The 279,327-nt window shown below is 45.6% G+C and overlaps 12 protein-coding genes, 3 long non-coding RNA genes and 2 other non-coding genes across 39 annotated transcripts in view; 12 read left to right on the top strand and 5 right to left on the bottom strand.

Moving 5' to 3' along the window:
- Nucleotides 1–15,750, top strand: part of SUZ12 (SUZ12 polycomb repressive complex 2 subunit) — a 22,811-nt gene extending 7,061 nt beyond the window's left edge. The window contains exons 4-16 of the mRNA XM_066332414.1: nt 948–1,016; nt 2,538–2,587; nt 3,829–3,914; nt 5,272–5,503; nt 6,248–6,350; nt 6,520–6,625; nt 7,350–7,527; nt 9,961–10,052; nt 10,185–10,328; nt 10,931–11,088; nt 12,486–12,684; nt 13,212–13,291; nt 13,613–15,750. Coding sequence (XP_066188511.1) covers nt 948–1,016; nt 2,538–2,587; nt 3,829–3,914; nt 5,272–5,503; nt 6,248–6,350; nt 6,520–6,625; nt 7,350–7,527; nt 9,961–10,052; nt 10,185–10,328; nt 10,931–11,088; nt 12,486–12,684; nt 13,212–13,291; nt 13,613–13,958 — 1,843 coding nt within the window. The 3' untranslated portion in view covers nt 13,959–15,750. The remainder of the gene's footprint in view (nt 1–947; nt 1,017–2,537; nt 2,588–3,828; nt 3,915–5,271; nt 5,504–6,247; nt 6,351–6,519; nt 6,626–7,349; nt 7,528–9,960; nt 10,053–10,184; nt 10,329–10,930; nt 11,089–12,485; nt 12,685–13,211; nt 13,292–13,612) is intronic.
- Nucleotides 15,751–17,708: 1,958 nt separating this feature from the next.
- On the bottom strand, nt 17,709–32,017 carry CRLF3 (cytokine receptor like factor 3). The gene is made up of 8 exons (XM_066332412.1): nt 31,888–32,017; nt 28,959–29,166; nt 27,219–27,306; nt 26,642–26,819; nt 24,679–24,901; nt 23,328–23,460; nt 21,438–21,550; nt 17,709–20,539 (listed from the first exon to the last, which is right to left on the bottom strand). The coding sequence occupies exons 1-8, from the start codon at nt 32,014–32,016 to the stop codon at nt 20,286–20,288; spliced, it is 1,326 nt and encodes a 441-aa protein (XP_066188509.1). The 5' UTR covers nt 32,017; the 3' UTR covers nt 17,709–20,285.
- A 637-nt stretch (nt 32,018–32,654) lies between these two features.
- Nucleotides 32,655–48,469, top strand: ATAD5 (ATPase family AAA domain containing 5). Its single transcript, XM_066332453.1, has 23 exons — nt 32,655–32,726; nt 33,986–35,766; nt 36,089–36,176; nt 36,736–36,900; nt 37,084–37,222; nt 37,609–37,693; nt 38,156–38,337; nt 38,765–38,922; nt 39,223–39,376; nt 39,586–39,882; nt 40,047–40,137; nt 40,662–40,744; nt 40,835–40,980; nt 41,107–41,257; nt 41,718–41,888; nt 42,066–42,181; nt 42,267–42,360; nt 42,560–42,624; nt 43,634–43,814; nt 44,511–44,698; nt 44,995–45,827; nt 47,215–47,379; nt 47,569–48,469. Exons 1-23 carry the CDS (start codon nt 32,655–32,657, stop codon nt 47,645–47,647), a joined length of 5,484 nt encoding a protein of 1,827 aa, XP_066188550.1. The 3' UTR covers nt 47,648–48,469.
- Nucleotides 48,470–50,564: 2,095 nt separating this feature from the next.
- Nucleotides 50,565–57,869, top strand: ADAP2 (ArfGAP with dual PH domains 2). Of its 3 annotated transcripts, none has more exons than XM_066332410.1 (10): nt 50,565–50,693; nt 52,212–52,342; nt 53,005–53,096; nt 53,214–53,299; nt 53,626–53,735; nt 54,408–54,500; nt 55,199–55,282; nt 55,692–55,754; nt 56,967–57,044; nt 57,613–57,869. In XM_066332410.1, the coding sequence occupies exons 1-10, from the start codon at nt 50,603–50,605 to the stop codon at nt 57,820–57,822; spliced, it is 1,038 nt and encodes a 345-aa protein (XP_066188507.1). In that variant the 5' UTR covers nt 50,565–50,602; the 3' UTR covers nt 57,823–57,869. The 3 variants fall into 3 exon arrangements, with proteins under 3 accessions (XP_066188507.1, XP_066188506.1, XP_066188508.1); XM_066332409.1 differs by having other exon boundaries at nt 54,354–54,500; nt 57,613–57,868; XM_066332411.1 differs by lacking the exon at nt 50,565–50,693 and adding an exon at nt 51,797–51,822 and having other exon boundaries at nt 54,354–54,500; nt 57,613–57,868.
- A 2,121-nt stretch (nt 57,870–59,990) lies between these two features.
- RNF135 (ring finger protein 135) lies at nt 59,991–65,246 on the top strand. The gene is made up of 6 exons (XM_066332408.1): nt 59,991–60,343; nt 61,141–61,227; nt 61,536–61,706; nt 62,395–62,557; nt 62,995–63,096; nt 64,333–65,246. Exons 1-6 carry the CDS (start codon nt 59,999–60,001, stop codon nt 64,866–64,868), a joined length of 1,404 nt encoding a protein of 467 aa, XP_066188505.1. The 5' UTR covers nt 59,991–59,998; the 3' UTR covers nt 64,869–65,246.
- Nucleotides 65,247–67,103: 1,857 nt separating this feature from the next.
- Nucleotides 67,104–92,375, top strand: RHOT1 (ras homolog family member T1). 5 transcript variants are annotated; one of them, XM_066332403.1, is made up of 21 exons: nt 67,104–67,229; nt 70,781–70,839; nt 72,657–72,738; nt 73,641–73,684; nt 74,441–74,494; nt 74,852–74,904; nt 75,450–75,558; nt 76,140–76,241; nt 77,607–77,705; nt 78,105–78,213; nt 78,753–78,873; nt 79,531–79,615; nt 79,979–80,124; nt 80,505–80,605; nt 80,816–80,946; nt 81,287–81,370; nt 82,133–82,252; nt 82,602–82,804; nt 84,163–84,285; nt 89,630–89,773; nt 91,221–92,375. In XM_066332403.1, the coding sequence occupies exons 1-21, from the start codon at nt 67,193–67,195 to the stop codon at nt 91,336–91,338; spliced, it is 2,124 nt and encodes a 707-aa protein (XP_066188500.1). In that variant the 5' UTR covers nt 67,104–67,192; the 3' UTR covers nt 91,339–92,375. The 5 variants fall into 5 exon arrangements, with proteins under 5 accessions (XP_066188500.1, XP_066188501.1, XP_066188502.1 ...); XM_066332404.1 differs by lacking the exon at nt 89,630–89,773; XM_066332405.1 differs by lacking the exons at nt 84,163–84,285; nt 89,630–89,773.
- Nucleotides 92,376–97,368: 4,993 nt separating this feature from the next.
- RHBDL3 (rhomboid like 3) lies at nt 97,369–151,447 on the top strand. Of its 3 annotated transcripts, XM_066332420.1 has the most exons (10): nt 97,369–97,495; nt 101,004–101,027; nt 118,064–118,147; nt 132,480–132,638; nt 139,102–139,326; nt 140,004–140,152; nt 144,430–144,542; nt 146,643–146,743; nt 150,281–150,341; nt 151,041–151,447. In XM_066332420.1, exons 1-10 carry the CDS (start codon nt 97,376–97,378, stop codon nt 151,310–151,312), a joined length of 1,308 nt encoding a protein of 435 aa, XP_066188517.1. In that variant the 5' UTR covers nt 97,369–97,375; the 3' UTR covers nt 151,313–151,447. The 3 variants fall into 3 exon arrangements, with proteins under 3 accessions (XP_066188517.1, XP_066188519.1, XP_066188518.1); XM_066332422.1 differs by lacking the exon at nt 118,064–118,147; XM_066332421.1 differs by lacking the exons at nt 101,004–101,027; nt 118,064–118,147.
- A 5,425-nt stretch (nt 151,448–156,872) lies between these two features.
- C18H17orf75 (chromosome 18 C17orf75 homolog) lies at nt 156,873–163,160 on the bottom strand. The gene is made up of 10 exons (XM_066332419.1): nt 162,942–163,160; nt 162,633–162,707; nt 161,946–162,071; nt 161,382–161,522; nt 161,125–161,182; nt 160,328–160,447; nt 159,684–159,748; nt 159,448–159,584; nt 158,798–158,901; nt 156,873–158,211 (listed from the first exon to the last, which is right to left on the bottom strand). The coding sequence occupies exons 1-10, from the start codon at nt 163,067–163,069 to the stop codon at nt 158,002–158,004; spliced, it is 1,164 nt and encodes a 387-aa protein (XP_066188516.1). The 5' UTR covers nt 163,070–163,160; the 3' UTR covers nt 156,873–158,001.
- Nucleotides 163,161–164,774: 1,614 nt separating this feature from the next.
- On the top strand, nt 164,775–185,709 carry ZNF207 (zinc finger protein 207). 11 transcript variants are annotated; one of them, XR_010745029.1, is made up of 14 exons: nt 164,775–164,942; nt 166,369–166,495; nt 166,920–167,058; nt 167,401–167,568; nt 168,216–168,291; nt 168,770–168,817; nt 170,607–170,707; nt 171,716–171,876; nt 173,875–174,117; nt 174,801–174,963; nt 175,125–175,308; nt 175,542–175,621; nt 179,709–179,763; nt 183,190–185,709. XR_010745029.1 is itself a non-coding variant. In XM_066332400.1 (12 exons), exons 1-12 carry the CDS (start codon nt 164,902–164,904, stop codon nt 175,283–175,285), a joined length of 1,491 nt encoding a protein of 496 aa, XP_066188497.1. In that variant the 5' UTR covers nt 164,775–164,901; the 3' UTR covers nt 175,286–175,884. The 11 variants fall into 11 exon arrangements, 6 of the variants coding, with proteins under 6 accessions (XP_066188497.1, XP_066188493.1, XP_066188498.1 ...); XR_010745031.1 differs by lacking the exon at nt 175,542–175,621 and having other exon boundaries at nt 183,193–185,709; XR_010745030.1 differs by lacking the exon at nt 175,542–175,621.
- A 610-nt stretch (nt 185,710–186,319) lies between these two features.
- LOC136369508 (uncharacterized) lies at nt 186,320–187,229 on the top strand. Its single transcript, XR_010745032.1, has 2 exons — nt 186,320–186,533; nt 186,649–187,229. It is a non-coding gene; the product is annotated as an uncharacterized lncRNA (long non-coding RNA).
- Nucleotides 187,230–187,311: 82 nt separating this feature from the next.
- Nucleotides 187,312–194,356, bottom strand: LOC136369503 (sterile alpha motif domain-containing protein 9-like). 2 transcript variants are annotated; one of them, XM_066332389.1, is made up of 3 exons: nt 193,796–194,356; nt 193,325–193,369; nt 187,312–192,848 (listed from the first exon to the last, which is right to left on the bottom strand). In XM_066332389.1, the coding sequence occupies exons 2-3, from the start codon at nt 193,326–193,328 to the stop codon at nt 188,206–188,208; spliced, it is 4,647 nt and encodes a 1,548-aa protein (XP_066188486.1). In that variant the 5' UTR covers nt 193,329–193,369; nt 193,796–194,356; the 3' UTR covers nt 187,312–188,205. The 2 variants fall into 2 exon arrangements, with proteins under 2 accessions (XP_066188486.1, XP_066188487.1); XM_066332390.1 differs by having other exon boundaries at nt 187,312–192,611.
- LOC136369509 (uncharacterized) lies at nt 193,885–196,096 on the top strand. The gene is made up of 2 exons (XR_010745033.1): nt 193,885–193,965; nt 195,560–196,096. It is a non-coding gene; the product is annotated as an uncharacterized lncRNA (long non-coding RNA).
- Nucleotides 196,097–196,382: 286 nt separating this feature from the next.
- Nucleotides 196,383–227,645, bottom strand: ERN1 (endoplasmic reticulum to nucleus signaling 1). Of its 3 annotated transcripts, XM_066332393.1 has the most exons (22): nt 226,456–226,605; nt 217,888–217,999; nt 210,852–210,885; nt 209,857–209,929; nt 209,118–209,190; nt 207,891–208,013; nt 207,186–207,287; nt 206,555–206,816; nt 205,888–205,966; nt 205,021–205,183; nt 204,098–204,216; nt 203,630–203,821; nt 202,797–203,052; nt 202,044–202,134; nt 201,530–201,719; nt 200,954–201,053; nt 200,316–200,515; nt 199,933–200,080; nt 199,375–199,502; nt 198,635–198,758; nt 198,330–198,397; nt 196,383–198,135 (listed from the first exon to the last, which is right to left on the bottom strand). In XM_066332393.1, exons 1-22 carry the CDS (start codon nt 226,552–226,554, stop codon nt 197,929–197,931), a joined length of 2,943 nt encoding a protein of 980 aa, XP_066188490.1. In that variant the 5' UTR covers nt 226,555–226,605; the 3' UTR covers nt 196,383–197,928. The 3 variants fall into 3 exon arrangements, with proteins under 3 accessions (XP_066188490.1, XP_066188491.1, XP_066188492.1); XM_066332394.1 differs by lacking the exons at nt 210,852–210,885; nt 226,456–226,605 and adding an exon at nt 227,439–227,645; XM_066332395.1 differs by lacking the exons at nt 209,118–209,190; nt 209,857–209,929; nt 210,852–210,885; nt 217,888–217,999; nt 226,456–226,605 and having other exon boundaries at nt 207,186–207,306; nt 207,891–208,011.
- Nucleotides 227,646–229,501: 1,856 nt separating this feature from the next.
- Nucleotides 229,502–229,921, top strand: LOC136369193 (uncharacterized). The gene is made up of 2 exons (XR_010744974.1): nt 229,502–229,588; nt 229,709–229,921. It is a non-coding gene; the product is annotated as an uncharacterized lncRNA (long non-coding RNA).
- On the top strand, nt 229,567–229,629 carry LOC136369557 (small nucleolar RNA SNORD104). Its single transcript, XR_010745036.1, has one exon. It is a non-coding gene; the product is annotated as a small nucleolar RNA SNORD104 (small nucleolar RNA).
- Nucleotides 229,789–229,920, top strand: LOC136369558 (small nucleolar RNA SNORA50). The gene has a single exon (XR_010745037.1). It is a non-coding gene; the product is annotated as a small nucleolar RNA SNORA50 (small nucleolar RNA).
- Nucleotides 229,922–230,666: 745 nt separating the features above from the next.
- On the bottom strand, nt 230,667–269,801 carry TEX2 (testis expressed 2). 2 transcript variants are annotated; one of them, XM_066332392.1, is made up of 12 exons: nt 269,289–269,801; nt 255,590–257,229; nt 249,266–249,466; nt 247,304–247,634; nt 245,934–246,181; nt 244,484–244,633; nt 243,033–243,132; nt 239,383–239,515; nt 235,703–235,825; nt 233,757–233,966; nt 233,420–233,540; nt 230,667–232,596 (listed from the first exon to the last, which is right to left on the bottom strand). In XM_066332392.1, the coding sequence occupies exons 2-12, from the start codon at nt 257,201–257,203 to the stop codon at nt 232,474–232,476; spliced, it is 3,354 nt and encodes a 1,117-aa protein (XP_066188489.1). In that variant the 5' UTR covers nt 257,204–257,229; nt 269,289–269,801; the 3' UTR covers nt 230,667–232,473. The 2 variants fall into 2 exon arrangements, with proteins under 2 accessions (XP_066188489.1, XP_066188488.1); XM_066332391.1 differs by lacking the exon at nt 269,289–269,801 and adding an exon at nt 259,944–259,964.
- Nucleotides 269,802–279,327: the final 9,526 nt, after the last annotated feature.

Below are 279,327 nucleotides of genomic sequence, written 5' to 3'. Positions count from 1 at the left end.
CCGGGTGTGCTGGTGTTTTCTGCAGGAAACCCAGTGTTTGGCAGTGGGTTTTGTTCCTCTTGCCCGTTTCTCTAAGGTGTAAATGGAGAGGAGAGGTGCCTTTGCACTCTGCAGTCAAGTGCAGCTTTGTGGCCATCTAGATCCAAACGTTAACTTGCCCTTAATGGAAAATGGGAAGCCTGTTCTGTAGGATGTGGAATCACTCCTGCTCATGAGTGAGCTTTATTTAGCAGAGATTGTATGGATGGTACAACAGGCTGAACATATGAGCATGAACAGACTGATGTCACAGTTACAGACAGGAGAGATTTGAAGTGATTATTCTCCATGACATTGTTGTCATTGGTTGTCCTTGTCCCATTTCCTGTGAGTATGCTCAGAGGTAGCTTCCACATGCACTGCTCTTTGCATTCTGTTCATTTAATGAAATGTGTGGAGAAATAAGGGTTTTTTTTTAATTAGGCTTTTAACTCTTTTGTCCTATAAGGTTTAAAGTGTTTTTCATTTTATGGTAAAGATTAAAATAGTAAAGGTGGAGGGGCTGATATGTCAACTCCCGGTATGTGTAAGTGTCAGTAACAGGAAGGTTTTCTTTGACAAAGCTGAGATGTGGTTAAACATGTTCCTGCAAGGGTTTTAATATGTTGCTGTTAAATGAAACTTCTCAGGAACAGTAGGATGACTGTTGCAAGGGCTGGGTTTAATTCATTGTATTATTTTTGATACTACTTGAGAAGCACTTGTGTCCCTTATGACACAAGCATGATACTAGGTTTAAAAAAGTATATATGTATCTAAAGGGTGTTTCCTGAAGAGAAAGCTAAAATGTTATATGTGGACAGTTTTAGGTGGAAAATCAAGTCAAAGCTCAGCTGAATACATTTTCTTGCTCTGAGTTGTGGGTATGGTGGCTGTGTAAAACTGTTCTTTTTGCTTTTTCCTCGCAGGAAAACATTCAAAGTAGATGACATGTTATCAAAAGTAGAGAAAATGAAGGGAGAGCAAGAATCTCACAGGTACTGTCCTGCTGTGTAATTATTTGTGTGTGTGGGTACAAATGAGTACATGCATGGGCTGAATCAAAAGTTCCTTTTACTAATAAAGTGCAAGAGATAAAGAGTCATTACTCGAAGCAAGGCAGTTGCTGTTTGAAATGCTGCTTCCAGAATCTTAAAATGTATATATATTTGTGCTGGTCACTTGGAGAAAAGCAGTATTGGGAGAAACTTTCAGTATTAATTGTGACATTTCTTAATACGTGTATAGAAACCTCAAACAGGTATTTGCCTTCACTTTGTTTGTGTGTCAGTTGTGTCAGTGAGTAATCTCTGTGAGTTGGAATTAAAAAAATGAAGTGGATTTGGGAAAATATCATGAGGCTTTATTACTTGGAGTTTATGTTGTTGTACACTTGCTATTTTTAACCTGTTCTTTCCCCACAGTGTTTACAAATCATTTCACTGCTTCAGAGGCAGCTGTTTCAGATTTCAGTGTAATCTGAAACAAACTTACAGTTTTGTGTTCTGAGAGCTTTTATGGGTTTACTGTATATTAATTTTCTTAATTATATTTTGCTCCATATACTATGGTTAGCTGCTTGGTTGAAACAACATGGAATATTGATTTGTGTGTGTTGTTTTCTTGTGCTTTCAAAACGATCAGAAATGTGCTTTAGTGTGGAAAGGTAACATGGGTGAGTGATGCCAGTTGGTGCAGACAGAGTCCTTTGAATGCTGGAGCTGTTGGGCACTTCCACTGATCCTTTCAGAGCTCTTGGGAATGTTTGTGTTTAAAAATAAGTGTGGAGTGTCAGCTTGTCTCTGCCTGAGCTGTGAAGGTGCACAGAGTTGTGTCTGCTGGTGTAGTGGGACAGGTTGTATTCTGTTCAGTGTGTGCTTTGGAAATACTACCTGGGTTTGAGACCCTTTTTCATCTAGATTTACGAATATTTGTTTTGAAATGGAAATATGCCCTGAATTTTATGATCTGAAATAAGATGGGTCCACAGTCAGCAGAATAGTCTAGTCTGTGAAACAAAACAGATGCAATTATTTATTTTGATTGTATATGCTATGAATGATATGGACTTGATGTAACTGATAGTCTTTATTTCTAAAGATGCAGGTTCCTCCTTGTAAAAATTCTCATTACTGAGCTTAAAATACTTGTTGGTTTTGTTTTCTTTTAATCTACACCAAGCTCGTGGTTCAGGGTGAAATTCTAGAAAATTTCCACCAAAACTGAACTCTGTTGCTGTGAAGGCAACATCTCCTGTCTTCAGGCCATGTTCCTCTGCTGCAGTATTTAATATTTTTTAATGTCTCAAGTCACAGAATGCACAGAGGGAATGAGTCTGTAAAGAGAAAACTGGTGTCAATTCTGCATCAACTGCAGCTGCTGCATCCCAGCAGTTTCTGAGTTCAAAGGATGGACTGGATCAGTAGAGTTCTCTACTGAACAGCAGTGAAGTGGTTGCTGTGGGAAGAAAACACTTATTATTTGTTCTAACATTTCCTTTTGTTTTTCCTTCTGTTTAGCTTGTCTGCTCATTTGCAACTTACATTTACTGGGTTCTTCCATAAGAATGGTATGTTTTCCAATTAATTCATTCCACAGTTAATTTGTGTAACACCTTGGAAGTTAGTAGAGATGTGTGAGGGGAATATTGGAATGTTTTTACTCTTTGCTGTTTGGATGCAGGTTTTAAATTGCGTGTTCAGCCTCCCTCATTACTCATAATTCAGTAGTCTTTAGAAATGTTGTAGTGTAATTGTGATGTTAAGGAGATAAGCCTTCAGGGTTTCAGTCAAAACAGGGATTTTGAGAAATGCTTCAGGCCATTATCCATCCAAACTGAACCAGACCTTGAGGAAAGTGATTCCTTCCCCAGGAATGTGATTTTTCTGGGAATGTGTCTTTGGGGTTTGAAGCTGCTTTAAAAACACCTCAGCCCTCAAATATAGGTGGAAGATTCATTCTGCCTTAAAGTAGGAGTGTAAGAAAAATTTTGTCAGGTTGAGTCTAGAAATGAAGGAAAGTCCATGTTAACAATTATAAAAGCCATGGAAATCATATTTTAGTGACTCAAAGTCATTCCATGGTGTCTTTCAAGCACATGAGGATTTACCTCTCAGTGTCAGAATGCTGAACTTCCTCGACCAGAATGAAGAGTTCTTTTGCTCTGAGACCAAACTCTGATTTTCCATTAAAAATGATATTTCTAATTTTTGGTTGCCATTGCTGATTTTACCACTGGCAGCAGCTGCCTTGAAGATTCCAGGCTCTAGGAAATTTTTTGTGCAGTCTCTGAAACAAAGTCTTGTTTTCTGAGACTTTTTTCCAGGTTTGTCTAAGAGTCCTTTAATAGCTATTGTGCATTTATTTAGCCTTGCAGAATATTTAAGGGGGGGTGGTGTGATTTTTTTTGTTTTGTTTTCCCATCTGATAGCATCTGGATCTTAACCCCAAATTTCAGGTTTGCAAGCTGTGAAGAAAAAAAATTGAGAAAAGTAATTTGGCTCATCTGTAATTAGTGTATTTTACAGTCTTTAAATCTACCCATAACATTTTTCTCTGTTAGAAAAAGGTAACAAGCTTGCTTTTTTAAACTTTGGAGATCAGCTGTGCCTTTTAATCAGCTTATATGAGAATAATTAGGATATATTCTGAAGTGGAAATTTGTAGTAAGTTTGAGGGGAGTTGAACCTAAGAATGTGGTTAGAGGTGTTTGTACCTGGGAGGTGCCTGTGGTTAAAAAGTGTTTACAGATGGATTTATAGCATCGAATGGATCTTTACTTTTTCAGACTTAAAATACTTTTCTTTTTAGATAAGCCATCACAAAACTCAGAGAATGAACAAAACTCTGTAACTCTGGAAGTACTGCTGGTGAAAGTTTGCCACAAGAAACGAAAGGTAAAAATGATCTGACAAATTGTTAATATACATTAAAGCAAAATGTTTACCTGCTTCTGGAATACCTAAGGAATACTCCCATAGAGATGCTTCTGCTGAAATCAGCCTTTAAATTTAATAACTGATGTATTCAAGTTGTTTTCTAATGGATTTTGCACTGCTTTATGAGAAATTAGTTTTAAAAAACATTCAGCTTTGTTGATTGAATTCAGCTTGTAAATCACATCCACTCACTTTGAATTTCAGCCACTTCTGGTTTTACCTCAGTTTTTGTGTGTCACACCATCAAAGTATTCATTCTTTTGTGATGTCCAGAGGCTTGAGGAAACCAGGCAATCCAAAATCATAAAGTAGCCTGTGCCTTTCAGAGTTCAGGAGTAAAAAGGAATAAATTGTAATTGTTTTGAATTCCTCAGTTATCTGCCAACTCTTGTCGTTTTCCTTTCTTGCTTTTTTCTGTTTTTTACTTTGATGATTTCAATTATTGCAGATTTTAGCTACTGTAAATCATAAACAATTTTATATTTATTTTTAAAGCATTTATGAATTTCCTTGCAGTTTTAGCTGTGCTTATTTCACATGAATTGGTAAATTAGGTTCCCAACTATGAGAATATGGGAAGCTCAGTAAAGCTTTAAGTTTAACCAAAAAGGGGAAGATATGCAGTCAGAGCTGTGTTCTTCCCTAATGCTAGGCTTATTTGACAGGTTTTCAAGAATTAGTACTGTTTCTAGCCAGTTTTGTTAATTGTTACAGTGTGGGTCAGTGTAGTGAGATCAGGAGGTGCTAGTGGCTTTTCCAAATGTTTTGCTGCAAGTTTCGTATTGAGGCCATCTTGTCTTGTTTTCCCAATTCTACACATTGTTCAGTGATCTCCTTGAGAGGTAGCTGGATATAACAAATCTTAGGTAAGTGGTTCTTTATCTCACCCATAGCACAAAGTGCACTTGGAATATTGCAAGGAGAAAATAGGAGGCCCTTGAAAAAAAATTTATATAACCAAAACACTTATTTTCTTCAGGTAAACAGAATTAAATTAGTATTAATGACTGTTCTACAGTCTTTCTAAGTCCCTCATGTTAGTGTAATTTTAAGCATGTAGAGAAGGATGGCTGCTGCCAGAAGGAGGTAGAGAATGCCAGTTTTATGTACACTTTCAAATATCTGGGTTTGCACTTAAAATCTGGGATTGTTCCAGGGTTTTTTTTATTTATATCTGCTTACAAGGCTTATTACAAGGCTTATTTTCAAAAGTTGGCAGAAGAAATAGGGTTCAGAAATGACATCAGTTGAAATAGTCACTGTCTTTACTTTGAAGTCTATAACCCTGAACCTGGTGTTTCTTGTTTTGCTGCAGGATGTCAGTTGTCCGATAAGACAGGTTCCTACAGGTAAAAAGCAGGTGCCTTTAAACCCAGACCTCAGCCAAATCAAACCAGGCAACTTCCCATCACTTGCAGTCTCCAGCAATGAGTTTGAACCCAGCAACAGCCATATGGTGAAGTCTTACTCATTGTTATTCCGAGTCACTCGCCCGGGAAGGAGAGAGTTTAATGGACTGATCAACGGCGAAACGAATGAGAACATTGGTAACTTCAGCCTTCAGATCTGCTTGGGCAAATCTCTTGTGGGCACACTTGGAGTTGTCCTGATGAGCAGTGTGGGTCACGCTGTGCCAAGGGCCAGCAATAACTGAGTGATTCAGCTTTGGGTTGTTTGCAGTCTCTTTTGAGATGGGGCTGAAATTCAGCTGGTGGCTAGGAACTCTGTGTCTGGTTTTGTGTGAATTCAATGCCACTCGTTACTGATGCTGAAGGTAGGAGGCAACACTTGGAGGGTGAGCAGTGAGTGAGAGCCCTGTGGTCGCTGAGGGTGTCATTATTCCTCCAGCAGCACTGCTCATTACTGACTCACTGTGGATGCTGTCAGTGTTTCTCAGCAAAACTAAATGACAAGCCGATAGAAAAATAAATTTTTTAAAGTTGTTTTTCTTAATCCTGTTGAAATGTGTTACAACACAAACGTTACAGCCTTGGAGAGTACATGTAGAATGAAAAACTTTATTTCTCACTATTTTATAGCCACAAGAGGAGGAAGATCAAATCCCAAATTCTTTATGCTGACAGAATAATACAGTGAAATTATAAATACATGAGAACATACCTAAAATATGATTACTGTTAAGCTAAGTATTCTTTTATTGCATTGTCCTTTTCTGTTATATGGCACATCTGACACAATCAATAGCCAGTTATATTTATGAGTCCATAGAGACTGTTGGATCTTTTGAATCTGCTTATATAATGATTGAATACCATATTTCTTATGTGCAGATGTCAATGAGGAGCTTCCAGCTAGAAGAAAAAGAAACTCTTCAAATCGTGAAGATGGGGAAAAGACATTTGTAGCACAAATGACCGTATTTGATAAAAACAGGTAATATTGTAAAAACAAATAAAACTTCTAAGATTTAGACCTAGTCCAATAAATTTGCCTGAAAACATGCCTTTTATTTCTGGAAACCTGATTACTGTGAAATAGTGCATTTTAATAGACAAACAGCCAAAGAGGTTTTTTACACATAATACATATTTTGTCTTGGCAGACGCTTGCAACTTCTGGATGGGGAATATGAAGTGGCCATGCAGGAAATGGAAGAGTGTCCCATCAGCAAGAAAAGAGCAACGTGGGAAACGATTCTGGATGGGAAGGTAGGAATTGTTTCACTGGCCAAGAGACCTGTCTTCACAGGAAATAGTTCTCTTTGGGAATGTATGGACACACATTTTAATTTAGCTCTCAGTTTAGAAACCTTTGGCTACACTGGATTGTTAATACAAGCAGATGTCAACTGCTGTCTCTTTTCAGTGACTTCTCAATTCCTGACCTAGAAAATCAGGCAGTTTAGATGCTATTCTAACAAGATGGACATACCAAAAAGGAGCAAACTGCAGAATATTTAAGGGGAAGAAAGAGGAACCCAGACAGGTGTGATCTTATGTACATACCTTAAGAGAATGCTGATCAAAATGTAGGGATGGAAAGAAGGGGATGTATCAGTGTAGGAAGAAAGGTTGAGAAGAGAGAAGTTGTTGACTGAGGTGAATCAAGACTCAGTGGTGCAGTGGCTGAATGGACTTACAGAGTCATGCTCACATGTCCAGGAGAGTGTGAGTTGTGAGTGAAGGGAAGAACATGAAGATTCCAGATGGTAGCAAAGTATTTTTGTCTGAACATGATCACAGAATTACAAAAAAATAGAGATGATCCAAATTATATAGTAAGAGTACAGTTACAATCTCAATTATCCTGATCGTCCTTTGCATGCATTAAAATAAATTACATCAGTCTACATTCTCTGAATATTTTCTCATGATTGTTTTTGTGAAGGCACTTATTTTGCTGGGTTTTTTTTTTATTTCCCCCACTCTCCAGAGGTTGCCTCCATTTGAAACATTTTCTCAGGGACCTACACTTCAGTTTACTCTTCGTTGGACAGGAGACACAAATGATAAGTCTACAGCTCCCATAGCTAAGCCTCTTGCAACACGAAATTCTGAAAGCCTCCCTCAAGAAAACAAGCCCAATTCTGTTAAACCTGCTCAGACTATAGGTGAGCAAACTTTGGTTTTGCTGCTTAACCCTTATGTGTTTTGGGCTCACTGGTGCAGCTGCTTCAGGTAATTCTCAACAGGAGAAAGCAAAACTGGGTGGGCTGTGCTGTATTCCATATTTTGTACTTTTTTAAAGGTTAAAAGCTGAACATCAGGACAATACTGAAGTGATTATATACAATGCTTGTAAATCCTGCTGTGAAATACGCTGGGGAAGATCCATCGCTGGGATTTCTGGGATTGTCTGGTTTGCCCTGCTCATTCCAATTAGTGTTCTCTAAGTGTCTGCATTTAGAGGTGCCCTAGTTTCAGGTGGAATAGAGTCAACTTTCGCTTCAGTGGCTGCTGTAGTGCTGTTTTGGATGTAGGATGAGAATAATGTTGAAAACACTGATGTTTTAGTTGTTGCTAAGCAGTGTTTAGATTAAGGCAAGGACTTTGCAGCTTCTCACACCACTCCACCATCAGAGAGGCCAGGGAGCACGAGGGGCTGGGACAGAGGGATATTCCAGCCTCTATGGCTTCATGCTCAGCACAGAAACTAGGAGGAAAATTGGCCTAGATCTCATCTTTATTTGGTCTTATTCCCGGTTGTTGGTGACTTTGGGTTAGAACCTTGAGCTGTCAGCACAAGGACATCTGGAAAACTTAGACTCTGCACTGGCACCCAGTTTACTTCAGAGTGATCAGTGTTTAACTGAACTGGGACTCTGAGTAAGGAATCTTCTAGATCCCTGTAGCAGAAGTGATCACCTGGGGTGCAGTGGTTCTGTCCACAGGCTTAGTCTCTGGGGAGTGCAGTGAGGCCCCAAAGCTGATAGTGCTTTGGAGAGCTTCTCTAAAATGGCATTCCAGCCTGAGTTTGGGGATGTTTAGAGACAGAGTACTGACAGCAAGGGAAATGCTGTTATGAGGGAAGCACTGCTGTTCCAAATGTGGCTTTTATGCAGTTGTGTTACAGTAAATGTTGAGGAACTCGATGGTGAGACCTTCTTTGTGCTGCTTTTAGAGCTTTAGTGAGATAAAAAAGTGAGAGCAAGAAGGATTTCACCCTACCTGTGCAGAAGCCAGTGTCTAGAATGACCCCTAACATCCTCAGCCAACCTACAGGCACCTTTCTCTTTGGACAGAGTACAAGAATATTGAAGTAAGGCTGATGCCTGTTTCCTGAATTGAGTGTTTTACCTGAGATAGGGATTGCAGACATTTGGGTTTCTTCCATTAGGATGAGTGACAGTACACACAAACATGAAGTGATTCCAGCAGAATGTGGGAGGTCCTTGAGCTTCTGCTGTAGAAATTGTTCTGCTTTCTCTTCCTTGTACTAGGCTTCCTTGTATTTTAGAGCTTCTTTGAGGCCTGTACTGTAATTTGTTAGGCAGGTTTTGTGCTCAGACTTGCAAAAGAAATGAGTTGAGTTGACTAACTCCAGAAAGTGTGTGGTAGTTTACTGTAATAAATTTAGAGGCAATAGGAACATGGCAAGACTGCATTGCCAGTGTGACCTGGAACCCATTTTTTCTTCCATCAGAAAAGCGAAATGTTCCAGTAAATTGATAAAATTACAGCCAGGGCAACCTTCCCAAGGAGTACAGCCAACTCTTCTACACAAATACATTGTAGTGTAATGTGCAGCACTGTAGGCTGTTTGTTCTGGTTTTGCTGTTTGCAGTGTCTGAATACCATGGGAGTGAAAACTGTACAAAACTTCTATCAGAGATTCTGATAAAAATCCAGTACATCTTTCCCAATGGTACATAAATTTGGTGTTGTCATTGTACTTTGGCATATTTCCCAAGGCAGGCCAGTGGAATAAAACATCAGATTTCTTAATATGGCAGCTTAAACTTTGCTGTAATTACAAAGTTCTAAATCCTAGTGATGAAATTGGGATTTCTCCAATGTGTGCAGGCTAAAGTGTCAGGCCACCTCTTTTTTTCATACAGACAGAAGATAAATTTTCCTTTCTTCTCCAAAATATTAAATAGAAAATAAATGCATCTTCAAAAAGTTAGGTCAGTAGAGCTGAGCCTTGTTTTCCTGTCTTTATCACAATTCATCAACAAGTAGGGTCATTATTTGGTTTCTCTTGAAGGCAGATTTATAAACTTGCTTAGTTAGGTGGGGTTTCTTGTTAACTGTATGAAATCAAATACTGATGCAGATTAAAATGTATGGAGGAGACTCAGAAGCAACTGAACAGTGCCATTACACATACAAATAGTGTTCAAGGGTTAAAGTTTCACTTAAATATTTTGTGTGCTTACTTATATTTCTGCTGCCTGTTAAGAGACCTGTGGAACTTTGGAAATCAAATTTAAGTGATGTGTTTGAATGCAGCAGTGTGAAAACAGGGCTTCCATACTTGGCTAAGAAATAATGTTTGTTCCTCTGCACCAAAGAAATATGTGTCTACCTGTGGGTTTTTTCAGCTGTGAAAGAATCTTTGCCTACAGACCTTCAGACAAGAAAAGAGAGAGATGTGTTAAATGAACCTCGACAGAAGTTGCGAATATTTTACCAGGTATTGACAATAATCATTAGAGGGGGAAAAACTAGAATCTAGGTTTTTTTCCTAGTTTTTGGGGGCTGGAAGTTAACGAATGAAACTCATTTGTTGGTAATTGTGCTGTGCCTGTTCCTTTGTCTGCATCAGTTCCTTTACAACAACAACACAAGGCAGCAGACAGAGGCCCGTGACGACTTGCACTGCCCCTGGTGCACACTGAACTGTCGGAAACTCTACAGTTTACTCAAACACCTGAAGCTCTGCCACAGCAGGTTCATCTTTAATTACGTTGTAAGTAATCATTCTGTGGTTCAGCACTGTGAAGCTCTGTACAGTCTGTCACAGATACTGCAAACACAGGGATTCTGTTCCCAGCTGTAGGAACAGAATCTTCAGGTTAGAGGCTGCTTTCTGTGAATGTTTGTGTCTTACATGGCTTTATTTTTCTTTTTTTTAAAAAAATATGTATATATATTAAATAATGCTGACCACTGGAGGCTGAATTCTAAATGTAGCTACTGCTTTTGCATCAATATATTCTTTGATTTAAAAAGCAATGTAATTATATTAGGTTGGAAGTCTCTTGAAGCTCTAGGAAATATGGAAATGTTCTGGCTAGCAATCTTTTTCTGATACTTTCCTTTATTTTTAATTAGTTCTAAGTGGTTTTATATAAAACAGTAAAATAGTACAGGGCAAGGAGGCTTTAGTGCAGTTTGCTTCTAGAGTTAAAAAACTATGTGGGTGTTGTGAAAGGAAACTTAGAGCTGTATAGAGCCGAATCAGGTTATTGATAGGCGATATTTCGGGTATTCAGAATTGAAAGGCTACTTTTGTAAACCTCTGGGTGCCGTGTCAGTGCTGCCTGCTGAGCGTGTGCCCCTGTGCCCCAGTATCACCCCAAAGGTGCTCGGATCGACGTGTCCATCAACGAGTGCTACGACGGCTCCTACGCCGGGAACCCGCAGGACATCCACCGGCAGCCCGGCTTCGCCTTCAGCCGCAACGGGCCCGTCAAGAGGACCCCCATCACACACATCCTGGTCTGCAGGTGGGCAGCTGGGCCACGCCCAGCTCTGCTGGGAAACGCCTTGGGCACGGTCAGGGCAGCTGGGAGCCGGCACCGCCTTGGCAGTGAACCCCTGGCACTGGGTGCTGCATCCAGTCTTCTTTAAACACCTCCAGGGACGGTGACCGCACCCCTTCTCTGGGCAGCCCATTCCAGGTCCCAGCCACTCCTTCTGTAAAGGAGTTTCTGATCTGTAAACCAGAGCTGTGAAATGTGGGGATTTGTGAGTCTGCAGGTGCATGTTCACAGCACTGAATTCCACAGTTATGACTAAATAGATTATTTATTTTAATGGCGATTATTTCGCTGGAGATTCCCCCACTCCCAACATTTTTACACGCTAGACCTTACAATAGTTCACATGAATCAGGGACAGGTGTGAGTGTCTGCAGCAGTGTGACACAGCCCTGTCCCCCAGGCCCAAGTGCAGTGTGATGCAGTGTGGCAGCAGACAGTTTTACAGCAGTGTCACGCAGTGTCACAGCAGTGTCACAGCGTGTGACACAGCCCTGTCCCCCAGGCCCAAGCGCAGTGTGATGCAGTGTGATGCAGTGTGATGCAGTGTGACCGCAGACAGGTTTACAGCAGTGTCACAGCAGTGTCACAGCAGTGACACAGCCCTGTCCCCCAGGCCCAAGCGCAGTGTGATGCAGTGTGATGCAGTGTGGCAGCAGACAGGTTTACAGCAGTGTCACAGCAGTGTCACAGAGTGTGACACAGCCCTGTCCCCCAGGCCCAGGGGGATGCAGTGTGATGCAGTGTGACCGCAGACAGGTTTACAGCAGTGTCACAGCAGTGTCACAGCAGTGTCACAGCAGTGTCACAGCAGTGTCACAGCAGTGTCACAGCAGTGTCACAGCAGTGTCACAGCAGTGTCACAGCAGTGTCACAGCAGTGTCACAGCAGTGTCACAGCAGTGTCAGCGTGTGACACAGCCCTGTCCCCCAGGCCCAAGCGCAGTGTGACCGCAGACAGGTTTACAGCAGTGTCACAGCAGTGTGACACAGCCCTGTCCCCTAGGCCCAAGCGCAGTGTGACCGCAGACAGGTTTACAGCAGTGTCACGCAGTGTCACAGCGTGTGACACAGCCCTGTCCCCCAGGCCCAAGCACAGTGTCACAGCAGTGTCACAGCAGTGTCACAGCAGTGTCACAGCAGTGTCACAGCAGTGTCACAGCCCTGTCCCCCAGGCCCAAGCGCAGTGTGATGCAGTGTGACAGCAGACAGGTTTACAGCAGTGTCACGCAGTGTCACAGCAGTGTCACAGAGAGTGACACAGCCCTGTCCCCCAGGCCCAAGCGCAGTGTCACAGCAGTGTTACAGCAATGTCACGCAGTGTCACAGCAGTGTCACAGAGAGTGACACAGCCCTGTCCCCCAGGCCCAAGCGCACCAAGGCCAGCATGTCGGAGTTCCTGGAGTCTGAGGACGGCGAGGTGGAGCAGCAGCGCACCTACAGCAGCGGCCACAACCGCCTCTACTTCCACAGTGACACCTGCCTGCCCCTGCGGCCGCAGGAGATGGAGGTGGACAGCGAGGACGAGAAGGACCCCGAGTGGCTTCGGGAGAAAACCATCACTGTAATTACCCCCTTGGCACTGTTTTTACACGGGTGGTGGGTGTTAAAAGATCATCTGTGGCTGTTTGTAGGGAGCAGTCGGGCATGCCTTGGGAAAATCCCGTGTTTTAGGAGCAGAAAACTTTGCTGAGCTGCTGCTGGTGGAAATTCATGGAGTCAAAGTTTGTTTTTTTCAAGTGTGCCTTTAGTTCAGTCCCCTTGAATTCAAACAAGTTTTCATTGGCTGCTCTGCTTTTCTCCTTCAAAGAGGAGATGCTGGAAGCAGGATGATAAATTTGATGATAAATTATATCCTTATTATATACAGCCCAAACTGTGTTTGGGCTGTATATAATAAGGATATAATTTATCATCAAAAGTCTCTAAATCAAATTACACTTTTCTAACTTTTGACTGCAGAGCCTGAATTTTCTATATATGTTGTTGTGTGTAAGTTGAATTTTGGGTATGTTCTCCCTACTTGGCAGCAGATTTGCACTTCTGATGGGTGTGTTTGTTTCTTTTCCTGTGCTTCCTCTCAATCTCCAGCAAATTGAAGAATTTTCTGATGTTAACGAAGGAGAGAAAGAAGTGATGAAATTATGGAATCTTCATGTTATGAAGCACGGGTATGTTACTGTGCTTAGTTCTGAAACATAAATTATAGTATAGATTTGATCATTTTGCATTGCAATTCACTAAATACTTAAAATTCAGTTGGCTCAGTTGTTTAGGAAAGGGTCATTAAGGGGTAATTTGTAATAAGCTTTTGAGAGTTCAAGCATTTAAAGAAATTCATGTGCTTAGTAGCTTAGTTTGGGCTTTGAAAAGAAAAAATACTGGACTGTGTAATAGCTGTTCTCTGCAGTTACATTGATCAATCACATTGTAGAGTGTTTTTTGTTTTGAAAACGTTCTGCTTGTGTGATGATGCCTTCCTTACTCGGCAGGTTTATTGCTGACAATCAAATGAATCATGCCTGTATGCTGTTTGTTGAAAATTACGGACAGAAAATCATTAAGAAGAACTTGTGTCGAAACTTTATGCTCCACCTGGTCAGCATGCATGACTTTAACCTGATCAGCATCATGTCCATAGACAAAGCTGTGGCCAGGCTCCGGGAAATGCAGCAGAAGCTGGAGAAGGGAGAATCGACCTCCCCAATGGACGAGGAGTCCAACGAGGAGCAGAGTGGGACAGCAAATGGGTACAGTGAAAATACCGCGAGAGAGAGGATTTCAGAAGTGGAAAGCATCTCAGGTGTCACAAAACAGAGCAAGAAGCAGAAGCTCTGAAGTCAGAAATCAGTTGTCATTCAACGGACAAGCATTGAAGTGACGTTCTAGGGTGCATGAGCTCTAGAAGGATTTACACACAGAGATACAGAGATTCCAAACAGGCACTGCTGGGTGGAAATAAATGATTTCAACAAGGATATCGTTTAAACAGGGTTTTTATTGAGTTACTTATGCAAGTACTACATGTATATTGGTTTTGGTGATGTAATGACAATATTCTAAGAGTTTGAGCATGAAGAGCAATATAAAAATCTTTTTGTAATTTTAGTAATTAGTGTCTTAAGAACTTTATGGAATTTACATAATTTAAGTATATGTAAAACCGTTTTTATATTAAGATTTTTGCATCTGTATCTGGCTGTTTTTCCTACCATGAACTTGTGAAACATTAGGGAAAGGGAATTGGGATACAGTTTCTGCTTTTCTTATTTAGAAATTCTCCAGTTAGCTTTTTGTGAAAATAACGTCTGACTATTTACGGTTTAACCTTGATCCTTGTATTTGAAATCATTTATCGATTGATCATGAATTACAAATCAGATTTTCCTACACTAAAAGCTATCAAAGCCGGCGAACTTAGCACTTCCTTTGTCTGGTGCCTGTTTGGAAAGACCCTGGCTTTTGACATTCCAGACACAGCCAAGTCCCACCGTGGCCATTTGAGGTTAGACCAGCAGTTGGGGTTGTGGATAATTCCATGTATCAACCGCCCAGTGTGTTCCGTGTCAAACTTGAACCTTCAGCTCCTTTGTCTTTCTTTATCACACATTTCACAGCTGCAGAGGGAGAGAGGCCTGGGGTGCAGCCCCAGGGCCCGGGGTGCCTCAGCACAGACTGCAAGGCCAGCCCCTGCCTTAGCTTTGGCTTTCCAGATGCCACTCTTGAGGGAAAAATGCACTGTAAAATTGGACCACAAAATGTGTTGCACTTCTTATGTAAGTATTCTGTGATGTATTGTATTCAATACAGATACTACGATGCTGACTAAACTATATTTGAGCAGTTTTGCACTGCTGTTAACACATTTTATGCATACGTTTACAGATTTTTTCCAATGGAAAGTGGTTTCACTACTGGTACAGTATCAGCACCGAAGGGTTTTATTCCAGCAAGCACTGTGGTTGAGTGACATCACCTCAATTTTTTATTATCCTTAAAATATTTCATTTTTCATAATCTTTATTTATAAAGGAACAATGCTGCTGTAAATACAGGTATTTTTTTTTTGTTTTTATTTCATTCCATCACCATGAGATGCAGTTCCCTATTTGTTGAAGGGGTATATAAGCTTTCTAATGGTGTCTTCAGAAATTTATAAAATGTAAATACTGATTTTGATGGTCCTTAAGATGTGTTTAACTGTGAGACTATTTAACTAATGGTGTGGATGTGATTTGTCATCCAGTATTAAGTTCTTAGTCACTGATTTTGTGTACAAAATAGGAAAGAGGGAAACTGCAGCTTTTCATTACAGACTCCTTGAATTGCCAGCTCTCTTGAGTTTTAGCAAACTCTAATTATGCCTCTGAATAGTACATCATGCATTTCTCTCTGGCTTTAATTTGCTAAAGCTGTGCACATATGTAAAAAAATAGATTATTTTAGGGGAGATGTAGTTCTAGAATTATTGCTTATGTCATTTCTTAAGCAGTTATGCTCTTAATGCTTAAAAGAAGGCTAGCATTGTTTGCACAAAAAGTTGGTGATCCCCCCAAAAATAGTAATGAAATTACTTCTGTTCAGTAAACTTTGTATGTCATGTCAATTTATAATAAAAGCTGAAAAAATCCCCTTGTTTTCTATTTATAAAGATGCCTTTTCTATTTGTACCTTCGAAGATGCCATGTAGGCTGGCTAAAAAGAATTTGAACGGTACAGCAGATGTAAAAACAAAAGAAAACCTTCCCTCCCCCCCCAAAAAAAAAAACCCTAAAACAAGTTCAGCTGTTTAAATGAACCATTGTTTTTTCATTAAATGTTTTATTTGAAATCAGCTTTTGTACATGAAGTTCAGTAATACCAAACCTGCCATGATGGGTGTCAGTCCTTCCATGTGCAGAGACTCAAGCAGCATCTGTAAACTCTCTTCTGCATCACTTCAAATTTGGATCCGTGTTCTCCTTTGCCAGGTTGTTACAGCTCTGTTTAAGGAATCTCCATGAATGTCCAGGGGTTCAGCCAGATTAAAACAACTTCCATTCTTCTTTCTTGGGGTAGAACTCGAATTCTTGAGCTGGATGTAAGTTGTGCTTTACTTTGCAGAACTGTAATTTATAGAAGTGCAAATGAGACATTGCTCGTGTTATCAGTTACAGAACTGAGATTTGTGTTGTTTTTATGTGCAGGACAATTTTTCAGACGTTTTACAAAGTATTTGGTTTATATGGAGTGAAGTTTAGATTTCCCTGGGCCTGCAGAGGCTGGATGCTGCAGGTGCCCTGGGACAGGTCAGGAATTGCTGGTGACTGTGGAGTGGCAGACACTGGGAAGCTTTTTGCATGTCAGAGTTCAGGTCCTGAACTGCAGGTTGTGGCAGCTGGGCTCTGCAGACTGCCACTTGTTCCTGTCTCCAACCTTGTCCCGTCCTCATCTGCCCTTCAGTGTGCTCCTGGCAGCTTTAATGGTGTTTTGGACTTGGTGATAACAACAGGTTTGTAAACCCCAACCTGGAACCTGATTTGAGTATTTAATTCAGTGCATTAAATACTATATTCATAAGTGGTAAATGACTTGTTAGTCTTCAGTGTAAATTGCTTGGAGTGTGTCTGGAATGTAGCCCTTGAATTTTGAGGGGTGGGGTAAAGATTCACTGCCTGGAATGAAGCAGTTGCCCATGATTTGAATTGTTCTGATTATTTATCTAATCGACAAGACTCCCAAACCAGAAATTGGATTTTTACCTTTGAGAATACAGGAGGCATTTTGTGAGGGCGATTTTGACAGTGTTGTTCCAAGTGAAATATTTCTTAATTCACAGAAGTCTGGTGCCATCACGAGCAGGTGGAGCTGTTCCCTGTTACAAATCTGTGGTTTCACATCCAAGAGTATAAAGGCTTTGGAGTAGGTAAGTCCTTCCCTGACTCTGACCTGCAGGTTTTAGGCTGTTCAATCTGAGGGTGAAGCTGCAGCTCTGGAGGAGAAACACTTGGCATCATGGAGAAAGCTCATGTGAATGGAGTATTTATGAGAGGAAGCTGCCAAGTCAGCAACTTCACTAACTGGTTTCACAAGCTCTTTTTTCCTTTAAAAGAGACCAAAGAACTGCAGCAGGCTCCAGGTAAAGCAGAACCAAGGGAATGAAGTAAAGCTGTGTGTTAGTCCAACAGGGACTTCATTTGAAGGTGATTAAAAACCTCTGCTGCTGGCCAGAAACTGCAGATGTGCAGGAGCTGCACCACAGAATGCACCAGTGAGAGATGGGAACAGTAAAATGGAGAGGAGGCAAATTGGCTGTGTTGGAATATTGAGGGAAGTAGCTCACAGATGCTGTGACAAATTTTATTAAAAGAAGGGGGAAAAAATTCTAAGAGCTGTCAGTTAAAATTTGGAAATAAAGGTAAGTGCACAGGTGGGCAACCTGAAAATAAATTGTTTGGGACTTCTGAGGGACAAGATTAAATGGGAAAAAAATAAATGGAGAGGAGCTCTTAAAGATGGCTGCAATGCTCTAGAAAACATTTTATGTTGTTACAATGCTGTGCTGCTCAGCTTTATGCCCCAATAAATAATTCTCTAGACCATACACAGTTGAGGGATAAAACTTTTATTTAAAAAAATTCAAATTTCTCTTGACACATAAGTCTTAGTTGAGGTAAGTGAATGTACTAGCTTAGGAAAACAACGTTCAGGATTGGGTTTCATAAGCCATTAACACTCTTGCTTAGGGCTCCAAGAGCTAGAGGTGCAAATTGTACAGGAAGTGTCAAGTTTTGCATCCAGCTGAACTCTGCCGCGGAAGAACAGAATTTACACCTTTTCGTTGAAGCCTCTTCCGCTTCTTCGCCTCCTTTGTTCCTCCAGTGCTCGGGTCTCCTGCCCTGAGACTCCTCTCCTCCCCTGTTCACAAGGTGCAGCTCCACGAGGTGGCTCAAAGTACCTCATTTGCAGTTTGGACAGCGAGGCTTGTGCCAAGTTCAAACAGAAAACCAAAACCACCACAATAACAACAAAAGAACCGTTGGCAAACTGCCCTTGTTCAACACACGGCGAGAGCCTGAAGGCAGAAAAGCTTCTCTTGCCCTCAGCAGGGGCCTCTCATGGCCCTTCACAGTCACCTCCAGCTGCTTCTGTGTCTATTCTGAACGACCTGACAGGGCATTGCCACCTCTGCAAGTACCTGAATTCAAGGTTTAAGCTTTATTTTCTAACATGTAAGTAAATATCCTGCAGAATCTACAGTCTGAGCAGCCCCTCCAGAAGCAGATCAAAAGGTACCTGTTGGTACCTCAGCAGTGTGGATATTCACAATTTTCGTTTCCACATGGTAAAAGGACTGAGTTACAGCTCGTACCTGAGAGCTGGAGTGTGTAAGTGGAAGTGCCAGCACTAGAACAATGCAGCAAGATCCAAGTCACTGCTCTCTGGAGTGCCAGCTGAGCAGGACTGACACTTTCATCTACTGAACCTTTCTGCAAAAGCACTGAAAACGCTTCACAGAGAACTGAAGTAACACTGAAAGCACAGGAGAAGCCAGTATTCTTTTTCCTTACACTGAACTAAGAGCACTGCGGGCCCTTTGCTGCTGATGGTGGAAGATTTGACCTGCAGCAGTTCACTCTTCCTCACTTCACAACTCTGCTCTTTGCACTCGTTGAAATCCACACACATTTTTTGCTCTTATAAGTGGTATAAATACCAACAGCCATTCCCCTTGTCTGAAATTTCTGTAGCCCTGCTACAGCTGCTTGGGGAAAAATTCGGGCAGGATGGCTGATCTTTTTGTATTGACTGTGTGAGTAATAGCAATGTTAACTAATTGTAAAATAAGCTTTTATGCTTTAAGCTTATTATGGTTGCATAGAGGGCTAATGCAGCATGTTGCCACTGAAGGAAAGGCAGTATGATTGTCTAGGCTTTATAAAAATAGTGCTATTCTAACATGATAAAATATATTTAATTTTAATTGAACTTGAGGTAAGAAGCCCCTCAGTGAGTGTAACTTTTAAATACTCTTTAAATCCAGTAGCACTGCAATCTTTTGACCAGGAATAGGCTCTCTTTGAGACTGAGCTTATCCGAGTTGCTCCTTAGAGGAAAAATGTGTAACTTATATGTAACTTCTGAATTCCAAGTAACTTAATTCACACTATTATTTATCCAATCCTACTCTAGGGAGGAGACAGCTTCATTACCACCATTTCTTCAATTCTGAGTGCCCCAGGTTAAATCTGTGCAGGTGGGGTCTGCAGGAAGCCCACCCAAAGCTCCAGGTGGAGCTCCAGGAGCAGCTGCAGTCTCTGCAGTGCTCAGGCCAGACAGCTGCAGTGGCTGCCCGCTGTCCCCAGGCAGAATTTGGGATCCCAGGAACCCTGCACGGCACAACACCAGCACTGCTGTTGTCAGACAGTGAGAGAAAGTTGCCTCTGTGTTAGAAGGGCTCTGAGGAATCGCAGCTGCCACTGCACAGGCTGAGCACTGAGACTCGATGTGGCACATTCTGGGTGTGAATTGTGACCAGGGGACACATCCAGAGAGGCTCAGGGTCACATCCTGCTCTGGCTCTGCCTGAGGCAGCCCTGCATGGCCAATGCAAGCATCACCATGCAGCTCCTCCAGAAAACAGTTCAACAGGAATGGAAATAAGGCACTTGAGTGAGACAGAGGCTGGCTCAGAGATCCCTGCAGAGGGATGGACAGTACCGTGTGGGCACTGCTGCCCTCAGACTCCTCAGGCAGCACACAGGACCTCACTGCTCTGAACACTGTGCTCTGAGTGGTACAAATACAACTTTGGTCCATTACCACCCCTAAAACACTTATTTCACAGAGCAGCAGCTTTAAGCAAAGTCAATTCTACACAACTCGTACCCTGAGACGAGTACAATGAAATACTGACAAAAATCAAGTCTAGAGGAAGAAAGGGAAAGGGCTGATGGACTGCTTAAATTAATCTGCCTACATAAATGCTTGTTTCTAGCTTTTTTCAGAGTAACAAATCCAATGTTTCACAACTCTTGTTTAAATGAATCCAGTACGAAGTACAATATAGTGGAGTTCAAGTACTATAAAGGCAGGGGTTTGTTACCAGATTGTTGTCAAACAGCTGGAAACTCAGCTTTTAACATTACACTTTACAGCAAGAACAAAAAATCCCTTTACTCACTGCTAAAAGACCAAAACCTTCCAGCCTGGGTATGAGAATGAACATCCAAAATACAAAGAGCCACAGCACTGATCAAGGACCCAGTCGAAGACCACTTCTCTGTTGTTGGAGCTGATGGTTACTCGAAGCTTGACGTTTCCTCCCTCGCTGCTGCAGGGTCCCAGCTGCACAACTTCCATGTCAAATGTCACAGTGGAGCCAGAAGTTACAGCAGGCAACTGGTTTGTCATCTCTTTTCCATTTACAAACACTGCCCCTGAAACAGTCAGCAGATCTAACAATGTTCCTCATTCTCTGTACGTACTAACATGCAAGACCACACCTCTCTATTTTTGCAGGCAAGTAGGGAAGTAACCCTGCTGCATTTCTCTGGCCACATGGAAAGGGCTGCAATAACTGCGAGCAGCAAGAGGAGATCTGTGATCTCACCAAAGATTTTTAACTGCACCAGCAGCACATCCCTGAAAGCTGCTCATGTGTGTGCAGGGATGGAAGGAGCCTGGGGCTGTGGGTTTTGGGAAGGTGTTGGGGAAGAGGAATCAGGGAAACCTTAGAAATATGATTGCTTAGCAAAGATTCTGAAAACATGAAACCTATAATCGAAATAGAAATGAAAGCTGACTTTGAGTTGTAGGATACTGAGTCTTAGTTACTATATGACCTGAAAACAATGGTCTAGCTATAGGAGAATCCCTTTGGATTGAACAATACCTTTCAATGTAGCAAAACAAGTCTAAAGAGTAGTTTTTAGAGTTTAAAATATAACACAGTATGGTGATACAGTAGCTCTTACAGGCTGTACGTAGATTCTATAGGATTTTGTGTCTTGTGTTGGTTGGTCACTGAAAATTAGAATATTCATCACAAAAGGAGATATAATGGATTGTAACAAAAACCTCGCTCTCTTAACTCTCTTACCTCTTACCCTTCTTCTTCCCCCTGCTCTTGCTCTCTTCCCCCTGCCCTTTGCTCTCTCTCAGCTCCTGTTCTCTCTCCCTCTCTCTTTGGGACCCCTTCACCTGAAGCTGGTGGCTGAAGGCAGAACCCTTTTACCCTGCAATAAACCCCCGTGTTCCAGACTATCCAGGCTGGCAGAATCCCGTGTCCCAGCCGTGCAGGACTGTCCCAGAGGAGGCTGTGTGGCCCAGACTCACCGTTGGTGCTGATGCACACAGCCCTGTCCCTCTGCAGGGAGTCGCCGTCGCTGCGCTGCTCCACGCACAGTCCCAGGCTGTCGCGGCGGTCCGCCTGCCCCACGGTCTCAATCCTGGCACACAGAGTCAAAACATGGAGCTTTCCATCAGAACACACCACCAAATCCACACACTCGCCCCAGGCCCCTGACCTGTGCTCCAGGGCTCTCAACAAATTCATCCAGACCTTCTGGAAGGTCCCTGCTGAATGACCAAAATTGCCACCGGCTCTCCCAAGAGCTCCACTGAGCAATGCTCTGTTAATCTGAGCAAAATATGAAGCAAATCTTTGCCCAGATCACCAGCCTGGCCACAAGGACTGTGCAAACAAAGCTCCAGGGAGATGAGGAGCAGGTCACTGTGGAGAAATGTTCCCTTCCCTAAGGGCAGCTCCCTGCAGGCTGCAAGGGAACAGGAGACTTGACCTAAAACAGGGATGTTTTCCTACAGCCCAAATGCTTCATCTCAGGACAACTGCCACAGTTTATCCTTAAAATGCAGATACAAAGCGTTGTGTTTATCACAGCTTCACTGACAAGCTGTGCCTGGGTCCTGAACACAGAGCTGCTGGTGAATAATCACAACTTGTGTTCCAACAGCTGCACAAAGTCAAGCACCAAGTACTTCATCCCTCAGGAAAATCTCTCACAATTCCAAACAAGAAGCTACTCTTGGACCTTGGAAGAGGAACAAAACCAATTTTTGAGGCTGTCCTCAATCAAAACCTCAATCAAGATTTGTGTCACGATAGTTCTTGTGGACACGTGCTTGTTGGAGCTCTGCCAGCCTGAAACAATCTCCTCTTGGACAGAACTCCACAACCAAAATGTGAAGCAAAACATTTTCATATGCTACCAATAAAAAACAATAAAAAGGACTGGACTGAGAGAGAACCAAGGGAAACCCCAAGGTTCTGCCTTTAATTTCACAGGCATGGCTGAGCCAAGAGAAGTTAAACCTAGCAAGAGATTTCAAACGAAAGCTTTAGATCTTTTTATCCATCTCAGACAACTGAATACATCCTCACACTACAACCATCTAAAGTTATCACAATCCATTATCAGGAAGGGATAAATGAAACACCACGGAGTAAGTCATAAAAGTATCAGGGACAGCCCTTTCCAATTGCCTTTGGGGGCTGCCTGCTGTACAGCAAGTAGCTTTATTTAACCAGGGAGGACATGAAACAAAGCTTCAGTCTCAGGTCTGCAATCAGAACTGACACATCCACAGGGACACTCCTTACCCCCTGTTAAACAGCATCATCTCAGGGACGGGATGACAGGCAGCAAAGCTGCCAAGGTTTTTAATCCTGTTCTGTGTCAAATGGAAAGCCTGAAGATCCCTCCTCCACTCTGGATCCTCGAATGCCAATTGCAAGCAGCAGTTTGATCAGCACTAATTATCTGACATGTTAAAGGCATTGCTGCCAGACTCCCACCCCAACAGCACACCAGTGTTTTCATGTCCAAAGTCTCCAGAGCCAGTGAAGGGTCTGGGAAGGAAAGCACCCCCTGACCCGAGGTCAAAAGGAACTAGAGGCAAAAAGCTCCACTGACTTCGGCCAGTAACAGCTGCTACAAAACATCAGGAAGTTCAACATTCCACAGATCTGCTCAGCAGGAGCTATATTTTACCATCCCTCAGGAGTTCACTTCTCTCTGTTTTTACACGAGTGCAGGTCCTACAAAAACATCAGGTGTTTTCCCACAAAGGCAGGAAGCAGAACTCAAGGGAGGTCAGATGTCACACTCCCGTGTTTGGAGCTGAGCTGATTTAACACTCAAACATTTACACACAGCTCAGATGTGACAGCTCCAGGGGCTGCACCAGCCACCCAGAAAGACTTGCCTGAAGGTCAGTGTCTGCCCACAGAAGTACGTGGGGGCTTTGGAGTAGAGCACACCACAGGACTGGGAGTCGTTGCGAAGCGCGATGTTCCTTCTGCTGCTCAGGCTGTAACCCTCCAGGCCAGCTGTCCACTCTGCAAAGAAAACAAACAAAAGAGCAAGAAAACGGTGAACCTCGACTCGCTTCTGTCTGTGCAAAGTCAAGCCACTGCCAATGTCTACTCGGTCCACCTCATGCAGCTTAAGCTATGTTAAGAACAGGGGCTGTTGTTGCCTTTCTCTTATGGAGAGATTTGTTTTTCAAATAAACTGCAATTACAAAAAGTATTTTCCAGCTCAGAGTTCACCAGGAGTTCACTCTTGGCTGCAATCCCTGCCAAGTCTTATTGTAAGAAAAGGAAAGCCTTCATTACCCACTGCCCTTAGAAATTTGTAAGTGAAGAGAAAATTTAAGTTTTCCTCTCTCCAAGATGAGCTGTAGGTCATAAAAAACGCTTATGCTGTGGTGAGGGAGAAGAAAAAATAATGCTTTTCTTCTGGCTCAAGTGCTTTCCAAGGCTAGGGAGGCAGTGAGCCACGTGGGAAAGGTTCACTGAGTGTCCCTCAGGCAAGGAAGCCAAGAATGAACTGCACATGGAGGGACAGCTCATCGCATGTCACACGGCCCCACAGCCAGGGACATCCCCATCACACAGCCTGCAGCCCCCCAGCAGTGAGGGTGACCCCCCAACAGTGAGGATGACCATCACACAGGTTATAGCCCCCCAGCAGTGAGGGCGACCGTCCCATCACACAGGCTGCAGCCCCTCAGGAGTGAAGATGACCATCCCATCAGACAAACTGCAGCCCCCCATTAGTGATGGTGACCCCCCAGCAGTGATGATGACCCCCCAGCAGTGAGGGTGACCATCCCACAGGCTGCAGCCCCCCATCAGCAATGCTGACCCCCACCACCCGGCTGCAGCCCCCCAGCAGTGATAGTGACCCCCCAGCAGTGAGGGTGACCCTCCCATCACACAGGCTATAGCCCCCCATTAGTGATGGTGACCCCCCATCAGCAATGCTGACCCCCCAGCAGTGATGGTGACCCCCCAGCAGTGATAGTGACCCCCCAGCAGTGATGCTGACCCCCCATCAGCAATGCTGACCCCCCAGCAGTGATAGTGACCCCCCAGCAGTGATGGTGACCCTCCCATCACACAGGCTATAGCCCCCCATCAGCAATGCTGACCCCCCATCAGCAATGGTGACCCCCCAGCAGCAATGGTGACCCCCCAGCAGTGACAGTGACCCCCCCTCAGCAATGCTGACCCCCACCACCCGGCCGCAGCCCGGGCCAGCGCTGGCCGTACCGTGGGGCACCAGCGTGGTGTGGCCGCTCTGGGGGACGCTCCAGGGGCTCCACTCGCGGCGGCCGTCGCCGCGGGCGCACACGCGGAACTGGTACTCCACGTGGGGGTCCATGTGCAGCACCATGAACTCCGTGTCCGAGCCCACGTACACGTCCTCGAAGGGGCCCGCGGCGCCACGGCGGCACTGCAGCCGGTAGTCCTGGGCTGGGAACTCCTCCTCCACCTGCAGGGACACACCTGGTCACCGGGAGCCCTCTGCAGGGACACACCTGGTCACCGGGAGCCCTCTGCAGGGACACACCTGGTCGCCTCTGCCCCTCCTGTCCCTCTGCAGGGACACACCTGGTCACCAGGAGCCCTCTGCAGGGACATACCTGGTCACCAGGAGCCCTCTGCTCCTCCTGTCCCCTCTGCAAGGACATCACCTGGCCACCTCTGCTCCTCCTGTCCCCTCTGCAGGGACATCACCTGGTCACCAGGAGCCCTCTGCAGGGACATCACCTGGTCACCACAAGCCCCCTGCTCCTCCTGCCCCTCTGCAGGAACATCACCTGGTCACCTCTGCTCCTCCTGTCCCTCTGCAGGAACATCACCTGGTCACCTCTGCCCCTCCTGCCCCTCTGCAGGGACATCACCTGGTCACCAGGAGGCCTCTGCCCCTCCTGTCCCCTCTGCAGGGCAGCACGGCGCTGCAGGTGACACTCACAAGGTATTTATTTCACAGCGCAGGATGGGCCTTGTACAAAGTAACATCGCTGTCTGAACCCACACCAAGATGTATCGGGATTATTTGATTACAGCTAGAAAATATCTACAGAAGAAGAAACATTTAACAGAAGGCTGTTCATTCTAGCAAAGATATAAAAACATCCTTCAGCCAAAAGCTGAAAACAGCTTTGCAGAAGAAATTCTGCGCCAGTTTTTAACAGCGAGGGAAAATGAGTGTTGTCCTTCCTAACCTGTTCCAGGGAAGGATTTCCAGATCTCTGACACTGCTGAGTCAGAAGATATTGACACCCCCAGAAACCCCTCCATTATCCCCCAGGCACAACCACAACAGGGAACTCCCGTGCAGCACAAAGACCAGACCCCACCTGAGAGCAGTGAGGTTTAGTGACCTCACACATCCTGACAAGGGTGGCCAACAGCGACCGGCTGCTGCTGAACAACAAAGCCTTGTGTGATGCTGCCAAGGAGCACAGGGCTGTCCAACAACAGCTAAACCACGCCACAGCAGCGCTTTACTCAAAAATAGTTTCTGTGTGTTGGAGAGAAAGGCGACTGGGTCAGCTGATAGAATGTTTTCTTTCTCTACCCACTGCATCTGCCCAGGAACACACACGTGTTGAGGAGTAAAAGCACAAGAGAGCAGGTCCAGCCTCATCCTGGGGCTGCTGAAGCCAGAGTCACTGCAGGCAGACACAAACCAGCACCAGCCTCACCCTGTCCCTGGACAGCTGCAGACCTGATATTTCTGGGGCTGAGGGATTCCAGCCTGCTGGCAGCTGCTAACTTTGCCCAAGGAAAAATTCCTCAAGGAAGCTTCTTCTCAAAACAACCTTGGCAAACAACTCTCCTTTCTCTAAAAAATCCTTCTCCAGGTGTTCTGCTGTTTCCCTGGTTTAACCCATGGGATCAGAGAGTTCCTATCCATCAATCATGTTAGGTCTGTATCAGAACACCTTATAAAAGGTAGTAAGAATTAGACAATAAAGCTTTTTTCTATGCTCTTTGCCTTCTGAAATACTTGGAGTCTCCCATCTTTCATGTCCTACAATGACAGACTATCCTGTCTTTAAATAACACCACGACCATAAAAACCTATTTTCAGGTTTTAAACTCCACACTGGAGTGGACCAGTCCTTGGAAGGCAGCAGAGAATTCAGACAGACAGTGGATTCTTTGGGTTCTTTCAGAAAAAAACTCAAGCGTAAAGGCTTTTCCCCCAGGATATTTTACCTACCTTACACCACCGGACTAAAATACCCCCAGGCTTTTCCACAAACTCCTCCAGCTGTACAGGTGGGCGGGAGGCCACAGTTCCATGCCTGAATATCTGATTTTTCAGTATGGTAAGGAGGCAGTCATCCAGCTGGGCAGATAAACAAGGCACATCCACCAGGGAGGGCACTTCTGGTAAGCTGAGAAAGGAAAGTTTGCTTTAACGAGAGGGGTCAGCTTCTACAAATTCACATTTCACCCACACACTCAAATCTGTGCAGAGATTTGCAAGGAGAGAACAGCTGCAGAAATTGGCACGTGCACTCCACGCTTAGAAGACTCAGCAAACATTGTGTGTCAGCCCTAACCAGGCAGTCTGTTTGTCAGCAAATGCTCTGAAATACATCCTCCACAAACAAACAGCCTCCATCTCCACAGAACACATGGAGGGTGAAACCCCTGCCCTCTCTGAGTGCCACCCCAGTGGAAGTCTGTGAAACCAACAGGACAGCAGCTCCTCACATCAATCTCTGGGGGCATGCAGCAGAAAGCTTTTGTTTCAAAGGAGAAAAGGTCACCTCAGGTTGTTGGTGTCTTACCTGTCCAGCTGAATATGCAAAGCCTTTTTTGTGAAGTTGCAAAGTTTCTCATTCTGTTGTCCCACATCTCCGTCCACTGCGCTCTCTCCTGCAACCAAACAGTAAAAATATTCCTAATGAGACAATGTCCACAGAAGGCATTCTTTGCTTCAAAGAATAACCAGTTCTGACATGAACAGCCAATTAAATGCGAGGCACTCTCAGCACTTTTGCTAGTCTTAGCTAGAAAATACAATTACAGGTAACAATATAAAGCCTATCTAGGAATTTCTGAAGCTCTCAAACCTGTAGACACACCCATAACAGATGTAATAATCAGGTCTCAGACAGGAGTAGAACTGGGGTCAGATGCTAAAAATCAAGATTATTAATCCCTTTCTCCACCTGCTTTAAATGAAGAAAAGAGCAAAGCACCTTTCACAATCAGAAAATAAAAGAGCAGGCACTTAAAAGCAAGAGACACTTTCATTGTCCTGTTTGCTACAATCAAAATACTACTATTGTCACAATGAAAGAAACAATCCACGCATTGGAGTGTGGGGATAAACACAAATATTTTCCTAAGCTTTCCACATAAAGTAGCATCCCACACTTCATCTTACAGAGACACATGCTCCAGTCTCCTGTCTGCTGACTTTAGGGTAATTTACAGCTTCAGCAAGCTCAGTCCTTTTCCAAGTGGAGGATTACACACGTTACAGTTCTCTGAAGGAAAGCACACGTCATAATTGGCAGCAGCAGATTTAATGACCACAGAGCCTTAACTCCTTTCTGACTCAGCTGCAGCGTGCTCCTCCTGCTCAGAGCGCCCAGAGAGTCAGCTTCTCATGACACCCCACGGAGTTTCACACACAAAAACCTTTTGCCACCACCCCGATTCAGTAACCTGAGACTGAAAATAAAAATAAGGTGAATACCAGCTGTCCCAGAGTTGTGGTGTAGGAAAAAACCCAGCAAATTGATCTTTAAACCCTGTCACTGCTCCTGTGGGCAGGAGGCACTGAGCTCCAAGCCAGCACAGAGCTCCTGGCTGAGGAGGAATTGGGAATGTTCCCAGCCCTGGGACACAGCTCAGTGTGCTTTAACTCCCAGGGCTGAGCTCATGCTGAAAGTTAAAGTGGAGACACGAGAACAATGCAAGGAAACTGCCAACACACTCACGGCTCAGACACGCTCCCAGTGGGTTCTCCAGCCTGGGGAAAACAGGCAGCAGTGACATTCCTTTCTGCCGAGGGATTTAGCATCAGCAGGGGAGAGTCTGGCCCTTACAGTAACATCCCACATGTCCATTTCTGTCTGCCTCATCTTCTGGCTTTTTAGAGGAATTGTCCCCATACAGTGGCCATTTTATTCCTCATCAAGAGCAAACCACCCTCAGCAGGACAGTGTGTTTATTTCAGCAAAACAGACATCATTTACCTCACCAAAACAGGCCTTTTGCCAGAGTGGCACCCACAATGTATTTTATTCCAAAGCCACCTGACATACTCTGCTGTCTAGAGGAGAGGCAGAGAGTGTCTCTGCAGTGAAATGATTCTCAAACAGGTACTTCCTGCCCTTCAGGAGAGGCTGCACTGAGATATGCACAGCCTGGGACTGGGCTGAAATGCTGAAATACAGATCTGCAGGAGATAATAACGACTTCACTTACACCTCCCCAGTGGTTAACACCTGAGGTAAGCCCCAAACGAGCCAAAGAGATGTTCCAGACTCTGCACAGAGCACCAGGGGCTGCCTCACCTTCCCGGAGCAGATCATCCGCCGTGCTCACGCCCTGCTCAATCAGCTTCTGGCACTCGTCCAGGGGCTGGATGCTCTCCTGCTCGATGGCATCCACCTCCTGCAGCAGGGACAGCAGGCGCTCGTCCAGCAGCTTCTGCAGGGTCCCCTTCAGGTCCCTGAAGTGCTGCTCCAGCACATCGCGGGTCAGCGCGGCGCTGTCCTTGACCTGGGCTCAGGGAATGGGAAAGGATTCAGGATAAAGGCAAAGGCCACGCACAGCTTTGGTCTTTCTGAAGCATCTCACCTGCGATTGCTGGAGAAAAGTTGTGAGTGGAGTGTGCTCTAAAAAACGACCACTGGCAGTTAACAAATTAGTGAAGTCATTTTTAGTGAATTTTTAGTGAAAGAAACCAGCCTGGACGAGGGGAAGAGCATATTAACTAAGGAAAATACAACGTGGACTAGGGGTGCTTCAATCAAGGAATTTTTCTCATCAGAAAAATCTAAATGCTCTGTTGATTTCCTCCCTCCTGCCCCTCAAAAAAAACCCCACTGCTGTAATCCTACTCAAAACCCACACTCAGGTAATCCTCCTTGCAAACAAAAACCTATCACACTTTTAGAAGACTATCTAGGAGCACTTTTCCAAGCCCTATCACTTCACTGCATTTTTTTAAACCCTCATAAAACTACTTTCTTTTCAGTTTTGTTCAAACAGCCACCCTGGGTGACAGGACAGGGTGAACAGCAGATCTGCTTTGACTCCGGAAGAACCTGACCACAGAAGGTTCTACAAGTGCTCATTAAAATGTCTGCAAACTTGCTGAACCTGGCTTTTAGGGAAGAAAACACACTTGAACATCCCTGAGCTAAAGATGCAAAGATCAGAAGTAAACATCTCCCTGTGAAGAACTTTTCTAAGTCTTTTCCATTGCACACAAGGAAATGCTGCAAAAGGCTCAGGGCCTTACACGGAATTTCTAGATCTTTAGAAGTACAGACAACCAACACAGGAAGTCCTCTGGTAAGGTAAAATAAATTTCCTTTTCAACAAATATTCATGAAGCTCTGCAGCTGCAACACGGCTCTGTTTCCCTTTTCTTGTAATTTGAATGCTTGAGGGGAAAAAAAGGAAGTATTTAGCCTCGTGAAGGGGTGGAGGAGCAAAGGAAGGCAGAACACTCACTTCTCCAAGCTCTCCCCATTACAGGCAGATAAAAACTCGGCAGCTCAGCCCCAGAATTAGACACTGCTCCTCATGCAAAAGAGGAAATGCAAGTCCCTGAACACACAGAGCTGTGTGAAGTTTGTGGAAAATCATGTCCCATTGGTCCAAAGGAAAGGGATGCAACGTAAGTGATCCAGTCCTATCACATCAGTCCTCAAATAACAAAGCTGCCACTGTACAAAGGCCAGCCCAGCACACTGAGCACTTTGGGAACACAGGGAACTCTCTGGATGTGCTCGAAACAGCAAGTGGCCCTGAGGATGGAAAGAGAGAAAAGTGAAACGTGCACACAGCAAAGAAACTGTCCCCAGGAGGAAAAGGAAAGGTGAGCCAACAAAGGCACATGGGTTGCCTCTCTGGAACTGTCAAGCAACACATCGAGATGACAAGGTTTGGATGAAAGACATTTTCTTAAGCAGTCTGTGGTTCCAATGCTGACTAATTAAATGTCTGGTGGTCACCCACATGCACTGGGAGCAGGACACTCCCCCAGCAGATTGACAGAGGTTTCTGCACCCACGGGATCTGCTTCAGGAAAACTAACAGCTCAGCACAGAAACTGCTCACCGCGTTTGGCTTTGCTGGGGTTTTTACTTATCTGTGGCAGAGGTGAACAGAAGACAGCAGGCTGCAATAATCCCTGCAGCCTGCCAGCCCGGTGTGCTGAGAGGCTGCCCGCAGAGGCACCACCCTGCCCACGGCTGTCATCTCCCCACGCAGATCCCGGGAGGGTCCCAAGGGGCTCTGCCCCGGCTCCAGCGCACGGCCACGGACAGACAGACACACAGACAGACAGACACACAGACAGACGGACAGACAGACAGACAGCCTGGAGGGCTGCAGAGCTGCCTGAGCACGGCTGCGGGACACGGGCACGGCACGGCACTGATCAGGCACGGCACAGTGACACAGGCACGGCACAGTGACACGGGCACGGCACAGTGACACGGGCACGGCACGGCACAGCACCCAAACCAACCAGAGCTGCTCAGGGAGGGACTGATGTGAACATGGGATAACACAGACTGACCAACATGGGATAACACAGACTGACGTGAACACGGGATAACACAGAGTGACGTGAACATGGGATAACACAGAGTGACGTGAACACGGGATAACACAGAGTGACGTGAACACGGGATAACACAGAGTGACGTGAACATGGGATAACACAGACTGATGAACACGGGATAACACAGAGTGATGTGAACACGGGATAACACAGAGTGAGGTGAACATGGGATAACACAGACTGATGTGAACATGGGATAACACAGACTAATGTGAACACGGGATAACACAGACTGATGAACATGGGGATAACACACTTAGCATCTCGGCTACTCTGGAAAACGTAGTTCTCGAAGACACTTATTCCTGCCTGGCTAAACTCTCTGTGGTCCCAGGAAACGAGGCTCAGACAAGTAACAGAGTTCAGCTCTCATCTCTTTTCCCCGCCCACCGGCGGCACCCCGAGCCCACAGGCCGGTCCCGGGGCTCTCACCCCCCGCTCCCGGGGCTGCCGCCCCGCCGGCCCCGAGCCCAGCCCGGCTGTCCCGGCGGACAGGACCCAGGGGCCGACAGCGGGCCCGGAGAGGAGCGGCCGGGGCCCGCCGCAGCGGGGTCCCCGGTGCGGGGGCCGGCTGCGGGCGGCTCGGCCCGCTCCTCCCGGGGCAGCCCCGGAGAGCCCGCTCCCGGCCCGGCCCGCCGCCTCACCTGCTCCCGCGCCTGCTGCAGCCCCCGCAGCCGCTGCTGCAGCTCCCGCCGGTAACTCCGCGCCGCCTCGATGCTCTCCCGAGCCTCCTGCAGGAGGAGGCGCGCCTCGGCCTCGGCGGCGGCCGCCATGGGCAGCGAGCGGGCGGCGGGGCGGGGCGGGGCGGGGCGGGGCGGGGCGGGGCGGGGCGGGGCGGGGCGGGGCGGGGCGGGCGGGCGGGCGGGCCTCGCCCCCGGAAGGGCCGCGGGGCGGGGCGGGAAACGGCGGGAAGCGGCAGGAGCGGGAGGCGGCCCCGGGGCGCGGACCGGCGGATGGTGACGTCAGCGAAGCGTGACGTCAGCGGCGGGCCGGGGACGCGCCGGCCGCGTGACGTCACGGCGGCGGCGCGGAAGCCCGCCTGACAGCGGAGAAGGCGGGAAGGGGAGCGCGAGGGGGAGCGGCCTCGGCGGGGAAGGGGCGGGGCGACGGCCGCCCGCCTCACGTGACCGGGACGGCGCGCGGCCATTGGGCGGCGGCCGGGGGTCACGTGGGAGCGGCGCGAAGCCCCGCCCCCCGGTTTCCGCGCGGAGGATCCGAATCTGGTCCCGCGCGCGCTTTTACCGCCCGGGCGGCGCGCGCGCCCGTCAGGCGGCGCCATCGGGGCCATGGCGGCGGCGCGCGCCCCCCGCCCCTGAGGCCGCGCCCGGGCCCCGGGCCCCGCGCTCCCCCAGCCCCGAGCCCCGAGCCCCGAGCCCCGAGCCGGCACGGAGCGCTCCGCAGCGGCCGGGGCATGGTGGGCAGGCTCGCCGTGCCCGCGGCCGCCGCCCCCCCGCTCCTCCCCGGGAACGACGGCGACGGTCAGGTGGGGACGCGGGCCGGGAGCGGCGCTGTGAGGGCGGAGAGCGGGGCTGCGGCTGCCGGGGGGGGGCCTGTGCCATGTGTCCCATTACCGTGTGTCCCTGTGCCGTGGGTCCCTTTGGCTCTGTGCCCCTTTTCCGTGGGCCCTGTGCCGTGGCGCCCTGTGCCTTGTGCCCCTTTTCCGTGGGCCCATTGCCGTGGGCCCCTTTTCCGTGGGTCCCTTTGGCTCTGTGCCCCTTTTGCCGTGGGTCTCTCTGCCTTGTGTCCCTTTTCCGTGGGTCGCTTTGGCTCTGTGCCCCTTTTCCGTGGGCCCATTACCGTGGGTCCCTTTTCCGTGGGTCCCTTTGGCTCTGTGCCCCTCTTCCGTGGGTCCCATTACCGTGTGTCCCTGTGCCGTGGGTCCCTTTGGCTCTGTGCCCCTTTTCCGTGGGTCCTGTGCCGTGGCGCCCTGTGCCTTGTCCCCCTTTTCCGTGGGCCCATTACCGTGTGTCCCTGTGCCGTGGGCCCCTTTGGCTCTGTGCCCCATTGCCGTGGGTCCCTGTGCCATGGGTCCCTGTGCCGTGGGCCCATTGCCGTGTGTCCCTGTGCCGTGGGCCCTAGGCGCCGTCCGCTGTCCCCGAGGTGTGAGGGCCGCGCTCCCGGGCTGTCATTAGCCACATTCCAGGGCCTTTGGGACTTTTTTTTAAGCGTTTTCTGCCTCAGAGGCTGTGATTGCAGAGTTCGGTTTCTGCTAAACCAGCAGTTACGAAAGTTTTCATGAGCCAAAGTCTGTCTTGGAGTTGTAGAAGTAAATGCTCTTTTGTGATTTGAATCATTATACGAGATGAGAGTTCTCTCGTGTTCATTTTCTTTAAGTACTCTTAAAGATACAGTGTCTTGCTGAGATGTGTCAGATGTTTAGCGTAGGATGAAGCCTTTTTAAGTGATGTTGGAGTTCCCTCTTAAACTCTCCAGATGTGCTCTGGGCAACAGCTCAAGGTCAATTGACCTAGACTTTCAGACTTCAGTGCTGTGAAACCTCTGCAGAGCTGTTCTGAAGACCTTGTGGGCTCTGAGTTTTGACCATCTCGGGCTTTCAGAACAGGGTTTTTATTTATCTGAACAGAATCTTTATGTTAAGCTTTGATGACCTTTAGAAACATGGAGATATAGTTGGTGCGTGCCCAGTCTGAGCACATTAACATGGATTTTTGTTTCCTGAAAAAGTTCTGTATAAGTCATCTTAACTTTTTGAAACTAAGATTCGTGTTGTGCCTTTCACAGCCATGCAAGAAGCGGCGAGAGGAAGATGCTTCTGTAAAAACAATCACAAGGTATTTTTCACCGTTAGCAAAACCAGTGGACAAAGCACTGTCATCACCAAAGTCCAACAATATCTTGGATTACTTTAAAAAGACATCTGCAACTGAGAGTGCTGCGTTCCCAGTAGGAGGTGGAGAAAATAAAACACTTTTGGATGCTGATGACAGGGAATTGAAATCATCTTTCAAGCCATCTTTAAGGCAGAAGAGAAAAGCGAAGAAAGTTAATTTAAATAATATGCCAAAAGAAATTAAAGAATGTGAGAATGACATTGAAATAGAAATTAGTAGTGATGACAGCAGAGTAACTACAGGACTGGAACAAGACAGCAATGACTCGCTTGCTTCTTGTACTCTACTGGACAAAAAATGTGTCAGAGAATTAGCAGAAGATAATGATCAAAGAGGGAACTTCCCAAACGTCGTCCCCTCCCGAAAAAATGCAAAAAATTTCAGGTGTGAAACAAATGGATCAAAAAATAGGCTAAGAAAATCAAGGAAAAGGAAGCACAAAGTAAATATTGATTTGTCTGAAAGCTCTTCGTCGGAAATCCAGGTGAATGACACGAGTGAAAAGGAGACTGAAGAGAAGGCAAATGCAGTAGCAGAGTGTGATGCTGCTATTGCTGATTCCAGTTTTGAGGTTCTGATGGATGATGGGACAGCCCAGGTAAATAATTGTATAGTAACAGTGTCATTTGAGGACTTCTTGAGAAGTCAGAGAGAAAATAATGTTGAAGAAGACACAAAGCCAGCAATGGACACTTCTGGTTCACTGAATGAAATGGACAAAAGTGATACTATTACTGACCCAGAGAAGTGTGAGGAGTCCCAGCAGCTGCCACTCAGGACAGTCACTGTCCTTGCACAAGTTCATTCCGTTCCCCCCAAATTACCTCCCTCGTGTAAGGAGCAGAAGGGCTCTAGGAAAATTGCCTCCATTTTTCTGAAGCAGAAGGGACGTGTAGGGGAAAAGGAAAGCAGCTCAGCCCTCCTGGACACTGAGCAAACTGAGCAGGTCACTCAGAAAAGGAAATCCAACGTCGTTATTGAGGAGGAAGAGCTGGAGCTCGCTGTGCTGGAGACTCCAGGGTCAGATTCTCTGAGGACAAAATGTACTCTGGAAGAAAAGCATCAGTTCATGAAAGCTTTTAGACAACCAACAGCAGATGTAACAAAAAGTGCAGTTAAAAAGGCAGCTGGAAAGCAAAAGCAAGCTGCTGCAAAATCTTCAAAAGAAAAAGAGCGATCTGAAGATGTCGTTCCTTCCAATAAAGGATTAGAAAGTGGGATACCAGAAGATTATGGGGACAAATACACACATTCTAAACCTAAAAGCAATAGAACTAAACCCAGAAGATCTAGGAAGGTTCAGAAAAAAGGAAACAAAAGAAAGAAGACTTCAGAAACTAAGAAAACTGATGCCTCAAACACCAGCAATAATACTGGAGAGGAGGATTCAGGTGCTGATGTTGTTACTGTGGAAAACACCTCAGATGTAATAATTTCATCAAGTCCAGAAGTGAGAGAGTTAAGGAGGAGTTTAAGGCAGCAGAAAACAAAAACACCAACAAGTGTTACACCTGAAAAGCCCAGGGCTAGACGTGCCTGTCCTGCAGGTGAATTCAGTCCTTGCCCCTTGGAGACTTCCACCCCGAAAGCACGCAGAGAACCCTGCAGGCAGAGCAGCCTGTACAGAGCTGAGGTGATCACTGTGCCCTTTGATGGCAGCAGCCCAATAAGGTAAACCTTTTAGAGTAAATTCCACCTTTTTGCCCGTTAATTGTAGGCAAGTATTTTGAAAATAAGTCCTAATTATAAATGGACTATGTATCAAAGTGGAATGGATGCTGATTGTGGTGGGTAAAAATAGAGGGGAACCAAAGCTGACTATAAATGTGTTTGTACTAAAGACATCAAAAAAACCCCAACCAAACAACAAAAAAAAAACCCTCAACCACCAGTTGGGGAGTTGCTTTTTTAAAGGTTTTTGAAAATGAGATTGAGAGTATTGTTTCCCTTTGTTAACCAGTAATAATCTCATAATACTTTTTCCCCTAATTAGAATGAGGTTTACACGTATCAACGCAGCTACAAAATCAAATAAAGCTGAAGCAAGGAAAAAAGAAGAGTCTCTCTCCAAAAGCACAAAGGTAATTTATGTAACAAGTGGTGTCAGTATTTTGTCATTTCCTCTGTGGGTATAACTGTGGGGCATTCAGTACTGTGCAATAATTTAGTGTAATACAATATGACAGTTCCCAGCTCCCTGTGCAAAGGGAATATGCTCTGATTTATGATGAAATTCGAGGTAGTTTCTTGTACCTTAGATCTTAAACCATGTTTTATTAGTAAAAAAGCTTGGCCTTGGTCGTCTCAGATCAAGGCTTTTCCAGCCCAAATGACCCAGTGATTTGTGATAGTGTTTGGGCACAGCAGAGCAGCTGAGGCCTAAGGATGTCACTGCTCATGTTTTATTTGTTCCATGAAAAAAATTTGGGATCTCACTCCCCTTAGAAAACTGTTGGTATCATCTTGGTTTGGTTGTCTTCTCAATTATTTCATTCTCTTTTTGATACCAATGCAATTTTGCAACAATTACATACAACTCTGAAAGTGAAAAATTATATTTACATTCAAAGTATTTAGTGAAGAGAGTGCTATTAACTGCTGTTTTGGGTTTTTTTTGTTGTTGTTGTTCTTTGTTAACAGATAAACTCCACTTCTAAAAACATATCCAAAGCAAAGCAGCTGCTAGAAAAAGCAAAGGCTCTGCAGCAGCACAGGTCAAAAGGGAGTGAAGACTCAGCAGCTCCTGTGAGGCGCTCGTCTCGGCACCAAGCTCGTGCTGAGAAGAGGAAATCAGAAGAAAATTATGTAAGGCTGTACTTTTGGAGGGGGGAATATTTTTATGGATTTGTGATTGGTATAAGCAACACAAATGATTCCTGCTTGATTCTCATCGGCAGTGTTTGTAAGCTGAGGTAGGTGTCTGCAATGTGTTGTTAATAAAGGAGGAAATTGGGGTTTCCTTTCTCACTGGATTTGCTTTTCCTCCAGGAATCAGTAATAATTCTGGATTCAAGCATGGATAATGTCACCACCACAGAGCAGAGTGTGAAGGAAAAGAAACTTCGGAGCTTAAATGATGTTTTGGGGAAGAAGTCTAAAAACTTGAAGGTTGCAAAGAACTCCAATGGTAATTGGGTTTTACTGAATTTGTTTATTTTTTATCACAGAAATATTTTGTAACATTGACTACTGTAACTTTATTTCATAAAGCTGCCTTTGCAGGATATTAATCTTCTGATTTATCTTGTCTAATACTCCAATATTTACCTTTCCTTTTTATATGAATTAATAGTGCAGAGGATATTTACATGTGTCGTTTGAAACATGAAAAAATAACATCTGTACTCAGGAAATAATTAGAAATAAAGCTATAATGAACTTCTTTCAACTTTCCCTTCAGAAATGGAGATTCCCTGGTGATGTTAAATGGAACATATAGATAGTGAACAGAGAAGTAAGGTTAGAATCTTCTTTCAGTGCTGATCTAATCATGGATTTTTTATCTTTTTAAAGGGAGACTGGGATGTCCACCTTCCTGCCTAGGTAAAAATGTTCAGAACTCTGCAGGTGAACCAGTTGTGATCCTTGATGAAAGCAGGTCAGTTGTCAAGAGTGCAAATGCATAAAAATCAAAATTCCAAGGTTAATTTAACATTCTCTCATTTTACAGATTAAAATACACTTACTGAAATGTGCTATAAATATTCATGATTTTTATACTAATTAATATTTTAATCTGCTTGCAAAATTTTAGGGGTGTCTTGGAGACTTTCTCAACCATATTAAAACCATATTAGATGTCTGGAAATGTAGTTGATGAATGATTAAAAAGAAATTCCAAATTGCATATAAAAATACAAAACCAAAGAGATTTTTTTAGATTAAAATTTTAAACACAGAATTAATTTCAAACTAACTACATTAATTTTAGCAGTTCTGACAGATTATTTTTAGCTCATTTGGAAAAGAACGTGATTCAATTCAACTTTGCATAGCTGGAAGTTCTACTAATTCCTATCTTTCTTTCTTTCTTTCTTTTTATTTTCTGTTGTCATTAAAGCCAAGAGGCGTCTGAGAATTCTCAAGATGATGATCCCTTCAGAGCCAAACGGGAATTCCTGATGAGTGGTTTGCCAGAGTCCCTGAGAAGGCAGATTGCAAAGAAGGCAGCAGCACTGGAAGCATATTCTCTTGCAAGTTCCTGTTTTAAGGCTGTTGTCCATGTCCAGCAGAAGGATGACTGTAAGCTTTTGTTAAACATTTGGGCTTTGTTTAAATGTGCATCATAATTTCTGAGGAATTTGTGCAGAGAAAGGATTTGAGCAGCTGGAATAGGTGAGAGTTTCCTCTTGTTTTGTGTCTCAGTGAGAGAACGAAACTTAGAAGCTTCCAGTGAGATGGGTTTGAATACAAAATTTACAAATTATATTGATGCTAAAATAGTCTATACATGCATGGGTAAGGATGCAAAAATCTTAATATTTAGGCAAAAAAGTTGATCTGTTAAGTTCCAGTTTGGAGAATAAAGATTGTGTTGGATTGATTTTGGCAGAAACCATTTCCTTCTGACAAAGGCAAAAGGCTTCTCTGAAGAGAGGTGACCAGCCCATTTCTCTTCCCTAGAATAGAAGTTAATTCTTGTTTTGGTTTTGCTGGGGTTCTTTTGCAGGTTCTCCAATGTGGAAATTGCAATCACCATCCTGTCCTCTGTTAACTAAGCTGAGACAACTGAGTACTGAAGTCACCAACATCACAAAAATCTCCCTCTCACTTGGTGAATTTTCCACTGTGAATTCAAAACAAACTGGAAATTGTTCTCCACCTGTGGTTAGTACTTTAAAATTCAAATTGTTTTGATATTTGATTGGAGTTATGTGTGATAAAAAACCCCACAGTTACGTTTTTAGTAAATCCTGTCATTGGAATTTGTTTCAGTCCTGTAATTTGTTGAGGGGTTTTTTTTATTTCTCTGTGTTTAAGTTACCCATTTTGCATCTTGCCATTAGACAGTCCTCATCAATTCTTAACAGTTTCTGTTCATCCATGAATTTAACGAGGTACTACCAGTTTAAATGATGCAAAGCATTCTGTGTAAGGTGTTTGGGTAATTCTGTGTGTGTGTTCCAGCTCTCAGGCCAGCGACCAGCTTTTCCTGATGCATTCCAGAAGGATTTGCTAGATGAGATCGTGGCCTCTAATTCTCAGTTTCCAGTGAGGAAATACTACTGCAGGTTCCTGAAAAAGCAAACAGAACGGTTGGCTTTGGAACACAGCACACAAGGTGAGGAGGCTCATGCAGGGAGAAAACCACCCTCACTCTCTGGCATTAAAAAACAACAAGGACTTTAAAAGAATACTGTTATTTGAAATAAATTGATCCTCGCATTTGAGATTATTTTCACCAAATTCTTCAAATATGGCTTCAGCAGAAGTACAGTAGTAATGGACATAGCCTGAAATTATAAATGGATGCAATTTTTTTTTCCTTAGAAAGCAGAGATGGCACTGCAAATCTTGGTGTAATTGAGAAACATCCTGACAGTGGGAAGGAAACCAAGAGGAAAAGGAAAGAAACAGAAGATCGCAAGTCAAAAAGAAGAAAACAACTTCAAGGGACAGAGACTGAAGTGAAATCAAGAGTTTCCAGGAGCCTTATTCCTCCCACTTCTGGAGAAAAACAGACAGAGACAGGACAAGCCACACACTTGGGAAGAAACAAGAGCCAGAAAGCAGATGGTGTGACAGAATCTGACACTGGGTGTTCACCAGATCCAAGTGCACTTCCAGGTAACTGCATTTCCTTCTCATTTTGACCTGGGCATTGAGAAGTGTGGGTGTGATGTGTGTCAGCTTTCCAGTGTGAGGCAGAAATCATGCCTAATACTCTGCTAGACTGGATCAATGCTATGGCATGAAGAGCTGTTTAAAAACGGGCAATGTTTTTTCTGTAGGTGTGGAAGACACGCTCTGGACAGAAAAATACCAGCCTCAAGATTCCAGTGAACTCGTAGGGAACAAGAAAGGGATTGAAAGGCTACACAGGTCAGAAGTTGGAACACAGATCCATTCCTAAACTAACTCAGAGCCTCATGTTAGTTGATAATGCTCCAGTGCTGAGAGAGCAATACTTGTCTGTACTCCCTACAAACATCCTGATCCTGACCTTTCTGTTCTGTCTGCTTTGGACAGGAATTTAGCACTGAGGTCCACCTAACACCTGGTGCTTTCAGTTACATTTTCTGTGTGGGCTTAAATTATTGTGTGGCTCTTACACAGAATTTAAAGGTCCGTCTGACAAAACAACACTGAATTATGAGTGAATAAGTAGTTCACCAAATGACTTGTTTTTGTACCAATCAGCTAAAGGGGAATGATAACAGAAACCTTTTCTACAAAAGAATCAAATCCTGAACGTTTTTTTGCTTTTATCTGAAAAGATTTGATAGATTTCTATGGGATAACCAGTGGCTGCTGGTGTCCCCTAGTTTTATGTTCTGTTCCATCTTAATTTGGTTCTCTTAATTCACCAGCAATTTTTATTCTTGTTTTGTTCCTTCCTTTTATAGTTGGTTAAAAGAATGGAAAAAGAGAGCTGATCTGGAAGAAAAACGAAATCAGAAAAGGGAAAAGGAGGACCAAGAGCAAGAAGGTACTGACAGAATTAATACAGCTTCTCTTTTGTTAATAGCAGCCAAAAAGTAACAGTTAGTGCTTTCTTTTCTTTTGAATGATTCTACAGATTCTTTAAGCAGCCTTGACTTTAAAGACAGTAAATCTGATCTTGAGGAAGAGACAACCCTTTGCAATACAGTCCTGATAACTGGCCCACCAGGAGTGGGGAAAACTGCTGCAGTGTATGCTTGTGCTCAGGAGCTTGGCTTTAAGGTGTGTGCAGTTCTTGCCTTCCTCAGTGCACTTTTCTTTTTGATAACTAATGATACGAAAGCACTTGTAATGCAAGATGTCTACAGTTTAATTTTCCTTTTTGCTGCAAATTAAATGCCACTGCAGATATTTGAAGTCAATGCCTCTTGCCAGCGGAATGGGAGACAGATCCTGTCCCAGCTGAAAGAAGCTACTCAGTCTCATCAAGTGGACAAAAAAGGTGTCAATGCACACAAGCCTTGCTTTTTTAACAGTTGTAGCACTTCCAAGTCACCAAGTAAGTGTCCTGGTTCTTATCTGGAGTTCTTTGTTGGGTCTGAATTATGGGATGGGTTTTGTGGAGTGCAGGAGGTTGTTAAGGACTGAATTCCCCAAAGAAATTTTAGATATCTGTTGTTTTTAAAAAGTTAGCAGATTTAGCTTACCTGGCCATACTAGTAAGAGCTGGTCTGTTGGTTAAACACAACTGCAGACCAAATTAAATGATGACTTTATTAAAATACTGACTCCTGGTTACGTTATTTCTGCAGTGGTGGAGCAAGTGCTGTGGCATTTGAATAGAAAGTTGAACAGAAAGCTTTTCCTATAGCAAGAGAAAAAGAAAAGGAGCAAAAATCAGCACAGTAAACCTGTCCTTTGCCATAGATAAAGAATGGGGTTTACTTTAAATTTGTCTGAGAAATATCAGTTTGACATTATATCTCCAAATGAAGTTTAATATAAAACGTACCTTGCAGAAAAAATGTATTCTCCAAAGAAGGTTATTTCTCCGAGAAAACCTCCACTGTCACCAAAAGGAGCAGGATTAAAACGAAGCTTGCCCCCTAAAACACTTGCAAACTACTTCAAACTTTCCACCAAACGTAAACGTGTTGATGGAGAAGCAACATCTGCAGAAAAAACTGGGGGTAGGTGTTCTTTTAATAATGAATTAATTACCTTTGGAGATGGAAATGCTACACCCTGTGTGTGGAGAAAAGAGATTCTCTTAAACATTTGATACATGGGGGGTTTTGAAGCCAGTACCTGGAAAATATTAAATGGTTTCACTCTTCCTTCCTGCTCAATTATTCCTCCATCTACAGAAAATACTCCAGATTCACTGGAAGTAAAGAAAGATGCTCAAATTAAGTCAGTAAACAAAGAAGAAGGAGGAGAACACAACAGGAAAAGTGCAACATCTCTCATCCTTTTTGAAGAGGTAAAATTCCTGTGAAATGGGCTGTGGCTGTGTTCACAGCTTGTCCTGCTGCTCAGGCTGCTGACACTGTGTGTGTTTTCTGTAGGTGGATATCATATTCGATGAAGATGTAGGATTTCTAAGTGCAATAAAGACATTCATGGCAACTGCAAAGAGACCTGTAATTCTTACCACCAATGGTGAGTAGTGTTTGTGACAGTAATTAGGCTTTACAAACAGAAGTGCCACTTTTAATTAGGGGCTGTAAATGGTGATGGTTGAATACTGCTCCTGAATGCAAAATTAAATGATAAGAAAATATAAAAAATGATAAGAAAATGATAAAGAAAATTACTAGGTTTGAATGATGTCCTTGACAGTTCACTGATCTCTTTACAGATCCAACATTCAGCTTAATGTTTGATGGCTGTTTTGAAGAGATCAGCTTCAAAACCCCTTCCCTGGTAAGTCTGTGTCTGGAAATGCAGGTACACACTAAACAAATCAGCTGATTGCAGTCTGACATTTCACCCTTGGGGTAGGTGTATATATTCCTGATGTAACATATTTGTTTGGGCAGAGACAGACACATTTTTGGGGTTTATGTGAGGATGCATTTATCTTTACATAGAAGCTGTTTTCCTAGCGTGGAAGGTTTATTTTCCAAACAATGTAGTGCTGCTGAGAATTACAGTAAGAGTATCATGTAATCACTTCATTTAGTTTTTAGGATGTAGTTAGATAAATATCTGGTAGCTCTGATCTGAAGGTTGGTTATGCCAGTACTGGTTCATTCATTAAAATACAGGAGTTATTTTGGAAATGTTATGGGTTATTCCTTTAATGTAAATAGCAAATAGCTTTATTTGCAGCTAGGTATTAGATGAAAAACCTACATAAATGAGAATGGGAAGGACTTAATTAATGAGAAGGGTAAATTTCTTAATGTGAAACTAAAAACCCGTTGGACTTCCAGGCAATCGCAGAGTTAAAAGAGAGAATGCAAGAAAAACCTTTAAAATTAATATAATTCAGTAAAAGTTGATCAGTGGAGTTGAGAAGCAAGGTGTAGGCAGCCTCAGGACCATGAGCAGAATGTGTTTGTGTGTTTGTTTTTATTCAGCCCAATTTCTAAATACATATAGATACAATAATTAAGTACAATATATAAATAAAACATATTTATTATATTTATTTATTTTCATATACTATTTATATTTATTACGTTTGTTTATATATTTTATAAATAAAACATGTTTATTTACATATAAATATTTATAAATATATCTCAATACAATAAATGCTGCGTATATTGGAGGGTTTGGATTTCCTTACAGGTTTTACTCTACCTGCAGTCTAACCCTCTGTATGAAAAGGCCCGAGTGTTTCAGCACAAACAGAGCCATTTGCAGCTGTGTGCTCCCTGCAGGGTGGTTTCAGCTGTTTCAGTGTGTGTGTGTCACCCCTGTTCAGGTGAACGCCGTGAGCTACCTGCAGGCTCTGTGCCTGGCTGAGAACCTGAGGACAGAGGGGACAGACCTGGCTGCTCTCCTGGCCACCACTGGCTGTGACATCAGACAGAGTGTTCTGTGCTTGCAGTTCTGGGCCAGGAGTGGGGGTGGATGCTTGAGACAGAAGCCTTTGGCACCTCAGGGTATGTTTGTTTCATTTAATCCTCAAAAAGTGTCCCTCTGAGTATGAATTTGACCAACTCGAAGCATTCTTGGACATGGATGAATGGATGGGAACTTCTTGTAAGACTCCTAAACATTTGGGGGAGGAGGGCTTCTACTTCTACTTCATTTTTATCCACTTCAATGCCTTGTTTTAATGCACAAAGGAGCTACTCAAAACCCCATTTTGAGGGGTTCACTGCCTGTTGTTATGTACTTACCATTCCCTCTCATGTTCTGAGTAGCAAAACTGGGCAAAGAAAGCCAGTAGTAATTTTTCTCAAAGGTGGCAGTCCTTTATTCATGTAGCTGGGTTGGAGGCAATTCACCTGGAAGAGGCAGAGCTGACAAAGGAGTAAAAATGGGACAGCTGGCAATCGGGCAGGGGTAGGAGCTTGGTCCCAAAGGCTTCAGAAGGAGTTTAGGGGTGTGTGAGAGTGGCAGGGAGTGACAAGGGAGGCACAGCCTCCTCCAAAGATGACTTGGGGAGCAGGAGAGGAGGTTGGCAGCAGTGATGTGGGCATGGATGTCTCATTCCAGCTGCTCCATTCCTCCAGCACCACAGCAAGGGGTGACAGTTCCAGCATCCTTTCGACAGGAATTGAGGCAAAGAGGTGGGAAATCAATTTCATGATGCAGCTGTTCCCTTTCAAATAAAGCCTGTTATCTCTGTGTAGGAGAAGAGAGAAGGAAGGCAGATAATGCCATTTATCCTGCAAAGTCTAATGATTCCAAGGTGGATTTTCATCAAGCTGATGATGCATATCTTCAGGAGTTTCCCAAATGTGATACAGGCTGTGTGGAGACGTTGCTTGGCCTTAAGAACATCCTGTTGCCTTCAGAAGATTTGTTCACATTTCTTAAGGTATTTTTATAGTTGACTTGGTAATGCTTTGAATGATTGCCAGACAATTGAGTGTAACCATCACCAGGAATTGCATCACCTTAGAAGCAAATCTCTGAAAATGTTTGTTGTAGAAATTAAGAGAATCCCGTGGTTATTAATACAATCTGAACTGGGGTGGTCTCCTGCAAGCAAAACAGTCCCTCACTTCATAAGCACAAAGCCAGGAGTGGGAGATTTTCTGTAATAACATTTTTATTTTTTTAAAAAATGTATTTTAATGTATTGACAAAGCTTTCATGATTATTATTTTACAGCACAAAATCACAACCACGGAGGAATGGAATAAATTGATGCAGCTTCTCACAGAATTCCAGATGAAGCATGTGGATTTTGTATATAGTAATCTTGAACTTATCCTTCCCTTACCAGTGCAAGTTCTGTCAAACCAGGCTGAAGCCTCAAAGTCTGTACCTGAAAGGACTACTGCAGTGTCTTCAAAAGACAGATCTGCTAAGAGTTCTTGCTCTGGGAAGAGTAGCCCTGGAAAAAGGTCTAAAAAGAGAAAGGCTCAGAAAAGGCTTGCAATATTGGATGATAGTGACTTGTTTGACTCTGAGCTGAACTATTCAGCTGAATTAATCACTTTGCCATCAGACAGTCCTAAATCATGTGCTGAAATGGATAAAAAGGAATCAAAATTGTCGGTGCCTCAGGAACAAAAAGAAGTTAAAACTAGAACTTCAGCAGATGAAAAAAGGTCTGCAGTTGTGTTCCAGTGTCTGGATTCACTGACTGAGTTTGTGGAAAACATGTCCTTCCTGGATTGCTGTGTGAGCACTAACACCAGGGAACCACTGGAGTTTTCTAAAAGCGAGGAATTTCACTGGACAAATGCCAGAATCAGAAATGGTCTTTGTGATGAGTTCAGTATGGAAAATACTGACTGGTGGAGTTCCCAGAGCTGTAGTGAAATAAAGGCAGCTATTGAAGCACTCAGCTTCGCCAAAAGTTCTGTTAATATTTCACAAAACCTGGAATCCTTTTTGAGCACCAGTGAAACACCTCAAAGTGATCAGCTGAAGGGACTTGCTCTGCCCATCTCAAGCACAAGGAATTGCATATCCTTCAGTCAGGCAGCTAATTCCAGGTAAGACTTGGTTAATAGTTCTGGTCTATAATGCAGTTATTTGTCAAGAAGAGCATTTCACAGGTGTAGGACTGTTTGAGGTTTGGTGTATACACATTCACACCACTGTGACTGTTGTCAGTCTGCCTCAAAACACTGCAATGTATTGTTCACTGTGCTTTTACAACCCTAAATTAACTTCTAGCCAACCTGCAGAAAAGTGGCTTTTCTTGAACAGCCTGACTGATGTTGTAAGGAATGGTGGCCTTAGTCTAGTTCCTTCAAAAATGGACAAACAGCACCCAAAAGAATAACAGGACCTTAAAGGAATGGCTTTTTCAAGACATGGGATTCTGCATGTACCAAACATGCAAATCTGTCACCCAGTGCTGGCTCATTCTGAACCCATGGTAGGTATTGCTTGATGAAGACATAACAAAATACAAAGGTTTTTTTGTAGTAACTTATGCTAACAAAGAATAACCTGTAATCCATTGTAACAGAATACTATCAAGCATGGGTTTTTAACATAAACAAGTTATCATAGGTAAAATTGGCACATGGGGAACTTAAAGCCCGTTCAGGGGTCTGAACAGGGAAGTGGCTTAGAGCCTTTCTTCTGTAAAACAGTGCCCAGAGGAGCAGTGTCAGAATGGTCTGACCATGCACCCTGTCACCAGGTTTATGTGATGTGTTACGCCCTGCACCTGACACTGATACTCTGGCAAATACCAACTGCAAAATGCTTTTTCTTTTTGAAGACCACAGAGATGCTTTTGGTTGTGGTTATACTGAACCTCACATCCCTGGGGCTGGCTCAGTTCCTTGGGAGGCTTTGGGGGAATATTTCAGGGACAGGGCAGAAGATCCAAAGGAGGCTCTTACCCCCAGGTGGGATCCAAGATGTTTATTCCAGGAGGGGAGACGAGGGCAGGAGGCCCAAGAGGGCAAGAGAGGGTCCAGAAGGAGGGCAAGAGGAAGAAAGAGGAAGGACAGGCCCTTATCAAGGTTTCTGTCCAGGGGGGATGGCTGGACCTCAGCCAGTTGGGCCAAGAAAGGAAGCAAGGGTCAAACTACAGGGTTACAGGCTCCAGGGCTCCTGGGGAAACCCATTCCCCAGAGAAATACAGCACACACCTGGACTGAAGAGCTCCCCACATCAGAGTCCTGATTAAGACAGGAGCATTGGCCAGACAAACTGCTGGCCCTCATGTTTCTGCCCACGTGCAGCTTTGGGGTGCTGTGTGAGCAGCACACAGTTAGAAGCTGCAGACAGCTGAACCACTGGGATGCAGTTCTGGACATCACTTTGATGGAGTTTTAAACCAGTGGCTTTAATCCCAAAGAACTAAAACCATCCCTGCACGTTGTTGAGAGAGAAACAATAAAGCTTCGTTCTCTGTTTCAGCACTCAGAAAAAAGCCCAGAAGAGGCTGGATGTGATCCAAACTGTGTTCTCCAGAAGCCCTGTAAACCTGGGCAATAAGCAAGCCAGTGCCCTGGAATACCTCCCCACACTCCGCAGCATCTGTAGGTCTGAGAAGCTGAAAGAGCAAGGCAGGACTAAAAGAAGGTAAGTTTAGGTTTTCCTAAATCCTTCTACATTTCATTATAGGAGGTAGTTAAGGATTTTAATAAAATATTCTGTCAAATAATTCTAGGCAAGGAAGGTGAACATTTGTCTCTCAAAATAATGAAAGTGTTGCCGTGTATTTGGAAATAACTTTGTTCCCTTAATCTTTTTTGCTTTTTTTTTTAATAGGTTCTTGCATTATCTTGAAGGGATTAATCTTGAAATACCCAGACAAATGATCAATGGTCTGTCTTTGGACTTCCCTTAAAATTGCCAACACCAGAAATACTTCGTGCCTAATGGTGGTATTCTCACCATAGTTTGTTTGGTTATTTTTTTAATTACCACGTTATTGTATATTCAGAGCCATTTGTATAGTAAATTTTTATAAGTATTTAAAATAATGTATATACCTATTGTCATACTGCTCTCCACAGCTGAAATGTGGGTCTGTTTGGTGCTTGTCCAGCAAGGACATTGATAATATTAAATGCACAGACTTTTCAGTGGGGACTCCTTCCTGCTCTTTCACTCTGATTTGTGGGTCACAGAGCAAGAAGTCCTTTTGTAACAGCCAGTTCTCACAACTTCCACAGCCAGGGTGCTGTTCTCTGAGGAGACTGTTTGTTCAAGTAAGTTTGTTTCTGAATTTGCAGTTCAAGTGCTGAATAACTCAAGGTGGGAGGGGGCCCAGAGAGGATGCAACAAATCCTCCAGAGTCTAAATGACAAAACCAACCCTTCACTTTGGCCACAGGGAACAGTCCTTACAAAGCACTATGCCTCAATGTACATATTTTTGTATACATTCCTTTCATTGTTTACAGCTCTCAGATCTGCATCTTAATCTCCTAAAAAGGTAGAGAAATTATTACTGTAGCTCAGCGTGGTCTCAAGACATTTAGGCAAGATTTTGTAAATAACAATTTTCCCAGTGTTGCTTCGAGCCCAGGAATATTTAACTACTTCTAATCTTGTATATTGTGTTCTATTCCTAAGCTTCTCTTTTTGCATTTGACAAGACTTCAGCCTAATTATTTGTGATTGAATCCGTTTTTATACGATAATAAATTTGTGGGGTTTTGCTACAATCTTAATGTTTCTGTTGTATGAAAGATAAAACTGAAATGTATTTTTTAAAGGATTTTAAAACTGGAATTACTTCAACCATGTAACTTTTCTGCCTTTCTGCAGTTGGACTGTTCCTGTTCCTCAAACTGCTGCCCTGCAGTGGTGCTCCACTTGCCTCAGTGTCTCTGTCAAAATAAGGAAGGCCATTTGCTAGTTCTGGCCTCATCTTACATGTTTCATGTCTTAAAGATGTTCAGGAATTAGAAATATTTATGGAAATAGTAAATTATTTTAAGTTTCTACATTGTAGGCTGTCTTTATAGTTTACTCTTTCCATAGTCCAGAATTATGAAAAAATTGGAGTGGTGACTGTTAAAATCTTCATGGCTTGATTTTTGTATCAACAGTCTATGCTTCTCCTGCATGATTTGTAAAAATAAAGAAATACACATTTTAATTTTTTTAAAAATAATAAAGTAAAAGTGTTCACTGCTTTCTAAAGGCACTATCAATCTAACTAGATTACACTGAGGACCTGCATGAATTAGAGACAAGTCCTATAAAATAGTAGTATTTTAGGTAATTCCGGGATAATTTGAAATACCCAAATTAGAAAGCAGCGGGAGACAATTTACCTTCTTTTGAAGTCAGCTCTCTAGTTTAATAACTGCCTTAAGAAATCGTTTACAGAATCTGCTGTGGTATCCACGAGGTAAGGTGGAATTCATTTCCCTTCTTGATCAGATATTTCCCACCTGAAATCACCTCAAGCTGCTCTGAATGAAAGATAATCTGCATGTGATGATTTGAGTTTGGATTTTCGTGCATCAGGTATGAGCATTTTTGTGTGCCAGAATAAAGCAGGTTTCAGAGGGCTGCTCTGGGTTAACTCTGCTTGGAGGGAAAAGCTCCATTCCACTACTGTGAAATTTGCCTGCTTTTGGTACAAAGTACTTCCCTGCAACAGATTGGGCCCTGGTTACTCCTTGATGTCCTGCCCTTTGAGCCAACTTGTGTGTCCTGAAATCAGAAGTAAAAACAACCCTGGAGTTCCACAATGACTCTCTCCCATTTAAGCAGCTGTTATTTGGTGTACAGCAACTTAAAACCAAAACCAACAACTTTGTTCTTGTTGGGGAAACCTCAACCAAGTTTCAGGCTTTTCTTTTTACTGTCATTCCAACATTGCTTTCCAGATTGTAAATGAGAATGTAAATTACTCTACCGTACCATGAATAATATAGAAAAAAGCAGTTAATGTTGCAAGAAAGAGACAAAGGCTTAGACTGGGTTAATGCTGCTGCAGAACAGGGGTGGGAGGAGGCAAGAGCAAGACTGTCTCAAGTCTTTGTAAAAGATATATATAAATAACCACTCCCCAGATGTTATACAAAATGATCCTTTTATTCCACAGGAGTTGTAAGGGCACTACAAAAATTAAGCTAACAAAAGTGTACGGCCTGCAAGATTACCTGGGGAAAATGAAATCCATGTTTACATTCCAGTATGCAACAGTTCCTAGAGGGTGAGTGCTCAAAAGAAATTCTGTGTAGGTAGTTGAACAACTTTTCACAATATTTACAAATAAATAAAAGGCATAATCCTATTTAGTACCTAGAAGATGGAAAAAATGTTTCAGTACATGTCTACTGTACTATTTATTTAGTCATCTACAACACTGATGTTTTTACAAGGTTGTAGATAAACTTTACTAAAGAAGCATTGTGTATTATACTGCACTATAGCAATGCAAATTAACAATGCAAATTAAATTTAACCGGAAACTAGAAAAATACTCGAATACCTCTTCATCTTTTTCTGAATTAATTAACCTTCTTGAAAACCTTCGTCTCAAATTTTTCCCTTTGTCTTTTATCTTAGATAAAATATTAAGTCAGAGGCCTTTTGGCATTTGCTTTATCATGGCAGAGGAACATTTTCAGTAGGACTGAAATGGTTTGTTGTGCTGTGCGGTGTGGGGCCGGGCGGTGTCCGGACCGGGCCGGGGGCCGCGAGCCCCTAACCGCCCGCAGGAGGGACACGGCGGGGACAGTGCGGGGACACGGCGGGGACGGGCCGCCGGGCGCCGGGGCCGCTCCGGTTCCTCATTTCCCGGCTGGGCCGTGCCTCCGGCAGCCTCGGCGCCGCCGGCGATGGACTACGAGCGCAACAAGGCGCTGCTGCTGGAGCTGCAGAGGGCGGCCGGCAGCGGGAACGATCGCTGCGCAGACTGCGGGGACCCAGGTGAGGCACTCTGCTCCCGGGCACTGCCCCAGCGGACAGCGGCCGGACCGGGGCCGGGGCCGGGCCAGAGCCAGTGCCGGCCGCCCCGCCGGGCTCTGCCCCGTCTGGCCGCTGCTCGGTCCGTAGCCGTGTCCGCTGGGGCCGTGCGGGGCCGGCTGCGCCCCTCGCCCCGTGTCCCGCGGGGCGGCTCCGGGACAGGGCTCGGGGACAGGGCTCCGGGACAGCGCTCCGGGACAGCGCTCCGGGACAGGGCTCCGGGACAGGGCTCCGGGACAGGGCTCCGGGACAGCGCTCCGGGACAGGGCTCCGGGACAGGGCTCCGGGACAGGGCTCGGGGACAGAGCTCCGGGGCAGGGCTCCGGGACAGGGCTCGGGGACAGGGCTCGGGGACAGGGCTCCGGGACAGGGCTCCGGGACAGGGCTCCGGGACAGGGCTCCGGTGCGGCTCCGCTGCGGCTCCACCCGGGACAGGGCTCCGGGAGCCCCGCGGGACCAGGGACCGCAGCACGGGGAAGGAAACCGCCCGGCAGCCGGCGCTTCCCCGGGGTATCCGTGGGCAGGGCAGGAGGAGCAGGGTGCGTGGGGTGGATTCCCAGCTCGGGGATGTGTCTGTGCGGCGGCTGCGGCGGCAGAGAAAGGCGCGGAGAAGCCGGGCATGGAGAACCCGAGCACGGAGAACCCGAGCGCGGAGAAGCCGGGCACGGAGAAGCCGAGCGCGGAGAAGCCGAGCGCGGAGAAGCCGGGCACGGAGAAGCCGAACACGGTGAAGCCGAGCGCGGAGAAGCCGGGCACGGAGAAGCCGAGCACGGAGAAGCCGAGCACGGAGAAGCCGGGCACGGAGAAGCCGGGCACGGAGAACCCGAGCACAGAGAAGCCGAGCGCGGAGAAGCCGCCGGGGCCGCGCCGGGCTGCCGCCAGTGCCCGTGCGGATGGGTCAGGGGCAGCCGCAGGAGCTGAATAAAGCGTCCAGTTTGCTTCTGTTTTAGCGCGACAGGGAGAAGTGGCTGGTGGCGCAGTGCAAGGAAAAGGTCTGGCCAGAGCACTCGGGGCCCGCGGGGATGCGCCTGTCAAAGCCGCCTCGGGGCGCGGAGCGGCGGCAGAGCAGGAGCCCGCACGGGCAGCGGGCACAGTGCTCGCTGTCGGTGGCTGTGCTCGGCTGTACTCTCAGGAGTGCACGCTGCCGGCGCCTGCCTTCCACTGTTAATTCAGCAGCAGCAGCTTTTCATGCAGAACTAATAATTAGCTGAGTTTTCCCATCACCACTCACCTGCCCGCACAGTCACCTTAATTCTAAAGCAGAGAGGCAGTTAAGGGATGTACAAACGCAGGGATCGTTCTCTGGGGAAAGCAGCTGTTGTTCCCCTGAGCACAGCAAAGTGATGGCCACAAACACTGCGGTGGGGCTCCACGTATTTGTTAGGTGTGAAGCCTGGCCTCTGCATCAGATGTGGGTTTTTACCCTTGCCGGTGGCTGTGCCTTTTCCTGTCTATTAATGGATTCTTTGTGTTTTTATCTAGATCCAGAGTGGGCTTCTTGCAAACTTGGAATATTCATTTGTTTGAATTGCTCTGGAATACATCGAGATCTTCCTGAAATCAGCAGAGTCAAATCCATTCGACTTGACTTCTGGGAGGGCAATTTAATAGAGGTACAGAGGAAAAAGCAATAATTCTCCACTTTTCATAACCTCCTTTGCCAGGTAATTCCTGTGCCATCCACCATGGACAGAGCAACAGAGCCACAGTTAACTGCATGGGTAACCTGAGGGGTTTTTTTATGACCTGCTCAATCAAATTACACTGATAGGTGACCATGTTCCCAACAGTCTGTGGTGTATATTTTTATATGCACAGTAACTTCTCACTGTGGTTTAGAAACCCACAAATATTTCCTGGTAGTATGTTCAATTAGGAAAGTAACATACACTTCTTAAATATTGCTTCAGCCTCTCATCATTCAGTTGAATTGTGCTAATAATACAATCACAGTTAATACCTGGGAGGAGATAAAATAATAGGGAGATCATAAACAAATTTTCTCCTAATTTTCTTTTGTTCTTTTCATCAACAACCACGGTTTTGTATTCACACACGATTCAGAACTGTAAATACTGAAAAAGGAGCATCCACCTAAAAATAGTAAACTGTAATGCCAAAGGGAATTTATAAATGTATGTAAACACACACTGAGAGTTATGGCAAGACTCAGCAAAAAGTACAGTGCTCCTTTTGATACAGGTCTCACTTTATGTTCACCACATGGTGTTGATTTGCAGTGACACACCTGACTGTAATTTATTTTGTATTTCAGTTCATGAGGAATCACGGGAATCTCTGGGCCAAAGCTAAATTTGAGGCCAAGGTCCCTCCATACTATTACATCCCCAAGTCCTGTGACTGCCTGTAAGTTGATGGTGTATTCACTGCTGCAGACCTTTACATCTGCTTCCCTTGCAGGTCTCCTTGGCTGGCTGCTGAAACTAGAGACAGATCAGCTTTATCCGTGTTTTCCTCTTTCAGGGTTTTAAGACAGCAGTGGATTAGAGCTAAATATGAGCGTGGGGAGTTTCTTGACACCCAAGTCTGCCAAGATCCCTGTTCTGCAGGTAAAAGGATTGTCAGGGAGGTCTCAGCCTCAAGGCTGACAGCACAGTGTTCTGTTGGCAGCTTTGGAGATCTCTAAGGTTGACCTCTCACATTTGAATTGCTGGATTTGCAGTCGCTGCTTTGAGAAGAAACTCCCAGGAAAAGGCACTTCCAGAGGTGCTAGGGTATATCCAGCTCTTACTGTTCTCTATTTCTCCACTGATTTTTTCACATGAGGGGAAAATTCTCAGATGGAGAAGAGACTTGAAACTGTGCCACATGAACCCTTAGCTAAACAGTCCTGCCTTGTGCCACCCTGCTCTGACGTTACCTGTCTGGTCTGCAGGCAGCCGCGAAGGATGCCTCTGGAAGCTTGGGAAGGGACGCAAGCAGTTCCAGAAGAGGCAATTTCTCCTGTCAGCAAGGGAAGGGGTGATGAAGTACTACAGCAAAGAAGTGAGTTCTTCAGCCAGAGCTGGCCATAGGCAGCAGTAAACACCCATCCTCAGGCCCAGCACAAGTAGCTTTGGCTCAGTTTTGCAGCTTGTGCTTAGAGCAGTCCACACGTTTCCCCATTTACATTCGTGGTATATTGGACAATTTTGGATGTAGTTCTTTTGCTCATCCCTTATCTCAACCGTGCAGCCTCCTTCTGCTTAGCGAACTAAGGAAATGGATACTGGCAGTTGAGCAGCAAGACAAAGAAGAGATCTGCTGACAGTTGATAACTCTTACATTATCAAAATACCCTCTCATCAGCTCTGGTCCTCAACAGGACTCCTTTCTGTGGGGCACTGTAGCTAATTGTTCCCTAACTAGGAGGCTGGAGACAGACCCATCCCTTGCAATGCAGAGCCAGCCCTCTTTCACAGTGACCCAGCATTTGTCAAGGAATCTTTATAAGTTGTTTGATGTTGCATGTAATTAAGGCTTTGTGTTTCAGGTATATCCAATATTCAGGTATTTTAGGACATCTGCTTTCTATTCAGTAGGGATCTAGTCTCATACAGCTGATCTGTGCTGCAGCACATTCCCTGAGAGCTCTTTAACACAGTGATGCTTTTCATTTCACAGTCCAAAGGTCCAAAAGCCGTGATCAGCGTTGAGACTCTGAATGCAATGTTCCAGGTGGAGAAAATAGGACACAGTCATGGGCTGCAGATCACATACATCACAGAGGGTCAGACAAGGAACCTCTTTGTCTATCACGAAAGTGGAAAGGTGACTATAATGGAGATTCTGGAGTAAGCAGGATGCTTAGATGTTGGATGTGTATTTTGGAAGAGTTACCATGTCTACAAGATCTAGTTTTACTTGGCATCACTAAGGCTTGTAGAACACAGGAAGCTGCAGGATCTGATACTCCTAATGGTAGCATCTTGCTCCTTTTCTGTTGGGGGATATATTCAACCTCACCCTTTGGGTGGTCTTCAGTGGTACATTGATGTAAATCTCTGTAAGGTAACTGCCTCGTGGTTTTACACAATTTCATTATTAAATTTCTTGACAAACATAGAGATTATTGTTCTACAGTATTTCTAAGCCCATAATGATAATTTTTAAAAGTATCTCTGTAGATATTGTTCGACTTCTGCTTCTTCCTTCAGCAGAGTTCTTCTGTCTTTCCAGCTACAGAGGTTTTTAAACAACCCATAACAGAATCAACTGAAAAAGCTTGTGTATACAGGCCTGGGTGACTTTCATGCTGAGAATGTCTTGGACCTCCCAAGAGGGGCATTCTTAAATTATTTCCAAGGGACAATGTTTTTCAGGTGTCTGGGGCAAACACTGATTCTCTCTGCCCCTTGGGGAGAAAGCACCTCTTTACAGAGGGGTCACAAGGAAGGAGAAGGGCATTTTGGAGAAGCAGTGCTCTGACTCTTCTTGTTAATCTTTGTCTGTGTTTGCTGTTTTCCCAGGAGATTGTCGACTGGTTCAATGCTATTCGGGCAGCACGTTACCATTACCTCAAAACAACCTTCCCCAATGTCCCTGAGCCTGAGGTGAGAACTGAACAGGGCCTGAAGCAGTCTGGCCAGACATACATGAGAAAACATTTTCTCACTTTTTCTCACAGTCAGGTGCTCAGAAAGCAGCACTTGGGTCCTGAGAACGGACAGAAGAGGTAGAAGGAGAGATCACACTGAATAATATGCAAAAGCTTAGACAATAATTAAGGCTTTAAAGTCTCCATGTGATCCTTACACAATGTAATCTGTCAAAAGTATTATGTTCCTTCTTACTTCAGACTTCCCTTTACCAAGCAGCCAAAAAAATCCCAGACCCCAAAAGCCACAATTGATGGTGATTAACTTTGACAAAAACAGAACAGAAATGCAGTCTTGAATGAGACAGCCTGTCCTGGTTTTGGTTGGGACAGACACAGACTTTTTTGTGTTTGTCTTCTCCTAGCTCATACCCAGGATCACAAGAAATTTTGCCAAAGAAGGATATATGGAGAAAACAGGACCAAAAGTAAGTGCATACGTGGTGTTACAAACAGGATCATTCCAGATAGAGAACATTTGGTAGTTCAGAGATGCTGACTCCTGAGAGATTTGCTCAGTGACTCTCTGCTTCCTGGGCTGATAAAAGATGCTCTGCTCAAGCCTGAGGTGTTTTTAGGGGCCACATTGTATTTTGTGTGGAAAATAAGATGGAGAAGAAGAATCCCTGAAGAGTAAGCAAGGTGGATTAGCTGTCAATGGACAGTAAAGGGCTGTTACACAACCCACTTGGGTGCTGTGTCTGCTAACTTCAGCTCCTGCCACAGCAGAGCGTGACGTGTGACAGCCCCTACTTCTCTGTTTCACTTGGAGTCAGTGGCACTTCAGGCACATCTACTCAGGGCAGCAAAGTGTCATTGGAGCAAATTTCTCTGCACTGAAGCCAATAGTCTGGTTTGTTTTATTGTGGGAAGTGTTTGGGCCAGTACTGTTGGAACAGAGGAGTGAGGTTTTGGGCACTGCTGAAGGAGGAGATAAAGATCTGAGGTCTTGTTTGACCACAGCCACTTCTTGCCTTGCTCTCCTCTGAGTGCACCATGAGCCAAGTCCCATTACAAAGTTCAGTGGTGCATTGCTGATGCTGAATATGCTGGGGTTTGGCCCAGCTGTGCCAGTGGCCCAGCACCTCCTCTGCAGGTACTTGCACAGAGCATGAAAGAATTTGTGTTTTTTTCTTGAGGCCTAAATTCTGCCTAAACTGAGTTGAGTCCTAGAAGAGGCCTCTTCAGTTCAGCCTGGAGCAATTAATAGCTCAGGAATGGTCAGGTAAGTGTAGTTGATGGAATTAGCACTTAAAAAGCCCCCTCCAGTATTGTAGACCCAGAATTCTAGGGACAACCTTCCTGATCAGATTGTTGAAATTGATTGCTCACTCTGTTCACTATCACCACCGCCTCAGGGGTTGTTCTCTGCAGAGCTTTCAATCCATTTCATGCAACTTCTTAATCTTGTTAATTTGATTGCTTCCCTGCCCAAATGGTTGTCATTGAATGTAAATCTGTAGTTTGAGCCCAGGGAACAGAGAGAGCTGAAGGCTGCACACTGGAGGACTGTTAACAGCTGCAGGGATGAAGGAAACTCAACTCCAGCTCCAAGTCCTTTAAGTGATCCTGGGATTTGAATAGACCAAAGTCCACTTTGAGACTTGGGTCTTTAAAGAATTTCTACCATTTCCTTGCAGCAGAAGGAGGTCTTTAAGGTACGCTGGTTCTGCTTGGATTCTCAAGAAAGGAACCTGATATACTTTAAAAACCCACTGGTAAGAGGAGTGTTCTTTGTTCCACAGCCCCTTCATGGAGCAGGGGGGCAGGAAGGGTGTGTTCTATCCACCTTTTCCAGTGGCTGTGCCAGACTGGAGCAGCCCAGCCTCAAGAGCCCATTTCCCTTGGCAGAGGATGTCTCTGAAGCTGAGCTGGTTGGGAGCTCAGCCTGTAGAGTGGCTGTGAGGAAGATCTTCTAAAAGCAACTGCTGCCCATGGTGTTCATGGCCCTTCTCCCCCAGGCCTAGTGCCTCTGCATCTGTAACCTCAGCCAAGATGAGCAATATTCCAGTGTCAGGGGCTTGGCAGCCCCATGATCCTGGTTCCTAGCACTGCTTTAGCCATGGGCACGTCCTTCCCTGTCCCTTCTGAGCACCCAGCTCTGTAAGGGTGGGGCCTGCCTTCTCCTCCTGGGAATGCCTGTGGGTGCAGAACACCCCTTTGTTCCCTGCTGGTGTCCCCCCTCTGTGCCTCCCCAGACCCTGTCCCATGGCCAAGGACAGAGCAGTGTCTGCTGGAGCTCCACTGGCTGCTGGCTGATGCTGTCTTCTGCGTCCTCCTTTCCAGGACGAGTGTGCACGGGGCCAGGTGTTCATCGGAAGGAGGGAGGAGGGATATGAAGTACGAGATGATTTGCCCCAGAAGGTCTGGGCGAAGAAGAAAAAACCGGTGATCACTCTGGTCACACCCGTGAGGGAGTTTGTGTTTATCTGTGAGAGTGACTGGAAGCAGAGGGAGTGGATGGACGCCTTGAACAGAGTCATCACCCAGCTCTGATGTGCACAGGGAGCAGCAGGCAGCTGCATTCCACCTGGCTGCAGCTGCATTCCACCTGGCTGCAGCTTCTGGCCACACAGGGACGGGTTGTTCTCAACAGAGTGGGGTGAATGTTTCTTACAGCGCTGCATTTCTGGCACAATAAAAAAACAAGCCAAGTTTAAATTGTGAAGATACTGTAATGGAATCACTCATCTAATGGAATCACACAGATGCTCCTTGCTTTCAACAGTCTCTACTGTTTGGCTTTTTTGTGAGTGGCAAATCCAACACCCAGTGAATTTTTTTTCCAGAGCACAAACACAACACAGTGCCCTGGTGAACTCGTCAAGAGTACAGGATGATGATCAGACAGTGATCTGTCTCACCTAAGAACAGATGAAGCTTAATGAGCTTGATTAGAATGAACATTGAAAGGCAGAAACAAGTTTTAAAAGTATTTTTTTCAGTGACTTGCTTACAAACACTCCACTAGTGAGGACTAGCATTCAGTGTTGGAGGGGAGCCTTCTCTTCAGGTACCATTCACTGTGCAGGAACTGATGGAGACTGCACTGGCTGACACAGAGCACTGTGCCTCAAGACAATGTGAGATCTGGCTCTACAAAGCAGCAAATCATTCACACATTTCATTCTTCTTTGCAATAGCCCAATTTTACAAATCAAGAGGAAGTCTTGCAGACCAAGTTTCTGGTGTGGCTTCCACCTTCTGCTGACAATTTCCAGCTGGTCTTGAGATACTCAAAATAGTTCTTTTTTTCAGAAATGAGAAGTGCCAATACTTGCAGGAATTAGTGACACTAATTCTTCTTTCTCCCCAGCCCCACCCCCAGTGGAGTTGGAGTTGGGTTGTCATTCTGCCTTTCTCAGCCAGCTCATCGTCCAGCTCTGAGCCATGTGCGGTAGTTTTAGTTGTTGATACGCTCCCATGAACTTCCCTGTGTTCCAGGCTCTGTCCCCACATAACCCCGTTTATTCTAGCACACATGGTGGTGCAGCAATTCTGTTAAACGGCCTAATCCTGCAGCTCCCGAAATCAACAGAGAGCAGCTTCTGACTTGTACGAGGAATAGTGTCAGTCTTCATTTGTTAATTGTTATTTTGAGATGACCTCGGAAGGCTTTGGTCCCCCCAACAGCCTGGACAGGGTCTGCAGTGTGCTATGTTGTGCCACTGCTCTCCCGGCTAGGTCAGCAAATTGCTCGTGTCAGCAACTCTCACTATTACAAAATCGGGAAATTCACGGTGGAAATGAAATCGCGCAGATAACGGGGACTTTTTTGGACAGTCGGTGAAAGTCAAGGCCAGGCCCTAGAGAAGTTGTGCGTCACAGTTCATTTGCACCGGCAGCCCGAATCCTGCGGCCAAGGCCCGAGAGAAAAGCGGGGCAGAGCGGGGCAGAGCGGGGCAGAGCGGGGCAGAGCGGGGCAGAGCGGGGCAGAGCGGGGCAGAGCGGGGCAGAGCGGGGCAGAGCGGGGCAGGGGAGCCCGGAGCGGGGCGGAGCGGGGCAGAGCGGGGCAGAGCGGGGCAGAGCGGGGCAGAGCGGGGCAGAGCGGGGCAGAGCGGGGCAGGGGAGCCCGGAGCGGGGCAGAGAGGGGCAGGGGAGCCCGGAGCGGGGCAGAGCGGGGCAGAGCGGGGCAGAGCGGGGCAGAGCGGGGCAGAGCGGGGCAGAGCGGGGCAGAGCGGGGCAGAGCGGGGCAGGGGAGCCCGGAGCGGGGCAGAGCGGGGCAGAGCGGGGCAGAGCGGGGACAGAGCGGGGCAGGGGAGCCCGGAGCGGGGCAGGGAAGCCCGGAGCGGGGCAGAGCGGGGCAGGGCGGGGCAGGGGAGCCCGGAGCGGGGCAGAGCGGGGACAGAGCGGGGCAGGGGAGCCCGGAGCGGGGCAGGGAAGCCCGGAGCGGGGCAGAGCGGGGCAGGGCGGGGCAGGGGAGCCCGGAGCGGGGCAGAGCGGGGACAGAGCGGGGCAGGGGAGCCCGGAGCAGGGCAGGGGAGCCCGGAGAGGGGCAGAGCGGGGCAGAGCGGGGCAGAGCGGGGCAGAGCGGGCCCGGAGCGGGGCAGAGGGGGGCACAGCAGCCCAGAGCAGAGCACAGCGGGCCCGCAGCGGCACACCCTCTGCCCCGGAGGAGGAGCCCGGGGAAAGCGAAACTCGGCGGGCGCCGCGCTCCGCCCCGGGCCCGGCCATGGCTGTGCTCATCGAGCTGGAGCGGCTGCAGCGCGTCCTGGAGCTGCACTGCTCCTGCTGCCTGCAGCTGTTCGCCGAGCCCGTGCGGCTGTCGGGCTGCGGCCACAGCTTCTGCCGGGGCTGCATCGTGCGGTACTGCGCGGGCCGGCCCCGCGCCCCCTGCCCGCTCTGCCGCCGCGCCTTCGAGCCCCGGCACCTGCGGCCCAACCGCGAGCTGGCCGCGCTGCTCGGCCTGCTCCCGCGGGACATCGCCGAGGGGCTGGAGACGGAGCAGGGGCCGGCACCCTTCGCAGCTGCTGCCTGCCACGGCCGGAGCTCGGCAGCGCAGACACCTGGGGAGCAGGTACGGCCGCGGGCAGCCCGGGGCTCCGTCCGCGACACCAGGAGCTTCACCCCGCGACACGGCGGGACGTTCCGGGCTGACATCCCCCGGGACATCCCCGGGACATTCCCCCGATACCCAGGGACATTCCCCCGGTACCCAGGGCCTGCTGCCCGCGACATTCTGGGACAGCACCCTCGCCACAGCCCGGGCTCCATCCCACGGCACAGTAACACACGGGACAGATGGGTTCACCTGACACAGGGTGTGGGGCTCATTGCTGCTGTCTGACACATTGAGAGCTGCATAGCTGAGTTAGAACAACTAATAACTGCACATACTCAGTTCATGCATAATAGTACTAAGTGACTTCCTTGTGCTGAGTGTTAATTTATTGCATCAGCATTGCGTTGGAGAGTGCCGGAAGGACACATAACGTTATTAGACAGTGCTGCAGCTCCACCCGGCTTCACAGCACAGAATGGGACAGGTTCATCTTCTGGGCTCTGCTCAAAACGACTCCCAGAGGAGGCCATGAGAAAAATGTGTTGACCCTCACTATCGCAGCACTTACGTATCTTGCTCAGTGGAGCTAAGAGCATATTGAAGCTCACAATTACAGTTGAACATGTCATTAATTGGTGACTGTTGGTGTTGATTTCGTTGTGATTATTCCTACTCAGAATTGTGTCTTTCGGGCACCTCCTCAACCAGTCCATTGTCAGTGATGTAGGGAGTTTTTATTACCCTGCTGCTTAACCCAGTCATGCTTTCTCTGAGGTTTATATAGATAAATTGTCCAATGTGTCACTTTAAAGGAGGAAGAGATATGGGAGAGCTCCAAGCAACAAGAAATAACAGCAGAGACCATCCACCTGTTAAGAAAAGATCTCGATAAAGCAAAGGTACACATTGTACATTCATCACCTACAGAAACTTTCTGTTTCCACTGTTCTGGGCTGGAGATGTGATTGATTCCAGCTCAGAGCAGGAATCTGCCTTTTTGTTTCCTTCATTTCTGTCACAATTCTGTTTTTACTGCCCCAAATCTCACTGCATGTAATGCAGGATAGTGTCAGATATATTTTATTCCTTTGAATAAAGTTCTGGTCTGCAGGGGTCAGTCCAAGTGCACATTAGATGGGGCACTAAATCTCATATTCTCTGCATCTTTCCTAACCACACAATGAACTCCCTATTTTCTGCCTTTCAGGAATATACATCTCAGATCAAAAGCCAGATTATTAAAGATTTCTGTTGCATGAAGGAATATGTTGAAAGACAGGAGAGAAACACACTGGTGTTGATTGAACAAGAGCAAAAAGCTGCTCAGCAGAAAATTGAAGAGACTATTCACCAGCTCACAGACATCAAAGCCCAACCTGTAAGTGATGAAATGAAGTGGCGGAATTGGAGTAGAAAGTCTCAAGCTCGATGTCTGGGATAGCTGAATGTGTTCAGAGCCCCTTTGAGGTCCCCACTGCACCACAGACAATGATGCCAGTCCATGGACAGTGCTGTCAGCAGGGAGAGTTTGGGGTCAGAAATCCACAGGAGAAAAGGTACTGAGAAAGACACTGCCTGGGAGTGCAATTCACAAGTAGATTTTTTCCAGGCTGTTTCCTCCTACAGACTGTACACACAAAGAGAGCAACTTCAGATGTAGATTTCCACAATTTCTAAGTTAAGGCAGACAAAGCTTACCCTTTCCTCACACTAAGACATTTTCAAACTTTCGGTTTCAGTTCTGGAAGAAGGAAGTTGAAAAAAAATGAACTTTTGTTTTCATATGAATGAATACTTATGGAAATTGTAATATATGTATAAAGAAAAATCAGTCACGTTTTCTGTTTTCTTAGGGAAGACACTTCTTTTTTTAAATAAGAATATCCTTCCCTATTTCCTGTAAGATTTCAGGTTGGTTTGCTGAGGTAACTGTCCTATAAAGGGAACTTTTGATACAAAGAATAAGATGCTTGGAGAGATCACTGCTTTTTCCACTTATATCTGATCTGTGAGTTGAAATTACTGCTGTTGTTTACATCTTTCCCTTGTTATTTTGTCATAATTAGAGTGACATATCTGTGAGGCAGAGGTATGGAGGCTCACCTTCAAGAATTAATAAAATTATACTCGATGAGAAGCTTAATGTTGTCAAAAGTGCTGTGGAAGATCTTAAGAGAAAATTGGAAACTTTACTCTTGGAGAATTATGCTCAGCAACTCCCACCACCAGGTGAGTTTTCCTGATTTTGAAATCTTTTTCTTAAAGATAGTGGATCTAGGAAACAGATTAAAAATATTTGTGCTTATGTGCAATATTTTCATGTGCAAATAAAACAAGAAACACGCTACTCAGCAAAAAAATAACACTAAGAATTTTTAAGACAGAAACTGCTTTATCTGCATAGAACAATCAAACTGCTTTACCCATCTCACTCTTCTGACAGTTCCCTTCTGACCACACCAGCGTAGAGTGCTTTGTTATTTTGGGTAAAAATGTTTGCCTACACGCCCTTTGTAATTTATACAATCCAAAAAAAAGCAATTTCTTGTTTTGTACTTGAACCAGTAGCTGGTTTTATTTAAGGTGTATTTACCTTTAGAAGCTTAAATTCTTCCTGTGTACATTTTGAAGAAATGCCTTAACCCTTCACTTATTTTTGTATTTAGTGCAGCCTGCAGACTTGTACCAGGAGCCAAGTGTCAGCTCATCATCTCCAGAGGCTGCAGCTGAAAGTCCTGAACCAGCCAATTCCAGCCAGTTTTCTCAGTGTAAGTATCCAAGCCAGCAGGACTCCTAACAAAATCCAGGTGACCCTGAGACTGGATTTGCTGAGGAAAACTGCCCTTGCCAACATCAGGAGATGTGGCTGTTCACTGAGGCTTGGAAACACAGTGGAGTTGCCATGAATGACTCAGTCACTGACACACTGTGTAACACTGTGCCCGAGTGCAGATGTGGGATAAAAAGGAGATAAGAAACCTGTTTCATGTGAGCTGTGTGGTAGCTTATGTTGGCTGCAGAGTCTGAGCTGGTGTGCAGGGAGTTACTGCACCTCACTGAGCTTTGTTGTTAAGCTGTAATTACTCCAGCTGTTACTTGAATTCTGCATCGTTTTGACAGAAACATGTTTACAGTCAACACACTCTACTACAGCTGTAGCTTAACACAGAAAACAAATGTTTTTGCTGATAAAATATGTAAGAACTTGTGCCAGTGAACGGATGACTGTAAGCTCTATTAAGGTAAGCGTCCCATTTAGTGTTGACAAAAAGGTAATTTTAAAAAAAAAAGATTGTGGCTAGGAGTAAAATCCATCTTGTAGGGTGTTGCAGCATCCCTCTTGTTAGAGGGTAGAAATGAGTTGAGGCATAGACTTCTTGTTTATCACAGCATGAAAAGTCCTGGTTTATTCCTCTTTCCAGCTCAACCATCCCGACTCCAGCTATTCCCTGACCCTGGCTGCAGCAAGCTCCTGCTGTAGGTTTCCCTTGCAGCCTCTGACTGCTGGTTAGTTCCTGCTGAGCTCTGACTGCATATATTTGTTTGCAGACTCTGAATGCAGGCTTTTACCTGGCCAGATTGTGACTGCAGCTTCCAACAACAGGCTCTGACTGCAGACCCAGAGTGACCTCACAACACTTGATTCTCTCCCCAGGATCCTCCACAATCCTCCCACCACCCACTAACCCACTCCTTTTTGTCACATTTATCTTTACTGGATACTCACCAGGGGCAAGGCTGTGTTGTGTCATTTCTCAGGGGTGAGGTCACTGTATTCCCTTCTCCTGCAGCAGGGTGCTCAGTACTTTCACCTCTCCACTGGAGTGCAGCAGTCTGTGGTGGATGCTTACACAGTTGTGCCTGTTAAATGTTTCAGTACTCCCAGGATACAGATAGTGCTTGGTGGAGGATTCTGGAATTTTGATTAAGGTTTATGCTGCGATCATTTGGTTTCATTTCTCTCTTTGCCTGCATGTGAGAGTGCTTTCCTTTCTGCCTTTCAGGGGCAGCTGATGTGACTTTCGACCCTTCAAGAGTACACAAGCACTTGGCACTCACAGCCCAGAACAGGAGAGTGGTGGTTTCCAGCCAGCTGACCACTTACCAACCATCACCCAAAAGATTCTGCATCAGCCAAGTGATGTGTTCACAGGGCTTCTCTACTGGCTGCCACTACTGGGAAGTCATTACCGAGGACAGTGATGGATGGGCTGTTGGAGTTGCTCAGGAAATGATTGGTAAAAGGGACAAATTGGGAAGAACTGAGCATTCCTGGTGTGTAGAATGGCTGGGCCCTAAAAAACAGCTGTCAGCGTGGCATAAGGATCAAGAAACATTATTACACAAGGACAAACCGCTGAAGGTTGGAGTTTTCCTGGAGCTACAAAAGAAGACTGTGTCATTTTACTCCATCGCTGACCAAGAAATGCTTTTGCACACCTTTGAAGTCAGTGTCTCAAATCCTCTGTACCCTGCCTTCTGGCTGTACACTCTAGAAAGTAATGGATCTTTAACTCTAAGTCAGCCAAACAGGAGATAAAGCCTGTTGAGAACAGGGACAATTTGGCCAATGACTGCACAGTTCCTATAAAATCCTCAGCGTTTAGCACAGGAGTGTACTAAGGAATTAATGCATAACTACCCAGGCTTTCCTGGGAATCTGCAACTGATACTGCTCTACTTCTCCTCACACTGTGCCCTGGTCCAGCCATAGTTCATTAAATCCCAGCCTATGCCAAAGGCAGTAACCACCTCTGTGGGACTCAGGTGGGTTTCTCAAGCAGCTTTAAGTAGTCCCAGGATATCCATAGGAAAGAATATACTAAGGAAGCTCTAACTTTGGGGATAAGCCTTTCTCTCATGGACCTGATTTTTCCTACATTGATGTAAAAAAAATACAGGAGAACAGATCATGCCATTCCTTTTTGTCAAGTGGATTTTCTTTATAGACAGATCTGATTGATCAAGGAATGCTCAGAGGGCAAGATGTTACTGATGTGAGGTATGAAAATCTTTTCCTTTAGGGTAGACACTAACTAGGAAATAGGTTTTGGATTTGGGGACCTGACACTTCAGGGAGGTGTCCCAGAAGAACATTGTTCCCACTGGAACCATATTTTAGTCTTGCCCAGGCCAAAGGGCCTGGTGGTGGTGTGACAGTGGGCATGGTTGTGGAAGCAGGTGTTCAGGTATGGTTATACCAGCTGATAAATCATGCAGTCACTCTCCTGGCCTTTTAAAGGGCCTGCAAACAGGGCCGTGCCCTGGGAAGGACCATCTGGTCTTGCCAGCAAGAGAGACAAAGCAGCAGGTTCTCAGTCGCCTGTGGAGGGTGGAGGGACCAGAGCTGAGGTCCCACAAAACCTACAGACAGGTTGATTCCTGAGAGAGCCACTGCTTCATGCAGGCAAACTGGAAACAGCATTCCCAACAAACAAAAGCTTTTTCAGGAAGACTGTGGCATTTCAGAATTGACAAAATAAATAGTTTATTGTGAATAAAGCATGTGGGATTCAGCTATCACATTTAGTGGAATGGAGTAATTGACAGAACTGCTGCTCACCTTTAGTTAATCTCTGCTGTCACTGAGCACTGTGATGGGCTAAATGCACATTTGTGTGCTCCAGGGGTGTGTCTTTCAGAATCTCCAAGGCTGGGGTAGCTTTCCTAGGATAGCCAAAGCCACACTATTGAGGTGTCCTTTGCTGGTTCATCTGGAAAAACAGCAGCTACAGCATGAACTCACTGGATATCCTTAATTCATTCCCCACACGGGAGTTGTGCCCTGGTGCAGCAATTTGTTAGTGTTTGGATCACAGCAACAACACATAACACCTCAGTGCCGATGGGAACCCGCTGTGTCACTACCTGAACACTGGGAAGAATTTCCCGATGAGGTGATTAAACGCTGGAACTGCCCAGGCCGGAGCCACCATCCCTGGGGAGGTTTAAGGAGAGCGTGGGCATGGCGCTGGGTGCCTCGGTCGGGCTGAGACGGTGCCGTTGGCTCATAGCGATGATCTCGGAGGCCTTTCCTCCCTCAGTGCCGGTGTGATCCCCGGCGTGCTCCGAGTGCCCCGGGCTGTACATGAGCGCTGGCTGGGCTCCCGGCCGGCCCTGGGAAGCCGCCGCCTCCCGCCCGCTCCCTCAGGGCCGCCGCCGCCCCGGGCTGTCCCTCAGCGCTCACTGCGCTCCCGGCCGGCCCCGGGGAGCCGCCGCCTCAGGCCGGCCGGCCGCCGCCTCCCGCCCGCTCCCTCAGGGCCGCCTCAGCCCCGCCGCCTCCCGCCGCTCCCTCAGGCCGGGCTGGGCTCCTGCCCGCTCCCTCAGCCCCGCCGCCTCCCGCCCGCTCCCTCAGCCCCGCCGCCCCGGGCTGTCCCTCAGGCCGGGCTGGGCTCCCGCCCGCTCCCTCAGCCCCGCCGCCCCGGGCTGTCCCTCAGGCCGGGCTGGGCTCCCGCCCGCTCCCTCAGGCCGGGCTGGGCTCCCGCCCGCTCCCTCAGGCCGGGTTGGGCTCCCGCCCGCTCCCTCAGCCCCGCCGCCCCGGGCTGTCCCTCAGGCCGGGCTGGGCTCCCGCCCGCTCCCTCAGGCCGGGCTGGGCTCCCGCCCGCTCCCTCAGGCCGGGTTGGGCTCCCGCCCGCTCCCTCAGCCCCGCCGCCCCGGGCTGTCCCTCAGGCCGGGCTGGGCTCCCGCCCGCTCCCTGAGGGCCGCCGTCCCGCGCAGCCGCCGCGCAGCCGCCGCTCGCGGCCGGTCCCTCGCGAGCCGCCGTAGCGCGCCGCCCCGCTCCGTGAGGGGAGCCCGGGCAGGCCAGGCCGCCGCCGCTCCCCGCCCGATGTGAGCGGCCCCGGGCCGGCGGCAGCCAGCGCGGCCATGAAGAAGGACGTGCGGATCCTGCTGGTGGGAGAACGTGAGTGCCGAGGCAGGCGGGCCGGGGAAGGGTGCGGGCCGCCGGCTGTCACCTCGGCCCGGTGGCGGGAGGCTGAGCCCGGCCCGGGCGGGGAGCGCGGGGCAGCGCCGGCCCCGGGGGGCAGCAGGGCTCGGGGCCTGAGCGCTCGGAGCCCCCGGCTCCCTGCTCTGGGCACCGGCACGGCCGGGACTCTGCTGCCTGGACGTCCCTGGGGATGACACCGGGGTGGAATTCTTGCCCGCTGTTTGGCCACGGCCTGTTAAACTTTTGGGATTGGTTTCTTTCCTTCTACCTTTTTTTCTTGTTCTTTCTTTTTTTTTCTTTGTACCCGTGTGAAATTGGCACTTGCACGGTTCCCGTTTACTGACTTTGGAAGTCCGTGGCCTGATGTGCTCCTGATGGTTCTAGGTCGGGTGTTGTGAGTCTGTGGCCAGGACCGGGGGGTCCAGATCCCTATTTTTGCTTTTAGCTTTCTGTGTGACCTTGGATGAACAGCTCACACGTAGGTGCGTGCCAGAGGTGCTGTGGGTCTAGATTTTTTCATGTGTTCCTAAAACTGTGTCCTGAAGTTGACGCTTCGGTACCCGAATAATTGCCAAGGCTTGCAGAGGCTCCGCTTCTCCTCGGTATAAATAGCAGCCAGGAGCTTCTCTTAGTTTGCAAAGCGAGCTTGAGTTCCTCGAGGGGGAAGAATGCAGAGTAATTACCAAGTGTCATTAGTAAAATTACCTGGTTATACTACGAACAAAGCTTTCCTGAGGGTTGAATGCCCCATATATATTTATAGCGCAGCTGATGCAGTTGTGTTACAGTGCGGGTTGGCTCTGTCTGTGCTGCACAGAAGGGCTCTCTGTGACTTTCCTAGAGAGGCATCTTGAGGGAGCTGTCACTGTGCAGAAGGAGCTAACTCCTTAGGGCTGTATTTGGTTAGTTTTGCATGCCTGTGTTTAGGAATCGTGGCTTTGAATACCCGGATTAATTCCTGTTTAGCACACATGCCCGGTGTATGTCACTGCCTTAGGCAGGGCTGTGTTCTGGGCCGCCTCTGTGCAGTGCTCTCAGCACAGCTGTAACAGGTGCTTTCTTCTGGCACCAAGGTTCACGGTGTGTCCAAATGGGAGTATTAAAGATACAGGTGTCTTAAATCCTGCAGTGTGTAGTGTATGGCACACATATCAGAGATTGTGAGCGTCTCTGCTACACCTTTGTTTGATTGTGGTGAGGAGGAGGGAGAAATTTGTTTTACAGATTGGTAAAACTTGTCAGTTATAGTGCCAGTCCTGCTTTGTGTATGTATCTCATGTATATTTATTATACATAAACATATAAAATATTATACATAGACTAACTTGTCTGAAACCACAAGTTAGTCCAGACCGTATAAAACTTGTTAGATGGAAACAGCAGACCATCAGGTTTGGAATCTGAAATATGCCAAGAACTCTTTACTGTAAGCCTGTTCCAAGACTCAGCCTTTTTCATCTCCATTGATGCACAGTTTAGGTTTCAGTCGGTTTAGTCCTCGTGTGCAGGGTGCAACATCAGTTTTTAATAGCCAGTAATTTTCAGATTATGTTCAGCATGTTATGCAGCAGGATGTAAAAGACTTATGTATGAGGAAAAAAGACAAATTAATTACCATAAAGTGCTGTGCTGCTTTCCTTCATTCCAGTCAGCTGATACTGTTTAGGCTGTTATTTCTAAGACTGTAAACAGATTGGGAAGGACAGAGGGTTGACCTAGATTTGAACAAAATAACCCAAATCTCTACACTAGAACCTATGGATTCTCATAAAACTCAAGGACACTAGAAAGTGTATCAAGAGCTTCTAAATCCTGGACATTTACTTACCAGCAGCACACAATCTTCTCTTTTCAGACATAAGAAGTGGGTTTCTGTATCTGCAAAACCAGTTTTGTCACTGTTTCAGGTTAGGACTGTCTTGGTCAGGTGCAGAGCACACATCACTATTTTCACTGAGTAGTAACTTTACTTACCTATAAGGAAAGTACTCCTCTTTTCTCCCTGTGGAAACAGGAGAGCTCCTGAAGCTCTTTCAGTCCTGTCAGGGTGGAAGAGAAGATGGAGGTGAGGCAGTAGGATGCCTGGCAGTTTAAGTTAGGATTTTAGTTCATTGGAGTGTCTTTGATGGAAGCACAACTGCCTTGCTGTTAGGAAACCTGCAGCCTGGTGCTCTGCAGGGAGTACCACCAGGGAGAAGTTTACAGCTGCTCTCTGTAAGGAAAGCAGAAATCTTCCTCCTCAGAACAGCTTTTCTTCACTTCTGATATTTTTGTTACGACTACTCTTCATCGCGGTAAGTTAAAGAGAAGGTTTTATTTCTGGCTGCCAGAACATGTTACTGTACCAAAAATAGACCTAGATAAGTTGAGTGTACCCTGACTGGCTCATCAGTTCAGCAGCAGCAATTCCTGCACAGAATCAAGCAGTGGTACAATCATTCCTCTCTGTCTTCCACATTCACAATTCCAGTTACACTGAGATTTAAATGCAGCTGAACACCTCCTGTCCCCTGTGACATTTTCTGTTGGTCCCAGGGAGTGACACAGCTCTGCCTGGTGCTGGGCAGTGCCTTGGTTGGGAACACTCCTGCTGCCAGGCTGAAGTTGAGTTTTGCAGCAATTGAGAGCTGTTGGAAATAGTCCCAGAGGATATCTGAATGTGAACCTTTTCGTTCTTAAGAAATGTCTCAAAACCAGATAAAGCAGTAATAAATAGTCTTACAAGGTGTCCAGAGGACCAGAAAATTCACAGATGAAGGGGTTTAGAGAGAATGGAAGAGAAGTTACCAACTCTTGGTTTTAAATGGTCACGTTAGAGCTTCCCAAAACCAGGCAGCTGAGTTGTGATATCAGAATTCTGACCTTTGCAGGTAAACAAAGTCATTTATTTGATTGAATGGTGTTGGGTACTGAAGCTGAGATGATCATCTTGGATTAAGAACACTGTGACTTTAAAAGGGCTGGTGGTTTGGGGTATTTTTCACTTTTAGTGGGGGACAGCTCATTTGTATCAAAGGGATTAAGCTCTTGCACTTTAAAAGTAGTCAAAGTACTGCAAACTTTGTCCATGTCCTCTTATCCTGCTCTCATCCTTGGTATTTTAGAGCTGAAGTACAATCATCAGATCAAGAATTCTATAAAAACAGTTAATTTCTACAAGCTTCTGTGTATGCTTTCCTCATTTCTGTTTCTGCACTTGAATGAAAGCATTTCTAGTTTGTTTTGATTATTTGTTTGTTTTAGTGCTGTATGTTAAGGTGAAAACTTGGCAATTCTCATGTGTAGGGCAGAGCAGAATTTCCTTCTGGAGGAAAGGCACAAGTGGGAGATGATGCCCAACTTTTGGCAATAAAAGAATCCTGAGAAATTTCCTGTCATCCCTATTTAACAGGGTTAAACAACAGCTTCAGAGTTTTTATTGTGCTGAACTGGAAAGTGTTTTTAAAATCTTCCCAGTTTAAGATGGGATGCAAGTGTTAAGTGTAACAGAATAAATTATCTAATACCTGTTTTTAATGCTTTTGCAGCCAGAGTTGGGAAGACGTCACTAATTATGTCTCTTGTCAGTGAGGAGTTCCCAGAAGAGGTAGAGCACTTTTATTTGTTCTCTAAGTTTTATTTCTATCTTGTAATATAATACGTTAATAAACTGGTTTAAAGTAATGTTTAAAAACAAAATAAATCTTAAAATGGCAAAGATTACTTCAGGAAGAACGATGTAGGTTAGTTTAAATATATCTCTGCATGAAGATTAGAAATTTAAGCTCTAAGTTACTTTCTTATTTTTCACATTGTTAATTAAATTAATTGTTTTATACGTGACGAATGGTAAGTTTTTTGAGGAGTTGTAATTGGTTCAAACTGGCAGCAAATTTCAATGTGAGAGACATAAATGGGAAGGTGCTGGAAGAGACACAACTATCAATTATTTGGGGGCTGCTGCATTTAAAGAGCAATTAGATTGCAAAATGATTGAGAAGGAGGAATTATAAGTCACACTGTGTAACTTCTACTTAGCCATTTTTTTGTAACTAAGCAAGCATTGCCCTTATTTCTGTCTTAGAAAAATGTTTTATTGGTTCTTGAAGTAAAAACTGCAGAAAAAGGTCCTTCTACATATTATTCCTTTAAAAAAGCAGCACACAGTTTTCTCTGCACCATAAAAAGAGCCACGGCTGCTGCAAATAGTTAAGCTTTTTACATATAAACACGAATGTTTATTTCTTCTGCTCACAGCTCTTAAAATAGACATCATGTGCTGCTCTTTGAATCTGCTCTGCTCTGGGTTTAATGGAGATCAGTAGGTTACCCCAGCTGAGGAGTCCCGATTGGACTGTGAACATAACTGAATTTTGTTAACAGAATTGAATTTAGTGCTGAGCCTTGCAGGTGAATAGGAGATCCAGTTCCTTTGGCAGGTTGTTTCTCATTGAGTTTAGTGAGTTGTAGTCCTCTGCTCACTCCTCAGCTCCTTCCTGCAGCATAACCTGGAATATTCATCTGAATTGGCATGTTGAGAAAAAGCATGATTTATATGTAATACAAGACCTCCCTGAAATTACAAAAGGAACTTTTGTAAAGATACTGCAGCCTGGAAAAGCTGCTGAAAGAGAGCTGCCCAGTTTCTCAGGCCAGTCAGGCAGATCAGAGCAGCATTAACAGGACTCCAGGCTGGGAAATAGTGTTTAAAGTAAAGGGTGTTAGCAGTAATCACTCTTGAGGAAGATCTGAGCAGAGCCTGAAGCTTTGCAGAGAGACATTCTTGTGGTGATTGACTTTTCTTTTTCCCTTCTTTCACTAAAAGTAAAGTATTGTGAAAGTTCAGTGTCAACAGGTGAAGGGCAATAAATAATGTGCAGAGTTTCATTGAAGTTAGGTTTAAGTTGATTGTTCCTGAATACAGGTTAGTGTTCTTGGGGGAAAAGGGCTGTCAGGGTTTACAGCATTTTTCAGAATTAGCTATTTTTTAACATTATGTTTTGCTTTGCAGGATTTTCTGAAATTAATGTTTAGTGTTGTCAGGTTACAACTGTGTAAAAATTGAGACTTGTATTTTGTCTGTTGTGCTTGTTTGGGTGTTGGGTAGCGTGGGTTTGAGTTTTATAGAAGTATTCATTGAATTTATCCTTAAGAGCATTGCTTTTCTGCCAAGCATGCAAGGAGTTCCAGCTGCAGTAACTAGACAGGTAAAAAACGAGAAGGTAGCAGTGACTTTCTGTACTTCAAAAAGAGAAAACCAAACAAATAAAACCCAGAAGTACTTGAATAACTAAATAACTTGGACAGCTCCCATTAGCTGCTGTGTTTAAAGCTGACTAAATGGCAGCTGTGTTATGGCAGATGAGTGTTTTCACCAGCTGCATTCTCCTGAAAGGCTCTTTCTTGCTGTTCCTTTCACCCCAGGTTCCCCCCCGGGCTGAGGAGATCACCATTCCAGCTGATGTCACTCCTGAGAGGGTGCCAACCCACATCGTGGATTATTCAGGTGGGGACTGCTCCGTGCCTCAGTGAGCTGTGTGGGATTGTCTGCCTCAGCAGCCCCCCTTACAGTCACACAGTCTGGGGCAGAGCTACAGCACAGCCTGCAGGGAACAGAAACTCTCTGAATTTCTAAATCAGGACACCTCATAGGTTTGGGTCCCTTTACACTTTCGTGGGTTTTGTATTTTAATCTGATTGCTGAATGGATAAGTAGATTCACCGTGAAGGTTGATGTGCTGCCATAAATCTCTGCAGTTGTTGCCACAGCTGGAAAAACCCTTGTGCCAGTTAGAGTGCAGGCCAAGAGTTAGGCCATGTGAGCAGGTACCTTGCTGTCTTCTCTCTCCCATCACTGCTGAGGAAATGTCTTTGATCTGTTTTACACCTAGAAAAAGAAATGATGCTTTTTTGTTCTTCTTGTTGGACTTGATCTCAGATTTATGTGGTTTTCTTTCTCTTGAATGAATTTTTATAGATTCAGTTACCAAAAGCTTGGTATCACTACAAAAATCATCACCACTGTTATAAAATCAGCATATGTCATATTCTGATGTAAAAGTTTACATTATAGAAAAAAGGGGCTGTTGAGAAATGTGGAAGGATGCAAACTATGACTTGTTCCAGAAAGAACCTCTGTACAAATGTAATTATTCCTCTTCAAAATAATTGTAAAAAAATGATGTGCAACAGTCTGTTTCTGTCTAACAAATTAATGGGTCAATTTAATTATTGTTTTGGAAGGAGCACTCATTAGAATATTTTATAAAAAGAAGTTTAAATAACAAGATTTTGACAAAGCTGTCTCATGAGCATTCTGAAATACCATAATTCAGTTTCATAAGGGTTTTTGTTTGTTTGTTTGCAAAAATTTTAGTATTAATTAATAACTTCTTCTATCAAATGCAGAAGCAGAGCAAAGTGATGAGCAGCTTTACCATGAAATATCACAGGTAAGTGTACTTTAGTGTTTGCTAAAAAATAATTTAGGAAAAGGTCTTTCCTTTGAAGTTCTTTCCATTACATGGGCTTCAGTTTGAATTGAAGGAAAAAACCTTTCCTGCTTGGCATTTTCTGTGTTGTTTTGTGACTTGTGCTATAGGAAAGAGACATCTATTTAAGAAATCTTAAATAAAGGAAGTAGGTATTAGCATTGTGTTGGTGAATTGAACTTAAGCTTTGTCCTTCCAAGTGAAAGGACAGAACCAAATATCCTTTAATCAGGAAACCAGTTTTGTATAAATAATTCTACCCTGAAAATATCCATTTTGCTTCTTTCTGTCACATGGTACCGTTGCATTTATGAATAGCACAGGATGACTTTGTCATCCCTTCCATTTGCTATTTTCAGTGCTTTCTGAGCACCTTTGCACATTCTCTGCACAGTCTGTCGTGGTGCTGTGTTCCATTTCTGGCATTCAGTGTGGTGCTTCAGGGAAGGCTGCACATTGTGCCTCCTGGATTTCCTGGTGGCACAGGTCTCTGCAGCTGTGATTGTCACACTGCAAGACAGGCTTTTGGGCACTTCTTACCACATGAGTTCTTTGTTTTAATCCTCTTGTTCAGGCTCCAAGTAGCTCAGACAAGCCAGGAGCAGAGTTCTGTAGTGAGTTTACTCTGATGTTGGCATGTGTGGTCTTTAATGGTCTGTGTTGCTCAGGGGGTTCTGAGCAGTGGAATTCCATGCCTTTCCTTTCTCTTCATTTCAGGCAAACGTGATTTGTATAGTCTATGCTGTTAACAACAAGAATTCTATTGATAAGGTACAGTAACACGTTTTATCCCATTACTGAGCTGTAACTTGTGCACTGTTAATTGATGTCAGGCTGAAGTCTGGATTAGACATTTCAAACGCCTGAGATGGAGTTTGAGATCAGTTGTTAAGGGAGTGACCAGATGTGGGTTTGTTTCTCCTCCATTTCAGCATACTAGTTTTTAGTCATTTCACTTCTCTGAGAAAGTTGCTCATTAATCAGCTCCAATTTTTGTTTCCTCCTTTGTTGGTCAGTATGTGCCTTTTTGGGAAAGAAGCAGTAGTAGTTGTAGTGAAACTTGTGCACGGTTCAGTCATATTTAATTTGAATATGCATTTTTCATGTCTGTTTTTAATCCCACTTTAGGTAACGAGTCGATGGATTCCTCTCATCAATGAAAGGACAGACAAAGATAGCAGGTGCTTAAGTAAAGATGAGAAGTGGGAATTGGGCTGCGCATCCGTGGTTGTCAATGAACAGTGTTGAGGATGTTAATTGTTTAAGAAAATCAAATACTAAACTTAAAAGTTTCTGTAAGAAGTCCAAGCAGCGAGAGATTTGAAGTCTGTAGGTCTGTTACATGTGCCAGCAGTGTTATTTATTTTGAATTTCATGGGCAGCTTTTACCAGGTGTGTTTTATATTTGCTGTGGTATAACTGGCTTTGGCTCTACCATCTGTGGAGCTTTTCTACTGATGCTGGTTTGAGTAATAACAATGTGATTAGTTACCATTGGATTTAAATGTGTGGGTTTTGTAGAATCAACAAGAAGGACATTTCTGTCTGAGTGTATATCAAAACACTTTACTTAAACTGCTATAATTTATTCTGCCCATTGCCTCCAGTGGCATTTAATTACATCATGAAAATAATACATGGTTTCTGGTGGGGCATGAAATGATGAATTAAGAGACATATTTTTATCCATCTGTCTTTGAAGCTCTTAACATTCTTTTGTTTTTAGGCTGCCTCTTATATTAGTTGGAAACAAGTCTGACCTAGTGGAGTACAGCAGCATGGAAACTATCCTTCCCATTATGAATCAATATACAGAGATAGAAACGTGTGTTGAGGTATGTGAGGCTTCCTGAGGGTAAAGCAAGTAACAAAAAATGCATTCTTGCCAAGCATGTATGGCAACTTTATAGGAGAAAAAGGGATTCTTTGTTTGTTTTCCAAACTAAATATTTCCAACATGAGTAATTATAATCGTGAGCTTATATGTTTTCTTTCTTTAAGGAAGTTTATGCTATTGTATAATCAAACATTACTGTCAAATTCTAATATTTAGAGCCTCCTCTCATACCTCCCTTTAACAAGGGTTTTCAGTTTAATATTAAGGCAGGCAGATATCTACAAAGTATTCAAAATTGATTTAATATGTGTAGATATGTTAGTTTTGTTTGTTTGTTTGTTTTTTCCCAAAGTAGATACAACTTTTTGATTTTTGTTCTTGGTATGACAGCAAACTGTAGTGAAACCTCATTTGTTAATTAAATGAACTGGTACAGGGGCTGGATGTCTTTTTACCAAACCAGCCCTGTACCAACAGGAGGGGACTAAGTCTTTAAAAATCTGATGCTTACTTAAATTTCAGAAGAAATCGCCAAATAGTCAAGAAACTAGCTCATCAATGTGAGGATTTCTCTTTCAGTGTTCAGCCAAAAACTTGAAGAATATATCTGAGCTATTTTATTATGCACAGAAAGCTGTTCTGCATCCTACAGGTCCTCTTTATTGCCCAGAGGAGAAAGAGGTATTTATCCATGGATTCTCAGAGTAAATGATTTGGGGGGAGTGAATCTCTTTCCTTTTCAGTGGATTTTGCATCTTACTGTGTTCTGTTAGCAGCAGCCCAAATGTCAGGCATTACATCCCAGAGCCAGGGGCTGTTTTGTGGTGTGTGAACCTGACCTGTCCTCTTCATTCAAAGCAGGGAGGATGGTTTTCTGTTGCCTCTGTGAGCTGCTGGGTAAAACGAGCAGCTCTGCTAGTGGCTTTGAGCCAAATGTAATGTGACCCAAATTATGTCTTCAGTTCAGTTCTCCTTCAGATGTGCATTTCACAGAACTCCATTTACTTCAGGGAAAGCACTCTATAAACTTGGCCTGATGTAGGAGAATTTTTTTTCCTGAGAATCTTGTGAAACTTTGGCAAAAGGGATAAAAAAACAAGTGGCAAGTCTGGTTTTTAGGTATCAGGTGGTTAGCTGACTGTATTATGAAGGAATTTTTTTTTTAAAAAATAATTTCCTGGTCAAATACAAGTAGAATCTCTAATTGTATCCATTTAGTATTGGGAAGTAGGAAAGTTGCTCCAGCTGTAAACACTTTGTTAAGTAGAGAATCAGAGAATAACCTGTTTTGATTTCTTCCATCAGAATCATCTCTATGAGTTAGTAACGTTGTGATAAAATTGTTGTGCTGAAATCTTTTTGGTTTTCCAAACCTAATCTCTGTGCAATCTGTGTGACCTGTGTGAAGAGAAGAGTCCATGCCCACGGTAGTTGTTGGGAGAGAATTGCCAGTGTCTGTTTTCCCTCACTTGGAAGGTATCCTAGCAGTTCTTTTGTCCTAGAGGTAGTCCGTATGCTCAGTGCTTTGCCTGGTAGATGAATGAGCCCTGTGAGGGTCTTCAGCATTTGATGTTTGAAGTGAGCTGGCTGTAGTTCTAGACCTGTTTAGTTTTGCAAAGCATTGGGATTTTAAGGTGCTTTTTTTTCCCCCACCAAAAAAAGTTTTGGGGAAAAAAATTTAGTTGTTTCTCCAAGTTTTCTATAGCAATAAGACTGAATTTAGAGAGCTGAGTTTTATTTTTTTTTTGTAATAACTTAGTAGTGCCACCTTCAGCTTGTGAAGAGCTTGAGATTCTTCTAATAATAGAATAGAACAACATTTTCTGTGGGGTAATTGCTTTAAATTTATGGATATAAATGTGCTAAATCATTTTTTTATTTCCTCTTGTGTTTTACTTACGCGTACATGTGAATGAATGTCTCTGTGCTGAAACTGTAAATGGAGACTGGTGTGTGTTTGCATGGGATTGAGCTGCCTGGTGTCACTCAGTGGGATCTTTTTATATTCAAGCCTAGAAAGAGACTGAATTTCCTTTTATCCCTTAGATGAAACCTGCCTGTATTAAAGCACTGACTCGCATTTTTAGAATTTCTGATCAAGATAATGATGGTACTCTCAATGATGCAGAGCTTAACTTCTTTCAGGTAATTCCTTTGCTTATCTTTCCACCACGCTTAAAGGTGAGGTAGAAATTCTAGAAAAAGAGGTGATTGGTTTTGAATAAATAATAGCAAGGTGAAATGTGAGGGAATCAGGCCCAAATACTAGGTCTCAAGTGCAGCATAGAAGAATGGATTTGTAAAAACAGAAATGAAATTATTTTTATTTCTAATCGTTGTTCGAGTTCAAGCACAAAATTTAAAAATCTATTCATGTACTTAAAAATAAAATGCAATTTTGTGCACCTTTATTTCTATTTAAAAATTGGGGTGTCCTTATCTAGCTTATCAGAATGTTTTAGGCTGTGTTTCAGACAGGACATGCTGATTGTCCAGCTTGGTAGCCAGTGGTCCTAACCTGTTATTTTTTGGGTTCTGTGTTAGAGAATTTGTTTTAATACACCACTGGCCCCTCAAGCTTTGGAAGACGTAAAGAACGTAGTCAGGAAAAACCTCAGTGATGGAGTTGCAGATAATGGATTGACATTAAAAGGTGAGTCTTTTTTAACTCTTAAAAGCTGTGTCTTTATACAGTTGATAATCACTCTTACAGGAAAAAGGTGGTCTTTTGGAATATGATCTGTCTTGATTTTCAGACTGCAAGAGCTGAGCCTACTAAACAGTGATATCTTGGTGTTCTTTAAGCCCTTGGAAGTGCCAAACAAAAACCCTAGCCAGTTATTTTGTTACAAGAAAACTAAAAGCAGTCTTCCATCAGGCTCCTCCAGGCTCCTCCAGGCTTTCTGTTTTGAACTATTGAAAACCCTGGGTTTATTTTCATGCAGCTCTAAAACGCTGGTACTGGAAAAAGCAAACAGCAACAGGAAACCAAGGGGATTGTTTGAAGGAAACAGTTCCACTTTTACAAATACCATTATTTCTAAATGTTCAATCTGTGTAGATACTGCTGTAATATCACCCAGGCGGTTTAAAATCTTAATGTGTATTTTGAGCTTTTTTGTTTCTGTTGAAAACACTGGTAGCAGGTAAAGCACCTCAGGGCGTTAAGATTTCGCCGTTTTTGATTTTCAGGTTTTCTTTTTCTGCACACCCTCTTCATCCAGCGAGGAAGGCACGAGACAACGTGGACGGTTCTGCGTCGCTTCGGCTACGACGACGACCTGGAGCTTACCCCAGAGTACCTGTTCCCTCCGTAAGTACACCTGAGCTCTCTGAGGGGCTGCTCCAGCTTTGGCAGGACCAGAGGGCTTGTTGCAGTGTGTTCATTTAACACATTTTACACCAAATTCCTCCCTTTCCCAATGACTGCCCGGCCAAAACCTTCGTGTGACTGAGCAGCGCAAAGGAAGAACTCCCTTGTGCAGAATCTGTTCTGTTTTCTTTCTTTGTAAGAAAGAGAAGACACTCCTAATACAAAACTGGAACATAAATCTGAGCAGTTGTTTATTGCATGTGGCGTTGAATTCTAAAAGACCTGTCAGTATTTTCATAGCATTTGAGACCTGTTGAAAATCCCCAAATTAAAATGTTAAGAGATTGACCAATTCTGTGGCATCTATTAAAAAATGTACCTGCATCATTTTTTGGGGTTAAAAAACCCCAAACCCTAATGTACAAAAGCCAACAAAAATGTGATTACTTTAGAGCTATACATCATCAAAAGACACTCATAATTTTAGAATTCCTAATAAAAAGTATGTGCTTTGATCTATGTGAAGATAAATAATTCAAGTTAAGTGCCAAGGTCAGGTACTGATTGTTATAATTCATAAAGTATGTATTTTGAGTTTTAATATTCTATATGTCATAATTAATGCTTCTTGTATTTGTTTTTGTTTTCAATAAACAGCCTAAAAATTCCCCCTGACTGCACAACAGAACTAAATCATCATGCATACTTGTTTCTTCAAAGTATTTTTGATAAACACGATTTGGTAAGGATTTAACTTGAGTATGTGTATGTCTCTTTATACTTAAGAGCCTTGATTTGTCAGGAGTTTTGCTAACAAAAACAGGTTTTTGTCGTGATATCATTTTAGTCAAAAACTGGCTTTAGCTTAACCTGTGGAGTCAGAACTAACCTGCAGCTTATGATTGTCTAATGGAGAGTTGGCAGTTACAGCTGTTTATTCCAAATTTGCTTTAACTAGCTCATACATTTAATCTTATTTAAAAACAAAGAAAGAACAATGATTAAAAAGCAGTAAGCTTAGTTTCTTGAATCTTGTAAGTGAACAGCAAGAAAACACCGGTTTAGAACAGACACAAATGAAATTATGTCTGATATTTTGTTTCAGGATAGAGACTGTGCTTTATCTCCTGATGAACTGAAAGACTTGTTCAAAGTCTTCCCTTACATGCCGTGGGGGCCTGATGTGAACAACACAGTTTGTACAAATGAAAGAGGCTGGATCACATACCAGGGGTTCCTCTCGCAGTGGACGTAAGTGTGCTACAGGACCTTTCAGTAGCTGAGAGTGTGGGGTGTGATCATGTGTTTGGAGATTCCTCTTAAAAAACAGTTGGAAAGAGTAGAAGTGTCATAGTTGGAAAATGATCCAAGCAGTCAAGTTTTTTAGCCATTCAGTGACCTGATCTTCAGACTGTTGTTATAAACCTGTCCAGAATTTGGCCAGAATTTAGTGCTGACAATGAAGTGTCTCTTTAAAGTGTGGAAATCCCTATGATCCCTGTTGAGATGTTATTGCTGTTGTTCTACCCCTTATAGTTGGTTAGGAAAATGGTGCTCAATAATCAGGGGGTTTTCTCCAATTTAAAATACAAAAAATGAAAATTGAAGGTTCTTTTTCTCCCCTCTTCCAGACTAACCACATACCTGGATGTGCAGCGTTGTCTAGAGTACCTGGGTTATTTAGGCTACTCCATACTTGCAGAACAAGAATCTCAAGCATCAGCCATTACAGGTAATAAAAATTTGATACAACACAGAAATTTAAATTTAGAAATACACTAAAGAGTGGATTGTTAATGCTTCATCTATTTTCATCCACTCTCTTTTTTGCTTTCTGCTCAAGTGAAACCTTTAATATTTTCGGGGGATTGTTTTGTGTGCATTTTCGGTTTTTTTCACCTGCATTTATATCTTGTGAAAACTATTTGTGTTTTGCCAAAAGTGACAAGAGATAAAAAGATAGACCTCCAGAAAAAACAGACTCAGCGAAACGTCTTCCGGTGCAACGTTGTTGGGATGAAAGGCTGTGGGAAAAGTGGAGTTCTTCAAGCTCTTCTTGGAAGGAATCTGATAGTAAGAAACATATTGTCTATATTCACCTATATGTGCTCTTGAGTTAAGATTAGACAGCAGAAGTGAGTGATCTTAGAGCCTTAATGGTTATTACTCAGCTTGAAGAGTTCTTCAATGAAATACAGAATTACTAAGGAGAAGTTGGGGTTTTTTTTGGTTTTGTTCTATTTTGGCATTATTGCATGCAATAATGACTTGTATATCATAGATTATATCTATGCAAAAGAACCCCAAAGATTGCTATAATTTTAATTCATTAATAAATGGAGTAAACCAGCTGTTCCAATGTAACTTAAAGTGGAAAGTTGCTGTGGTCTAACATGAAATTCTGCATTTCCAGAGACAGAGGCAAATACGTGCAGAACACAAATCTTACTATGCCATTAATACAGTCTATGTGTATGGACAGGAAAAATACTTGCTGGTAAGGCTGCCTCATTCTTGTTTGCTTAAGACTGGTTAATGTTAGCATTCTGTGAATCATTCAGAGCCTTCTACAACAAACTAGTTTTAATTCTCTTTCCTTAATGTGGGCTGTCCCCCCAGTTATTTTCTGTCCCAAATAACTTGGGAGGTTTTTGTTGATAACTTAGCCAAACCTGGTCAGACCTGTTAATTTTGAAACCTTGACCTGAGTTGTACAAAACCTAGTCCAGTTATGATTACACTGCAGCCTATCAAATTATAATCATATATATATTTATGTGATGAATGATCAGAAGTCACTCTACCTATTCAGTAAGAAGCATCTGTCACACAGAGTGATTAGAATGGCTAAAATTAGTATTCAGTGGGAGAAATGAGTGCTTTAAGGCTTGTTCCATTCTAGTTTTCCTTTATGTTAGTATAATCTCTTTCTTTGTTTTTCTGAGCTCTAGTCCTGCTCTGTGGTATTCCTCTGTAGGATGAATGCCCATTTCTGTGGGTGTCTTAAGCCTCTGTTTTAAAGTAAATACCACTTTTTATGTTGAGGTGGTTATTGCCTGCAGATGTGATGTTAACAGCTGACATATGCTGGCTGCATGGTAAATTCCTACTGTTCTTTTTCATTAATTCTGCGTATTTTCAGTCCATTAGTTGGAAGGATACATAAAAATAAGCCATAAAAGTTATGAGACAAGTTACAAAATTCCTTTAACTGCATAATGACAAGCTTTTCTCCCTCTGCAACCATCTTTTTTTCCAGCTACACGATGTCAGTGACTCAGACTTTTTAACTGATGCTGAGACCATATGCGATGCTGTCTGCCTGGTGTATGATGTCAGTAATCCTAAATCCTTTGAGTACTGTGCCAGGATTTTTAAGGTTTGCAGAGTTTATATTTACAAACGTCTACATTTATATTTCTTCTCACTGACTAAATATTCAGTAGCAGTTACTTGGCCTATGCCCTAGGTGTAGTGCTGGAAAGACATTTTATTTCTAAGTGCTGGTTGTCTATCAGGATGCCTTAGCAGTGGTGCAGTTCTGTTACTCACACAAAGCAAACATCTCTTTTTCTATGTAAACTGCTCTGCCTCTAGAAATGCCCGACTTCAGGGCCATAAATATCTCTTAATGCTGCTGCAGCCAGTGCAGTACAGCCTGTTCCAGGTTGAATGTGTCATATACTGTTTCTTTCACTTTTCTGTTTTTTTTTTTTTTAAATTTGCAGCAGCACTTCATGGACAGCAGAATACCATGTTTAGTGGTAGCTGCCAAGTCCGACTTGCACGAAGTTAGACAGGAATACAGTATTTCTCCTGCTGAATTCTGCAGAAAACACAAAATGCCTCCGCCCCAAGCCTTTACGTGTAACACTGCTGATGTGCCGAGTAAGGATCTCTTTGTTAAGCTGACAACGATGGCAATGTATCCGTAAGTAGCGGGGCTGTCCTGTCCTCCTGTGCATGCTCACACAGCACACTCACTGCATGCCATCCTTAGCCCAGGATGGAACTGCCTCCCAGGCTTTAGCAACAGAGAGACTGCAATGGCCTCAGGAGAATCTTCACTTGAGACTGGGCAGCCTGGCCTGTATCTGACACAGCAATCAGTCTCTGCTATTGTTGTGAAGGGGTTTCTGAAGAGTACCCTGCTTCATCCAGCTCAGGGTGCCAATTCCAGCAAACAGGGTTCTGTTTGATCCGTATTGGGAAATACAAAAGTGTATCAGTTTTCATCTCTTGGTTTTTTTGAGAGTGATTGTACTGTCATCCTTGTTGTAGCTCAGCTTGACAGCTGATGACAGGCCACAGCACCTTAGTGCACAACAGTTCCCCCAATGCACTGCCTAAAGTCCTTTTTGTTTTCAGGGTGTTTATTACTGTGGTCATTCATCTAACAAATCTTACCATTTTAATACAATTTTTGTATAAACGTCTTTGGACTTCAGCTACAACACAGTTAAGCTCAGATTCTCCTTCAGTACACATCTCACTGTTGCTAAACTCACTTTGCATCTCTTTCTTTGGTGGGTGAAGCTTTTAATATGGTGATGAACTACATAAATATTACAGCAGATGGAGTCTAGTATGACAGCTGACATTTGCTTTAAAATAAATAGAACTAATGTCACTTTCACCCAAAATAATAGGATATTTTTAGTTATTTGAAACTGAATTTACTGAATTATAGCTGTAAAGCTTTAGTTTTGGTTTTGGGGTTTTTTTTTCCCTCTTGTGTTCATTTTGTAGCACTGGAATACTGGGAAACCACTAAAGTGTAGCACTGGCCAAATGTCTGTCATATCAATATTCCTGCTTCTCCCTTAGTTCTCAAGCATGTGTGTTTGGCAGGGTGGGGAAAGCAGAGGCAATGCTCACCCTGTAAAGAGTGCATTCCAAGTGGTAGAAAATGTGGCTTCCTTTCCTTTGAAAAAGGGGTGTTACCTATTGCTGTGCAGACAAATTCAGAAGCCTTTAAATGCTTCCCTTTAATGGGAACTCATATAAATTCAACAAACATTTTCGTTCACGTTTGTTCTTTGCTGTTAAGATCTGTGTAAGGTGGTGATGCCAAAACGTCCGAGACATAGAAACTCCAGCGGTTAAATTCTGCACAGCTGTAGTTGTACCCTTTCTTCCCCCGGTGTATTTTTTATTTTTCCTCCTCTCCTTACTCATTCAAATGTACCTTTTATTCCTAAATCTCTCTCTTGGTTGTGGCACAGTCCTAATGTGCAGCTGATTTGATGAGCAAGATTTCAACTCGTGTCCTTCTGTGTGTTTCCGCAGCCATGCCCGGTTACGCTGTATGTGCGCCTGCAACAGGTGTACATTTTGCATCTGTCAGAACTTCCTCAACTCAGACTTGCTGCAATCTGTAAAGAACAAACTCTTCACTGCAGTTCTTAACAGGTCCTTAACTTTATTTACTAGGTACCAGGTGTGCTTTTAAAATAAAGGGTGTCTTTGAAAAAGCGATTGGTAACCTTACATACTGCAGGTTTTTCACTCCATATCCACTGAGTAGGCCGATACTTTATTAATTGTCATAGAATTATCAAACTTGGTTTAACTTGGAGGTTCTTTGGAGCTTAGTTCAGTGGTTTTTTTTGAAACATTACCGTTTTGGTTGTTGATTCAGGCTATTTGTGATTGCAGAAATACTGTGCAGGAATTAGGACTGTGTTTTTAGGGAGCTCCTAATAGATATTAAGTAGTATTTACAAATTTGTGTAGTGTTTCCCATTTGAGACATTACAGGTTTGTTCAGTATGGACTAGAGGTAGTGCCTTTTAGATCCCAGTTACACAGATACTTTCATAAAGGCACAGCTTGACTTACAGCAGCATCATGTAGCATATTACATGTTTATAATTGCTAATTTGATGTTTGAGAGTTCATAGGATTTCTGTGTGTGTGTGTGTATTATGCTTGGTTTTACACCAAGAGTGGGCATTTTGTGCTAAAATATTCCAGATCTTCTAACATCCAATTCCTCTCTGAATGAAATGCAACATGTAAGAAGTGGTAAATGCTTAAACATTTGCATTTCCAGATACTTTTGGAAAAACAATTGGTAAAGAGAGATAACTGGTTTTCAGTGTTGAAAACAGTGCTGTAGCCTGTCCTGTGTGTGCTGCAGGCAGCGTTTGACACACAGGATTTACCAACACCCGGGCACTTGTCATCACACCCCAGCAAATGGGAGTTCAAACCAAACTGCTGTTGCAGTGCAGTGCTTCCACCCTCCATGGCCTTGGTAAATAAGTTTATTTGAAGGCCATGGTTGGAGTGTCCTCATATGCTGCTGGTTTCAGATGTAGCTGCTCCACGTAAGAGTGTCTGTCTCCTTGAAATGCAAATGACACACGTGTAGGAGGTCTGCTGGTACACCCACCTACAGGACTGAGCATTTTCCTTGGCAAATACCACTTTAATCCAAGATACAAGTGTTAACCACAGAGTGAGAATTAAAGGAAGGGTGAAAAACTCATTAGCTTAGGGAAAGACTGAATGAGTGAGGCTCTTCATGCTGCATCTCTTCTACAGCATCATCCCATAGACAGAAATCCCTTGAAGCAGCAATCTCTTTGCATATTGTCACTCTGAAACTTCACTGAGCAGTCACTGCTAGAAAATGCCAGCTCTGCATTACTGAGGCTGAAATCACCCCTAACACATGTTCATTTTTTGGGGCTGGCATGGGTTGCTCCATTCGCTGCTGTGGTTTGTTTCTCTGTTGTGTGGGAGGTTTTTTGAGTCCTGCATTAGACATTGAGCTTCATTCCTCTGAGGTGCTGTTAGGGTCTCAGGGTACTGCAGTCTTTAATTGAGGTTTGGGATGTTGTCATTCCATGCCTTATCACTAGGGAGTCTGGAACAAACCTAGGAATTCACTGTTGCCTAAAAAGTCTGTAATTCAAGGTGAGGAGAATTCCTCATAGACACTTCTCTCCAGAAAGAAGAATTACTTGCTAGAACCCTTGTCTCTGTCCCTAGGGTTTGTTCCAGGTTTCCAACACGCTCACTTCATCTCACCAACTCCCTCACCAAACACCTTGCTGCAGGTTATTTACCCTTCAGCACGTGAGCTGCTGCATAACTGCACACAAGGCAGAGCTGGGATAGCTGTAAACAAGAGGGAGCAGCTCCCAGGGTAGGCACAGGAGGGTAGAGATGGATTGCTTGTCCTAAAAAATCATACATCTCATGATGTGTGATTAGAGTAGAGAAAGCATTTGGATCAAGAAGGACTTTCTGATTCAGTTAGTTTCTATAACTCTCCTTATTTTGCCTTCACAAAGGCTTAGCATTAGGTCAGATAGTTGGGGGAGAGTTAGATAACTGATGTGAGAAGGTTTCTCATGGGTACTTTATTCTCCTAATCCCCTCCTGTCCCCTTAGGCTGTGGAAGCTTTTCAGGTGAACTTCAATTTCTCACACTGGCCTCCTTCCTGTGTCCTTTGTTGCAAAGCAACCCCTAAACCCTGTTAGCAAGGCACGGGGTGAAATCACATTTGAATAGTCCCACTGTAGCAGTTAAAGGAAGAACATTGCCTGTGTGGAGCTGAGAACTGTTCACACCCCCTCAGTTTCTCTTCATGGCCAAACTTCAGGGGCTCTGCCAAGGGCAAGGTCAGTGTTGGTTTGAACTACCCAGGGTCACATTTCATTGTTCTTGGAGGAAGGAGGCACAGCATTCAAAGCACTGGACATGCTTCTGTGAGACTTGCTAATATCCTGTAGTATTCTTACAGTTTTAATTTGTTCTTTCCTTTAGGTGTTCACTTGTATTTGGCTGCCTGGCACCTAATCTCTTTTTACTGCATTGTTTTACCAAAAGCGGGATTTCTGCTCTTGTCATTCTAATCCTTTCTTTAACGATGAGCTTGGAATTTTGGCTTTTTTTTTTTTCTTGGTTTTAAATCATCCATGTTGCCTTTTGCTTGTACAGTAGTGGCATTTTTCTGTCAGCTAAGTTCATTTCAAAATAAGAAGATCCTAATGCATGAGAACTGTGGTGTTCAGCAAGGATACTTCTCGGAGGATGTTTTTCTTCTGAAGTTTTTAAAACATTGTGGAATGGAAGTGAAATTCTACTTTCATATGAAACCTGGTTGTTTCAGGAATTATTAGTAAGGTTTTGCTTTCTGCGACAACCTTCCTTCTGTGAAATTAAAGTTAAGACAAAACATTATTATTGTATTTTCCTGTAATAATGGGAAAGTTCTAAGAGTATTACCCAGGATTTAACTTTCCCTATGTGCAGTGTGTGCAGGGTTTTTGGTTTTTTCAAAACTTTTATGTTGCCATTAAATCTAATTGCAGAAATCTGTCTCTGCACTCAGGTGTCACCCAAATTAGGACATTGCTAAATGACATCCCCAAAATGACATCAGGACCTTAGAAATTGCTAATTTATTTTCCTCCTTCTCTGAGCTGTTTGATGCCCCCAGACTGCATAGAAAATTGCAAAGCTGTGTCCCCTGATTTCTTTCTAAACAGAGTGTAATGAATTGGCATTTTACATCCATTTTTGGGGTTGGTGGATAATAAAATGCATTTGGAGCTTTTCACATTTTAGATGACTAATGCATGGGGGAAAATTCTAACTGCTAGACTGAGTTTGCATCCTAGGAAAATGTGTGCCTGAAGGGAAGCTGCAGCAGCTCGTGCAGGTTACGTGATGCTTCTGGAATTCAGTTGCTTACATTTAATGCTAACCTTTGTCAGAACAGGCTGCTGCATGAGCTGGCTTCGAGTTGTGCTGTGAGCAGCCTGCTGGCCTCAGCACTGTGCTTTTAAACTGCTTTGGGAGTTACTGTAGGAATGCTTCTGAACTTCTGTATCTAAGGATAAACCTTCCCAGACCTGGGAATTGCTCTGCTGCTGACCCAGGGAAAAGTGTCAGCATCACTCCCTAACTCAGCAGTTTTCTGTGTGTGCCCATGGCAGGCGTGATTAGCTAACTTCTTAGCAAGTGCATGGGACTAATTTCTTGGGAGTTGTTAAGTCTCTTGAAAAAAAAAAAAGTTTTCAGATTTCAAAGATCTTATTCAACAAGTGACAAGGTGCTTGACTCACTGTTAAGGGTAGGTTGAATAAAAATACGCCTTTTTTCTTTTTTTCCCAAAATGTGCATAAAAATCTGAATTCTGTGCCAAAGGCAAAATTTCTAGACTTTCATATATTTGTGGAACTAATTGTGTGATTAAGTACACACAGCAGCCTGTCTGGAAAGTTTGAAACATCATTCCTACTAATAATAAGCAAGAGTTTCAAATACAGCTTCATTTCTGGAGTCCTGACTACTGCTCTCTGTGTGTATAAGTGCACATCTATTTAGATGTTTTACCCTTGCAGAGAATATTTTTTCTACTTCAGGGTTATTCTCTTACTAACAAACCAGTAATACCACTGGTGAAAATTAGTTTTATAAGCACAACTGGACTCAAATAAAGTTTGAATGTTATTTTTTGAAAAGGCAGAATTTTTCAGTGTATATTGAAAAAGGTTTTTGTGCATTATAGCCACCTTCATGTCAAAGAACCTGCACTAGAAACAAATATTGATCCTTTTTTATTATCTCAGATTTTTTTTGTTCCTTTAATGGCAGCTGAACAATATTAAGAGATAAAAGTTGTAAAAATGGATTTTATGACAGCATAAGGAACATTTAAAGAAGAAAAACTGGGCATTTATGAAGTTGTAAAGCAGTTAGACATCCATAATGTTCTGAATTTCAGTAAGCATTTTGAACTTTGGATTTTCAGGCTGCAACAATCAGAGTAGATTTCCTTGAAGTTGTCAGACAAGTCCCTGCCTCGAATTAGTTCCTTATTTAAATGAAAGAGTCTGCTATTGTTAGGCTTAGAGAAGGGATCAAAGCCAGTTTAGTCTCCCTTTAGACATTACAAGAGGATTTTATCATGGCTGAGAACATATTAATTGTTTTTAGAAGGATGAAGCGTGCTCAGCAAGTTTATTGCACACTATTAAATATGGACATGTGCAAAACAAGGCAAATTATAGATAGGAATCACAAAATCTAGATGTGAGAGATAGTACTTTATGAGACAAGGTAAAAGCAGTAATTTGCAATTTAAACATTGATTTGCATATTTAAAGAGATGAGGTTTTAAATAGTTGGGCATTTGAATTAACCAAATTAAACTGGAGCCTTAAGTGACACAAATACTCATCCAGCAGTAGAATAGGCACTGTGTACTGTCCAACAGAGCTTGTCATGTCTTCTAGTAAAATCATGTTACCCACAATTTTACATTTTACATACACAGATAGTTTTATAATTTACAGGTCCGAAAACAAGGAATTCACAGCCTTTTACTAGGAAATGACCCCAAACTACCGCTGTAGGGGTAAAATAGTCTTGGAGTGGGATCTGATCAGCGTTAGGGCTGACGTGCAGATGGTGCAGGGTACTGAGGTGTCCTGTGGGACACATGGAAGTTGGGGCTGTGGAGATGGAGTGGGAAGAGAAAACCAGTTCCTTAAACAGGTTTCTTTGTCTTCAAAGCAGTGGCATTTAGCTACACGAAATGATAGATTTTACTTAGCTTATTAAAGCACAAACTCGATTTGTTTCTGGTTCTCCCCAAGCACTTAAGCTTCTAACACCTGCACGAGAACCAGGGGTTAGGTGGCTATAAATGAGGAGTTGTCTGAGCTTTTTGCCTGGAGAGGGTTGCTGTTGTTGGGCCATGCAGTGAAGTGCACTGTGCCTGTGTGTGAAAAGGTTAAGAGCCTCCCTAGCTGAGGTGGGGGCCGTGCTGGTAGCAGACGAGGAGAGCAGGATTATGCAGCAGGTGCACGCCGTCCACTCTCTAGAAGATTCCATCTTCATGGGGTCATCTCTTGGTCCACGTTTGCCTGAAGACAGGTAACAGCAGCCAAACCCAGGTGACCTTGCCATTGCCTTTGCCCTTTCTTCCCTCAGCAAGCCACTTGACATCCAGTGTGCAGAGACTTTGTCAAAACTAGCTGTAGAAAAACTAATGCTTGCAGGAATTCTTGGATTTGGTCTGTTCTGTAACCCAGCAAGACATTCTTAAATAAGATCAGGATTTTTTTAGACTAAAGAGCAGCTGTGTGTGCATCAAAGAGCCTGTTCTTCAGCATGTGGTATGGCAGAACTCTGATTAACTATCTGGCTGATATGGCTCCTGCAAATGTCTACTAAAGCATATCCAAAGCTGGTTTTGTGTGTTTTGATAGCAAGTAGCAATTCCTGCTCTATTAAACAGCTTGTGAGCTACAGCTCTGCAGTTTTCCCTCTCTGAACTCCTGTGTGTGCTTAGGATCTCTGTGCTCCTTTACTTACCTTCCTGCAGCTTCACTGAGTAACCCACTGTGATTAACACAGGCTAAAATATGGAGGCTAGCGAAGTTCTGTTCTAAGTTCTATTCTCCAAAGCAAACAAAAAAAACCAAAAAATAAACACTACTGTTGTTTAGGAACTTCCTGTGCTTTGAATTGTAATTTATGATAACTTGTTTTAAATGATAGCTCCTGCTTTCTGGTAAGCTGTCATACTTCAGACTGCTGTTGAGGGTGTTCAGCTGAGCATGTTCACAGACTTCTTGCAATATTTGGGAGAGTTGGGTCATTGCCTGTCTCCACTGTCACGTGAGATCTGGCTTTTTCTGTCATACACTCACTCCATACTGTCCCTTTCTGTTGGTGCCATAGTCACTGCCTGTTTCACTTGCACTCTCTCTCAGCTTTCAGCTTGGTGTTGGATGACTGTTTCTGTTGCTCTCCTTGTGACTACTGGGAAGAAAGGCATTGAAAAATGGTGTGATTCTAGCTTTTGGAAAAATATTACTTCCTACTTGTCAGTAAACTTTTTTTGGGGGGTAGAATAAGTAGACATTCAACAGGACTGGGAAGTTTTTCATGGAAAAGCAGAAATACTAAATTCAATATTAAAAAAAAAAAAAAGGATTTTGCTGGACAGAGTTGTTCTGACTATGAATTATTAATTATTTGTAGCTATTTTTGTTTTTCCTTTCCTGAATGCTTGCTGGTACTCTCAAAGGAGACACCCTGCCCTTCCCACATCACCAGTAATGATGTGCTCCTGCATCTCTCCTCAGCCCTGTGGGCACTCTGACTTCAGGGAGATGGGATGTGCTCAGGGCCACAGATCAAACCCTGAGCTTTGGGAAAAGCAGAATGACTCTAAAGCGCTCCTGAGGCTGAGCTGTGAGCTCTTTGCCTGTGACAAGTGTAGTGATGAATTTCCAAAAGCAGAGTAGTTTGGCACAAGCTGTCTGGAGCTCCTGTCGTGGAATTAACCTGGGTTTGTGTGTGTGTTAAATTTCAGGCACGTGACACAAGCGGACCTCAAGAGCTCAACGTTCTGGCTCCGAGCAAGTTTTGGTGCTACTGTGTTTGCAGTTTTGGGTTTTGCCATGTACAAAGCACTACTAAAGCAGCGATGATCTGAGAAGAAGCACATCTGGCCCTACCAAATAAATAAATAAAAAACCACTTTTATGTACATTCTGAATGCTTTAAATTCTGCTAGAAATATTTATATATGCAGAGTTACTTTATTAATATTTGTAATTCATGCATAAGATTATTTTAAATTATAGCTCTAACTACAGTGTTGCGTAATGTGTGGGGAAAAAAGGAATTGCATCTTAACAGCCAGCTAAAGTGGCTTAACCTGTGAGGCCAAAAGGGAATTTGTTGTAAATAACCTGTACATATTAAAGCAAGTAAGACATTGCTTCCCAAAAACCTATTCAAAATACTGTTCTTAGATGTTCACCATGGTGACATTCTAGTGTATAGGTGGAATTCATTTTCAGTAGAATAGACTCAACTCAAGGATCATACTTCCTCAAGGATTGCTTATTTATTTCACATTCATCTGAAGTGACTTTATCTTTTTGGACTATAAGCTATACCAGAATTTGTGATTTTCATTCATATTTTTAACTGATGAACAAATTTGCCCCTCTGATCATGTATTTCAGGAGAGAGTCACCTTTGCTGTCCTGGCCTATGATTTTGTATTTTATGTGACCAGTGACATATTTAGAGGCTGGTCTTTCTTTTAAAAGGAAAGAAGTAAATTTTGAAAACTGCCAGATCAACTTCATACGCTGTGTGTAACACGTGTTTTTCATTTTTCACTATGTTGTGTTTTATAACCCTCATGAATCAGAGAGCAAATTTTGTATGTTATAAACGGTTATAATTTGGAAAGTGTTGCAGTTTAATTTCTCATATCTGTCAGTCACACTCATTGAAAGCTGTGTATAAGAGAAAAGTACAATAGTACACAGTGCCTATTCTACTGTAGTATATAAGTTGCATGGATCACAGTACATTCTGTAATGGGCTAGAATTACCTATAGACACAGCTTTTTTAACAATCAAATAAACCAAACATTAAATTCCTCATGACAAACCTATTTTTCCATTGCTGGCCTTTTCAAGTATTTCAATAAAATAACTGTGTACTGTGTCTGTGTTTTTCTTCTTTTTCTTTACCTCCCTCTTTGCCCCGAAAGGTGGAATTTAACAAAGCCTCATCATTTCTGTGAGTGAATGCTGCCCGTGCCCTCACTTGCTGGAGGGTACAGATCTTGGCTGTGCAGTTTCTCTCATGCCTCCATTAGAAGTTTATTTCTGATTCAGAGCACAAGACCAAAGTGCCTTCTGTGATGCTTTAAAGCTGAAATGCAAATAGTCAGCCATGAACTTAGTGGTCACTGTTGAGGACAAAGACTGGGACAAGAGACCAGATAGTTCAGTGGGGTTTAGGGGCTGTGGGCAGTGAGGTGGTGAGTTTTGGTGATGGTTAATTAAACAAGCGGTGAATGTTGGTGATGGTTAATTAAACAAGTGAGTTTTGGTAATGGTTAATTAAACAAGCGGTGAATATTGGTTAATTAAAGAAGCTGGAGCCGAGCGGCGTTCCCGGGCGCTGTGAGCAGTCCCCGGGGAGCGCGGCCCGCCAGGGGGCGCTGCCGCCGAGCTCACGGCGCCGTCAGCCCGGGACCGGGACCGGCGGAGATCCTTCAGGGAACGGACCCCTCAGCCCGGGACCGGCGGGAGCGGCTGTTCTCCTGTGGAATAGCCCCGTCGGCCCTGGAGCGGCTGTTCCCGTGTGGAATAGCCCTGGAGCGGCTGTTCTCCTGTGGAATAGCCCCGTCGGCCCTGGAGCGGCTGTTCCCGTGTGGAATAGCCCTGGAGCGGCTGTTCCCGTGTGGAATAGCCCTGGAGCGGCTGTTCTCCTGTGGAATAGCCCTGTCGGCCCGGACCGGCTGTTCCCGTGTGGAATAGCCCCGTCGGCCCTGGAGCGGCTGTCCCCGTGTGGAATAGCCCTGGAGCGGCTGTCCCCGTGTGGAATAGCCCTGGAGCGGCTGTTCTCCTGTGGAATAGCCCTGTCGGCCCGGACCGGCTGTTCCCGTGTGGAATAGCCCTGGAGCGGCTGTCCCCGTGTGGAATAGCCCCGTCGGCCCGGACCGGCGGGAGATCCTGAGGGAAACGCCCCGGCGGCCCGGGACCGGCGGGAGCGGCTGTTCCCGTGTGGAATAGCCCTGGAGCGGCTGTTCTCCTGTGGAATAGCCCTGGAGCGGCTGTTCCCGTGTGGAATAGCCCTGGAGCGGCTGTCCCCGTGTGGAATAGCCCCGTCGGCCCGGACCGGCGGGAGATCCTGAGGGGAACGCCCCGGCGGCCCGGCCCGGGCTCCGCCGGCCCCTGAGGGAAGGCCCTGCCCCGAGGCGCGGCCTGCCCGCCCTCACGGCCCGCGGCGGTGAGCGCAGGTGAGGCACGGAGCAGATTCCCTGCCGCCCGGTATAAAACAGGCCTTCCACAGTGCTTTGGGGACAGGAGTTTTCCTAGAAAAGAGCATGCAAGTCTTGGTGTCCTGCTCTGCTGTGGCCTCACCCAGGCGGGCGGGCGGTGTTCTCTGGGGGAGCCCCGGGGCCGCTGGCCAAACCCTCCTGGATCCTGTGAGGATTAGAGTCACCGTGAGGGGAAATTCTTCTTCTTATGGAGTATATAGTGAAGAATGTCTAAAAGTTACCTACTGCATTAAGTGCTGGGAAGAAATAGCATCACCCCAGTCCACTTACACTTGACAGTGATTTGTTTTCTTTCTTCTGGTGCTGTCAGTTTTCTAACAACTTCTTTCATTGTGTTTTCCACAACCAGACTTAATTTCTCCCTGCTCAGCCTGATGCGTGAATTGCCTAACTATGGTGTTAAGTCACTTGGAGGACAAAGACATTGATTCATCTTCCTCGGAGACACATCCTTCACCCCTCAGCTTTGACCTCTTGTCTGAAAGGTTGTCAGTTCCGGATTAATAGTAAGCAAGACTTGATTTTTACGTTGGAAATTAACCTTGAGTTACTAATTGGTCTCCATTTCAAACAATTCTTTTGTTTAGGAATGAACCCGTGCTGTGATCCCAGTAGGTGACAGGTAAAAACAAGCAAACACATCTTAAAATACCACAAGGCTGACCTGATAGGAGAGCTCCCTATTAAGACAATTGCCCCGAAAAGGGCTAATGGCAGATTTAATTATTTCCCTAACTGTAACCAAAAAGACAATTAGAACCAGCTGCAACCAGTAACAGTTACTGTGGCAGCAGAGGGTTGCAGGTGGAAAGACTAGAGTGCTTTTTCAGTGCTGGACTTGGAAAGTTCTAAGTACAACATGGAATAGGGAGGGTCAGGAGGATGGTCTTTCAACACAAGTGTGATTTCTGATCACAGAAGAGGTTAGACTTTATTTTTTCCCACTATTCCTTCGCTTCAGGAGGGAGAGTACCCCCCAGTCAGGGGGAAGCAAAACAGTAGCATGTGCAGTCTAATTCATATTGGTTCTCAAAGGTTAACCTGTGCTGTCCCAGCACTCGAAGAGTTCTTTACCACTGTTACCTTTTGGACTTGAGTTTAAGCCCCTGTCTCAAATCATGTGTGGTCCTTAGAAGTTTTTAGGTGTTTTCATGAGTCTGAAGGGGTTAGTTGATCTGACAGGTCTGATCCAGTCCCAGCTGTGTATGTGCTATCTAATTTCCTCCTAAGGTTGTGTTCGTGTTCAGCATTTGGGGGTTTTGACCCAAAATGCTGCATTTTCCTTCAGAAGTCGCCTCCCAAGTCTGGCCAGCTGGCTGAGCTCTGGTATGGAAGTCAAGCCAGGTAGGTTTCTCCACACAGTTCCAATTGTCAGAATTGGGAAGTTATGTAAAAGCCCTTTGGGGCTACTTTGGGTGGAGAAAGGACTGGTGAACAAACTGTTTAGATTTGATGCAGAGGGCTCAGCTAACAGAAGTTGGCTGGGTCCCTACTTTGAGGGGGTTTATGGCGTATTCATGAGCTGACCTTTTGAGCCACTCCCGGTGCAGGGAGGACATACACCTACAATTCGTTTGCAGTATTTAGAATAGAAAAGTTGCCTGTAAGACTGAGTGTGAAAATGGATTGAGGTTTATTATCTCAAGCCCTTTCTGTCTGCATTTCTTCTGAAGCCCTTCTTTCTGTCTGCATCTGCTCTGGGGTGGCCCACAAACCCCCCAGTTTATCTAGCAATTACTGTCCTCCAAGGTAGAGTCACCAGGGTATGCAGTGGGGAGAAATGACATTCTAAATTAAGAGACTCTCACACGCTTGCAAGATGATAATTTGTCTGTAACAAAACTCCTCATTAGAATACTGTTAATTTCCTTTCTGTGACAATTATAGCACAGCAGTAGCTCCTATGTGCAATGTGCAGAGATATTTCCCTGAAAAAAAAACCCCAACAAAACTATCATTACCACGAGTGAGAAACAGTCCTCAGAGGAGAAAAATGAACTTGTAATACTGCAGCAATTTCCCAATTTAGTGGGAGTTTGGTGTTAAGGTAAGGAGTTTTGGGGGTTCTGCCTGTTGCTGATTGCATTCACGTTAGACTTCACAGTTGGCATTTTCCCACTAGCATCTGGAATAGAGATGATACAGTCCCCAGCTGAGTGGAACCTGTTACCCCTGAAATTCAGCTCATTTATGCTCTCTTTACTCTAAAAACTCGCTTCCCTCCTCCCTACAGACATCTTTAAATGACTGATGTTTCTTTCTGTTGGCATAGCATATTTTTGCTTATCCATCTGTTTTGAAGTTTTGATGAGGTTTAGTTTTTCAATCAAAAAGAGATTGTTTGTATAATCGCTGTTTAGTGCCTAGAATATTTTGGCAGGAGTGGTGTTGTATGAGTGAAGTGGGTTAGTGCTCCTGAGAAGGGCTGGATTTGGTATCCTGCTCTTGTGCTTCAGGAGAGCAGGCTGGACAGGCTCTAGCCCAGTGAGAAATGGCTCAGGGAATTGCCTTTCAATGTGCAGAGGGTCTGCTCTGTTCCACTGATGTCATTAAGGAGACAGAAGCCCTCCTGTTCATCAGCTGCACTGAAGACCTCAGAAGAGCTTTTATTTTGTTGTCATTTTCCTACTTGAATTCTGAGCTAGAAAAGTTCTGTTCAGGTCCAAGGGTCCTGGTTTTACTTCTTTGATGTATTCTCTGCTACTGCAGGATGGAAGATCCTGCTCCTTTCCCAGAGGTATTCTAGCTGGTTTGGTTTTTTTGTTTTGTGGTTAGTTGATTTTTAAACAGAATGTAGAGAAAAGAGGCACTTCCAGGTTGGTTCTGTACTCGTGGCTGAGGCGTGTCTGATCTGGTACTGGACCTTTCCATCAAGGAAACATGGCCTGAGGTGCTGGACTCTGCTGACCGTGCTCTGTCTGGCTTTTAGCAGAAAGCAGAGGCAGTGGCACCGTGTGGATCAGCCTGGCTCTGCTCGCCCTTCCCCCTTGCCAGCCTGCTATTTCTGTACTTGATTGGAAGAGGCTAAAACTGCTGGATTTTTGCCGGCAGTCAAGGCGTTCCTCAAGTTCCTAATCCAGGCTCCAGATGGTTAAGTTGCCCATCCCGACATATAGGAACAAATAATTACGGTAAAAGATATAAAGGCCCACAGCAGCCCCTGACAGCCCCGGGACAGAAATGGCATGCGGAGAGCCCCGATGAACCGGCACGGCTGGTCGGTCACCTGTCGGCGGGCAGCAGGGCAGGGCAGGGACCGGCTGTCCGCAGGGGCTGCCCGGCCTCCGCGGCTCCGCCGGCGCTGGTCCTCTGCCTCCCGGAGCCCGCGGGGCTGCCCCCGCGCCGCCAAGGCCGGCCCCCGGCCCCGGGCCCCGCCGGGGACACCGCCCGGGACACCGCCCGGGACACCGCCCGGCCGCAGGGGCGGGTCCGGGTCACTGCCCCGGCCGCAGCCCGGCCGCCGCGATGCCGCCCCTGGCGCTGCCCGCGCGAATCGGATGCTCCGTGCATGGAGCATCGCCTCCCCTCCCGGCTGCGGGAGTCAGGAAGGCAGGCTCGGCTGCGCTTGAAAGTTTGCCAACCAGCGGCTAGGTTTAATTTCTTTAAGGATCTAGGGAGAAGGGGGGCGGGGGCTGCAGGGGGACCGTTTCCAAGCATGGGAGACAGGCTGCCGGAGCCTCACGCCGGCTCTTCCCCTGCTGTGGCTGCCGGCTCGGAGGCGGAGGAAATCGAGGTGCTGGACTCCGAGGATGTCCTACCTATGGCCGCAGAGGATGTAAGTTCCCTCGGCTCGGGATCCTCTCCCCTCTCCCCCGGGCTAATCGGCTCAAGCTATTCATAGCGGAAGGCCGGGATGGGCACAGGAGCGGGGCCGGTGACCCTGCGGGACCGGGGAAAGCCGCCGTCCCCGCCGTCCCCAGCCGCCGGCTGTCTGCGGGCTCCGGCAGCCGCCGCGCCGGCTCCGTCCCCGCAGCTCCCGTCCCTGCGAGCCCCGGCGGCCCGGCCCGGCTCCCGGTTCGCTGGGTGCCCGCCTCCGGGGGGAGATGCCGGCGGGCGGCGGCTGGCCGGGCAGGGGCAGCGGGCTGCGCACGGACGCGACTCTGGAGCCTGGGGACGGGCTGCCGCCTTGGCTCGAGGGGCTGCCGGGGGACAGAGAGCTGCTCCAGGGTCACCGCCGCCCGGAGGGTGACAGATGTGAAACGCTCCCGCTCTCGAGAGCTGCTCCCTTTTCCAGCCCCCGAGCGACAAACAATCGAGTAAGTTTTCTCCTCGGCTCGGCGGGGCCGGTGGCTTCTCTCCACCCTCCGAGCTCAGGTGGCACGTGAGGGTGGGATAACCTGGCCCCGGCTCTCTGCTCACGCAGCCCAGAAGGACGCGAAGGGGTCGTGCGCGCTCCGGCTGTGCTCCTGCCGTGCTCCTGCCGTGCTGAGCGGCGGTGCCTGCAGAGCCCAGGCGGTTGGTGTGCGTCTGCCGGACCGGAGGCAGGAGCTCGCCGTGCACCTGTCTGGGGAGTGAGCGTGAGAGATCCTGCATTCCTGGTGCATCCCGGGGCTGCTCACTGCTCTCCTTCCCAGCAAACTCGGCTGGGATCAGGACTGCAAAGTGTCTGCTCAGTCTGCGGCGGTAAGTGCAGGGTCTGTTCAGCCTGTCAGACACAAAGCAGAGATACTAAATGTCCTTCTGAAGCGGGCTCTGGCTCGGGTCTTGCACCACTACAAAAGGGGCACTTGGGAGCTGAACCTCCAGCAATGGCGCATCCCCTCGACCCTCTCTCTGCCTTTTTGATGCTGCTGGAGGAAGCCGCCAGGCATGCTTAAGGACAGAGCCTGCTCTTCACCCCCCAGCCCTTCCTTCTGAATCACCTAGAGTTCAGTTGCTGTTGGATTTTCCTCCCAGAGGGTAGCGGAGGAAGTGCAGTCGCTTGCTGGAGCTGCATTCCCCAGTCCGTATTCCTGAGCACAGTGCAGTCAGGAGAGAGCGTGTGATGCAGCTCGACCTCTGCTACAACACTGCCAGACAGTCCTAACAGGAGATGCCTGACTCAGGGGCCTGTGGAACTTTGACTTGGAAAGGGTGGCTTTCCAGGAGCTTTCGCAGGCCAGGTTTCCAAATCCCAGTGCTTGCTTACGTCAGACTGTGACCTTTTCTTCTCTGACAAATTTTGTGCTTGTCTGGATGGTCCTACAAGAAAGATTTCCTGTTGTGATACACGTGGGCCCCTTGGAGTTGCTCCAGCCTCTACAGAAACACAGCCATTAGCAATTCAATCCTGCCAGGGGGCCCAGGAGATGCTGAAATGCTGAGTGCCTGGCAGGATTGGGCTCCTGGGGCAGGAGCTGTCCCTGATGAAGTCTAGATTCTCATCCCAGTTCCACTGCTGCCTTGCTGCTTGACCTTGAAGTAAGACAGCTTGGGTCAGATCCAGCTCACAGTGTCTCGCCATTACTTGCATTGTTATTTGACTCTGGTACCTTGTTTTCTATAATCAACAAAACTAAAGCCTGCAGCTGCACTGGTTATGGGAAGCTGCTGAGACCTGGCAATAGATGATGTGGCAGAAGCCTGAGGTATCGTGTATCATCTGCAAGTCAGAAAGGCAGGAAGTGGTGTAAATGCCCTCCTTCTCCTCTGCCAAGATTTCCTGATGAAACAAGCAAGGCTACAGGGCATCATCTCTAAAAATTTCACCTGTTCTGTGCTACTCTGTGCCCCCTGAGACCTAACTGGGGGTTGATTTTGTGTTGTTGCTATTACATCTGAAAGCCTGATGGAAACTCTCTGGCTTGGCCAGCAAGAAGGGACACAAGGTCAGCTCTTTCTGTGTTATTAACCACAAAAATCTAACACAGTGAAGGTTGGGCTGTCGCAGCCTTGGCAGTGTGTAACAGCTCAGCTGTGATGTCATTGTGGCTCTCAGAGCAGCATTCCATAAAGCCAGGATTCAGGCAGTCCCAAAGTGTTCTGTGTAAAGTGCTGGGCTGATTTATGATGATAAATGGGAGCTTTTAAATGGAGAGAGACATGAGGAGGAGGGGAGCCAACAACTTAACTAATGAAAAGGAATTCAGTGGCCTGATACCCCACTGTCTCTCCAGTCAATTCTGCTTTCGATTTGCCTACCATGTGAAATGAAATGTTCTTCCAGGACTAGATAAGACTCTCACCAGATTTCTGCTTTGCTAATAGCACTGTGAGGAGATTTGCTTCTAGAAGTCTGATATTTGTTGTTTTACTTAATTTGGGTTTTTTTTTTTTTTCTGGGAAGGTGAATGAGGCTGAAAAAAGATGAAGTTCTGAACAGCACTTCAGACAATGGAGCTGGAAATGTGCAAATGTTTCTGGGGATCCTAAGCCAGTGGTTACCCCAGTGCTGCCCCATGGAAGTTGCTGTCTTCTCAACTGGCCCCTAAATCCAGGATAGATGAGAGCCTTAAACAATTCATTAGGAATTTCCTCTGTTTCATGGGATAGTGAGGCAGCAAGTCTGGGTCAGGGAGGCGAGTTGACATCAGTCTCTCTACAAGGCAGAAATCAGAGCCAGTTTCCAGCTTTTTTTTTTATTATTTTTTTTTTCTGTTTCCAAGTGACGAGGACTTGTGGAGTGTTCCCATGGTTGTGAACATTGAAGTGCAGCTTCCTCCTATACAGCATTTTTAAGGCAGATCTGATAGAACAAAAGATGTGGAGCAAATCCTTGCAGAGGGCTCTCTCCAGCCTTCCCCCTCCCTCCTTGCACAAGAGGAGCTACCTGTTTTTCAGATGTGGACATGTGAGGTTCAGAGAACGGATGGGTTGTCAAAAAGCCTGCAGAAAGCCAGAGTCAGGAGCAGGCAGTAGACAGGGCTGTGACAACCCAGCAAAGCAATTGATGGGTCAGTGCTGGGCCACAGGATCTCAGGAAGTGATCTGGAACATTGCTGATTTGTCCCTTCCCTCAGTATACACAGAGCTTTCTTAATCTCTGTAAATAAAACCCCCTTTTTTCCTTGCTTGCCTGCAAATAGACAAAGTGGGAGAAAACAGAATTAACACATGAATGTTTTGAGTTCAGCCTAATTTGGATTTGTAAATGAAAACTGTTCTCCCTGTGTTTGGTAGATTCCCCTGCCTCCTCCTCCTCCGGAAGGGTAGGTGATTCTGGGATGAAGAAGGATGTTGGAAATGGCATTAAATTCTTTGGTTATTTCTTTGTGTAGAATATGCTTCTACAGTTTGCTGCATGTTGATGTCGTTGCTCTTATGCCTTCTTTTTATTCTTTTTCCTCCCTTACGCTGCCTCTCAGCACTGGAAAGCCCTGTTTGATCAGGTATGTGAACAACTGATATATTCTCTCTGTCTTGTGAGCAAAGAGCCTAACCTCTGGGTAATTTCCTCTGCACTGGCTTTTCCCTGCATTTAAAATCCAGCCTAGGAGTGATGTGCTGCATGCTCAAGGTCCCAGGATGCTGGTGTGCAAGTCATAATTGCCACGGCTGCTTTGGGCCTTGCCCTCAGCTCCTCTTCGGAGCAGCCGGGGCCAGGAGTGAGCCCATCCCTGCAGGCACAGGTGCTGCAGCAGGTGCTCTGTTTGCTGCCAGCTGTGCTGACCTGGCTTGTGGATTAAAGGACCTCCTGCTCTTTCAGGCAGGCAGACTAGGACCCGTAAAACCAGCACTGTGTTCTTTGAAATGGCTCCCCAGCTGTTAAACTGACTTCTGCAGGGTTACATCATCCAGGCAGGACCTGCTGCTCCAAACCTGCACAGGATTAGCAAAGAATCTGCCTCTGTACCACACACTGTGGTTGTGTCAGGTAAATGCCTTGGGTCAGATCTGTAGCTGGATGAAGTCAGCGCAGCTCAGAAGAGCTCCAGACTATAGCTGCTGAGGTTTTGGGCTGTGGATTCTAGTTTGTGATTGCACTTTTAGCTGCTTTAAGTGACACGTTTGCTTTGCGGTATCCCATCCATCTGCCGGGTTGAAATGTGTAGCAGCTATAAACAGAAGGATTTTTCTAGGCTTGATTTGCTTCTAAATTGCAGCACTCTCTTGATGCCATAAACTTTTGTGCTGTTGTGTGTGCATGTAAATGTCACCTTCTGCAGGGGAGCTTGCTCTGACGCTGGCATCATCCAGGCAATAAAGTTCGGGTGGGATTTCATCCCTGCTTTATGAGGTGATAATCTTGCCTCTGTGTCTGGCTGAGCTACAAAGCCAAAAGCTGTGGCACAGCCTGCAAAAGGATGTCCTTGGTACCCTGGGGGTGCTGTTATCATTCAGCTATTAACTGGGGCTGTCTGTTCTGATGAGGGCTCATTTATAGCCGTGACCAAGTGCTAACCCACGTGTCTGGACTGCAGCAAGTTGGCTGTGGCACAGTCAGCTGGTGGCTGGGAGCTGGGCATTGTGATTGTTGCTCACACCTAAATCGTGTGCTGTGTTTGAACTCGCTGGGGCTCACAGGGGATGCTGCCACTGAAAAGGTGGATGCACAATCAATTGCTTGTGGTCTGGGCTGGATGTTTGTTCCAGCCACTTTGAATTCTCCTGTCTCCAGCAGTGGCCCTAATTTGGAGTCTTATTCTACAAGCATCCTTTGAAGTCATTCAGTCCTTGTGGGACGAGGCTGTTGGCTGGTAGCTACCTCGGGCTCAAAGAGAGGAATCTGTAATTTCCCACTGGACTTGCTTGAATAGTAGATGGAATTCTTTTCCTTCTTGTTTTTTGTCTTTTTAAGGGGAGGGAGAGTTTGACTGTTGGATGTACAGAACATTAGCCCAGTAACAATGGAACAGGCTGTAATGGCAGACCTTCAATAATTAGCTATGTTTCAATTAGAGCTGTGGCTGAATTTAAAACCTAGTCTGTAAGGCTTTATTATCAAAGAGAATGCAACCTGTGACAACTACACGTAAGTCCTGAATGAATCAATGATGTCCTTGTTGCCTGTGGGCATAGCTGATGTCTTCCTGGAGCATTATATCAGCAAAGCAGTGCAATTAGTTCTGCAGTGAATTGCAAGATGCTGTTTGTCATGGAACAAGGTTGCTATTTGCCAGCAGCAATGTGCTAGGAGGAGAGGGGAGGACTGTTTAGCTCTGGCATCCATGTGAAACATGAGGGCAGCATTAATACCTAGAGGAAGCCTGTGTGTTGGCACTGGGAACAGTTGCAGCTCTCCCTGGGAGCCAGGACCCGGCTGTGTGTGTCCTTGCAGTGGAAATGGGTGGCCCAGGCTCATGTGCTTTGAGACTCAGGGGCTGGGACTGAGGCTTGAGAGCCACCTCTTCACTCACCAGCTCCCAGGAGAGCAGGAGAAGCCTCTGGAGAAAGTGTTAAGAGTAGTTGGGAATTTGCAGGCTGGTAGTCTGAAAGTGCCTTTTTGCTGTTATACTCCATCATCCCAGAAAATTGTGAAGGAGAGGTCAGTGCACAAACAAACACACAGCCTTTGAGAGGGGAAAGAAGTTATTATTAATGCTTGTTTTGTTGTTGTTTTTTTTTTTTTGTTTTTGTTTTCCTCTGAGGAGGTATTTTTATAACTTTTATTTAAGTTGACTGACAAAAAAGCAGCAGGTTTCTGTTTAGACATACAAAATTTAAGGGGCTTGGTTTTTTTTATGACACCCCCCCCCCCCCAGCTTAAATTAAAAATTCAAAACTTCTTGATGGAGAAATTGCTGCTCAGTCATAAAGCAGTGCATTTTGCTTGGTTATTTTAGGAGAGAGGAGTGACTGACCATGTTTTCTGGAGGAATTTTTTGTTTGTTTTGATCCAGCTCTAATCTGTCACACCAGGAATTGTCAGTGACTCAAGCCAAGATCTTCAGCCACTTGCAGATTGATTCATTTAAGAAGTAAAGGAAATTAAATTCCACAAAAAGTCAGACCCAGAACTGCTTCCTATGGTTTGAGGTTCAAAGAAGCCCCTCCCAGGACAAAATCCTGACTACACTGAAGCAAGTACCAAAATTCCTCCTGGATTTAGTGGGGTCAGCACTTCACCCAAGAGTTTGGGAACAGGCAGACTCCCAGCTCTTCAGTGCTGCAGACAGACAGTTACAGTTCAGCTGCTGCCTCATACTGTGCTTGCAAGATGTGGTTTTTATTACGAGGCCATGGCCCTCGGGCAGCTCTAACTCACTTTTATATGGGAACTTTTGTAGGGATTCATACATTTATTTATTGTGCTCATAAACACCCTCCACCCCCACGCACACATTAGCTCCGCATCTGCTGCCTTCTGCAGAGGCTGCGCCAGCGCCGTGTGCTCTGTGCTGCCTCCACGGAGAGCCTGAGCACTGAGCAGAGCAGGCTCTCTTCATCCCTCTGCAATCGCCTGGGCTTTTCTTCATTTCTTCTGCAGTGGCCAAAGCCCCGTTTCTTTGGTTAATCTTCTGGTAAAGTTGAAAATGCAACAATCCCAGGAGCAGCTGCTGACAGTTTCATGCTTCTCTGTGCTAATAAGATCTGTTAATTGCCTTGTTCTCAGACGTGAGAATATCTCGCAGTCCTTGCTGAAGCCAAGCTGCCTGATGGTCGGAGAGTGAGTGTGCAGATGAGTGTCCTGAGGGGCTGTTCCTGCTTTGCTCTGTCCTCTCCGGGGCCTCGGGTGCAGTTCTTGGCCTCCCTGTCCCCAGTGCCCCTGCTTTGGCAATGACTGCAGCTGCCTGGGGTCTTGCAGCCCTTGGCTGGGTGAAAGGGGCTGTCTAGGGCAGTGTTTGTTCTTGGGACAGACCTGCCTTCTGGAGGTGGCTTTTAGCCTTGTTAGATGCCAAGGGCTTGTATTATCTTCTCTGTTTCCCCATCTCCCTGGCTGCTGAGATTTTGAGGGTGAATTAGCAGTATCAGCCCTCTTCTTGGAGTTCTCACTTCTTCTCACCCATACCCTGGTTTGTAGTCATGACAACAAACTTGTTTTAAATAGACACACGCAAAACTCTCCAAAAAGACTCTCCTCACTGGCTCAACACCTTGATCCTATTGCTTGTCAATCCAGGCTCTGTTTTTGTTGCAGCTGCTTTAGAAATCCTAGATTCCTCCCTGAGACTTGTATGTGGGTGTGATGGCAACAGATGAACAGAGTTTATGGGGAATGCAGAGAGATGCCAAGTTACCCAGTCTGTGTAGGCAGCTAATGGAAAACTTGAGCTCAGAAACAAGGCTCTAGAGATGGACATGCACTTGCCAGGAAGAGTTCAGTGCTGACACTGCCAGCAGTGGGTGCAGCTGAACCTGCTCCGCCATGGTCTCATAAAACATTAAAATATGATTTAAAAGATGCTGACTTTGCAGCTGCCTTAAATCCAGGGCTGGTTCCTGCACAATTGAAAATGCAGAGCAATCCATAAAATTAGGGCAGCTATTATCATGGTTGGTGGTAACTGAGAAAAAGAATTATTCTGAACTTAATGATATTTTATGTTAACTGTCGCTTTTCTCTGGGTAGCCTTTGGTGCAGGCAGAGCTATTTCACCACTGTAAAAGAAATTCCAGTTTATTTACTGGGGCACTTGTTGAGCTAAACATCACCCTTCACTTTGAAAAATTTCCTGCCTGTTGTTGCTGGCAAACCCCTGCCAGCTGTAGCTGCAAGATCTCTCCAGGCAGGTCTCACTGAGCTGTGGGCAGTGGTTTGTGCCTTAGGATTTCACCTTTCTCTGACAAACAACTTGTGTCTCACTGCTGGTTTGTTGGATGACTGCGAGCAGGTGGAGCACAAACTGTAGGATAAAGAATAGGAAATGATGGTAGTGATAGCAGCAGTACAGACAGGGGGGTTGAGCCCACAATTGTGTGTAACCTTCAAGTCCTTGCCTAAATTTTGGACTATTGCTGCCTTTTTAGTGTTCATTGGGACATGTGTCCACATTTAAATGGAGTGGTGCAGCAGATAGGAGGCTATGGGAGCTGCAGTTAGGAAATTGTCATCAACTATTTACTTCATCTGCTAAGGTGACTGGGGAATCAGAGGTGCTGGTGGAAGACTGTCCGTGGTGGTGACAGATTGGCATCCACGCCCCAAACCAGCATCTGCCTTGTCTGCCATATCAGACGCTCCTGAGAGTGTGACAAGAAATGTGTCCCCTTCTCCCCCTCTGCATTGTAAAGAGAGACATTTTAAAATCTACACGGGTCTCTTGGCAATGGACAGAGGGGTTCTGCATCTGCCCCACGCCTTGAAGTCTAATCTCATTTACAGTTGTCAGTGTGGGCTGCTGGAGGAGATGAAAGGCAGAGGACAGGGAGGGAGAACAGATTAGTCCCGAGCAGAGGGCACCTGCCTCTGCCCCATACCTTGAGGAGGGGCGGCGGGAGCAGCTGGACATGTGTCATCTGCTGCTCTTTGAGGCACAGCCATGGAACACACGATTAATGACTCAACGGGCTGGCCTTTTGTCAGGGATAAAGCCCCGGGATTTAGGCTGCGCTCTCGGGCCTTTTCTCGGAGCAGCACCATCACTTTACATTTCTCAAGTGGCGTTGCGGTCACAGGGAGCTGCTGTCTGTGGCCACAAAGCTTCCTTTTCTCCTCCCTCCCCAAACTGGGCTGACCTTTGTCATGCGGCATTAACCCTTTGACTCCTCCACTTTGGGTTACGGGGCTGGGAAAAAAAAAAAAGAACCGTTCAAATTCATTGCCCTGTGGATAGCCTTGAAGTGAAGAAGAGGCTGGTAGGAGAGGATCTGTTTTTGCTGAAGGAGAGTGGTTTGCTGATGCCCTCTGAATTACCAATTCCTCACTGCCTTCAGCCAGAGGCTTTTTCGAATACAGCCTGGGAAAGGGAAGGGGAATTTGTCTTTCCCTCAGTCAAGGAGTGAAACTTAGGCATTGAGCAGCAAATATATGTCCAAGAGAATATTCCCCCTGCAGGATAATGTCTTTTGCCATGCCTGGATTAGCCTGTGTCCATCCCCAGGATGGCATTCTCCCAGCACTTCAAGGCTTACACACAGATTTGGCTATTAGCCACGATAAAAGATTGATGGAGTGATGGCTCAGCATGAAAAAGCCTCATGGAGGTCATTAATGATCTTCCTGCCCCTTGCAGGATGAACAGCAAAGATGGCCCGGGTTCCTCCCTAATCTTCCAATACCTCTGTACACGGAGCACCAGCCAGTCCTTACACTGAATGTGGGTCTCTGAGATTGTATTTACACCTTCCCTACAGTGTGAAAGGTTTGTGATCAGCTGCCCCATTTCTCCTGTCCCTGGCTAGCTGGACACTCCTCTCTCCAGTCCCACCAGCCTGGACACAGACTGTGGACTTTGACTAGTGCAAAAAGTTGGGAGTAGAAGCCATCAAAATGAACCAGATATTGGCAGCATAGCAAACACAGCATTCTTCAGCTTGTGCCAGTAAAAGCAGGCATCTCCTGAACTGTTTCAAGGAGTCATAACAAACACACCAAAAAACACATGGGGGCTGAGTCAGTCTTACACAGCTCATGAGTTCCTGGCAGCTTGATGTCTCCAGATTTGTAAAAAGCCTCAGGAGTCTTCCTACTCGTTACACATTTGTGTACCTTCCAGGTCTGAGCCTAGAAAGCTGCACGGTGGAGTGGAGTGTCCAGGGGGGACGTTGAGTGTGTCCGGAGCCCTGTGTCTCTGCTGCTGCCCAATCCCAGCTGCAGCAGGGCCTTTGGAGTCTCTGCTCTGCGTTTCAGCTGAATGTGCAGGGTGGGATTTAGGCACATAGATCCTGGCTAATGCATTGTTCTCAAATCCTGTCTTGCACATAGAAAATCACTGAAGCAATAAAAACATTTAAGCCTGCGTGTTTAGAAAGAAAGGGGAGAAAAAGCCATAAACACGGAGTGGATTGATGCTGTTTTGCAAATCAGCTGGTGCATTGTGCTCCGTGGCTGTATGCCGTCATGACAGAGAAGGGGAAGAGATCATCTCATCTCCAGAGGAACAAGCCAGCTGCTTAGCAAGTGGAAACAGTTTGGAAGTGCTTTTCTACACCATCATCATTTACAGGACTTTTAAAGTTACTTTCTACCAGACCTGGAAAACAAATATTTCTCCTCTACAGTAGGAAGTATGATGTTCTCATTGCTTTCTGGTATTTGCATTCAGTGCAAAAGTACTGGGGCACATTTGCAGATTAAACGCAGCAGTGGGAGTGTTTGAGTTTGACAGCAGCCAAGGAAGCTGTGATCTCTTTCTGCCTCCTCACTAGTGTTGTACTCTATGTTGGTCAGAAATCAGTTAAGCACCAACAGACCATGAGGCAAAGTTGATGGGATTCAGCTGATGGGCTGTTTCTCTGCCCCACTGTACATACAGGCTCCTGAGGAAAGCTGATCTCTGAGTACCCTGGATTTTTGTGTGATTCAAACCTTGTTGTGTTTGCCTGCTAAAGCTGCAGCACTTCTTTCCCTTTCCCACTCTCTTGAGTGGTGGCATCAACCCCGATTTGGCTGCTCAGGGTGACGAGGGAATATTCTGTTCACTAGAGACAATATTTCTTGGTAAAAAGTGTAGTGAATGTCCTGAATGTCTGTGATCCCTCTGAGTCTCACATGGACCTTGAATTCTTTCAACTTTAAAAGTAAAACTCCACAGTAGCAAGGCAGAGAATTTATGTGTTCTCAGTGTCCGTTCCTGTTGCTTAGGAACAGCTATCTGCAGTGACCCCGTGTTGTTGGTGAGAGGAGTAATGATGGATGAAACTGATGTTAAACAAGCAAGATCAATCTTGCCCCTAGGAACTGTTCTTCATGTTCTTTGATACTTGATGTACTTTGTAAGTAGCAAATACTCTGGAGTCTCCTGAGCTGCGTGAGGGAAAGATGAATGAGACAGCTGAAGGCAGAGCTGTTTGTGACTATCATCAAACCTCTGGTCTGATGCACTTCTCGGGGCAGTGTTCCCTGAGGAAAGATGTCTGCCTCAGTGATCCTTCACAAACAGGTGCCAGTGATGATGGAATCCCTGTCTGTGTGGTGTGCTTGTTTGTGATGTACAGGGCAGTGGAAGTGTTTGTTGATGGCAGCCTGCAGCCAGGGAGATGTAGCCGTGTTTGCCTCTTGGCACAGAAAGGACCAATATTGTAGAGGGTGAAAAACTGGAAGTGTCACAAAAGCTGTTGGAGGACCTGATCCTGAATGCTCTGACTTGGTTTGGCAAAGCACTTGAAAATGAGTGTGCAACTGTCCTGGATTGTTTTCTGCCTGACATAAACGGTATGTTCTGCTGGGGCTGGTATCAGAATGGGGTGTGCCCTAAGGAAGTTACAGAGCAAAGTGGGGGTTTAGTCCTTCCCCTTGGCTCTAAGACAGAGCCAGATCCTTGTCTTCCTGCCACTCCTCTTACATTTACTCTTACACTGAGGAATAATGGGAATTAGGACTTGAGCATCTTTTCTCACTGCAGGCAGTGGCCTCCATGGAATGATGTTGGTTTTTAGCCTTGTCTTTTGCCCTGGGGAGGAAAATCAAAGTGTTTATTGTGGTTCCTTCTTCCGTTTGAACTGCTGCCTCTTCCCTCAGCTACTCCCTCGTGGTTGCTGATAGAGGAGTTGCTTTTGCACACAGTCCTGCATTCACTGGATTTCTGTCTCTGGGTTGTTCTCCTCCCTGTCAACAGGGAAGGCATTGAACATTGTTTGTTCATATTGTTTTGACAATAGTATTTGAGTGGAATACTATTGGGGAAGTGTTTATTTTTGCATGGGTTTGTGCATTCAGGCAGCCCTTTTGGGAGATGCTGTGGAGAGCATGGGAAATGGCTCTGCTGCTGCTGTCCTTGGTCTCTGAGCTGCCTGGAGACCATGGCTGGAGGAATCACTTCCTTCCAACCTAAATAAAGTGTCTGAAGAGGTTTTATTGAGCTATAAGTTTGCTTTGTCACACTTGGACTTGCCAGCCCTGGGAACTGTTTGGGCAGGTCTTGTGCATATGTGTTGTGTGCAGGGTGTGCCTTTGACATGTTAAATATTCTGGGGTTGTCTTCTCTAGGCCTTAATGAACCAAAGTCCCCTTCAACAAGACCAGTGCTTTGGATGGCTAGTCCCTGGGTAGTGATAGCCAAAATTTCTCCCAAATAATTGTTTTAATGTATCTGAAGCAGTGTTTTCTATCTTTATTCCCCGTGTGCTCCATGATGTGAGAGCTGCCATTGCTGCATTGATTTAGGGATCTTTCAGTGTTGGTACTGGTGGCCGAGAAGGGCCAGAAAGTCATTTGCCAGCTGCTGATTTATGACCCCAGTGAACAGTCCTGAAAAGCACAGTAAGAGTTTCCTGGGCCTTATGCAGTTCCAGCTGACTGGGAGCTTCAGGTCGTTATTTGACCATGTGGAGTAATAAAACTGTGAAAACTAATTAACTTTTTTTGCCTACTGCAAAACAAGTAAGGCCATGCAAAAATACTCCACACTTGCAAGCAACAGTGACTGTATGTGTTTATAAGCCTGTGTTTAATGACCAATGTAGTGCAATGTGTGAAGGATGTTCCTTTTGCTGACTTCCAAAGCTGAACAGAGTATAACCAGCTTTACTGATCACTGAGGCTCCAAATACCAGCTTGGGATAATGTTCTCTTTCATCCTTATTAATTATGTAGCCGATGTGTGGGTGGAGGGTTGACACAAAGCTGCATTGGATGGTTTCTTGTAGCCTAAAGCAGCCTGAGTGACGCTGAGGCGCTGCAGTTCATTCAAGGAAAGATGCTCTCTGCAGTGCGAGTGCTGTAGTCTCTCTGAGGTCATTCTCTGCTCCTCAATGTGGGTGAATGAGCTCTTTCTCAGAGGGAACCACAAGGTGTTTGCTGTTAGCAGGAGAAGGGTCAGCGCTGCCCAGGACGTGTCTGGTGTGCTGGGGACGCTGTGTGTGTGCCAGCTGTGGTGCTGGTATCAGAGCAGAGACGTGTCCCAGTGCCCCGGGGTTGTGTTCTCCAGCGGCAGGGCACTCACCAGCGCTGTGCGGGTGATCCAGCCTCTGTCACCCGACACCGTTCGGAGGGGAGGAGAGACTGTTCTCTAATCAAATTACTGAGGCAACCCTCCTGCGGTCCCCTCACTCCCGCCTTACTCAGCAGCCCCTAATGCTGGAAGTTTAACTCTGTGTTCTTAAATGCAGAGCTGCTGATTCCTGTCGTCCTTTCCTAGGATCTATCACTTTAGCCAAGATATTTCTCGTGATTGCTGATGTGGGAGCAGGTATTTGGAGTTTGAAAGAGAAATCATCTTAAAAGCAGGAAAACTGTGATGTGACAAGATTTTTAAAAACTATTTATTCTCTTTCTAATGGATGTGCTCAAGTTGTCATGGTACTCAGTACCAGAGACCAGCCAGCACGGGTCTGTCCCAGCTTTAGTTTTCTCCACAAAGCTGAGTGTTATTGCAGAGCTATTATTAACCTAAAATAAACGTGCGTGCTACTCGCTGCTATAGAATTCTGTTTTTCACGCATCAAATCAAGTCTCTGTGGATTTTCACCTCCTTTCCAGATCTGGCAGACAGTGAAAAAGGGAGCTATTTTTAATCTGAAATGTTCTGTGTTTTGAGTCCAGAGTACAAAAATGTAGTTTTTCTCCTGACAAGTTTCAAGGATTATTGCTACAAAGAAAGGATAAAACTTCCTTCAGGAAGGGCAGAAGTTCTGATTTGGGGGTTAGAGATTTTAGTTCATTTGAGAAACTGAAAAAGAGTGGCAGTCACTGCCCTTATATTAAAGAATTTACCAAGAAGGAAGAACAATTTATCCTGGGAGACAAACAAAAGTCTTGTGTGGTAGAATGGTATCAAAAGACCCCGTTCCCTTCCAGCAGGGAAGATGACAGTCACTGGATTAGGAATCATATGCCTGAAACAGTATTTCTGGCAACCAGAGAGAGTGGCATCACTGTCACAATGATGCTTACAAACATTTCATCATCTTCTTGCTGTCAGAAGAGTTCTGTCATCCCACTGGAGTGCCTGCTCCATCTGTCCTCCTGAAAGACTGGCATGTACTGTCCAGGAGAGAAAATGAATTTCTGGTCCAAATGCAGTCCCTGCTCAGAAGAATTTGGTATAGAAAAAGCTTCCTCCTGTCCCCACTAGATGTGCCCTGTCTGATGGGCCAAAGGGAGGACACTCAGCTACATCCTTCCGTGCTGAGGGTCCTGCACCCAGGGGTGTGGGGATGGGATTGCAAGGTGTTCCCAGGGTGCAGGTGCTGGTCTCAGCAATGAGGGCTGAGGCCACTGGCTTCTTCTTGCTCTCCAGGGAGGAACTGGGAGAGAGGCAGAGCAGGTCTGACTGTACAGGGAGGCTTGGGCTGGGGAAAAGCAGAGTGCCCAGTTTTAGGAGGTAGCTTTAGGTCAGGACTTCAGGCCAGGCAGTAGGCAGGAGACCTTGGATGCAACAGGAGCAACATTCCCCTGTCAGTCCTGAACTGACTCTGAGGGAGCTGCTTCAGTACAAAGCCCAGCTCAGATTTTTATTTTGGCTCCCAGCGCTGAAGGGGCTGTTTGTGACAGTCCAGGTGGTCTCTGTGCTGGTGCTCCTTGAACTAGGGCAATTCTCACCTGCCCTGCTGCAGCCTTTTTACCCAGGATTACAGCTAATGAAACACAAGGTAAGGGGAGTTCCCTGCAGCTGTATGGGCAGAACCTTTCCTTGCTGAGGCAATTTCCACCCTGGTTTCCACCTTGCAGCACACAGCTGCGGGGGCTGTCTAAGGCAGCCCATCAGTCCCAGCGTCCTGAGCCCTGAGGGCTGAGGGGAACAGCCCAGGGCTGAGCCCTGCCAGGGCTGAGGGGAGCAGCCCAGGGCTGAGCCCTGAGGGCTGAGGGGAACAGCCCAGGGCTGAGCCCAGCAGCTGTCCCCGGGGCTGCCCTGACGCCTCAGCTGCCTGATGGAGCGTGGAAGGGAGGAGCAGCAGCTGTCTCTCAGGGCTGGCCGGGTCACTGCTGTTCCTGCAGGGCCATCCTCTTGCTGCTGTTGCTCACCAGATCTGTCACTAAACAGCAGCAGAGAGAGAGCCAGTAGCTCAGATCTGATTAACCTCTACAACTTTATCCTGTGTCTTAATTGGATTAGCTGCAGGGGGGTGGTTTTGCTCTTGTTCCTGACTTTTTCTTTAACAGGTGCTTATCGCTGTGACATCTGATGGAAGCAACAAGTTTGAGTAGCCAGACCTGTGACTAACCAAGCCGTGTTTGCCTCTTCCCCACTGCTCAGCTAACAGCTCCTGCCCTTCCTTTCTAAGGCACTGCTGTAGCTGAAGCCTGTGAGGTGGCTTTCAGTAAGCCCTGCAGTCAGATCTCCTGGGAGGTGTGGGCTTTGCCTAACAGCCTGAGCCCAGAGTCCCTGATTGCTGGTTCTGTCACTTTGGGGAAGGAGTTCTGCTCAGTAAATGTTCAAAGCAGTATTAACTTTCCGTGTTCAGTTTCTTTCATCTTTTGTCTGAGCTTTTTAGTTTCCTTCAGGGCCTGATTCTTCTGCACTTCAGGGTTTTTGCATGTATCACCACAGTGGCTGTGGGTTGTAGGGAATTGGCCTTATTCAGCACTGCAATAGCACTTCCTTTTCCAGGACTTCAAAGCTCATTCTCCACTATCAGTTCGTTTAGTTTCATAGGTGAAAAAATGGAATAAGGAGATCAGTAATCATATTCTGCTACAATGGGAAACTGTCTGCTACAGACCTAAAAAAGGAATTGAATCCATTTGATTGTGGGATTGCCTCTAATTCCTCAAGGTGTTGTCTATCTCTGTGGTGCCCAGTTGAAAAAAAAGCAGAACCAGTTTAGGGGAGTCTTTCCCCCGTGTCTATTCTTCTGCCTGCAGCACCCGGTTTTCTTTACAAGAGGTTTAAAATAGAAGGCTTTTTCCTTGCCATAACTGTGATTAGTGCTGGGTTGGGCACTGGAGAGGTGATGGGGAGGGTTCAGGCTGCTGAGGAGCTCTCTCTTACAGCAGTTTCTAGACAGCTCTGTGCAAAGAGTGAATTGTAGGTGTGATACCAGGCCACAGTTCTGTTCCAGGAGGAATAATAGATGTACCAGCAACAGTCTGGCTGTTACAAGATCAAAAGTGCTGTTACATTAAAGCTGGTAATACTTCCTGGCTTGGCAAAAGCCTGACAAAGCGTCCAGGGTTTTAATGTATATTCAGATAAACTCTCCTCCACAGTGAGGCTCAGGCCTTTCAATTTAGTCCATGTACAATGGCAAGGGTTTTAGTGACTTGGTGAGAAGGTAGCTCCAAGGAATTCCCTCTTTGTTCAGGGCTTGCGTGTGATTAATTTGTGAACACTGTGAGCAGCACAGTTATGGTCTCCCAGCAGAGGGTTCAGTGCTTCCTGGCACCTGGGCTGCCTTTCCTTTGCAGGTGTGTGGTTCTCAGGCACGGGCACTGCTGCTGCTCCTAAAGGACACAGGAGCACGGGGCTGAGTTACAATGGACATTGCCTTCCTTTTCCAGACTTCATGCATTCTGTGTTTTGTGTCCACTGGCCCGCTCGCAGCCTGGATCTGTAAATTGGTAGCTGCAGAGGAGGACTGATCTGTTAATAGGTGGAATTTGATGCTCATAAAATGAATGCATTTAATGTTGCATGGCAATGGTTTCCTTGAATTTTTAAGTCTCCTGAGGATCTCTGATTTGGAATTCTGTGGCTCTGGCTGTATTTGTTACAAAAAGCAATACAAATGGAGAGGCCCTGTGGTTTCTGAGGGCTGGCTGTCTATGAGTATCACTTCAGCTTCTTCTGTATCAAATATTATTCCAAGGAAGCTGTGAAAGTGGGAAGTGAAATGATATCTGAAAACAAAACACTGCAGTCAAAGTCATGGTGTCCATAGAAATAGCTGCCTTTGGAGATCTGCTCAGATATTATTTGTCCGGAAAAGCCAATCTTTAATAGATAATTTTTCATTATTTGGCTTTCACTGAGGGATTCAGAGGACTAAAAAGATTTAGTGAGTCATTAAAATAAGTACAGATCTGCCACTGTGGGGTTTTAAACACAAAATGAAATCCTGGCCTCTCAGAAGGGGCCTCACTTCCTTCCCATGCTACTTTCATTGCTGGTTTTAGAAGGGTAAGGACTTCCACTGATTTTAATTTTACAATGTTTCTTTTAGCACGCAGACATTGAAATACTCAATTTCTTTTGCTGAGGATTTCATTAAATGAAGCTCTGCAGCCCTTCCATGGCAGAGCATTTGTGTGATAAATTGCATTTTACAAACACATGAGGTGGTGATGATCCCTCAGATATTGCAGAGCCACACTGAAAACATTGGTGCTTCTTGTTTTTCCATTTAGCACCGTGAGACAAATACTTCATCTTTTCATCAATGCCACAAGCCTGGGCTGAAGGGACAGTAGCAAACATGCAGGGAGAACATTGTGATATACACCATAAAGTTGTGCCAAGGTGAAAGAATATCCAGGCTCAAATGATCCCTTCCCCTGAGGCTTTTATGATTTATTTCAATATTTTCTAAGGTGAAGTGCTGGATCCAAGCCTTGCCACCAGCCAGTATCTTTCATGTCAGGCAAAAAGTCTTTTACTTGTGTCTTCCTGAGCCATCACCCCTCCAGGCAGTGGCGATTTCAGCACAGCAGAGTTTGGCTGTGGGAAGTCTGTCACTGCTGTCATAATGTGCTGCTCTGTGCTACTGCATCCCCCTCTGCCTGCTCTGTCCTCGAGGGATGTGTGGCAGGGTTACCCTGAACAGTGTCTCAGTTTTGCAGCCTGAGGGAGTGGTAGTGGCTTGCTGTGTTTCTGAGAAGGCCACTGAAGGAGGCACATTTGCTGTGTGGGCAGCAGGAACACAACCAGGGTAGAAGCACCAGTGTGGAGTGGCTGAGGCTGTGGGTGGCACCTCCACGACATTTCTATCTCACATTGTGACATTTGAGAAAACCTCCCCCAGGGGCCAGCAGGGCTGCCTGGCTGTGATGTCTTGGCTCTGAAGCTGGCAGAGTTGTGATTGCAGGGATCTGCAGCCTGCTCTGGGTTACTGTAAACACACCTCTCAGCTTGTGAGAAACCTGCTGTTTCCTTGAGGGACATCAGAAAGTATGTCCTTTCCTTGAAGGACATCAGAAAGCAGACCTCAACTGCTTTTTCTCTTTGGCTTGGTCTCCCAAATGAGACTCTCATGAGTGTTTTCTCAAGTCCAGGAGTCTGTGGTGGCTGGAGGTATGTGGCAGCTTTGGGACCAGTCACTCCCTGGGGCTGCAGAAGGCAGCACTGCACTGTGGTCACTGTACCCCAGCTCTGGGCCACTGAGCCCTGGTTTCACAGAGCTCACAGCCCTGCACACAGCCCACTGGAGCATAGCTGAGGACCCTGCTAAGCTCACTGGATCCAGGCTCTGAGAGATTACATTTCATGTTGTTTTATCAGGTTTGCCTTTCTGTGGAGTCTGTATTTCTTCCTGTGTCTGCACAGGGAGTATGGGAGTATCCCGTGGCATTGCAGAGGGTTGGGAGTTTCCCCTGACCTGGCTGGTCTCCTGCTGCCCCGGGAAGCCCTTGGAAACCCTCGTTGCTCTTTCCCAAAGGTGGTCTGTGTCCTGCAGTAACCAAAGGGTATCTGTTTCCTCCAGGGCTGGAGGCACAATTGCTGCTGGCTGTCAGTAGCACAGGTGATGACTCTCTTTTTCCATGTTCAGGACAGACTGGCAGAAAATTGCTGTGCTTTGAAGCCATCACACCAGGGAGGGTTTCCATGTGGGTTGAAGCTTTCTACAGCTGTTGCAAAAAAGTCTTCTCCCAGTCTAGAGGGAAACCTTTGTATCTAATTCATCTCACACTCTAAATCTTAAAGGTAGCCAAGTGAAACCAGCAGAGTTTGCACCAAAGGGCCCAGTTTTGTTGGCTCCTTTAAAGGGGTGTCAAGAGATGTTCACAGCGTTTAGAAGCATTGTTGGATTGATTTATTTATTTGTTTTGTATGAAAATCTCACTGGCTGGTATTCCCATGTCCCTTTTAAGCCGTTTGAGATGACACTTTCTTTGTTTCTTTCATTAAAACTATTTTTATCCCAGTGGAAGGGACTGTGCCAGTAGAAAGGAAAACGCTGCCCGGTGATTTCCTTGCCCATGCTGTCTGTCTGTCACCCCCAGCTCCTTTCAGCTCCCCCAGCTGTCCCCCTCCCCTCCCCAGCCTGCCTTGAAGGGCTGGGAAAGCCAGCGCTGCCTCATTGTGTTGTCTGTCTGATTGTTGTGGGGTTGTGTTTGTGTGGGGAAGGTCAGCAGACACAAAGACCACCAGGCAGCGCTGGCTCTTCAGTCCCTTTCCATTCAGGCCTTTGGCAATGGCTGGGAAGAGTCTTGTTTGCATGACAGGATTTCAGGGGGCCGCTGCTTTTTGTTTAGGTTTCTTCCACTGCTGCCGCAATGGGCCCTGCAGGGCTACAACAAAAGCAGAGCTTATATTATGAGATTCATGGGCTGAAGCAAAGCTGTCAGTGCAGGAGTGACCCAGCCTGACCAGCTACTGTGCTCTTGCAGCCTGGACACTGTCAGCACTTGCTCTGGCTGGGCTGTTTGTGCCACGTTCAATTGTGGTGGCTCTGACTCTTGTGGGCTGAGATCCCTATGGGATGAATGCTCTGGAAGTGTTCTGTCTGTGGAATGAGGTAGGAATACAGGGGGACACTGTGGCTCCACAGACCTGCCACAGTGGGTATGCTTCCCTGAATATTTCTGAGACTTCCAGTGACTTTTATTTGCATCATCTGCCTCTTTCCTTGCTGTCAGGTCAACATTTTTGAGAGCATTCTTGTGTTTTACTTCCTCATCACCCATGTGAGAAGCTGAGCCTCTGTCCCTGGGTGCAGGTGTCTCCTCACCCCATCCCTAGAAAGCAGCTCAGTCTGTATTTACCACTGGTGTGCACAAAGGCCAACATTGTCAGGGACTCATTGTAACTGTCCCAATTACCCTGATTTCATTTGCATAAGAAGATTGACCAGCCTGTGGCAGTGGCACTGCCTGGCCTGATACGGGGCATTGTCCTGTGGGAAGCAGGAAGGGGCTGGTGCAGCCAGGCTGATGTGGGGTGGGAGAGGGGGCTGGTGTGTGGTGCTGTGCCACAGCAGCCCTTCCTGGAAGGAGGAGAAGTTGTCAGCTCTCAGGCACTGGAAGGCCCTGATCAGGCCTGGTTCAGATGGAAGAGCTGCCAGCTTCCCGAAGATGCTGATTGCAGGTGCCCCGTGCATGCCTGGCCATCTGCCTGTCCCATACAGGTAAATCCTTCCCCTGCACAGGGGGTGTGTGTGTATTTATCTACCTTTTGTCCGTAGATGTTGACCCTGCTCGAAGGCTTCTGGGCGAGGCAGTGACCTGCTGTGTGTGTCACCTCCCCCAGGCACACGGAACCTCTCCTCCCTGTGTTTGGGGGTTTTGCAGACAGGTGGCTGCTGCTGCAGACAGGCACTAGAGCCAGAGGAGAGCAGCTGGGATGGAGCAGAACTCAGGAAGCAGGCTGAACTGGTACGATCTCTCCACCCAAAGCCAGAGTTAGTGCTGGTAGGAGTTGCTTGCACTGCAGCAGCTGCACAGCTCTCGCTCCTCTCACCAGACTGAAAATGATTCATATTTTCTCTCCCTGCCCCCCAATGCCACATGTCTTGTGATCTCCCTGTGTCCAGGCCAAAACTCTCTTCTACTTGCAGTAATGGTTCTTGTGGGGCTCAGCTGCCCTGTGAAGCTGCAATGTTGAGGCTGGTGAGCTTTGGCAGGAGCCTTTGTGTCCCCCTGCCCCTGCTGACTGTGTGCCTGCACAGACGTGTCTTCATCTCCCTGCTGCTTTCAGGAGAGGCTCTACTCTTGGACATCTTCCCTTGTTGCTTGTGGATATCACCAAGCTTAGCATGCTTCATGGAGGTGCTTTGACCTTTACTCCATTTTACCCCATCCTTCAAAATCCCCCCTCTAGTATTTGGCACTTTTAAATTTTTATTAGTTAGTTATTAGGTGGAACACAGGAGTGTGTCATGGAGGTGCCTGAAGCACGGGCAGCTCATCTCAGCTTCAGTAGTATTTTAAGCCTCTTGCATCCCTGGGTGAGCTACTTTGTCTCTGCAAATTACTTTGGTAATTTGGTAATTACTTGGGTGAATTGCTTTGCCTGTTTCCCAGTTCAAAAGTGGAACTCTTTATGAAGTGATTATCATTTCAAAATGTACTATGTCCTGGAGACCTGATTGCTAACAGCCAGATCCCAAGGCTCTGTCCTTATATTTTTGGACCCCTCTGAGAGGGAATGATGATCCAGCCCAGATTTCTCAGGAATTTCTTTGTTCTTTCTTTGGCAGGACATGGAGCAGGGAAAGAAATCCTTATGTGTTTTCTCAGATGAGATGCTGCTTGTGCACTGACTCCAGGACACTCACATTTTTGCCTGGAATTACCCACACTGGTATTGTTGTGTTTGCTTGGTGCAAGGAACATCAAAAAAGAAAGGGGCAGAACAGAGTCTCAGGCTGGGGCACAGATGGCCCCTCATGGTTCCTCTAGCAACCCTTTAAAAGCCAGGTTGTATGTTTGACTCCCTGGAGTGTTGAAAAGGCAAAGTAGGGTCAAGTCTTACATTTAAATTTGGGTTCTTTCCGTTGTGTTTGTTTTTGCAGGGAGTGTCCTACCTTCTGCTCCATTTCTCTGACCTCTCATTTGAGCTTTTGTGTTAGTGGAGTCTATTTATGAGCGAGGAAAACACGTGCTCCAGACACTGAATTACCTTTGAAATGCTGATTCCTAACAAATATGAAGTGAAATACTGTGAATTAAGGCCATACACTATCCCTTTTCAGCTGAGTCACTGTCTTCTGCTTTGCATGGGGAAAACAGCTTTGGCACGTGTTCACACAGGAGGGACTGACAGACCCAGGAGGAAAACACACACTGAGCACCCAAAAAGGAGGGGAGGGCATCCAGTTTTCAGCTCTGCCAGTGAGGTTCAAGTAGTAAAATGTACCCTTTTAAAATCCTTTGCTTTCCCCAGATGTGCAAAGGGAGGAGGTGGATGAATAATAATACAGAGAGCATTTTTTTTTTGCTTGAAATTCAGCAAAAGGCTGGGGAAAACACTGCTTTTTTCTTTTCGAGCAAAATATTTAATTTTACTTGAGCTGAACCATCTGGGCACTCTGAATAGGAATGTAAATGACAGTTTTTAAGGAAACATTTTGAAAATGGCAATGTCCAGTGCTTTGGCCTTTTAGAATCTGAAGGAACTTCTGAACAATCAGTATTCAAATCTGGGGCAAATTCTCAGGAAAGTCTTGGCATGACTGAAATCTCAGGAAATCTCTTTGCTTGGAAAAGTTTTGTCTTGAAAAAGATTATCCTTGCTTTGTAAGTTGGAGAAAATCCCTGCCAGTACCATTGCTGATAAACAATATCATGCATATCAACTGCATCTTGTCCCACCCTGGAGCAGTGTGACACTTGCATCTCTTGGGCTGCTGCTTGTAATTATCCTGGTGCTTTATCCTATCGGCCCTTTCCATGTCACTGGTTCAGCTTTGCTCCAGCTGCCTTCGATGGGGGCAGCCTGACCTTTGGTGGCTGCTGTTTGATTTGTCTGGGTTCATGGGAATGTTGGCTGGAGCAAAGGAGGTGCCTGATGCTGGAGGATTATCCAGGGACAGACCGTGGCAGCACTGTCTGCTCCAGGCAGCTTCCCTGCTCCTGGATTACAGTTCATGCTCTGTTACTTGTCTGTCCATGTGGGAATCTGTTCTGTCTGCACTACTTCACTTTGTGCTGCTCAGCTCTCTCCCTGCCTCATTTCTCCTCCCTCTTTCCCCTTCCATTCAAGAGGCATCTTTCAGTCTTCACCATTCAGGGTCTGTCTTTGCTCTCTGCCCTGTGTAAAAGCTCCCTGCCCTCCCTACCATTCATCACCTCTTGCTCATTCCCCTCCCTGCTTTCCCTTCTCCATTCATCTGGGTTTCCCCTCAGCCGGTCTGGGCTGCCCCTTCCTCCTGCCCCTCCGCAGTCCTTTTGTGGCTTTGCACTCCTTCTCCCTGGCCATGCAAAGCCCAGCAGTGTGCTCTGGGAGGATGCTCTTCGAGAAGCTGGCCCCAGCTGGTGTGCACATTAATCCTCACTGGAAGCCTGGTGGGATGTTTGGAGTGGATTTGCCTCTCTGGTTACCCTGCAGGTGAGATTCCTTTCCCCCCACTTCCTGGAGGTGCAGCATGATGCATGAACAGGAGGAGTATTACAATTTCCTAACCTGTTCAGTCTGGTCTTTCTGTCTCTCCCTCCTGGCCTGTTTCCCCTTTGTTTGCAGCAGTTGCAGCTCTCAGGTGACTCTTTGGGAGGTTGTTTGGATTTCCTCATTCTGGAGAAACATAACATGAATTCTCTTAGTTATGCTGGCTCTGTAATTATGGTTGTTGCCTGTGTCTTTTCTGCTTCCTTCTTTTAAATCATCTATTGGAGGCTGTATCAGTTCTGTCCAACCATCTCGGGACTCCAATATGTGTTTGAAGTGTTCCCCAGCAAACAGAGCTTGTGAATTGTATTATCCAGGGCTTGTTGTTTCTGAGTCTCAGTGCAGCCACGACCCTGTGCTTGTGGTGCAGACACAGGAAATATGGAGCACAGCCTCTGCCAAAGATTTTCCATCTTGCTGAACACCTGGTCCCCTGCAGCTCCCACAGTGCCAGCAGTGTGCAGACAGCAGCCCAAGGTGCTGAAGGAGCAGGTCTCTGCTGCAGTGTGGCAGGAGAACAAAGTGGGAGGTCTGCTGGCCTGTGGTGCCCATGGGGGGCTTCAGCTTTGAATGGTTCAACTGCACTCAAGCTGCTCTGGTCAGATAAAAGGACACTGTTAGAGCTTGGGGAGAGTGGATAGGCCTGGAGGAATGCTCTGAAAGGTTGTGTGTACCCTGTGCCTGTGGCAAATCTGACCAGCTCAGTGATGAGGAATGAGGTGGAGAGGACAGAACCAGGGGCTCTGAGTGTGTGCAGGCTCCACTGACAGGGTGAGCTCTCTGGTGTGTGGGAGACTGTGGAAGGACCATCCACTGCTGTCTCCTGAGGCTAAAAGGAGCCCCTGATTCAGGCTGGCAGGGCCAGGCTCTGGGAGCACTTGTCAGGTCTCTGAAAGACCCGTTCCCCTGATAACCATCTCAAAGGGGGATTTCAGACACTGCTGTGGTTTGTTGTCAGGCCAGTGAGTGTGTAAGAGATTCCTCAGTCGTTGTGCTTGTGCCCCACAGAGGCATTGCACCTGGCAGGGCACATCCAGCCCCAGCCCTGCATCTTGACACCTGCAAACAGAAGTCTGCTGCAGCAAGGCTTGGTCTGGGAACCCTGCAGGGACAGCACTGCTTCCTATAAAGTTAGTGGCATTCCTGTCGTGGAGTTTATTGAGTCATGATTTGCTTTAAAACGACAGACACATTTTCTTTCTGATTGAAAACTTGGGGCAGAGAGAACTCTGGAAACACTGTCCCTTGTATCCAGTAAGAGCATAGAGGAATCCAAAATGCAGCTTAATTTTTCTGATTTGTGGTTTTGCAACTTTGGCACTTGGACAAATCTCTTCTACCCTTAAACCAGAGCATATCTGACATAGGAGACACTGGTAAAGTGCAAACACTGCAGAAATCACTATTGCAGTTCAATGCAGGGAACCTGCAGTCTGAGTGTCATCCAGGAATGATTTGGATAGATCACCTCAGAAACAATGCAAACCACCAGAGCTTCCAGCAGTCTGGCTCCTTCCTGCAGCTGTAGCTCCTGTGATCACCCTGGAAAGATGCAAAGCAGGATTTCTTGCTCTCAGATGTTTAAATGGCAGAAGTTAGAGAATAATTAATGCTCCCAGCTCCAGGCAGCATTTACAAGCAGCCTTTCTGCAGTACCTTTAGATGGTTTTGTCGTGGCAGTGTAATGCCAGTGCCTACAAGGCACTGCAGGGAATCATGTGATACCTCTGTCTCCTCTTCACAAGGCTGACCTAAACTTCTGCTCCAGTTTAGCTTGGGAAACAGAGCTTCTTTAGTGGCTTCTAGTCCCCATGACTGAGCAAAGGCAGCTGTCGGACCAGTATGAATTAAATACCTTTCCCAGTCTGCTTGGCAGGAGTTCTGCTCCATGGTCTTTGCTCTAACCAGAAGTGTGGTTTGAATTCCAGTACAGGTGGGTAATTTTGGCTCACGTGTGCTATGGCACTGGTAGCTGCAGCTTTAAATGCATCTGTTTAGCTTGAGCTTCTCTGAACCCCAACAGCTTGCTGTCAGGTCAGAAGAGAACTCTTGGGATTATGTAGTCTCTCCTAATGTAGGCAAGAAAGTTTTCTGGGTGATCTTCTGCTTGACCTCAACCATACCTCATCTCCTCGGAGAGCCTGTAATTCAATTGTAAAACTTCTGTTGAAGTTAGTGAGAGGATTCACGTGTTAATAGTAAAAATAATCAATTTACTCTAATCTAAGGCTGTCCAGTTTGACTTCTAGCCCCTGGATGTGATGATCTTTGCCTTGGTGGAGACTCCCCTACTGCCAAATTTCTGTTCCCCTGGACAGCGATCAAGTCATTGCTTCACCTTCCCTTTCATAAGGTAATGAACGGAGCCTGTCAGAGCAGGCAGTCACACTGTGCCAGTCAGTGTCACCTCGTTTACAAACCTGCAGGTCACGGCTCCTTTCCTGCAGGCAGTGTTACCCTGAGAGCCCTCACTATAACAAGCAAAGGGCTCTTTCCCGTGTCAGGAGTGGCTGCTGCTGGAGATGGCATTCCCCACCCTGCACACTGGCTGCCACTCTCGGCTCCTGTCCAGACGGCTTCCTCTTTATTTTGAGATGTAATAGATATTGTTTGCAACTACCCAGATTTACTGAAATCTTGCTGACAGACCTTGCTGACACTTAGTAAATTCCTGCTCTGACTAATCTGTGAGCATGATACAGACTTTCCTTAGTTTGCTCCGAAGTCACTAATGAGAATTCTGTGGGAGGAAGAATGAGTTCTCATGGGACCTTATTAGTGGCATTGCCACGTGATGGTGGCTCTCTGGCTTAGATTTATTTTTGAGACCTGTCAAATAGCCAGACTTCAGCATGTTGAATGTGTGACAGCCTGAGTTTGTGTCACAGTAAATCCTCAGGTTTGTCTGGTGATGTCAGATGCCCTGCAGAAATCAGAAACCAGCGACCTTGGCTTATGATCTGCACCCAGCTTGTGTTCTCATCCAGATGATATCAACTGGCCATAATCTGTTTATGTGACCTGTTCTGACTGATATTAGACTAGTCCTCCTTCAAGTGTGCACTACCCAATATCGGTCATTTGTTCCTTTGCTGTGGGTTGCTGTTAGACCAACAAGATCTGCTGTATCCCACAATAACAAATCCCAGTTCAGGGAGCGGGGTGCATGCCTGTCTCTGTGATTGCACAGGAGTTTTGGAGCCAGGGCTGGAAGGACTGTGCTGCTGATTCAAACTGGAAGAAAGGGAGCAAGCAGATCTTGATGTTCTTCCAGTGTTCCCAGACTTGCAGAAAAACTTGCAGTTTGTGTAATGACTTTTTAAAACCTTTTGGATGAAAGTTACCTTGACCTGCTGATTCAAAACTAACTTCAGCAGCTGCTCTGTACTGTTCTCCAGAGTTACTGCTGGGACAGAAAGTGCATCATCATCATCATGTGATAGAGATAATTCATGGGGCTTTTGGCCACAGAACAGAACAGAAATATTTCAGCTTCACTGACTCTTTCACACTGATACCACCAATGCAATTTTTCCCAGATAATATCAGACCAAAAACCTGTTTTGAGTGAGAAGATTCATCTGCCTCATCTGTACTAGCATAAATGCAGCTGTGACAGGAGACATTCTCCACAGCAGTCAATTTTACAGAAATCTTACGGATGATTAGTTGATCCAGGGGTAAGCAGGGATCTGACTGCAGGAACTTGGCCTGAAATGCAGCCCCCACTGAACAGCTCTTCTCAGTGTTGAGTGTTAGTCTCTGCTTTGCTTTTTATCATTATTTCCTTTGTAGCAGTAGTGATTAGAGCCTGCCTGTCTCCCAGATTGACTGTCTTCTGGTGAGTCATGTAATCCAAATCAACGCAGCATCTCACCCAGAGTGTGTTGCATTTTGGATCTGAATGAAGTAACTTACACATTATGACCCCTCATGATGCAGAAGCTCTGAGAGATGTAATTAATATTGATAGAGAATTTAGAGATTTTTCAGTCAGACATGTCTAAAGCCACATAAACAATAATTATGTGGTGGTGAATGAGAATATCACGTGTCTTATGATACTATGGATATTGCTGTTTTCAGCTTTTGATATTTAATGCCTTACACGATCCAGATGAAAAGTGGGGTTTATTTTATCTAGACTGCAGAACTCATTGCTTCAGGAGAGTGTGGAGGCCTAAAAACTAGAGGAATTCAAAAGGGAGAGCAAGAGATTGGGCCTTCATACATTAAGAATGCTGGGGCCAGTGCTAACAAGCAATTCTGCAAAGTTATTAACCGCTTGCCTCAGAATTTAAGAAAATGTTTTCAGGTGAGTTTAGTGACACCAATCACTAGGTGGTCTCTCGTTGCGTTCATCTTGTCCACAGTCTCAGGACTGAGAGATGGCACAGAGCTTGGGCTGGTGCTGTTGGACACAGGACTCACAGGCCGGGTCCCAGCCTGCCCAGCCTGTTACTGCAGTGAGACAACTGCCCACGGAGCACTGTGCAACATGCCCAATGCTGGATCAAGATTAAAAATAATATTTTCACCTAAAAAAACCTGTGACTTTTTAGAGTGCCTCAGCTTCTTTCCATTAGTCTTAATGCACTGCCATAAATAATAAAACAGGAAGAAGCAAAGCCGGAGAAGGCTCAGTCTATAAACATGTCTCTTTGCATTAAGCCTCGTGGCGTAATGGAGGGCATCTCCTGCCACCCATGCTGTCTCGTTAATCATGTCATTATCTCCCTCACTTTCAGTGCTGCCTCTCCTTCCCTGGCCGTGCTCTTGGTAATGGAGCTTCTGTTTACCCTGGTGCTTTCTGGGGAGGAGCTCTGGTTTCAAAGCCAGCACAGTGGTGTATTTTGAATAATTTAGTTCTGGGTCGCTTGAACACTGTCTGTAATTCCCCAGCTGAGACCAGAGGCTGGTTTCTGGAAGTGTTCTGCCAGGTGGCTGATTGGAGAGAGGCAGTGGGGTCACTCAGGGTGCTGGGGTGTTGAGCTGCCCGAGGACTGAAAGCTCACTCTGTGAGCTCCTCTCACCTCTGGTCCTCCCTTAATGTCCTAGCAAGGACTTGCAGCAAGAAACCCACAGGCAGAGAATGGATAAGGAAGAGTTGTATTGAAAATGGGCATGGGGACTGAAACATGAATTTGGGTACCTGGCTGAGTGTGATAGGCTTCCCCTGCAAGCTGTGGGTCAGAAATTACTGCAGTCTCCAAGTGCAGGATTTGCTTGGCCTGTGGCAGTTATGACCAGGGGTGGGACCTTTGTAGAGTCAAGTTCAGTGTGGTGTCCAGCTGGCTTTGGAAAGTTTGATAGGTTTCTGCGCCTGGAACCTCCCCAGAGGGACATCTCTGCTCACAGTGTCCCTGTGTTGCTTGGCCTGGTGGCCTGGCAAGTGCCCTTTGCCTTTCAGCCATCATCCAGCCCCATTCTGGGTTCTGCACAGCCCTCACTGTGCTGCATCACACAAACACAGGTGTGGTGCTTTGTACCCTGTACCTGTGGAGGTCACAACACCACATGAGTCTCTGGGCTCACTCCAGCAGTCTTGGCAATACCAAGAATCAAATCTGGCTCCTCTTTCCTGTCTGCCTCAGAACTGAGTTGTGGCACACTCCTGAATCTTGTGATTCTCTCATTCTTGTTGAATCTGTGCTTCCACTGTGTTTAGATGGAGTGCTTCTGCAGAAGGGAACAACAGATGGTAGTAATGTAGGTCCCTTCCTTGTCTTTATGCCTAAGACAGTAGGAGAAATAAATGAGAACAGAAATGCCTCTATAGATTGGCCAAGTAGCTCATGAACATGGTCTTTCAGGCTATTCTGTTCTTCAGGGAAAGGGAATCTTATCCCAGCCCCTCCATCTCCACTGTGCCATGTGCTGCATGCAGAGACACTTGCCCAAACCCAGGTAATGCCTTGTGGCCCAGGGGAGTGCTGAGCCGGGCAGCTCCGTGCTCTCCCTGCAGCTTTCCCGGGGAGCAGCTGTGTCTGGGAGCACTCAGGGAATATCCTCTGTGCCTAAAAGCAATCTGGCTTTTGAGAGCTGGGTGATGTTTGCAGCCCTGGGGTTCACCTCAGGTCAAAGCAATCTAACATGCCCTAAAAGGGCTGCTGGACAGCCCTTAATCACTGTATATTGTCTGGGCAGTGGTGAGTAGATTCATTATTTACAGAGGAGGCAGTGTGCGTCACTGGAGGCAGCAGTGATGTTTCCCCACTGTGTTCAGGCAGCTCAGATGGGATGACTTTAAACGGTGGGAAGCTGGATTTCAGGGTGGAGGGATATGCATTTACCTCTGGCCTTCCTCTCTGCTGCATCAGGGTTTCTCACATGCACTTCTTACCTTTGGAAGAGAGAGCAGGATGGTTAAACATTCCTAGACTGCAGAGAATATGCCACCTAACATCTGAGTTCCGTCCAGCAAAGCTCAGAGGGGTTTCTGAGAGCCTTAGAGAGGAAAAGATAGAGATGCAATTGAGTGTCCCTTTCCAGTGGAAAAGGGCCTACATGCAAACAAGAGACAGGCCGACTGTTGAGAGCTCCTTTCTGGTGGGAAATGCATCAGGAGTTGTCATTTCTATATAATAGGGAGGAGGAGCTAAAGATCAGGTCAATTTCTTTGCAGAATGTTGTAGTCTGGAGCGGAGCTTGGGTCAGTGCCAGGAGGCCTGACATTGCCAGGCCAGTCTTTCCCAAGAGTGAAGACACTACTGGACCTTAGAATGATTCAGATTTTAAGGAACTGGTCCAACTCAAGGCAAATTTTCAAATTAGATGAAGTTGCTTGGAGCCTCGCCCACTGGAAAGACAACTGTGGTTTTGGTGATGTCGAGACAAAGCCCTTCAGTGAGGAAACCCTGGGTGGTAGCAAACTGTGTTCCTGCAGTGCTGAAGGCAGCCGAGGATCCTGGTGGTGTGCCCAGTTGAGCTGTTGGCTCTGCAGCTGCCCCGTGCCCTGGGGGCTGTTTGCCGTGGGCACAGGAGCAGCTGGCTGCGCTCTGTGACATGTCTGAGCTTTCCCAAGATACTCATTGTCTATCTGCAGCAGTACCAGCCTCCACCCTACTTGCTCACTCAACCGTGGCTGACGTGTCTTTAATTAAAGAAGAGGAACAATTTGAGATTTCATTTTCTTTCCTCAACAGAATTTCCTATTTTCATCACAGTTTGTGAGGCCCCCTCGCTTTACTTTTGGCTTGTAGTTTTGCCGTGGGACCTTTAGTTTGTGGTGTGTCTCCTCTAACATAAGGAAAAAACAGGAGAAAGCCAGCTTGTTTTGGGCCAGGGAATTAAGATCCTGGGTCAGACGGCTGCTATGGTCATTAACATATTTACATTTTTGCTTAAGAGCCTGGTGGAGGATCAAGGGAGTTACGGGTGATTGTCATTGAAATGCGGAGGAAACCTTGCATGAAATTGCCGTTAGCGTTCTATTGTCTGGGGGAAAAGGGGGGCAGCGGCTTCCTCATCCCTGAGCACTTGTCAGCCGGCCCCGCGGGCAGACAGAGGGAGCTGTGCCGGGGAAAGGCACCGGGGTGCCCGGGGAAAGGCACCGGGGTGCCCGGGGAAAGGTACCGGGGTGCCCGGGGAAAGGTACCGGGGTGCCCGGGGAAAGGCACCGGGGTGCCCGGGGAAGGCACCGGGGTGCCCAGGGCAGGGCAGGTACCGGGGTGCCTGGGGCAGGTACCGTGGTGCCCATGCCCAGGGCAGGTACCGGGGTGCCCGAGGAAGGCGCCGTGGTGCCGTGCCGAGGGCCCTTTGCTCCCGAGCTGCTGGACCCGGGCTCAGCACAGCCCTCTGCTGCCCGCGGGCGCTGCCTGTGCTCGGGCAGAGCCGGGTGCTCGGCTGGGCCCCTGGAACACCTGGCCCCGAGGACATCCTCATGGATAAATGCATGAAGCGGCTAGCTAAGGTCAGTTGCCTCGTTTATAATTGATGGAGCTGGGAGGGCTGGCACATGTTTTTGCAGTGTCACCTGGAGTGCTGTGTGTGCTTTTGGGCGTCACGGTATGAAAGAGACGTGCAGGTGTTAGAGAGTGTCCTCCTGAGGAGGCCACAGGATGATGCAGGGTCCTGAGGGAAGCTGTGTGAGCAATGGCTGAGGTCATTGGTTGGCTCAGCCTGGAGAAGAGGAGGCTGAGGAGACACCTGCCTCACTGTGGTCTTCAGCATGCTCATGAGGGCAGTGAAGGGGCAGGTTCTGGTCTCTTTGCTCCTATGCCCAGTGACAGGACTCAAGGAAGCAGCTAGAGCTCAGTCAGGGAGAGGTTTAGGTTGGATACCTAAGGGTGGTTGTGCCCTGACACAGGCTCCCCAGGGCTGTGGTCACAGCACCGAGCCTGCCCGAGTTCAGGAAGTGTTTGGACAATGCTCCAGGGCACATGGTGGGATTCTTGGGCTGTCCTGCACAGGGCCAGGAGCTGCATGGAGCATGGAGGACTCGATGATCCTGATGGGTCCATTGGAACTCAGCACATTCTGTGAGTCTGTGATTTGCCATGTGTAGGGACACAGGATATGCAGGACCTGCTCAACCCCTTGAATCTGTGTCTAGCTGTGATACCAGAACAGAGTTTGAAGTATTGGTGTGGATTTGGAGTGGTGACAGATGAGATTTTTATATGCTTTTTACAGACAAATTTCACACTATTAAGAATTTGTTTAAACATAAATGAGAGGACTTTCTTACAGCTGGGGTTGACGCTAGAGCATTCTGCTCCAAGTTATGGAACCTGTGCTCTGGCCCTGCTCTGAGGTATTTGAGTTTAGATGTCTGTTGTTCATTGCTCATCTCCTACTCTCACATTGTTTAGATCCACTGTTTTGCTTCAAACTTATTTCTAATTATTATCATTAACACGGTGCCAAAAGATAATTATATGTAATAACGTGGAAGAAGAGAAGAGACTCAATAGCCAAATTACACCACAGAAAACAGCAGCTACCTTCTACCACTGCTTTGATTTTTGTGGAGCAAGCAGCAAGACTTCAGTGAGCTGAAGGAGGAATGCTGGTGCCTGTTGGTGTAAGAAGCAGATTTCCTTGTAGCCATCACCCTGCCACAGCTTCAGCTGTCCCTTTGGAAGCCTGCAGTCAGTAACAGCAGCATCCTGAGTGACAGGACATATCAGCTCCAGCACTAGAGTCTCTGAAGTCATTAGCGTGTCCTTGTGGTTTGAAGCTCGGAAGCCGTTGTGTAATTTCTGTTCTTGGTTACAAAATGCTTCTTTTTGGAAGGCTTTAAAGCGGAACAAAGTCTGGGAAAAGTGGTTTGTGATCTCAGCACTTCTTTTGTCCTCTGTGTGCTGTAGCTGTGTATCTCATCTGCCCTTTGAAGGCTGTTTCCTGGGGCTGCAGCCCTTGGTCTTCCCTACGAAGTCACTGAGCACACGGCATGGGGAGACCCTCACCCTTGGGGTGCTGACCTTGGCCCTCAAAGTAGAAGGGTACTGAAGCCTTCAAGGAGCAAATGGTTTTGTCCTAGACAAGCTGGGTTCTGACATTTTAAGAATCAAGATACAGTTGAAGTAGTGCAGTCAAGTAAGATGTTGGTTAGGTCCAATGTTTTTGGGAAACAGGCATGAACAGAGCAGTCTGTGTGGGGCTGCTGGTCTTAGATCCGTCCACTGAATGACTCATCTCCCAGCCTCTGCAAATTCCCCTTGAGAAAGGTCATCCCAGGTATTGTGCTAATAATACTTTATTTCCTGGGTCGGGCACCACCACCCCAGACTGGCCTGGGAGTCACAGCAAGGGCCAAAACTCACCAGAGCTGAGCCTGAGTGCAGAAGCCCTGACTTCTGGGGTTGGTTTTGGAGTTTGATCTGTTAACTGAAAGCATCAGAGTGGGCCGGAATAGGGGAGCTAAACTTCTCCAGGGATTAATATTAAGCCTTTGTTTAACGGTAAACAGCTGATGAAATCCACCTTTGGCTCTGGGTGCCATCTGTCAGGGAGGTACACCCAGGCCACTTCACAAGGGCAGGACAACCTTTGGCAGAGAATAGGAGAGAGTGCCCAGCTCTGGCTGTCCACAGGTCACTTGGTTTGCCTTGTTTTGTGTAATCCAGTTGCTCCAGCAGCTCCTTCCCCGAGGGGCAGACAGCCCTCCTCCAGCAAGGAGCTGGGGCTCCCCTGCTCAGGCTGGACAGCTCCTCCTCAGCCCGGCAGCTGGGGAGAGCAGAGCACGGCACAGAGGTGGTCAGGCCAGAGGGAGATGGAGCCAGATCCTTGCACATGGGCACTGCAGTCTTTAAACAGGCAGCCCGTGCCTGAGGCTGGTCTGGTTTATAGCTGTTCTGCTCACTGCAGAGTGTGCCAGCCCTGCTGCTGGCAGGGATCCTCTTCTGCCATACCCACCTCCCCACTCGTGCCCTGCCAAGGCAGCCTTTGTCACTGCCTCTGAGCCAAGGCCCGGCGCCTGTTCAGCTTTTGTTCTCCATTGGGAGAGAGTGAGGATTGTCAGGACCTTTCTGCCTCTGCCAAGGCCCTATTATGTCCCAAATGTTTCCATGAAAAGACTCCCTCCTGATCCCCCTGCCCCCTGACAGCCATTCAGTCCAGCCAACAACCTTGATATCATTATCTACAGAAGGAGGCCAGCGAGCAGCAGTGTCCTCACAGCCAAGTCTGGGAAATCAAAGGCAGACTCTCCCAGCAACAGAGAACTGGTAGAGATCAGACTGCACCAGGGCTAGTGCAGGCTGGCCTGGCAGCTTGCAGCCACTGGTTTTCCAACGTGCTTGGTGTGGTGCCAGCACTGGCTTTGTCAGGGCTGAGGCTGTGCCCTGTGAGCTGGCAGCCCCTCACAGAGTGCCCTAGAGGCCACTGGAGCAGTCATCAGTTTTGACAGCCTTGTAAAGGTGTCTCTTTTCATCAGTGGCATTTCTGGATCAGCCAGTTAGGCTCAGGGAAAACAGTGATGCTTTTTGGTCAGAGTGGGATTCACTCCGGGTCTCACCTGGGACTTTTCTTCTCATGACTCTGGTTTATGTTCTCAAAATGGCATGTGGCTGCCTTGTCACTTTCACTTTGACATGGTGCTCATCTGCTTTGCTCCCTGTCCGAAGATTTTCTTTCCCAACTGTCTTAAAATAATTCTTCAGCAGTGAAAGCACTTACCATAGTGAAGACGTGTGTAGAGATGATCTGGAAAGGTGACTGTCTGAAACACTGAACATGGAAAGGGCTTGAGGAGGGATGGTGTATTCCTGTGGTGCAATTGTGTTAGGAAATAGAGGAGTAAAACTGTTTTCTGTGCGTTTTATCTCACAAACTGCATCTCTGATTTGCTTGATGTTGCAGATAGAAAGAGACATAAAAAACAGACAGGAGAAATCATGATGCAGAGGGAAGGAAGGTGGAGGGAGCTGACGTAGCTGAAGCTTGGGTGGAGATGGGGTGGTGATGTGGCTGATGGTGCTGGACTCACCCTCTGTGCAGCAGGGTGCTCTCAGTGCCTGGCTGATTGCAGGGAAGTGTCACCAAGGCCTAGAGCAGCCCCTGGCTCCCTGTGGGTCCGCAGCGGGTGATGAATGCCTAGGAGGACAGCGCTGTGGTAACCTGGGTTGTTAACTGTGGCCCTCTCCCCTCCTGTCCCAGTTTGACCCTGACAACACTGGCTACATCAGCACTGAGAAGTTCCGCTCGCTCCTGCAGAGGCACGGCTCGGAGCTGGACCCCCACAAGCTGGAGGTGCTGCTGGCCCTGGCAGACAGCAACTCTGAGGGGAGGATCTGCTACCAGGACTTCGTCAACCTGGTGAGTGCTCCGGCCGCCAGTCCTTGGCTCTGCTCAGGGCACGGGCTGTGGAGGGGCAGTGTCTCTCCTTCCCTCCCTTTATTAACGCCAGCCTTTGCTACATCACCTTCTGCACCGACTTGCTGAGGCATTCCCTGGTGACTGAACGCTTCAGCAAGAGTCACATTGTTCCTGATTTTTCCAGGGAAACAAATTCGCATGGGGAGGAACTGTGGGAGCTGTAGTAAGGGCATGAAGCAATGGCTGCTGCTAGTTTAGAGGGGTTTGTTCTCAGTATCAGTTGCTAGCTGCTATAATGAGCCATGTGTTTGCAAGCAGAGGTCTGTCCGTCTGGATGTCTCCTGTTTTATCTAGAGATTTCACCACTTCCAGACAAAAAAAATATAGATAATATTCTGTTGACGTGCTGGGTGGAGTCACATTGTGCTGCTGGATGCATCAACAGCAACAGGGATAAAGAGTTTCTAGGCCACGTTCCTTTTCTCCCAGGTGAGGTGTCTCAGAGAGCATGAGTCATGATCTGGATGCCTCTCTATCTCTACTAATGAGTCAATTAGTTTCTTGTCAAGGCAGTTTGTTGAGTCAACACAATTGCAGACGTGCTGTCAGGTGCCCAGGATGGCTCAGAAATGTTGTCTGCAAGATATCCTGGACACTGGTGATTCAGGGGCTTTGCCTTGTTCTTTCTCTGTCACTGAACATCTGAATCCCAGCAGGTTTAATGCAATACTAATATAAGGGTGACAAAGTCGAAGAGGAATGGAACTTGGTGACATTTCTGAGGTTTCTCTGGAAAGTTGGATGTGTCCTTGATGCAGAGTACAGTAATTTGCATCTCTGTGTGTTCTGCAGACAACGTGGGGATTTGATCCCCTCATTTGTCATGGTCACTCACGCATGTGTTCTTGGTTTGGAAAGAAAGTGTCGTGCCTGTGACCTGTTTTCACATTATTCAGACAGTGTGACAATGGCCCAGCTGTCCAGGACCCAGACCATGAGCTCCATCGGGCTGTGGGCAGCGTCAAGCTGAAGTTACTTTGTTGGAATGACATAAACCTGCTATGTCTAACCAGGCTGTCTTGTAACAGGTACACAGTCAAATCTATGCAGCACCTCTCAAACAGATCACACAGTGTGAGGTTTTCCTCAGCTCCAGCAGAACAAACACTGCGGGTCTTGCTGATCAGCAGAGTATTTATAGTAACAGCTGCTTGTTCCACAGTTGGGGATATTCAAAATACCATGCAAGCATTCACTAATTGGGCTGCACAACACTGAGGAAGCAGGAAGAGGCATCATCAAATTTCTTTGATGGAAATGGCCTAGGGCTGGCCAGCACACAGCAACAGGCTCAGGAATAGAGCTGGGCTTTTCCCCTCTCCTCACTCCACAGGGCTCAGGAGCAGCTCAGCTAAGGAGAGGTGAGTGGGAGGGGAAATGCTTGGACATTCCCCTCCTCTGGGCATAGGAGGCCGTGCCAGCTCACACCAGCTGATGTGGGTTCTGCAAAATGGCAAATTTCCTTCACTGCTATTGAGTGACTCCTGTAAAGAAGCCAGTGATTTTTGTGTCCTCAGCCCCTCCATCCTTGTCTGCATTTTTTGCACTTCCTAATCGATAGGCAATGCAAATGCCAAAACATTAAACTACTTACAAATGACATCTCTCTTCTCACTTCTCTACTTTCTATGGATTTCCAATATCCAAACTTTTTTTAGGGCTCCTCTTTTCCCTGCCTTCTGAACTTTCCTTTGAAGTTCCTGATGGAAAGAAACAGCACAGTTGATACAGAATCACTGTGAAATTAGGGATTTCCTTCCCCTCCTAGCTGTCAATCCTCAGTGTGGTGGTGTTTAAGGGCGTGTTTGTGCCTGATGATCATTAGCTCTCTCTGCTTTAGGCTCAGGTTAATTTGGCTGTTTCAGAAGCTTAGCAAGAGTTGACCTGCTGCCAGAAATGATGGTGCTGGGTGTGGGGATGGAAACACTGACCTTTTTCCAAACCAGAGGCTGTGCAACCATGGCTCTCTGTTTGTATGGTTTTCCTTTTCTCCAGCATCATTTTGAGCACCAGGAACTCTGCTGCTCTCTCAGACACTGTGATCTCCAGCTTAAGGACTGCTATGGAGCAAGGCTGTGTTATCCTGTGATGTCCAAAATGGTTTGTGAACTTCTAGATACATCAAAAACGTATTATAGGACTTCTCACCTTAATAACAACATCCATACCTATGCCTGCTCTCAACTCAGCAAAGCAGCTTAAATTTATGCAGTTGTAACTTTTAAAATATGAGACTAGACCCCAGAAAGCACTCGGGAAATAAAGTGAGAAATTAATAAATTCAGAAAAGATGAAAACTCCTGGTGTGATCTGCAAACAGAAAAGACTCAAAAAGATCAGATAGGCAACTCATTGGAAATTACTTCTCCTCTGTGTGTATTAAATTCAGCTCATGTAGTTGTAAAACACAGTGCTGCAGTCATTCTCATTTCTGTTCTGCACTGTGGTTTATAGTAACTGCAGAAAGCAGTTTCAGATGGGGCTTCTTATGCTGTGTCTGAGACAGTGCAGAGTACCAAAAGTGTTTCCTGCACAAGTGGAGACATCTCGTGCATCTGCTGTCTGATTGCTTCACAGCATTGAGAAAAGAGGTGCCCAGAGAAAATTCTGTCTGTGAACAGCGTGGGCCACAGGAGGAGATGATGAACCATGGTGTTTAATTCACTTGGCTGCTTTTAGAGAATAGGCAAGCCAGGAGGTGATTATACCTGAGGTGGTATTTGCTGGGGTTCTGGCTAAACAGCAGTTGCTGTTGGCAGTCCTGGGTTCCTTCACCTAATATCCTGTGAACTGTAATGGGGCTCACAGTAAGGAGTAAACCCTAAGACAGAGTTCGTGTGACTTGGGAAAAACAAAACATTGCTACTTCCAACCAAAATGTTTACCTGTGGCTTGTAGGAACTTGATGCTGATGTAGCATCTCAGTAATGAGCAAAATGTATTAACTAATTAAACGCACATCCTTTATTTTCCAGATCAAGAATCACCACCTGTTTTGCTTTCCCTGGCCTTGCTGGCTTCTAGGGACAGGCCAATTCTGCCTCATTTTTAATGTTAACAACTGGCATTTTCGAAGCACTGTGTAACAATGTTCTTTGAACCACAATGCTGGTCTTGTCCTCATAGCAATGTTCTTTCAAATAACCTTGAAATTTGAAGGTGTTTTACCTTCTCCATTGGAAGTGCTGGACGGTCTAAGCCTGGCACATTTAATAGGAATCATAAAACCTTGAGCAGGGCTAATTATTTTTTCTCTCTCCCTTGAGTAAGCCACTGCTTGGCCAAACCAGATCAGAATGTTGGTATTTGGGTCTTTTTCCTTTTGATACTGTTTGGGAAAGTGCTACCAGTTGGCCGAGGGGATGTGAACATCTGTGACAGATGAACCTAATGCTGAGATATGCATTTTGGGAAAAGCTGTCTCTACCCACATTAGCATTTTGTAGAAGTGTGGGCAGAGGGAAGGAAATAAATGTGATTCTTGAAAGCAAAATTGATTGGAGAGGTTGCATTTGTAAGTAAAGTGGGTTATAAAACTGGAGCTGGCAGAGGCTTTTAAAAAGCTTGTGCTAACTTCTGATTTAGTGTCCTGTCTTGAAGGATCAGAGCTGGAGAGCTGAATGCATTGCCTGTCCCAGAGCTGCATGTGTTTAAAAATAGCTTGAGACCAGTCTCAAAGATGCCAATACATAATGGGCAGAAATCCATGTTTTTCAAGCCCTTCTGAGTGAGGCTGAATAAAACCATAAAAAGGGTACTGTGCCCCACACAGGCCCTGAAATTGGAGATTGGGAAATGCTGCATGACTTGGCTACTGATTATCTGAGGTAGCCAAGTATTACAGACATCCAAGGAACACAAATTGGTCTGCCAGTGGGGATGAACAACTTCCTTTGCAAGTTGCAGATTATCCCAGAGTAATTTTAGAGTGCCATGTGTGTAGCCAAGTACAAAAGGCTTTGTACTTCATCCAAGTTTGTCACTGTGCTACTCTTGACAGCAAAGATTCATTCTAAATGTTGGTGCTTTCAGTGTTGAAAACAGGTTCAGATTTAAGTAGGAAATATTTTCCTTTTGCACAGAGGTATCAAACACAGCCCTTGAGCAGAGCTCTAGCACTGAGCCTTGGTTTTTTGGTAGGGTGATCCCAAAGGGTGCAGGTGGCAGCACCTGGGTACCACTCAGCTCAGCTGGGCTCTTCTGCAAGGAAATTTCCTTCTCTCTGCATGTCATTTTGCAGGCAGGAAGGACTGAGGGAATGGGCTGCTCCCCACTGCTACCTGCTCTCTCCACATGCTGTTTGCTGTACCCATCTAATTGCAGCTCTAATATCACACTTATTACAGAAGTCCTAGAAGGACTGAGTGAAGAGAGGTGGGGTGGGCTGCCCTGGGCTCCTGGAGCCATGATAATGTGCAGGCCAACAATGGGCCTAGTGTTCTTTCAGCTGATGATTAAATACTTGGCTCATAAATACCAATATTATGTAATTCCAAAATCGAATCAGCAAATTGTGACCATGTGCGAGACTCTGTTTGGGAAGATTTGAGTCTTCCAAAGTCAGTCTGAGGAACAAAACAGACTTCTCATCAAGAACTGGTGAGAGCAGCAATTGTGATAAATCCTCTGTCTCTCCTCATGCCCATCTCCTCCTAGCTTGATCCAGAGGTCTGTGGGTCATGTAAGTGGGGCCAGGACTGCTGTGTCTGCTTCAGCCCTGGCAGTCAGCTGTGCTGTCCCTTTGGGATCACCTCCTCCTTGGTGCCATGGGCAATTGTGTGCAGGTGGAGACCAGCAGGACACCTCCTTCCTGAGAGGCCTGGTTTTTAACAAGGGCTCAGTACATCCACTCATCCACCTCTTGTGGGATTGTGGGAGTTTTCAGCACACCTGGCACACTCCTGGCACTGTGTCCCTATCTCACCGGGGTGTAAAACCACTCCAAGACTGCAGCATGTGGAGGGAACCTGGACCTTCTTTCCATACCCTTTGCTCTAAAGAAGGCCAGGCAAATATTTTCATGTCCCTTCCACGTTAGCTTCTGTGTGGGTGGGAAAGGTCCTGTGATTTATTTTCCTCTCTGGGAGGAGGAAAGCAGAGCTTTCTGCTGAACAGTAGTCCATTTCCCACCTGCAGGCAGTGCCATGGTCACAGTGGCATCACCTCAGATGGCCCTTGCCTTCCTCCAGTGATTAACAGGAGGAATTGCAATGATTACTGTGTTTAAGCAGCTTGGTGCAGCTCGGAGCAATTCCCTGACTGCCTGGGTACTGAGAGCACAAGCTCTGTGCTTTGCTGGCTCTTTTATATCATCTGAAACCAGCACGATCCAACTGGAAGCCAGTGCTGTTGAGGGTCATCTCTTGCTTGCCCCAGGGAGGCTGGAGGTGCTGGTGGTCTGAGCAGTCAGCAGTCCCCTCAGGAGGACCAGGCTGCTGTGTTTGCTGTGCTGCTGTTACAGTAGAAGGTCCCCTGCAGCAGCCTGTGTACACAGTGAGCCTCTGGAGCTCTGTCCCAAAGATTCAGCCAGCACAGACAGTGGCTCTGATGCAGCAGGTTTGTTTGCCATCAGGGCTAATTAGCAATTACACAAATCTTGGAGCGAGCTCTTTCAGACCCGGGTTGTTCCCCCGCCCCAGCAAGCTAAGCATAAGACTCCATCTGCCTAATTTGCAGATGCAATTGCTTTAATTCTTTAATTATGCATCCAAACTGGGAAAGTGTATGCTCAAAAAGATAGCTAAATCTAGGCTTGTGAGGTGATAATGCATATACAAATCAGCTGTAAGCCTGTGCCATTTCAGTACCTGCCCCCTCTGAGGATAACTTAGGAAAGAAGCCTTGTAAAGACTTGCAAGCTTACAGGAGTTAGATGGCCTGTACAGCCAATTAATTTGTTTGTTTGTTGCTGCTGCTCAGGCAGTATTGTTTTACACAAAGAGATAATTTTCTTTGCCCAGAGCTAACTCCTGCCACAAGGGTTAGATGTGCTAAAGTCAGAGTGCCTGCTGCTACATTTGAGAAATGTTCTGGCCCAAGACTGCATGGAAGTGTGATGGAGCAGGGGGAGCAGAAGGAAGGAGGACGCAGGAATATGGATTGTGACAACCCATGGAGAAGGCAATGCGTGGAAGGCTGGAGAACATGCCACAGAGCTCAGCCTCTGCTGGGCCTGGAGTTCTGCCCTGAGCTCATTTATTGGCATCACAACCGGGGTTTTCCTTGCGCCCCAAGCAGGCCACCCTGTCCCTGTCCCTGTCCCTGTCCCTGTCCCTGTCCCTGTCCCAGACTGGGTTCCTGAAGCTCCCCTGCTGGTGGCTGTCCTGCCTGCTGGGTGTGACACTGCCCCAGTGAGACTGTGCCTGGCCTTGCCTGGTACTCACCCATGTTCCCTCTGGCCCAGATGAGCAACAAGCGGTCCAACAGCTTCCGCCAGGCCATCCTGCAGGGGAACAGGAGGCTGTGCAGCAGGGCGCTGCTGGAGGAGACGGGGCTGAGCCTCCCGCAGCGGCTGATCCGGCACGTGGCCTACGAGACCCTCCCGCGCGAGATCGACCGCAAGTGGTACTACGACAGCTACACCTGCTGCCCCCCGCCCTGGGTCATCCTCACCCTCACCATCGTGGAGGCAAGTGCCGCTGCCAGCCCAGGGCTGGGCACAGCCGGGGCTCGAGGGGCTGCTTCAGGCCGGGGCAAGGGCACACGTGGGGCTGCTGGCCGCTCTGGTGGCCGCTCTGGTGGCCGCTCTGGTGGCCATTCGGGTGGCCAACCAGCTGGTGGCCTGCTGGGGTCTGGTTAACTGGGACTGTGATCCTGCCTTTGGAACAGTTTGTGTATGGGGCTACACAGTCTGGGAAACTAGAGCAAAACTGAGGAGTGAAGACAGGACAGTTCTAGAGAAATAGATAAGTCGATGGAACTCGAAATTTCTCTACGGTTACCTCTGTTCTGTGAGTGGAGAGAACTCCTGGGTTAAATATTCTGACCTGCTCATGTATTGCCCAACTGAGATTTTTCCACATCTGCTGAGTAATGTGCTCGAGTAAGTACAGTGTAGGCTATGACACTGATAGTAGGGAGCAGGCTCCTCAGAGTCAGGGGCTTGTCTGCTACAGAAGATCACAAATACAGTTATATCAATGTGTTGCAGGTTTCTCAAAACAGGGAATTTCTATGCTGTGTGAAGCTGTCAAACGGGAGAAAAGCTTTTGTATATGTTACTTTTTTCTCCATTATTTTGAGCTAAAAGATACTTTTTGCTGAGAAAAGGCATTTGCTAACCAAGGAATCTCTCTGCTCTTCTAGGTTGCCTTTTTTCTTTACAATGGAGTGGTCTTAGATAGATTTGTGCTGCAAGTCAGCCACCCCTTGTACCTGAAGAATGCATTACTGTACCATCCCCAGCTTCGGGCCCAGGCTTGGAGGTACCTAACCTACATATTCATGCATGCAGGGTGAGTACTCACACACAGCTCAGGCTCCCCAGAGAGAAAGAGCAAGTGACAGAATCAGCTCAGAATTACATTTTTAAAACTCAATTATAAATTGTGTGTAAAAATCTGAAGATGCTGTGGAGTGTTGGGCAATGAGGTGCAAACCTTCACAGCTCTCTGGAGGGGCAAGGCAACAAAAGGAACTTAACAGATGCTGCTCTTCTCCCCAGCAGGACCACACTTTCTTCTTACTGTGCACTTCCTAAAACCAGGTCAGAGCCCAGAGCTCCACTAAAGGAGCTGTGCAGGTGGTAGAGCAAGTCTGCAGAGGTGCTGCACTGGTGTTTAAAAACTACAGGGTGTTGGAAAAGTCAGTGAAGTTCCCTGTGCCTTGGATATGTCACGGCTCAGTGATGTTGGTCCCTTCTGTAGGGACTGAGATAAGGCCCAGAATGCTGGGTCAGGCCTCCTCAACTCCCATTTTGTACACTCTGGGCAGACACCAGTGCTCCTGAAGAGCTGACAATCTCAATGACCAGAGAATGGTCCACCTCGTGCAAAAAGAAGGTGCACAGTAAAATGAATCCTCCTTCGTCCCATGGGAGGTATGTCACAGACTAGGGAAGACTATACAAGGTGTGGGGATTCTAACTCTGTTCTTCTCAGCTGTGCTAGTCCTGACAAAACTCAAATCGACTTAACTGTGTGATGTTTGTGATGCCATGGTGATGAGTAAGTGTCACTGGAAAGTTCATCCTTGTACAAAACATTCTACCCCCTCGGAGCAGTTTCTGAGATCATTATCTTCACACATTCCTGGCAGATAATTGCAATTTTCTTTAATTTTGTCATTGAAAAATGACAGTAACAAGCCTTTTAGCAGTAATGTAGAGTTTGAAACTGCATAAGGATCCTTTGTTCTTAAATAGAAAGCCTATATTTCCATCAGTCAGTGTTCTTCTGTGAAAGGCCAGAGAGATCAAGTTGATCTTTGCCTTTTTCCATGTCTCTGATGGAAGACATGCTGATGTCTCTTCCTGCCATAGAATAACTTCCTTGGTGTGTAATTGCCTTGGAGCACAGGATGTGCCCCAGATTCCTGGATAAAAACACTCCACCCAAGGAAAGAGTAGGGAAAAGATTTTAGAAGAAACTTCAGAATGTGGCAACATCTGTCCTCTGCATGTTGAATTCCTCCAAAGAGCCCACATTATATAGATCTCATCCTGCAAGTGGGGCCTACTGGGCTCAGACATGAGGCTGGCTACATAAAATGAGAAGTGGAAATTTCCATCACTGAGAGTATGGGGAAAACTGGGCTTGTAAAAGAAAGAAACACTTGATTTTAATTAAGGTTAGTTAATTTGTATTTGGGCTTTCTTTTGATGATGCTGGTGTTTTACCGTATCGCTTCTATGACTACAGATTGCATTAGGACACACTGGAGGAGAAACACCTGCTCCAGGACAATTTTACAGCATTCAGTGCCTCTCTGTGGCATTCCTGACCTGTGCCAGGTCACCCCTGTAGCAGGCAGTTCTCTGCCATTCTTCACACTCACTGACCAAAAATCCCTGAGGTGTATTTCTCCTCTGGCTGGCTCAGAGTGGAGCAGTGGAAGGTGGTGAGCAGGGGACTCATCCTGATGGATTCCAAGCCCTTCAGCCTTTAAAACAATGGAGAGTCCCACTGGAACAATAAACCTTGTGATTTATCTGCAGTGTCTGGAATTAACCTAAATGTTCCTTTATTTCTGACTTCTCTGTGTTAAGCTCCTTTCTTGTCAGGAAAACAGATAAATCTTGGAAAGGTAATAATGTTTTTTAGTGGACACCCATCCTTCTCCCTCTCATTTTCAAATGAGAGGATAACACAATGCCATGGCTCTATTGTTAGCCCTGCTTCCAGCTGAGACTTTGAAATGGTAATGTGGCCTGCTCCCTAATTTAGTGCACAAGGTCTTTTTCTGAAGAGCAAGTGGCAGCTGGAAGGTGTTTGAGAAGGCAGCAGTTGCTAAGGCTTGGCTGGCTGTGCCTCTAGAAAGATTCCAAAAATGTACAGGCTGTGTGTTGGTTCTGATGGAGGGAGCTTTGTCAAGGGCTGAAAAGGCAAAGTTGTAAATTCCCCCCTTCTGTTTTCATGGAAAGCAGACGTTGGTATCTGAAGCCCACACATTTGTATCACTGCCATAACTAATGACTTGCATTGATGCTCAGTCCCATTTGTTTGGTCCCAGGGAAGGAGAAAGTCCTTAATAAATCAATGAAATTGTCATTTCGAGAATGACACATTCAGCACTGGCAAAGGGTAATTATATTTTATGGGTTCTTATTGACTCTGGTGCCTTCGAAGCTCTTAGTGTGATGGGGAGGAGAAGTGAATGGGATTGCTCCTGGGAAGTCTTTTAAGAGCAGCTGTGAATCAGAGCAGTCACTTCAGAGCCCAGGATAAACTTTTCTGAGCTCTTACAAAAACTTCCTTTGAAAAATAAGGCCCAATGCTTTGTGTGGAAATGTCAGGTGCCACCTCCTGATGCTGACTGTGTGCCAGCCAAAGCTTCTTCCCTCCCCTCTGTGAGAGGGCACTGGGATGTGTTGGCTCATCTCAGTGCTCTTGGCTTGACCTTTGCTGGTTGTTCCTAATTTAGTGCCCTGTGTTCTGTGAGCATGTGGGATCAGGGGCAGTGCTGACCATGCCCAGGGCCTTCAAAAGGCTTGAGGAGGGTCATAAAAGAGCTCAGTTACATGCAGCAGTTTCCCAAGAGGAAAAATTGCAGTGCTGAGTGGATTGTGCAGGAGGGGAATTCATCTTTGGAGAGAAATTCAATGGAAACAAACTTATTAAAATATCAGGAGAGGATTGTTTTCTGCAGTATCATTTCTAGCACTTTTTTGCAGTTCAACTTTAAATTCTCATTTATGAGACTGTTCTGTCATTACTGCATCTCACCATCAGTGTTTTTCTCTGCTGTATATGGGAAATTGCTATGGTAACGTGAAAAAGATCAAAACAGTGGAAATGCATATAACTTAAACCAAAGTTTGCTAGTGCCTGCCTTTGAGCAGCTCTTTTCTTACATTAAATGGGATGTATATTCTCAAGGCATTAGGTACTTTGCTCTCTTTTCCCCAAAAGATGCTGGCCTGTGTTAAGGGCCCCACTGTGTAATTTGGATCCATTTGTTTTGTAAGGTTCTCTTCCTACAAAAAGCAGGATACCCTTGGCTGCAGTGGGATGGCAGCACTCAGTGACAGTCCTGTGAGCCCAGGGTAGGTGGGCACTGGCAGAGTGTTGGGGACCCTGTTCAGGGCCTGGTGCTGTTGTTACCTCACTGGAAGAGCCTACAGAGGAATGTCTCTATGGAGCTGTGAAAGGCAGGACAGGTTTGTTGGGTACTATTGATGAAAGCAACAGAGAACTTGCTTTGAAGCTATTGATTCAGCTCAGGGGAAATCTGCTGCAGTGGAGCCTTTGCCCAATGTGCACATCTGAGCTGTCACACTCTGCCTGCAGGCTGCAAGTGGTCCTGACAGTGTGACAGTGTGACAGTGTGACACTGGGGCTTGCTGCAAGAGTTCCTCAGCCCAGCTTTTCCCTGTGTGTGCAGCAGGAGTTTGCTATTGCCTCAATGGGAACAAGGGTGAGTGAAGGGAGGGCTTCAGTGAGCACACGTGGGCAGCTGAGCAGAGATTAAAAACCCCTCTGCTGCCCGTTCTGACCGCTGGGGTCGGCACAGCAGCAAAGGGTGAGGCTCAGACAGCCCATGCTGTAAAGCAGCATTCCAGCACCAGGACATGGCAGTTCTCTTGGAACTTCTGTGCTCACCTTGTTCTTAACAACCACTCGCTGTCATGGCAGTGGGATGTGTGCAGGGAAAAGTGGAATCATTAGGAGAGGAGAAGAGAGGAGCAGGTAAAATTGTAAAATTTCTGGCTTCTCTCCCAGGCTCTTCTGCCATCTTTTTTTTTTTTTTTCTTTTTTTTTTTTTTTTTAATTGACAAGTCATTTAACTTCTTCAAGCAAAGAAAAAGTAAAAGTAAGTCTGACTAAGAACCAGACATTGTACAATGTCTCTGGCTGAAAGGACCTATGTGGATAAAGAGAAAAGCAGAAAGGAGGGAAGAAACATTGCAACTCTGGGTCTGAGTTTTTTTGAAATCACCGTTTTTCCCAGTGTTAGTCTCCTTATGTAAATTGTGTGCTGTTTGATTTTCATTCCAAGATATCTGTGTCTCAGTGGTAGAGAAAGGAGACGAAGAGCTGGAAAAGAGGACAACTGTTGTTTCTCCTTGCTGCAGGATAGAACACCTTGGGCTCAACGTTGTCCTTCAGCTCTTGGTTGGGGTTCCTCTGGAAATGGTGCACGGAGCTGCGAGGATCAGCTTTGTGTACGTTGCAGGAGTTGTGGCAGGTAGGTGACACCTCTGCAGGCCCGGATGGAGAGGCAGTGAAAATGATCTGGCTGTTGAGTTGGAGAAATGTTTTGTGATATTTGGGATTAGGAGAGGAGCATCTGCTGATCTTCTGTGCATTGAAATCCTTTTGAGGCCGGACATGGAAAATATGGTACAACTTGGCATCTGTTTCTATGTAGCCATCGACTCTGTGTTTAAGAGACCTGCTGAAGATGTGGCAGCTACCTGTTATTTTAAAATAGCCTTGCTTTAGATGCTCTTCCTGAATGTGGAGTCGTGCTGCTCCTGTGCCAGTCCTTCCTCCATTTGTCCTGTCTGTCACCTTTCTAAAGCCTAGGTAAGCAAGAAGTGTTTGGTTGTGAGCAGTGCACAGAAATCTGGAAAATTCATTTCATCATTAAGCCCTGGGGTCTGTCTGATTGATTTTTAGTTTGTGCTGAATTGCTTTTATTTATGTTCGGAATTTCCAGCAGTTTGGAGGTGATGGAAGTTAGCTGACAATAGATCAACATCTAATTAGAACAGGAGGAGGGTGTGAAAACAACCCAGAGCTTTGCAGTGGAATTCAGACAGCGATTGACTGCCTTAGTTCAAGATTTATGGTGTTTGCTTGTTTGTTTCCAGCCACATAACTATTTTTTCCCATAAAAAGCAGATAAACCCCTTGAAGAATGGGCTGCATTGGGTACTAATAAATGTGCATTCCAGGAGAGACACTGTGGAAAGGATAATTGGGCTAGGGCACAGGACTAGGCATGGTACAAACACCAACAGGATTTAATGCCGAGAAAGGAGTTAGCAGAGCAGCTCCACTGTCCCCTGACTGTTATTTTAACAAGCTCTAACAAAAGTGGTGCCCAATTTGCAGCTTTCCAGACACAGCTTTTCTATACAGATACACCTCCCAAACCCCAGGGCTTCACGGGTATCTCAGCCAGTTGTGAAACATCCTTTATCCTTTGTCATGTGCCAGGACAGAGGGAAATGGGTATATTCATGCTGAGGCAATACAAAGATAACTCAGCTCCTAAATAATCAGGAACAGACAGTAAGATATAGTTGGGCCACAACTTTTATGGTTCTTTCTCATTGGTCTGGCTTTACTGAGACTGGAAATTAAGACTGGAAATTGAGGCACTCAGTGCAGTGTCTGAGGACTTAACTGCAAATTCTTATTACTCTTTCCTTTATTTCTCATTAACTTTTTCCTTAATGGCAGTGTTTAAGAGCTGACAAGTCTCAGGGCCATACAAGGAAGGAGGGAGCTATCAGCAGAGTTGGCTGGTGGAAGCTCAGCACTTTCTTGACCTGGAATCAGCTGGGCAATTAGCAAAAAGGTTCATTAGATTCTGTACTACCAAGGACTCTCTTAAGATTTGCTAATATGTCTTTTTTCCCCATTCCCACTCATCACAAAGATCTTCATTATCCCTTCCTTGTGACAGCAAATCTGCCTTTCCTTCTATCACCTAAATTGTTCTTAAAGTCGGCAATGAAAGAAGCTTTGAGCAAATCCAAGCCTCCAGCTGGGATAAGGAGCAGCAATGTCTGTATTTGGCTGCATTGTTATTAGTGGTGCCTATATGGACTTGACCTGTCATTTTGCTGTCCTGTGTCTACTGCCTCCATCCAGCTTATTTTTGACTAGTTTTACTCTGAAGCTGTACAGGCTGTGCTTTGATCAGAGGCCTGTGCTAAGTTACAAGTCCCTAGTTCCTTCTCCCTCTGCTAATATTTTTCTTGCCAACACGGGAGCTACTTCTGTTTTATCTTCAGGTGAGAAACAAACACAGACATTTGTCTGTCTCCTACTTCCTTGTTCCTTCAGTCAGGGAATAAACGCCTTTTTGCAGCACGAGTTTAAAGACACATTGCTGCCTTGCTTGACTGCTTTTAAAGCAGGAGCAGAGGAATCCATCAGTCACTGCCTCGACAGCACTGAGTCGGCTTCAGGAGTCAATCAGTTTCCCCTCCTTCTCTTCCTGTGTCCCTGAGCTGCCTCAATTAGCAAAAACAGGCCGTAGCAGGGATGTGGGGTAGGAGAAAGGGTGTTTATTTGGTGGGCAGTTGTCACAAAGCCTTGTTGTCTCCCCCAGGGTCCCTGGCAGTGTCAGTGGCCGACATGAGGGCGCCGGTGGTGGGCTCCTCTGGAGGTGTGTATGCTCTTGTCTCCGCTCACCTGGCCAATATCGTGATGGTGAGTACCAGGGGGACCCTCTGACCTCGGGGAGAGCCACCTCTGCTGGCCACAGGGGCTGGGAGAAAGGCCTGACCCATGGCTGCTGCCCCACAGGGGCTGGGAGAAAGGCCTGACCCACAGCTGCTGCCCCACAGGGGCTGGGAGAAAGGCCTGACCCACAGCTGCTGCCCCACAGGGGCTGGGAGAAAGGCCTGACCCACAGCTGCTGGCCATAGGGGCTGGGAGAAAGGCCTGACCCACGGCTGCTGGCCACAGGGGCTGGGAGAAAGGCCTGACCCACGGCTGCTGCCCCACAGGGGCTGGGAGAAAGGCCTGACCCACGGCTGCTGCCCCACAGGGGCTGGGAGAAAGGCCTGACCCACAGCTGCTGCCCCACAGGGGCTGGGAGAAAGGCCTGACCCACCTCTGCTGGCCACAGGGGCTGGGAGAAAGGCCTGACCCACCTCTGCTGCCCCACAGGGGCTGGGAGAAAGGCCTGACCCACCTCTGCTGCCCCACAGGGGCTGGGAGAAAGGCCTGACCCACAGCTGCTGCCCCACAGGGGCTGGGAGAAAGGCCTGACCCACCTCTGCTGCCCCACAGGGGCTGGGAGAAAGGCCTGACCCATGGTTGCTGCCCCACGGGGGCTGGGAGAAAGGCCTGACCCACCTCTGCTGCCCCACAGGGGCTGGGAGAAAGGCCTGACCCACAGCTGCTGCCCCACAGGGGCTGGGAGAAAGGCCTGACCCACAGCTGCTGCCCCACAGGGGCTGGGAGAAAGGCCTGACCCATGGCTGCTGCCCCACAGGGGCTGGGAGAAAGGCCTGACCCACAGCTGCTGGCCACAGGGGCTGGGAGAAAGGCCTGACCCACCTCTGCTGCCCCACAGGGGCTGGGAGAAAGGCCTGACCCACCTCTGCTGGCCACAGGGGCTGGGAGAAAGGCCTGACCCATGGTTGCTGCCCCACGGGGGCTGGGAGAAAGGCCTGACCCACCTCTGCTGCCCCACAGGGGCTGGGAGAAAGGCCTGACCCACAGCTGCTGGCCACAGGGGCTGGGAGAAAGGCCTGACCCATGGTTGCTGCCCCACGGGGGCTGGGAGAAAGGCCTGACCCATGGCTGCTGGCCACAGGGGCTGGGAGAAAGGCCTGACCCATGGCTGCTGGCCACAGGGGCTGGAGAAAGGCCTGACCCAGCTGTTGCTCACAGAGAGCTTGCCCCAGCTAAGAGTTTTGTCTCAGTGCTGGGGTCCTGTACAGAAATACTGGTGGCTGCACTTGGTGGCTTGGTACCCTGATGGCTGGCAGTTGTCAGGACAACCTAAAGTTGTTGGTAATTCAAGATTTATCAGTGTTCTTCAGGCTGGCAGCTCTCCATGGAAGGGCTGGGAAATGTCTGAAAAGCAGACTGGCTCTGCAGGAGTGGCAGACCTGTTTCTGTCTGCATGTGCTCTGTCATTTTAGTGGGTATCTATGGAAATTTAGCATTTGGTGGATTCATGTGCAGAATATTCCTTATCTCCAAAACCCAGACTGAAGCTGAACCCTGGGTGATCTAGTGATGCATCTTTTTGCTGTTTCACCTCATGAAATACTTAACAAAGGTGAAGAGATGCCAGCATTGTCATTCTTCTAAGGCTGGAGACAGGAGCTGAGCTCGGTGGTGGCAAAGGCAGCACAGCTGTCAGCTGACACCAAGCACAAAAGGCTTTGCTGATAAAAGACTCCTGTGTGGTGTGGTGTCTGTCCTGTACCAGCAGTATCAGAGTAGAATGACCATAAAAAGAAGGATAAGACTCCTCCCCTGGGTCTGAGTGGGAAGATAACGTGAGGTGGCTGCAGTGGACAGACAAGGTCTGTTATTTGGGTGCTGGAAGATGTGTGTTTGTGGTGGTGTTGAAGTCAAGGCTAAAAGAACACCTTGTACTTGATGCTTGTCTGCAGTAAAGTCAGCAGGCTCCAGCTGTGGCCCACGGTGCTGCTGCAGACAGCTTTGGAACAGCTGGGAAGTGAGAAATCCTGAGCAGAGCTGGTCTCTGTCACCCTCTGCAAGCTTCTCAGAGCAGGAGGGAGCTGAGGCTGTGGTCCACATTAGACAGTTGAGTGGTGGCAGAGAGGCCAGGAGGGCAGGAGAGGGCTGCCCCTACAGCACAGGGTTTCTGCTGGGGGATTGCATCCCTCCAACAGCTCTGTTCAGTGTGCTTTGTGCTCCCTGTGCCCAGGGAAGCAGGAGGGAGCTGCCTCTGTCTTTGGCAGTGCAGACACAGGGTTTTAACACCACAATTCACAGGGTTACAGGGGGACATTGGTGGAAATTTTGGTCTGCTTTAGAGCCAGAGGCTCTTCCAGAGGCATATAGAGCAGTTACCTTCCCAGACTTCTTGGAACATCACAAATTGATCTGTCATTTCACTTCTCACTGGCCTCCGCCAAATCTATTTAGCCATTGCTACCTTAGCATCTTTATTTCTCCATTATCCACTGCCTCTCTTCTCATCTGACATTATTTTTGCTGCCTTTCCCGTTCTGGTGGAGGGTTTTTTTCCTTTCCTTTCCCCCCGTTGTCTCCCTGTGCTCACTTGTTATCTGGATGTGATGCTCCTGCGAGCTGAAGGATGCTCTGGCTGTTTGCTGGCACAGCTGGGGAGAGCAGGAACGGTGGCAGGGAAACTCTGGAATCCTCTGTTCCCTCATGCTTCCTGTAACCAAAGGAAATGGAAACATTCCTGCCTGGAAAAATAAATATTATCAGAATTAAATACGTAAAATACCCGACAGGGGGAAGCAATAAAATGTGTCACCCCACGGAAAAGAGTGAGGGGAAGGCTTCAAAGCAGCTACATGGAAATGAAAAGTGAAGGAGGCAGCACAGTATTAACCAGCATGAGCTCAGGGCTTTCTGACTTGGTTAGGTCTCTCTGTGGAGAGAGAAAATCACTTATTTTATGGAGGTTGCATTTTTGCCATCCCAAGTGCCATTAGAGAGATTCTGAAGAGTTTACAAGCATTCTTTTTATTTCTTCAGAGTGACAAATAGGGAGCATTTCACAAGAAACCTTGGTATTGATTATCTTGGTATCTCAGTGTGCCTTTAACAGGCAAATTTTCATTTAGTCACATAATAATAATAATGGTGATGATGATGTTGTACATCTGAGTTTCTCAAAACATGATATATTTTCCTGCTTTAAAATTATGTGCAAGTGGAAAAGGAGGAATTTTAATATTGTTCCCATGATTTCTGATCATTCAGAGATTTTTATTCCACTCTATTGGTTAATTAACCAAGCCTGAAGACAGAGGAGACTAAGTCTAGGCTTTCTTTATGGCACTGTTTCCTTGATATGCTTTCATTGAAGTCTTTATTGTTTCTCTATGCTCTGCCAGAGATCTGAGGGGCAGGATTTCAGGGAGCCTGAGGCACAGAAAGTAGCACTGAAAAAGCACAGTAGGGTTTGAATGCACTGAGAAGTTGTCTGACAAGTGATAGATGTAAATGTAATGTCCCCTAAGGTTTTTGTGCAGCATTACCTTGTTTTCCTTGTCTCTTTTCCAGAACTGGTCAGGAATGAAGTGCCAATTCAAACTGCTGCGAATGGCTGTGGCCTTGATCTGTAGTAAGTACCATACAATGCTTGGCACACGGGCAGCCAGTCCTCTTTTGTTTGTCCTTGTCATAATAGTTCGTGCTGATTCAGAGGGGTTTGACTTTGCAGCAGTTTTGGTAGGAACTTGTGGCAGCAGGAACCACATTGCTGTCCACTGCAGATTTTGGCTTTCAACACAAGCATTTGTAAACAAGGATTTGTCTTTAGCCAGCATCTGTAGCTTGTGGTGTTTGTGAAGGAGTAGGACTTAAACATCTCCTCTTTGCAGTCTCAAACACGGAATGCTTTCATCATGGTAATCCTTGGGTTTCCCAGAGCACGTCCTGTGTGGGATGCAGCAGCCTTATACCCACAGTGATGAATTCACTCCCAGCCCTATCCCCAGAGGGGGCACAACCAGGGGAACCAAACTGTGTGTTCATCACAGACAACAGTTTTCAAATTCTGTCTCATGTTTGTCATGGTTTTGGTATAGAGTTCAGAAGGTGGACATTGCCCAACCTGTCTGCACTCTCACAAACCCAGCCCCTTTTCCAGCCACTGCAGAGACCTCGTGTCCCCAGCCCTGACACAGCCACAGCTCGCTGTGCTCTCCATGCAGGGCAGTTCCTCCCTCTCTGTCTCCTCTGGGGTGCGCTGCTGCCTGCAGCCTGGACTCGAGAAGGGATAAACCTCGACAATTAACGTCTTTTCTATTCTTTGTTCCAGTGAGCTTTGAATTTGGAAGAGCCGTGTGGCTGCGGTTCCACCCCTCTGCTTACCCCCCGTGCCCCCACCCCAGCTTCATGGCCCACCTGGGAGGGGTGATGGTTGGAATCACCCTTGGTGTCATCATCCTGAGGAACTATGAGCAGAGACTCCAAGATCAGACTTTGTGGTGGATCTTCCTTTCCATTTACGTCATTTTTGTCTTGTTTGCCATATTCTGGAATATTTTTGCCTACAGTCTGTTGGATCTAAAGCTACCTCCCCCTCCTTGAAAACATGGGACAGAGAACTGGAGAGCAGAAATCCTCTGCCAGCTGTGTTAAAGGAATGAAGATGGAGGATCTATTTTTGTATTTGACTTAGGGGAGGATGATTCTTCTGAGTGTGCTGGAGGAGGTCCTTAAAGGCCTCAGGAAGGAATGGGCTGCTCAGTTTGCTGACAAATCCAGCAGGCTCTGTAGCTCTGGCCATGCCCTGCAGTTTGTGCCCTGCACCTGGGCCCTGACTGCTTGGGCTGTTATCACACATCAATATTTTCTATGAGTTGTATTTTCCAGGTCGGGGCTGGAATTATGGCCAATTGTTCAGTGAATTTCCTCAGTGTTACTGAACACTAAAAGGGAAAAAGAGCAGACATTTACTAATTAGAGACTCAAATGGTAGTCACAAGGCAGCTTGAGTCTGGTTTCTTTGGACAGGTCTGACTGTTCAGCCATACCAGTGCCACTGTCTAATTACTTGAACGGTTCCTAAGGTATTCTAGCCTATGCTGGAATTTGTCTTGCACAACTTTCAAAGGAATTGGCAGAACTTTATCACACAAAGTGATGGAGACTAGTCTTCAACTACAGGTCAAATGAAATTGCACTATAAACATTGGGAATTTAGAGTGTTGTGGACACCCAGCCAGAGGTGACTTTAACTGTGCATGTTTCACTTGATTTTAATTAATTATTCCCTCCATCCCCAGCCCACTGTGGCTAGAGGGTGTGGCTGGGTTGTTTGGGTTTTTAGGTGCTTTTGTGGTTTTTTTGAGGAATGAAGAAAAGGAGGGCAAATGTTCATTTGTGGTTTTATCAGATGACAATCAGGTGCTGTTTCCTTCTCACTGTTTTTTCTGGCCTAACACCTGGCCTGCAGTGAGCTCCTGGCAGGACCTCAACTCTTCCAGCAGGGTCTGACTGAGGAAAGTGGGACCATGACCACCTCCAGCAGCCAGGGGTGGGAGCTCTCCAGTCTCTACAGCCCCCGTTTGGGGCCAAGTCCTCTGAAGGCAGTGGAATTAAATCAGTTGGTATGTAGCACTGGTTTCCCAATGAAGTGGAGAGGGTGTTATTTGCTACAGTGATCATTCTGAAATGGATAAAACTGGGTTTAATATGACCTCTAAAGTTTGAGGATGCCTCGTCCTGAGGCAATGGATGTTCAGGAGCTCCAAACAGTAGTTAGTTGCAGTGATGCCTTTTTCTTTGACATTGCTCCAGCCCAGTTCAGGCAGGCTGTGGGTGAGCTGGGGCACAGTTCATACAGGTGCCTGCACAGACCTGGGGACCACATGGGGACATCTGTGGCACAAGCAGAGACTATAGGTATTCTTCTCTGTGAGGTGCTTACTCTGCTTGTCACTTTAGAGAGCTGCCAAATGACAGCCCAGGAATGTGGGTGCCCTCTTTTTCTCTGCCCTTTACCCACCTATCCAATGGTCTGGACACAGCAGCCATGAGTCTCTCCAGGCAAGCTCCTCTCTTCCTTTTTTCTGTTCCCTGCTGGTGCCCAGGCACAGCCAGCAGAGTCTTTCAGAGCAGATCCCATGGGCACTGTAGCAGTTGTGTTTACTCTGTGTTGTGGCTTTATTCTCTCAGCTGTGCTGTCCGTGCTGCCAGATGATACCACAAGCTAGCAGGAGCCTGTCCTTCTAGAGGGGACATCCACAAGTGCTTATCAGCTGCCCCCTTCTTTGCCTCTCATGGAAAAATAACTCTGGGTTGAGGGGTAAAGTTTTCTCCCACCAGATGCACTCATAAAACTTCTGTTGCCTCAGAAGGAGGGGAGAGAAAATAAGTGTTTCTACAGCCTGGAATAAGCCTGCAAAAGAAACAATTTTTGCCACCTTTGTGCAGAGGAATGGGATTTCTGAGGGTGATTGCACTTCTGTTGTTCTCTGTGGCCAGTACATTGCTCATGGGCCCTCACCAAGGAGCAAGAGGAAGGGATAAGGGCCAGAGCTCGAATCATTTTGGAGAAGGGGTTGGTTCCCTGACCATTTTGCCTCTGCAGTTTGGGTGCAGCCACCAGAGTTCCCAGAGACTGTTGCAGGTGCTGCCCCAGTGGGTGTCATAGCTGTGGCTCTGGGAGCAGGCAGGAAGGGGAGTGGGAGCCAGCAGAGTTCTGACATGGTTGAGAGGCATGGAGGACATTCCTTCCCTCACCTATTGCTGAGCCTTTCTCATTACTGATGCCTTGAAAACAGAGGTGACCAGAAAATGGGACTTTTCCTGAAATCTTAGGAAAGCTTTTAAAATTTTGGTAGAAAATTTCAATTGCAAAAAAAAACCCCAGATTATTTTGCCTATAATTTACCAGAGTGCAATGTGCACCAATTGACTTTTATTTTTGTTTGCTCAGCTGAAAGCTATTTACTGCCCATGAGTTTCTTACCAGTAAAGGTGTCAGTGCCTGCCAGTGTGTGCTCTGGGGTGAAGCAGCAAGATAAAAGTTCAAGAGCCACCGGTTTCTTGGTCATGGCCAGAATGTCTTCACTCAGCTCAGGAGTGGGAGGGAGCTGAGCAGAGTGATGCAGTAACAGCCTTCCTTGGGCCTTTTTCATAGATGAGTGTCGACTACATGAACTGGTTGAAAACAGCTCTGAAGTTGTCCTTATGAATTGTTCTTTTAAACTGTTGTTCATCTTTCTGACTTCACTCTGTGTCCCCATAACCTGCCTGAGCAAGTTACAAACAGCCCTGGGGATCAGAAAGGCCAGACTTTAAGGCAGTGTTAGATTTATTGTAGGTGAAGGAATGAAACCCTCTCACATTCCTGTTCAGAGCTGAAATCTCCCCCATTCATGGAGCAGTCTGTGCACAGAGCCTGTTGTCTGCTAGGAATCCATCAGCTCATGGAGCCAGAACCAGCACAAAGTGCTTGAGCTTTTAAATTATTTTTTTAACCATTAAAATGACAGTGTGAAAACTTGCTATGTTTTTACAGAGTATCATGAATTCCAGTTACGCTATTTTCTAACACACCCAGGAGTGCCACAGTGCTGCAGCACCCCAGAGCTAACAGCAACCAGCCTTTTCTGTTACCTCCAGATGTCCTTGAAGCTGCTGGCTCCTGCTGGAGATGTATTCTCCATCCTGCTCCTTTGTGGCTCCAACCTGTCACAGTCAGCAGCGTATTCCTGGAGGAGCATCCACTGAGGGACTGCTTTCAGTGATTCGGTTTCATTTCAGCTATGCCAGGATTTTCCATCAGACAGAGAAAACAGAACCCATTGAACCTTATGACCTTACGCTAGAGCAGAAGGCAGGGACTGTCTCCAGCACACAGCTTTGAACAGAGCACCTCGGAGCAAAGTTGCTTTACACCGCGTCCTTGAGTGAGGACACAACACCCGAGGGAGAAAAGGGGAAAAAAGCAGCTGTTTGTGCGGTGGATTTGCCTTGCAGGGAGTTCAGTGACTGCAGCAGAGGTCCCTGAGCACGGGGCAGTGCGGAGGCGCAGCAGCGGGGCTGCCGGGGACACCTGCCGGGGACACCTGCCGGGGACACCTGCCGGGGACACCTGCCGGGGACACACCGCGGGCTCCGGGGACACACCGCGGGCTCCGGGGACACACCGCGGGCTCCGGGGACACCTGCCGGGGACACACCGCGGGCTCCGGGAGCACACCGCGGGCTCCGGGGACACACCGCGGGCTCCGGGAGCACACCGCGGGCTCCGGGGACACCTGCCGGGGACACACCGCGGGCTCCGGGAGCACACCGCGGGCTCCGGGGACACACCGCGGGCTCCGGGAGCACACCGCGGGCTCCGGCCGCCCTGGGGAGGACAGGAAAGGGGAGAGCCAGGCACATCAAAGTCCGCCGGGACTGCAAATGGCACCTTTTATTCCTAGCTGCTTGGAGACAGGTAAAGATTAGGTAATAACACGGATAGGAGGAGGGGGAGATTTGCCATGCAGTGGTGGTTTCCAGAAACGATCTCTGAGTGAGGTGTAGCAGTCATAAAAACGCTGACGAATTTACTTTTGCTGAGTTTTGAAGACAACATCTTGTGTCACTGTTTTCCTGTCAGTTGATGAGGAATCCTGGCACTTACGTGGCATATTGTGCTTTTTCTCTACTTGCTCCTTTGGCAGTGGGAAGGATGTTATCAACACGGAAGGCGAAAGCTAGAGAAATTGTTACTAGAAATAAAGCTCGGGGATTCTGTATCCCAACACCTTGCTGCTCCTGATGGACTGCACTGCCCCGGTGTTTTAGATCAGATGGGGCCGTTTCAGTTTGGACTGGGCTGTGAGGACGGAGCCTGACGTGTTCAGGTGCTGACAGGACAGCTGACTGCTGACCTCACACGGCAGCTTCTGTTCTCTGCCAGTATTCAGTCTCACAGAATGGTGGGTAGGACTTTCACACATCCTTCAGTGAGCAAAGAGCTCAAAGCCTGTTCACAAAGATTCAAGCTCAGCCCAATTGCTTTGGAACACCCATCCTTTTTTTTTCTTTGCCTGAAGTGCAACTGGAGAATGGGGACGTGGCAGCTCAGCTCCAGCCACCTCTGGGGGCTTATTTAAAGGCAAATGTATTTTTATGTCACCATTAATCATTGGCTTTTAATTGGAAGAAGCTTTCTAATATGCCAGTAGGAGTACAGAAAATTTATGTTTCGGGGTACTTTACAACAAGAGCACAAACTATTCCCTATGATTTAAGTAGCTTAAGTTCCTTGTTTTCAGAGAGCTTGATAGACACGTTGTCACTGACTCTCTCCTGACTCCCACAGTGTCTGTTCAGTTTGCAAATAAAGCCAGATTTATGCAGCTTTTCTTTTGCTTACACCACTAATGGTAACAACACATCCAAGTGTTAAACACAAAGCACTAAACGACGTAATTTTCTGCCTTAAAATACTGAACAAATGGTACTTTCCCTGTGAAGGGCTAGTAAAACAAAATGATATTTGCAAGGTAAGATGCTATTGTATGTTTCAAAATATTTTTGTATTGTGTACATTCTGTATATTTTTGTTGTGACAATATTATTTGAGCACAGAATCCATTAAATTTTTTTTGGTGGTTTTTTCTTTGTTTTCTGTTTTATCTTTTATTTCTAATTTTTAAATAAAATTGAGTTGTTCTATTTCACATACCAAAAAACCAACCAAAAAAGACCTTTCAAGGACAGTTTTGTAAGTTTGTCTACAGTTAACACGGTATTTAACTAAAGAGCCCTTGGTTTGGAGCTCTGCCATGTGATCCTCTGAAAAGGACATTGGTAACTCATTTTTATGTCTGTCTAACAGATAAAGCCGAGAGTGAATTGCAGCTTCATTTCTCCACAAGATCTAATGAGGACACAGAACTGGCTTGGGACTTGTGTGGAAATTCAGGTGGTGCCCCTCCCGTTGGCAGCTGTCCCTTCATTGCAGTGACCTCAGTACTGCAGGGAAGTGGATGACATTTCAGTAATTTTTTTTTACAATTTTTTAGATTTGAGTAACCACCTTGACTGTTAATGTCACACTTGCAGCTCCTCTGCACTAAGGCATAAAGAGTTTTGAACAGGAGACATCAAGGACCACACTCACTGACAATTTATAGGCACACTATTGAGGATTTCAATGTCTTTTATTGTCTCAACCTTATTCTAGGTTTTCATGGTGGTGTCACAGGAAAGCAGCAACTCCTTACAGAACAGAGCCCCAGCACAAGTCACACTGAAGCACCTTAGTTACAGGCACTGCTTTGGGGGAGTTCAAACACCCTCTGCAAAGGAACCAACAGGAATTCTGCCGGGATCAGGTTTGCAGAAATCACCCTCTTTATGGGGTTACTCAGAGATGTCTTGAGTTTTTATTCCAGCTGCAGCCAAACATCTCCTTCAGGGATTCTGCTGCCTGTGTATCCCATGATGGGGGTAAGAATCCATTGCTGATACACTGAAATGTTTTAAAGTCTGAGTAATTAATTGGGGAAGTTAACTTACTTCGAATTCTGACGAAGTTTTAATATTAAATGTGGGAATTTTTGTAGTTTCTTCGTGATTTAAAAGCAGAGGGCTATTTATAGTTATGCAAAACTGTAATACAAGAACATACAAAGAAGATCTTGATCACATCTCAGACTAAGGAAGAAGGGGACGCATCAAATAGCCTGGGAATTTCAGACACCTGCTGTGTGTGTGTGCACATACAGGCACATCCAAACTGACCACTGCAGCAGCTCAGGCTTAAGGCAGCTGTTCCATACCAATTACCAACTTTTTTATCCAGTGGCAGCAGAACAAACCAGCACTTTGACAGCAGAAACCAGCTACAAACTTGGTACCTAGGTTCTCCTATCTAAACTAAAATGATTAATTCATTATCTAGATCTACCCACGTTTGTGCTTCTGTATTAAAACAAAGTAGCCAGATCTAAATGATTTTGAAGATATTTAAAATATTTAAAACAATGAAATGCTTGCCAGGTAAGGGATTTGGGTTTGGTTTTGCAATGACTGTAAAAATCAAATGTCATGATTTCCTCAGAACAGAAGCAAGTCAGGTGGAGAATCTGAAAACTCTGCAGGAGTTTGTGTTATCTGATATTTACACGTTAAAAAAGCTCATAGTGCTTTGTCTAAAAACAAGAAAAGGTAGGTAAAACCGCAACTAAGGTTTGACTTGGGGCAATACTTTTAAATATAAATTAAGAATCCTGCAATAGCTGCACAGAAGGAATGAATGATTCATACATTTAAGCCGCTGACGTTTCTCTCATGAACTCCTCCAGGACGGTGACTACGTTCCTGGCTTCTGGCATTTCTGCATGTTCTACTTTGACAACCTTCAGCAGGATGTCCCCACTGCCACAGCTCTTGAGGAACAGGTAGCACCTGAACAAGGCGTAGTGGTTCATTTCAGCCTGGCGGATGAACCTCTTCAGGTTGTTAATGTCCTGGATAGCCTGGGCAAAGAGGAACAGCATCCCTTATCCCCCTGCATGCAACAGACACACTGCCATGGCAAATAAAGGACAAACAGCAGGAGAAGCAAAAGCACTTCCAGTAGAAGTTTTGTATTACTACTTAAGAGTAACATAAGGATTGAATATTGTCTTGGATGCGTATCACAGCTTTTACTGCAATGATGCAAAATGTGTGGACACAATGGGAGGTGTCCAACTTGTAGCAAGAATTCTGTCATGGCAGCTCATTTAAGAAGTGTTACCTACTGAAGCCAGTTGCATGAAATTGTGTGTGCAAGGCTCAGATTAACAGTATTTGAAGAAAACAAACAACAGCAACAAAGAAGGTGGGTCTTACTTTAAATTTGAGAAAGCACCTTGGAAGCATGCACTGAAGAAACTTTCACACTAATTTAACAGTAAGCCAACCCTCAAATTAAGCTTCAGAGTTAATCACTTAATGACATATAGACATCATAATTACCTAAAACTTTGACTCACTGCAAAAGAATATTTTTCATACAGTATTTGCTCCCTCAGTGACCCCAGTATCTTCTTCAAGTCTTTAACATATATGAACAGGTACCTTCAATTTAAAGTTTTCCAAAATCTGGCGGAAGAGAAATGGATTTCCACCTTCAGCACCATTCACAAAAGCTTGCATCCAGTCCTCACAGAATCTGTTGTTTCCTGTTAAATGTTCAGAAGCACAGAGAAGAGATGAGAAAAAGCAAATGAGCTCAATGTAAATATACAGCTGCATTCATCTGGTCTAATCTCTCTCACATAAGAAGTGAGAGCAATAAACCCGGGCCAGGAAATGAGCCTCAACAAAACAATACATGTGGAAAAGAAAAGCAAACACAGCTACAGTGAGTACACAAGACTATGTTCTGATTTTCCCTTTTCCCAACATTTGTCAAAACCACAACAGGAAAAAAAAAAGTTTTGCAGATTCCCTTAATTGTACTAGTGTTCTGGGTTGAAAGTCATACTTTCATGGTCCACAAACTAAATGTACTGTGGATTTTATTACCAAGAACTTTGAACCCAGAGTTCCAGTGTGTTTGGTGTAACAAAATACTCTGGTACCTCACAGGAAAACAACACCCAAACTTTCTGGGCAGGAGCCTGTGAGCTTCTGAATATCCTCAAGTGCCTCAAGTGTCAGAGCTCTCAGCAGCTGAGGGATGCAAGGGAGCAGCATGAAGTTGTAATGTTGTGTTGTAATCTCACCTGCATTATGCAGCTGGGGCTGAGGGCCACTGCAGTCTATGACCATGGCCTTGTGCTGCTCCTCTGTCATGGCAATGCACAGGGAGGTCATTGTCCCCTCCTGGACCAGTCCTTGGAGGCTGGCAGCTGCCAGGAACCTGACACAGAAAGCTCCTGTCAACTCCTGGACACCAAGGTGACTGCCAGACACAGCAGCCAAGTTACTCAAAGGTTCCTTGGGCTCAAAGTGTCTTTACCTGCTGATGTCCTTTTCTGTTCTTTCATCTGCATTTTTGACTTCTACAGGAGTATAACTCAGAGCCTTAAACAAAAAAAGAAACAAAAAGGAAAAAGCTGGATGCAACTTCAGTATTACTTTTGTTGCTATATTGCAGTTCTGAGCAATAAATACATAATAGGGTATTTTAAAAATTGTTCTTGTCAAGGCAGCTGCCATTGCAGCTGGCTCTGCAGTCAGAAGAAATGCAGCAGTTATACTGTCAGCTATTCCATCACTGAGAGCCTCCTCAAACTCAGGGAACAGAGCTAGGATCAGTCTCTTTTCTGTTCCAGTGAATTACACAAGGCACACACACAGTGTAACACCCCTTTTCATTCAGATAGATTATGGCATGGACAGCCTGCTCATGCTATTTCTGATTTTCTTCCTCTAATTTCAGCATGGGCACCATTAGGGAATTTGGTTTTTTAAGTGATAAGAAATTGTTACGTGCTTCTTCAGCAATGAGCAGGGGAAAAGCACTTGCTCTACAACAACAAAAAGAAGGGTTTCTCATTTCCTTCTGCTAGGAGAGCAAATGCAAGAAACATTTTAACCATGCTGGAGTCACTGAGATGCCTTCTGGAGGGTTTTCAGCTGCTCAGTTTTAAATACACTTACAGCATGTAGCAGAGAGGCAAGTTTGTCCTGGAAGAGCTGCACCACCCTCTGGACGGGGCAGATGGCATCCTCAAACCAGCTCCTCAGGTACGGGCTAACACACGCCTCCACATTGTTTTGCTGTAACACATTGAAACGTTAAAACTTTAACTACAGATCAGATTGCTACACCAATAGAAATAGTAATAGAGCCTATTAATAATCTACTCAAGCTAAGATAACTGGATGTTGGAACCTTCTTAATCTCAAACCACAGTGAACTAAAATAATGAGTTTGACATTTAAAGCCTGACTTTATCAGCAATGAGAGGCTTTGCATTTTAAAAACAGCCAGAACTGTAATATTACAGTATATATTGAGTGAAGATCATGCAACAGCAGATGGGATAACAAAGAGCCTTAAAATGCAGAATTTCCACTAGAACAACGTGACAAGAAACCCACCAATATCCTTTCTTAACATTGAGAACTGGTAAGAATCAAGGTAGACATTGTTCCTTGTAGGCCATTACCTTTTATCAGTTATTCTTCTCTCCAAATTTAACTCCAGAGTGACCTCTAAGAGATTGATGACTGACACAAAAACGTCCCCCATTTCTTTTTTTCCTTTTGATTGTGTGGCTGATAGCACCTTAGACACTCATTGTACCACAGTGAGTCAATTATCTCTCCATGTGTTTCATACTGGTAGGTAAAACACCTATTTTTTCTCTATAGATTAGATCTTCCAGATGGTTTTAGCAATTAATCTGCATAAATACCAATTTTCGCCACTTAAACAAAAAGTTAGACTTTACCTCCAAATCAAGATTTATCTTCAGATTTTGAATGTATTTGTCCAGCTCAAGTCTGAAAGTATCTTCTTAAGGAAAATAAGATGCATCAGTTAAGCCCCGTATTTTTTCCTTTCAGTATATGGCTGTTACTGACATTTTCAGTCACTGGGAGGTGTGCACAAACGAGCTGAGTTCAAGTAGGAACAGACAAAATTACAAGATAATTTTTACATCATCTCCCTCTCCATACAGGTAAAGAAAGTTAAAGGTAAGGATATAGTTCCAGACCTTTCTCTGAGCCACCTAAGAAACAAACCACGTATTCTGGAGCATTGATGTCTGATTCCGATGTTGCCGTTTCCAGAAGACTTTCTTGTTGGAAACGACAGTAGTAACAACCAACTTTACCTTCTGGTATGCTATGAGAAAAGAAAAAAAAAATAAATTACTTTCTTCCAGATACATCAGAATAACTAAGTGTAAAAAGCAGATATACATGATTTCTGAGGTAATTTTACCAGTTAGCACTGGTGGCTCCTATGGCCATGGTAGGTGCAGCTCTGAAACCTTCTCTTTTTTCTTCTATGTGATCAAAGTAGTTTAAAATGAAATAATCATAAACATCCGTAGTGTTTTTTAAGTATTAAAACAGTAAATTATTTAAAACTATATTTTTCTCAAAGTTACCTAAAAAAGGAAAGTACCATTGTGTACGGCTGTTATTAACAGCAGCACCAGAGTGAGAACATAGAATCAGGATTAAACCCAAGTGCAGCAGCAGGCAGGCAAGATGTGCCAATGTTCCTTACAATTCTCCCTCCCCAATAATTTCAAACATTTACCTCAGCCCCACTGATGCCACGTTCCCCATTCCTTCAAAGAGTGCTCCTTTGGTGAGACGCTTGGCAATGAAACTGCGCAGCTCCGTCTCGGCCTCGGCTGGGAGGTTGGTGTCCAGCAAGGAGAGGCTTCAAAACCAGAAGAGACCATCACCACAAGGCAAATGTTATTGCTCTGTGTGTCTCAGCACGTGCAGAACCTGCCTTTAACGGGGCAGTGCTCTCTCTGGTGACAGCCAAGGCAGCTCTGTGACTTTGGGCCCATCGTGAGCAGTCACCAGGAGTCTGGAGACTGCAGTCAGCTCATGCTGACCTTCCCAGCAGCTACAGACAGCACACTGCCCTCTTTGTTCCTGTCTTTCCCGAGCTCTAACACAGAGCTCATGGAACGACGTCCATTGAAAAGTAATACATATATTTTTGTTGTGTGTTACCTACATGAAAAACTAAGTCAATGCAGCAATATCAAGTAGCAAAAAAAAAAAAAAAAAAAAAGTATAGTTTCTGTTTAATACACTACTTGAGCTCTGTATATATGTCCATTCCCCAGGTATTCCAGATGAAGTGCCGTGGGGACTCCAGAACGCTTTCACAGGGAGTTGTGTTCTGAAAGGGCTGTCAGCAGTGTGACAGCAAAGACTTCAGAGCAGGGTATTGCCGTGACTGTGCCGCTCCGCAGCTCAGCCTCACCTGAAGTCCTCGGCGGAGTGTGTCTCGGCGCTGCGGGCACTGCCATCCCCGCCGGCCGCTCCTGGCTGCGCGCACCTGGAAGCCGAGCGATGCCCGGGGGTGAGTGTTACAGCGAACAAGGGCTGCACCGGGAAAAGGCACGGCCCCAGGGCGAATAAAAAGCAGGAGCAGGGAATCGGTGCATTATGGGAGGAAAAGAATCTCACCGAGAGGAGAAAGGGAGAAAACAAACCAATAAAGGGAATTCAGGGAGCTGGGAAGGGCCAAGGCCCGGGCAGGGCCTCCCTGCGGGGGAAGCCGGCTGCTCACCTGCGGTAGCCGTAGAGGCCGTGGTAGGTGCAGCCGTGCCGCTCCGGCCGCCGCTCCTCGGCCGCGCAGCCGCCCTCCTCGCTGCTCTCCGGCTCCCGCTCCTCGCCCTCCGGCCCCGGCGGCAGCATCGCGGCCCCGGCCCGGCCCCGGCCCCGGCCCCGGCCCCGGGCCCGCCTGTGCCGCGGGGATCCGCCGGGCTGCCTGCTCCCTGAGCCCGCCGCGGGGATCCGCCGGGCCGGCTGTGCCCTCAGCCCGCCGCGGGGCCGGCTGCTCCCTCAGCCCGTCCCGGGGATCCGCCGGGCCGGCTGTGCCCTCAGCCCGGCTGCTCCCTCAGCCCGCCGCCGGCCCGGCAGCGCCCTCAGCCCGGCTGCTCCCTCAGCCCGCCCCGGGAGGAGCCCGCCGAGCCGGCTGTCCCCTCAGCCCGGCTATGCCCTCAGCCCGCCGCCGGCCCGGCTATGCCCTCAGCCCGCCCCGGGGAGCCGCCGGCAGCGCCCTCAGCCCGGCTATGCCCTCAGCCCGCCCCGGGAGGAGCCCGCCGAGCGCACGGGCCGTGTCCCGGCCCGCGGAGGGCGGTACCGAGCCGTGCTGGCGCGGCTCCGGCCGCTGCAGCGCCTCCGTTTGTGCAGAGCGCGGAAACGTGCGGCACCGCCGCCGCAGTGCCTCTGTCAGTACGAGAGAGCCATCAAAAGCCTGACTTAACGGCTCAAGTCACGTCTTAAAATCATAGAATGGTTTGGATTGGAAGGGGATTTGGCGGGATTAGCCATGCAGTCTGCTTTTGAAAAGTTCTGCTTCTGAAATCGTTTTTCCTTGTTAAAACAGCGCGTTTATTAACTCGGCCTTGTGACTACCAGGCAGTTACAGAATCACAGAGAATGGTTGGGGTTGGAAGGGACCTCTGGAGATCACGCAGTCCAACTGCCCTGCCCAGGCAGGGTCACCTGGAGCAGGTAACACGGGAACACGTCCAGGTGGGCTTGGAATATCTCCAGAGAGGGAGACTCCACAATCTCCTTTTGCAGACAAGCCCCAGATGGAGCAGCTGTGACCCCCAACTGCAGCAGGGCAACTGCAAAGGGTTGGACGTGGCTGATGGCTGGACTTAATCTTACAGGTCTTTTCCACCTTAGTGATTCTGCCATTCTCGTCTAAGCACCGGGTGGACCTGGGCTGAGCCGGAGAGCCTGGGGATAACACAGATACAGCCGATTATCACTGTAACAGAGGGACCAGCGCCCATGCATGTGCAGGTAACTGAGGATAGCGATGGCTCCATACAGTCCAGTCGGTTTTAGTGTGTTCATGAGGTGCCAGGCTCCCCCACGTGCCATGGCCTCGCTGTCAGCACCCAGCCACACAGGCACAGCCAGCGCCAGAACAGGGCACAGAGCTGCCAGCTCCTTGCTCATTAACATTTAGTGGGGAAAACACAGTTTCTGTGTGACATTAAACATGAAGACAAGCAACATTTTAGATTAGGAGGAAGCTTTTTGCTCTGAGAGTCTCTGAGGCCCTGGTACAGGTTGCCCAGAGAAGTTGGGGCTGCCCCATCCCTGGGAGCGTTCACGGTCAGGTTGGACAGGGCTTGGAGCAGTGGGGTCTGGTGGAAGGTGTCCCTGCCCATGGCAGGGGGCAGAACGAGATGGCTTTAATGGGCTTTAATGGTCTTTAAGGGCCCTCCCAACCCGAGGCACACTGAGGGCCTCAGGCAGAGCCCCCACTGCCCCGACGGGACAAAATGGCGGCCGCGCCGTGAGGCGGCACGGGACAGCCCGCCGGGGGCCAGCGCGTCACGTGGGCGGCCCCGCAGCGTGCCGCCGCGGTGCATTGTGGGAGGCCGGAGGCCGCAGCGCCGCCTGAGGGAGCGCGGCCGCCATTTTGTGCCTGTCGCTCCGTGCGGGCGCTGCGGCTCTGACCGAGCACTCGGCTCTCCTCCTCTCTAGGTCGGGGTGACGCCGCCATGGGCCGTAAGAAGAAGAAGCAGCTGAAGCCTTGGTGCTGGTATCCTTTTGTGTGGGACGCGGCTGATGCGGAGAGCTGGGTGGGGGAGGGCAGCGGCGCGGCCTGGCGCGGTCGGGGCTCGCTCTCGTTCCGTCTCGTCCCGAGAGGGGGCTCGGCCCTTCTCCCCACGCTCGTTACGGTTTGTCTCGGTGCTTGGCCCTGTTCCGGCCTCGGGAGGTTCCCCTCCGCGGCACGGGGCTCGGTCCGTGCCCTTGCCGTGCTCCCGGCCGGCCTCAGGCCCGCTCCCGTGGCCCTCGCCGAGGCCGCGGCCTCCCGCCCGATCCTGCGGCCGGGACGGCGGGAAAGGGAGAATGGCCTCGGTCCCTCGCCAGGGAGGGCATTAAAGGGAGAATATCCTGCTACTGATAAATGCAGTTATTCACCCAGGGGGTTGAGATGTGGTTAAAAGAGAATTTTTGAAAACTTTTCCTTTTTTTCCTGCCGAGGGGGGCTTTCAGTTTGTAATTGCTGCATCATGATCAGGTTTAATTTTTCAGTATCCGGAAATACTGGTGGATTTCCATGTGATCGCTCTTTCAGAATGTGCTCACTGTTGTGGAGTGATTACACATTTACATTTCCTCTTATGTTTCTATTCTCTAGAATCGTTTAATAAAGAAGTTTAAAAGGTGCTCTGAGGTATTTTACGATTTTGTCTTGGAAGGCATATGTGCTTATTGTAGACATTAATGTGTTTCACGCTTTGGTGGAAGCAAGGGACACATTGTGTTAGCAATGTTAGCATTTTCTTAATAATAAATAGCAAACGTATTTATGTCTCACCTAAGAAAATGTGTGGAGCGTTTGCTGAAATATCAACGCTGACCCACAGAAAGGAAATGCAGTTTGCCTCTTTTGTTATGTAGACATCCAAACAGTTCTTTGCTTAAAATATTTCTTTTTAGAAGCAGAGATTTGTTCAGTTACCGCAGAAAATTATGATGTGTCATAAAAATTGATAGCTGGATAACTGGAAGAGGAAGGGGTTTTTTAACTTAAGCCTTTGTTTTCTTTTATGATTGTTAGTTACTGGTAATTGATTAAAGAGGCACTTCAGAGTAATTTACATAATTTCCTTTTGCTGATTTCAAGCTTGTTTCTCCTTCAGTGTGTAGCAGCATTCACACTCCTGAAGAGAAAAATAGGTAGGACTTGAAAACCATGAGTCAACCAGTATGGAATCAAGTGATGACTCTGCTTGTGTGCAGACACCTTCCCACTTTTGTACCTGTGTAGAGAGGGATTTGGTGGATTGAGGGTGTTTGTTTTCAGTCATCCATGAAATATTTGTCACCTTTTGAATGGTCAGAGATGCTTCGTGGACCTTTCTTCTGCTTCAGGAAATAATCACACTGGTGCTAATTACTTTAGTCCTGTTTAAAAGGTCACTTCCAGTGTTTAATGTTTCCTTAACAGTCTTCACTAGGTATTGTAATAGGGATTTTGATGATGAGAAAATTCTTATACAGCATCAAAAAGCAAAGCACTTTAAATGCCATATATGTCATAAGAAACTGTACACAGGACCTGGTTTAGCTATACACTGCATGCAGGTAAGGAGTTTCAGATTTACATGAGCTTTTCTTTACAGTGTCTAAAATTTCAATGAAATGTCCTTAAGAAGGTGGGGTTTGGGGCTGGCAGAGTCTTTAAAACCAGTGAGAAAAGGACAGCAGTGGCCTGTTTGCAGCCCAGGAGTCCAGCTGTGTCACCAGTCAAACGGCCACTGTATAGCAGAGGTCTTTGTCAGGAGTTCTTTAGGAGAGAAGGAATTGAGCTGTCTTGGTTTTTCTAAGTTTATGTAAGCTGGTTTTAGGGGTAATAGTAGTTACTAGAGATTAGGAGGCAGAGATCAAGAAAATGCTTGGCCATTATTCCCATGAAGGATGTTCCTTTTCTGTCTTCAAATGCCTGAACACACAGAATTTGCCCTGAATTGTGGTCAGTGGGATTTGTGTGTTGGTTTTTTTTCTTTAGGTACATAAAGAAACAATAGATGCTGTTCCAAATGCTATTCCTGGAAGAACAGACATTGAACTGGAAATCTATGGAATGGAAGGCATTCCAGAAAAAGATATGGAGGAACGGAGGAGATTACTTGAACAAAAAACTCAGGGTAAGGTGTAACGTGGCTGGTTGTTTCCCCGGTGTGTTCCTTACTCAGCTGTGGCACTGTGAGGGTGGGATTTAATCCATTCTCTGACAGCACTCTGTCAGCCACGTGGGAGGCTGGGAGGGAGTTCTTCTTTCCTCTTGCTCCCAGAGCAGCTGCAGCAATTACCTAATGAATATGGGCATTTGTTTGTGAGGGTAAGGGGAAGAAAGGCTGGGGGTAAAACTGCTAATTCCTGAGAATTCCCAAATGCTGCAGTTTCTTTGCTGTTCAGACATACCTTTGGTGGAATATAGTAATAATATAATTTGTGTTGTTTGACCATATGCTTTGTGCTGTCTGCAGAGAGCCAGAAAAAGAAACAACAGGATGATTCTGATGAGTATGAAGATGATGAATCTGCAGCTTCAACTTCATTTCAACCCCAGCAAGTTCAGCCACAGCAGGGGTACATTCCCCCAATGGCACAGCCAGGTTTGCCTCCTGTGCCAGGTGCACCAGGGATGCCTCCAGGTGAGAGGGTGTCTTAGCTACTTGCTGAAAACCTCAGTAGAAGCACAAATTGCTTGTGGACAGGAGTATTAATCTGCCCTTTTAGTGCTGGGGTCACAGAATCCTTCTGGGAGGTGCAGATAAACAATTCCTTCATTTTCTTCCCCTGTGCTGTGCATGAGCACGTCCTCCTTGGTGGGCCAGATTCAGGTACCTGATACTCGTGTGGGTTGGAGACAGATTAGTGCTTCAGACAGGAGGCTGCCAGTGATACTTGTTCATGGTATTATTTGGGGTTTTGGAAACAGGGCAGAAAGGCTGCTGTGTGTCTGGAGACTGCTGGCACAGAGCAGGCTCTTCGTGTGCAGGCTGCAGGTACAGTGAGGAGAGAATTTGGATCACTGAGTGCACAATGGTCTCTTCTTGTAATAAGGTGTCTTCTTTGGAGATCACTAAAAAAACTCACAGTCTTGCAGGGCTGAGGACAATTAGTCAAAGTTATATTTTCAGATAATATTGCACTGTTTGTAAGCAATATTTGTAAGAAATATTTCAAATATTTAGAACTCCCTGTGAATTTTATCCAATGTAAACTTATTAGATGACATTTATTAGCAACTGTATCCTGTCATAGTTGTTTAATTTTTTTTTTTTTTTTTTTATTTAAGGTATACCCCCATTAATGGCGGGTGTTCCACCTATGATGCCTGGAATGCCCCCAGTTATGCCTGGAATGCCACCTGGGTGAGTAGCAAAAAACCTTTATATTACATGTTCATATTGTGCATTTTAAACTGTCAGAAAAAGTAAAGCTAAGTTAAAAAAATGTGCATAGGGAATTGTGGACTGTGTAACCTAACTGACCAAAGAGCTGGATGGCTGTAAACCAACATGTAAAATTAGCAAAACTGAGTTTATGTGTAAAGTGTCTTAATGTCTCTCCTGATTTAATAACTGCTAAGTAGTAGGATAATGATATAAAATCTTGTTGTGTTGGTTTAGAGCCTTCTGTGAGCTGCTGTTCCCTTATGTATTGCACGTATGTTGTGCATCTGATTTTCAGTCATCAACAGGGAAAAAGTGCTGGATGGTGTATATTTTTCATGTATTTTTGGGCAAAGGATGTTGGTTTTTATGCTTATTTGGGGTTGACACCATACCCTATCACAATGTGTTTGGAAATTCACAGTTAGATTTTTGATTTTGTCATAAATTTTCACAGATTACATCAACAGAGAAAATACATGCAGTCATATTGTGGTGGAAACATGTAAGCATCTCATTAATGTAATTCTAGGTACATTCATTATGCCATTTTATGTCATGTTTTTGATAAGCTTGCCATTGTTCTACTGAAAAGCTTTGACTATTGCCTAAGAATTTGGGGACAGTGTCTGGGTAGGTTTTGTTACTGTATAATACGTGAAGGATTCATGCTTTTATCTGAATGAGTATTACGAAACTATGTGAAATGCATTCTACAAAATGTTAACCAAATAGACCCTCAGAGACTTAAAGCCTCTCTTAAACCAGAGCTTGAGCAGCTCCATGTGCTCAGTCCTTCACCCTGCAGGACGTTCTGCAGGAGCTCAGTTCAGTCTAAGCTTTATGCTCACTGAGGTGAAAGGACATTCTTTTCTGAGACATAAACATTGATTTTATAGTCTTTGAATTTAAAAATCATACAGTGGTTGAAAATGGTGTGGATGCTCATCAGAAGTTTAGCTTTTCTGGGTGGAAACTCAACAGAATTTAATCAGGTTGTGTGACAGTCCTCATGAAATTCCTTGTTAATTTAAGGTGGATGTCACATCACCTGTAAAAACACGAATGAATGCCAGAACTTCACTGCATTTCATTTTGGGAGGAGAGGGTGATGTTGCTGTATGCTTTTTTCTATTCCAGTCTAAAATTTTGCTTACTTAACCTGATCAACTTCTGTTTAAAAATGACCTAAGAATCAGGAGACAGGAAGCAGCTTTGGGTTTAGCGTGAGAGCAGTTGTAGCACTGCCTGCAGTTTCTCAGGAAGTCATTCTTCTGGGGCAGCAGGCAGTGAGCATCCAGCATTTGTTTTGCTGTCTCCTGGGTGGCAAGACACACTTTGCCTTGTCCAGCCAAAAAAGGGATGCTGGGTCTGTGTTCCCAGTCAGTGCTGCTTCTGCAGGGGTGGTTCCCTGGGTGGCAGTGATGGATCACTTGAGAGCAGAAACCAGACTGTGCAGAGTGAATCCTCATCTGAAAACAGCAGTGGTGGAGGTGTCTTGACTGGCATACAGACAGAAACTGCTTCTTTGTGGGATTTTGGTTTGTATACTGCTGCACATCAGCTGATGTTGCTCACTAAAGTAATAAACGTTATTTTGTTTCTCTAATCTATTTTTGAATGTCTGCAAAAAAATGAAGCAAACTTAAGCTACACTTGTTTTTCCCTGTAAAGGACTCATGCATATTCATCTAGGAAAGGAAATCAAACCTATTTTTAATATTGAGAAAAAATGTTACCGTGAGGACTTCTCATATTAACAAACCAAAATCCCACTTCATCGTTAGTGTATGGAGTGTTTTCTGTAACTGAAACTCCAGAAGCTTTCTTGCCCTATGATCTCTGCTCTGCTTTTGTCAGTATTTTTTGGATAGTTCTGCAGCTTTGGGTTATCTGCCAGTCAGTGTCAGAGGAGTGATAGCAGATGTACAGTAATTGTAGTGTGACTGGAGCCAGCTGATTTCCCTGCATTCAGGCTCCATGGGTGTACTGAGATCAGGTTCTTGGAACACTCTGCTGCAGTTGGTGTCCTGAGAGAGATTTCAAAAGACACTAGTTCTGGAAATCTCATAACAGGAAGTGAGATCTTGAGAAATTAAGTTCAAATAAGTGTTAGGGGTTTTGGGTGCTGGGTTATGTTTTGGTTTTATTCTTGTGGAGTCAGTTGGTTTGGAATTGCCTCTCTTGAGAGCTTCTTGCATTTACCAGTATTTTTTATCTAATACAGGGATGTGCCAATTATCTTAACCCTTTATCCTGAGTGTTGATACCAGTGCTTATTTTGTGTTCAATAGGATGATGCCAATGGGTGGAATGATGCCTCCTGGGCCAGGAATCCCACCTCTTATGCCTGGTATGCCACCAGGTAGGTCAGGGTTGTCCAACTCCTACTATGGTGAGAGTTTAATTCTATTTATCTATTTCCACTAAGATTGAGGGTGTATGTCAAAATATACAGACTTATGCCACCACCCACCACCTTGATGTGGTTGGGTTGCCACAGAAGCCACTCTTGTGCAGAGGTGGTTGTTTTATGGTTTTTGGTTATAAGTAATTATTTGAGTTTTATATACCATTCTTAAAGTAAAAAATAGAATACATTTTTTTGGGTTTTTTGCACTTCCTCACACTGTTGTGTTGCCTGCTCTGTCTTGATGTCTTCTGTAAATTAATATTTGTGGCTGCAGTTGGAAAATAGTAATGACTGAAAATATGGAAAGTGAGGAATAGTGTTGGTGGTTTACCCAGCTAATGAGCCTGCAGTGTGAAGAAACTTAACTGAAATTTTGGTCTCTTACCATAGCTAGAAAAGATGTTTGTTGAGCTTGTGCAGCTCTTACGCAGCCCTAAGCTGCCTGGGTGTTCCAGCTGAGCAGCAGCTGTGTGGGGATGAGCTGAGGTTTGCTGGTTTGCTTCATGGACCCCTGTGAGCTGTTAACTTCCCACTGAGCCTCTCCTAGAGCTTTAGGTACACCAACTGCAGGTGTTGTGGTGATGCCACAAAACGTCCCAGTTCACTTTGCTATGGCCCCAGTGTTTGGGCCGCAGTTACGGTGCTGTTCAGAAACAGTTTAGTCTCTCTTTTATTTTGTAACAGTGTCATCCATGCTCTTGTCAGTATAGCTGAGCGTGTCAGAAACAGTTACTGCATTAATTGTATTGGTTTATTGAGAGCATAAACGTCATCATTGCAGCTTTGGTAAAAAGCAATTTAATCCAGCATTGCTCTGAGTGTTTGAGGTTACTGCCCGTGCATGGTCATTGATGACTGCTGGCGTTACAGTTTGTCACGTTTTGTTTGACTGTTGCGGAAGCTTTGTTTGAGAGCCCTGGGGGCAGGGCTGTGTAAGGGACCCTCTGTGCCCCTGGAGCCTGATCCGGCGGCCTTGTTTGTGGTTTGCAGGGATGCCCCCGCCCGTGGGGCCGCGGCCTGGCATGCCCCCGATGACACAAGCACAGCCTGCCGCCGCCCCGGGCATTCTGAGCCGGCCCCCAGCTCCTGCCGCGGCAGCTCCAGCCCCACAGCCTCCGGTCACCAAGCCGCTCTTCCCCAGCGCGGGGCAGGTAAGGTGTCCCAGAGCCCGGCAGCGCTCCTCAGACTGCCTCTGTGTTACTGAGGAGCTCCAGGGAACCGCTGCTGCGGGTTTCCCCATGGCTTGGTGTTCAATACAGTGCTCCAATGAGTTTTAAAAGATTCTTTTGTTTGTCTTAAAACAGCTGTGAAACCAGAGAGAAGTTCTGTAAGCGCTGGGGTGGAAAGCAGTAGGCAACACACTCCTAAACACCTTGAGTTTGTTGTTTATAAGGGGACTTTGGGTGGGTGAAGAGGTATGTTAGCTACAGGAATCTGATTGCATAGAGCTCTACCTAAAATTTCCAAATTAAAAATCTTGACGTGACTTGTTCTCAGCTGTTCTCATAGTGGTCTCTCTACTGATAAATGGATGAATTTATTCTGTAGTCTGGTTAAACATTGCCTGAGTTAGGAAGGGGTTTTTTTACTTCAGAAAGTTCAGGAGTACGTCAGTGTAGTGAAAAGTTAATTTCAATGTTTTGGGGAGGGAAGTGGGGAATTGATAGTGGCTTGTGACCTCTTCCCTTTGAATGCACTTGTTCGTAGGTCCTGGAGTTTTTACTTGCTTTCAGGAATGTTGCAGGAACCTTTGTAATGTGCTATTTGCATTTTGGGCTTCTGCAGGGAGGACACGTGTACAAAAACACAGTCCTTTCATAAGAGAGGGCTTAGTGTAAGAAATCCTTTCATCTGGATACTTTCCACCCATTTGTTTGGAGACTTTTCACTGTTTCCTTTCTTTTATGCTACAGATGGGGACACCTGTCACAAGCTCAAGTACAGCTTCCTCCAATTCAGAAAGTCTCTCAGCATCTTCTAACGCTCTGTTTCCTAGCACAGCACAAGTACGCAGGAAGTCACAGTTTAAAACAAATTGCTTTGCAACTTAACCCTTTGGACCGTTCTGTAAAGTCTAAAATTGACTAAACATCTTCAGATAATTTCTGTTACCTTCCTGATTATGTTTAGCTGGTAAAACTGCAGAGTCTGTGATTATGAGTTGCATCTTACCAGAAACAGCATTTCAAAGTGCCCAATTTTTCTTAGTGTGAAAGAACGAAATGTTACATTCTGGTTCTAAAGGGTTAAAAGAGCATGAAAGCAGTTAAATGCATTTTAGTGGGCAGTGGTTAGCTTGATGCATGGTGAAGGCTTTTTAGTTTATGTTGTTTAATATGGCACATCATAATGTAGGGAATGTTAAATTTGCATTATGTGCAAAATGTTAATTTTGTTTTGATTGGGGGGTTCAGATAATTGTAAATACGCAGTGACAAGAAACAAAAGCATTCTCTCATACCTAAGGTTTGCTTTGGAGATTGCTGTGTCTTTAGAGACAGCTTTGCAGGGTTTGTTAACAAAAGGAGAGATGAAATGTTGGAATCTCTAGTGGACCTCTTACTAGCTTCCATTGATTCTTCATTCACAAATAAGATTAAAGTTCTGTAGATAAACACAGTAATTTGTGAAAATACTGCAGTGTGTTAAAGGAGACAACGCCTAAAGTCCTGACACAATAGAGCTTTCTTAAATTTGATTAAAATATTTCTTAAATACCTAGTTTTAATGAATACTAGCACTTTGAGCTGTACTCTAAACTAATGGTTGCTAATTTAGTGGAAAAACATGAATTTATATTTAGAGGCTTCTAAAAAATAGTGGTTCAGGAAAGATTTACACATTTGCCAAATTCAGTGTTTGAGATAAAATAGTGGGGTGGTTTTTTTTCTTTGTTGTTCCTTTGTTGTTGTGGCTTTTTACCTGCAAATTTTAGACTTCCCAGTGTGTGTGTGTGTCTTTGTGTACATACTGGGGGTTATTTTGTCTTGGTTTCAGTTGCTCTAGTATGCAGTAAGGCTGAACTTTACTTTTGTCAAGCTTGTTATAATTACATACCTCACTGGAAGGTTTCAGAGGTCTAACAGTTACCATTTAAGTTTTCTCCTGCTTTGAGAAATAAAATACTGACCCGTCTCTGTGTTTCACAGGCTGCAGCAGCTGTGCCAGGGCCAGTTGGTACTGATTTCAAACCTTTGAATTCCACACCCGCAACAACAACAGAGCCCCCCAAACCAACATTCCCTGCTTACACACAGTCTACAGCCTCAACCACTAGCACCACAAACAGCACTGCAGCTAAAGCAGCCACATCTATCACAAGTAAGCCTGCTACCCTCACAACAACCAGTGCAACCAGTAAGTTGATCCATCCAGATGAGGATATATCACTGGTAAGTTAGTACGTTTTCACTGTCTCACTGAAAAATGCAGTTTGTGATGATATGGCAGATTAAATGGGAGTTCAGCTGCTCTGCATTATGTGTGTTTTAGTGGTGGTGAGAGTGCAAACTGTGCAGAACAAATGTAACTGAGAGAACTTCTTTGATTGCAGAGTAGTGACTGGCATATTGCAGTGACCTTGCTGCAGACTAAACCTTAGTTTTGGTGCTGGTGGGAAGTCTCAACCCAAAATACAGTGTGGACTTTTATTGTGTGTGTCTTAAACTTGAAGTTAACTAGGTCTGGGTAATAAGTTTAGAACAATAGACTGAACAGTTTGAAGTTGTTTTGATGTATTACAGCAGTTAGAAATACAGATTTTATGGATAAAACAAACGAACAATAATTACAGTTCAGGGGTCTCCAGAATTGTGTTTTAATTTAAGAGAAAAAGGCTTTATTCAGCTGGGGAAAGGGGAGAATTTGAGTTCTTTGCAGAATGCTTGGTCAGTATTAAGGAAGAAAGTCTGCAGGAAGGGGGGCAAATCCCACTGCTGCTGTGTAATGTTACTAGTACTCTTTGAATTTGTAAGGTGGTTATAATGGTACAGTAATTTATTTTGTTTCACCTGTATTTACTGTGCCTTTGGTGAGTTGTAACACAATGTGTTGTGGCTGTCTGTTGTGGTTTTAGGAGGAGAGAAGGGCACAGTTGCCTAAATACCAGCGCAATCTTCCTCGGCCGGGCCAGGCTGCCCTGGGCAATCCACCAGTTGGACCAATTGGAGGTATGATGCCACCACAGCCAGGAATCCCTCCACAGCAGCAAGGAATGAGGCCTCCCATGCCACCTCATGGTAATCATAACTTCCCCAGCTTCCCGTTTTCAAAAACATTTGTGAACTTACCTATGCTAGCAGGGAGGGGCGAAGCTTTTCACAAAATGCACTTCTCGCTATTTAATTAATTAAAAAAAAAAAAATTTAAAAACTATTCTTTGCATCTTAACTGTTTATAGGTCAGTATGGTGCTCATCACCAGGGCATGCCAGGATACCTTCCTGGAGCCATGCCTCCATATGGTCAGGGACCTCCGATGGTGCCCCCGTACCAGAGTGGACCTCCTCGGCCTCCGATGGCAATGAGACCGCCCGTCATGTCGCAGGGGGGCCGCTACTGACGCTCCTGCCCACGCCCTAATAGGTTTGGAGATTAAACCTTTTCTCATCTTGTGCTGTTAATATAGCCGAGCTTCCGTCAGTTAAGGCTTCGTGGTGACTTTAAACAAAAAAAAAAAAAAAAAAACTATCTTCCCACATGCAAGGAGCTATCGGACATTCTTATTTTACATGGGAGAAATTATTTGGAATAATAACAGGAACTTTTCCTGATGTTGCGATTTATACTGTATGGCTTCTTTTTCATGTTTCATCTAGGTTTTTAGAAGTGAAGTATAGTAAATATGGTTCGTTAAATTGTGAAGGCGCTGGAATTACATGAACATACCACCTTAAAGGCAAGTTCTGTAATGTTATGTTGCTATTTGTGAAATTATGCCTTCACAGCACTTCAAGTGCTGTTGGACTTCATGTCCCCAACATAGTTTGGTGAGGGCTCTAACTGTTCCAAACTACTTGTACATGAAAGTCTGAACTTGTAACAATATTTAATGTATTTAGAGTTCTTCCTGTTCCAGGGTTTAAGTAAATTGACCCACTAAGGTCATGTGACTTTTCTGTACTGTTATAAACTTCATTGTAATAAAAGAGGAGAAACATTTATATGCCTTTTTATTCGTGACCAGCTGTGGACAACTGCCTGAAAGGTTTGTACAGATGCATGCCTTGGTAACCGTTGGTGTAATGAACACAATTATTGGTGCTGTTTTGATAAAGTCTGACTGAATTCCTTGTTCTAAAACGTCACTCCTTAGCAGGTGACATCCCGAGGAGACAAAGACCTGTACACTTATTAACTGACTCCTCAAAACTCAGGCTGCAGGAGGCACATCCTAACTCTTGGTTGTAACTTCTCTCAATGCTTATGGTTTTTTTTTATTTGCGATTTCTTGTCCTCAATAAATTTTAAACGATTTCTAGTCGTGGCACTTGCTTGTAGGATGTGAAAGTCTCTGAGTGCATCCTAGTGCCATGGTATGTTCCAGCAGGTCACTCTGCAAAACCAACACTTTTTAATGTGCGAATGGAGGTGAATTTTAGGAGCCTTTTAGGTGGAGATTTCTAGAAGCTTAGGTGCATGGCACAGGGGTGAGTGACTTCCAGTTGATGTATTGAAGTTGACCTGCAAAAGAGAAATGGTAGCTTAACCAACCCTCTTAATGCATAGAAGAGGCAAAGCAGGCAAGAGTAATGTGTTACATGCTGTGTGTTTACTTCAGATGTTGAGAGTTTCACGTTTTGGCAGTATCTGAAAGGTGAACCATGTGGAATCATCTGTTGTGTCCTGTGGTCAGAAGTCTCAGTTTCCTTGAGCTATTCAGTGAAGGTTTCTGGGTAAGAGACCTTTTCATCAAGGAGAGGTCTTCCCTCTATGCATTAGTCATTTCTCTGTTTATAAGAGTAGAGTGACAAGTTCCTGTTAAGGTTGTAATTAAGTCTGACATGTGTTCCTGTGTTACATCTCTGATGAGAATGTAGAGGGAGGCTTTTTGGAGGGAAGTGAAGGCCTCTCCAGCCTCTTCTCAGTGGGGAAAAGAGAGTGGGGAATTTTTCATTTGCAGGTCAACTTCAAATACACGTTCCAGCCTCAAGCCTTATCTGCAGTTTCATTAATGGGGATATCTCTTCTTTAGAGTAGGGTAGAAGGATCCATCAGCATTTTTGTGTTATTCATAGATGTTTTTGCAGATAGTGGAAGTTTTTCATTTAATTATAATACTGAGCATTATGGCTCTGTTTTTGGGAAGTCTTGGGGTTTTTTAGCTGCACTACAGTACTTCATGTGGCTTTATTCTGTGCTGTCTCTTAAAAGTACAAAAATACAGTACAGCTAAAATAGTACATTATCTCAGCTTCTGACCTATGGTCACAGAATGTCTCAAAAGCACTAGAGCATCCAGTGCAACCCAGTTTCAGCTGAATGGCCTTAGTTTATTTATTAAGAATTGCCAGATGCTTTTCTCTGAAGCATTCAGCAGTTTTAAGACCATAACTCCAAGCCTCTGTTGAGAAGCAGTTCTCTCTGATCACTGGTATCTCCTGATCACCTGTCAGATGTGCTGAGTGGGCCTTGATGTCAATTCTTTTGTTAGCTCTTCATCTTGCTTTAGACATAACTCTAACAGATAAAACTTGTTTTGCTGAGGCAACACTTTTATCCTCTGGGTTTCTTCTCTTTTACCTCTTTAGGATAATTACAAAACACTGAGGAGATTTTTACAAGGTCTTATATTTGTCCTTTTCATAATATTACACATAAAATTCGTACATTATAAAGTGAAATTAACTACTGCTTGTAAAACTATAAAACTTACTGCTTTTTCTGAAGATCATACTGGTGCTCTAAGGATGCTTTGCCCTTCTGCCCCAGTCTAGTGAATTCTTCCTCCCTTTGGTGTCTTTCTGTAATTTTCTGTATGTTGTTTTCAGACCCCTGCTTTTCCTGGGATAAAACCTTATTGCATGCACTGTTTACTCAGCAAATTCTGCAGATTGTATTAAGTTTCACTCTTTTAAACAGTGAATGTCTCATTCTGATAATGGTACCATTGTGTAGCTAATACTGCGTAGACTTCAAGCTTGAATGCGTTTTGAGAAGGATCTTTCCTTAGTAGTAATGTTATAAAAATCCCTCGAGTAAATGCCACATCTATTGCATTGGCACTTGCCTACAAGCAGGTGAACAGTTTCTCTGTGATTTTCACGTGGATACTTCCCTGCTCCTGTCACTCCTGTGCAGTGAGAGCTGTGATGTGTCTGCCTTTAGTCTTCATTTACTCCTGTCTCTCGTGTGATTCTTCTGTGAGCAGGCAGATGTTTTCAGTGCCTGTGTTGTCTCTTGGTCCCTGCCTTCGTGTCTTTGGATACTGCTTCTTAATGTTCAGAGAGTTGGACTTATGGTGCATTTACCCCAAAACAGTAAAACTACTTTGAATGTAAAGTTGTATAAAGACAAATACTTGGTTTGCAATGCCAAGTGTAATCAACATAGCTCTGACAGCAAAATCCCTGATGTAATGCAGCCATGAAAACAGGGTTTTGCTTCAGTTTATCTCTTCCTGGAAAGAGATTGCAGAAGCCTTTATGATTACAGAAAAGCACGTCTTCTATAGCTGTTGCAGGACTCTAGTGATGTAATGACAGAGACAGAAGCTTTGTTTTTTCACTTGTTGCCTAAATTTGCCATGGCAGATCTTGCAGTAAAATTGATGCTTGAAAATGCAAAGCAAAAAAATTTTGACCTGTCTTGAAATTGCAACATAATGAAAATGTTGAATACAAAAGATTAAGCTACAAGAAGATTTCAGACACAGGTGGGGAAAATAGGTTTAACAAAAAACATGCCAGAATTCATAGCATCTAGGACTGTGTGGAAGGTTTCCAATTGTTTTATGCATGGTCTCACAATATCGTAATAAGCAACTGATCTTTAGGGCACAATGGATGAGACTGGCGTGAAAGAACCTTGAAAAAGCCTGGGTTAGTGTTTTAGAAGTCTTTATATAACTCCTTCATACTGCCATTAGAATAGCCTTCTGCCGCTGGCAAAGTTGCTTTCAATAAAATACTACTTAGCTGCCTTATGCAGACTGAAAATTCCCTCTGAAACCATTGGATTGCTTTTTTTCCCTTCCACAGATGAGATTTTAGGTGCCAGTAATAAATTTGAGGCTGGGCAGTTTATCTAGTAACAGTGGATCACTATTCCTCGCTCTGTGCATGCATGGAACAATGTAAACAAGCTTCTAGAAACACATTCAGCTGCATCTGCTTTCTGTGGTTTCTGCCAGCACTGTAGTCTGTGGAACTCTTGAGCAGTACTGACACAGGACTGGATAACTCTCTCTCTTAAAACGTGGATGAAATTAAATGGGACAGATACTTAGTTATTTTATAGGAATCAAAGAATTCTGGGTACAAGGGGAAAACTAAAATACCAGGATTACTTCAGCTTTATGAACAGCAAGAAGGGCATTGTGACCTTCAGTTGAATTGAGACTGATACACCAGTCCATGAGCTGGGGCCACAATTTAAAATGGTAACTAATGACACTTCCTAGTAAATGTCTTAATAATTGTACTGGTCTAGTTTCTACATGAACACTTCAGACAAGGGTGAACATTTTCAGTGGCTGGTGGAATCTTTAACTTTTCATAGTACACAAATACTATCAGTTATGGGAAAAATGCCCCAAGACAACTGACTGACGTTCCATTGATCAAGATCCAAAGCAAAACAAGCTGTCCAATTCAGAAATAGCTACCAACTACAAAAAATACTGTTTGGGCCTAACAAAAGAGGTGCTGTAGCAGTCATTTTCTTTTGTTTGCTTGATCACTGGAATTTTGTTAATTTTGAATGCATGTCTTTCACTTAATTGGGTCATGTTTTTTCTAAAATTTAAATTTTTCTTCTTCCTATAGCCCTGCCATAGGACAGGCTGAGGCAGAGTCTCAGTGTTGCCCTGTTCAGTCTGAGGCAAGTGGGATTTATTTTATTCATTCTGGGGGCTTTCACAGCTTTATGGCTGTTGGATATTTATGTCCCCAAACTTGCAGCAAGTTTGGTGAAGGCCCCTAAATTTATTTTAATTTAGGTTTTTTATTCTCCTTTGGTAGACGGGCTCTATATTAATATTTATCTTTTTACTATCACTGTGCTTTTAAGAGTCTTAAGGGGAGGGAACCTGTTTTAAGATGTGTGGGTACCTTTTCTCTTACTGGAGTTCATTTTCTTCGAGGCTGCTCAGGTAGTCCCTAAGCCACACTGCCCCTCCCCATCTCTCCCTGCATTGCATTTGTGCTGTGTTTGGGTTTAGGTTTGGGTTTGGTGATGTTGATTTTGTGTAGTCTCTGAATTAGTGGCATGTAAATACCAATTGTTGATGTTTTCTCTTCTGAGGAGATGAATCCTATTGAAAAGCTTAAAATAGGTTTGAAGTAAGTAGTAAGTTAGTTGCTATAAAATTGTGCAGCCCAAATTAGAGAATACAGTCTCTTTGAAGAAATTTAAGATGTTAATACTGCTGCGAGTGTGAGCTGCACCTCATCCAATATTAATGTAGAGCCCTGTGAAGAAACAGAGATCAGCTCCAAGTTGGTAACACAGAACAGAAGAGTGAGAAATCAAAGCTGCAGATTTTTCAGTTTGTTGGTTTCAAGGAGAACCTTTTCCTCAGTCTCTCAAATACTTCAAATTTGAGAATATTTTAACTATTGCAGCACTAGGAAGAGTTGAAAAACTTTTTTTTGAAACCTTTTAAAATTCTGTTGCATATTCAAAATCAGATTTATTTAAAGTTCCTTCTTTAACACAGTGACTAGCAAAAATTTCTGCCCTTTGTGAAGAAAAAGGTACTGCTTATTCTGTTGCACATGCATTGGTTGTGAATGCTTGAGGTTGCTTAAAGACAACTTCAGCTTCAGAACAGCAGATTTTGCCCAAGGAGGTCTTGCAGCATAACAGCAGTGAAATACTAAATAAACTAATGTAGGAGTCTGCTTTGACTTTTTGTTTTTTTTACGTTTTTGAGATATTTTTAAAATTTGTGATGAGGCTTTTTTATGAGCATAGACTCTGTTTTGTTTCTTCAAGATTTTGGTAAAGAATGACCCTTAATGGAATTTCAAGTAATTTTAATTGAAGGATGGAGTTGTAATTAACTTAGAAGAGTGGATTGCACATTGCTGTTGTACCCTTCTTTGTTTGTACTCTGCCCTTTGTTTCCTTCCTGTAGAAGGCCCCCCCAAATCCCTCTCTGAGTGCAAAATTGACGTGTCCATGATGACTTTTTCAGAATGGTTACTGAGCATGGTTTTGCTTTGCTAATTCTCATTGTGGTGCTCCCCCTGATAACAGTGAAGATGAGAACAACTCCTCAAGACAGACTACTGCAACTAGTATTTCTTTCACTTGCTTTATTTATAGGAGGATTTGGCTTAGTTCTTACTTCTCTAGAATGTTTAAGGAAACTGTTTAACCCAAAATAATACATTGTGGGGCTTGTACTTTCTTGCTTTAAGTATCTGAATCTCTCAGAATCTCAAAATAAAAAACAGGCAAATTTCAAATGCCTCTTTGAGGGATGAAGTGTGTTCTTAGTTACATTCCAATATTGTAGCTCTGATTGCAGCAGTTTGTGTATCACAAAGTTGTACATTTTTCTGTCAGTGAAATTTCTTTACTAAAGGTGACAGTATTTCAGTGACATGACTTTTATGGATATTAACAAGATGAGAGATCTTGGAGTTCAGTTGTTTCAAGCTTAAGTGGGGGCATATAACTTTTATTAAGGAGCAGGGGTTACTGCTACTCTACAAAATTGGGTAAATTTGCACCTGATCTGTTAAACAAGAAAAGTAACTTGGAGATGTGGTAAATAAAATACATACCACATACAAAGATTTTTTTTTTTTAATCTGTATGCTTGCAATCAGAACAGTCAGACCAGGGCAACAGTGGTAGTGTCTGGGTTCTGTAAAATGCAGCTGCCTGTGACTGCTGTGGTTTTCTGCCATGGTTGGGCGAGGTTGGAGGTGGTTCAGAGGAAAGGAAGTTTGAGGACGGCCGTTTAAAGGATCAGGGTGAACCAAAGTGTTTGTAGAGTGTAGTGTCAATAAAGGTTCTTTCTGGAGTTCTGAGAAACACCTGGTGAGAGGATTCTGGCACAGTGCAAGCAGCAGTCTGGATTGCCAGAGCACGGGTTCCCAGTGGGGCTCTGTGAAAAGCAGTGCAGCTCCACTGCAGTGAGGAAGGTCTGGCCGAGGGGCTGAGCCCTGGAGCCTGCTGCCATCTCCTGTCCTCAGCCACAGCATCCAGGCTGGTATCCTCCAGCCAGTCCTCCCTGGCGTCCTGCTGAGTCAGTTTTGGCTGTGGCACGAATGATTGTGGGCCTTGGGATTTATCACCTGGACAGTGTTGTGAGCAGGGAGACCCTTGCACCCTCTGAACAAGTTTACAATATCCCCTGAAATTCTTACGGGCTTTCTTGCAGCAGGGACAGTCAGCAGGACTGCTGCTTCAGTGGCAGTGAATTTGACTGCTGCAGAAATATTGTCTTGAACTTACTTGCCTTAAGGTTTTTCTTTCTTAAAGTTATAAAGAAGTGAAAAGGTTTTGAGAACAAAGTTAGAATTTTAATGCCAATATCCTCTTAACTAAAAGCGAAGACACACATGAAATTGAGAGCTTGAAAGCTTCCTTAAAAATTCTCTTTTTAGCAGTTAATGTCTCTCACGTGGTTAATTGCCTTTCACAAGGTTCAAGCTTCTGACATCTTAAACTTTTTTTCCTTAAATTTTGTCTAAATCTCTACCACATTCAGAAAGGGGGCCATGGGTTCTAGAATTTCAGCTTCTGCTGCTCTTAGTAGCAAATATGTATAACTGTTTTTTGCTAATAGCAATTTTAATTACCAGAAATGAATGCAATACAACTAAAGGAAGCTATTTCACCATCTCCCAACTTAGGAAGTTATGTAATGCTTTGAGATAAAGATGTCCTGCAGAGCTTTTTTCTTTTTAATTGACTTAATTGCACTAAAGACTTCTTTAGGTTCTTTCTCATAATTTAAGGGGGAAAAAATACCTTTTGCTCTTTCACTTATAAAGTTCAGAATAAGAAAACACAAGGAACCTGGCAATGTAAGTATTGTAATTTCCTTTATGGTTTTAGTAGGCAGCAGGTGACCTTGTTAAACTTACAAGTTATGTATGAAAAATCAGAAGGGAAAATTGAAAGTAGTTTTATAGTTGCCTTTACTTCACATGCTTTTCTTAAGCAACAAATTGCAGTAATTGAAGTTTGGCAGCTTTTTTTTTTTTTTTTTTTTTTTTTTTTTTAATAAAAAACAAAATTATGGATTAAACACCTTGGTTTAATACAATTTGTGTTTCTGTTAACTAGCAGCAGAATTTCAGCATTTGCTACTTACTGGTAGAGAAGAAAAATTCCACAGAACTGCCAGTACAGGTTAGTTTAATCTGTAAGTACCTGATGTTCCTATTTGAAATAATTTGTTCAAATGATACCACTTAAATACCTGAGGGGAATTCTGGTCTTGGAAATGTGATTGTTACCTACTGCTGATTCCAGTAGTGAGTGAAAAGACAAGACTCTTTTGGAAGGTCTGTAATGGATTTAACTGTGCTTGTGGACAGGTAAAAAATACCTGCAAGCACCTTTAAGGAAAATTTAATACATGACCTTGACAAGCAGCCTTTGATGTTACTGAAGAGTGTGAGAATCTGAAGTCACAATCACTGTGGTAACGTGCTGCTTATTAATAAATGAGGCTGCTTTTTTATCAGCAAACCAGCAGGATCCTGTGTTTGTTGTGTTGGGGATTAAGCATTTGTTGGTAAGAATCCATAGTAGTTTGTAATCTTTCCATTTTCTTTAGCTATTGCTAATTACCCTTTTTACCCACAGATTTTTACTCTGTTAGGCCAGTAAGCCAAGAGCTTGTTCTTGTATGCTTTTTAAATTATTACTTTTGTTAGTTCACTGCAGCACTTCAGAGGCTACCTACAAATGTGGTTTTGTCCAGCTGTTTTATCTTACTCCAGAGTTACTCTGCCTGCCTCTGTTTTAATTCTGCCCTATTCCATATTCCCAGAAATTCTGGTATTTCATTTCTGTTATGTATTTTATACCTTGCAATAGGAAAGATTCTTTCTGAATGGATAAAAGATGCAGCTTTCTCTGGAATGGCTGCATACATTTATTTCTGTTTAGACTTTGTGTATCTCGTTTCTGCATATCAGCAGAAGAGATGAAAACTTTTTCTGTGCTGTAGCACAAAGCAGAGCTCCACAACTGGATGGGCTGTGTAAGACTGTGCTTCAGTTCAGTTTTTAAGGCCATGATGTCCCACTCTGAATTTGTGGAGCTTTTCACATCACTGGTGGATAATTACTTAGTTGGTACTGGGAAGGTCATAGTTTTGTGGTAGCTGAGCAGACACTTCAGTTTTGGCAGCTCATTTGAAGGGTCTAGAGTGGGTTTATGACTGACTTGCCACTCCCAGCAGAATTGCTTGTTTCAGGGTTCTGAAATCTTAAATGGTTCTGCAGAATTCATCATAAAAACATACACAGTTTCAAGGCAATTGGATCTTTCCAGGTTTAGAATAGTTACACGTGCAGCCCATTGCCTGCCATCTTCTCTACATCAGTCCTTGGTAATTTACACTAAATTGCTTTGTCTTCAAAATGAGCTACAGGCAGACTTCTGACTAACATTGCATAGGTTTTTCTTCCTAGAAGGGATAAAAAAGGGAAGTAGTACATTAATATTTATACATGAGCTTTATCTCTGCTTAATCTTAATTGCAGGTATGGGAGAATAAAAGGGATGCCTCGTTGTGAGGCCATTACCGTGTTGACAGAATGTATCTGTGTGTCTCACACCCTCTATGATACTGGCTGATACTTAATGCTCAGCACTACCTTGGAGTGAGTGGCTGCTTTGGGCTGCTCAGTTACCTTCTCAACCACTGGGTTTGGCAGTGGGTGGCTGCACACCTGCACTGCTTGTACACTGGCCTGGCACTCAGTGGGGAGAGCTACAAGGGCAGAAAGTGTTCCAGAGTGTAACAAAAAAAAGTGCATTTCTCCAGGATAGATCGTCGTAGAACTCTGCTCATCTCTTTGTGAGGCTTTAAATGACAATAACTTGTGGTACTTTTTGGTACAATCCAGGTTATTTTGAGATAGGACCGGAGCAATACTGGAAATTTGAACTTTGATTGCCAGGTGAGCAGTGTTAAATTGTAGCTCACCTTCTGACACACCATTAGAGCAGCTGTCCATCGTAAAGTGGTTCAGCAGTCTTCCCTCCCAGTTCTGGTACTTGATGTTTGGAACAGTTTGTCATTTCCCACTATTTCCTTAGGCTCCTTGTTGACTCCCAGTTGTCCTTTCAGAGTTTCTGGTCGCTGTGCAGCGAACCCAAAATGAGCAAACTCTGTGCTGTTTTTAGTACCTTCATAAAGGGCCTTTAAGCACATGAGTGGTGAGTGTCCCCTCTTGGTAGCAGTATGTCCACAGAAGTTAGTGTGTTGTGAAGGGTTTTTTCTCTAACTTGATAACTGGGTTTGTGTTAAGTGGTATGAAAGGGCTGGGATTACTGATCTTTTTCAAAAGACAGGTGGTGGCAAAATACTGATGTTGAATTTAATTCAAGAAAGTGAGAGACTGGTAAGTATGTGCATCACTTTATTGCATGCAAATAATAGTAACAATAACAAGCTTAATTTTATAGCATTCAGTTTACAAAGAAGATTAAAAGAACGGAGCTAACATCATTTGCATCCACTGAGAACCTTCTCTGAACTGTTCTTCAGGAATGGGTCATTGCACATATAGCCATCTGTAATGTGTGATCATTTTGTAACAGTCTCTGATTAAACGGAAGTGAACCACTGTTTCTGTGTATCTTTTTTTCTCCTCTTAAAAACCTATTGAAATTATTATTGCAACAGATGTTACGGTGAGAATAACTTGGTACCAGCTTTTTGATTCTCCGTGAGCTGCAGAGACTCATTTGTGCGAGCTGACCTCAAGTGGAGACAAACAAGTGAATCCTAATTCAACTTGTAACTTCCTTTTGCTGTTGATCCGCTGTCCTGCTAAGCGTGCTGTACAGAGCTGTTACATTTGGAAGAGTTGGAATGTGGAGGAAAGGTTTGTAACAGTGCTGTCAGAAAAGCTGATGGCATGGGCATGCTGGGAGGTGCTCTGTTCTAAACCCTGTTTGAGCAATATGCCAGGGATGAGGTAGCTTGGAGTTGGGTATCCTCACACCTCTCGTGTCTGGGGTGAGAGTGGGTTACTGTGCCAGGCTGGTCCCACTCTTCACTCGTAGGTTAATTTCTGAGAGGTGCTAAAGGAAAGATACATGCCTATTTTAATGCTGTGACATGGACAAGTTGGAGGCATTTTGAATTGGGTATGTGTGACAAGGAGGTGCAGTAGAGGACCCCTCAAGGGAGCACTGCTGCTGTGCAGAAGCTCTTAAACAGGCATTTGTCCTCTGGGCCTTTCAGCTCCAGGGAGGTCTGAGGGGCGTTTGGGAACTGCTTTATACCCAGAGCTGGTTAGAGCAAGGGCAGCTGTGTGTTGCCTGGCAGGTTAGAGCCCTCCCAGTGTGAACAGGACTGGTAGAAGTAGGAAGGATGGGTCTGTACCTGCTGCCCTGTGAGCCTCTGCTGGTGGTTCTTGGCGACGTGGGACCTCAGGAGTGAATCTGTAAGTTTACACTTTTTCTATAAAACTGGTTTCAGTTGTTTTGTTTTGTTTTTTCCTGTGGGGAGTGTGGGGATGAAGTAAAGATTTTAAAGCTAAACTTTTAATTGGTTAAAAGGTAGAAGTGGGCATGTTTGAAAAGCAAGACCCCTTTACATACCTCAAAGACAAGACTGAGGCTTGTGCAGTAGTGTGGGCTCCAGCACAAAGCACTGCTGTCAGCAGAGTCGAGGTGGATGTGTGCAGGCAGAAAACAAGCCTCTGGGCCCAGCTGGCTGTAAGTCTTCATCGTGGTAGCAGTTCTTTTCCAAAAACAAAGTCTGTGCTTCTGCCACAGCGTTTGAGCAGGTTTTGTGTGTGGTGAGCAGTCAGTGCTTTGCTTCTAACTCCTGTGCTTTTAAGTTCACATATCTTGTTTCTGCTCTGGGTTGAAGCCATCCCAATGCCCCAGGCTAAGATTTGGGGAAGCTGCCTTTGCCCAGTTAGCTTCTCAAACATATTCCTGTCCCCTGCATCAGGGCTGGGGAGCAGAGGGGGATTTCTCTGACCCTCTAGCTCTCTTACTTCTGGCAATTGTTTCTGCTGCCTGAGGCCAGAGTGTGAAGTCTTGGACTAGACAGTAGTTTCCCATCTTCTGAATTCACCATGGCTTGCTGTCTTGTTTTACAGTTTTTGGCTCTGCCCAGATCTTGGCTGCAATTGGAAAAGCAAATCATACCTAGCTACTGCTGGAAATACATCCTCAGGGTAATAAATAATAAAGCTCACGTAGAAATGGGAATACTTCATAAAAGATATTTATTGGATTAAAGCAAGTTATATTACAGGAGGAGTTGGCAATTTTAGTCACATTATCTTATATCAAGCAATGTGAAACCAACAACACATGCTTTTGCTATTAGAAGCTAAATGTGATGTGGTTGCAAACAGCACCAAAAAACCCCTTTTCATTTTTCAGATCATGGATGTATGCTCTAGACAAATTTGAGTTCTGTATTTTGTGGCATTCCTTGGATGATAACACAAAATCATTTCACCAAGTGCAGGAATTGTTTGGACTGAACACATAACTGCTTACAAATAATCTTTTATGTCACTCATGACTCTGCTCACATGTCTCTGCACCCCACCCCTGATTCAGATCTGTCTAGTACGGTAATATTTAGAGAGAAGCAATGTAGAGTTACGCAGAATTTGAGAGCTGTTTTTTATCAGTCCTGATTGTGAAGTCAGCTTTAAAATAGCTTCCATACTGACACTGGCTTTGCAGTTGGTAGTTATTTCATACATGGTGCGTGTCAGAGAGCAGTGTATGTGAGTTCTGTTGTTGATTCAGGAAGAAAAATGTAGTTACACTAAACAAATTCTTTACTGTTCAAGACACTGCAGAAATTAACTTAAAATCCTAACCTGTGGGAAAAGAAGAAAGGGATCAATTGCTGTCTTTGGTCTGAAATGTTGCTTTCTTTGAGTCCAAAACTATGAAAGGCTCAAAGTTCACTTTACTCACAGTTTCAAGTTTCTTTAATTATTTGTTCACTGTTATGGTGAATTCTGATTCTCTTGTTGCCTGGTAGTTACCCAGGGCAGTCCACTTTTAGTTTTAAATGTGAGACTGGACACCTCCAGTGCTGCACCTGAGAGCACAGTGCACGAGGTACTGTACTTACACACCTTACATTCTTTTGATGGCCGGATCATTTTCAACCTCAATATTGAAAGCAACAAGACCATTAAAGGAAAAGCCTAAATAAAAGGTCACATTTTCATTGCCAGCGGGCACTGATTCACGATGGAGTGGCAAGATACTGAGCTCCTTCACGTGACCACGGATAAATAAATTCCTGTCCTTGGTCCAGCCAGAGACTCTTTTGAGATTGTCACGGATTTGGGGAATGTTCCATACGGTTCCATGCAGCCACTTCATTCTCCTCTCGTCCAAGGACCCCACCATCAGTTTGTCAATTTTAGTTTTGTGCACGATCTTACTTAAGCCGTAGCCCTTTCCCAGAAAAAAATGGGTGTAGATTCTTTTCTTTCTGGTAGGAACATCTTTCATTTTGATGTCATATAAGCGCTTCAGGGTTTGAAGGGCTGAAGTTAAAATTTCATCTTTATCGGGATTAGGCTCTTTGTCTAATGCATCATCTGGCCAGTACAGCAAGGTGAGCAGAAAAAAGGCACTTGCTGGAAATGCTCTTTTTCCTTTGCAGAATCTCAAACTGAGCTCACGAAGAGTTGACAGTGGAAGGAGTTTGGCTGATCCTGGTGCTAAGCAGGCTAATGTGATGTGGCACAAAATAAAATTGATCAGATCATTGTCCTCCAGCCTGTTCCTCTGTGGGTTTTCTGGATAGAAACTAAGGATCCTTTCTACCTTTTCAGCTGACCTGTTCTCTTTCTTATCTGTTAAGAATGACAGGATATTGGTGACATTTCCTCCACCACTCCTATAAATATTCATGCGTCTCATGAACTGAGTGTCAGGACCATTGTTGCTGTCATCAATAAGTGATACTGAGATGAAGAACTTAGCGTATACTGCTGACTGGTGTCTCAGCCATTTTCTGGGATTATAAATCTGTTCTTCATTATCATCATTTTCATCATCTTTCTCTTGGTGTTTATCTGTTTGGAAATAACTTAGTTCTTCTGAAATCCATTCCAGAGCATCATACAGGTTCTGGCGCAAGCCTTTTAAGCGGGAATGAAGCGTTCCCCATGGTTTTTTTATGTCTTCAGGAATGTAATCTGTGGTGAGGTATTTCACAAGCTCAGTATATTCCCCCTCTGGACTTCTGTGGAATACAGGCAGTGTGGACAAAAATCGAAGAAGGCGACAACCTACTTCAACTTCTCCAAAGTAGCCAGCATTGTTCATACTTTCACGTTCTTCCTTTGCTGCCCGTTGTGCAGCCCTGAAGCATTTCATAGCTTTAAGAGCAAGATTTATCTTCTCAGTGATCGTTTCAGGAGTGTCCTCCTCTGTCATTTTATCCACAGTGAAACTAAACCATCTCCTGTAGACTTGACCTTCGGTATCCAGAATAAAAGAATCATTTGGCAAATGCGATTTTGCGACCTCTGCCCATTTTTTCGCATCTTCAAATTTTTCGTTGCTGTAATTTAATCTGGCAAGCTGTTGGGCAAAAAAAGGATCTTTTCCAAGGAGTTCATATGCAGCTGTTAAAACAGCAATGGCTTTTTCACAGTCTTCAGCTTCACAGACATCTTCAATGAATGGGGAGAAGAGAGTATCAGTATTGTCACCCCTGCTTCTTTTACCACGTCGAATAAACAGATGCCTGATAAACTTTATGAATTCTTGTCGTCCAAATCTGTTTTCAAAGAGTGCCTTTTCCTGAAGAAGAGCTGTTGCAAGTTGACTTAGTGATTGGTTCTCTGAAAGCTGATGCAGAATTTCTTTTGCGACCAGACAGTGTATTATCCGAACAGACGAAATATAAGTGGTACTTTCCCTTAGCTCAATAAAAATCATTCTTACTTGTTCGCTCAAGTGATGTTTGAAATCATACGCTCTTGCTTTACTCTCTGTATATGCCCCCAGCCCCAGAAAAGCCTCACAGTGTGACAGTGAAATGTATGAATTGGGTACGTAGCAGTTGAGGAGCGCCACGTAACGCATCAGGCAGGTGTCCCGAGAGGCAGGGTCAATGCCTTGCAGTATGTGCTCCACTGTGTCCGACACGTACTTCTGATTGAACTCCTCACACATCAGCACAAACGTAAGTATGAATTCTGGCTCGTCGTATTTCTGCTGCAGGTTTTTAAGTTTGGTGTTGAACAGGTTTTTCTCTGACGGTGTCAGTTTGTGAGTGACAGCGACTGTGTCCAGTGGTGAAACCTTGCAAAGCCTTTCAGGGTTATTGGATCGTCTGCAGCATATGAAGATGAAGTAAGGCCTGGAGGTATTCATTGCCCTGGTTGTTACAGCCTCCGTTAACTCAATCTGCAGTTCTTCAAAGTACTCATCATCGTAGTCCTCTATCAGGAGCAGCACAGGGAAACAGTGAGTGATTTCCTTTTCTTCATAATCTCTAAGGGCGAGCACATGATTACAAACAATTGAAGGTGAATATGAGGTCTTGATAACAGCACATCTAAAACGTTTTCTGTTTTTCCATAGAACTTGCCTTGCTATTGTGCTTCCACCACTCCCAGGATGGTGAAATATCTTTAGTTTAGCCACAGAATAATTTTGTCCAGCTCCTCGTAAAATGCCATCCAAGAGTTTACTTGCCTCCGTGCATGCTTCACGTTCAATGATGTCCCCACAGAGTTTTTCATCAGCAAGCCACAAGTTTTCCCACATGATTTTTTTCCCATGGTAGAAATTTTGTTCTATTTCTTGCTTTTGTTTTTCAGTCAAAAGATTCAGTTTGATATCATCACATTGGTCAGCACAAAGGATTTCTAGGGAGTACAGCTTCTCTTCTTCGCGCGTGGGAAGCGTACACACGCCTCCAGTGGAAGTTGGCAGGTGTCTGGGTTGGGGTGTAGAAGGCAGCATGGACTGGATGGTGGCATCCACATGACTGAGCTTCATACCCACAACACTGCATTGTTCTAGGGTCTCGATGCTGCAGGATGCCTGAGCTAGATTAGCCCACCTTCTGTAATTGTCTCTGGACTCTGCAATGCAGACGATGTACTCCATGCCGTTCATCTCTGTGTAGAATTCCTGAAAAGTGTCCACAAGTGGTTTCTGCACTGGTGATAGCAGTAGAAAAAGCACAATGAAAGAGCGCTCTGGCAGAGTTTCCTCGCAGATACAGGTAATTACTTTCTTCATGTATTTTTTTTTTGTTCTAATCCATGTGTTTTCATCACAAGATTTTTCATCCCCAAGGAAGTCACTGCGCCCATTGCAGAATATCCAGCTGGTCTGATCAAACAGTTTCTGAGGGGGAGAACCGTCAGTCTTAAGTTCTTCAAAAAAATCCTGTAAAAAATAAGAATTTGTTTCATGGTGCTCTTTGTATTTGCTGTACAGCCCTGACACATTGGAATGTTCATCGAAGTCAAAGACACAGAAAATGTTCAAGTGCATTAAAAAGTTGATGTGGTTCAGATTATCCTGTTCACATCTGTTTGTGACGAGGATGTACCACAGAGAATCATCCATGTAGCTTTTTCCATCATTTAGTAGAATTGATAACTTTCTTCCTAAATCTTGAGGTATTGCTGTAGGTACTTGTGTGCTGGAGAGCTCAGCTTTTTCTCTTTGAGCATCCCTGTCTGGCACAGCTTGAATGAAAGCAGTGAGCTTGTTGCGCTGCACGGGTTCAGACTTTGCTCCTAATCTCTGGTAGAGAGCTGGTTCCTTGGTCAGGATCACCTTCTGACCATTTTCATTGTATTTTGGCAAATAAACTTCAAAACAATTGTTCTTTACCAAGCTGAATGTCGGTTCGATGTCAACCTCCACTACAAATCTTTGTTCCTGAGAGTCCCTTGAAATCACTTCAACAAACACAGGCGGGTGAATACATTTCCTTGCAATTTCTTGCAAATCATCGCAAAAGCACTTTTCTATATAGTCCAGTGCATCCACAAAGTCTTCTCTGTTTTTGACCTTCACGCCGACGATCTGTCCGTGTTTCCAGCCCTCGTCCTCAACACTGTCCATGACCCCAAAGTGGATGGTGCCGTTTGTCCGGGTGTTCATGCAGGCTGCGGCGAATCGTATCACTTCAGAGGCAAACTTGGATTGCAGTTGAGGTTTGTTCAGTTCTGCAGCAATGGCAAAAGATTTGTATTCGTGGCAAGGAGTGATTAAATCACTGACTCCTGATTCTGGAGGAAGAACTGTGTCTTTCACATATTTGAAATCAGTATCCTGACTTCTAAACGGCCGACAGTTTCTGAGCTCTAAAACTTCATCAGCCTTCTGAAGCTGGGATTTCTTGCTGCTTTTTTGCTTCTTGCCAGAAGTAGGAGCTGTGTTCTTGCTGCTGGTTGTCCCCCCGGGAGCAGGGCTGCCTCCACTGGCCGTGCCCTGAGTGCCTGGGCCTGGCTGTGCATCTGTTCTGACGGGTGTCTTGTTGCTCGAGTCCTCAGCTTGCTGTGCATTGCCCTGGAGCCGCAAAAGTTCATTTCTCTTGTGGATCAAGATCTGGATTTGGCCTTTCTTCATTCCCATTTCTTTGAGGAAAGACTCGTCCAGTTCCATTAGTGCTGGACCTGTCACTTCTTCTTCATACAGTGCATCTACATACTCCTTCTTGATTCCAGTAGATTCCAGCCAGCATTTGACATGATTCTCAACCCATTCATTCACAGGTAATGTTTTGTAATCTGGAAGTTAAAATCGTATATTACTAATACAAACTGATGTTTGGCTGCACTGTTAGATTATTCTCTACCAGTCACATTCAGGGAGCATGTCTTAACTTCTCAAATATGTCAGTTCTGATTACTAAGTATCCAAAACCTAAATCAAAAGCAATTCTGAACAATGGTGCAAGACTAATAAATCAGCAAAGCAGGAAACTAGGAAGGAGACTTGGAAATGATCCTCATTGCAGAGAATGATGTGATAAGGTTTATGGGAATTGACAGGGCTGGATTCCCTAAACTGGACAGGTTTGGGTAGATCATTTACTCACTTGAGTCTGATTATTTTCTGCTAACTGAGGATAGCATCAATACAAGCCCCAAGGGGATGATAGGAGTACTGATTAGTTCCCCACTAGAGATGAATCCTTCAAATCCAGGTATTAAAAAGTAAATTGCTACATACAAAGTAGAAATGTTTTGAAAGCAATACATACCCATTGTCTTTGGTGAGGGAGATCCTGCTGTTAATGAACAAGACCCTGAGTGGGGGAAAAGTAAGTCTTTAGATTTACAGTTCACAGTTCTGTGATAGTTCAAGCTGATTTTGGTGTTCTGATTTCCCAACCTCCTCCCCACCTTTTTGGTTATTTCTGTACTTATAAAAGCTTGTTCTTGCCAGCTACACTGCTTCTGTGTGAAGGCAGCTGCTCCTGCCTCTGACACACGTGGATGTGAGAGAAATAAGGGGTTGCTGGAGAGACTTGTGCTGACAGCTGAGCCCAACAGTTCCTTCTGTTATATACTGGAGAAAAGGAGGCCCCTCACCACTATATCCCCCAGGTTCTATTTCTTACTTTTTATTGCTTTTTCTCACTTTCCCTGCCTTTTGTGCCTTCCCACTTGCTTTTCCTTCTTTGGTGGGTGTGCTCCCTCCTCTCTTTTCCCACGTCTGTTCTGGTGCTTACCAGAATTTCCAAGAAGCAGTTCGACTCTCTGCCCAAGGCAGCAGAAGGTTTTCTGTTTAGTGGGGTGTCCTGGCCTGAGTCACGACATCCTTCCTGTGCCCACCTCCATTCCAGGGGCTGAGAGATGGGTGGCAGCAGGGACAGCCTGTTCTGTCCTGCAGGAGGAAGGGGTTAAACACACCTGCTCAGTGTGACAGCAGAGAGAGGGGACGTTCACAGTCAGGAGTAACCATGGCCTGGTCACCAGGGTCACAGTAGAAGGTGCACTGTGGTGGTGGTTCTCTCAGTGTGGTGTGGAGGCTCCTCTCTGGTTCAGCAGGTGCAGGAGCTCAGCCTGCTCCAGCCCTGCAGCTCGTGGTGCTGAGCAGTGCTCAGAAGTGTCAAAAGAGCAGCCACCAGTGCAGCTGGTCAAGGTCCCCGCAGTATCTGCAGGAGTAATCGCGGTGACTAAGGGAAGGAGAAGGGCGTTCACTCCCCGGGACCACGGCGGGGCAGGAGGTAAGTTCAGCACAAGGGGCTGGTTTGGGGAGACCCCGGTTCTGGGAGAATAGGGTATGCTGGAAGAAACCAGCAAGTGCACATTTACCTTTCTGCATCTGGTCAGCCCTGTGGAGGCGTGGGCTGGCTGAGGCACCAGCCTGGTGGAGCTTTGTGGTGGGCTCCAAGGGTACGGGCCTGCCCTGATGTGCCCTGGGCGTAAGGCGTCCCCCAGAGTAAGGGTAAACAGCTTGGTTATGAACATGGGAGACCATCGTGCAGCCTTCCCCGAGAAAGGGGCTAAAAAATACCCCTGAAATACTGGTCTTTTATTACCTCTGGGCACCTCCCAGGGCTGGGCTTGTACAATCGGCTCGCGGGGAATGCCGTCCCGCCCCTGTCTCTGCCCCAGCCCGCTGTGACAGCTGACGTCAAGGAGCTTTTCAGAGCCGAGCGCCTTTCCCGGGAATCGAAACTGGAACGAAGCTTGAGCAGAGCGGGGGCAGGGCTGGGGAAGCGCGGGTCCCTGATCGCTCCTGGGTCCAGGAGCACCCGGGGACGGCGGCGGGTTTGTGGGCAGAGCTGTGGGGCAGAGCTGTGGGGCAGAGCTGTGGGGCAGAGCTGTGGGCAGAGCTGTGGGGCAGAGCTGTGGATAGAGCTGTGGATAGAGCTGTGGGGCAGAGCTGCGGGCAGAGCTCTGGACAGAGCTGTGGATAGAGCTGTGGGGCAGAGCTGTGGGGCAGAGCTGTGGGGCAGAGCTGTGGGGCAGAGCTGCGGATAGAGCTGTGGGGCAGAGCTGCGGATAGAGCTGTGGGGCAGAGCTGTGGGGCAGAGCTGTGGATAGAGCTGTGGGGCAGAGCTGTGGGGCAGAGCTGTGGATAGAGCTGTGGGGCAGAGCTGTGGATAGAGCTGTGGGGCAGAGCTGTGGATAGAGCTGTGGATAGAGCTGTGGGGCAGAGCTGTGGATAGAGCTGTGGATAGAGCTGTGGGGCAGAGCTGTGGATAGAGCTGTGGATAGAGCTGTGGGGCAGAGCTGCGGGCAGAGCTCTGGACAGAGCTGTGGATAGAGCTGTCTGCGCCCCGCTCCCACCTCTCCGAGAAAGACTCTGCCCAGAGTCCCGTGGAGCTGCCGAGAGCTCCTGCCCCAGTGGGGTGGCCGAGGGGACAGAGCCGGGCTGGTGGCAGTGGAGGGACATCCTGACTTTTGGTTAAACCTGCCGCCAGTAAAGTGGCCCGCCCGGCCGGGCAGGAGCCGTGGGCAGCGCACGGAGGGCTTACCTTGCGGAGTGTCCCCAGTGTCCCCAGTGCTGTCCGCCTGCAGGAAAAGGGCTTCCAGAGCAGGGACGGAGGGAAGATGCTCCAGCACCTCTGGTGCCAGGCTCTGCACGGGCAGCAGTCTGAGCAGCTCTCTAAGTTCTGCAGCCGTCTTGAAAATGAGTCCGGAAATCAAACGGGGAAACCGCTTTTGACAAAATTCCCGCGATGATGTCTCAAGTCTCCGCCCCCTTCGCAGCAGTTTATTGCCGGGTGGGGCTGCTGTTACAATCCAGCAGCCTTGGCTCCACCAAAACTGGCTGGTTGTCAGCATGGGGAATGGGATATAGCTATTCTTTCTTTTGTATTTTTCAGATCCACCTCACTGCTCTCTGTAGGAGCTACCTGCTCACTCCAGGGCCCCTCACCAAGTAAGGAGTGGAGAGGCTCCTCGTCCCAGCCCTGAGTGCCACTGGGGCCGAGGAAGTTGTGCTGCAGCAGAACTATCTCAGCGACCTTCTGCTTCCTGTAAAGCACGTGATGGGTTAGCAGCTCAGTTTCACCAAAACCGTTTATTTATGGGTATTTCTTTATGGCACAGCAGCACAAACTGCTGCCATTTCATCTCACCTGCCTCAGCCCCCAGGCTGGAGGGGGCTGGGGACTGTCCGAGGCTCCTGGGCCTTGAGGGAGGTGAGTGCTCTCCTCACCTGAGCAGCTCCTGATCCTGTTGGAGCAGCAGGAAGGTTTGAGCAGGCCCAAAGAGCTGGCACAGGTCCCTGCCCGCTGGAGGCAGGACTGGGCTCTTCCCTGCTGCCTGCCCTGGGCACACAGCAGCACTGAAAACCACGGGGGCTTAATCTCAGTACAAGTATTTATTTAGTAGATTTATAAAAGACCTTTACATGAAAAATACAAAAATATGAAATAGGCTTTGAATCTTTTCAGGTAAAATTACCATTATTTTTTCAAGCTTTAGAAACATGTAACCTGCACAGTTTGGCATCTTAGGTAAATTGCTCTCACACATTGTAAAAGTAGGGGGGAAAAAAACCCCATAAAGTAGCTCTATGTACCCCATCATACATATTCCTGGCAATAATTCATTTAAGACTCAATGGCACAGTCATACAAATTCTCGTGTTGTAATTTCTCCTTTAATTAATTCCACTGAAAGATGCAGTGTCACTCTCCTCTTCCAGTTGTTAGGATAATTAAATATAAACACAAAACTGATTAAGACTGATTTGGCATGCTTCATACTTGTACCACTTGGATTTGATACCACTTTGTAGTAAAAATTAAATAAATAAAAATACATTAAATAAATATATTGTAAAAGAACACCCCTGTTACATTAGATTTCAGCATTTCTTCATCTTAGCACATGTGACACTGTCACAGCTTCAGGGCCAGTGTAAAGAAATACTGCATCTTTAACCACACAGGCTCCTGTGGATGGAATTTCCAGCCCACACACACAGGAGCTGAGGTTCTCCAGCTCTGTGGCACTCCTTAAACACTGCCTTGATTTCAGTGCTCGGAACAGCTCTTGGTTCCTGTTTGGCTTCTCTTCCCAGGACTCCTCTCACCGCTGCCGCTGCCGCTGTGGCCTTTCCTTACCCCTGGAGGGACATTTGCAGGTGGTGAGTCACAGGCAGCTCCCAGCTGCCATCAGTGTTTGCTGCAGGTACTTGAGCAGATCGTTCTCATACTGTGAGTTAAGTCGAGGACTCTTCAACCTCTTCTGTGAATACTGGTTCATATTGAACACCAAGGCTTATTTTCAGAGTAGGCACACCTTGCATTCATGTTTCAAGTCAGTATTTTTTAAAACTGTTTCTGCTTAAGTATGAGGGACTTATTTTCCAGGGTAGTATTGATTCAGTGGAAATGGTACTTTCATACCATTTTTGGATAATCATGAATGATTCCCTTTACAATCACTGTGGTGTGCCTAATGCCCAATGTGGCAATAGTGCAATGGCAGGTTTAGATTATTTGCTACAACCAAAGGGCTCCTTTTGCACATCCCAGTCCCGACTAATTATATGATTTCAATCACTGAATTGCAATTTTTTTGTAGTGAAACGTATCGGTTACAAAATCACATACAGTACAGGGATATTGGGTGATGGTTGTATCCAGCTTTTGTCTTCATTTCCACAGTCTTGACAACTGCCTTGGAGTCAGTACCTCCATCCCCAGGGTTCATCACTTCACTGCTCGTGCCCTGGGCCCCACCATCTCCTGAGCCAGCACAGGCACAGCTACAAGGCACTTTTTGGAAGCTTGGTTTCTTCAGAGACAGAATTCAGCTCTTTGATCCCACTTTTCCCTGCTAAGGGAAGGCCTGTGCTTGGAATGTTGGTCCCAGAGAAGAAAGCTCCATCCCTCTCCTCTCAAACTGTCTCCCCTGTAAGGCTCAGCTCTCCAGAGTCCTCAGCATAGTAATGCTGGAAGAGTCTTTCCTGGCAGCAGATGTGCATAGCGTGGTAGGTGTGCAGGAGCAGGCGAGGGAAACGAGCTGTAAAGTAACACACAAAATCATCTGGGATGGAGCCCAGGGTCTGCTGCACTTCAGGAGGCAGTTCCCTGTAATGGTGCTTCTGTGGAGGAAAACACAAGAGGGAAAAACTCGGTCAGAGGGTTTGTTCAGAAGCGTCTTGTAAACAAAGCTGTTGGTGTTCCTGGACACAGGAACCTCCTCCTGGGCTCTTGTAAAGGAGCTCAATCCCTAAATCAGGCTGGCAACAGCAGCTGGAGGTAGGAGCCTGGAGTGCACCAGGAAAAACTCCTTTACCTTATTTCTCATCGCCCTCAGAAGGTCCCGGACGGAGCCACCTTTATAGGATCTGAATTTTCGAAGATCTGCAAGAGAAACAAATTTTTTTCTGTCTTGTGATGCAGTTGTAGGTGCTGGGGGGGTGTGTCTGCAGCCCCAGATCCTTGTAGGTGTGTTTCAGTACACAAACACCTACTCGCATTTGAAACACTTCACTGGCAAGTAACAGTGATGTGCCAAACCTGAGACAGTGTTGCCTTATGTTCGTGTCCCAGCGAAGGGAACAGCAGCTAATTCCCACTCTGGTAAATGCTGTCCATTACCTGTCTGAAGAGGAACAGTGATGTGCTCTCTCCAGTCCAATTTCACCACTTCTCTTCCACCTCTTTCTAACTGCTTGACTATTGGACCGTCTAAAGATTCTTTCTCTATCCGGTCACTAACATCCTGGAAGAGACATTCAGATTATTTCTAGTTTGATTTCCAAGTTTCTCCCAATATTTTCAAATTTCTGCTTCTGACCAAGTACTGCCTGTCCTGGTAGTAAAGTTAGAATTCCACTTCACTCCATGACAGTGCTTGGGAATAGGAATAGAATAGGAATAGAATAGGAATAGAATAGGAATAGAATAGGAATAGAATAGGAATAGAATAGGAATAGAATAGGAATAGAAGTTCCCGAGATGATTCATTTCACCCTCTGCCAAAGCCTTTTTAAAGAGGAGAAGGCTGGAAAGGGTCTCAAGCCCTCACCCCACATCAGGATCCAGTGCATGGTCACTCCTGTTCTTGGAAACCCTCCTGGCCAGGTTCTCTGTGGGTACTGCAGTTTCCTCCCACCAACTGACCTTTGTACCATCAGCTCTGGCCCCTCTGAAAGATCTGCTGTAGGACTAAGCCCATTGCTTAGGATCCCCACCCCGGTTTTACAACTGGCCTGCCTCTCTCCTCACAGTAAGGCTGGATTCTATGAGCTCAGGCACAAAAGAGAGACTGAATTCGAGACCTGAACAAGTCCACAGGAGCCCTGAGAACGGAGAGGAGAGAAAAGGTCATCACAAACCTGAAAGAACTGGAGCTGTTTCTCTAGACTCCAAAAGAAGGGGTGTTTGAGCACACAGCTGGCAGATGGCCGCTTCTGAGGGTCCATGTTTATCATCTGCTCTATTAAATCACGGGCAACAATGTCTTCTGCAAGGAAGAGCATGTAAGGAAATTTACTTCTTTTGTTTTATTTTCTCTATGCTCTTAGGCTGTAATGAAATGTAAAATTTTTTAATTTTGTAATATTTTGTACTACTCTACTTCCTCCTGTCCTGCTAGTTCAAGTGCTGCCCTCACAGATGTGCTGGACAACCAACAGAAAAAAATATCAAAGACTACAAATATCAAAGTTCAGCTCTCTCCCACCCCTTAAATACAGGAAATAACATCACAGGCAAGACTGCAGGGTTCCCAGTTGTGTATTCCAGAGTTGTTCTGGCATACTAAGAACTTTAGGCGTTTTAGTCGAGGAGGGCCTGAGGAGTACAGCTTTGCCAGGCTGGGGGTAACTGTGGGCCTTGGCTGTGTGGCTGTGTGGTGCTGAGCAGCTCTCTGAGCCCTGCAGTGCAGTCCTTACCGTGCCTCCCTGCGTCCAGGGCCTCCAGGCTGTATGCTCCCAGCAGGATGTTGGCCTGCCGCTGCAGGGACTTGCCAAAGGGATGGCCACCTTCAGACACCACGTAATAGAAGACGCAGCCAGCCGAGAAGATGTCCACGGTGTATGTCTGCAAAAAACAGCCTCCAGTAGCAGTGACAGCTTTTCCCCCTAAAGCTCTGATTCTCACAGGTGCTCATTTTGCATCGGAGAGCAGAAGGAAATTTTCTGCCTCGCAGATTTGAGCTGCAGGGCAGCCTGGAGGCAGCAGGGCAGGGCAGGGCAGGGCAGGGCAGGGCAGGTGTTGGCAGGGCAGGGGCAGGGCAGGGCAGGTGTGGGCAGGACAGGGCAGGGCCAGCACTTACAGGGTTCTCCTTGCAGTCCTCACTCAGCATCTCCGGGGCGATCCAGCCCTCGGTGCCCGGCACGCCCGAGCGGCGGCTGAAGCTGTGCCTGCCCACTGCCAGCTTCTTGCACAGCCCAAAGTCTGAGATCATGGCTTTGACTTTCCCGTGAGCATTGGGCATGGAGATCAGGATGTTGTGGGGCTTCAGGTCCCTGTGGACTGTTACAAACACACACTTACCCACTCAGGCAGTCCCAACAATCTTTGTAAATTTTTAAGTGGCTAACCCACCGTTCATTAAACCAAAGTCTTAACTTCAAATGATTTTCATTGGCAATTTCATTATTTTACTCCACCATGCTTTATATGACTCCTATCTAAAAACTTCAGCACCCTGCACCAACAGTAAGGACTTGCTTTAGTACTCCAGGGCTGCAGAACGTTGCAGGGACAAGGCCAATGTCAAATCATAGAGCCACAGAACGGTTTGGGTGCAAAGGGACCTTTAAAGATGATCTCATTCCAACTCCCCTGCCACAGGCAGGGACACGTCCCAATAGGCCAGGTGAACAGACCAGGAACAGACCAATTTCTCTTTATTTCCCAGCTAAGAAAATGTCGTCCTCCATGCAGTCCTGGCAGGAGAGGCACTCTTACCAATACTCAGGGAGTGCAGGTAGGCCAGCCCAGACGTTGTCTGCTGCAGGAGAGTGATGGGCTGTAAGCCATGGTGGCTGAAGGCCTTCTGCTCAACATACTGCAACAGAGAACACGGAGAGTCAGCCACAGCACTGCTTAGGAGCTGCATAAATAATAAATCCATGCACTTCACCCCTCAAAAGAGATGTGACTGGATAAATTGGGCTAGCTGGTAGCATAAAGCAAAGAGGGTTTTTTTTTGGCTGAAGGTGATGATCTCTAAAGTCTCATTCAGAGCTAGAATTCGGTATAGCACTGTGCTCCAGAAAGAACAGTCTTCAGAGTTTGCCTCGTAGGAGGGGGAGGATGACTAGAAGGGAGTGTTTCACAAAAAGTTAAAAATCAAAGGACAACAGCTTCTGTCCATAAATCAGTCCATGGTTAGGGATTACAGGTGTGAAAACACCCGTGTCAGGAACACAGAACTGTCACAAAGTTGACAGTGGGAGTCAAACAGAACACCCCGTGTGTGGGGCACCCCAGCAGCTGGCCGAGGGAGGTGAGGCCCTGCAGGGAGGAGCTGCCCAGGGTCACCTCCTGCAGGGTGGCAGCGCAGAGCTCGATGGCGATGTACTGGAACTGCCGGTCCCGCTCCGTGCAGAAGTAGCGGATGACGTTGGGGTGCTCGTCCGACTCGCGCAGCAGCTGCACCTCCCGGTCTGCAAAGCTGAAACACTCGGGGAGGATCCTCTTCACCGCCACGTCACGGTTATCAAAGGAGCCCCTGCAGCCAGGGAGGGAAGGCACAACCACCCTGCACACTCTGGGGCCAGAGCACGTGCAGAGAACAGCACAGCAGAAACCAAGGAAAGCATTTCCTGCGCTGGAAACACGTACTCTGGGCCAGTAAACACTTCTAAGGGAAGTAAAGTAGTTGTTTGCTACTTTACTAGTGGTTGTTGCTACTTTGAAAATATTCCAGACACATGCAAAAAAGTTTCATTTCTGTTCATAGCAGATGTGAGGGCTTTTATATAAAAACAAATTAAAAGGACTTAATACAAATACAGCATCGGTCTGCCTAATGCACACGTTAGAAGAGTTCTACCTGTAAACAATTGTCCCTTCAGCGCCATGTCCCAGTACATCTTTAGGGTTAAATGAAATCTTGCCAACAATCACTCGGTTTGCTTCTTCATCTGAACAAGAAAAGAAAAACAAGCACTGGGTTAGGATGGGGCAAGGCAGCCTTTTACAACTGCACAGACTTTGGGGCCATCTGTAAAAGTCTTTTAGCTCGTGTTTAATTTAACACACATATGATCAAAAGAAATGAACATGTCTACATTGGTACTTACCCTGAGTAGGCAAATAGTCTGTGATGACCCAGTGAGCCACACACTTTATGGCTCATGGATGTGAGATGTGAGTGGTTCACAGCAGCCAAACTCTTTCTAAAAGTTTATAGACATTCAGGAAATGCTGACTGACACTTACTGAAGTGGGTTTAGTAGCCTTTAAAGGGACAAGTGAGTGCACAGGAAGACCAGGCAGGAAGATTATACTGCCTAATCCCCATTTCTTGAGTCCAATTAATCACCTAAACATGTGTTTTTATTTAAATGAGTATCTCCTTGGAATGGCTGCGAGTGGCAGGAACACACTGCCCTGGGCAGCACGAGTGCTCAGCTGGCTGTTCCTGTACAGCAGCAATCCTGCTGAGGTGCAGGGCTCAGCCTGAATGAGGACAGTGGTTCTTTCACCTTGTGGAGCTATGAGGTATCACCAGAAACTCTTCTACTGTACTGTCACACAGACTGGGGAAACAGAGACACAACGAACCACAGAGAGTCAATTTTACCTCCCTCTTCTTGCTCAGTGGAGAAGCAGCTCCCCACATCAGACGTGGAGATGCTGGAGTAGGCAGAGTGGTTGGATGCCCTGGGGGACAGGTTTGGGGTGCTGGCAGCTGAGCTCTCCGTGCGCCCGTACGACGTGTCCAGGAAATCTGCCTCAGGTGGGACATCACCAGGAGCTCCAAAGGGCAGCTTCTGCTGCTGCAGGAGCTGGAGCTTCTCCTCCAGCTGATGCTGCCTCTGCTGCTGCTGGTGGACACTCTGTGAAAAAGGACCTCAGTGAAGATTTGGCAGTCAGGTCATGCAAGGGAGCTCTAGAGCCAGTGAGGAGCTACTTCTAAGAGGTGGGAGCCAAACTCTCCTGCCCTGTCCCTGCCAACCACACGGGTTGGGAAACACTGACACACAGTTTCTATTTCATTCTGGACCTCCACTGCCAAGATGAGAAATCACATGGCTTGCTTCAAAAAGCTGTTACTAGGTTGACCAGGTGTCTAAACCACAGAAGGATAAAGGCTTTGATCCAAAACCTGGAAAACCTGACAGTGGTTCAGGTAAGGAAGAGAGGAGTGAAGCCAATAGTGCTGAGATCATATCCAAAAACAGTAACACCTACAAAAACCACCACTGGTGGATGGAAAAGAAAACCTCTCCAGTGTTGGCACATATGGCCAGAGAAATCCCCGTTAAGTCAAACTTGTGCTTTGCTCCCCAGTGCACATCTGTGAAGAGGGAGAAATCCCTGGAGTGTGTCACTAACTCCTGTGTCATTTCTGGGCTCTCCAGTGTTCCTGATGCTCCCGACAGTAAAAAGCACATTGAGCCAGGTCAGCATTACCATTGGGTAGGTGATGATGAAGGCCACCCAGCCCACAAGCAGGAAAGTGCTGAGGATGATGGTGGCCATGTCCTTCAGCATGGAGTCCACCGGAGCCTCCGGCCGCAGGAGGGGCCGAGCAGGAGCCTCCTCGATGTCCCTTGGGGCAGCTGGAGGCCCCTCTGTGGAGGAACCTCCAACAATGTCAATGACCTGAGGCAAAGAAAGCTCTGTCAGCTCAGTGGGTAATGAGGCATTACAGCCAGCCTTTCTGCTGCAGCATTTTTAGTCATTTCTAAACTAAAGTCAGAGTTGTGGGGGAAAAAAAGGCAGCAGAAAGCCTTAATTCTGAAACAATGACACCAGTGATTCTATGTGCTCAGTACACGAACATCTGACACGAAAAATGTGAAGTAATTCCATGCAGTTTTCCTTCTACTCCTTTGTATTCTTCTCTCATGCAGTAGGAGAATTATTCTCATCACAAACCTCTTCAATAGTGGCTTTCTCAGAGTCTGCTGGAATCACATTTTCGGGCCTCTTTGGTAAGTTGCTTGGGAATTTCTCCAGGATCTTTGTGGGGGCAGATAATGGTGTTTCATGGTGCCCTTGAAATAAAACACATTTGTTGAAACAGAAAGTCGTCCTTTTTAGGAAAGATATCCTTGACTGCAGCATCTTTGCTGAAGAGTGAGAACATCACCAATATGATGTTCATGTACAGAGCAGGAAAGAGAAAGGAGAGGGAAAACGGAGGGCAGAGATCACTCTGCAGAGTAACACAAAGTGTTTCAGGGAACTGCCTGACACACTGCAGGAGAGAGGGTATTAACAAGGAAAGGGACCATGGGAAGAGAAAATGGCACTTTAAAAAGCTGAAAGTTGCACATTGCCCCTGCCCCAGAGTTCCTGTCAAATACCTCACTCAATTATCACCAGTCATCACTTAAAACTGAACCTCAGACAGTTCCTCATTTTTGAAGCAAAACTGTAAATGCATTGAAAAGTCAATTCCAGAATTCAGGGACTTGGGACACACAGGACAGGCTGACAATTAATAAACATTATCCTCAGCCTCTGTGTTTGAATCCATTACAAAATAGAGAAAACGTGACTGTCTGATATGATGAGAATTAAGGTAACAGCATGCACAATAAAAAAACTCCAAGGGACCCAAATAAAATATCTACAGTAAATAATAAATTACTATACCCCTCTCCAAGAGAGGGGGCAAATAAGCAATAAATAAGTTTCCACATATGAAGCACCTCACCTCATCACGGAATAAGGCAAGAGCCTTGGGAAAAACAGAAGGCAGGTGGGTAAGTGACACATTATTTTATACGCAAATGAGGATGAATTAGAACTATCACTAGAATTAAGTAGTTATGTTCAGACAGGGCCTCCCTCACCTATCAGCAGCCAGTCGTTCCAGTAGTTGAGCTTATGCTTTTCCTTCAGCCTGCCAGAAAGTTTCACATCGGTGCTGGGCGTGATCACACACTCCCCATTGTCCTCGATGGTGACTCCTTCTGTTTTCGGACCCTCCAGCAAGGGAATGGCGCTGCCCCGGGGCTGCAGAGACATCAGCGCTACAGTTACTGCTACTGTCGCCTTAGAGTATTTAAAGAGGCAACGAAATTAAAAAGCTGGAGGTCAAAACGGGTGGGCAAGCAGAGATTACTGGCAGGCAAGTCACTGTCAGTAAACACGGCCATTATGCCCTCAGCAGCTGCTTCCACAACCTTGGACATTGGACCTTTTCAGGGACATGTTGCCTAGGAGATGAGATTACTCTTTTTCTGTTTTCCCCTGAAGTTAAGCAGGATCTGCATTTCCTACTTGGCAGCCACAATGAGCAAATCAGAACTGTGATGCAGTTTCCTGTCTGTGGGGAGTAACTGATGAACAAACCAGCAATTTGAACACGAACCACAAAGCACCAACAATAGCACTAGCCTCAGGTCTGCTCCTGCTAAGCCTGCCTGGCACAGATCCTGGGGAGCTGCACCTACTGCTCTGCAGCACTGGAAATTATTCCAGAAGTATGGTCAAGCATCCTATGGCCGTTAATTTTTCCAGGAAATAATTAATTTGCTATGTCTTTCTGAAAAGAATACTCCAAACCCTGAAATTTCTGTAGATGTAGAGTCTTCAGTGTTCTATTTTCTATTTTAATTTAATACAATTTTATGCGTGATCCCATTTCACTGCTCTCCCATGCCCAGGACAGCAGTAATTCCACGACAGCACCTTCCCAGTGGCAGCCCCTCACTCACCACGACAGTGACTCCCTCGTGCACCATGGAGGGCGAGGCGTACAGACTGGTGGAGTATTTCCCCACGTACAGCGTTGGCCTGCACAAACACAGACACAGTCAGCAGCAGGAAAATGGATGTGTCACCAGCTCAGCTAAAACCTGGGCAGCTCCTGCAGAGCCAGGGCAGGAGCTCCCCAAAGCTTGAATCTGCGTCTTGAAAAGCCTTCATCTGTAAAATTATTTGGAGTACTGCTGTACTATGAAGCCTTGTTTTAAATTGTGACAGCACTGTCAGTTCATTATTCACAGCACTGTTGCTCATTTGACATAACTCATGTCCTATTTCTGCATTTCCCAATAACTGGCATTTCCCAAAATGCTGCGCACCGTTTTTATAGTGTGAAAGGCTTCACGTTAGGAAAACCAATTTAATTCCACATTGTGAGAAACTATTCAACACAGAACACCTTATAAAACTTAGAAATATACACTTCCTGAATTTGTAAGCTTTTTGGTTTGGTCTCTGACTTTACACACTAGAAGATCAAATATTATACAAAAGAATACCTGGAGAACTAGAAATACTTTCAGGCATTCTTTTCCCCAAGCAGCACAACCCTGAACCGTTCTGTTCAGTGACAAAGCTGTCAAAGGGACAGCGAGAGCAGCAGAATCTCAGGCTCACGTTAGTTTGCTCTTGGTCTCAGTCTCCTTCGGGAAGGGATATTTCCACTTGGTGATGTGCCCGACCTCCCCGGACATGAAGGTCAGGTAGCGCAGGGTCTCGATGCCCACGTTGGTGTGCAGGATTTTCCTCAGCCCCTCTCTCTGCCAGATGTAGAAGGCCACCACGGGAGAGGCGTAGTTCTGGATCCAGAGCACGTCCCCTGACTCGCTGTCCACCGTCACCACCAGCCCGTCCCCGTTGGACACAAAGTGAGACATTTCTGCAAGGCACAGACGTGGGGAGGTGACTGGGGCCCGGGGCTTTGCCCACACACAGAACAGCTGTGGCTGCAGGACCTCAGGGCACAGCAAAGCCTCGGCCACAACTGGGCTGGCACAAGTGCAGCTGCCATTCCAGAGCACTGCAATCACCACAGCCCAGATGTGCTGCCCCTCCTGCCATTGCTCACTCATTTTAGGGAACCACAACTTCATGAGCTGCACCCTTCTGGATTCGATTTACCTTTAGATATTGTAGTGTGTGATGGATAAAAATGGGCAGAAGTACAGGCACCACACAAAGAAATCAGAGGATTTTTGCCTCTATGCAAAACTCCACTGCAGGAGGGAGACAGCAATTAAATTCTTACTGTATTTTATGTCTTCATCAGGCAAAGTAGCTGCATAATCAAAATAGGTGGCATTCCATCGCAGCTCCTTCTTTTTGGTGTCATACATTGTGATCGTGTACTCTGTTAAAAAATACACAGTCTGTGAAGCAAAAAAACCTATGAGAGAACAGAATCAATCCTCTCAAATCTGAGACACTCCTCAAACACCACACAGCACTCACTGCTGTCAGCATTTCATTTTCCCAACACTATCCCACTTCAGGAGCACATTGCTAGAGGGGTTAAAGAACAAGTCAGAACATTTATTCCTGTTTCTAGTCAATACCTCCATGGCCTTGGTCTAACTTTACCAGTTATTTAGCACCCTGCACTTGTGACGTCAGTGGATCTGCTCTAGTTCCATCTTCTTTAAACAGTTTTTTAAAAGCTCCATGTTACAGAACAAACAGTTCACAGCTGGTACTGGAATACACCATTAATTACAATATAAATGCCATTTAGTCAACAAAAGATTAATGGACCTACTGCCAAAGTTTAAAAACAGTATCTTTCTGCTGCTAAAGTTAATAATTCTCCTGTGTACAGTCAAAAATCATCATTCACAGAAGTTTTTTCCAAAAAATAAACTTGAAAACCTGAACTGACCACAGGTTCACTTGTTATGAACCTAAATTCATAAAACAGAATTTTCTTCTAAACTACAGGAAAAGAAAAGCATATGACCTGTTCTCCCAAGATACAGGAGGGATGTTGATGGGCAGAGACTTTCAGCAAAAGAGGAAGTCAAGGTCTGCTGTTTCTCCCCAGTCATGAGGTCCACCACATACCAAATATCTTGCTTTTTACCTGAAATCATAATTTAAGCCACATTACCACTCAGTTGGAACTGCACTTTCATTCAGATTTTCAGTCTTCTTTTTTCTTTAGTAGGCTCATGGACTTAGCTCAAACAAAGCATTTTTAGTTAAACACTTTTTCATAGTCAAGGCTTAGCTTCATCGTTTAGCACTCCTGGCCAATCCCAAACACTGACCACAAACCCCAGGCCCAAATACAATATTTAGAACAGTAAGTACTATTGGCTGAATGATCTTTTCACACACAAAACCTAACAGCTCTGAACGCAGCAGATCCCAGGAGCTCTCAGATGAAGAGACTGAAGTGCTCATGGTGAAAGACAGGAGGTAAAAAAAAATAATTGAGGGTCTACACCTTTCAAATAGCTTAAGGACAGTAATCCAAACATCCCACTCAAGACTATGTGAGCCAAGGCCTTAAGAGTTTCTTTGAATTTAATACATGAATGTTGTGCTTAGAAGCTTCAAATAAACATTTTTCTCTCATTTACTGGCAAGACATGAAGCAGAGAACCAGGAGGAGCCCTTGCCCTTCAGGAGATTTAAAATGACCAGTACTAAACTCACTCTGATCTTCACATAATTTACTTCTGTGATAAGTAATAACTGTCCTTCCTCTCCAAATCCATCTGCAATTAGAATGAGTCAGGACAGTGAGCAATAAATTTATTATTTGTCCTGTAAGTGAGATGACAATGAATCCTCACACAATGGAGGATGTCTAACTCTGGTGCAATGGGATTTCTAATTTTATCCTAATTATCAGGCAGTCAATGACATTTATAATCATAAGAAGATTTAAAGTAGAAGTCATATTTTGTTGAGAGACTGCATCTCAAGAAACCAAAAATCCTCATACAGGCATTTCACTGCTCAGAAAAGGTACTTTTTCCTTCAGGAAAAACAATTGGTTTTTAATCACCACACAGTAACTGTATTCTACATTAATCAGATCTTTCTGTCATCAGAAAGATTTATGAAAAACCATAATTAATAGCCAAAAAAGGCCTATTTCCTTCAGTCTGTCTGGGAGTCTCTAATTTTGTAGTTGCTGAACACCTTACAGTCTAAAGGAGATAAAATCTGAGCTCACCCATGTAGAGGATCCCATCAGAACTGCGACAGGGAGATGCCTGCACCAGCTCTGGGATAGTAAATGGAAGTTTCTAAGGAAAAAACAAACAAACAATAATTTCATTGGTGATTTCTATTATTATAATACCTGAGAATTCAGCCAGAGCAAATAGTAAAATATTTAACAATACTGAAGTTCCTAAGGGAAATCATAGCAGCCGAGGAAAAAATTCTTGTAGGAAGCCAAACATTTTATCTGAGTATCATCACAAAGTTTAAAAATTTAAGTCAAGCATTAGACAGTAGCTGTGGCCTGTGTGGATTGGTGAGTAATCTGAAAGGTTCAGCATTTTTGTTTGCTTACCAAAACCTATAAAGACCCTCTAAAGGGGTTAGCACTGGGTGTGTATTAATCCTGCTTCTGGCAGATGGTTTTAGAAATGTGAGTATTTGGGGAGAGTGAGACATCTGATTGGTGTTAGTTTGAGTACACCTTACCCATCCAGTCACACAGAGATTATTCAGAATTTGGATAACAAAACATCAATTTTATTTGTAATTATCATTATTGTAGCAAGTTACAGAAAAGTCGTACATGGGGACAAGATGTGCTGTTGATACTTTCAGGTAGAAATCACTTCCTGAAAATCACAAGGTGGCAACATTCTGCTCTAACAAACTATAAGTATGTTTTCCTTCTACAAAGGCATGAGGTTGACTGGGGCACTTTTTAGGAGAGAATTTTAAAATATACTTACAGTCAGACCTTCACTGTTCTTGCCACCAAGTGTGTACAGACTGCCATCATTTGGGTCTGGGAGAAATGCTGGCCTAGGATTTAAGCAGCAATTATAAATGATACAAGTGTACTGTGCTTCTCAGAAAGCAGAAAAGAAACTGTGGTCAGCACTGGCTTTACAGAAAAGTTCATCTGACATTAAAGTTTTTGAAGTTTCATTTATTAACTATGAAAATTAAAAAATATAAGGAAGTTTCAGAACTGATAAAACATAATACCACTAATGTATTTAAATGCACAAAGATCTAAATGTGGCAGGCAATGACTCAGGTGAAAGCTTTTAAACTAAACCTACAATAGGTTTTATTTATAAACCTACAATTATCTTAAAATAATACAGATTTAGAACAAACCCAAACAAACAAACAAAACCAGTGAGCATAAGGAAGGCAAGAAACAATGAAGGAGTTGCCAGGATTAAGTAAATTTGAGAGCTAAAGGGATCCCTACACCCAAACAACACAAAGAGCCCCAAACAAACTCACACCCTAATGTCTATCATTCTGTGATCAAAAAATCAAAGGATGTCACCACTGACTGCAGAGACAAAGCCCCAAATTTTCTGGCCAAATGTGAGGGTGCTGCAGGGTCCAATGTGAAGTTACAGCTCGAGGATGTCATTTGCAGGTTCTGGCTGTGGCTGGAGTTTCCTGTGTTTAGTCTCTGTTGGAGGGCTGAGTACAGAACCCAGAGTCAGCCCTGCCTCTGTCATTTCCCCTGTCACTGTGGCACAGCTCACACTCCCATGTCCAAACCCAGCAGTGGCTCCACACAGACTGTTTCTCCTTAGCTATTCTATGTAGCCAATTCTATCCTTTTATCAAAGCACTTAAATTGCCTTCTGCAAGGTGTGCAGCTTGTCTAGAGCACAGATGGATTTGGTTCAAACCAACCCAAATTTCCAGAGGTCAGTGAGAATCGAAGCAGTGAATGAGATGAAGGAAACAGACTTACTCTTCCACATGGATGGGCACCTGGAGGACAGGATCTGCACACACAGAAAAAGAAAAAGTCAAAACACCAGCAATTCAACCCCATGAGCTCGCCAGATGCAGGATTAAGTCAGGCTTGCAACACCTTGCTCCTTTCAGAAAGGCTGATGCACAGTTGGAAAGTAAAGTCTCAGCAGCCTCCTCTTGTTCCTGGAACTTGGTCCATAAAATGGGAAACTACAAAGCACTTAAGAAAGTCTTCTGAAGTCCTCTGCTCAGTTTTACCAACACTCAATACATCAAAATTACTGAGAGCTTACAAAATCCAGAACCATGGGATTTTCACTTCTGATACCAACACCACAGAAGTATCCTGATTTATAAGACATCTCTACAATTTTCAAGAAAAACATGTGCTTATTAATGGGTATACTGGCACAAAATCCCTCAGAAACCAAGTGGATGCAACCCTCTGAAGTATCTCCATAGGGAAAATCAAACTCCACTGGAATGAGTCTGAGTCAGAGGATGAAACATGACCAAGCAAACACTGGTTTTCACCTCTTTTGTCTCCATGCAAACATCATGATGCAACAGGAAGGAAATAAGAACAAGAACACTGATGTTCTGACAGCCTTTGAGCGGGAAACTGGCAGAGATTCTGGGCAGCCTGAGTGTGCTGGGAGATCTGCAGAGCTGAGCAAGACAAGGACACTGAGGGCTCAGCCTCCGGGGCTCACGGAGCCTGCACCACCCTGCAGGGCACAGAGCACAGCTGCTGGGTTTGATGGCAGTGGCCTGCAAGGGCGACATGGATTAAAAACCACAACCCCCTACCCAAGCAGAGCTCTGCCTGCAGCACAGCTGAAAGCAGCAGCCACCCAAAGAAGCACATTTAATGCCAGAGACAGAAAAAAAGCAGGATATGAGGGATTACAATTCAGTTATCTTCATTTCATTGATTTCTTCTTACAACAGGAAACACTCTCAGAGCAGCTTTGTTCATGTCGGGTTTTTTTCCTCTTTAAGCCTAAAAAATGCTCCAGGATACACACCCAAAGGTGTCAAAATAAACTATTTAATTCACTGAGAACCCAAACACACATCAAAGGTCCTAAGAATAATTAACATTCAAACAAAGGAGCTTAGTGACTCATCTTCTGTATCTGTCTCTACAGACCAGGCTGCTGAGTCAGACCTTTGACTGCATCAACTACATCAAGCAATTAATTTCTCTCCCTTGTGTGACAAACCTGGTTTCAGTACGTGTTGGGAGGGATCTCCCCTCATTCATTATATGCCAAATATTTCTCAGTGTTTGCTCCAAGTATTCCACAAGCTTTATAATATCTAATAATACAGCACGTGGTGACTTCCATCATCAGCTCTCCATCTCCAGGGAAAAACAAGAAAAAAGCATTTGCTGCCCATCCAATAAAAGTGGATTGACTTGAGCTCAGCTGCTGGGCTGAACTACTAAAAGCAAACTGAGCCCAAGTTTATGGCCTCAGAGTATCCCTAAGTCTGGCTGAAATGACCTAAAAGAAGACAGACATTAAAGAGCAAAGGCAAGAGGTTTTGTAATCACCAATGCTTCACGGGAAGGGGACACTCAGTTTTGTGAATGAAACAGCATCATGAATCAGAAGAGACACCTGGCCCAGAGCAAGTGACAACTGGCTCAGTGAGGTAAAACTTAATGCAAATGCTACAAGCATTGCTAAACCTTGTAAGTCATTTGATGAACTGATTACAGAGTGTCTCACTGGGTAAGAAAATAAACTCTCACCTGTGCTGACAGTGACTATTGTGAGACAACAGCAGCTCCACCAGCAGCACTGGGACAACTCTGTCCTATCCCTAAAATCCCCTCAAATGATCACCAGGAGTAACAAAGCTGCACAACTTGTTTCTGAAGTGACAACTGACTGCATCTTTATTGTTTAAATACAACTGTCACTACCAGCACCATCCACCTGGAAAGACAAGCTGTGGAAAACCATTTCTCTACATTTTTAGTTACTGAGGTGATGAAATTTTCTCATTTTCTTAACGCTTTCATGATCTTGAACACAGGTTGTGGCTCTGCAGAGATCCTTTGAAGACAGACAATAAACTCTTCACACTCACTTTCATGTGGTTTGGGACCTGTTCCAACCTCTATTTCAAAGTTTGTTTTGAAATAAGAACTTGCTCTGAGATAAAAAGAGAATCTTAAGTTCAATTAATTGTTGCTGGGTCTTAAAATAGTTTTCATATTGAAAACTTGAGCACAGAGTAAAAGAGTGAGCCCTGTTGTGACTGAAGTCACCTTTTGCTCCAGAGGGGGTCAAACACACAAAGTTCTTGCAGAAGTCAGAGCACGGAGGCCTTCTCTCCCCTCTCAAGTGTTGAGGTGCTGGGACTGAAGCACCCCAGCCTGCTCTGGAAATTCCCCGGGCTGCAGCTCCCTCCAGCAGGCCTCATCTGTCCCATACCCACTGCAGCGGTGACAGCCACGGAACAAAGCAGCAACTGTTCTGTCCTGGGGTGAGAGCTGGGCAGAATGTGATCAAACTGAAAACACCTCTCCCTCCAGCTTCATTCCATCTAACAAAGCCTTGCAAGTCATACAGAAACCTTTTTCCACTTTCTAGACTAAGAAAACAGATGTCAGAACAACTCTGGAGCATGGTGGGGTGAGTCAGGAAGAAAGACACCATCCTGTAAATACCTCCAGTGCTGGAGAGAACACTGAGTTTGCTGTAGATATTTCCATGGGTTTCCAATTTTTTTCCCCTGCAGCCTCCACTGAGACAGATTATGTTACTGATTCCTACATTAAAAACCTACAATTCAGCACACACCAGCTTTAGCTTTCTGAACTGGTCACACAGCCTCTGCTAGCAAAACAATTTGTGAAATCACTTTGTTAAGAAAAAAAAATTAGAAGGACATTGATCCTACATTATAAACATTTATGCTAGAACACCAGGAGTTCATTCACAAGTACAGCAGCTATTAGAAACCTGGTAACACAATGTCTGTCCAGGAATTTGGTCAATGACTTGGCTCTATTCCATTTCCCCAAAATCAGCATTTTGGCCTGGCAGCAGGCAGATGGCCCAGTCCAGTTTGGGTTGTATCATGGCCAGGATAAATCTGTGACTTTCAGATGGTTCTGAGGCACATTTTGCATACATCTACAGAAAGAAGCCTTATGAAACTGCACCCGTGCACTAAATAGAATGCATCTGACTTTTCTCCCTATTTCACAAACGCACTGGTAGATAAATGTGCCCTTTGACGAAACTCCGAGTGTTTTTAACGTACAAGATAAAGCTGCATGTTGTCATCACTGCAGCGTGCCCTAGAGCCAAGCCTGAAAAGGAGAAGTGGGAGACAGACAGTGAGTAAGTCACTGCCCCACTGGAATGAGCTGGGAAAACGGTTTCCTGCCCTGAGGCCCCACCACAGCCTTTGGGCTAACGGGCCAAATTAAACCCCTGTCATCCTCTGCTGCTGCTGCAGGGACAGAACATGAGGCTGACACACAAACTGGGCTCTGAATTCGCTGAAAACTACTGTTCTACAACTGCTTCGTTTTGACAATCCTTATTCACTTACATCTGTGCACAAAGATATTATTTCTTGCGTGGGAAAAAGCACTGTTACTAAAGCAGGACCTACAGACCTCAGATCTGCCCTTTCAAATCTCTATATCCCATAAATAGATACAGTCTTTATGCCTTTGTCTTATCATAAGAGCCCTCTGAAGTCTACAGGTTGTCAGTGAGGTGCTAGAAATCAAAACCTTTTTAATTGATTGGGGCCATCATTTTTTGACTGCTACAGAGAACTGAAGATCATAACCAAATTTCTACTGGCTCTAAATGAGGATCCAAATCTGCACATATTAAATGTTCTTAAGGGAAAGCTTTTAAGGAGCTGGTGAATGAAAAAAAAATATCCCTTTGAACAGTACAACAGGCCAGAGAGAACAGAGAAACAGCCTGCCCAAGAGAACAGCTTGAAACACTGCAGCCTCAGCATCTCAAATCCAATATTGTGGTCAATAAACCAAACTCCTGAGTTAACAGAGATGTGCAAGGTGAGTTTTACAGAGATGGGAGGGAACAGCACAGTCTTAAACTCGCACTCTAAAAGCTCACACTGAACTCAGAACTGTGAAATGGAGTCTGACAGCAAGGAGGAAAGCTTTCTCCAGACCCTGCCTTGCCAACAGGTTCTCATGACCAGCTCTTTCTCTGCCCACTTCCACCTAAACTCAAATCTGAAGTGCTGCACCTCTGCACCTTTCAAAGAGGTCTGTAGTTGTTTCATTTCCATCCCTTCTGGGAGAGAGGTTTCACCCTAAGGAACCTTTCTGAGGATGCTGACAGGGTATTTTGCTAGTGGCAAGTGCAGAAAACGTGGGGACCTACAGGAGCCTGTCCCACTATCCCCAGGGCTGCCACCAAGAGCCTCTTTCAGCCACTGGTGTGAAACTGGAGCCACAGCCTTTCCAACAGGTGCCTCAACACCAGCTGTTTGTGTGGGGTCACAGCACAAACAAAGGTTCCTCTCAGAAATCACAGGGGAGGAGGAAATGGGTTTTTCTCTGAACTTTCCAGCCATTTGCCAGCTTTCCAAGGCCCAGGAAATGAGCAGCATCAGCTACCTGCTCACTGAAAAGCCCTGAGAGCTGCCAGGGAGCAGGACCCATCACAGCCAACAAGAAATGAAGATTTTAAGCACCCTCAACAATAAGTTCATAGTCTCATCACATGTAACTGCAGGGACACAGCTTCTTTCTGACAGTGGAAAGTTCTATTCCTAAGTAACCTACTTTTTGCCTGCTTTACAGGCAGCACAAGTATTCTGGCTGCCTTTCTTGTAAGCACTCCATGAAGGCAGGAAACCCAAACATGTTGTTGTGGTGATAATCATTGGTTCATTTACTCCACACACCTAAGATAAGCTTCAGTGCTAAACTAAAACAAGCCACACATGGCAAGATATTAATGTTTGTTTAAGCACTGCCTGATAATGAACACAGCCTTGGTTTTTTTTTCCTTAATGAAAATAAAATGTACCTGAATTGCCCTTTGTTAAATACCTTGCTGCTCAAACACAGTAATAAAATGTTCCCTTCCTGAGTGCCACTGCAGTGCTTCAGGTGACCTCCACAGCTTCCCAAAGCACCTGAGCTGCAACACATGGTTCATGTGCTGTCATCAGGCTAAAATGGCACTGCAAGGGCTAAAATGGCACTTGCAGCTTCCTGCCAGGTAAAGGTAATGTCTGTACCAGCACCAGCACGCTGCTGACAGACAGAGTGTATCCACCAACTGCTGTGTTTATACACTAAGATTAAGAATGAATTCTGCACTACTAGATCTCTCCAGGGAGTCAGCACAGAAAGCTGAATGGGCTTTCATTTGTTTCCAGCACTGTCTTGTCTGTTGGGCCTCCCTCCCACAGGGTGACTGCCAACAAATACAGATTTGCAAAAATAAATAAACCTCCTCCCATTACAAATTAGTTCCTCAATTTATACGTACGTGCCCTTGTTCCATGTCCACTTAACTCAGTTAACTCAGGAGGCATCCTGGAACACTTGTTCCTACCACTGATTTTTCTTTCATTGACCCTTGTGTGTTGTCCCATTGCACAGAAATAAACTAAGGAGCAGAAAGTGTTTTGCAAAAACCGAGTGAGTTCAGCTCATGTACATAAGATGCAGAAGTTAGCAGCAGAGAGAAAACAAGAAATCCCATAAAACTAGATTATCCAGTCTGGCAGTTCTACAAAACCAACAGGAGTTTTGCAACATTTTTTTTTTAAAACAAGGGAAGTTCCTTGAGCAACGTTCTCTGATCAAGATCCTTTTCGTTACTGAAGTGTGCTCTTCAGAAAACCTCTTGCCATTACTAAGTGTGGCTGCAAAGGATTCCAGCTGTGACACCCTTCTGGACTAGGACTAGGCAGGGGATGTTTGTGTCAGGGGAATGACAAAGAGAGCAGAAGTTTTTCTTGGCCTACAGCAACACGAAATGAGGAAGATGACAACTTGCTTCCAGGCAGGGCTGTTCAGAAGGGGGGTCTAAATTTAAACAGGAGATGGGAGAAAAACAAGATCCTTCAAGAAAATACTTGGCTTAGCCCTTTCTACTCTAAGAAGAGCTACAAAAGCCTTCTTTGCTCTTAAAAAAGTTAACTTGTCTGATAGCTCTGCTTTCAAGTACAAATGTCTTCACAAAGAAGAACAGCTGGTTGGTACTGCAGACACCAGAAATGCACAGTCCATTTCCTTTCAGCTCACCTACTAAACCAGGTTTAAAACAGAGGACACAATGAGGACACTGACTCCTTCCATTTGACCCTCTAATTTATTTCCAGAAGTGAAGGTGCTACCATCACCTCTGCCATATATAATCACTAATCAGAGTGCCACTAAACAAAATTTTAATTTTCACGTACTAGAGTTTTCATCAAGACAGAGCTAGCTCTGCTCAGTAATTAAAACTACAAAATCACTTCCAGTCACTGAACAATGTCAAATTCCTTTGCACAAATGCAGTTCTTTTATTTAAATAACTGTGCTGCTCCTAAACATCTGTTACAGAAAGATCCCCGAGGTTTTGATATGCACATGATATGCACTGCACCAGTCAGTGTAGGGTTTTCCTGAGACAGAATCATGCAAACCCTCTGCCACCAGCTCCACAAGCTGACACATCCTTTCTGCTCTGTGTTTGTTTATAGTGCACTCATTCCCATAAAACCTGATACCTGCCAATTATACTACTACAGCTTAAACACCAGGGGAAAAAAGAACAAACAAACAAAAAACCAAAGCCCCACAAACCTAAAAATAACTCACATAAACCTGGGAAGTACCTACAAGTGAAATTATGAACATGACTCTAGAAACACTGTAGCTTAATTTTGGAACAAGAGTAAAATTTAAAAAGAAAATAAAGTATTTATCAGATCCTACAACAGTTGGAATTGCCAATTAATTTGATTGCAATTTCTGCTATTGAGTAGAGGGCATGAGGACACTTCCTGCTCACCTTCTTTTAAAGTCCACTTGATTGCTCCTGTCCTCTTGCTGACAGCGTGCAAACTTCCATCCAGGGTTGACACAAACAACAGGGTTTCTGGCACAGTCACTGAGCTGGTGCTCTGCAAAAGAAAAACCCATACGATTAATGTGATTTATTACTACAGAGTTTACTCATACCTGTCAGTACATGGGCCAGAACATCCCTTCTTTTAAATGCACAGACTGAACAAATTTCCTGCCCCTTTAATTTAGTGATTTTTGTGTTAACACTGAGGACCTTACTGTGCTAAGTTCCTCTAGAAACAGAATGGGATAAACTTTAACTCCAACTCCATTTTCAATCTGATATCAAAGTCTTCTTGCACTAGAGTTAGGAGAGAGCAGAGACAGGGCTCTAGGCAAGGACTGACAAAAAGCTCATGAGGTTATGAAGAATAAGGAAGCCCAGAGCAGCTCAGAGAACCCAATGTCAGTGCCAAACCCATTCTCCTCCAGGTAACACTCTGCCAGGGTCAGTCCTCTAGGAATGAAGACACTGGCTGGGTGGAACCTGGATAAATACAACTGAGCAATGACCAATATTCTACTGGAGCTGTAAGCATTGTCAGCTGCCTCTGAGCAAGGCCAAAACATTCAGGATGGATGCAGCTCAAAGGCTGGAGAAAATCCCTACTGCTAAACCTCTTACTTGTGTTTTCATATCCCACATCTCCCCACAGTGCCTCTCTGCAGTACACAGTCAATAAAACTGTTTGTGAATATGAGCCATAAATATGAGCACATCCTCTAAGACGGCAGCTGGCTGCAGGGTTCAAACCTCCACTCTCATCCCAATCCATTCTGCCCCTGGGAGCAGTTTGGTGCCACTGTCCTTCCCCCAGCCCCAGCAGCTTCTGAGCCTGGCCACTGCAGAACACGGAATTTTATTAAAAAGGCAGCACACAAAGGTGGAGGACTCAGAACTGTGTACTTATTGAGGGAGGCCAAGCCCAAGGTGCTCCATCACAAAAAGCAGAATAAGCATGTAAATGTCTGCTCTTCTCTTCCTGCCTAAAGATGATCTCAGAGGTCCTAAAACTGACCCATTTCCACTTCCCAGGGCTCCAGTTTTCACTCAAGTAACTTTTCATTTGCAGGCTGTTATCTGCATTGCTCATCTGCGTGACACCTGCCACATTTCAAAGTTTCACAGTTAAATATAGTTCTTAACCTACCACACAAAATGAAAATGTATTCATTTTACATAATTAATAATGTCTTCAATGACTTATATGGTAAAACCCAATTACTGGTCATGTTAGAATTACTGCAAAGCAAAACACTTAATTGCCAAATTAAAATACAAGGAATAACTTTCTTTGAACGTACACATTTTAGTGCAATCCAAAGAAAGCCTCACACTTTGAAGCAAAGCACAGAGCTAAAAGGATAATATAACACAGTAGTAACCAGCCAACACTCAGGTTGCACTGATAAATATTGTCCATGCTTCTTCCCAGCCATAATTAGCTGGAGCAGACAATGGTAAAACACACAGTGCAGAAAAAATGAAAGGACAAGTCCACAGTACACAACCCATAGACCAGAAATAATTGCTGCAAGGCCAGAAAAAATGGGAGAAGTATCTTACCACATAAATATCATATTCATTACCTGACACTGTTAAATTATGCAGGCTGCACAACCTGCACTTCAAACATTTACATGTGGAATGAAACTCTGCAGTGTTTGTTCCAACAGGGATGGTGTATAACAGCTCCTCTCACATTGCTCCACCAAAAGCAGCTCAAGATGAGGCCAATCAGAACTGAATTCACAGCACATTCCAAGCCTTTTAAACCTGACTGGGTGTAAGAGCAAAGAGGGGCTCTGTCCTAAAGCCATGAGAACTCAGTCATTTGGATTATTACTTTTGTTAAACTATTGTAGCCACTGCATCAAAGTAATTCATGAAAATTTCATCAAATTCCCCAAACATCTTCGGATGGTGTAGCTGATTTATCATCATTAGTCCAGTCCTTAAATCAGCATTTAACAAGCCAGATTCACTGCAACCAGAGGGGTTAGAATGACCCACACTCCACTGTTCCAATCCTCCAGGGCTGAAAACCATCTGATTGTGGGGCTCAGTTTAGTGAACACAGTGAAACTGCACCTAGAGTGAAACCAAGTAACTTGAGCAAGAAAATACAACTGTTAAAGACAGGAAATTAAAACTATGCAAGTTTCTTTAAATTGCAGGTGGAACATTTGACACCCAGAATGTAGTGTCGAAGTTTAGTTGCAAATAAAATACAACATGCAGCAAATCCACCACATTTTCTGTGTATACAGACTTCAGATTGTTTTTCCACCTCATTCTCTGTACAAGTCTTATCTTTTATCTTATCTTACAGAATCATAAATTCTTCATAAACCATGTTCTCTTCCTGTTTTCTGATTAAAAAATAAATGCATGTAACATTTTCACTAAATATTTCCGGTAAAATAACCACCATGAGTATGGTTGGGTATCACATATCAGGAATACTCAGTGTATAGAACAGTACTTGTTGTAGACTGTAGGCTTAACACTTTGATAACGAACACTTGAATATCTATTTATTGTGGCATCAAGGATACAGAAATTAAGGAATTGAACGTGAGCTCTGAAATCTGATCAGAACATCAGTAACCAGTGTTGTGTTCCCCATTATTGGCATTTTCGCAGGTTCCTGGGATTTGGGACCAAACAGAAAGTACAAAGGTGCAAAGGGCTCCTCTGCACACTGCACTCAGAGCTGGAAAACATTTCTGTACTCCCCTCCAGCCACAAGCTGAACAACAGAGAAACAAAACCGTAGCTGAAGAAGCACTGGTGCAAGTTTCAGTGGAAAAGCAAATGAACACCTGACTGGTGCTTAGACAGCTCTGGATGGTTCTCAGAAAGGTCTCTGATACGATCAAATCATGAAATCACAACAGCTTTTGCTAAGCCTTCCAGTGAAGGCCCTTGGTGTGGGAGAGGAGAAGCTGCAGTCCCAGCTCCATGCCAGGTGCCTGAGCTGGAAACAGGAGCTGAATTCCCTGGGCTGGGGAGGGAATTTGGGCACCACAGGCACCAGGGGACAGCAAGAGCAGGGAACAGCTTCACTGCTGCCAAAGGCCTTTCTTAAACCCAACCATCAAAGTGCCATTGATGTGGTCCCTGCAACCCCGAGTGCTGGAGATACCATCTCCTCTGGGGGAAAGACTGAACACAGGGCAGAGTTCATCAGCTCTCCCCGAATTCTACATTTGCACTTGAACAGATGAAATACAGACAAGTGCCATCATGAAGAACCTTCCATTCACTCATCATTTCAAAGCACACGACATGCAGTTGACATTACCCAGCCCAGTGGCACACTGACCCTGGTGAAGCATTTGACCCAAATTTACAAACCCCCAATGACTCTGTAGATTTTGGACACAATATTGCTCATTAATTTTGTTCAACATCTACGGCAGTCACTTGGAGAAGGCTAGGGAGTTACTACAATGATTTTATTCTTTCAAATTGCATCAAGCAATAGATATAAAATGGAACAGATTATTTAAATAATTACTTGTGTTTCACCCAAACTGAGAAATTAAAAATACTTTCTCTTGATTTTTTCCATGACTTTTATCAGTGGCTAGAGACTGAATATCAAAGTTGCAAATATTGAATAGATTTTATTTATTTTTGACCACAAATCTTTGTAATTGATAATGGATTAATTAAAGCCTGGGATTAGCACTGCAATGAAAAGCTACAAAAATGATACAAAGAACCCCAAACAAGACAGGCTTGTTTTCATTTTTCTGTGAAGAATCTAAGAGCTTCCTCCACCACAAAGAGACATCACAATCTCAGTCTGAGACAGGACTATAACAAGGGGTGACACAGATCCTCTCCTCCCTCCTGAAAGGGTGAGGTCCCAACTGTGGTGATGCAACGCAAATTCCTGAGACTTCTATTTCATATTGCAATCTTTCTTCTAGGAAGATACAACAACTGACTCCAAGAAGAATATGTCAGGACATAAAGCAATTAAGCAAAAAGAACTTAATTTAGTGAACAAAGAAAATGAGGCAGAAGGGAAACCTGGTTTGGTTCTTCTTTCATTAAATCTGAAACTGCAACTTCTATTTTAACACATACCCTCTTTGGAATTCAGTGAGAGCTCCTACTGCCTTGACAGTCTGTACTTAAAACAATCTTCCACATCAACAGCAATATAAGGTTAACGATTTACAATATTTTGAAATTACTTGGGGACTGCTTTAGAATTAATTTTAATAATTTAATTCAAAAGAAAAAAATTCAAGCTTTCATTGGATTCAAATTTGACGTAAGTTTTAAAGCTGACTGCTAATAATCCTAAATTTGTGACTAAGCAGAAAACAGCATTTTAAAGCTAGAATGAAATATACTATCTAACAGAAAAAGAAATTAACTTTCTATATACTAGTTAAGTCTCCCGTAAGAGTCTCAGTGTAGATCTACCATATCTTTAGATAAAATGTTTTACCAATCCAAGTAACAGAATGACAGAGAGCAGTTCTGAAGGGGCTGGCAGCCAAGGGCAGTGAAAGCTGCAGAACAAGTTCTGGGGTGTGTGTGCTGCAGCTCAGGGTCAAGGGCGATAACATCTTCTTTCTCCCCAACAGCTCAAGTTTTTCTAAAGGTTAGCAAAGCAATGCCTTTGTTTGTTTTGTTGTGTTAGAAGGAAACAGATCCCCACAGCAATAATTTTGTCTATTAATTCATGGGCTCAAAGCCACCCTTTTGAAGGTCACCACTGAATCCTACTGAAGGCAGTGGGAAAGGAGATGAAAACCAGGCCACTGAGCTCCGTGAGGTCACAGCTAACAGATAACACAAGAGGTTCTCCAAGTCTGACTAAAGACCAGGAATTCACTTCCCAGTGACCCCGGGTGGGTGACAGGACGTGCTGATCTCAACTGTGACTGATTTCATAGAAATAATTGGGTGCTCACCAGTAAACAACTCACGGCTTAGCAGGGAAATAATCCTCTCTTTGCTGAGTCTGAAGTAGAATAGACATGCACCAAAATTAATGTGTTGGGCTGATGGATGATACAGGATGGATGGTTTGCTGACTATAACAGCCCTCTAATTTCTTTGATAATGCCTGGCTTACCAAACCAAAATGTTGACAAGATACAAATTATCACTCAAGGAAAAACAACAAACCCCCTATATTCCTCATCCTATACTTAGCCTCATCTACACCAGCCCATACATTTGCATTTTACTCAAAAACTATTTAGAATCAACTTCAGCACTGACAGCACCAGACACTATCCTCACGATAACAAAAGGCTATATCATAATTTATGCTGTTGGAACCACAGCTGGTAAACCAATAAGCAAAGCAAAATATTTTTAGGCATTAGCACACACTGCAAGCACTTGGCATATTCATCAGAGCCAGCCTATGAATCATGCCCCTGGTTTTGACAGCTATCTCATTACACTGCCAGGCCAGAGGCTGAAACTCCCTGTGCATGATAAAACCAGGCCACGAAAAAAGTCTCTGTAAAATTCAGTAAACTACTAGGGGGAGTTTTCCAGTGTAACTAACAATGAAGTTAAGATATAAAGGAGAGCTGACAAAAAATATGTTTTCTCTTCCTTGGAAAGTGAAATCAAACCTACAGATGTTTTAATCTCAACCTGAGTTGTAACCTGTCTTTGTTAGCCATTGCTCATCCTGCTGTGACCAGCTCAGTGGGTTGTCACTCCCACCTCCTGCAGAGGTCCAGCCACCTCACCTGTGCCCTGCCTGCACTCACCTGGGAGTGCTCTCTGCACCAGGAGCCTCCAGCTGAGCTCCCACATTGGGTTCCCTGGGTAAAACCGAGTGTATTTCAACAGCCACAAGAACACAACAGCCCAAAGGACAGCAGAGGTATAAACACGTGAATTTACACTCCAGGACAGAGCTGTCCATGATAATTCAGGTATGAAAGACAAATTCACATTTCCCTCCCTCACCAAAGAAACCTCCAAACCCTATTATACTGGTTTTTTGAGCAACCAAGGAGATCTGCAACTCAAATCAAACATGTATTAATTAACTCAGTGCTTGAACATGTCCTCTATAAACCTTGTGCTGTCTGACATGTGTTTTCACACTTATCACTCCCTGGCCAAACAGCTCGGCTGAGATAAAGAGCAGGGCAGGAGAAACAGCACCTGGCTGAGGCTGGGGTTTTCCATGTCAGGGGCTGCCCACAGAGTGTAACCCTGCTCTGAAACCACCCACCGGCTGCAGGAGGGGGCAGAGCCGCCCTCCAAATCCCACCTAATCCCAGGGACCTCGTGTTTTTCAGCTGCACTGACTCCACGTTTAAAGAGAAACAAGCACAGTCTGCAGCATCCCAGGGCTGATAAAAACAAGGGATTTTTTCACACTAAAGAGAGCTGTAAATCATTACTGATGACACCTGTAATTTACTGACAGCTCTACTGCATTTCTCATTGCTCTGTCTGAGATTTCACCCTTTTCGATGTGCTCCCATCCCTTGGAGGGCAGTTTGAAGAGCTGTAAACTGTGCCACCCAAATAGCGAGAAACAGCATTTTCCTGTCTGTAAAGAACAGTCAGGAAAGGAAGACCTCGTGTGAAATGATACAAACTAAAACAACATGATTAGAGGTGAGATATTAGGTAACCAAGAGTACAATTTATCAGCCAAAAAAGTTACAGAACAGCAGATCAACATCACTACTCTAAGAAGAAATCTACAGAAAAAAACAATCTACAAAATCTTTAGGCAACCTCGGGTTTTCAAGTCACCTCAATACCAAAACTGCATGCCAGTCTTTCCCACGGGAGTTTATTATCCAAGTGACATGAAGAGTTTTAAATAAGCCTCCACAGTTAAATGGGTTATTCACAGGTGAGATGACTGGGGCTAAGTTCACAGAAGTAAAAACTAGTTCTGAAAAGTGGCTGAAGTACAGAATAAAATTCACCTGGGAAGTCATGGTGAGGATCTACAGCTGGCAGAGCAAAAAGAGCAGGGTAAGAGCCAAGATAAGAAACAGGAATGGAAAACTCAGTCACTGATCTCGAGGTGAGATGGCAGGCCAGGGAAACCAAGGCAAGAGGAAAATCTAGAGAAAAAAATGGGCTGAATTCTACCAGGGCACGAGTCCAATTTTTTGTGAATATGCAAGTAAAATTATATAAAATTTAGTAATAATCCATTGATTTAAAAATATTGTAGGTCTTTAAAAATATTTCTCAATGTTCCTATTCAGGATTGTTTTCAAAACTCAGTGAGTTGCAAACCAGTATTTTCCCTGCAAAATCTGCACCCCAATCCTGAGGGTGAGGACCTCAGTCCAACCTTACAGTACAGCCTAAGACAAACACATTAGCACTCCACAATAAAGATTGTAACGTCATTTTTGTTGACAGCCTGCATTTATTTTTTTCCAATTTCCTAATGAAGTAACAAGACTGGGTATGTTCCCAGCTTAACTCCTAATGTGTTTACTTTACTTCCAGAGAAGGGGAGTGGAGCTATTACACCGCAGGTGAAAAACAAAGCCTTCAGCTTTGCTTAACCTGAACTAGAACCCCACATATTACGGCAGCTTTTTCAGGTAACAATGAACAATCCATCAAAGAGCATAACCTAAAGCCTTCTTGTGCTACACTTGACTGTAATGGAAACAATGAATGCCAGATGTCCCTTCCATTGTCTCCTGATCTGGAGAACCTGCTAACAAGGGCACCTTTCAGGAGTGAATTTTTCAAGTTAGTTATCCATCTCAGTACACACAAAGCAGACAGCACCCACTGTAAAGTGCACTGTTTAAAATTATTACCTCAGTAAAAATAATCTGCTCAGCATTCCATCTGCTTTGCACCAGTTTCCCTATTCCATGCCGTTTTATTGCTCCACCTATTGCAATACCTTGTAACCAACCTGATTATTTCTTAAGAGGTTTTGTAGGTCAGCGACTCGTGCACTTTGTCTTTCACCTTTGAATTTAAAACCGTGGCTTTGGATCCCAACCAACCACATGTACATTAAGGCACATTGGTGCATTTCCTCTGGAAACAGGATGATCAAAATGCCCTGACAGTACAGAGGGTACGCAGCCAGTCACATGCGTTTGGTTAGCAATACACATACAACGTGTGCGGTTTTATCCAGAAAAAAACTTATTAAGGGACAGAGCAGACCTTCTAGCACTAATCACCGGTTCCCGACCCATCTATATCGTTTCAGTTGACAAAAGTTTCTTCGTACTGCTGTTGCAAAAGTTTCTCCGTGCTACTTTTTACAGCCGCCTCGCGGGAAATGAACCGTATTTTGATACTGGGAGGATTGCGATCTAGACGCCCTGGTTACAGGGCAGGTGAGGCACAGCCGCAGGTCCCGGCCGCGGGGCTGGGGCTGCAGCCCCCGGCCTGCGGGCACACGGTATCAGCGGTGTCAGCGGCGCGCTGTCTGTGCGGACAGCCCCGGCAAACCCCGGCAAACCCCGGCGGAGCCCCGCAGCAGCCCTCCCCGCGCCCCGGCCTTACCGCGGGCCTCGGCGGCAGCAGCAGCAGCAGCAGCAGCGGCGGCGGCAGGAGCAGCAGCGCGGCCGGGCCGAGCAGCAGCGGGCGGCGGAGCGGCTCCATGGCTGCAGCGGGGCCGCACCCCCGCACGGCGCTGCCTCCGGAGCGGCGCGTCCGGCGCTCCCCGCGGCGGGCGGGGCGGCCGCAGGGACCGCCCGCGGGGCACGGCGTCACCCGGGTTCGGGGACGGGTTACGGGGACTGGGTTATGGGACAGGGTTATGGGACCGGGTTATGGGACCGCCCGCGGGGCACGGCGTCACCGGGCCGGCGGGCCGGGCTCGGGGAGCGGGTTACGGGACCGGGTTATGGGACCGGGTTATGGGACCGCCCGCGGGGCACGGCGTCACCGGGTTCGGGGACCGGGTTACGGGACCGGGTTCCGGGACTGGGTTACGGGGCCGGGTTCGGGGACCGCGTTCCGGGTCCGGGTTATGGGACCGCCCGCGGGACACGGCGTCACCCGGGGCCGGCGGGCCGGGTTCGGGGACTGGGTTCGGGGAGCGAGTTACGGGGCCGGGTTCGGGGCCCGGGTTACGGGACCGGGTTCGGGGAGCGGGTTCGGGGACCGCCCGCGGGACACGGCGTCACCCGGGGCCGACGGGCCGGGTTCGGGGACCGGGTTACGGGGACTGGGTTATGGGGACTGGGTTCGGGACCGGGTTCGGGACCGCGTTCGGGCAGGCGCCGGTCCCCGGGAGCGGCCAGAGGCGCTCTGTGGCTTGGCGCTGCTGCCGGAGCCTCCTCGTTCGTGTGAGCCCCGACCGACCGGGGCTCTGCTGGCAGCCCCATGGGGAACCGCAGGGTGCGGTGGCCACTGCCTATTGCCGCTTTGCTTTTACATAAAAAAACACCTAAATTCAGGCAGCAGCAGTCCTCCTTCCCCCGATAACTGGGTGGTCGGGCGTTGGAAGGGGCTGCCCAGGGGAGGTGGTGGAGTCACCGTACCTGGAGGTGCTGGAGGCATCTGGATCTGGCACGGAGTGGTATTTAATGCTCTGGGGGCTCAGGGCGGTGCTGGGTGGACAGTTGGACTTGATGATCTTAAAAGGTCTCTTCCAACCTTGATGACTCTGATTCTTGTTTTCCTACTAGTTTTGTACTTTCAGAACAGATCATGTTAAATATATTTAGCATAGCTCTTGCCTTTGACAAACTGTTAACCCCGTGCCTTGCAAGGCTTTAAATAAATGCTAGAAAAACCCCCAACCGCAACATGCCCCTTTGAACCAAAAAACAGGTCCAGGCTGTTTCTCTGAACAGATAAAAATAAAAATACTGAACCAAATGGAAGAAGCTTTAAACAGAAGATAGTAACTTTAGCGTGCCTGGCAAAGGCGCAGTGTTCAGCCACCTATTTGTATAGCAAAGCCACTTTGTCCTTGCACATATTGTTTGCTTTTTAACCGTGCTATCACTGATGGAGCCGCAGGGCACACGGAGTTCTGGGCAGGCTCTGTGCACACACCGGCTCCCGCAGTGAGCCTGCCTTTGATGGTGCAAAAGATGTAATAATCACCCAGAATCACAGAATATCCTGGCCTGGAAGGGGCCGGGGATCAGCGAGTTCAGCTCCTGCACCCCAACAATCCCACCCAGTGCCTCAGAGCCTTGTCCAAATGACCTGTGAGTCTGAATACATAAAAACATGCTGGAACTATAAAGGACACTGTGAACCCAGCTCTCTGATGCATTTCTTTATGGTGGCCTCGACTTGTAAGAATCTGTGCCGTGAGAACAGGCAAACTCCTAAATACACCATATATACTGTGGCAGCAGCACCCTGCGACATTACAGGAGGGATTTATCAGCTGCTGCATATACGCTGTAGTGTGCCAGACCTAAACTGGAGTTACTTCACATGAGTGTCTCTCACCGCCTCACAGGAAAAAAAAAAAATAAAAAAATAAACCCACAAAAAACCCCAAAACAAAACAAAAAACACCAAAAAAACCCCCAACAACCCAAAAAAACCGGCTGAGGTAGGAGGGGAACCGCGTGTTGGTGAGCACCCTCAGCTCCCAGCTAGCTGCTCCCCTCCGCTGAGGAATCACCTCAGCGCCCGCTCTGCCGGGGCAGATCTCACCGGGGCCTGAGCTTTTATATTTTTAATACTGAGCCCTGTTTCTTCACAGCAACAAAGCGCTAGAGCAAACTAGAAAGAGAAAAGTACAACTATTCCTGAAAAGGCGAAAAGCTGCCTCACACGGCGAAGGGCCGACACAAAACCACCAAACTCCCTCAGCCTCACAGCCTGACCTCCATGCGCCGCCCGCCCTCACGGGGCGACGGGGCCGCCCGCCGCCCTCACGGGGCCACGCCCACCGCCCTCACACGGGGCCCCGCCCGCCGCCCTCACACGGGGCCGCCCACCGCCCTCACACGGCCACGGCCCCGCCCACCGCCCTCACGGGGCCCCGCCCACCGCCCTCACGGGGCCACGGGGCCGCCCACCGCCCTCACGGGGCCCCGCCCGCCGCCCTCACGGGGCCCCGCCCGCCGCCCTCACACGGGGCCCCGCCCGCCGCCCTCACACGGGGCCCCGCCCGCCGCCCTCACACGGGGCCCCGCCCGCCGCCCTCACACGGGGCCCCGCCCGCCGCCCTCACACGGGGCCCCGCCCGCCGCCCTCACACGGGGCCCCGCCCGCCGCCCTCACACGGGGCCCCGCCCGCCGCCCTCACACGGGGCCCCGCCCGCCGCCCTCACACGGGGCCCCGCCCGCCGCCCTCACACGGGGCCGCCCGCCGCCCTCACACGGGGCCGCCCGCCGCCCTCACACGGGGCCGCCCGCCGCCCTCACGGGGCCACGCCCGCCGCCCTCACGGGGCCACGCCCGCCGCCCTCACGCGGCCCCGCCCACCGCCCTCACGGGGCCACGCCCACCCTCGCGAGCACTAGCACCCAGATCGGCACGTGCCCCCGGATTCCAATTCTATTGGGTGAGCCGAAGGGGGCGGGGCCAGCCCGCTATAAAAACCAGCGCGGCGGATTCTGGGTCTCTTTTTCGGCGTGGACAGCGAGGTGAGCTGTGGGCCGGGACCGGAGTGAGGCGGGCGGGTGGCGAGGCCGGGCCGCGGTGATGTCTCTTGACACGTGTTAGACTGCTGACATGCATGAAGCAAAACTACTGCTGAGCGCCCCGGCTGCGTCCAGCCCGCGGGGCGGCCGGGGTGTACCGCATCAATAACCTCCCCTTTTCTGTCGGTGTTTTGCAGGGCCCGTGAGGCGGCCGGGACCGGCGCTGAATAAAGCTGTGTCACCCAGAAACGTGTCCGGCTGGTTGTTCCGCGCGGGGCCGCACTGCCTTTGACCCGGCGGTGCCCGCCTGGCGCCGCCGGCCAAGCAGCGGTGCTACAGCGAACTGCTTGTTCATAACTGGCGCTGCTCGGCCCCACCCGGGCGGCGCTTTTAAAAGCAAGTGACATTTGTTCGCGGGGGTGTCCAGATGAGGGGGCCCGATCCCGGCCTGAGGGCGCTGCCCGGTCACTCGGCGTGGTTCGGGCGGCCCGCTGTAGTTTTCCTTCAGGAATTCAGGGTTTAGCTGTAAAAAGGAACGCAAGTCTTGGGGTTTGTGTCCAGCTGTTGCAGTAGAGCGGCTGAGTGAAGCAGCCCAGAAAAAGGAGAAATGCAGCCGGGGCTGGGGTCATTACAGACGTGGTGCCTTTGTCAGCACAGGACCGGCGTCATCGGGCCGCAGCTTTTTAAACGGCCACTCTTTATACATGTTAATACCGCAAAGTAAAGCATTTGCTGTCAATACAAAAGATCTGTAACCACACAGGACCAGTCGTACAGAAATAGGGCAGACTATAAAGCATAATTAAGCTCCCAGAAGCTCGTTAATGATTGCAGAAGTGGGTAGGTCTGCTCTGGTCTGCAGCTGCTGGTAATCCACATACCAGGTTTGTAAACCTGTTATTAAAGCGTATTCTTCTCATGAATACGAACTGCTGTGGGAAACCTTAGTTTTATGACAGTAAAATTAAATTTAGCTTTTCCTTGTAGAGCTCAGCACTGGTTAACCCTGAAATTCATACCACAACCACCCAAGTACATATATATAAGAGGCAGCAAAGCACAGGGCATATCAAATTAGGAAGCTTTTCTAATGAAGTTTTTAAAACTACTTGCACTACAGAGTAGTTAAATGCTGCAGAAATAAAACCTACTGGATTGTTTGACATGGGATAAATTTATTTAATAAAACAAAGCAAGCAGATTGTAGTTACCCACAGTTTATGAAGTGCAATATGACTATCTTGTGTAATAAGTCTAAATCTGTTTACACATTAGTGCATCTAGTCCTTTGACTTTAGTTATTGCACATAGAAATGAACTCATATAAAAGACCTGCGTACAAGACATGCAGACTTCATGAAAGGCAAATAATGCCTACAGAATCAGCAAACCCCAGAATCTACACAGCCTGGAATGGTCAAGGAGGAGTTCAGGTAACAAATATAACTACTAATATTTCAATTAAAGGTAACCAAAATAGGTGTTCAAATATAGAATTAATTTTAAATATATTAAATGCTAGTTTTCTTTTTGTTTCAGGCAAGGTGCTGTTTAAAAAACCTTCAATATAATAGTTTCATTTAGAGATGGTAAATCATCAAGTTATACATGGAAATTTTGATTTACATCAAATGCGACAACACAACGTACAAAAAATTTCTTAAAAAATTACTTAAAAAAAATCATGTTATAAAAGGAGAGCCAAAACTCACCTTCTTTGTAAACTAAAACATTTTCTGACATCCATGAACAGTTGGCAACACCGAGCATCAGAAAAACATTACGTGTTAAGGAGTGGATATGTAGTGTTCAAACCTAAAATTTACTGCATACACGGAGCCTTGATTCATTACACCTGACAAACAAAAGGCAGTTTCCCCCTTCAGGTTTGGCCACTAATTAGCAGAAAGTCTTTAATCACGCTCAGCTCAAACCAGAGTGCAGAAAGGAAGGCGTGGGGCTCCCGATGTGTCAGCCCCACCACCCCAGGGGCTGTGCTTTGGGTGTGAACACAGTGCAAAGGCCAAGACCCACAGCAGCTCCCTCCTGTCACAAAACTCGGTGTTTCAGCACAGCCAGAGGCTCTGTAGGTCACTACTCCTGCAGGTGGGCACTGTGGACACTGGGTGTGTGTGTGCTAATGTCTCTAAAAACATTCAGAATGGAGCAGGAACCAAGGTGATTGTACCTCACTATAAGGCGGTTTGCTATGGTTTGGTCTCATGGCTTTACCATTTTGTTTTTTTCCTCATTGATGACAATCTGACAGTCCCACCTTCACTGATAGTTGTGTGTTTTATGGCTAATTGCTTCCCCCCAAAAAAAGCATAAGTTCTGTATGAAAAAGTAATGTGTATACAGCACACTGAATCACAATATTACCTATACATCCAATTTACATTCTTTTATCCTGAAAGCGTTTCATTATTTTGATTGCTTGACACAAGCTATTGACTGCAGAAGTGAAAGAACATAAAACAGTTCATTTTACACCTCCAACTGCCTGAGAAAGAAAAATATTCTTCCAGTTTTATAAATTCATTCCTTATTTAGGATTTTTTTCCATTTGGCACGCAGTTCCTTTGCTGCCAAACAACTTCTCAGTGCTTTAATGCACATTAACATGAAAACAAGCTGAACACAAAAGGTGCATCAACAAGCTCCTTGATCTGTTACGTTTGAGTTCCTCCTCCCTCCCCACAAAGAACAGGTCACCTCAGCCTCCCAGTTAAAGTCCTGATGGCAGCCAGTACAAAAATAAATCGACAGCTCAATGGAATGGAACTTGATGTGGCTGAAGTACACGGGAACAATTACCAGGCAAGTAAGCACACAGGAAGGGGGACAGGCAGTCCCGGGGAGGGGGAAAAGTGGCACAAGGTAAGGATGAGAACTACAGCACAGTTTATAAAACCATGAGAGTGACTTTTATAATACTGTAAACTGCAAGAGTCTTCACATGTCAGGGCTGCTCAGAGGCCTCTGTGCTCAGATCTTGAGGGGGACACGTGGAGGAGCGGGGATCCATGGCTGAGTGCATCAAAGGGATATAGACATCATCCATGTTTGGCATGACAAAGATTTTCTAGGGAAAACGATGCAATGAAATGAAGTTACATTACAAATGTCACTTGAAACCTTAGTTCTCCAATTTTAGTTAAAAAATGCAACATGTTTTCAGAGAAAAGCTTCTCAAGCTCAGTGTTTTTTGAGTCAGTGCAGTGCCCATTAACTGAAACCATTTTGTTGTGTTACAGCTGTAAATCAAACTCAGAAACACAAATATCTCTGCACATTTCATTCAGTTAAAATGACACTACACAAAACATCACCAACTTTTCTGAACTGCTTTCTCAGCTCTTACCCATCCATATAGTTTCAAAATGCAATTTTAGTAAAAATAACTGGTTTTGATTTCTGGTTGACTGTATAGGTTGGGATCCAGAATCAAGCTGGTCACTATTCCAATCCAACATTTATTTGAAGGGGGCTTCTTCCTTTTTGCACTATGATCAATGTGATTTTAAAAAAAATTACTTTAAAGGAAGTAGTAGGAAGAAAAAGAGCCTTTTCTGTTCTTAATTTTAGTCAACAGTTTGACCCCCTGTCATCTAAGAACATGTTGGATCATGTTCTTACTTGAGTACTGCAAATTTTACCACAGTACCTATTTCAAAGAAATGCCATTTTCATCTCTAAAGCAGATTTCCATCCAGGTGTACACACGAGTCTTGAGACCACCCCAGCAGCCAGTTTGAGCTGAGCTCTCCACATCCATCCTGCTACCAGGAGCAGTGGAGGACATGACTAGTCATAAATAATTTTCACATGTGCCCTGTTTCAAACACCCCACTGCTCTAACTGACCAAAACTATCCTCAGTGAAAGGAGACTGTAAAGGAAACACACCTGGAACTCCTGCTCCAGTTTCCTTGCTATCCAGTCTGTGATGTGAACCAGGGTCACTTCTCTCTCACCAAGTTTTGGCCGTGCTTTCAGCTCCAGGTAGGGAGGCCTTCGGAAGCCGTACCTGGGGAGAGAACAGAGCAGATTGATTACAGACACCCAACAAAATCAGTACTGAAACCTGTAACAATTTTAATAACAGTCCCTACCTCAGTTACAATTAATCTGTCCTCACCCTGCCCAGAAGCCCCCTGAGCCAGGCTTTGCTGGTTTTCTCAGCTGCCATCCCTTGTGCAGCACACCTGAGGCACTGCCCAGCTCTGCTCCGAGCTCCTCTTACCATATTCTGTCCGTGGGTGGAGGTGGAATGTTAATCACTAGTGTTCCTCTGCACTCCTGTACTTCAACTGTTAGCAGCAATGGAGTATTGGAGACCTCTTCAATTTTCTTCTTAATAAACTCAGTCTCTGTTGCTTTCTGAAAATATTTTGACTTTGTAATTTTATCCACAATCCTCATGATTTTACTTGTCCGATGCCCTCCGACATACCTTTAGACAGAGAATAGAAAAAGGACATCATTGCTAAGAAAGACATGGATTTTCTATTTAAATCAGTCAAGTTTTTGATATAAATTTCTGAACAGATACGTGGCCAAGCAGCACCTCCCAGGGCCTGCACCCAGCAGCTGTGTTCTGGCAGAAACTGTTCAGAATGAACTCTCCTTCCAATGCAGATGGCATTGGAAACACAGTATTTTTTTAAACTGCAAATACACTTAGATCATTTATGCCAGCGAGCTGGCATGAGAAGTGACAATTTGCCTACTACTGTTCCAGAAAATTTGTCAAGACACTGATGCACCAAGATGTGCACAGACCATCAGCATAAAGGCCCAACCATTTAACTGTGTGTGCTGAACAAAAATGTTTTCATTTTAAGGTACTGTAGCACTTACAAGTATAATGATGCTGAAAAAGGAAATAGTTTTGGCAGTGGGTGGAATGATGTTCCAAAAATGGTTAACTGTGTCTGCAGAAAGTGGGCTTTTCCTGGCAATTGTGTCAGACAGCATTCCTGGCTTTTGAAACAGATGCTTTAAGGGCTGAATATGTATTTTCTTACCCCTATCTCATCTTGGAAATACACACTCCAAAAATAGCACATTTGGTGTTTTCCACACACTGTATCATGTCTAATTGTAGCTTTTGGTGTTACAGAGCAGAGAGAACCTTCCTGAGGAAATGACTTTTTCCTATCCAGGGAAAAAATACAAGTATTCTTACACAAACTTTTACAGTTTTGTCCCTAGCACAACATACCACAAAAAAACTGTTCAGCTGATATAAAAAGGGTAAATAAATTTCAGCTTAGGGATTTTATCCTAGCTGTATCTTTCTTTACCCAGAAAGGAAGTTACTCTCTCATCAGATTCTATAGTAGTAGTAACACGTATTTTTAACAGGTGTAAGAAAATTTTTTCAGTATTTTACATTAGGATTCTTCATTCTCCCTCTTTGTCCTCTTGGTAAAGAATTCTTTATATGATTCATGAATTTCAAGAAGATATGGAATGCATCAATTGCAGTAATTCAAACAACTCTTCACAAAATTTTCAAAAGTGTTCAGGAGTAAAATACTAAAATTCTCTGGAACATTTTGAATAAGTCATGAGTCTTCTGGCACATTCACTGTAAAAATCACTCAGATATGTTCAGACATAAAAACCACTGTGATTGTCTCAGACATTCTGGGCTCACACATTCAGCTTTCTCATTGCATGGCATAATTGCAATCAGATGCAGAAAGCAAAAAATCAGAGCCGCAGCCAAAACAAGAAATGATGTGGCCTCACTGCTGTTGGGAAATCTCTGAAATCCATGCATCAGAGGGCAGCATTGCACAGCCCAGACACACCAAGTCCTCAAGGAAAAAAAACAACAACACACAAAACTGAGCAAGAAAAACAGCCTTGAATAACAGTTGTTTTCTTAGAGAAAATGGAAGCCAGGAAATACGGGATGGGCAGATCAGTGCAGGGATAATCCTGCAGAGAGAGGATTTCCAGTTTTCACCCCAGATCCTCTGCTGCCAGGCAGGACACAGCGGGGAAGGCCCCCAGAAATGCAGGGCAGAGGGCAGAGGAGGTGCACAGGGCGGCTGGAGCAGTCCCTGGCCGAGCAGGGCTCCTCTGCCCGGACACACTCTGCCACTCTGGGGACAAGGAGCACCACAGCACCGCCACCAGCCATCACAGTGGGGAGGGAAGCACCGGCAGACAGCTCACCCTTCTGCTCCTGGGGCCACCTGCTTGTCCCCTGCCAGCTCAGGGCCATCGTCCTCCTCCGAGGAGCCGGCGCTGGACGACTCCTCGTCGCTGTCGGCGAGACAGAACGCCCTGGGCCTGGAACTGAGACAGGGCAATTCCCGGGTCAAACGGCTTTAAATGGATACTCACCCTCTACAGCTTGGGCTGGCATCACAGCTTTCTCAACTGTCCCCTCCCCTCTTTTATAGAGGCTGTCTAAAAGAACAAACCCAACACCACCCTGAAGCCCGTCTGGCAGAAGCAGCTTTCAGAACAGAAATCCCAGTGGAACATAATCCTTCATGAAAGGCTGGCACGGGGGTGGCCATTCTACATATTCAAATCAAACGTGGAGATTGTTCTAAATACAGCTGGAAGCATCTGTTTTGCTGCTCATGGTTTTCCAGGAGTTGAGCAGAATTAGGGCTGGACAAATCATTTTGTTTGAATGTTGTGGGGGAACAAAGTGAAGCACTAAACAAATGCTGCCCTTTGGGTACAAAATACCACATAGCAGTGGGTAATTCCTGTGGAAGGTTTTACACACACAATCACAAGAAAAATTTCAAATCTTTTAAACGGATTTAAATGAGAGAAGGCTACAGTGGATACACTTCAGAATGAACAGATCTCTACTGAATGCAAAAGCTTGAAACAGTTACACAACACAGGCTCCAAAAGCATATGGCTTTAGCCCTGGGGACTATACCCACGAATAAAATACTCTACAGCACGTTCAGAATACACTTTATAGCTGTGTCTTCCCTCTTTGTGTGTGTGTGTTCTTGGAAATGTATCTGAGCATTAATAACTGCACACAGGGCAGGGACTGAGGCCTGTCACTCTGTTCCCAGAACAAACTGGTGGCTGCTGCATGAATCCTAATGCCAAGGGACAGTTCAGGGCAGCTCACAGTGCACAGGATCCTTTGCCACTGGAGCAGTAATCCCAGGACCTGTCCACACTGAGCCATTTCCTACTTCACAGGAAATAGGAATTGCAAACCTCTTCCTACCCAGAGCAGCATTTTGTGCCTGCAGAGGAGTGAAGGAGCAACCCAAAGTGAGCCAGCTCCCTGAGGACGTGGGGCTGGTGCCTGCCACTGGCCCAAAGAGCACTGCTGGAGCTGCTCCTCACAGAAATTCACATTTGTAGGTCAAACTACACATTTTCTACCAGGCTGTGACCTCACTTTTTCCTGTGCCCGTTGCAGCATCCAGCTCAAAGTGTGCTCAGGGCATTCTCAGGTCTTCCAAAGGTGCCACCTTCTTTAAGAAGGTCTTTTATTTATTTCCTAGCTGAAGGGGTCCTCTGAAGGGCCTCACTAACACCAAGTGGCTCAGACCACAGGATTTCCTCGCATTAAACAAAGCAACAAATAATCTTGGGTGAGATTTCAGGAGAGCTCTGTACACAATGGACCATTTATATGACACAAACATGGGCAGAAAAACATCACTTTAGAGCTACTGTATTGTTCCTGAAAAGACTGCACAATATTCTATGAATTGCCATTTGTCAGTTTGTTTTTATGTGGCTCAACAAAGCCAAAAGCACTGATGGGTTATGGAGCTGCAGTAACTTTGGCTTAAGCTGCCTGCTTTGGCCTCATCTCCTGTTCAGCAGATAATGTATTACTTTTATAACATTGACAATTAAATAGTTTCCTGCCCTTTCTGAGAGCAGCTTTTTGCTGAGAGGGCACACAGGACAGCATCACCAGAGTGTCTCAGCACACTTCATTTTTATTTCAAACAGCAAGTGCAACAGTGACCCGTTTGTCCTCTTCACACTGACAACAGCCAGAGACACCAAACCCCAGAGCTGCTTCCCTCTCTGGCTGAGGAGGTGCCCTTCTCACACCACTGTGGTTATTGCAGCTCAAGAGATTGTTTGTTCTGAGTTTGTAGGGGCCAGAAATGAGCTCAGCAACCAAGATGCAGACTCAACTGACAACGTGGCCATGGAGGCAAACACATGCAGAGTAATTTCATTTGTCACAGCAATTGTCAGCTGGTAAATAAAAAAGCCAGCAGAATTAAAATTAACTAACACGTTGGAAAGGCATAGATGAGAATCAAACTGTTCTATACTCTTCACTCCTTAATTTATTTAATATCCATTTTGTTTAAGGAGGGAAAAAAAAACCAAAAAAACCCAAAAAAACAAACAAGCAACTAAAAAACCCTCATCCAAACTAGAATACATTACACTGCTCTTTATGTAAAGCTGCTACTGAAACATCCCAGCCCTGTGCAGGAGCACTGCAGTTAATGCTGATACCTTCAAGTAATTGGTTGCTTGGCTACAGGCATTTAAATCTGCCTTGCTGGGGGCCTATTGCTCAGCAGCAACCTGATTTTTCTACATGAATCAGAGTGTTCACTAATTATTTCTGAGGCTGTTCCTGCGCTGAACAGATAGGAAAATACACAAAGAAAATCCTGAAGGGGTGGGGAAGAAAAGCAAGAATTTGATTTGTGTAGATGTTTCTTCCTCTAGCCCCCATTTTTTGGGCAGGCAGGATTAAAGGGATCTTGAAAAACTCACACCTACCAGTTATAGTGATGTAAATTCAGAAATACTTATTTCAAGCAGTGACAACGAGAATCTAGGTTGATTTTAAATCCTCTGCATTTCTGTCAGTGTATGAGATCATTCAGCCATTAGTTCTTTTCACATTTATTTTCTTGTCATGACTGCACTGAAATCCAGTGGTGCTGTAAGTATTACTTCAAGATATCTCAGAATAAACGGTCAGAGCTACAACATGAGTATACAAAGCATCTAGTATCTTAATTGGGAAAGACAATTAAGCTGTTTTGTTCACAGCTAAACAAATGGCCAGAGTATTTGCTTGATTTGTAGGCAGTGGTTGTACATTAAATCAGAGATCATTACTGTTCAGGGCCTGCAGATTTCTTAAGTACAAAGAGAAAACAGCAGGAAAAAAAAAATGGACTCCAGAGCTGGGAGTGGTTCCACCCTGTGATGGATCTTTGACAGGTGCCACTCACCAGGTTAATACAGATGGACAGCTGGATGACATTCCAATGTGGCAAAAATGGGAGGGAAAGCACAAACACCAAGGATGGAAGTTACTGGATGGTGTCTGCTAATGAGTTCATCTACATAAGGCACTTCACTGAGGCACAGCAGGCAAACACAGGATGGCTATGAGGAAAAACAGAGACTACAGCAGGGACTTGATTGCTGCCACAATGCAATAAAGCTTTTGAAGAAGTCTTTACATAACAATTAGAGCCTGTTTACCTTCCACACTTTGTTCACTTTGCCATGTTTTTTATGCAGCTGAACCATGCTGCAGTAGCCTGTTACACCTGTATCTCTATTTCTGCATGCTATCTCCAGTATTGGAGTTTTATCTGCATAAACCCCAAATCAAGCATAAGACAAAACAAAATTTCAGCCACAGAAAATTTTAAAACCCAACTGAAATACATATATATATATATAAGCTAATTGTACCACAGAAGCCTTTCATTAAAATTATTCTCAATAGCGTCACCCAACAATAAAGTTGCACAGAAAAAGGCATCCCAGACATCCCCAAAACTCCTTCCAGTGTGTGCAGAGCCAGAGGTGCACAGGCAGAAGGACAGTCCAAGGAGAAGGCTTTCCCAAGTGCCATCCCTTACCCTTCCCTGCCGAGCTCGCCGACCTTCAGCGCCTCCCCAAGGGGCTCTTTACCAAGTCTGGTCAAGTTCATCTTGGTCTCCAGGGTCATCAGAAATGATCCATTGTAGGACATTTCCAAATCGACCCACAGGCCTAAAATAAACAACAGAAAGGATGTCACTCCAAGAGCAATCACAGAGCGAGTTTTCTGATCACATTAGGCTCGTGGAACAAAGCCAGATGTAAATCCAAGGCACACAGAGAGAGAAAAATGAGTGCAGCTAATGGCCTAAAATAAAGCCCTGTGATCTACACACACCTAAAGTGCTTAAGAGATGTGAAATGAAATAAAGGAAATAGAACACCATCAGGGATTCACTTCAAAACGATTGACAGCATTTCCCCAAGGCAAGCAGAAATGGGGACACTCCTCCCCATGACTGACACTGCCCAGGAAACTGGAAATCCCAGAGCAGGATTGCTCCTCTCACACCACAACCTGCTGCCTCCTGTTTTGCCCGTGGTGGAGTGAGGATCTATGACAAGGCTCCCTCAGTAACAGAGCTACAGGCATTCTTTTGTGAGCCAGTGCAAACAGGGGCATTACCTGGGCAATTCTAGACGTGCAATATTAAATTAAACCCTATTGTCTGTGCAAATCATTTGGTTTTTGCAATCTTCAAAAGAACTGTCCTGGGAATACCTTAAGGTTAGCTCAAGCCTGTTAAGTGACACACTGCACCAAAGCTGGAGGTATTTGTCATCCAGAGGTTAGAAAACATGTGCCACTAAATAGATTATACATCTTCCACTTCCAGATATTGCAGCAGCACAAAACTCTCCCTCAGTAGCACCTGGCACATCAACCACTGACCCATTCCACTTTTATTTATCTATTTAGAAGCAATTAATGGTGAATAAAACTGAAACCAGGACAAATGGCAACTACTCTTTGTGTTTTATTGTTCTAGAAAAGTCACATTTTATCAGTTAAAGAACTACTGTTTTCTTTTCTGCAAAAACATCTCTTTATCATAATCCCACCCACTTGTGCTAAGAGAAATACAATCACCTCCCAAATACTCCCAAAGTCACTGGCACACTGTGGGGTTACATGCTGAAAGCAGGATGAAGGCAAGTTGGTGCTTTACAAACCCAAATAACTCCTTTCCATCACATTTTTTCTCACACCATTTAAAAAACCAAACACAAGAACTCAAACACAAGCTTACGAGGAGTTTTTCTCCTTACAGTAGGGAAGTATCAGTAAAATCATAAAAAAACAGGAAAGCAGTGTAACAGACTTTCTGGATAATCAATGAGTCAGCAGAACTCAATCATCAGTATCATTTTACCAGTAGATCAAATTAAGCAAAGGATGCCATTAATTGATGAGGGAAAATTCCTTCTGACCAGAAAATGTTCGTGCACTTTTTCCAGAGGGAAAAAGGGAGTGAAGAACTGGGCAGATGGTACAATTTAGTCCATTTTCTGGTTCCCTTGACAGAATCACAGTGAAAGCCACAGCATATGCTGTCACAAGCAAGTCTGTTTTAACAGAAACAAGATTTTTTCCTAATATTGTCAGTTAACAAATTCATTGAATTAGAGAAGGCATATAATAAGAAAAGTATTTTCTTTGTAATCAAGCATTGGTAAAAAGAAGTATGGATTAAACAAAGCATATGACAATTCATAACTGCACTTTAAAGCCTCACAAAAGGCTACTTCAAATGGCTGCCTCAAGCACTTAATAAAAACCCCAAAAACTTAGAAGCATTCACTCTGGATACTGCCCTTAAACTATAGGGTTTTTTCCCCACATTCCCCAACAAACCAAGTCATTTACCCACAGGCCAACTTACCAAGAAATACATTTATTCTCATGAAAACAAGCATTTCCAACTGTCAGTCCCTTGTTTATGTCCTTTTACATATAATAACAGAACAGGTTATTCCAGAAATTACTCACTGCAAGCTCTTAAAAGCCCAGAGCTCACATGTCATTCAACAGTATGGACGAAGTTAAAAGGATTACATATCCTACCATAAATGTTTGCTTGTCACAGTTTAACTAATTGATCTCATTGCTGTTTCAGCAATTAATTGAAGCCAAGTGTTCAGTGGCTCCTAAACCCCATCTCATGACTCAGGACCACAGGCCTTGGTCACAACTGAAGGTTCCAGAACAGAGAAAGGAATTCAAAGAACGTTTAAACCAAGGCAAAGGCAAACACACTGACAAGAACCCTGACAGGAAAGCCTGAATAAAAAGAAACTATGAAACCATTTCACAAGCATCACTCCTGTAAAGATTTTAAAAAGTTTTCCTTTGTTCTGTAACTCCAAATAAAACTTCCACCAATGGTGCAACCACTTCATTGGGAACAATTGAGGCTTCCTAAGGGCTGTGGAGAACCTCTGTCCCACACAAGACAAGAAGCAGCAATATGCTTTAGTTTCCCCAAAACTGACTGCACTCCAGCTTGTTCCATCTATCCAACTCTTACTTCTCTTAAAAAGACACATTTTGTTCCTCATGCCAACTAAACAGTTTGCTCTTTTCAAACACGCTCTGTTTATAGAGCTCAGTGGAAAATATTCTTTGGAAAAGTTGAGAGCAAAGTGCCCAGTGTTTTAGAGATAAGGCTTTTCCCCAAAGAGCTGCAAGTCTCAAGCAGATAAGGGCAAACAATAGCATTTGGATACAGGCAGCATTAACTGAAGTGTGTCCAAGGGGATTTTAGGATTTCCCCCAAGTCTCTTTTGTTCAGTTTTATGAGGGAAAGGTTATTAGTTACTATCCTCATGCTTTTAGTCAGTGATCTGAGTGGCACAAAGTTTTTAGTATTAAAGTTTATTATTCTCCTCCTAAAGTCCTTGCAAAGGTCAGTGACACCACATCAGCTCCTCCAAGGAAATATTTCCCTTTAGGCCAATTGGAAATTTCTCCACATTGACCAGAGAAACTCCGACACAATTTAAAATTAAAAACTGCTCTGATTTTATCCTCAATGGCATCTACCTCTCCTCAACATGTAGAACAAATGCTTTTGAGGCTAAAAACCATTATTCCAAGTTGGGGTTTTTTTGCAAGACTACTTAAGTGACATGAGTATCCTCAAATATGGGACCGTTTACAAGCCAGAAGGAATAGAAAACAAACAGTTCTAATTCATAAGTATGAAAGTCATCCAGCTTTTAAAAAAAGCTGTATTTAATATTAAGGATATAAAATAGTCCTGTATTTTAAAGGTAATTTTCAAAACAACACTGTATTCTTGCTTTCTAAGTTATTACAATTATATTTTCTGAATCCCTGTTTTCAGAACAGGGCAGCTTCTCTTGGAGAGCCAAGAGCCACTTTCTCTGGTACAGAATCAGACCTGTCTCTAGGAGATGTGCACTGCTCTCTGCAGTCCATGGCAGTACCTGGTGTCTGCATCTCTGCTGCATGCGAATTTTAGTTTAGTTCAGTCATTATTTCCTGCAGAAGAACATGATCACATTTCCACATTTACAGAAATACATTTACACTGAGATAAAGACCCCTGAGTGCCTCAGAATAAGCTCTTACTCCACGTACCTAAAACATGCACAAGATAAACAGATCAACATTTGGTTCTCCACAGATACAAAGGCAAAACCAGCAGGTTTTTTTGCATTTTACCTCTGTGATCAATAGAAGGTTTGAAGGCTTGAAGGATCTTGGGCACTGCTATCCCCATGTCAAGCTCAGTCAGAGTCAGCTCATTCATGAAGTAGGGCAGCTAAAAGGACAGAATAAAAAAGATCAAATACATGAACTAAACATCAGTTTCCTGAGAGAAGCAACCTCATTAAACTTAAGGAATGGGCTGAGCTGAAGTGTCACCAGTGAAAGAACACAAATGTAATGACACAAATTTCTTACTATTCTAGAATTTCACAGTTGCTAGTTTCAAAAGTTTTTAGGGAGAGATCAGACATCTGAACTTGTTTTTAAAATTATGCTGAAGTTTAGATGCAGACCTTAAACCATCAGCATGCTTTTTAGTCAAAGTATGTAAAAAGCTCAAGAATGAAGTGTAAATCCTATTTCACTGTGGATAAAAATCAAAGAGTTTGGATTTTAACTTCAGTCATATATTCATCATTGATGTTTTATCAGTGTCTCAGCCTCTTTTATCTTTGGCAAATTCTTTCATGGAACATTACCTTTTCAATCTGTATGATCATTTCAGTAAAACAGAGACCCAGAATCATGATTTGGGTATCTAGTGACTTAAATATTTCTAATTGACAGACAACGTATCTCGTGTGAACAGACACTGCTTTAACACACCAAAAATACCTCCAGCCCCCATTCCCAGTTGTTCCACTCACAAAGTCACCAGTGAGATGTCTGGGTACCCTGAGGGGACAATTGTGGAAGCAGCAGGGCAGAATTAGGCTTCTGCTTATTTCCCAAAGCAAAGGCAGCACCATCCCACAGCTGGTGAACTTCCAAGCTTTTGTCAGCAGGACAACAACTTCCTCTGCCTTTAGGAAGAGGGAAACTCCTCCCCAGCCCTCAGCAGCTGGAGCCTGTGCTGAACTGCTGCTGCTCAGGAGGGTTTAGAAGGCAAGGGAAGACAGAAGTCACTCAAAAGCATCACTCCTCCCTTCAGCCCTGAGGTGGGGCAGCTGGTGGAAGCTGTCACCCCACAGAGCTTTCTGCAGAACTATTGCTCCCACTGACCTCCTGCAGCTCATTACTTAATTACATTAAGTAATTAATGTCTGAAGTTAAACAGGAACGCATTACAGTTGTGGTTCCTTGATGTCCTCAACCTTAAAAGCAATCTGCTGTTTCCCCAAGCAGATTTCTTCATTTATATGCAGTTCTATTCATCCCTAATGTCAATACAATAACATTTTAATTTTTACATTAAAACTGGACATATACAAATAGCTAATCCAGCTGTAGGACATTTTAAACATGCTGAGAGTCATCAGAAACTGAACTGCCATTCTGTAGCACATGAATTGTCTTTTACATGTGAATGTGAAATAAGTCTTTCTTGGACTATTTGAAAACTCAAAGACTGTGTTTCAATTTCTCCACAAGGAGTGCATAATGCAACTCTCCAGATCAGGTACCTTTATTTTGCTAAGTTTCATCTGGATCTTCTTTGACACTAGATCAGACCAATACTTCTCTCCTAAAAAATCCCAAAATATCCTTCCAAGCAGAGCATTCACCCAGGCCTCCTGTTCTTCTTCTTCAGCTTCCACGTTGGCATCTGGCAACTGGAAACATAAAGCAGGTTATTCAGTTCTATAAATTCTATAAAATAAGGACAGAAAAGGCCTGATTTCTATGGGAAGTTCAGTGTTAAGAGCCCGGGTCAGCTCAGAACACCAAATGCTCAGCACAGGGAGCAGCTTTACAAATGCATCAGGGCTGCCACCAGCCTGTCATCATCCTGACATGCAGCAGAGGGAATGAGACCACACTGGTACAGACTGACCTCTGGCAATGAAATGAGAAAGCTGTACGGAATTTAACCTCTGGCAGAAAAAGCAGATAAACCCAGGGTGGGCAGATTTATAAATGTGTTTGCAGTAAGAGATACTCTCTCCTGCCAGTCAGATCTGGAAGAACAGGTATTCTACTCTTCCTCTGTTTTATCAAAAATTGGAAATCAAGACCCGACCTTACACCCTTAAATCCAGGTCAGAAACACCACAAACAGATGATAAACACAATACAGGGGATCACACTCCTCCTTCCAGTGTTTGCACACAGGATTCAGGAAACTGTATTGTTCCTTCTGCTGCATTAAAGGTTTGGATTGCAGCACAAGAGAATCCTGTCTTGGTTTCCTTGAGAACCATCTCAAAACACCTGGAAATGTTATACATTCAGAGCTGCATCACTGACTACACACAAAAGCCACGGCAGCTGAAATGATTCTGGGTGTGCACACACCACCACGGCAGAACAGGAAGTCTCCATGAAGGAAACACAACGTACTGAGTGCCTGCAATGACAGAGGGACTCACCACCCTGCATTATTCCAGGCACAACTCCTGGAGCGAGGAGAAAGGCAGTGCTTTCTCAGACAGGCAGGTGGGTGCAGCCTGGCCCTGCAGGATGGCTGGGTGAGGAGCTTCTCTCTGCTGTCACAGGCACTGCCAGCACTGCTCAGCTATTTACAGAACACTCCTGACACGGGCCACGGTCAGCAGCAAACCCATCACAGCTTCAGCAGCAAACCCATCACAGCTTCAGGAGCAAACCCATCACAGCTTCAGGAGTCACTGGGGGCTAGAACACTGGGGGAACACAAGTTGTGTTTGTTCACACATTACACCATGGCCTCCTATTCCATTTTCTGGGTATTGTATGAATGTCTGGAGACAAAGATGCATGGCACGAATTACAGCTTTAAACAGTGGTCATGTTAACATTAAAGATATGTTTATTGTGAGTGTTGTACTTAGGTTTTGTTTACTGTGAGTGACTGAGATGCAGTCCAGGAGGCCAAAGGATTAATAAGAGCTACAGACACTGTTCATCATTCCTTCAGAGCACAAGTGTTATTACCTTTTTCACAGCTGTGGGGCTGCTGTCTGCACTGAGCACTGGACTACCTGAAGGGCTTTTCTTCTCTTGTGGAATACACTTGGCCATATAAATATTGTAGTCCAGGAGCATTTTCTGCCTCATGCTGCCAGCCAGGTCCTTGTGCTTTGGCTGGGATGTGACCTCCTCTGCGCTGCCCTTGCTGCTGCTCCTGCTGTGGGTGAGGGCTCCAGACTGACCATCAGCTCTGCTGTGTGCTGGCAGCACCCCTGAAATCAAAGGAATGATGACACCTGGTCAGCAGAGAGCAAATCTGACAGCCAAACACCACACATACCATCGTCAACTTTAAAGGAACAAATTCACTCCACAGATGTTTCTCCTGAAAAAAAGAACAGCGTGGTGCTTATTGTGAAGGCTAAAAGTAAATTCTACTGCTGTGTGTTTAGGTGGCCCTAAACCCAAATTAGCCAGAATTTGCTATGACTCAGCACTCAGCAGGCTGTGGGACTGGAGCAGTCAGCTGATCAATAGCATTTTTAAATATGGACACACACATATGTGTAACACATGGCAGAATTCCCAACAGCCCTGCTGGAGAATGCCTAAAATAAAAATCAGGTGATTGAAATGCACCTATGACTAAGGTTTATTTTTTCCTAACCTAAACACAGGCAGTTACAATTAAAAGGACTGTCAAAAGCATGTAACTGTTAGAATTTTAATCAGCTATTAATTTTGCATTTGCATTTCAAGAAGTTATGTGCGAGAAACAAGGTTAACTAATTTTTAAAAAGCTTCTCAGAGAATAAAGACAGAAAAGCATGAGTCATTCAGGTTTAAAATTCTTTCAGAGGATGAGTTTATATATATATATATTCCAAACAACTGATCAATATGATAATGTTTGCTGGTTCTGATAGATAGATAAATAGATATTAGTGCAGGACCTTTTATTTAAACAGAGAAATGTGTTTTGTTGTGACACTAACCCATGAAAAAGCTCTATTCTTTACAGGAGACTCGAGTGGAAAGAAGGACAGAGGAGGAAAAATGGGTAATAAGAGAATTGGGTCTAATACTGCAAATGCTGACATCAATTCCAACGTACAGAAAAAGAAGAGCCTGAACGATTAATCCTTTACAAATATGACAGGAGTTGTTACAGTCACTGAAAAACAGTGCATTCAAATCAAATAGTCTAGAAATAGTAATAATGTTTGAAAGCATAGAGGAAAACAGATGGGGGTAAGGCAGCAATGAGAGGCCAAGGTAAGGAGAAGAGTACCTTTGGTATTATTATTTTTCACTTGTGAAAATCACTGTGGCACCACCAAAACATAACCTTGGTTTGTTTAACAGACTCCTACAAGAAAACAAAACCTGAGTACCTGGCTTGCTCCCACTGGATGGCTTCTTGGCTTCAGACTTGAGCTTTGATGCAAGAAGGAACCTTCTGAACCACTCCTCCTTCTCCCTACCCGTCCTCCCAAAGAGGTAAAGCACTTGATCCTTTTGGCAAGTGTACTTGGCTCCATCCTGAGGTTTCCTGGATTCCTCACTGCTCGAGTCCACTTTGTCAGCAGGTAACTTCTCCTCTGCAGTCTCCTTCTCAGCCTGGGCCTTGGCCATGAAGTCGTCCTGTTTGGCAAGTTCAATGCAAATGGGGTATTTCTTATTCCAAATTCGTTTCCGTGCCAGACTCTTGGGAACCAGGGAAATCTGAAGGACAGATGAAAGGGTTCAATGAATTTATTTTTCTCTTGTATCCTCTAGGTTTCTACACTCAAGTAAAGAACACAGGAATGCAAGAGATGGAGGTCCCACACTGGATCTGCCAGTTTAAGTGACTCAAATTGCTGGTGGACATCCAACTGCTGTCACTAAGTCTCTGGTGAGCCAAACCTTGGAATTAAAACAAAGGCCATTTAAGCAGATTATACCGTGTGGATTAGAAACTCTGTTTTCATTTAGATCACCTTATTCTCGTGGATTTGCAGAAAAAACAGAAAAACCAAGAACTGTATTTCTGGGACCACAGGGAGATAAACAGATAAGGACATAAAATAATCAGAGTCCAAACTGAGTTTTGAACACAACTTTTCATGCCCAGCTTAGGAGATGGAGCGTTTGAAGTTGGTGACAGCCACATCAAATATGTAACCATCAAACCAAAAAACTGATCTGCAGATAATTATATTCTAAACTCAGTATATTTATACTGAACTAAGACAATGCAAGTGATTAGAAGAGTGGTTTAAAAAGAAGTTAAAAATTCTTATGTGGGATCTAAACTCAGCAGTGTTTTCCAAAAACTGTGGGCAAATACCTTGAGGAATAGGCATAATTTGTTTATTATGGTCAGGGCACTTGGCACTTCTGTAATCAATTGGGGCTGGGCAGGGGAAATACTGGAAATTTTTCTAAGGTTCTATGGGGTACCACCATCAGCCTAGTGCTCCACAGAACATGACAGCTTTGCTTGTCTTTGTGATGGGGAAAAATAAACCTGCAAAAGGCAGGAATCTAAGCTTTTGCTTTATCTCTTTCACTGTCTCCCTTGAATGGAAGGCAGAGCTGACAGCATGCTCCTTCCCCAGACAGTCAGGGGAAAGGAGGGAGGTTTTCCTCACTGCTGCCTTGGTCCCTCTCACTCCCAGTCAAGTGAAGCGTGGTTTCCTCCTACATCTGTACTGCCAAGGCCCTCCACTGATGCAGCACATTAAAAAAATCCATCCCCTTAATAATTAGGTATTGATGTATTATTTAAAACGGCGCCAATGGAATCAGCTTCACGTGGCAACTCTTGACAGATCTGAGGGAGGCAAACAACATGTAGGAAAAGTGTCCTAGAATTATTGCTGATGCACTCTTCCAGCTGCAAAAACTCCCCAGGCTGGGGGCACCTAGAGCAGGTCATGTTCCAGACACCTCTCACTCTCCTCTTCCACATCCACAAACCATGTACATCCCCTCTTTGAGTGAAATGCAAATATTGTCTCAGCTGCCTCGGGGTAAGGACAGCCACCAAAGAGGAGGCATTTTGGTGTCACCCTCAGAAGCGCCCCGCAGTCACCTCACACAGAGTCTCAGAGCTCCCAGGAGTTAACTCTGCTCTCTAGTGCCAGAGGAAAATCCTGCTTTTCCCAATTGTGTAAAATGTATTTCCCTCCAAATCCTGCTCAATCTTCCTCCCCAGCACAATCTTCCTCCCCAGCACAATCTTTTGCAAGTTAGTCACGACAAGTTTTATTTAAATAATGACAGAATGGGAAAATAGAGGGGTGAAAAAAATTTCAGAGTTAAAAAGAATTTGCAAAGTATTCTTTGTTAAAATCCGATCTAAGACTCACCTTGCTGTCTGTTAGTTCATAAATCTTTTGACTGACATACGTGACTTCAGGCTTTGGCTCGTTGTACACAGCTCTTCTGGAAATGTTTTTGTTGGGTTTTGAGAGTCGCAGGGTGCTGCCTTCCAGTCGCACATAGACAGAGTGAGTCAGTGTAGCATGGTACGTCTCTGGGTCGTAATTATAAATCTCATTCATCCATCCCTAGAGAAGAAGACACTGTTACCAGGCTTTTAAGCTGCAGGAAAACACAGACCTAAAACCTTGAAATGATGATTTTGCTGAAGTTATTTCACTTAGCGCACAAACAGAAGGAGGCAATAAATGGCACAAACGAGGGAGCACCAAACCAGCAGAGCACGAGCTCAGGGTGAGATCCCAGCACACAGAGTGTTTTTCCTGACTCAGACCTTTTGTGTAAGCAGCACAGGGTGCTCTCACCTCCTCCCAGGAGCCACGGTGGGACGTGCAGATGCAGGATGCCAGGAAAAGGCACGGGGCAAAGGGCTGAGCACAGAATCCTGTGCTCCCAGCTCAGACACTAATCACCCAGAGCCCAGCCAAGCCAACAGCCTGTCTGCTCACAGGAATCCCCACAGTCAGGGACTCAGTGGAAGAGCACAGTGGAGTTTGCTGTCATGCACCATCACCCTTTGAGATCCCTTAACGTGCTGTGTAACTGCCCAGCTACAACACAGCAGTCATACACGTGGATTAAATCCATCTCATTTCTGGGCTGGAAAGAGAGCACACCACAAACCATCCAGTCCTGCTGTGACAAGCCTCTGAGTGCTGACTCTGACCGTGGGGGTGACGCTGCTCCTTTCTCCAGTGTCTGATTACAGAAACAGAGATGGCAAATGGGGCAGAAGACAGGCAGAATGCTCACTCAAGGACAAGTTTTCCTTCTCTTAACCTGCCACACAACATTCTTGGATCGTTGTTTTTCTCTGCACATCAGAACCTTCAATTCAGCACACTCAGTGTTCATCAGTGTCAACAGACAGTGAAGGGGAGCAGAAAATCAAATTGCACCTTTACCAACACCTCAGTTTTTACAGTGGGCAGAAGTGAGGAGAGCTGAATGAGCACCCCAGCACTTCTCAAAACAAAAAGTGGTAACTACCTTATGCAAAACACCCCAAAAATTACTGCAAGATTTCAACTTATTAAAGAAGTTTCCACCCACCCACAGAAACGTAAAATTTACTTTTATGCTCATTTTCTTCCGTTTCAGTGCCACATAATTTCCCACAGTAGACACCATACACTTTCTTAGGTGCCATAGTAACAGTGATATCTCTTTTGCTTACTCCAACATCTAGCTTCATTTTCACTACAAACCCTGAAAAAACTAGATAAATTAGCATTTCTTTTATGTTCAGGAAAGATTAAGCCATTCATCTTTGCTCAGCTCCAAAGCAGATTATGTCTTTTATTAATAGAAATGCCTATACCAGGACATACTCTTTGAAGAAGCTTTATGGTGTTTTTTTTCTTACACTGGGTTATACACGACTCCCATATAGCAAATACAATGCATAAGGAAGAATTTTCTATAAGCAACTCTGCACAGCAGGGCTGACGTGGGTTTGAGGCACAGCCCATCTCCTTCCTAGAAATTATTTAGCCAAGACATCTTTGAGCAGACAGCAATGAATCTTGAGGCAGGAACTCCAGCTGGACTTTCTGCAGCCCAGGAACACCACGTGAGGTGCCCAAAGCCACTGTGTGTGTGCAGGAACTGGGCTATCCATATGGCCCACAGATCTCTGCAGCAGCTCCCACCTGCCCCAGTGAGCTCTCCAAGCTATTTCTAGCTCAGACAAAGTCTGGGGCCTGCAGCCAAGCACATGTACAGATGGGAATTTGCTGCCTCACGAGTTTCTTGCCTTCTCCTGGAACACGGCAGCGGCTGGCACAGAGAGAGGGCTGCTGGAGAGTGGGTCACTATGCAAAGCTCAGTGACATGAGCCCTTTCTCCACGTCTAACAAGCTTTCTATTTCCAGCAGAAAGGCTGGAAACTCACGGGCACACGTGGTACCCGGGAGGGAAGGTCACACTGCACCTGACATTCCTTTAACAGCCTCTTTGGGATGAGCTGTGACGAAAACAAGGAGGGATTCACCCATCGAAATATTCCCTGTGCCAAAGTAAGAGGTAAAAATCCCTGCTGCTTTCCTGATCTCTGCCATGTGCCCAGGCTTCCCAGTCCAAACAAAGGGATTAGCTGTACAGTCTGCCAAACACACAAGTCTCACAGCCTGGGTGCCCTCCCTGCTCACCCACAGCCCAAACCAACTGCAAACAGCACAGCCAGCAGCTTATCAGCAACTGGAGAACCAAGTTCAGCTTAAAGTATCTGGGGTTTTAACTGCAGACAAAGTTGGGATGAAAGAGAGCATATTCCTACAAACCCTCCTTGCACATAAAATTTTAGTTTTCTAATTTCTAAGGATGAAGTTTCTTATTTGCCTTCGACTTTCAGGTTATTTTGTTACAGAGATACACTGCAGGGCTGACAGTAAAATGGTAATGCTTCACTAAATGATGCTTCTTCACTCTAATAATGTGAAAACGTATGGCAGCTAAAGGAATTTTATCTAACAGTGTTAAAGGGGGTAACACCACCACCTGCCTTCTCACTTCAGTGATGTTAGTTCTGTAAATTGTTCCACCTAGCTTTAAAAACTCTGAGAAGGTTGTCCAAGAAGCCCCTAAAGTCACTCCAAACCTCCTGCACTATAAAACAATTTCAGCAGAAATACCTCTGCCTCTCTTTTTGCAAAACCGAATTGGAACAAAAGACTCACAGCCCACAGAAAGCGTTTTGCAATGCGCCCAAACAGAGAAGTTGTGTCACCAAAATGTGCTAGCAACAGATAAATTCTCCCAGACTACTGAACAACAATGGATTTCCTTGTGTAGGAGAGGAGTAGGACAGGTCTTCTCTGTTCTAGAGAAGTTGTTACAAGAAGAAATGTAGTAATTCTGGGGGGACAATGACCACAGTCATGCGGCACTGTGCAGCTGATGGCATTTCCCCGACCCTGTGATCTCCATCTGTAAAGGTCAGCAGCTGCTCCACACTCCCAGCTGAGAGCAGGAGATGTCCCTGGCCATGAGCTGGAGCCCCCTGAGCTCAGGGCACAGTCCCCAGCCCTGGGAAAACTCCTGGGACACGGCCAAAAACAGCTCCAAAAGCCACCCTCCCCAGTCTGATCCTCCTCTTTCCTGACTCTGGGCTCCAGATTCTTTATTCAAACTGCAGTTCAACAGAATAATTCATGTAAGAACTGCACAGGTGTCATAGGTACCAACTTTTTAGTGTTATGTATTTAAAGTCTCAGGTGTGTTAACCATAACCTGAGAGGGAGAACTGCAAAAGATCTTTATGAAGGACCCAGAGGGCTGGGGGCACACACCAGGTCTGTGGGGAAAAATAAATTAAAAACACGACTTAGGATACTTTTAAATACATACATAAAAAAATCACAAAAGCCACTTTCACAGTACAAGCCCAAATCTGGATTAAAACTGTCCTTGAAGTTTCTTAGTGATATTAACCAGTTAACAGCCATTATTACTAAATTATATAATCAAATGCTTTAGCACCAAAATTTTTTCAAGACTGTTGATCACTCAAATCACAATTGTAATAGAATTCCTCTTATTGCCACTATTTTATAATACTTCCATAGCACTTTGCTTCTTAAATGAAGGAAAAATAAAAGGCTTTTTTTGAGCTTCATTCACAGGGAATCCAAAAACACAAAAAAGGTCTGAGGTAGCAGAAGCAACCATCACCTTAACTGGAAAAAACATTTGTATGCCAGAGGCCACTATCAAACACCAAATCCCCTGGATGGTACTCAGGAATAGCAGCTGATAAAAAGCCTCCTCTTTCTGCACAGCTCTAACTCAAAACCTGCATTTCTCCAGCAGGCACTGCCCCTGTCTGAAAGTTCTTTCTAATGGAAAGGGTAAATTTATCGTTTTCATTTTAGCTCTTACTTAAAACTTTTCAGATCAGCCAGCACGACACAAGAGAGTGCACAGCTGAAAGGCCAAGAAGGAAGTCAGAAGAGACTAATGGATTAAAGAATGAAAAAATGTGGGCAGAGAAAAAAAAAAAAAAAAAAGATAATGAAGGCAGAGAGCTGAAAACTAAGGGAATAAGCAGATACAAAAACCTGCAATGAAGATGCAGGGGTTTTCTGTATTTTCTGGTTGAGGGGATGTTTCCCCCAGCAGCAGGGACATTTGACTGAGTTGGGTACAGATACCTATAGAAACACACACCAGCACAACAGAAATGTGCCTTTTCCCACTGCCAAGGAACAATTCTGGGGGAGACAACAACCTGTTCAAGCATTTCAGCGATTGCTGAGGGGAATTCTGCACTGGCTCTCAAAACCTGGGAAATGCAGACTTCTCAAACAACACTTCCACGGGGAGAACACACCCATACTTGTACAAAAATACTCTGACAGCAGTCTGGCAGAGTCCCAGCTCCCTGAGCTCCACAGGAAGGGCTCTTACTGGGTGCATTTATCATTATTCCAGGACACCAGTCCAGGCCAGAACAGCAGAGCAACAAGCTCTGAAAGAACATCTTCATGCAAGAGCATCAGGCTTGATTCTCCTGTATCCCTGAGTTTTGTTACAGATGAAGTCTTCAGCTGCCTTTTCAGAGATTTAAGCTGTCCAGCACTCATTTTGACAGATGCAAATATAAAATAGTTGTATGAAGTGGGAATAATAACTTGCAATCTGCTAAATCACATTACATTATGTTCCACTACAACATGGGCACCGAGCTGGTTTTTAAACTCCTGAAGCATTTACGCATTAAAGACAATTACTTTGTGTGTTATGAGCACAAGAAACACTCAGCAAGTCATAACAACCATTAATCTACATTCAGACAGACTTCTCCTGTTCATTTCTTGCCTACAGCCATTTTCATAAGATGTAAGTCCTCAATAAAAGCATTAAAATCCAGTTTAAAGGCTCCTGACTAAAAGCTGACATCTCAGAGACAGCCTAACACCAGCCAGAAATGAACAGCAGGATCTTCACCAGCTTTCAAGAACCAAGGAAGGGTCTTGTTTCCAAATAAGGAGGACTAACCCAAAGGTTTGTAACAATTTGGATATGGGAGCAGAAGGTAATTCAATTGGGCAGATAGCAGTGTTCAGCCTGAATTCACTGCAGCAAAAAATAACCACAAATCACATCATTCACAAAAAAAAGGGGAACACAAAGGTAGAATGGGGTTAAACATGCAATTGTCACCTTTATGCAACAAAAAGCAGAGTTTTATATTCTGTTTTTCTATCTTTTCAGTGACCTAAAGACACGTGAAATTAGCCATCAATACACTGTAGATTCTACTGTATATACCTTCTGAATTGAAATTCATTAAATCTTTGTGCTGTGACAATTGGAGATGCACCTTCAGAAAGCTCAATTTAATATTTACACAAACACAAAAAATGCCTCCACAGTCTGAGAAGCAGGTGATATCAAGTGAAGGTTACACCACCAGCACTCAGAAATGCTTCTGCTGCACAGCAGAAACCAGGAGATGCTCTACTGCTCAGAATCCTGCAATTGGGAAAATAATAATTTAATTCATCGCAGATGGAGATGAGGAGGGCAAGACAGGGAGCAGAAGGAACAGAGGGTTGGATGGTCACAGCTGGAAAGGCAGAACAGTGACACAGAGGGACAGCAACGTGCAGGAGCTCAACAAGCGCAGGGCAGAGAAGAGAAGGACAAATTTTAATTTAAAACCCAGCTCTGAGGCACATTTTGCTGAACTGTAACTCCTCCTCCCATTTCAATTAGCTCATGTTTGAGGAGGACCCATATGCTCCCCAAGTCTCTGTGCTCTACTTGAACACAATGCTTTTGTCTCTGCTCATGAACAGATCAGACAAATTACTGCCTAGACAGCAAAATACCCCAGAAACAAAATACATCTCCCAAGATGCAGCTTCAAGCACAAATGTGATTTTACACACTGAACTTTGACACTACTTGCTCTCAGAAGTTCAGCTGGATCATTTCAAATCTATCAGCAAAGCCATTTGTCCTTTTCCTTTTGAAGAAATTCCATTTTCTACGAATCCTTAAAGACACTCAAGTCTTAGATATTCCTAGATACTAAACCATTTGTGCCCCTGCCAAAGTGAGTTGACCCTAAAAAGCTATTTACAAATGGGGACCTTTCAGCTCATTTACACCCTCAGGATAAATCTAGTTTACTCTTTCTACCCAAAACAATGCACACAGACACACACAAAATGCCATGACCTCACCTTCAGTATTTCAGGTTCTTTGATGTCTAGAGCTCTTCTATTCCATCGCTTTTTCATGCTTTTATGCAATTTGAGATACTCATGAGTACGTGGAGTAAGAAGCCAAATCGTACAGACAGCTACCATAAATCCAAGGGCCATTCCAAGCAAAAGTCCACTTAAATAGCCAGGGAGAGGGATAACAAGGTAAGCATAGACTAACAGTACTAATAAGTACAAAGTTTTCACTGGTATTTTGGGCTGTTCCACATCCAGATTATTTTCATCTTCACTACTGAGCAGAGTAAGTGTTTCCTCAGTCACCTCAGGCTTGACCACAGTTTCAGCAGGTTTATCAGTTTTGCTTTCCTCCTCCAGCAAGAAAAAGTCTTCAGAATACAGTTCACAAAACTCCTCATCCTCCCTGCTCACTAGTGCAGACAAGGAACATTTTTCAAGTACGAGGGAAGGTTTTGACCCCACGTCCTTTGTGCTTGCAGTCTGAGAGCTTTTGGTCTCCATCTCTTTTGCATCTTCCCCTGCCCCTCTGGACTGATCACTCTTAGCCAGGTTAAAGTCACTCGCAGAGAAGTCCCCTTCTGAATCACACTCCTCTTCCTTAATGCTGTAGTTGTTATTGCTTTCCAAATGGCCATTCAAACTGGAAAGGTTTGAGAGTTCTGAAGCACTTGAAGATAAGGCTTTGGGCCTGTGGCTACTACTTTCATCACCCATTATTTTACTGAGCAGCTGAAGAGGCTCGTACATGACCTCAGAAAGGCGTCTTTTTGTATCCTCAATTTTAGCCTCCATTTCAGGTACTTTAAAAAAGGAACGAGTGTCAGAGGGGGATGTCAATGGAGAGGAGGGGGCGGTTTTAGAATCACCACCTGAAGCTCGAGGCTGAGTGAACTGTTTGAAGAGGTGCAAGTTCAGTTTGGAGTCGGGTGGCCTGTAAGACACAGCCTCGGAGTCCTGTTTAGAAGTGTCTGTAGACAGAGATTTCACCAGGGTTTTCATTAACTGTCTGTGTCGCATCGGCGGCGTGGGCTCTTTTGGTTCCACTTCTGTTGAAAAGGACTTGACCAACCCCTTAAAAGGCCTTGAACTAGGAACTGTGGATGATCCACTAGAGCAGGCAACTGACCTGGAAGGGGATGAGGATGGGGAAGACAGACTGGATTTCTGTTCCACAGGAGGTGCTGCTGCACCCGCCGTGCCGAACGTGTGACATGAGTGTGACGATGGAGACAGGACTGGTGGCAGTGCACTGGGTATTTGGGACGGGGAAGGAGAGTCCAAGAGCTTTACAGTTTCTGCAGTTGGCAGCACTGCAGGAGATGCAGAGTTGGCCACGTTAAGCGAGGTAGCTGGACCGAAAAGGTCATGGCCAGTATGCTCAAAGCAGAGGTCTTCCTTGGCTTCAAGTGCTGTTACAATGCTTTGGTCATCTAGTTCCTCATCAGGAAACTCTTTGAACTCCTCTTCCTCCTCTTCTTCCTCCTTCCCAAATGCAGAGAAATGAATAGTGATGGTTTCTCGGGAGACAGATCGTTGGACCTGCACTTTTGGCGTTGACTGCTTTGAGGACATTGCACCAGTTTTCTCTGCATGGCGACTGTTCTGACTGGTCATTGCAGGCTCCAGAGATGTGTCAGAGACTGGGGAGAGAACAGAACACCACGGTAAGTGCATTTTCCCCCCTTCAAATACCCTCACTTTCAGCCATTAAGCCAAACCCAACTTTACGCAAAAAAAAAAATCCCAAACCAACTCACACCAACAAAAAAACAAGAAGCAGGAGATGCCAATACTCAGAACTACAGATGTAGGTTACTGTGTGCTACTTAACGTATTTTCACATGCCACAAAATGGCAACATTAAAATACACCAGGCTGTTAAAATTATCTTCAAGTGCCCTGAAATTACAACTCATCTCTGAAGCACCACCTATTTTCCCTGCCAGATGCACCTCTGACTTCCAGAGCCCCATCCCACCCCAAACACACTGAAATTCTTCACTCCTAATCCCAGTCCCTTCTACGTGCAATGTTTAATGCTTTATACCTTATAAATAAATAAAATATGAAACTCAAAGCAAGGTCAGAAATACATAAAGGCTGTCGTGTGGGGAGAGCATTACTTAAGCATTTTATTGCCTCATGATTTTATTGATTCATGAAAACGAAATTAGCATATATTTCCATGGACAGGAAAAAGCCTTTAACCAAGGCTCTGGTGCCCATACACAGGGATGGAGCAGGAATTACAAGATTAGCTCTGCCTTTCCAGCTGGGAGGCAGCACTTTATCTCCACTGCCAAGACAGCGAGTTTACCACCAGTAACCGAATTATTTTTCAGAAGCTGTTCAAATGCTGTAATCAAACTGTCAAGCTGAATTAATGCGAGGCCTTTGCTGACGTTTAGAGAGCAGTGCAGAAGAAGGATTATGTGGTGGTGAAGAAATTGCACTTCACAAACAGTTGTGACATCAGATTGTATTATCCAGCCAGTGCCACCTGTTCGGCATCATCACCCTGCTAAAGGTTGGAGCCCTTTCTGCTTCCCAGCAGAGCTGTTCATGTAAATTTTTTTAACCTGCCACTAAACTAAGCTGGGTTAAACATTTTAAAACAGCAGATCTTTTGCTATGCAGCTTATTCAGAGCAAGTATCTGTCCACAACTCCCTATGCACTACAGTTGTCCATTTTATGGCTCATAAATTGTTGACAATTCCTTGCCTCTTCCAGCATTTCTGGACTTCTCCAGAAGGCTGCAATGGAAGAGGCTGCATGTTAACCTGCTTCGTGCAAAGCCTTCAGAAATTTCATTTTCAGAAATTTCAAATTCAGAAATTTCATTTTGGTTTAAGTCTCATTTCATCTGTCAGTTTGGATTCAAAGAACCAAAAGAAACATTCACACCCTGGTCAAGTTTTCAACTGACATATCACCAGTACTCTGATGACTGCTTAGGAGACAAAGATTCTTCCTAAAGATCACTTCTGACTTCAGCTTTTACCATGGACCAGGTTTCTGCTGTCCTCCCCAAAATCCACCTGACCCACCAAGGAGCAGCATTAACAGAGAACTCCCTTCAGTGGTGGGGATGTGCCTCCAGCCCACCTGGGGCTCAGCAGGGTGTTTCTCACCACACCTGTGCATCAAGGAGTTACCCAAATACTAGGAACTCTCCGTTACCTGAAGTTTACTATACACTCATCAGGCAGCTGTAGGTATAACTTTGGTGAGAAATTTGGTCTCTCATTTCCCTGTTGGATCAGCACCCCTGGGAACCACCAGCAGACAGAATCCTCTGTCTCCTGGCCACCAGGGACACAGCTCCATTTCACACGCTTCAGACTGCAAATTAACAGATCTTTTGGAAAAACACCCCCAAATTTGTTTTGGAGAGGGAAAAAAATACAACCAGACAAGATATTTATCCAACCTCACTTCCACAGTGCTGGGCCATCAGCTACCACACGTTTGGTATTTTGGCCCAGTGGTGAAACTGCAAAACTAACACACCGAAATTTTAAAGTACCAAAACCCTACACATTCTCCAGGCCACTGAGCCATCACAACACTATACACTAAGGAAGGGAAAAAAACCAAACCATAATGGAACTCCCACAAATATAATGACAAAATCCCCCTTGCACACAATCCTGTTGGCATCAGTCTGACCCTTTCTCCTCTGCTGTTCTGCATTTAACCATTTATCAATAATCTAGGAAAGCAGGAGAAAAGGATTAGCAATTTCTCCCCTCCCCAGCATTTTCTCTGTGGCATTTTGTACCAGCCAGAACTTCCTGGGTTTGGATAGCTCTTTAACACGCTGTGTTTACACTGAACATTAATTAGCTGGTGTTTAAACACCAGTTGCCATGCTGTGCTAATGCAGTGCTAATGACCTGAAACAGATGAACTTTACTTGCACACACCAAATGTACTGAAAAGGGATTTTACTGCTTATTGAACAGGCAAGATTTTAACACCATGATTAACAGAGAAAGGATGGAAATTCTTCATTAGCCAGTATTTGCCTACCTTAAGCACACTACTGTACCACAAATTATGTCATATAAAAGGACGTTTCATACCTGTTCCTGAACACAAACTCTGTTTTATTGGGGAAGATTTGGGCTTTCATTTTGTTTTTCGTTCCCAAAGCAGATGCTGAGAATTTTTTTCCTTGACAGCTCTTTCAGTAGGTGTTAGGTTTTGATAAAGCTATTTCATCAGGCTCTTGAACTATACATTTTTACCCCTTAAATCATTTGAACAGATTCACTTTTCCTCCCTCATTTCCTTCCCTTACTCCTCAGCTCCTCTCCCAGATGTCTGAAGACCTGATGTTGCAGCCTCACCATTTGAAGTGGCACAATTCCAAACTGACTGTTTGCAGATTATATAGGTATTTTCAGAAACACAGGTTTTCACTGGTCCTCCTTTTGAAGGCCACACTGGTCCCCATTCTCTAGCTGCCTCTTCAGGGATTTTTTTTCTGGTGTTGATTCTGCAGATGCAAGGCATCAGTTTTATTTATGTGGCAGGCAGATCTGAGTAACAGCCTTACATCCTCAGGCTTTAAATTATTCAGAACATGAACTTTTACCCGGAAGGGAAGAAGGCTGCTCAGAAAAGAATTCTCTTCCCCCAAAGGTTTGAACTTTGGATGCTGTTGCAGGGTGGAATGAGATAGCTGCCAACCAGCTGCTGCCATTTCCACTTCTGACCTCAAGGCACTCCAATCCTCACCTAGAGGCACTGCTCTCCGAGCCCCAAGAGCAGGAACACCGGGGCAGGCAAAGGGCAGACAACACTGCTCACCCCACCCTTTCCTACTGCGGTGGGGCTGGGGATGTCTCTGGATGTCCCCAGCACACAGCCACGACCTGCTGACAAACAGGGACACCCAGGAGAGGCTGTGACAGCTCCTGTGAGTGTCCTTCCCAGCAAGGGCTGACTGGGCAGAGCTGCAGCCACCCAGCCCTGTGTCCTGACACCTTTCTGCTCCTTGCCCTGCAGGGGACAAACACACCCCAGCCTCCTCCAGCCCCAGAAATCACCTGCTCACAGCACTGAGGAAACACACTCTGTCCAAGAGCCTTAGATAATTACACCGACAACTTTATAGAGCAAAGCAATTATTTTCACATTAACAATTCAGAAAGTGATTCAAACAACAAAGCAGCAAACTAGGAACTAACTTCAAATGTCAAAGTTGCGTATCCCACGCTTAGTCATGATCATTGCTTTGGAGAAACAGGCTGGATTGGGTAACTACCTTCACATGCTTTGCACAGCCAACTACTCCAATGACACTGCTATTGCTTATTGCAACATCTTCAGGAGGGGGAAAGGGGGCACAGTATTAGCAAAATGCCTTCAGAAAAATGTGCAGCAAGGTTCAACACTTGTATTTTTGTTGCTACCAAACACAGACCAAAGAATGTGTTTTCCACCAAACAGAAATTCCTTTCCTCCCAAGTAAAGGAAAAGCCCTAAAGGTTATTGAACAGCACTGCAATACTTTGCCCTGTATCTGTCAGCTGCACCAGAAGAACAAATCCTAAATGCTGTTCAGGGAACAACTCATTTGATTATTGATCATGCCACAACTCAGCTCCATGCAGACTGCCACAGCTGTTCCCAGGGAAAGCTGTTTCTCCTGGTCGTGCTCCTGCTTTCCCCAGTCACCCTCCTGGGCTGTCCCACAGACAGCTCCTGCCTTGGCAGACTGGGAAAAACCTCATGTTCTTTAGGATCCACGGGGCCTTTTTTATTATCACTTTGGGTTCCATGACAGTAATTTTCAAGTGTCAGACTCAAAACAGGTAAACACTTCACACTCTAAACCCACCCTCCCTGGCAGGAAAGAGAAGAGGTGTGTTTATTTTAGATAACCTCTGCAGCCTCCACGTGGAGTGACAGGTTTTGTATTAACAGGAGCCCACTAACACATTACAGCCCTGTTCCAAACCAGGCCAGCAGCACATTAAACCTTTCCCAGGCTGGGAACACCTCCACTCCACAAATATGATCTGAAATTCATATCTGCTCTCAGGAGTTCTAGATTCTGTTTGATTTACTAGACATTCAGCCAGTATCTGCCTTCCAACACTGCAATTCTTTATCCTTATTTTACACTAAAATAAGTAACAGAGTTCTCAGCATCAGACAAAATTTTCTGTTAAGAAGTCTTCATTTCAGGTCCTTCAAAATGAAGTACAGTATTAGTGAAAAGTGCTACTTTGCCAGAGAAGGAGTCTAAAAAGCCAATTCCCATTTAGCCCAGAATGCCCTTCCTGAAGCAGAGAGCACAGCTGCTGGACATTGTCTGTCACATGGATTTCAGCTCATTCAGCAGATCTATACCATGAAAGACAAAAAAAAAAAAAAAAAAAAAAAAAAAAAAAAAAAGGCAAAATTCAACATTCTTTCCTATCCCCATTCAAATTTCTAATTATCATCAATTAAATTCCCCGGGCATTTCCATGAGTTAATGTATTCCATAGTTAACATCTATTGTTCCTTTTACATGCACTAGTCATTACTTTTAAATGAACGACAGAGCCGGGGTTGGTAATTACTGCCACACAATAGCCCTGTGAAACCTTCCTGCCAGGGATCCAGTTACCCAGCCCGGAGAGAGGAGGATTTAAGTTTTCATCAGGAACAAGAGGGAACTTTTCCTTCACTTTCCAAGTTCATGCAACTGGATTTGAGACACAGAGCTGGGGAGACAAGGAAAAAAGACCAACCAAATCTGCTTTAAAGGGCAGAAAGGGAAAAGTTTCTATCACTATCAAGAACTATTAAAAGGCTGCAGTGAAATGTGTTGAGCAGAAGCCAACCCCAGACCATGGCCAAAACTGATGGTGCCACCCAGGAAGGATCAAAAGGCACACACAAAGCACACACCCCTGACAGGGTAACCCACCAAACTGGGTGAGGGGTAAAACACCTCCAGCTGCAGTTCTCTGAGCATCACTGAAAAAAACCCAAACGTTTTTGTGCAAATGCTTCTAAGTTCAAAAGAATTTAAGCTAAATAGTCGGCATTTAAGTGTGCTTAGGGATACTTGAAAACACGATCCTGGGAAAGATTTTAAAGTCTTGTCAATGAGATTACACTTTTAATGAAAATTATAAACCTATCAAAGAGACGAGTAAGAGTCCTTTTAAGTGCAGGACAGAAAAGTCAACTAAAATTGCAATAGCAAATAAGGAGTCTTCAAAACGTCTGGAATTTTGTTGCAGACAAAATTACTGGAATTTTGTTGCTGGTGCTGACGTCCCCAAGCTTGTCTTTACAACACTTCAAAAAACAATCAAGCAAAAGTTGTTTAATGTTAGCTAAGAGAGTGTATTCTGTATTAACATTTTCCCCAAAGACCTAAGAAAGGTCAGCTACCACATTAGTTCCTCTGCCTTTACTGATAGAATAATTATTATTATTTCCTGTTCTCCTTCTGTGACACACCACTTACCAAAAACTTCAAAAAGCTGCACTGCAGTCCCATTTTAACAAACACAAAAAGCTAAGCAGTTAAAAGTCCTCCAGAAACTCAGAAAAATTTAATTTCTTATCTAGTGGTTTTCTGAAGGCTGAAGTGAAGCAGTATTTTTAAGAACCCAACATTTTTCCCTAACAGAAGAAATAAAAGATGTTTTTAGGCAAAGCTCTGCTCTTTGGAATAGATTCAAACTGCACCAGAGTGTAATTATATTAAAGAACATTTACTCCCAGTTGGCACAGTAAGAATAAATAAAAGTTCTAGCACATACATCATACTTTCTCCATTCACGTTCTCCTCCTATGAATTATATTCTTGTTGATCATTTGTAATTGCAAGCAATGAGGCAGCACCTTTTCCTTCCAAAACACTCCACATTGAACAGTTCAAAGGGACCTTTTCTTAGTTCCCAGAACAAAACAAAATAGTAAAAAGCCACCACATCCCCCTCTCTCACTGTCCATCACAGATTTTGGGGTTTTAGTCATTTCCTGTAACATATATTGCTGTCTTTAAAATGATGTTAAAATATGGGTTTTTTTCCAGATAGCTAGTTGCTAGCATCAAAATTACCTAAAAAACTAATTTGGCCACAAGTGAGAAGAGAAATGCCCCAGAAAAAGAAAAGTTTACAGACCTAAATCTGGAGTTTCTGCAGCAAGGGATTCAGAAATAGACACATGAAAACAAGGGCAAACTCAGAGACAGCCTAAAGCCACCTTTCCCCACTTTTCTCACACTGCTGTGTCTCTTCAGAGTCACCCTGGCAAGCCAAAGGAGAGCAAAAAAAGCCTAACAATGCTCTTACCATTTTGAGCAATAAATACATAACTGCTGCATTTGCTCTCTTCTAAAAGGGAGGAGAGTTTACATCAGGATCTGTTGGGGCTGCACAAGTTCTGCATCTCAACAGAACATGTTGGGATTTCTGTGATAATAAAGCATCCAAAGTTTACACATTTTTTTATGTGGATGTACATTTTTTTATGTACATCCTGTGGAAAGGGTAAATGGTGAGGTAAAACTGCAGAACTGCAACTCCTTCTCTTATCTCAGTGGAAAAAAACCCACCTCCTCATTAATCTGATAAAAGATTCTCTAAAACCTCTGTGGATTAGCCCACAGCTGAAAACTCTGCCCACATCTCTGATTAAATGAAAGGTCACTATGAAATCTTTAGGGGAAATTTTGACCAAGTGACTTAGAGAAAAGTGTGTTTCCAAAATTAAGTAAAACAAGGTGCCCTGAATCTTAAATTAAAAAGGGCTTACCAGAATTGTCTTGCAGGCTTTTTTTCCCAGTGCAAATGCACATCAAGAGATAGAAGTGCCTACAGGTAGAAGTGAGCATTCAAGGATCTCTTACATTTACACTCATTTCCCTAACAGAACAATGCATGAATAGTCACAGCACCTGCCAAGGTAAAACCACCATCACACACCTTCAGATGAGAAGGTTTTAAAAATAAACAGGTTTGTCCACACGAGGCTAAACTCAGAGACACAGAGGAGCAGCACCAATAAATAATTCAAACTCTAGGTCATGTAAAATGTTGTTATGAGAGACAATTAAAAAAGGAATCTACAGATTTACTCATAGGTATCCTAAAGACATCTTTTTTCTTTTTTTTTCAGGGGTTTTTTAATGCTCAATCCAATTTCATATTTCTGATGTACAGCCTTCATTTTCATTTCATGTTCTGCAGAGGATTAGCATGCAAGGTGCTTCATGGCTTTTTAACCTGACAGCACAAAACATGGCACACAATCATGGTTTCTATGGGTCTCAGAGATATTTTCAAAATTACAGAAGGGGATATTCTCTGGTATTGTTAAATTATTATTAAATTATTTAATACTTAGAAATATTTAGAAGTTTTGGACCTTGCATAGCCCTAAGAAGCAAAGTAATAACTCTTCAAATAAAATAAACCATTAGAAAAAAACCAGCCAAAGATCTAGGGAGCAAGCAGCTGGCACAAAGTGAAACAAGACTAATCAAAGCAAGGCTATTTTCAGAAAGCTTAAATTCTCTGGGGAAGGGGGGAGGGCTGCATTTAATACAAATAAAGTATTCATACCTAACTAGAAAGTCAGTTGTACTTAACACATGGAAATTAATTATCTTAAGGCACCTGAAGATGCAGAGCAAGCTGCAAATATTAACACAGGGAGCTGCTGTTAGAGGGCACGTTGATTACTGCTGTTCACCTCCTGGCATCTCATCTACCCAAGGAAAAGTGCCTCTGATAAATGCAGGAAATGCATTTACTGCACATCACCATTCTCAGGAGCTCCTGCAAGTCCCAGAGGGCTCAAGGGACAGAAAAGGTAAGGAAAAGAACAAGAAACAGGACCTCAAAACACCCGAGTCTTTTCAGAGCTACCATTACCTTTGAGAAGTGGTAGGACAAAAGTAATTCAACCCCAAAGTCAAAATTCTCTGCAAAGTTTCTCTAAAATAACTGTTCCCAGCACCTAAGAAAGTCCTGCCAACCACTCCATGCCACGCAGAGTGGTCTCTCCTGTCACTAGATTCCATGGAAAAGTTAATGGAGAAAGGTATTAGCAGCATTTCCTGCTACCTGGAAACTGCAAAAGAAACATAAATCAGCACCACGTGAACAGAAAATCTCTTTGTGATCTCATTTTGGAAGAAAATGGATTAGAATTCCAGACTTTGCTAAAAGCCCTGCGCAGGTAATCATGTTATTTTTAGTCTCATTATTACTAGGATGGTGAGAAAAATTCTCCTTAAACTCACCTGCCTGAAGAGCAGTGTTCACACAGATAATGGAACAGGTAAGGTGATAAAGAGTCACTCACACCTTAAAGCAGCAACAGCAAAGACCAAGAGCCACATTAATGCAGCTCCAGAATTACAAATATTCTAGCAAGAACTGTGCAGAGATCATAAACTACTTCCTGTGCATAAAATACTTAAACTTCTAATTCATAGAAAGATCCATAGAAGGTTAACAAAAATTCTAAAGAATCCTTGTCCCAAGAATAGCCAGAAAATAAAATGTCAGATTTGGAATTGGTGAGTACCAGACATTTCTCTCTCTGCTTAAGGCAACACTCATCTCATTCAGATTTATGCTCAACTCAGATACCTAGAAACTAAAATGCAAAAGTTCAGCAGCGCTGTGGCTTTCCAGCTGGAGGACACAAAGTGACAAGCACAGGACAACATCCAAGACACTGACATGGAACCCAGATGACCCCAAACAACCTGAATTTTTACCATGCTAAGGACAAAGCATTTTGCTTATTAAAAAAAAGCCAAAAAAACCCAAGCATTAACACACAGCACACAAACACTGTCAACCCTCAATGAGCAAAGATATTGAGGCTCACTGAAAACATCAGGACTGGGCTGAAGCAATTATACAATTCCTAGTTATTCTATTACAGTATATTTTGTTTAATCTCACAAAAAGGCATTAAGGCCAAAAGCAGTATATGGCAAAAGCATCTCCACACGTGTTTTCATACAAACACATCTTCTTATTCTTCCCCTAGCATTTATAACTCTAAGCATTTCAAGGTGTAAACTTATCAATTGACAGAGACTGGCACGATTTTTCCCTGGACTTTGTAATTCAGAAGATGAAAGAGGCCTTGCCACAGACAGCACTGAAACCCCAGGCAGCAGCTCCATCTGCATTCCCTCTGTTCCCTGCATTACACACAGAATGGATCACTGAAATGTGTTAAAGCTTTCTGCTGGTTTGGTTTTGGGGTTACTTTTCGGGCGTTTTCAGGAGCAATGGAGGTAACTCCTGTTCCTACAGCTGCAATACACTGTAATTTCAACATCTGACAGGTCAATTACAGACTGCCCGACCTGAGCAGCTGCCTCCCTCCCACTGAAACCAACTGAGTCAAAAAACGAGGAGCACCTCCCACAACACAGTTTTTAATGCCTAATTGCTGAGAAACCACGGGAGGGAGATACATGAAAGAAACCCCACAACCCAACTTTGCTGGCATTCGGAATTTCAATGATAATTTCACAGGGAAGTAAAGACATCATATTTCTCATAGGGAGAAAGAAAGCCAGTACACTGAGTGGGTAAAGTGAGGTCCTTGTGCATATGGGGATCTTTTCTACTCTGTTCTTCTCTCTCAAAATGTGGTGCTGACAACAAGCCTGGAAGGATAATTTATCATGGAATATTAAAAAAAAAATCAAAATAAGATTGGGAAGAACATAAACAGAGCTCTCCTCTCTTCTTTTTTCAGCAGCACAGATCTACCCCAACATGGTCTTTGAATCAGGCCATCAGTGTGAAATGAAGGAAAAATAAAATTGTCCTTAAAGGGTTTAAGTTCATTAAAGGTTTTCTGAACTTTTCAGCACTCCCTGAGAAGTGTTCTCACCCATTTCTCCTTGTCTCTCAATCTTTGCTCCTCTATGCCATAATTCAATCACAGACACAGCTCCTTACCTTAGTGGAAGGCAAACCTCAGGCAGACCAACAGCGGGACTCCTGTAAATGAAATCACTCCTCCAGAACTCTATTTCAGAGAGGCACATACTAAATTTTGACCAGCTACACAGGGAGCAGTAAAACACACACACAGATCTCACTTCTGAGAACATTAAATGAGTGTGTCTGTCTTCAGGAATTCCATCTGACAGCCCCACTGGCTCAAAAGTAAAAAGGTCAGCAGGTCTTGTAGCAACACACACCAAAATTCACCAGTTACCTGCTGAATTCACAGCGCAATATCAACAGCTTAAAAAATTTAATGAATTTTAAAGAACTCCAGTTCTACTTTACATTCAAGCTGTGTTAATGCAAACTCTCTATTGTCATTCTCCTTTGCAGTTAGTTCCTTGTAAAAAAGAGCAAAAGTCTTCCCTTTCTCATCCTGTATTTGCTATTCAATAAACAGGTACCATCAGTGTGATGCTTGTCCAATAAATGCCTTCAACACCAAAGAAGTTTTTACTCTTGCACTCAGAAATAATTTCTGTTGTCTCAAGCAGTTAAAAAACAGTTAAAGAGTGAATGCACTCCCCTCTATATGGGTCACACCTTGTGCACACACACGCACAGAAAGAGAAGTGTCATTAAGCAGCTTCAAGGAAATTAATTTTAGGTCATCAATTTTAAGATCTTGATTTGCTGGGAGATAAAAGAACAGCAAAAGCCACCAGATGGATTCAAAAGGGCAAAGGGAAATAAGTGTCTTTGAGCCATACCGTGCCTTGTCTAATTAGAGAATTGTGCAGGCAAGTCTAATTTCAGGCACGAGGCAACATTCCTATATCCATGCTTAATTCATCCAGCAGCATTTGTTTATCAAAGAGAGTCAAGCTCTGCATTACAAGCAGCGTGAACAGGTTTGTGGGCACGCAGCACACACTCATCAGGGCGTGGGTGTTTAAAGGAGGCCTTTCATTGTTCGGAGAGGTCAGGGCAGAGACCCAGGCAGGAGGGACAGCTCAGGTGACAAACAGTGAGGAGTGAAGGGTGAGGGAGCTGCTCCCATCCCTGGAGTGCCTCTGCTGTGCTCTGTACAGTGAGGGTTTGGGCACAGCACTGGTCACTCCTCTGGGGAGGCTGAACTCAACAGTGCCAGTGGAAAGCCACACACGGGATGGAAATCTGTCACCTCCTCCATCACCACCCCGAGACAAGCTCCTCTCTGCCAGCCTCCACACCCCTCAAAGGTTCTCCCGGCTCCCTGAAGGATCACAAGGGCTGTGCCAACAGCCAGTCCCTCCTCCAGCAGCCTGAGATGTGCACAGACACAAACCAGCACTGACCCGGGCTTACTGGGGGAGGCTCGGAAAGTTCACACCTCACCCATCTGTGTCTACAAAGAAGTCTGCAGAACAGCCCATGGTCTCTTCACTGGTGAATGCAGCGCTCAGGGCAGCTGGATGGAAGAAGCAGATTAAAAAAATACATTCCAAGAAAGCAAAACCACTCATGGGGCAGCCCCACGGTTTACTCATTTTTATAATTTCAATGGTGTAGTTTTAACTCGGTAGAAAGAATGATAGCTATCTAGATAGGATTTAAAAGAAAAACTGGAAAGATGGCCCAACTCATCAGAAAAGCAAAGGTTCATAAAATGTGTTTAATACTCAAAAACCATTCCACATCTCAAAGCTGCATGACAAAAGAAACGGAGAGCCACATAACTAAATATTTATACTCTTAAATACAACATACCTCTTAATGCATCTTTTCCGACACTCACAGAGTTTTCTGAAATTGTCAGGCACTGCTTTCAGCTTGCCTAAAAACCCTCAGCAGTGTTAAGGCTCCTGGGAACGCTGGGCCTGTTCTCATAAAGGGAATGATAAACGGGAATAAAGGGAATTACAAAACAGGAGAAAGTTTGTATGCACAGCTGGTCCATTCTCCATCCATGTCTCCTGCTACTCACTAAACATAACATATAAATAGAAGAGAAACACTTTTTTCTTTTCTATAAAAATACTCCTGTAAAGTTGTCGCCCGTTTACTCAGAAGGTTTATTCAAAACCTGGCAGAGCATTTATTAACCAGCACGCTTCTGAGCTGACAGATGTGCAGGATTATCTCCCCCTCAGTTCTTTCCACTTCTCCCAATTCCTTTGTTTAATACTCCAAGTCAAGTTGAAAAGGAAGAGGTGTGGAAGCGATTAGACAAAAAGAAACGCTGCTGAGGAGGTCCTACAAAGATAAGCTTATCAAACGTCCCAGCAGCTCCCAAGGAGAGTGGCACAGATCACTTTCATTTCCTACTGCAGTACATTTATTTCTGTGGCCAAGCCCAGGCGTTACACAGGATGTCAGGAAAGAGAGGGCAGCAGGGCTGCCAGACACACTGAAGCAAGCAGAATGGCAGTGCCCTGCCGGGAAATGCCCAGACAGCAGTGTTCCCTGGCCACCCCGGGCAGGGAGACGGGAGCAGAGTGCGGGCTGACAGCAGGCAGGGCTGTGGGTGTGCTCTGCCCAGCCGAGGGCACTGCTCCTGGCCCCAGCCAGAGGCTGAAGGGATCCCTGCTGCTGCCAGAACACGCTGCAGGCAGGAGACAGCACAACCCAGACAACTTCACCGGCTCCCCATGTCACATGCTGGGTGACATTTCCCACCCGAGCGCCCACAACGCAGCCGTGTGAGCACCAGCAGCTCCCTCCCCACACAGAGCCCTCATTCTTCCAGCCTCCCTGCGCTCATAAAAACAAACCTGTTTCTTTTCTCGTCTTAATCCTGACTTCCAGGGAAACAGAGTGTTTTTTACATCTCTCTGTTTAATTTCAGATCAGTACTTCACTGCAGCTCATGACAGGTCACATTCACATTTCACTCCTCTGCCATCTGCTTTGAAATCCCCAATATCAAAGGAGTCTGTACCTTTGTGCTCATAATTTTGGAGTGTTATTTTACAACTGAAGTGTAATTTAAACAAAACACACGAAATCCAGAGTAAGATCTAAAATCTTGTAGCTCTCCTATTTCCATTACTAAAACCCAATATAACGATTTTCTGGCTCAAACAGATCCTATAAAAGAGCACTCCAATGCCTGAATAACCATTTGCATACTCTTAAAAGAGATCCTATTCCACGCCTGACCATCCCACTTTCTCACAGGTCCAGGACAAAAATCCCAGAACATGCAACAGTCAGAGCACTAAGGGACACTCTCCTGCAGCACTCCTGTCATCCAACACCAGCAGGGTCAGAGAACACAGCACCTGATAAACCCCTGAGACACTAGGTAATGAGTATCAGAGCCTGGTTCACACAACGGCTCATTTCCCTGGCCTTTATGGGGAAACACCACTGTTTACCATGGTTATTGATCCTCTGCTATCCACTGTCCATCAGCCCTCTGCCCTTTTAGGTATTGATCTGGACTTTGCTCAGCAGAGTAACACACCTTTCTGGCAGGAGAGGACAGAGTTAAAACAAACAGGAAACACAACGAACAGAGAAGTAGGAGTTTTGAGGAGCAGAAAGGCAAGATCAGAGAATAAGTCCTTTTTTATCGTTGTATTCTCGTGTTTCTCCAAAGACAGGAGCAATTGGCTTCAACAGAGACAGCAGTACCCAGAGAATAAATAAGCCTGGTAAATAACACAGCAGCCTGAACTCCTCTCCTCCCAGAGGGTGAAGCAGGAAGAAAAAACACCAGCAGAACTTACAGGGATTGCTGCACACTGCAGATGCCTCAGTCATACCAACCTTCTCCACCACCAAAACCTGCTCCTCCTGCTTCCTTTCTTTTACCATCTCCAGCAGAAGCAAGACTGGCCTTGGCTAACACAGAAGTCTCCAAGCAACGCCTCTCAGATGCTTTAATTGTGCCATTTCAGCTTAAGACACTCGGGTTTTATTTTTCAGAGCTAATGGTCATCAAGGAGTCCATTAAAGGAAATGATGAAAGAGCAGATTCTGCATTATCAAACTTGTCTGACTGGGAGTCCTGCACTACACTGGTTGTATTGTCACTGTGCTGACCAAGGAGAGCAGATTTTCCTCTCTACAGACTCAAACTCATGAACCCAAGTTAGCACACAACAAGGAAATACGTGAAAGAATGTAAAAATCACCTCAAAAGACTTAAAATTCCATTTGTCAAGTGCAGAAATCCTTCAGGACCTGTGGTACACAAAGCTTGGTCCCAATCCAAGCAAATCCATTCACTTAGAGCTCTTCTGAAGAGGACACTACTTCAGGGCTGTTTCTGCAGGAGGTCAAACCTCACAATGCTCATTAAACAATCCCTCACAGTGCTCTGGGGGAGGATAAACCCTCCCAGGCAATGCACAACCTTCAGGTCTTCCTGGAAATGGCATTTTTATCAATTTTTAATAACTTTTCACCTTCAAACTTCTGTGCTTGCCATGTTAACAGAAGCCAGCTACAGAAGTCGACCTCCAAGAGAAGGTAATTCACAATTCTGTCAAGAACGGCTGATCATATACTTTTATGACACAGTAATTGGGGTTTTTGTCCAAAACGGATGATTAATTCAACCACTTGCAGTACAACCCCTCCCCACACCAAACCCTTTACTTTGTGACTCTGAACCATTTAGCACAATCAGCTACAAGAAGGAGTGGTACATTTCTTTTTTTGGTATCAACAGTTCTGACATGAGATTGTTCTCTCAGTAGCTCAGTGTTCTACCCTCCTCTGCCTTGAAAGCACAACACATCCTTTCAAGTGTCCACTTTGCATCACTTTAAAATGCTCATGCCCTTTATCAGGCACATGTGGCACCCTTCTGCACTTCCAGAGTTGGTTTCTACTCTGAATACATCTCTTCTAATTTAAAGTACATACTCATGACAGCTCCCAGTATTAACTCTTATCTTCATTTCTCTAATCTCTAAGCCTACATTATGCTCTCATTTTCCAGCATACATTGTAATCTGATTGTTTCATTTGGGGCAGTAAGGGTTTCTAGAACATGAGGCCTTTATGCATGGATAAATGTTTTAGAGCACACTGAATTAGCATTACTACTGTGGACATCTGATACCACAATTCCTGGCTTACCAAAGAAAAAAGAATAAAAATCCAGAGATTTGAGGGACTTTTCCAAACTCCAAGACCGTGTTTAAAACCAGAATTTACTTACCCTGCCCTCTATTCTTTTGTAGCTTTACAGTTTATCCCAATAAAGAGCCTTTATTTTTCTTCAACCCGGGCAGGTGCCAGTTACACTCTGCACACTCAGCAGCACCATTTATTCATCTTATGGGCAAATCTGGCTAAAGCTGAGTCCTGGAGAGCAGGACAGGGGACATATCCCTGCCCATGCCCGTGACTGGTCACCTTCACCCAACAATCCAACTGTGGATGTGCCACCAGAGAAATATTCTGATTTCATCACATGGAACTGGTTGAGTTGGCACAGAAGGTGGGGGCAGAGCAGCACAATGCCCAAATCGATCAACTAAAAGGCTGTCTGAACGCAACAATGCATCCTCAGTCCTCTAGTTACATTACTTTAAATGCACTTCAGTTAGATCGGCCTTTTATTTGCTAAGTAAACTTCTGTCTCTCACGTTACGTTGTTTACACACCTACCACAACACAGAAATTAATGGCACTGCACATTATGTCCACGCTTCCTGCTCCACATTCTTTACTTGCAAAAACAGCTGCTGTAGAAGTTCTGTAGCTAGAAACAATTAGGCATTCGGTATTGAAAGATAGAAGTCTAAAAGTTGTTATCACACACAAAGAAGTATGCAATTAACACACACTATTGGGCCCTGTCCTTCTCCAAGTTTTCACTTTGGATTTTAGTCAATGATTTGGGGTTTTTTTCTGAAATAGGCCGTTTCAATAAGCTCTTTGCATGGACCAGAAGTGTTGCTCACAAGAGAAGTGTCCAGTTTGGCAGCAGAGCTCCCAGGCCATACCACACCCCAGCAAATTCCAAGACATCTCTGAGCACAGAACCAACTTCTTGGTCTTTTACTCAAGGGAGAAAGCACCCTGAGCTGCTTTAGAAACACTACCTCGAGCCTCAGCACCTCCTTGGAGCACAATTAATATGCCACCCACAGCACAGCACCTTGTTGGATCAGCTCTGAAGGCAGACAGAACAGAAACCTCCCATAAATCATACAGCAGCACGATGGCAGAGTCTTTAAAAGCCAGTTTTAACACCCCAAATCACTAGTTTACCCTTCTGCGCTTAAGGTAAAGTGCTTTTACCTCTCATTTAGCACATTTTCAGTTCCAAGGAAATCAAAACAGGGTACTCACACTGCCTGAATTTTATTCAATTTAGGAATATTATGTTGTTATAGCACTAAAAAGACAACATCTTCTTCTAAAAATATACACCCCTGAGATTGTGAACATGTCTAATTTTTCCTGAGTTACACAGGCAATATCATCCTGAAAGAGGAGTATGACAAAGCATCTTAACAGAAGATAATCTTACAGCACCGAAGACTTAAGCTATTTTATCTCATGGTTATAACACTTCAGTTACATACATAAGTTTAAGTTAACCCCCGCTGTGTACTTAATTTCCCCAAATTATAGTCAGGAGTTCCTGAAGACATTTACTGACAGATAAAAACCACCAAGAAGTTGAGCACAAACATTTGGAAGGAACTTCAGCACACGGCAGAGACACGGCACGCTGGTTTAGCCCCTGAACTGCAATGAAGACAACACAGATGACACCGAAAATCACAAGAGAAGCAGAAACCAAGGAGCCGACAGCTAGGGCAAGAGGGAGGAAACAATTTTAGCAGACAGGAAATCTCTCGCCTTCAGCGGTAAAAGCCAACTGAACAATTCTGATCTGGTTCCTGCAGGAACGACCACTGCCGCTTGTTTTTACGGTGTCGCCCTTAAAAACACGGTAGTCCGGCGGCTCCTGCCCAGCCCCGGGCACGGCGAGCCCCGGGCCGAGGGGACGCGGCTCCGGCCCCGCTCTGCCCCGATCCGCCCCGCTCCCCGGTTCCGATCCGCCCCGCACCGGCCCCTGTGAGAGAGACCGCCCGACAGACCGACCGCCGCCCTCGGCCCCTGCGCCGCTCCGTGCCCGCAGCCCGCGGGGACCGCCGGCCGCTGCCACCGCGGGGCCGCCTCACGGCGCCGCCGGGCCTCGCCTCGCCTCAGCCGGGGCTCATGGCACTGCCCGGGCCCTCAGCTCTCGGCATTGCCCCAGCCCCTCACCTCAGCCCCTCAGCGCCCGACACTGCCCGGGCCCTCAGCTCGCCTCAGCTCTCGGCACTGCCCGGGCCCTCAGCTCCCGGCACTGCCCCAGCCCCTCAGCTCGCCTCAGCCTCAGCCGGGGCTCCCGGCACTGCCCGGGCCCTCAGCTCTCGGCACTGCCCCTCAGCTCGCCTCAGCCTCAGCCGGGGCTCCCGGCACTGCCCGGGCCCTCAGCTCTCGGTCCTGCCCCAGCCCTCACCTCAGCCCCTCAGCTCCCGGCACTGCCCCAGCCCCTCGCCTCAGCCGCGGCTCTCGGCACTGCCCGGGCCCTCAGCTCAGCCTCAGCTCTCGGTCCTGCCCCGGGCCCTCAGCTCACCTCAGCCGGGGCTCCCGGCACTGCCCGGGCCCTCAGCTCCCGGCACTGCCCCAGCCCTCAGCTCAGCCTCGGCTCTCGGTCCTACCCCGGGCCCTCAGCTCACCTCAGCCGCGGCTCCCGGCACTGCCCAGCCCTCAGCTCAGCCGCGGCTCATGGCACTGGCCCGCTCCTGCCCGCGCCGGGCGGCGGCAGCGGCGGGAGGCGGCGGCGCCGCCAATCCGGGCCCCGCGGGGGGACGGGCCGGGCCCAGCCGCCGCAGCGCCGGCCCGAGGGGCGGGGAACGAGGGGAGGGATGGGGAACGAGGGGAGGGATGAGGGAACGAGGGAGGGCCGCGGAACGAGGGGAGGGCCGCGGAACGAGGGGAGGGCCGGGGAAAGGCCGGGTCTGTCCGTCTCTCGGGCGCGGCCGCTGTTCCGGCGGCCGGTGCTGGTGACGCTGGGAACGGCCCCGGGCCGAGGAGCCGCTGGGGCCCGCGGCCGGTTCCGGGCGTGCGGAGCCTCCCGCGGCCCGGGCGGGCCGCCCGCATAACCCACCGCTCCAGGGCCGCGGCTCTGGGGGTTGTGTGTGTCAGGGCTCGGTGTGTGTCACTGCTCGGTGTGTGTCAGGGCTCGGTGTGTGTCAGTGCTGGGTGTGTGTCACTGCTCGGTGTGTGTCAGGGCTCGGTGTGTGTCAGTGCTGGGTGTGTGTCACTGCTCGGTGTGTGTCAGTGCTCGGTGTGTGTCAGTGCTGGGTGTGTGTCAGGGCTCGGTGTGTGTCAGGGCTCGGTGTGTGTCAGTGCTCGGTGTGTGTCGGTGCTGGGTGTGTGTCAGTGCTCGGTGTGTGTCAGGGCTCGGTGTGTGTCAGTGCTGGGTGTGTGTCAGTGCTCGGTGTGTGTCAGGGCTCGGTGTGTGTCACGCTCGGTGTGTGTCAGTGCTGGGTGTGTGTCAGGGCTCGGTGTGTGTCAGTGCTGGGTGTGTGTCACTGCTCGGTGTGTGTCGGTGCTGGGTGTGTGTCAGTGCTCGGTGTGTGTCGGTGCTGGGTGTGTGTCAGTGCTCGGTGTGTGTCAGTGCTGGGTGTGTGTCAGTGCTCGGTGTGTGTCAGTGCTGGGTGTGTGTCAGTGCTGGGTGTGTGTCAGGGCTCGGTGTGTGTCAGTGCTGGGTGTGTGTCAGTGCTCGGTGTGTGTCAGTGCTCGGTGTGTGTCAGGGCTCGGTGTGTGTCAGTGCTCGGTGTGTGTCAGTGCTGGGTGTGTGTCAGGGCTCGGTGTGTGTCAGTGCTGGGTGTGTGTCAGTGCTGGGTGTGTGTCAGTGCTCGGTGTGTGTCAGTGCTCGGTGTGTGTCAGGGCTCGGTGTGTGTCAGTGCTGGGTGTGTGTCAGGGCTCGGTGTGTGTCAGGGCTCGGTGTGTGTCAGTGCTGGGTGTGTGTCAGGGCTCGGTGTGTGTCAGTGCTGGGTGTGTGTCAGGGCTCGGTGTGTGTCGGTGCTGGGTGTGTGTCGGTGCTGGGTGTGTGTCGGTGCTGGGTGTGTGTCAGGGCTCGGTGTGTGTCAGGGCTCGGTGTGTGTCAGGGCTCGGTGTGTGTCAGTGCTGGGTGTGTGTCAGTGCTGGGTGTGTGTCAGTGCCGGGTGTGTGTCAGGGCTCGGTGTGTGTCAGGGCCCGGTGTGTGTCAGGGCTCGGTGTGTGTCAGGGCTCGGTGTGTGTCAGGGCCCGGTGTGTGTCAGTGCTGGGTGTGTGTCAGGGCTCGGTGTGTGTCAGTGCTGGGTGTGTGTCGGTGCTCGGTGTGTGTCAGGGCTCGGTGTGTGTCAGGGCTCGGTGTGTGTCAGGGCTCGGTGTGTGTCGGTGCTCGGTGTGTGTCAGTGCTGGGTGTGTGTCGGTGCTGGGTGTGTGTCAGTGCTCGGTGTGTGTCAGGGCTCGGTGTGTGTCAGGGCTCGGTGTGTGTCAGGGCTGGGTGTGTGTCAGGGCTCGGTGTGTGTCAGGGCTCGGTGTGTGTCAGGGCTCGGTGTGTGTCAGGGCTCGGTGTGTGTCAGGGCTGGGTGTGTGTCAGGGCTGGGTGTGTGTCACTGCTCGGTGTGTGTCAGGGCTCGGTGTGTGTCAGTGCTGGGTGTGTGTCAGTGCTCGGTGTGTGTCAGGGCTCGGTGTGTGTCAGGGCTCGGTGTGTGTCAGTGCTGGGTGTGTGTCAGGGCTCGGTGTGTGTCAGTGCTCGGTGTGTGTCAGTGCTGGGTGTGTGTCAGGGCTCGGTGTGTGTCAGGGCTCGGTGTGTGTCAGGGCTCGGTGTGTGTCAGGGCTGGGTGTGTGTCAGGGCTCGGTGTGTGTCAGTGCTCGGTGTGTGTCAGGGCTGGGTGTGTGTCAGGGCTCGGTGTGTGTCAGGGCTCGGTGTGTGTCAGGGCTCGGTGTGTGTCAGTGCTGGGTGTGTGTCGGTGCTCGGTGTGTGTCAGTGCTCGGTGTGTGTCAGTGCTGGGTGTGTGTCAGGGCTCGGTGTGTGTCAGTGCTCGGTGTGTGTCAGGGCTGGGTGTGTGTCAGGGCTCGGTGTGTGTCGGTGCTCGGTGTGTGTCAGGGCTCGGTGTGTGTCAGGGCTGGGTGTGTGTCAGGGCTCGGTGTGTGTCAGGGCTCGGTGTGTGTCAGGGCTCGGTGTGTGTCAGTGCTGGGTGTGTGTCGGTGCTCGGTGTGTGTCGGTGCTCGGTGTGTGTCAGTGCTGGGTGTGTGTCAGGGCTCGGTGTGTGTCAGTGCTCGGTGTGTGTCAGGGCTGGGTGTGTGTCAGGGCTCGGTGTGTGTCGGTGCTCGGTGTGTGTCAGTGCTCGGTGTGTGTCAGGGCTCGGTGTGTGTCAGGGCTTGGTGTGTGTCAGGGCTCGGTGTGTGTCAGTGCTCGGTGTGTGTCAGGGCTGGGTGTGTGTCAGGGCTCGGTGTGTGTCAGGGCTCGGTGTGTGTCAGGGCTCGGTGTGTGTCAGTGCTCGGTGTGTGTCAGGGCTCGGTGTGTGTCAGGGCTGGGTGTGTGTCAGGGCTCGGTGTGTGTCAGGGCTGGGTGTGTGTCAGGGCTGGTTGTGTGTCAGGGCTCGGTGTGTGTCAGTGCTGGGTGTGTGTCAGGGCTCGGTGTGTGTCAGTGCTGGGTGTGTGTCAGGGCTCGGTGTGTGTCAGGGCTCGGTGTGTGTCAGTGCTCGGTGTGTGTCAGGGCTCGGTGTGTGTCAGTGCTGGGTGTGTGTCAGTGCTGGGTGTGTGTCAGGGCTCGGTGTGTGTCAGGGCTCGGTGTGTGTCAGGGCTCGGTGTGTGTCAGTGCTGGGTGTGTGTCAGGGCTCGGTGTGTGTCAGGGCTCGGTGTGTGTCAGGGCTCGGTGTGTGTCAGGGCTGGGTGTGTGTCAGTGCTGGGTGTGTGTCAGGGTTCGGTGTGTGTCAGTGCTCGGTGTGTGTCAGGGCTCGGTGTGTGTCAGGGCTCGGTGTGTGTCAGGGCTCGGTGTGTGTCAGGGCTGGGTGTGTGTCAGTGCTGGGTGTGTGTCAGGGCTCGGTGTGTGTCAGTGCTCGGTGTGTGTCAGTGCTCGGTGTGTGTCAGGGCTCGGTGTGTGTCAGTGCTGGGTGTGTGTCAGGGCTCGGTGTGTGTCAGTGCTGGGTGTGTGTCAGTGCTGGGTGTGTGTCAGGGCTCGGTGTGTGTCAGTGCTCGGTGTGTGTCAGTGCTCGGTGTGTGTCAGGGCTCGGTGTGTGTCAGGGCTCGGTGTGTGTCGGTGCTGGGTGTGTGTCAGGGCTCGGTGTGTGTCAGGGCTCGGTGTGTGTCAGTGCTGGGTGTGTGTCAGGGCTCGGTGTGTGTCAGTGCTGGGTGTGTGTCAGGGCTGGGTGTGTGTCAGGGCTCGGTGTGTGTCGGTGCTGGGTGTGTGTCAGGGCTCGGTGTGTGTCAGTGCTGGGTGTGTGTCAGTGCTGGGTGTGTGTCAGGGCTCGGTGTGTGTCAGTGCTGGGTGTGTGTCAGTGCTGGGTGTGTGTCAGGGCTCGGTGTGTGTCAGGGCTCGGTGTGTGTCAGTGCTGGGTGTGTGTCAGTGCTGGGTGTGTGTCAGGGCTCGGTGTGTGTCAGGGCTCGGTGTGTGTCAGTGCTGGGTGTGTGTCAGTGCTGGGTGTGTGTCAGGGCTCGGTGTGTGTCGGTGCTCGGTGTGTGTCAGTGCTGGGTGTGTGTCAGGGCTCGGTGTGTGTCAGTGTGTCACAGAGAAGCTCCTTGGTATCTATAAACATCTCAGAAATGGCCAAAAATTACCGTCTCCCTACAC

Source organism: Sylvia atricapilla, chromosome 18 (assembly GCF_009819655.1).
Source record: "Sylvia atricapilla isolate bSylAtr1 chromosome 18, bSylAtr1.pri, whole genome shotgun sequence".
Lineage (NCBI taxonomy): Eukaryota > Metazoa > Chordata > Aves > Passeriformes > Sylviidae > Sylvia > Sylvia atricapilla.
The sequence above is the reverse complement of the archived record's forward strand: the minus strand, read 5'-3'. Positions and strand labels throughout refer to the sequence as shown.

Excerpts from the sequence above, each read along its gene's own strand:
- ZNF207 (XM_066332400.1), top strand. The coding sequence starts at position 164,902 with ATGGGCCGTAAGAAGAAGAAGCAGCTGAAGCCTTGGTGCTG. Across the intron at positions 168,292-168,769 it reads ATGCCTGGAATGCCACCTGG|ATTACATCAACAGAGAAAAT; the intron begins GTGAGTAGCAAA and ends AAATTTTCACAG. Across the intron at positions 172,732-173,874 it reads TGTTTCCTAGCACAGCACAA|GCTGCAGCAGCTGTGCCAGG; the intron begins GTACGCAGGAAG and ends TGTGTTTCACAG.
- RHOT1 (XM_066332403.1), top strand. The coding sequence starts at position 67,193 with ATGAAGAAGGACGTGCGGATCCTGCTGGTGGGAGAAC. Across the intron at positions 76,242-77,606 it reads ATTGCCCAGAGGAGAAAGAG|ATGAAACCTGCCTGTATTAA; the intron begins GTATTTATCCAT and ends TTTATCCCTTAG. Across the intron at positions 84,286-89,629 it reads TTCACTGCAGTTCTTAACAG|GTTAAGAGCCTCCCTAGCTG; the intron begins GTCCTTAACTTT and ends GTGTGTGAAAAG.
- CRLF3 (XM_066332412.1), bottom strand. The coding sequence starts at position 32,016 with ATGGCGGCCGCCGCCGAGGCCGAGGCGCGCCTCCTCCTGCAGGAGGCT. Across the intron at positions 26,820-27,218 it reads TTGCATATTCAGCTGGACAG|CTTACCAGAAGTGCCCTCCC; the intron begins GTAAGACACCAA and ends TTCCTTTCTCAG. Across the intron at positions 23,461-24,678 it reads CACCACGCTGGTGCCCCACG|AGTGGACAGCTGGCCTGGAG; the intron begins GTACGGCCAGCG and ends TTTTCTTTGCAG.
- TEX2 (XM_066332392.1), bottom strand. The coding sequence starts at position 257,203 with ATGACCAGTCAGAACAGTCGCCATGCAGAGAAAACTGGTGCAATGTCC. Across the intron at positions 246,182-247,303 it reads ATCCAGTGGGAGCAAGCCAG|GGGTGCTGCCAGCACACAGC; the intron begins GTACTCAGGTTT and ends CTTTGATTTCAG. Across the intron at positions 233,541-233,756 it reads CCACCCACGGACAGAATATG|GTACGGCTTCCGAAGGCCTC; the intron begins GTAAGAGGAGCT and ends TTCTCTCCCCAG.
- ERN1 (XM_066332393.1), bottom strand. The coding sequence starts at position 226,554 with ATGGAGCCGCTCCGCCGCCCGCTGCTGCTCGGCCCGGCCGCGCTGCTG. Across the intron at positions 206,817-207,185 it reads TGATGAAGACATAAAATACA|AAATGTCTCACTTTGTGTCC; the intron begins GTAAGAATTTAA and ends TGTGCCTTGCAG. Across the intron at positions 198,759-199,374 it reads AACAGCTCCAGTTCTTTCAG|GATGTTAGTGACCGGATAGA; the intron begins GTTTGTGATGAC and ends TGTCTCTTCCAG.
- RNF135 (XM_066332408.1), top strand. The coding sequence starts at position 59,999 with ATGGCTGTGCTCATCGAGCTGGAGCGGCTGCAGCGCGTCCTGGAGCTG. Across the intron at positions 60,344-61,140 it reads CGCAGACACCTGGGGAGCAG|GAGGAAGAGATATGGGAGAG; the intron begins GTACGGCCGCGG and ends GTCACTTTAAAG. Across the intron at positions 63,097-64,332 it reads TTCCAGCCAGTTTTCTCAGT|GGGCAGCTGATGTGACTTTC; the intron begins GTAAGTATCCAA and ends TCTGCCTTTCAG.
- ATAD5 (XM_066332453.1), top strand. The coding sequence starts at position 32,655 with ATGGTGGGCAGGCTCGCCGTGCCCGCGGCCGCCGCCCCCCCGCTCCTC. Across the intron at positions 38,338-38,764 it reads TGTCCAGCAGAAGGATGACT|GTTCTCCAATGTGGAAATTG; the intron begins GTAAGCTTTTGT and ends GTTCTTTTGCAG. Across the intron at positions 39,377-39,585 it reads TTTGGAACACAGCACACAAG|AAAGCAGAGATGGCACTGCA; the intron begins GTGAGGAGGCTC and ends TTTTTTCCTTAG.
- RHBDL3 (XM_066332420.1), top strand. The coding sequence starts at position 97,376 with ATGGGAGACAGGCTGCCGGAGCCTCACGCCGGCTCTTCCCCTGCTGTG. Across the intron at positions 140,153-144,429 it reads TACATATTCATGCATGCAGG|GATAGAACACCTTGGGCTCA; the intron begins GTGAGTACTCAC and ends TCCTTGCTGCAG. Across the intron at positions 150,342-151,040 it reads GGCTGTGGCCTTGATCTGTA|TGAGCTTTGAATTTGGAAGA; the intron begins GTAAGTACCATA and ends TCTTTGTTCCAG.
- C18H17orf75 (XM_066332419.1), bottom strand. The coding sequence starts at position 163,069 with ATGCTGCCGCCGGGGCCGGAGGGCGAGGAGCGGGAGCCGGAGAGCAGC. Across the intron at positions 161,183-161,381 it reads TCAGAGAAAGGTCTGGAACT|TTTCAGACTTGAGCTGGACA; the intron begins ATATCCTTACCT and ends TTAAGAAGATAC. Across the intron at positions 159,749-160,327 it reads TTGCCTCTCTGCTACATGCT|GCTCTGAGTTATACTCCTGT; the intron begins GTAAGTGTATTT and ends TTTTTGTTTAAG.
- ADAP2 (XM_066332409.1), top strand. The coding sequence starts at position 50,603 with ATGGACTACGAGCGCAACAAGGCGCTGCTGCTGGAGCTGCAGAGGGCG. Across the intron at positions 53,300-53,625 it reads CCAAGATCCCTGTTCTGCAG|GCAGCCGCGAAGGATGCCTC; the intron begins GTAAAAGGATTG and ends TCTGGTCTGCAG. Across the intron at positions 55,755-56,966 it reads TGGAGAAAACAGGACCAAAA|CAGAAGGAGGTCTTTAAGGT; the intron begins GTAAGTGCATAC and ends ATTTCCTTGCAG.